This window comes from Phodopus roborovskii, unplaced genomic scaffold (assembly GCF_943737965.1).
Source record: "Phodopus roborovskii unplaced genomic scaffold, PHOROB, whole genome shotgun sequence".
NCBI lineage: Eukaryota > Metazoa > Chordata > Mammalia > Rodentia > Cricetidae > Phodopus > Phodopus roborovskii.
In genome coordinates this window covers 2,372,975-2,631,798 of record NW_026126566.1, presented here as the reverse complement: position 1 = coordinate 2,631,798, position 258,824 = coordinate 2,372,975, and the positions used below count along the sequence as shown (strand labels likewise).

Here is a 258,824-nt window from a genome sequence, read left to right as displayed (position 1 = left end):
TTTAAAAACTGCCAAGTGTGGTGGTATATGAGGTTGGAATCCTAATACGGGGGAAGCAGAAACATGCTGATCCCTGGGGGGGGTTGTGGCCAGCCAATCTAGCCTATTTGATGAGTTCTTGGCCAGTGAGAGATCCTGTCTTTGAAAAACCAAGGTAGGCAGCACCTTAGGAGCAACAGCTGAAGTGGGCACTCTGGCCTCCACACACATGCACACACATGCACCTGCATCCACACAAATACACACAAAGAAAGAGATTCAGGGTGCATGGGAGCCAGGAGAAGAGCTCCGAGGAGCCGGGGAACAGTGGCCCCTATCTCCACAGATGGGCTAGAGGGGATCTGGGATTGGTAAAGACAGGCCCACAGAGGTGGGAACTCCATATTCAGTCCTATCAGAGAGGAAGGGAGCAGGCACTCTAGAGAGAGGTTGTGCCCAGGAGGGGTATTATAACTGCCCTGGAAGGAGGAGGAGAAACACAAAGATCTATGGGCCAAGATGGGGAGGGGGTGTTGCCTTGTGTCTGGGCTAAGATGGAGACAATGGGCCCTCAGACAGAGGCTTTAACCACACGCTAAGTACAGTGACCTGGGGGTGGGGGAGCAGCAGATGGACTCTGAGACGACTGAGGTCAGGACAGGACATAGAGAGACACAAGGATTTACCCCAGAAGGAAATGGAGGTATAGAGGCTTGGCAGGGGTAGAGCCGGGGCTTAAAGCAGAGAAACCCCTGAGAAGACAGCAGATGCCCTGATTACCCCCTAGTGTGTCTTCTTTCTTGGCCTGAGCCCCGAGCTGTTCAAGGACGGTGAAGAACTCATGTATGAAGCTGTGTGTGTGTGGGGGGTGCTTCACCAATGCAGGACCAGTAAGATGAGGGTAAAGAGAACTCAAGGTCTCCCAAGTGCATCAGTTGGCTTCCTCCAGCCCCTGACTAGAGCCAAAACCAAGTCCCATATGAGGACTTGCAACCCTTCCAAAGTGTGAGATTAATCTTGTCAACACGATGGGATTTTAGAATCACCATGGACACAATCTCTGGGCACATCTGAGGTTATCTAAAGTGGGTTGATTGAGGGAGGAGACCCTGAATGTAGACCATTCCATGGATGAGTTTCCAGACTGAACTAAAAGGGAAAAAAGAGTGACCAGCAAGACGGTGAAGTGGGTAAAGGGGCCTGATGAACTGAGTTCTGGCCCAGAGTCCACATGGCAGAAGAACTAACTCCTACAAATCGTCCTGACCTCCACAAGGGAGCCATGGCATGTACATACCCAAACACATGTACACATTGCGATGGCTGACCTCGGTTGTCAACTTGGCCATGGAATCAACTACAACCTCAGTCTATGTGGAAGAACTTAGGAAGAATTTTCTTGACTGGATCTTTTGAGAACTGGATTTATTTTTAAATGTCTGAAGACACACCCTAAATCTGGGCCACACCATTGAGTGGTGGAATACATTAAAAAAATATGCAAAAGGGAATCTTGCTTTTTGCCTGCTTGCACTCACTTTGGATGGCAAGTTCATCAGTCCTGCTGCAGAGACATTCTACTGCTGGCATTTGGACCTATTTCTTCAGAACTCATAACCTGAAGACCAGCTGAGACATTTAGCCTCGTGGACTGAATAACTACTGGATTCGGGCCTTTCTGTTAGAGACAACCATAGCTGGACTACCTGAACAACTGTCTATAAGCCACTCCAATAAAAACCCTTTTAATATAGATTTATTCTGTTCTGTTCCTCCAGAGAACACTAATACATGCACACAAATAAATAAATGTAGTAACTTTTCATAATTAAAAAATAATAATAGGAAAGTGGCTAAGTGCAGGTATTCATCTGCTTCTTGAATGTGGACAAAAATGTGACCAGCGGTCACCTGATGCCACTGCTGCCTTGCCTGGCCTGCCATGATGGGCTGTATGTACTGGGACTCTGAGACACATTACAGTTGTTTGCTGGATATTTTGTCTCTACAACAAAACAAGCAACTAATCACATAACCTATGGACAGCCATGTGCCTTCCCCAGCATACAGGAGGAATGTAATTATAGACAGCCATAGGGATGTGCCAGCTCCCTGATGGCGGGTCTACCTAAGCTCTTTCCCCTGCCTCTAGGCTGTGACTGGTTTCTGTGAGGAGTCAGAAAGGGAGTAAGCAAAGAGGATAGCCCTAGGAGGAAACAACATTCCTACCTGGGAGGGAGACAATCTCACATAACATCTGGAAAGTGCTTAGTCAACATCCATTAACCTGGGCCATCTACCAAACCAAAGCCACCCACTGGATAGCCCCTCGTGTTTCTGGATATTTCAGGCAAACAATACCTTCTGTTGGAGGGTGTTTTCTGCCCATTCTTACTCCTTCTGTATTTTTTCTTTCTTTGTCTATAGTTTGGGTCTTTGTCCCTCTGGGAAGAACCCAGAAACCTGGGCAGCTGACCCATGGCTCCAACACTCCTATCACATTACCCTCTCAGGATATCAATGGGTAAAACACCAGGCCACGGTGGAGTAAACTAAATCCACATTGCTGGGGCATAGTCATCTATATATATCCCAGAATAAGCCTTGTCTTTCGTTCCTTTAAGATAGATTACATTTCTTTATTTGTTTCTTTCTACAGCAGTGGTTCATACAGTGAGTTCTAGGTGAGCTAAGGTTACATAGTAAGACCTTGCCTCCCTCCATCCTCCCCCCACCAAAAAAAAAGCCCAAAAAGTGGTGGCATACTTTTAAAAGAGTCACACCTTCCAAGTGGCCTAGTCATCATTCAGTTCTGTTTCAGCTGTTCAGACTGACGACTGATTTGAGACATAAAAATCAATGGATTTTCAGTATGTCTCTCTAGTGGTTTGATTTGATTTAGTTTCTCCTGTTTGGGGGAGAGTGGCAGGTGCTTTGCAGAGGCCCCATTTTTACTTCTCCAGAGGACATGAGATACCTCATGGTTGAAGGACTCATTTGCTTTACAACAGAAAACTTCCCCAATCTCTTTAGCTCACTTAAATGAGTTGAGTTTTAGTACATTGTTTTTAGAAGGCCCTGTGTAGGTCTTAGTCCTTGGAATAGTTTTGAAGTCAAATATTAACTGCTGAAAGCCAAAGGGTGAGTCTGCACATGACGTTGTGTTGTCCAGTAGTCTCCAAATTGACGTACTTGCTCCAGAAGGCAGTAGGCTCATGAGCCTCAGGAGGTAAATAGGAATGTCACATGCCACAAAAACTTGGAGGATACTCCCAGCTCCCTTCCAGAGAAGAGAATTCTTGGATGATCATTGGCTCCCAGGCTTCCCAGAGAGCTCTAGGGCTGCAACTGACGTGGGCTTTTAAGGGGTCCCTATTCCATGTAAGTAACCTCAGCCATTTCTAACCCAATCAAAGCCATTGGTTCAGCAAGGTAAACATTGGTATGGTTGTTACTTTGGTCTGTCATGAGTTCCCTCCCTTGGGTGACTAGTTATGTGTTGCATCTTTCCAAGGAAAATCTATCACACAACACCATGTGTTTTCATGCATTTTCTGATGATGCATTTGCACCTGTGTGTGTGTGTGTGTGTGTGTGTGTGTGTGTGTGTGTGTGTGTGTTGAGGCCAGTGGTCATAGTTGGATGTTTTAATCACTCTCCATCTTACTGTTTGCGACAGAGCCTCTCACTGATCTGGAACTTACCAACTAGGGATCCACCTGCTTCTGCTTCCCTAGCTCTGAGATTAGAAGCTATGTGTCTCTATAGTTTTGGGGAAGATGTTGTTTTAAAACAGAAAAAAAGAAAAGTTTTAGGATCAAACTCAGAACCTCATACTCAGGCCAAACATTAACTGGCTGAGCTGTCTCCCAACCCAAGAAAGTCAGTTTAATGAAGTTGGTGTGCTTATGAAGTAGACTCAGGAAAGTCACCAAAAGACAGCATACTCTTAAAGGGGAATTGATGCCGTTTCATGTAGAATTTTTGTCAATTCAGCTCATATCTCTGAAATATGTGTTGGATGAAGCTTAATGCAGGTAGATGGTAAGTTTAATTATGACACTTTTATATGTATTGTTGTGCTTTGTTCACATGTGTTCCCTGTCACTCTTTCTTGCTCCGTGTGTGTGTGTGTGTGTGTGTGTGTGTGTGTGTGTGTGTGTGTGCGCGCGCGCGTGCACATACACATACATATGGAGGCCAGAGGACAGTCTTTAGAGTCATCTGACTTCCTTTCTTTTTCTGTTTTTAGGCTCTTCTGTCCCTGCTTCATTAGCACTGGAATTACACTGTGCCTCAGTTTTTCCCAAGTCCTGGGGATGAAACTCAGACTCTCCTGCTTGCAAGGCAGGAAGGTAATTGGCTGAGCCAAGTCCCCAATCCTCCTTGTTTCTTTAGAGTCTTGTTCTCTAGTCTCAGACTAGAGCTGCACCTCTGACCTGAGACAGATGCCACTCAACAAAAGCAGTTGCAAATAGCCCTTAAGATTCAGAAGCACCACATCTGTGCATCTCTGACCTTCTCAACCTTGGTCACCGGAAGCCACTTTGGGGCTGGGGATGTTGCTAAGTGGCAAAGCATTTGTCCCCGCATACACAAGGCCCCAGGCTTCATCTCTAGCACAAAGGGATAAAACCAGCACACAGAGACGAGAGTTCCCCCTGCAGGGCCACAGCCACTCATTGTCTCTGAGACCATACCCACTACAAACCAAGAAAAATTTGGCTTCTTCTTTCCCATGTGACAACCAACTCTGATAAGGTAACCCTTCCATCAGAGCTTCCCCAACCTCTTACCCAAAATGGTCAGCAGCCCACTCAACCATCCCCCGAACCCAACAAGGTGGGTAATCACACTGACCAGCCCTAGGAGGGCAGGAGGTCCAGGGCTGTTCTCTTCCCCACCGAGTCCCATGATCACTAGCACTTAGGGCAGAAAGGGTGGCCTGAGATACAGGGTTGGGGCAGAGGACCAAAGCTGGCTAGTAGGAGGACCCTCCCAGGTCTAGTACTCCCACATTACAGCTACATGTCTTTACCTTGTGGCTGAGACGATGCTCTGCCTCCCTGGGGCCCTCTTCCCTGAGGGCTACCAGCAGCTCCTCTGGGGGCAGTAGTAGCTGCCCAGTCACTGGGAGAAGGATTAGGTGGTAACCAATGTATCCCACTGCTACAGCTCCCAGGCACTCCAAACTCACCTCTGCCTAGGCAGGATACTTGGCCTGAGGTCCAAGCCTAGAAGGTGTGGCCGGAAGCACTTTGGGGTCAGCCAAGGACAAGCTAGGACAGAAGAAGTTTAGGAAGGAAAAGGCTGCCTCCCTAGAGATGCAGGGTGACAGGACAAAAGTATTGAGAGCCGCCCTCTGACTTCAGAGGGGCTGGCAAAGACAGCTGTCAATGTGAATTCTTCATGGGGTAAAGAGGTTATGAGCCTTTGGCAAAGGCAATGTTCACAGGGCAGATGGCCAAGAAAATGGAGCCCATGGTGTCTAGGGAAATGAACATATGCCCTCAGCCTCATTTACCAAGGTTGGTAAATACCTTTTTTTTAAAAAATAAGTAAATAAATAAATAAATAAATAAATAAATAAATAAATAAGATGTCTCCAGATAAACATTGATTCCCTTGAAGAGGAAAGTCTCTGAACCACTTATTTTATCCAAATTCTTTTTCTTTCTTTCTTTCTTTCTTTATTTCTTTCTTTCTCCTTTTTTTAAACTTTTTAATTTTTTTCTTTAAAAAAATTATTTATTTATTTAATTAATTTTCTTTTACTTTTTGGTTTTTCAAGACAGAGTTTCTCTGTGGTTTTGGAGTCTGTCCTGGAACTAAGCTCTTGTAGACCAGCCTGGCCTCAAACTTATGGAGATCTGCCTGCCTCTGCCTCCCCAGTGCTGGGATTAAAGGCATTGTGCCACCACTGCCAGGCTCCAAATTATTTTCTTTAATGGGTTTCCGCTATGAAACTCCTGCTGCGTTGGAAAGTGCACAAAGATAGGAAGAAGAAAAGTCACCCCCCACAGATCTGTCATCACCCCGACAGATGTTCAGTGGCTTGTGTTGCTTACTGTTTTGTTTAAATATTATGTATATTTATTTTTATGTGTATGAGTGTTTTTCCTGCATGCATATATGTGCGCTATGGGTATGCCTGGTGGCCTCAGATGCCAGAACAGGACAATAGGCTCCCTGGAACTGGAGTTACAGGTGGCTATGAAACACTCGGGTTCCCTGAAAAGCAGAAATTGCTCTTAATCACTGAGCCACCTCTTCAGTCCTTTTGGTTTTGTTTTTTGACAGAGTCTCCTTTAGCCAAGGCTGGCCTTGAACTCACTATGTAGCCAAGGATGATCCTGACTTTCTAATTCTCCTGCCTCTATCTCCCTAGTATTGGGATTACAGCTGTGCACCGCCATACCTGGCTTATCCTTTTCTCTGGGGGATGGGACCCAGGCATCGTTCACGGTAGACAAGCACTCTGCCAGCTAAGCCACATCCCTAGCCTATGTGACAGTTTTATGTTTGCAATGTCACAGTCTCTTCGTGGCAGTGAGAAGAAAGTTGTCACTCTCTTGGCTCTGGTCTGGGTTTCCCTGATCCTACAGCTTCAGGGGCCCCCTTCACATGATGCTGTCAGATACAATTCCCAGGAGCTACTGGGAAGAGATTCCAGGAGTCACAAGCACTCCTTGGAAAAATAGCTAGCTGAGGTGCCAATTAACATCTCAAATCAGCTGGCCCCAGGCTCTCAGTGAGCACCTGTTAGACTCCTGACTTCCCAGGACTTCTCATCCTAAACCTCTGCAGCCCCTGAGCTCTGCTTCCCTCTCCCGACCTCCTGATCCCTATATAACTCAGCCATTGGCTCTTGGTTCCCATGAGCTGTTGACTCTTGGCCTCTTGGTTCTCCTCACTACCATTCTCTCCCTCTCTCTGTCTCTTATCTCAGTCTATTCTGCCTGCTTCAGTCTGGACTCTTCCAGATGCCTCTGGCCATGCTGTCCCTCATATCTACAATAAAACTCTTCACCAAACCTAGGAGCAGCCATGTCCTCATTTTCATTGTGCTCTGCATGTAGTTTATATATCCAGCATTTATGAGCACAACCAGTTGACAGGTTTTTTGGGGGGGGGGTTGAGATGGGGTCTTGTGTATCCTCGGCTGGCTTCCAACTCCCTAAATAGTCAAGGATGACCTTGAACTTCTCATGTTCCTTCATCTCTCAAGTGTTAAGATTACAAGTAGGGGTGTGCCACTGAGCCTCGTTTATACAGAGCTGAGAACTACCCAGGCCTTCTGGCATGTGAGGCAAGCACTCTATGGAGAGCCACATCCTCAGCCACTGGGCGGTGTTTTTCAATCAAATCTTACACTCTTCCAGAATGGGACTGTTCACTGTCACACAATGCAGAACCCAACAAAGGGCTGGGTAGAGATGCAGCAAGCTCAGGATCATTACCAAGACAGAGAGGTGATACTGTGTTGCCATACTGTTTAAAACAACCAGCCAGCAAGTTATAAATAAGTTTTGGGCCAGAAAAAAAAACAAAAAACTCCCTATCCTCTTGCTGGCTCCACTCTGTAGACCAAGAACAGGACTCCATTCAGAAAAGCTAGCTGCCCCGTAAACATTCGTCAAAAGCAAGTTGTTTTAAACATGTTGGAAAGTTTCCTGTTCCTGTAGTGGTCACCTATGTTTGCAGTGCACATCACACACGGGAGCTTCAAAGAAATTTAAATGTCATTCTCTGCAACACTTCTACTCCTAAATTGAATTTGTATGAGTGGAAAAGACTTTAGTTAATTCTCAATACCTAGGTCTTTTTAAAAGCAATCTGTATTTGCTGCTTTATTTTTTATTTTATGTGCCTCTGAAGTGTCTAAGCCCCTGGAGCTAGAGCTACAGATGGAAACTGGAATGTGAGACAAAGTCTCACTCTAGCCCAAACTGACCTGAGATTGACTGTGTATCTCAGGATGACCACATCTCAAGTCGCCTTCTGCTTCAGCCTCTCCCAGGCTGAAACGACAGCAGTGAACCACCATGCCCAGCTGGGCATTTTAGCTACTGTAACAACTCTAAAACACTGATCCCTGTGGCAACTGGTGACAAAGGTCTGATTTGTCATTTATTGATTTGGCTAGTGATCTGATTAACTCATTTTATGGGGTTGTTTCTTCTGAAGGGGACAGCCTCTGAAGGCCGTGTTACATTCATCTTTTAGCCTGGCCACACAGAGTTTATCAAAGCCAGTTTATTTATTGGCCAAAATTGTACGTAAGACCTGTTGTACAGTTTGGGCAGGTGTGTGTGTGTGTGTGTGTGTGTGTGTGTGTGTGTGTGTGTGTGTGCACTCGTGATCACGTGTGCATGTGAAGACCAGAGGACAACCTCTGCTTTGTCCCTCAGAAGCCATCTACCTTTATTTCTGTTGTTTTGTAACTCCTGGAGTACTCTAGGCTGGCTGGCCAGCAAGCCCAAGACTCTCTGCCTGTCTCTCTCTGTCTCTTTGGCACTGGGCACATCTCCATGCCCAGCCTTTTTTTTTTTTTTTTCTTTCTCTCACGGATTTTGGGGATCAAACTCAGGTCTTCATGATTACAAGGCAAGCATTCTACTGACCAAGCCATCTCCCGAGCCCTCAAAGGGTTTTGTTGTTTTATTTTGTGTGTATGTGTGGTATACGATGCTTTTTTAAACTTGATTTTTGTTTTTTTACCCTCACTGCTGATACACATATGTAGCTCAAATGCTGCTACCACGGTTGTTTTGTTCTATTTTGTTGTTTCCCTTACGTGCAACCACTGCCAAATGCCAGGCTTCCTCCTCTTGATCACTTCTCAGAATGTTGCCTTGGTCGTGTATGTGGCCTTCCAGCCCGGCAGGGATACATGTGACTTGTTTTAAAGTTGCGCTCCCTTAAGGATCTCTGGCATTGGAATAGCTTATTGTTCAGAAGGATTTTTGGCAATAGAGTAGCTTATTATTCAGGGAATGTTTGGTCAACGAAGAGTGTGGGTCTCTGGTATTATGGTTAATCTTGGCTGTCAACTTGACTAAATCTGGAATCACCTAGAAGATAAGCTTCTAGACACCCCTGTGAGAGATTTTTCTTGATCAAATTATTTGAGGCAGGCCCATCTTAAATGTAGGTGGCAGCCCAGATAATAGGACATAGAAGAAGGAAACTCTGGTTTTGCTTGCTTGCCCCCACCCTCCTAGTAAATTCACCTACCCTGATACTGATACATTTCTTCACTGATACTAGAACCAACATCTGGTGTAGACTGAAGACCAGCAGCTCTCAGGAAACCTCAAGGCCTTCAGACAAGATTGGGACTACTGTGGTCCCTGCTTTGGGGACTGAGAAACATGCTGGATTCTTAGTCCCTTTTATTCATTCATTGTTGGGCTGCCCAAGAAGAGAGACAATAGGAAGGCCCAGGGCAGATAATACAAACATTTTATGAAACTTAAAAACCACTTTGTATGACTTGGAATAATGTAATGCCTGTAAGATAGGAGCGTGCCACCAGCTCGCTCTGGTAAAAGCTAGCTCTGATGGACAAACACAGCTCAGATACAGCCAAGCCCAAGATGGGCCTCGATATACTAATGAACTAACCACAAGATGGCACTGGTAAGTGGTACCGGCCCCAAGCTGTGAACCTGATAGGGTGAAGCCACTGTGCAATGAAATGACACTGAAATTGGGACTTTGGAAATGGTCTCCTGGATCTCACTGCCAGGCTCCCAAGACAATGGCTTCTCTAGACTCTGTGTTGATACCTGTAAGCAAGAGGATTTGAGACTGGCCTCTGTATGTGGTGGCCCTGGCTTCAGTGAATGTTGACTTTGCACAATCACTGGGTTCATACATGACCACTTGTCAGCCTTAGCTGCTGGCCAACACTCTCAAAGACTTCCTGGACCTCTACCAGCACCATCCTCTCAGCCATCCCCAGCTGAAGGACTTCTCAGCCGATATGGGTTGGGTCTGCAAGCTTCCAAAGTGTCCTCACCAGAGAAGATTCCCTAGCGGAACCCTTTCTGCCCAAACAACTGTCCCTGTCTGGTATAATGTCTGTTTATTATATCAGGTATATAAAGTACTATGTATTTATATACATATTTATATTTTTAAAGTATTATATTTTATGGCCATGCTCTCCACAGCAGGTATCTTAACAGGACCAATGTACAAAAGGGAAGAACACAAATGTCCTATAAAACACCCAACCCAAAGTCCTGTTAGCAAGCCCCCAGGTCTGGAATCCCTCCCACTCCAAAGGGAGCTGTTTGCTTGCTTCAGTAAAACCGTAGCTTTCACTTTCTCTACGTCTCAGTATTCTTTCTTTCCTAGATATTCCATTCTTTGTCCCACAAAACAAAGTCAGTGGTCTCCTAGATCAACAGCAGCACTCCAGTTAGAGGACCATTCCGCAGGGTGGCCCACTAGTGACCTGATGGGAAGCTGACCACCTTTGCCCTACCCTGGAAGGGTATCACTTTGCCCTTACTTGAAATAGGTACTTACTCTGGCTATGAATTTGCCTTTCCTGCATGTAATACCTCAGCCCAAACCACCATGCTTATCGTATTCCAAACACTAAGGCCAAAGAAGTCCAACAGCAGGCCCGTGCTCAAAGAATTCACTGGTTTTACCATGTCCCCTGCTACCTGAAGAAATCTGGGTTGAAAGCAGTGGAATGACTTTTTAAAAGCACAGTGCAGCAACAATTATTTGGCAATGGCCCATATGCTAGGGCAGGGCTCTCAAAAAGGCTGTACACCTTTAGAATCAGCATCCAACAGACGGTGCTGACTTCCATAGAGACAAGATGCATGGGTCCAGGAAGCAAAGGAAATGAGAACGGCTTCACTCACTTCTAGCAAAATCTGTCCTTCCTGCCCCCATGACTTTGTGCTCGGCATGCCAGAAACATTGGTGCTTCTGCCGGGAGGTACCACAAATGTTCCATTAAACTGGAAGCTAAGACTCCTCCTCTGCCTGGCCACTTGGGCTCCCAATGTCCTTGGATCAATGGGCTAAGGAGCAACAGGACAAAAGATTGACCCAAACATCCAGGAAGAACTAGGGTGCCTCTCCACCATGGAGGAAGATGGAGTTTGTCTGCAGTGCGGGAGATCCTTTAGGATGTGTCTTGGTGTTACCATGCCAAGGACAGCAGCCCAGTAGCCCAATCCGGACTGTATGGTAAATGGCCCAGACCCCTCAGAAACAAATGAAGGTGCTGGTCACTCCTCCATGCAATAAACCAAAATCTGCTGAGATGCTCACTGAGGGTAGATGAAAAGGTAGATAAGGCCACACACAGGATCAGTTACAGTGATAAGGGCTGTAATTGTTATTATCATGTCTGTCCATATCTTAGTTTATTTTATATTGCTGTGATAAGAAAAAAAAAAAAAAAAAAAAAAAAAAAAGGACACCACGACCAAAAGCAACTTGTGGAGGAAAGGGTTTATTTGCAATTCATCATCCAGGGAAGTCATTCCAGACAGGAACCTGGAGACAAAGACTAGGGCCCTGCATGGACCCTCGAGACTTTGAGCAAGTCTGAAGCTGTTGGCCAGAACTCCTTGCCCCAAAGTTGCTATTGGTACTCTGTAACACACACCTTGTGGCGAGGAGCTAAGCCTGAAAATCCTGTTATTTTCCACTGTGCTGTAAGTCAGTATTTAAGCCTGTTCCATCCCCTCAATAAACGGCATTCGGTGTTCGGCATTCCAACATTGCCACTGAACGAATGACCCGCTGTCTTGTCTCTTTATTTCAATCTCTAGGCCTTCGCCTGACTTGGGGAACAGATTGCAGCGCGGCGCTACAAAAGACCATGAGGAGTCTTACTAACTGCTTTGTTTGTTCCTCATGCCGGCTTTCTTACACCATGAAAACCACCTGCACAGGTGGGCACTGCCCTAAGTGAGCTGGGCCCACCCACATCAATCATTTAAGAAAATTATTTGAGAAAACGCCCCCCACAGGCTTGCCCACTGACCAATTTTGTGTGGACATGTTCTCAACTGATGTTCCCTCCCGTCTATGACTTTAGCTTGTGTGTCAAGTTTATAAAACACTAGCTGGCACTGTCCTATTTTGTTTATACTGTTTGTGAAGACATACACACATATAGAGTAAGCAGATATTTCTGTTTTCTTTCCTCTATTTGTTTATAATGTGATTTAACACTGACTGAAATAGTATCAGTGGTTAAGTGTTGCAAATTTGTATTACAATCTTAAGTATGGAACTCTGAAAAACTGAGTGTTCTTTGAGGGACTTTACTATCTGTTTGGAAGAAATAATATGTTTAAGGTTGCACATAAGATCACTGTATCATGTCAGGCAGAATTATGACCTCATTACATATTGCCTTTGGAAATAAAACCTAATATAAGGAGAAGTGATCAGCTGTCAAGTTGACAAGAGGTAGACTTGTCAACTGAACCAGAAATCAACTAAAAGGCAAGCTGCTGGACATTCCTGTGAGGGGTTCTTCATCAGATTATTTCAGGCAGGGAGGCACATCTTACATATGGGTGGCGCCTCCTGGTGGCAGCCCTGATATAAGAACCCAGAAGAAGTCAAGTCAGTTTTGCATTCTTATCTGCACTCTGTCCACAAGGTGGTCTCTGCTGCTGTGCAGATTCCTGCACTAGGACCAGAACCAGCATCTCAGATTGAGACATCCAGCCTCTGGACTCAGCCACTACCCAGTTCTCTGCTCTCCAAATGGAGCAGCTATTGTTGACTGCCTAGAGTATATTATGTAATCCAATCTAATAAATCCCTCCTTATTCATTCTTTCTGTTCTGTTCCCCCTGAAAACTGAGGCACTGAAAACCGTTTACAATACTGCCAAGCATCTTGCGACTGCCCGTTTTTATAGGAACCCAACATTTATGCACACATTTCTGCCTCCCAGGGGGGCTCTTCCTAGACTCTCTCTTTCTAGACCTGTTACATTTCTGAGCGCTGTCATTTTTCTTGTTGCTATCATGTACCTATCAAGTTCTTTCTTGTATATGTGCTCACATATACGTGTGCGCGCACGCGCGCGCGCCCCTCAGACACTATACACTATTTTTTTTCTCTTTTTCTTGTTTGTTTGTTGTTTGTTCTGAAACCTGTTTCTCATTGCCCTGGCACCTGCACAGCAGTATAAGCTAGCTGGCTAGCAAACCTCAGGGATCTCTATTTGGCCTTGCCTCCTCAACACTGATGTGAAAACGTTTGCCACCACACCTGGCTTACTGTACTTGAGTCTTAAACAAAAGTCCTCATGCTTGCAAAGCAAAAATTTTACCAACTGAATCATCTTCTCAGTTCCCTTTAATATCTTACCAAAAAAAAAAAAAAAAAAAAAAAAAAAAAAACCTTTCATTATCACTAACATTTTTAGGAATGGAATTTTCCACCCTCTGTTCCAAACAAAATAAGTCTCCTCAGATACAACTAAGAGTTCTTCGTCTGACAGGCTGGCCCTTCTCTAGGAAGGACCATTGTGCCACTGAACAGGATTTAAGTTGGGGACTGTTTTAGTCATAGAGTTCTGTAAGGATCTCTCTCTCTCTCTCACACACACACACACACACACACACACACACACACACACGCTTTATTGGAATGGCTTACAGGCTGTGGTCCAGCTAGGGTAACAATGGCTGTCTCCCAATGGAAAGCAATAGTTGTTCAGTCCACAAAGCTGGCTGTCTCAGCTGGTCTTCGGGCTACCATGGAGTCCCAAAGAAGCAGGTTCTAACACCAGCAAAGGAATGTGTCGGCAACAGGATGGATGAACTTACCAGCCAGAGTGAGGGCAAACAGGCAAAATGCAAAGCTCTCTTCTTCCACACCATTTCAAGTGGGTTGTCACCAGAAGGTGTGGCCCAGATTTAGGATGGGTCTTCCCACCTCAAGTGTCCAATCAACACACTCCCTCACAGGTATTCCCAGCTGCTTTAGTTCAGGTGATTCCAGATGTGTCAGGCTGACAATCAAGACTAGCCATCACAGATGGTTTTTGAAGGATTAACAAGATTCACAACTTCAGCCTAATTAGCTAAAAGACAGGATCCACATGAATTAAATTAGAGACATCACAACAGACACTGAGAAAATTCAGGAAATCATAAGGATTTCCTAAAAAAAAAAAAAATCTACATTTCTAGACATATATTACCTCCCAAAGATAAGTCAAGATGAGATCATTTAAATAGACCCATAACATTCAATGGGACAGAACCAGTAACTGAAAATCTCCCAACTAGGGTCTGGGGAAATGGCTAAGGGCACTTGGCTACATTTCCAGAGGTCTGTTTGATTCCAACACCCACATGGTGGCTCACAACCATTTGCAACTTCAGCTCCACGGAATCCAGTGCCCTCTTCTGGCCTCCATGGGCACTGCATGCAGGCAAAACACCCATACACATAAAATAAAAACCCTTAAAAACAAAAACAAAAAACTCCCTGGGAGAGAAGTCCCCAAGAACATGAGAGCAGGAGCAGCCTCTCACCTCCCCTGGACAGCACAGTTGAGCTGGCCTTGGTGGCATCTGTGAGGGAAAGCTAGCCCTACCAGCATAAGCTTAGGAGAGCCAGCCAGCCACATCGCTCGCTGGGCAAAACAGATCTGGCCCTTGGCCCTGGTGGTGCAGACTAACCAGCTCAGCCACCACCCAGGCCCAGACCCAGGGCTTTTGAGTTGGCCCACCCCAACATCCAACCCATCCATGACCTGCGGGAACCTGTGAAGATCTGGCCCTGCAGACCCAAAAATACAGGGTCTCCATAGAGACACAGGGCAGGATACCCCAGAGGTGTTCTGCGGAGGACCCAGTATTGGCAGTGTAGCAATAGCCACAGGCCTCCAACCAGCCCAATGGCTCATTACAATGATCATTTGTAAGCAAAGCTGTTTAGGCAAAAGGGTGTATACCGTGTGACACCGTAACACATTGCAGCTTCCATAGCAAGATTTGTTTGCTTGCTTTCTTGGGGCTGGGGGGGGTAGAGGGGGGTGGTATTGCAGAAACAGAAGGCAGATAGAGAGGGACAGGGAAATGAGTGGGGAGTGGGTCTGGAACACATTATGTGCATTATGTGAAATTCATAAAGAATCAATAAAAGTGTTTTGTTTTAAATCTCCCAACTCAAATAGCTAGGGCCAGATGGATTAAGTACAGAATTCTACCAGAGAATACCAATACACCTTGAATTATGTGTAAAGTACAAAAGGAAGGAAAGCTTCCAAATTCCTTTTACAAAACCACCATTGTCATTTAAAACCCAAACCAGGCAAAGATACAACAAAGGAAAGAAAATTATAGGCCAGTATTTCTGATGAATACAGATACCCAAAAAAAATTAATAAAATACTTGCAGACCAAATTTAAGAAAAATCAAAAAGACCACTGCCATGACCAAATCAGTTTCATCCCAGAGATGCTAGGATGGTTTAACACATGTAAGGCAATGAATGTAATCCACCACATAAACACACTAAAAGAAAGCATATGATCATCTTATTAAATGTAGAAAAGGCCTTTGACAAAAATCTAACATCCTTTCATGGGATTAAAGGTGTGCACCACCACTGCCTAGCCATTATTTTTAAACAAGAAAGATGACATTGTTATAGAGTGTTTTCCGTATGAGTGTGCTTAGAGTCCATCAAAGAGTCACAAACAAGCAGGAAGCACTAGGCCCCTCTCTCTCCTAGCTGGTGGCTGGTGACTGCTTGTCTCTGAACCCACCATCAGACAAAGGGGCAGTTTCAAGTTCCATACTATTCATCAGATAAGCCTGCAGGATAGGAAAATTGGAAATGGGGCAAGTTTGGGCCTGTGGGAAGGAGGATAGGACTTTCTCAAGATGGGGGTCTTTAAAAACAACTGTGGCTGATTAGTCAGCACACGTGGTGTCTCCGCCTTCTGTGCTGCATCCCTTTCTGAACTCATCTCTTAGTTTGCTGCTATAAATGAAGCATCCTATTTCCCACACAAGGGACCTCTATGCAGCACATCTTAAATTCACCACAGCCATCCACACTCCAATAACTTGGCTGGAGCTTTCCATGGCTTCAGGAACATCTACTAAACCTTCCGAGCACATTCACTGTGCTGACAGACAGCTGTGATGACTCATCCCACACATTTCTTTACATCTTTGTTTTAGGCTTGTTGGGTCCCAGAACAGGGATCGCAAGCCCGTTCTAACATGGCACACAGAAAGTGAGCATAATGGTAAAAGGGGTTAACCAGCAGCCCCAGGAAGACTGGTGGTATGGCCTCTGAGTCACAGGCTGACACCTCTCCAGAAAGGAGTGAACAGCACACACAAGCCACCTCAGAACAGACAGGGAACTGACGTGAGTTGTCTGATGGAGGAGTCAAAATAATGCTCCCAGGCCATGGAAGGTAAACCAAAGACACACGAGGGAGGCATTTGCACATCTTGGATTGGATAGAGCCAAGAAATGGAAACCATCACACTTGGAGAACACTGCAGACAGAGAGCAGAAAGATGCGGAGAGCCAGCAGGACAGGGAGTTTGCGGTGAGACTGTGTCCCAGGAATGTCAGAAGCTATTCCCATAGTCTCTTCAACATGACTGCCCAAGCATGAGCCGAACAAAAACAAAAGATAGACTACAGTGGATGGGAGATGCTAACCCTACACAAAGAACTACAAACAGCTAAGGAATGCTGGGTGGGACAATAGTCTTCCCTGGGGAGAAAGCACAGTAGCTGGTTACCCAACACCAAATAGTTCTGAAAACATACAAGTAACACTACACAGACCAAGCAGGTTGCATTTGGAGGTGTATATATACATGTATATGCATGTAATAACAATTAATGGGAAAAAAAGAGTCCAAGAATTTGAAAGAGAGCGAGGTGGAATGTTTGGGAGGGTTTGCAGGGAGGAAAGGAAAGGGGGAAACAATGTAGTTATAGTTTCAAATATAAAAGTAATAATTAAAAAAACAAAACAAGCAGAAACCAGAAGATGTGTGGACTGGGAGTTAGCCCGTTACCAGCTCTTCTTTCAAAGGGAATAATAACCTAAGCTCTGTAGTTATGAATTTTAAGTTGAGATTTTACTTTTTTCATATATGGGTGATCTGCCTGTACGTGTACCGCATGCCTACAGCGTCAGCAGAGGGTAGAAGAGTGTGTTAGATTCCCCGGAATTTGAAGTTGCAGGTGGTTGTTAGATGCTTTTTGAGTGCTGGGATCCGAACCTGTGTCTTCTGCAAGAGCAGTAAGTGCTCGTACAGCTGAACCACCTCTCCAGCTCCTTCATTTTAGAACTGAGGTAACTGTAGATATGTTGACACTTGAAAAAAACATAAGGCGGAAGGGAGAGAGGGAGGAAAATTTCTTCCCCTTTCCCCAGATTGCTCCATTTAGCAAAATTTTAACAATGTTAAAATTGTTAGTGTTGACACCTGACAGTCAACATTCATTATGCCAGCAGAGATATCCCTACTGCATCCTTTTATTACTACAGCCACCCTCAACTATCTTTTAACCCTGACACGATTTATTCCGTGACTAAAACACGAGATCAGGATCTGGGAGACTAGGCAACACAGCTTTGCAGCCTACTCCGGAACTTCCGCAAAGCCCCGGCCGGGCACCACCCTTCCGCCGTGGCCGACCAACCACCGCCTGAGGATCTAGCTACTTCCGCTTGCGGGCGCGAACCCCGGAAGTGTCAGCCTCGTTTCCATCGCCGCTCAGTCGGAAATGGCGGACCTCCACCGCCAGCTGCAGGACTACCTGACGCAGGGTAAAGCGAGCCGGCCGGCAGCCGCCGAGCCGCTGCTCGCCTCGAGGACAGCAGAAGAGCCTGCGGCCGGGGCATGGCTAGGAAGCACGGCTTTGCGATGGCCGTGGCCACGGAGCCCCGCAGAGCCGCCGCCCGCGGGCTCGCGGTGCATACCAAACGTGACGCGCGGGCAGCGCCTGGCGGCGGGCGGCCTGTGCCTGCTGCTGGCCGCGCTCTGTTTCGGCCTGGCGGCGCTCTACGCGCCGGTGCTGCTGCTGCGCGCGCGCAAGTTCGCGCTCCTCTGGTCGCTGGGCTCAGTGCTGGCGCTGGCGAGCGCGGCGCTGCTGCGGGGCGGCCCGGCCTGCGGGCGCCTGCTGCGCGGCGAGGAGACGCCTTCGCGGAACGCTCTGTGCTACGCGGCCGCGCTGGGCGCCACGCTCTACGCCGCGCTGGTCCTGCGCAGTACGGTGCTGACGGCGCTCGGCGCTTGCGCACAGGTAGCCGCGCTACTCTATACGCTGTTGGGCCTCCTGCCCTGGGGCGGCGTGGCGGCGCTACGCCTAGCGCTTGGTCGCCTAAATCGTGGGGCGGGCCTGACCAGCGCGCTTCCGGTGTGACAGCCCGTGTTAGCCTGCGGAACCAGCCAGGCACCGCCAAATCCACGACACCCACTGGACCGTGCTGTGGAGCCCGAGTTTGGAGCAGCAACTGCCACGAACCGACGGGCTGGAGGTCACAGCAGATCCTTTGGCTTCAGCGTTCTGCTTCTGGGTGGGCAGCATGGGCCCCGGAAAGACTTGATTACCTGATTGGTAACAAACACTGTGCTGTGGAGACCGCGATCACGAACTGCTTTGGAACTAACTGGCTTTACGTGGCCGGCAGTTTAATGGTGGGGAAAAGAAAGGAATGCCCGCTGCTTGCGTGTCTGTGGAAGAACTTTCTTCTTCCCTTTGTCATTTAAAAAAGAATGTGGTGGTATAATGTAGCTGAGCATAAGGTTTCGGTTTTACTGCAGTGTTTTCGAAGCCTCCTCATTCCTATTCACTGTAAATCAATGCAGATTACCAGATTAAACACCAAATCTAGCCACTGGATTTAAAACAGTGATTAGTACATTCTACCTCAGGTTTTTTTTCCTCAAGTACTAAACATGGTGCTTTATAATATTTAAGGAAAATTAATCGTAAAAGCAATACACCAAAGAGCAATTTTCTGGATCAAGAAGCCACATATCCAGTGTGATGCACAAAGTTTGCAAAGGTTTCTGCAGAACTGGGCTTAGGAGTCCTGAGAGACAGAAATCTTTCATCTGCGGTTATTGTACTTGATATAAAAGTGATTCTGCTAAGGATTTATTATTCCTAACATTATTGCTGCTTTTTAAAGTACTATGTCATTTGATACTAATGCAAAATGCTACTCATATATGACTATTGTGTTTTTTTTTTTTTTTTTTTTTTTTTTTGTGCTGGGGAGAATCGGCCTCTTAAATCTCTCATAATTTATTGCCCAAAAGTATTGCATCTTGATATACTAGAAAGTAAAATATATGTAGAAGCTTATAATTTTACCATTGGTTCTCACATCAAAATAAGCCACATTCATCAGTTCATTTATAATACTGGTGGATGGGTCCAGACAATTATATGTATGATATATATATATAACATATATACATATATATATATCACATATTTTATATATATGCCTAGATGTTTTCATGTTCAGCTAAGTTGAGAACCACATCTGTACAATGGCTTGTACAATGTGAACTTAACAGTTTTCCAGGCTGTCCCAACGTTGCTGTTATAGGATAGGTCAGACCGTAGCTGCTTCCTGCAGTTGCCTGTGCTGTGATTCCACACTGGCTAATGTCCCCTTTACAGACTTCCAGCTACCATTCTCTTTGGTGTCCCCAGGCAGTGTGCGGGGCTCCCTACCTCTCAGGAAAGGCTGTTTGCAAGTAGTGATGTACAAGCAAGTAATGTTACTATAGTCAAAACCGCAAAATTGTCAAGTAAGTTTTATAAAGTTCTAAGCACAACATCTTAAATATTCACAGTGGTTTTTGAAGTGCTGCATGTAGACATTTAATGTATAATGTGGAGGTTCTCTTTATTAATGAATTCATTCTCAGAATGTGACCTGGGTGGTCTGTGGATGCCTTTGCAGCTCTGTGGAATTTGATTGTAAGTTGTTTTGATGTTATGCAAGTGAGGAGGAATACAGCTTCCAATAGTGTGGGTGCTGAAGTTTTTTTATTTCTTTAGTAAAAAGAAAATTGTTTACTTCAAGTTCTAGCACCCAAATAATCATTTTTCCACTCCATATCGAGAGGGCTAGGGAAGATTTCTATAGACTTGTCCAACTGTGTCATCTCTTTTCAACTTGCCAAGTAAACCTGTGCCAAAAAGCTGGTAATGTAATGAGATGTTAGCAGCTCCAGGACAGACCTTTTACTAAAACAGACAGCTCTGTGGTTAACAGCACTGGCTGCTCCAGAGGAGGACATGGGTTCAATTCTAACATCCACTGGGTGGTTTACAACTGCCTGAAACTCCAGTTCCAGGGGATCTGATGCCCTTTTTCGGCCTCCAGAGACACCAGGCACACAACTGGTACACAGACATAAATCCAAGTAAAAAAAGAAACCAAAAAAACAAGAAATAGCTTCAAAAAAAGAGAGAGAATTTTGACTTTCAACCTGAGGCCCCGCCTCCTTTTAGGGGGCAGGGTAGGGAGTAGTGACAGGTCTCATGTATCCCAGGCTACCCTGAAAATTGCTATGTAGCCAAGGATGGCATTGCACCATCATGTCCAGATGTAGATGGGTATTTTTAAAAGAATCATCATCCATCTCCTTATGTCCCCCCTACCCCATAGCTGTAGAGGTGTTGTAACTGCCTGACTATAGGTTCTGAGAACTGAATTCCAGTCCCTGCCATCTCTCCAGGCCCTTTGTTTTATGTTTGGCTTTTTTTTTTTTTTTTTTTTTTTCCCCTTAAGGGGTGGGGGTGGTTTTTCCAGATAAGGTATCTATGTAGCCCTGACTGTCCTGGGGGTGGTTTTGAGATAGGATTTCATTGTGTGGCATTGACTGTCATGGCAAAGAACTTTCTGGCGCACTCTTATCTTCTACCCTAAACCTTGAAGTCCCCATAAAGCAAATGTGGAAGAGGAGATTATTTCCAAAATCTACTTTGTTCCATGTCCTTTGAGGTGCATGAGATAACTGTAAGATGCATACAGTCGACATCACTTTACACCAGGTCTCTTTCCCAATGAAGACAAGACTAAACTGCTAGGAGATGAATCCAAGGGAGAGGAGCCTGGAGTTGAACCAGAAGAGTCAATTTTATCTTCAGGTGTAATTTTCTACCTGGTAGAGCATGTCTGAGGTTTTGAGTCTTCTTGAACTATGTTAGAGCGGTATTCTCTACCGCATAACAGGGATGGTGTAACAACGGGAAGGTAAAGACTACTGGAAAAGCACAAAGTTGATACGAACTTGGTCTGCTGTGAGCAACAGCAGTAACTGCAGAGGTCAGATGCAGTAGAAATCAGTTCCTTAAGGCAAGCACTACACAGCCGGCTGTTTTTGTTAATTCTCGAGTAAATCACATTCTGTATTCATACAAAACAAGGTTTTTTTCTCTGACAAACTGTACATATAGAAATAAATTTCCAATTGGACATGAACTTAACTTTGTGGAGGTGCTCCATTTCTTATGACACTTAAAAAAAAAAAAAAAAAAAAAAAAAAAAAGGATTCCAGCTTTTATCTTCACAAAAAACATGGGAGAGTTAGGGCAACGAGGGTGGACAAGACGAAAACAGGCCAGCTACCCTGGGTAGTGACCGCAGTCTCTTCATCTCGAAACCTCATTGGGATCCTAGAACTCAGCTGCCCCAGAAGAAGAGCTCAGGGCTACAGTGGTAAAGGCTTCTTTTCGCTTCACTCGGTAAGTCCACAAGAACTTCTTAAATACTATCCAGAGAGGCCCAGGGCTACTCAGCCCCTGCTCCTACCGACCCCTCCCACCACCCCTTGAAGTGCCTCGCCTTGGAGGGCCAGAGTTCATGTTACTCCCTCTACCCCAGTTACTGCCACTCCGGCCCCCTCGAGAAGATGAACTACTGCCAGGAGGGCCACCAAAAGGTTCATCTCTGTGGTATCCATCATGATGGTCTCCATCCAAAGAGCTGGAACGCCCGGATTTTGGCACTCTCTGGGAAGGTCCTGGGCCTGCTCGGCCTGAAACAAAACATGATTCAAGACATGACATTCTGTATCACAGTGGCTACTTCACCGTAATTCCTGGGACAGCTTTCACTTTCTGATGGCAGTGGACCACTAGGAGGCACTAGGGAGCACACAGTGGCTTTCAGAGCTGAAGTGGGTTCCTCAGTGCCTCCCTGACCTCATTTCCACCCTGACTCATGGCCTCAGGCCTCAATATCTATGGAGGCCAACTGCCCCAGGGCTGTGGGATAGAAGGCTAGAATAGAAGCTAGCCAAACACAACGAATCCCCAGAAAACTGCACCACACTGAAACATAATTGTACTCTTCTGTGTTACCACATTATTTTAAGGGAGATTTCAAAAGCACATACTAACTTTAGAAGCAACTAAGATACCTAGGCTGTTGCAGATATTAGCAGCAAGGACTCATTAGGGTGTGTGTGCCCATTCCGTGAATACATGGCACTTTGGATCCCTTCCACATGTTTAGTGATGTGAAATATTCTCAAAGAACAAAGATAAACTGGCTTTCAAAGATTTACTTAGACTTGTTTTCGATTTAAGATGCACCAATGTTTAGCTCTAAGTAAACTCCCCCCCCCCCCAAAAAAAAAAAAAAAAAACTTAGGCCAGTGCTATGGCTCAGCAGGGTTAGGCACCTGCTATCAAACTTAACAATGCAAGTTCCATGCCCAGGACAAGACGGGGGAGGCCCAAGGCTGGCAAACTGTCCTCTAACCTCCATTTGCAGCAGGGCACCCACACACAAACATACAAAGCAGGTACAATTAAAAATGCTAAAGAAGCTACTTGGGGAAAGTCAGTTTTCTTCAGTGGTATGCCCCATGACGGGTTGCTCGCAGGCCAGCAGAGGGCACCCCAAGCCTGTGCATACATGCACAGTGCTGACTGTTATACAAACAAGAAGATACATTAAGACTGGAAAAGGATCATGAAGGAATTGGGTCTGGGATGAGTTGACCTAAATATGCTGTGTTTTAAACGGCATTATGAATTACCAAAGAACAAATACAATTTTTAATTTTTTCCCCTTGGGCTCAGTGAAGCTCAATGGTACAGCGTTTTGCCTGCTGTATGCCAAGATACTGTGTGTAATTCCCAACACTGCAAAATAAATGAATACATAAATAGAACTTTTTCTCCTGAAATGATGGGATTGGTTCATCTCCTAGAGTATGTTCTTCCAATACTACCCCACCAACAAGTCTCAAGTGTTTGAATGGAAGTTAATCTAATGTATGAAGATGTTAAGGGAACTTGCCAAGCAATGAGCTTGGCTTCTTATTATGCAAAGCATGTTGGGTCAACCTGCAGTTGCCTGAGCAGCACTGTCATCTAGTTTGTAGTTGTCATGCTAGCCACATGTCCTTAGCCAGGGACATGCCCATGAATTCATCTAGGACCATAGTATACTGAGCAGTACTGCATTTAACTTAAGTGGGAAATGTTCAGGGTATTAACAAGTCATTCTGGAAAGACTTCATAAGAGGCAAGTGAACAAGTGGGGCATCCAGCAGCTTCCTTTCCAAAGCACACCACACAGGCCACTGCCCAGCCCAACCTAAAGCCAGTGTAGCCACTGATCTTCCTCTAGGCATAGGTGGAAAAGCACCAAACAGAACCTTCCTAGAGAGAAACCCCTTGAGGGCTCCAAGGAGCCACTGCCAGGGGGACCAGCTAAGCAAGTAGAGTCAAGAGTGGAGTGCAAACCCCCAACAAGACTCCTGGGAGCTGCTGGAAATTCTGCTGAGTCAAGTCTGCAGCTCCATCCAGCTGTGGCAGACAAACTACACTCACACTAAGTGTCAGAGCTACCCTCTGCCCAAGCTAGGCTCAGAGGCAGAGCGGAGGCCACTGTGGGGACTTGGGGCATCTACGGCAGACCCTTGCAGCTCTGCGATGGGACTGCAGTCCTCTTACCTTTGCTTCCTCGGTCCTCTGAGGGGCCTCCTTGGGCCTCCATCTCTCTGTGTTCAGAAGAACCCGACCCATCATGCCAGGGGCGCTTGCGGGGTGGTAGGGAAGCCATGTCCATGCCTTGGAGAGAAGAGGAGCGCTCTCTGCTAGCTGGTGAATGGCCATCATGAGGGGGATGATCAGGGCGGGGAGCATCACGAAAATGTTCATGACCTGGTCCTGAAATGAGAACCAAAAATCCATGCTTTTACGGGCCTGACACTATCACTTCAGTGAATCAGTGCAGCTCAAAGCCACCGGGAGTGGGAGTGATGCCTCTTAGAGCAACCTGACAACAGGAATGTCTATGAAACAGACCAGGTTGAGTTGCACCATGAATGTGAAGGAAAGAAGCTCCTCCTGGAATAAGAGGAGGCAGGACTCTGCTTATCAGCACGGTCTTTAAAAAAGTTACTGAGGAGGGGCTAGAGCTAGCTCAATGGGAAAAGTGCTCGCTGTGGAAGTATGAGGACTGGTACTCAGATACCAAGCACCCACATAAAAGCTAGATGTGCATAAGATCCTAGGGAAACTAGCCCAATCAGCAGGCTCAATGTATAAGATGGATAGCCACCAAGGAAATTTGGCTTCTGGCTTCTATATACATGCAGACATAAGCATGGTCACCTGCACATAAGTACACACACACACGGGAATATACATATACACACATATAGCTCACATATATACACATATAACCAAAAAGTTCACTAACAAAAAATACATCTACTTCAGCTGAACATGGTGGCGCATGCCTTTAATCCCAGCACTCAGGAGGCAGAGGCAGGCAGATCTCTGAGTGGAGGGCAGCCTGGTCTACAGAGTAAGTTCCATGACAGCCAGGACTACATAGAGAAACTCTATCTTGAAAACCAAAAACAACAAAGTATTTTTATGGTATGATAAATTAAGATGAACAAAATTTTAATTCTTTTATCCTTATTTTCAAAACAGATGACAATTTACTGGAGTGGTATTATTTGTGTATGTGTCTGGAAGCCAGAGGTCAATATAAAGTAATATCCGTTCTTCAGATTCCCCCCCCCCCCACCACCACCACCACTTTTTCTCAAAGCCAGGAGCTTACTATGTAGCCCTAACTAACCTCGAACTTGCTATATAGACCAGACTGGCCTCAAACTCAAGAGAGATTCACTTGCCTCTGTCTCCCAAGTGCTGGGGGTTAAAGGTGTGTACCATTACATCTGGCCTCACAACCTTAGGAGACAGGGCCTGATGCTACCTACACCTAAAGCAGCACACCAACTGACTAAGCAGGCTGGTCAGCAAGCTCTAGCAATCCCTCCTGCCTCTGCCGCCTCAGTGTATGCACACAGGTGCTACTGCTAATCACGGCAAGTATACTACTAGGACATCTCCCTATCCTGAGTGTATTGTTTTATACTTAACACAAGGCCTTTACTATCTATCTTAAAGGGGAAAAGAGCTGGATTCTCTCACCTGTTGAGATAAAACCCGGAAGCAGAGAGACAGGAAGACAACTGCCTTCCATGGAGCCAAACTAGCAAAGACAGAACCTGGAGACGGGCTTTACTCTGTGAACTACCAAACCATAAGCATGTCTCCTTCCTTACCAGGCTCTCGGTTTCCATCCCAGGAGTCTGGCTTCCTTCCTCCTTCGAATCGAGGGAACTCATCAGGAGTGGGGAGTAGACACTTCCTGGATCCCCCTACACAGAGGAGCAAACAAACTGTGCTCACAGGCCGCCCAGCTGTGCTCAAGGCGACTGTCCCTCAAACCAGCGATTCTCAACTGCTCACCTCGTGGGGTGGCACGGCCTCGACCTCTGAGATCTCGTCCTCGGGCTGCTTCATCAGAAGCATCAAAAACCTCTTCTGGACCAAAGTCATCAGGACCAGGAAAGCTGTCCCTTCCTCTTGGGGGAGCACGGCCTTCATGCCTTGGGGGGGCTCCTCTTCTAAAGCTAAAACAAAAACAGAATGTCCACTTTCTGGAATACATTACTTTTAAGGATGGAGAGATCAGGAAACTTTAATATACAATGTAAATGGAGAGAAAAACATGATATAGGTTTTAAAGTGTCACTTACAGTACTAACATTACAGTCCAAAGCAGACAGGGAGGCAACAACAGAGCAGAATGTAGGTTACTTATGCTTATAGGAAAGTTGCATTATTTTGTCTCATTTTTCCTTACCAAACATTACACTAGCACATTTTGTCATTCAGTTTTTGTTTTGTTTTGTTTTTTTCACTACATCTGATTCAGCTATATTTCTTATGAACTTTACATACATACATACGGAAAGGGAGTGCTGATCATGACTTGTTTAGGGATATGTACTCTGTATTTCCCCAACACATAATTTCTACTCTGGTGGTCTGAATGAAAATAGCCTCCATAAGCTCATGTTTGAATGATTAGTTTCCAGTTAGTGGGACTATTCTGGAAAGATAAAGGGGTATGATTTTGTTAGAGCAAGCATTTCATTGGGAGTGGGCTTTCAGGATGCAAATGCCCTCACAGGACTAGTCTCTCTCTCTCTCTCTCTCTCTCTCTCTCTCTCTCTCTCTCTCTCTCTCTCTCTCTCTCTTTCTCTCTGCCTGTGGTTCGAGAGAGTTATTGCTCCAGCGTTATGCCTGTCTGCTTCCTGCCATGACAACCGTGGACTAACTCTCTCAAACTGAACACGCCCCCACTTAAAGAGCTGCCTTGGTCATGATTTTTCTTCATAGCAATAGAACACTAAGTTATCAAGCATGGACCAGTTTGTATGGTTTTTCCTCCTTTTAATAACCTTGGTCCCTAAGGTGACATGAGCAAAGCATCTTTGCTGTAAGCACAAGAAGCCTGGGTCAGAGTAGAAGTTCAAGAGGCATGAGTGGGCCAGGACAGCCTTGACAGGAATGCTGCTCCTGAAACACACAGCATGTTTCTACCTGTGCCCAAGATTCCACTGTGCCAATACCCAGGTACAAATGGATCTTCTTTGCCTTTATTAGACAACACCTACTGGTATGGACTGCTGTGCCCCGCTAACTTCCTATGCTGAAGTTCTAATACCTAAGTGGAAAGTAAGCAGGGCCTTATGAAGACATGGAGGCAGTGCAGGACAATGAGATTGGGAAGAAAAAAATAGAACAAAATGCCTCTGCCCACCCCCACACAGGAAGATGTGGTGCACACCTTTAATCCCACCACTCAGGAGGCAGAGGCAGGAGGATCTCTGTGATTTCTAGGCCTGCCTGGTCTACAGAGTAAGTTCCAGGACAGCCAGAGCTACATAGAAAAACCCTGTCCCAAAAAACCTAAATAAATAAACAAATAAATAAAAATTAAAAAATAATCTAAAGGCTAACCACAAAGACATGGGGCTAAATCAACATAGTGTTTTCCCTAGGAAAGGGAAAACATCTTTGTAGTGAGCACAGAAAAACACAGAGAGCCCACAGAATACACTTCCCTACCTTTCTTCTCTGCGCCCTCGAAAGCGTGGGTCATCAGGGTCCCGGGAGAAGCGTTCATCTCCAGGTCTGCGGCCTTCCCATGCCCCTGGAGGGCCTCGGGCTGCACCCCGGCCATCCCCCTCATTGAACTCCCTATGGTCAGGGGGGAAGGGAGGCCCGGGGCCCCCTCGCCTCCACTTCTCTTCTTGAGGTAAGGGTCCTCCTCGCCCCTCAAATTCCCTTAACCGGTGGCCAAAGCGTTTGTCAGGGTGGAAGTCGTCTGGTCTGCTGAAGTCGTCAGGGAAGTCAGGGTGAGAGCCACGCCTGTCAGGAGGGCCCCTGCAGTCCTGGCCACCCCGGAAAGGCCCCCTCTCGGGCCCATGCTCAGGGCCACCGCTCTGCTCATGCCGCCTCTCTGACATGGGGCCCAGGTGATGGTTGGGAGGGCCTCGGGAGTCACCTACAAGAAACAAAGCTCACTGTTACTATGGCTTCCGTGTGACCTGCTCTACAATACCCGCCAATTTTAGGATGTGCTTTGCCCTGTAATGCTTTCCCTCTTGGGTTCTCGGTATACTTAGAAGACAAGCATCCCAAAGCATCATTTAATGGGGGTACAACTTTCAGCTATGTAACCTGACCTACAGATAGTCACTAATCTGTACGAAATGTCCACTTGTCGGCCATGTGTTGAAAACATACAAGAACTTTTGGCATGAGAATGTCCTATCCTAGCCTGTACCTGTTGTTCCTGTGACTTCATCAGCGTTCCTGGTTTGATACCCAAGAGTCACAACAGAGAAAAGTCAGACTGCTGGCTGGGAAGCTGAAAGCTGGGAGGCTGTGCTGTCAAGAACTCAACTCAGCCAGGGGTAGTGACACACACTTTGATCCTAACACTTGAGAGGCAAAGGTAGATGGATTTCTTTGAGTCTGAGACAAGCCTGTTGTACAGTGAGTTTTGGCCAGCCAGGGATATATAGTGAGATCCTGTCTCAAAACTAAACATAAATTTTACACACACACACACACACACACACACACACACACACACACACACACGTCTGTGTAAATGACACAAAGCCATCACAGACACCAGGTCTACACTGCTGACACCCACTATCCACTCCTTTAGCCCTGGCCTGTTTAGCTTTGTGCCACACTGCATTTTAGGAATATTAACACATTCTTCCATAGCACTCATGGAACCATGGGCCACGCTCTACCACTGTTTGGGGACAAGACAGTGCACTGCTGGCCTTCCACTTTGGGGTGTTTATTTACACCTTATTTGGTCTTTCTGGGAATGATGTGTCTAAATATGCTATTAGCATTTTTTTTTGCAGACAGGAATTTCATTCAAGACTTCCCAGTTCGTGCCTTTTGCTGCTGTTTCTTGTCAATAAGATGACAACTTTCCTGTATCAGTCAGTCAACATTTCTGTTCCCTGCCTCCAACTCCCACCCTTTCATTTTTCATTTCCAGTCATTTCAACTCCTCTCCACTCAGCATAAAAAATGTGGTACCAGAAAAGCCTCTGCATTTGAGCTCATGTGTCCTTCTAATAGACAAACACTCAATACTCACTGTTATTACAGCTGTGCTCATCAGTTCTGTCACCCTGATACAGGCTAGAGTCATTTTGAAAGAGGGAATCTCAATTGGGAAAATGCTCCCACTAGATTGGCCTGTGGGTCAGCCTGTGATACTTGACTAATGACTAATGAGAGGATCCAGTTCAGGTGGGCGCTGTCATCCCTGAGCTGGTGGTCCTAGGCTGTATGAGAAAGCAGGCAGAGCAAGCCACGGAGAGCAAACCATTAAGAGCATTCCTCTATGACTTTCCCATCAGCTCCAGCCTCTAAGTTCTTGCCTTGAGTTCCTGCCCTGACTTCCCTGGGTGATGAATATATAAGCTGTAAGGTAAAGTAAACCCTTTCTTCCCCAAGTTGCTTTTCAAAACAGCAACAGTTGCTTCTCCAACTTCAGGTTGTCTCAATTAGTGTAACTTCAGATATGTGACAACTGACCAGAGAATACAACACAAGTTCCACTTGGACTTAATTAATCTATGAATACTCATCTCAGCACTCTCTGTTTAAAAGTAGCCTGTCAACTTTCTTCCAAGGAAAGAAACCTACCACTACAAACGGTGATGTGGTGGTGGTGGCAACTAATCCAGGAGGGGATGGTAGGCCACTTGCATGTCTCTCCCTTCTCCCTCTGGTCCCTAGGAGAAAGAGGGGAGGGAAGGCAGCAGGGCAGGTGGGGAGAAGGAGGGAGAAAGGGAGAAGGGGAGAGAGAGGGGCGAGCAAGACGAGCAGGAACGAGTGGAGACGGACGCAGGTGTGGCAGAGAGGCCACTTTCATTCATTAATGGACGTACCTGGTGGATAACAAACACCCTTCCCAAGGGTCCCCAAGCCTCCAAGAAAACCCTTCATTTCCTTTCTCTCTTGCAAACCCTTCTGTGTATCTACTGCTACAGTCTATGCAACAGGGATGGAAATACAAGCTCTCCGAAGCCCTGCCCTTTCCTACCTCTAAAGTCTCGCATAAATGTCTAAACTCCCAGGGCTATAAATGCTGTGAGGACTTCTCTTAACCCAATAGGATGGAACAGACACACCGAACATGTACCACATGGTGCTGCGGGCTACCCCACTAGTAATGAAGGTAGCAGCCCCGTGAGTTACAGTCCCCACAGCGGCCCATGTGCTAGTGTACTCTTTCGTCTTTCGTAAGGGTGTTGAATGAGACCGTTTCACGCCTATCTCACTTTTGTTCACATCCCCCAAGTTCTCCCATGCTAACTCTCCTGCCAGTACTCAGCCTTTACTCCAACACTGCCCACCTGGGAGCAAGGGCTCAACGTTCATCCAGAGCCTCTGGTTAAACCGTAACTTCCAAATAGCTATATGCCCTAAATGCTGACAGTCCTCATTTTTGCTTTCCATAATATCAGTACATTGCTTTCTTCTTTTCAAATGGTGCCTTATGCAGTTAGAGTCCAATATGGTACAATGGGGCAATGGGGAGTGCAAATTATGAGAACACCATTAACATCCTACATCCTCTACCCCCATCGATGAGCCTAAAACAGAGGCAGTTCTACTCTTTGTGGATCCAGACACATGGACCTGCATTCCACAGACACAAGACCCACTTCCCATTCCAACGTGAGCTGCCCTAGCCTGAGACGCAGACACAAATGCCAGGGTTGCTCAATGGTTTCACTACCAGTCTCTGGTGCCGTGGAACTCATTTTCTCTGGCCAGCATCACTACCTAAAGAAGCATTACCCATGATAACAAAAGAGCCAACTACCACCTGAAATGGCCATGACCTTGTTTGCCCCGCAGTTCCAATCTACTGTATCAGTTACCAACAAAGCTGTAAAATGCACGCAACAGTGGTAGAATGCAAACTTTTCCTCAGGCAAGCATATATTTACCTTTGTTAGGGCCAGGTCCTTGTCCAGGGTTCAGAGGAGGGATACGGCCTTGTGCTCCCTGCTGCCCTAGGCCTGGTATCAAGGGTGGGGGACCTGCGCTCTGTCCTTCCTGAGATGAAACATTTAAAGACAGGTGTGAGACCACAGACAGGCGCTGCATGAACTGACAACCATAACACGTGAACAGCTGCCCCAAGCTGCTAGGTTTAAATATTTAGCTAGTGACATTAAAATGAAATTCTTCTAAAGTGGGCTGGGAAGACAGCTTGATAAGATAAAGGATCCTGCAAGCATGAGAACCGGATGGGGTTTGAATTCCCCAGCACCCAAGGAACGTAAGGTCACACAGTCCATGTCTGACCCCAGTATACTTATGGTGTGGTGCAGGTGGAGCTAGGGGCATCCCTAGCCACTCAAGGCCAGGATGCAGCAAGGGACAACCTGAATCCAACAAGGTGCCATGCACACATCTGTACTCATAGAAAACACACAGGAATATACACATAACAATTCTAAACTAGGAAGGAGTTACTCTCAGCCACAATCAGAAGCACCTGTACTTTAACTGCCCTGACAGGTCTCAGTTAAAGCCAGATCTTTTCTTGTAATGTCAAGCAGGAGCTTCAGAGGGAGGCAAGAGTCACAGCGTAGGGCCGCAGCTCTTGCAGAGGGCAAGCTCCTCACAATGGGAAAGGTCTAGCCTCAACCAGGTAGGCAGCTTTAACCATCATGTTGTGACACTGCAACCAACTCTCTCAAAGCTACATCAGGACGGAGTTCTTCATTGCTATTTGTTTTGTGGGAGAGGTGCACACGTGTCACATGTGTGGGGGAGAGGTGCACACGTGCCCCGTGTGGAGGGAAGATGATAGCTCTCAGGAGTTGGTCCTCCTTTCCCACTTTGTCGGGGCCACATTTCTTATTTCTGTTATTATACAGTGTACTGTAGGCTCGTGGCCTGTGAGCTTCTAGTCAATTCTCCTCTCTATGCCACTTCTAGCAGCTGTACTGGGATGGGATTACAGATGTGTGCCACTGTATCTGGCTTTTATTTTTTAAATTTATTTAATTTTATGTGTATGATTATTTTGTAAGTGTACTACATGTGTTAGAAGAGGACATTAGATCCCCTAGAACTGGAGTTACAGATGGTTGTGAGACATCACAACCAAACTTGAGTCTTCTGCAATAGCAACAAGTGCTCTTAACTCCTGAGCCATCTCTCCAGAGCGCTAGCGCTCTCTCTCTCTCTCTCTCTCTCTCTCTCTCTCTCTCTCTCTCTCTCTCTGTGTGTGTGTGTGTGTGTGTGTGTGTGTGATATGTATGCATGTGTGTGGAAAGTTGTACATGCATCTGTGTGCACATGTATGTGGAGGCCTGAGGTTGATGTAAAGAATCATTCTGAATTATTCTTCCATCTTATTCTTTGAGTAAGGGCCTCAATCAAGCCCAGAATTCATCATAGCTAGTCTCATTAGCCAGCTTGCCTTAGGATTGCCTTCACTTCCCAATGCTGGGAGTACCGGCGAGGCACCCAGTGTTTGTTCCGATTCCCTACACTGCCCAAAGACTTTGATCAAGACTCATAACAAGCTAAACAAGACAAGCCAGGCTTGATGGCATGCATGTGCCTTCTAATCACAGTACTTGGGTGGCAGAGGCAGATCTCTGTGAGTTCCAGACTAGCCTGGTCAACACAGTAAGTAGAACCTTGCCTCAAAGATTAAAAACAGTAACAGAAAACAAGCAAAAAAAAAAAAAAAAAAAAATCAAGAAGTTTCTGGGCATTCTTTCACATAATGACTGGTCTTTGTATGAGATTAGCACAGATTCCAACATCAATTGTAAAATTACTCTCACGTCACAAACCAGTCACATGAACAGACACTGACAGTGTGCTGGTGGGTAAAAGTCTGTCCAACTGAACTGGATTTCAGGACTCCACAAATGCACCATTGCAAATATGCCCCACCCACAAAAATTAATTAAAATGTTCACTAGATATGCACATAAAATAATTTTAAAAGTTATATATATAAAAAAAGAACTCAAGAGGCCGAGGCAGGAGGACTGAGAGTTCAAAGCCAGTCTGGGTTACAGGATGTGTCTGTTAAAAGAAATGTGAGAGAGAGAGAAAGAGAGAGAGAGAGAAGAGAAATGCCATCAATAATGCATTGCCAGAAATTTCTGGGGCTCTAGCTTAGTGTATATGTGTATATGCAGAGGTCAGATGTCCTGTTCCATCACTCTTTACATTATTCCCATGAATAAGCGGTCTCACTGAACCCAGAAATAGGCCAGCAGCCAAAAGCCCCAGCTATCCTCATCTCTTCCCCATTGTCCTGGGGTTCCAGATGCACGTGTGGCTGTGCCCAGCTTTCTAATGTGGGTGCTGGAGATCACACTCAGGGCTTCATGCTTGTGTAGCAAATGCTCTAATCCACTGGGCCGCTTTCCCAGCCCTCAATGGCAGAAACGTCCAAACTGTTTTGCTGTCCACTTTTAGTCCTGGACAGTTCTGAGCAGTGTCTTTCATGCTGCTACTTTAACACTCAGATTCCACTGAAGTAAAGAAATGAGAACAAACAAACCACTTGATTAAAGTGGAGAAAGACAGACTTTAGGGTATAAGGACTAGGAGCACATTTTCCACCAAGAAAATTCTGAGATTTGAAAAGCTCTAAATACAATACCAAGTCTTTTAGACTCGTTCTACTGATTCATATCAACAAGAAACTTTGGAACCATGATGCTTTTCATGTATAAATTTTGAGTGTCCTCTTCTTCAAAATGTCTCGAGTTTCATTCATCATAAACAATAAAAGTTTCTTATTTTTTAATAGTCTTCCAAAATGAAAACTATTCTTTCATAAAACCAAAAACTGGTTAATAACTAGAGTATTATATACATGCAAGTAGACACTGAATTAATAAGCTATATAGCTGGGCAGTGGTGGCGCATGCCTTTTATGCCAGCCCTCAAGAGGCAGAGACAAATGAGTTTGAGGCCAGCCTGGTCTACAAAGTGAGTTCTAGTAAAGCCAGGGCTACATAGAGAAACCCTGTCTCAAAAAACTAGGTAGGTAGATAAGTATGTGCATACATACATGCATACATACATACATAGACCTTATATAAAACATGGAGTTTGGGGGCAATTTAGGATGATGGCTCTGAATTTTATCCAACTTGACTCTAAGTTCCATAAAGAAGAAAAAACTCAAGTGCCACATAATTCATGACCTTTTAAAGTTCTGGAAATCTATAGAACACAACCAATGGTTACATTTCACACAGTATGCACATATTGTATGTCAAGGCACACATGGAGGCTAGAGAACAATTTGCAGGTGGTGGATATCCTACCATGTGAGTTCGGGGGACTCAATGTATGTTGTCAGGTTTGCTTGGCAAGTGCCTTGACCTGCTGAGCCATGGCACTGGCTCAAATGGCTATCTTTTGGATCATGGATTCTCAGTGGAATTTGGAAAGCATAACAGGAAAGGGCTGTATGTGCTGAGGAGTACAGAACCTGCCTAGCATGCACGATGGCCCTGGGTTCCATTCCCAGACTTCTCCTTCCCCATTCAAAGGTTAAGAAAAAAGTTTTTGTTTCGTTTTCAAGACAGTATTTCTCTATGTAGCTGTGATTGCCCTAGAACTTGTTTTGTAGATCAGGATGCCCTCAAACTCAAGAGATCCACCTGCTTCTGCCTCCCAAGTGCTGGGGTTAAAGGTGTGCATCCGCACTGACAGGCCAAAGGGAGGGGGAAGTTATTTACTTTTCTTTCTCAGCCAGTAGTATCCACTCACCCAGTAATTGTATCCTTCAAGGGAGAGCTGTGGATGTCAGTACTGCTTATTCACTTACTTTTGTCCATCCACAACTGAATTCTAGCACAAAGCCCAAGTACTCATACCCAGATAATAAGACTAAAAACCTCAGAGTCATCACCTTATAACCAAACACTATCCATTCATGCCGGTATTGTGTAATTTACCCCCAAACACCTTAAAATTTTCTTTTGCACCATCTCTCAAATACCAAATTAATGAATGAGTAGCAAAACTTCTTGAAGACAGAGTCCTTGAAAAATGGCCAAATACTCCTTTCTACAAATACTATTTTTAACTTTAAAATTTGGGGACTGGACCTTTAATCCCAGCATTTGGGAGGCAGAGACAGAGGGATTTCTGTAAGTTTGAAGTCAGTCTGGCCTACATAATGAGCTCCAGAACAACTGGAACTACAAAGTGAGGAGATGGCTTTCTGACTTGTGGTCTCCAGACCCATCTGTCTCCAGTCAATATGCACCACCATGCCCAGTTTTATGTGGAGCGGATACTGAACCCAAGATGTCATACATGCTAGCAAAGCATTTTGTCAAATGAGCTACATCTTCATGATCCTACAAGTCATTCTATGACAGGTAAATACAGCTTCAACAGAATTCATGCACAAGGACATTATTTTTGAGTACTGTGGTCTGGAATTAGTTTTTCTAAAAATGCATCCACTGAAATGAAAATAATGAGGCAGATAGTTTACAGTACCCTTGAACACCCCATGCCATCTTTAGAAGCAGTACATGTGGCACACACACACACATACACACACAGTAAAAGATATAAATAAATATAATGAAAACTGGTGGAATGGAGAGGTACCTGCTACCACACATAACAACCTGAATTAGATTCCTGAGGCCCAAATGGTAGGAGAGAATCAATCTCTACAAATAGTACTCTGATCTCCACATGCTTCCTGTGGTATGTGAGCATGTGCACACACATGTACTTTCAATAAATGTAATTTTAAAAAAAATTAAAGCAAAGTGGACAGAAATGTTGAAGGTGGGCTGCTTACTTGCAGGCTCATGGAATAATCAGGCTAAAAAGTACACCAAAGAATCCAACAGTTGTGGAACTGTCCACAACCCAGAACACTCCCTCCTAAGAGCCACAACTCTCTAGAGCTGGGCACAAGTAAACTGTATTCCACTGAATGATCTGTTCTGGAAACATCTGTGTGAAAAATTAGTGATGATGCAACTAGCTCTTCATCTTGGTCTCAGCATGTTCTTCTAGTCAGGCTGCCACTGTTGGAAGCCACTACAGACACTCATGGAGCTGGGCCCAGATGTAAGTGTTTTTCCGCATCCTTATCAGCACTGAACAACGCAGAGTCCATTCTCACGTGTTAAAGAGTACAAGCTGGAAATAAGTAATACCTGATTGAAGGGGGCCCGGGGCCCATCACCTAGCAGAGGTGTTTTCTGCTGCTGGAATGGTATTGGCCCTTGAGATGGATGTGGCCCTCTTGCTGGGTTCTGCTGTCCCTGAGGTCCAGGGGGTCCTTGCATGCCACCCTGGGGTGGAGGTCCCAAAGAGCCCTGGGGTGGTCCTTGCTGCCCTTGTGAACCTGAGGGCCCTCGAAGTTCCTGGGGAGGGCCCAACATGGATCCCTGTGGTGGAGGTCCCTGCAGGCCACGCATCTCCTGAGGACCTCTCATTTCCTGAGGGCCATGTCCCAGCAATCCACTTGGAGGATGAGGTCCTCTCATCTCTTGAGGTGGGTGGCCAATCATTATGCCTTGAGGAGCAGGACCCTGATTCTCCCGAGGTCCTGGAGGTCCCTGCATTCCTCTTGGATTCAGTCCCATCAGAGGTCCCTGAGACACTGGACCTTGGATTCCTTGAGACCCTGGCCCACCCTGTATCCCATGAGGATGAGGAGGTCCTTGCATTCCTCTGGGACCAGGTGGTCCCTGCATTCCTTGAGTACCAGGAGGCCCCTGTGGGCCCAGGTGGCCCTGAGGAGCAGGAGGACCTTGGGGGCCAATGTGACCCTGTGGTCCAGGTGGGCCCTGAGGACCCATGTGACCTTGAGGACCAGAGCTACCTTGAGGTCCAGGTGGTCCTTGAGGACCCAAAGGGCCATGAGGTCCAGGGTGCCTCTGCATTCCTTGGGGACCATGCATGTCCTGGGGCCGTGGCAGTCCCTGGGGAGGGCCCTGGGGTCCTTGTGGTCCCATGAATCCTTGTGGCCCCCCACCTCCTTGATGCAATGGAGGGCCTTGTGGTCCCATTTGTCCCTGGGGTCCAGGGGCTCTGAACTGGCCCTGAGGTCCTGGAGGCCCCATTTGAGCCACCAATGGCATCTGCTGAGAGGGATGAGGCTGCTGAAAACCTTGAGGAATCTGAGATATTGGACCCTGTCCAGAAAAGGGCTGAGGTCCGAGGAGAGGGGTACCAGATGAGGGCGGTGGCTGGATCTGATCAGCCTGTTTCTGTGCAAGCCTTTCAATTTTAAGTTGCTGGAAAGGGGAGGAAAAAAAAATTAGTGTGCTGAACAAATAAAATATGCTAGAGCTCTCAAATAAAACTGTTGCGTTACCTTCTAATTTCTAATTTCCACATGCACTCGATGGCGTGCGCACGCACACACACACACAAAGAAAGCATCATTTAAAAACAGTAAAGAGGGTAGACAGGGTATCAATAAAAGATACTATCTCTACTTCCTTAGCTCACACACCTCTAAAAGCTGTGGATTAGTATACTGTAATGTGGCCATTTCTTGCTCAATTTCTGCTTGTGTTTTTTTCTTCTCTTCCAATTTGATATCCTCTTTTCTGTCATTCAGCACCTCATTTGGAGCAGGAATTGGAACTTTATTTTGCATCCAGGCCTTTGAAAAAGAGATAAAATTAAATTACAGACAAGCATGAAAATTACAGTAGGTTTAAAAAGGTTCGCTAAAATCATCAATATACAAAGCTGAACTGCTTTCACTTCTAAAGCCAATTCTTTGTGACATAAGAATAGAGTGGGCCAAGTGCATTAGTGATTAGAAATTACTAAAATTATGAAAGCTACAAGTTATAGCTTGGTATCATCCAAAGCACATATGGTGAAGGTTTGGTTCCCAGGTGATGACACTTCGGGGAGGCAGGAGCTTGATGGAGTGAGTCAGTCATTAGAGGTATGCCCTTGAAGGGGACAGAGAGATCCCGGCCCCTCTCTCTCTCTCTCTCTCTCTCTCTCTCTCTCTCTCTCTCTCTCTTTCTCTCTCTTTCTCTCTCTCTGCTCCTTGGGAATTATGAAGTGAGAGGTTTTATTCTACCACATGCTCCCCATCACGCTGCTTTCTCATGCCAGAGAACCACAGAGACAAAGCCACACAACCACAGACCTTCTGCAACCATGACCCAAAATCACAAACTCCTTAACATGGATATGTGTTACATTGACAGAAATCTGACTGAAATACTGCAAAATACTGCAGTTATCAAGAATACAAAGCTTTGAGACCGGAGATAAGGGCACTGACCACTGACTGTTCTTCCAGAGGACCTGGATTCAATTCCCAGCTCCCACATGGCAGCTCACGACTATCTGTAACTCCAGTTCCAGGGGATCTGACACCCTCACACAGACATATATGCAGACAAAACACCAATGTATACAAAATACAAAAAAAAAAAGAATGCAAATCTTGCTAGCCACTTGAATGATTGTTTGTATTAATCAAGCAAAAGACTGACAATACAGGAGACAGACTACATACTCTGCCTGCTGGTTCTCCCTCTTCCCTTTGACAAGCTAGGTATTTAACTTTAGAGCAGCAAATGGTAAATATGTTTAAAAACAAGATAAGATTCTCCAAAGACACCTATTTCTGAGCATCAGTTAAAGGAGGCAGCCACAATCTCTTAGCACGAGGTTACTATTAGTAACCCACCTGCTGGAACTGAGCAGGAATGGGCTTTGCATAAGGGACTTTCTTCTGAGGGACTTTTTTCTGATCCTTTTGCATTACTTCCTCCATTCCCCAATCCAAGCCTGGAATTGTCATTTCGATTTCATTTGATTCATCTTTTCCTGAAACCATAGAAAGAACTAGTTAGTCCCTTAAACAAAACAATGTAGCAACTTAATAAATGAACAAATTGTTGGAAGCATAATTTTTAAACATTACATATTTTGAGCCACTTTTATTCACAATTCTTAACGAAAGCTATGTGATCATTTCAATACCATTTATTAACAAAGTAATTTTACCATGAAAGTAAGACAGCACTCTACAGATGCCTTACCCATCTGTTCTTGCTCCATAGCTAACTTCAGTTGTTCTGGTATTCCCATCCCTGGGATCACTGCCAGGCTATTAGGTTCCAGGTCATCTACAAATAAAACACTTATCATCAACACAGTTTCACAGTGTTCCCTACAAAGAATGCTTTATGAAAATGCATAACATCACTGGGTACAGTAGCACATGCCTTAATCACTGCATTCAGAAGACAAAGGCAAGCAGATCTCTGTGAGTTCAAAACCAGCTTAGACTATATAGCAATAGCAAGTTAAGTCAGCCAGGAATACAAAGGCAGAGCATGTCTCCAAACAAAACAAAACAAGCAAACAAACAAAAGAAACAGGTGATATTCCTGGTGAGTTATAACTCAATGAATTATAAAATTCAACCTAAAGCTGGGTGAACTGACACAAGCCTTTAATCCCAACACTTGGGAGGCAGTGTCAAGCATGCTGGGTAAATAATGGATCACTCAGTTACATTCCTTGCGCCAAATTAGTTTTGTAGGAGCCTCCTAATACTTAAAAGTTATAATGGAATATCACGAGTCTTCAAAGGACAGATATGCAGACCTTACCATACTCTACTCCATCTTCAGACATGCCAGGTAAAAGGTTCAGATTGTATCGATCTCGCATTTTATCACCTGGTCTGTTTCGAGTCCAGAATTTGCTGATGAAATCAAAGTAACAGGAGAAAGGGGGACATGATTTCAGTGCTTTCTCTGGGCACAATAGCTCAAATCAAGTTTTTAAAATACCATTCTTTGAAAATTTTAATTGTGGAAAGAGCATTTTAAATCAGAATACAAAACAAAATTTAAACAATCAAAGTTAATGTTTAACACTCCATCTCTTTATTATAAAACCCTGATGCCAATCACTACAAAAATGGCAGATTAGAGCCTGTACCTCAGTGAAGGAAAAGAGACGGACAAGAACAGACTCAGTCAGTGTGTGATGGGACTCCCTGGGAACCCTGGCACTCTGGAGGAGATGGCAGGAAGAGAACCTCACAGTCATTTTCAGCTACATGGCAAGTGGGAGTCTAACCTGGGTTACATGACTGGTTGTTTTTAAAGTTGGGGATGGAGACCAGAAACAGAGGAAGAAAACAAAAACATCAGAAAAGGGTAGAAAAGAAGGGGTAGGAAGTAAAGAGAAAATAAATAAGCTCAGGTGAGATCTACAAAATCCTCCCTTCACGGGAGAAAATACCAGCATCAGCTGCCAACTAGCACTGGACCATACTACCATCCAGCCTGAGTTAGAAGTTAATTGCCAGAATATACTAACCCTTCCTGGGCATACCATCAAAGGAACAGACACTGAGTGGACTGCAGAGTGTGACCTGGGGATGCTTACATTAGGAACAGACACTCCAAAGGGACAGCACTGGCTGTAGAGACTTTAACAAAAGTGTAGCGTGGGCACTTAAAGCTGCAATTCTTACTGAGCTCAAGAATACGTGGAAGGCAACACCTCAGCCATTGCCTAGTCCAGCAACAACATGGAAACATGAGACCTGTCCCCAACCTAATACAATGTAGCCAACAGATAAAAAGTATTCTCAGACAGTTGAATGTTGTTGAAAAACAGCAGCTCCTATCTCTTTGGGAAGAAAACAATCCACAACAAATGTAAATACAAACATGGGTATATGGTCCTTTCTCCCTACAACCTCAAATACAGAGATCCCAGTGTGAAAATTGTAATCTCCATGCATCAGAGAGGTGAGGATAATTGGCGGGTGTACTACTCTGAGCACAGACATTTCCTACTGTTTTCAGTGTGGTACTTACCTGGTGTGGTCATTTGAGCCTGAGCATAGAATATGCCCAAGAGGATGCCAAGCCAAACTCCAGATCATTCCTTCATGGGCCATCTCCATCCCACCTACTTCCTTCTCTACCCTACAACAGCACCAGTGAGAGAAACTGTTGAACCAAAATTACCAAGAGAATATCCAAAACAAACAACACACAAACAAAAGAACATTAAAAACATCAAAACAACGGTTTTCTTTAGTATCATAAAAAAAAAACCTAACATTCATCTCTTATTTTGAGTTTTGTCACTGCCATGTATCATACCAGTTTTTCAGAGGAAGTAGATAAAAAACATAAAAAAAAAAAGCACATGAAAAAATACTTTATAAATTATTTCAACTAAGGAATCTATTTTATTCTTCCAAAAGTGATTTCTACATCCAAAACACAAGTGCTATCTTTCTACTCCAAGCTAGATTCACAAAATTGAAAACTGCAGGACAGTCTCTTATACAGGATACACATGCACATAGAAAAATGCAAAATTTGATCATATTTATATATATTTGAGAATTTTTTTCACAAAACATACTCCTCATAGTCATCCATAGTCACCACAGCACTGCAAACATTCCAGTGCATGATGTGGGGGGCAGTTCAAAACAGACTTCTAAAATTTAAGCTTAAACTTAATTTATTAATTAATGTGTATGGGATGTGTGTGGTTTGGGTATATGTGGAGGGGGGGGGAGAGAGAAATTGTGTGTGTGTGTGTGTGTGTGTGGTGTGTGTGTGTGGTGTGTGTGTGTGGTGTGTGTGAGTGTGTGGTATGTGTATGTGTGTGTACATGTGTGAGAGTGTGTGTGTGTGTGTGTGGTATGTATGTGTATGTGTGTGTACGTGTGTGTGAGTGTGTGTGTGTGACTGTGTGTGGTATGTGTATGTGTGTGTGTACGTGTGTGTGAGTGTGTGACTGTGTGTGGTATGTGTGTGTACGTGTGTGAGTGTGTGTGTGTGTGGTGTGTGTGTGGTATGTATGTGTGTGTGTACATGTGTGTGAGTGTGTGTGGTGTGTGTGTGGTATGTATGTGTATGTGTGTGTACGTGTGTGTGTGACTGTGTGTGGTGTGTGTGTGTGTGTGTACGTGTGTACGTGTGTGTGTACACATGGGCGTGACAGTACACAAGGGAAATCAGTTCTCTCCTATTGCCACGGGTTCCAAGAACAGAAACCAGGCTTGCACAGCAAATGCTTTTTACCTGTTGAACCGTGTCACTAGCCCAAGGCCTTTCATTTTCATCTGAGTCTCTCACTACACTACTTGTTCCAAATTTGCCATGAAGGATCCTGTCTTCATACTTGGAGAAGTCCAAGTCACAGGCAGTGGGACACACTTGTCCCTTCTAAAGAGAGCTCCAATGGAGTCGGGCTTCAAAACACCCCAATCCCCAGCCACCAGGATTTTCCTAGCTGAGGCCCCAAACAATGGTGTCGTTTGCTGCCAAACAATGTGGGAATGTGTATACAGACAAACGTTATCAATTCTCCACACAGTAAATAGTACATACCCAACGTGCCAGAATAACAAGGAGCCATCAGACCCTCCACTGGCAAAAAGTCCTTCGTGAACAGGATGCCAGGCTACAGCTGCAAAACGAAAATACAGAGGAAGATGAAATGACTGCAATGTGAGATGGCTGCAGGGGAAGGTCACCATAATGAAGCACATCACAGTCACAGACCTGTGGCTTCCTTCTTGTGACCTCGGAACACTTGAAGCTCTTCCTTCAGGTTTCGGATATCAAAAAGCTTACAGAGATGGTCTCGAGATGCTGTGAGGAGCCAATTGCCATTGAGGTTTAATTTCACTTCCATCACCGTGTTCTTATGGGCGTGGCTAGAAACAAAGCATCAAGAGTATATATAAACAAGGCATGTCAGGATGCAACACAAGCATCACTTCATAGTGAAAGCACAACAAACGGATAAAGATGGTGAAAGGTGTGGCCTGGTAGCAATAAAGCATGTGACTATAACTAGATAAGGCCACACTTAAAACATACTTGAAAACTCTTGTCGATGCCAGGCATGGTGGTGCACGCCTTTGATCCCAGTACTTGGGAGGCAGAGGCAGGCTGATCTCTGTGAGTTTGAGGCCACATTGTTCTACATAGGTTCCAGAACATCCAGGGCTACACAAAGAGACCTTGTCTCAAAAAGAAAAAAAGGAGGAGGAAAAACAACAAATAAATAAAACAAAACCACATCTGTCGATGGTAAAAATGAAGTCCAGTATCTAAACACAGCTCTTGACATCCAGCTGAAAGAACAATGGGACTCTGCTGGACAAAAGGTCCATCCAGAAATAGGGGAAGTACTTGGACTACACAAACCGATACCTAATCAAGTTCACCACATTTTAAAGACTCAATGTGGTTTCTCTTTAATCAAACTACGGGAGCAGGCACTAGTTTAGAGATACTTTGAGGATTAATTTGGACTAAAGGCAATCCTCTATCACGGGGCCTACATAACGCTTCTATGCAAGGGTTCACACTGTACCCTGCATGGCCATGTTTAACAGCAGCCTTGCTTTAACTAATTTGAGCTATGGATGTATCATTTCGGATTAGGGCCAGGATATGGCAACAATGTGCCCCAAAAGAACACATTCATGTAATTTTAATAATTGCACATAATGCCAAGGAAAAACACAGCTACATAAGCAAGCAAGTCTCCCTGAGAGGAAAGACAGAGATGGGAAGAGATGGGATATGGGTGGGGATAAGGAGGGGAAAAGGAGAGAAAGAGAGAGGAGAGGAAGAGGAGAGGAAACGGAGGGGAAGAGAGGGAGATGAGAGGTAGAACAGAGAAGAGAAGAGGGGTAAAGAGAGGAGAGGGAAGAAGAAAGAAGGGGGAGAAAGAATGGAGAGAGAGAAGAGGACAGGGAAGGAAGAGGAGGAGAGGGGGATAAAGGGGAGGAAGGAGGAAGGAGGGAGGGAGGGAGAAGAAATGGCACAAAATGAAGAAATGTATTTGGATGGAGGATGGAGTAAGCTAGGGAAAACTGGATCATGGCTAATAAGAGGCACAGATGCTAAAACTATAGGTGACAAGGTACTCTGAGGAGACAGGGAGACAACAGTAGGAACTTCATCTTCCTGCCAGCCCTGTAGGAAAACCCAGGAAAACTTGGGTCTGTAGCAGAACAAATATCATCTTCCTTCACTGGAGATTTAGAGGTAAATCATAATTAACAAAATATCCCAACAAACAAAACATCCAAAGATTGAAGTCAAAACTACTTTTTTCTTAAAGGAAAACAGGAGAAAGCTAAAAGTTAAGTAATGTGGCCTGCTTCTAGTTCCTCTTCTTCGAGGGACAAGGCGGGCTTCCTATCACTTACAGTGTTGCAAGACTCTGGCCAGTCTTGGGATCCCAGAACTTTATTGGCTGTTGACTATCTTTACTTCCTGAAACAACTAGCCCTTTGGTTGGATGCCAGTCTACACACTTCACATCAGCACCGTGACCTGATGGAAAACAAGTCAGAAAAACATTTTATTAGTCCTATGCAATGCAAGTGGGGCTCTGTTCTCGATGACAGGATGAACTGCTCTTTAGTGTTTGGTTGACTTGAAATTCTTGAAAGGCTCTAGGATGTCGGGGTCTGCTGGACCCAAGCCCAGCTACCCTGTGATGCTGCAGTGCTCACAGCCAGTCTTCTTCTCTGGGAACTACGTGAATCTTGCTCACCTATCTACTGGCAGGTCAGCCAAAGCTTTTTGGAAAATGCACTCTGTAGGCTTTTTAAGCTTTTAATGCTATCCCTGGTTATTTTCATTCTAAGAGTCAACTTGTACTGTTCACTTCAGTGTTACTTCTTCACGGAAGTCTGGACAGATCAAAAGTCCTAAACCCAAGTTTACATACTACTGATTTCTGAACAGGAAGACACTGTATTCCAGGGTTTTGCTGGTGATTACTGAAATTTAGGAGGAGAAACAAATGTCTGACTGCTTCACACATGAGTAAGGATGTGAAAACAAAGAACTGTTACTAAAAATCACAAACGTGAAATACCAGAATGAATAAAGCAAGGAAATGTTTATGGTTTTTGAAAGGTTGTAATGTACAGGGACAAGAGTATTTATGTGGTAAATGCACTAATAAGTAGGTGCAGAAAAAGAACTTTCCAAATAGCCCCTCCTTCACCGGAAGCAAGTCCAGGACTTAGAAATTTCAGGTGGAAAGGAAAAGGAGGAATGAACAAAGATAAAAAGAACGAAGGGAGAGATACTCTCAAGACACTGGAAGTGATCTATATTCATGCAGAAGGCAAAATATATAGTTAGCCATGTATATCACATGGGTTTGAGCTCAGACCAGTCTTCCTCCTCCGGGCAGGCAGGGAGGGGTGCACCAAGAGCAGGAAGCACACATCCTGTGATCTCATCATCCTGTGTCATAAAGGATGTTCAAAAGGATTTCTCTAAATCTTCTTGAATAGGGTTCAAATATATCCCAAAATAATTGCATACAGCACAGTACTCAGAGAAGTATTATTAATTTAATGGTGTGACTAAACATCATTATAAATTTATTTGTTGCTGAAATCAATGTGCACTATCAGTGTAAAAGACAAAGACATGAATGTTTAAATGACTGTGTATTCCCAAGTGTAAGAGAAAGATTAAAAAGTACAGACATAAGCCTCAAAGGTGATCCTTCCTGCTCTATGTGTTTGTTTCTATTATCTTTTGACACTGAACACATTTTATAACTGAAGTATGAGGATAGGAAAGGGAAACTCTGCAACTGTACTTTGACTATTATTAAGAAAAAGAAAGAAGTGGGGACCAGCAAGAAGGATCAGTGGGTAATGATCCATCATTCTGTCACTAAGAATGATCCATCATTCTGTCACTAAGCCAAGTGTCCCGTCCTTGGAGCCCACATGGTGGAGAGAACCAATTCTCTCAAAGTTGCCTTCTGACCTCCACATATGAACCATGTACATCCATTCCAAATAAATACACAGGGGTAGACACACAAAATAATTTAAAATATAATTTTTTAAAAAAAGCAAAATTGGGCTGGTGTGTCTGAAGATGGTGGTGCATGCCCGTAGTCTCGGCACTTGGGAGGTAGAGGCAAATGGGATCAGGAGCTTAGGGCCAACCTCAGCAGCACAAGTTAAAAGACAGCCTGTATAACCTGACACTGTCTCAAAAACAAAAGGGTTGGGGAACAAGTGCAGTGGCACAAGTCTTTAATCTCAGGCAGAAGCAGATTAGCCTGCTCTACATAGAGAATCCCAGGCTAGCCAGGGCTACAAATGAGATGCTATTTTAAACAAACTAACAAACAAACAAAACCAGGGTTAGGGAGAAGACTTCTTGCTAAAGCATGAGGGCCTGCATTCAGATCCCTAGTCACATAAGGCTAGGGCAGCACTATGCAACTGTAACTCCAACACAGCTAGTGAGAGATCCAGCTAAACAGGCCAGAAGGGTTCAATGATGGAAATGACTGAAAAAGGGCGGCCCAATGTCAACCTCTAACCTCCACAATGTGCCCCCAAGACAGCACCACCCACATACACAAACACAGAGAAAAGAAGCAGGAGCTATGGACCCATGTGTTCCTCCCAACCTGCCTGATGAGGCTGACATGCAAAGGAAATACAAAATTTAGGGGGCCATTTCCATCTAAAAATATAACACACAGCCATGTTTATGTGTGGATTTTAACCAATCAAATTAGGAGTCTATTCAAAACCTCTTAATCATTGAGCCATAACCTCTCCAGTCCCTGTTGTTAATTTCTAAAAGTCCAGCAGTACACAACTCATGTACAGTACTCATCTAAGCAAAGAACATACCATGTACTGAGTCATCATCTTGTACTAGAAAAAATTAAACAGATTCTACAGCATGATGTGGCACAAGAGGAAACATGAGTATCCCTGAATATATCACTGGAAATTTCAAGAAACCAGCCCCAGAACTTCTGCTGATCTTTCTGCTTCCATCTCCCAAGTGCTGGGGTCACAGATATATGCTGCCACTACCCAGGGCTTTGTGCAGAAGCAGACATGCTGCAGCAGCTCAGGCCCAACCTTGGAGGCTACACTCATTCATTCATTTATTGGGGAGGGTTTCCAGACAGGGTTTCTCTGTGGCTTTGGAGCCTGTCCTGGAACTAGCTCTTGTAGATCACGCTGGCCTTGAACTCACCGAGATGTGCCTGCCTCTGCCTCCCGAGTGCTGGGACTAAAAGCACACGCTACCACCGCCTGGCGGAGGCTACACTCTTTAAGCACTATTCTAGACTGGCTTCTTACACATCAAGAAGAGTTTAAAAGCTACATGGAGAGCCAGGCCTTCAACCCCAGCACTCAAGAGACAAAGACAGCTGGGTCTCTGTGAATTCTAGGCCAATCTGGTCTACAGAGTGAGTTTCAGGCCAGCTAAGGCTATGTAGAGAGGAAACTCTACCTCAATTAAATAAATAATGAAATTAATTAAAAAGAATTAAGAAAAATAAAAGGTACATGCAGAAAAGAACAAAAATATTTGTTTCCCTTTTCAATTCTATATGCAGTTAGAAATCTGAAGGGTGGGACCTATCAGGCAGGAACTATTACGGAGAGAGAATTCATCCTTCAGTCTTGTTACTGCATTTGAGGCATCTATCCTCTTCACTGGTTTTTCTTTTCTTTTTAGAGTGTGTCTGTGTGCCAGTGCTATAGGAGGTGTGTGGTGGGCAGAGCTTGATAGCAATGTCTGCCTCTATCACTAACTCAGGTTTTTGTTTTTGTTTTGTTTGAGACAGGGTTATTCACTGATCCTAGCCCTTTCAGCTACACTAGTAGGAGGCTAATAAACTCCAGGACCAGTGGTGGATATACATCAAGCTTTTATAGAGTTTGGAGATCCAAATTCAAGTCTTCATTCTTACTCAGCAATAACTTTATCCTCTGAGCCATCTCCCAGCCCCACTATACTTAGAATACAAACAAATTGGAGCTAGAGAGGCAACTTGGCATTTAAGAGCTCTGGCTGCTCCTGCAGAGGATCCGGGTTTAATTTTCAGTAATCATGTGGTGGTTCACAACCATCTGTAGCCGAAGTTCCAGGGGATCCAATGCCCTCTTCTGTTCTTCATGAGCACCAGGCATGAATATGATACATAAACATGCAGGCCAAAGACACACATAGGAAACAATCACTTTAAAAATAAATGCAACTTAAGAAAATATGAGCAGCCTACTATTAACTGCAACCCAAAAAGACATGGGGGACGAGACGGGATGACGGCAACACTAGAGAATACAAACAAAGCATACACATGGTGGCAAGCACACCTGCAATCCAACAGCAATGTCAACACTCTGAAGGCTGAGGCAGAGGGTCTTGAGTTCAAAATGAGCCTGAGTTCCAGGAAACAAAAGTAAACAAACAACATGCATCTGCTCAAAAACATATAGGACAAGTATACAAAGGCTACATGTGGAGCTGGGGTGTAGCTCAGTGGTACAGCACTTCCCTAACAGGATCACACACACACACACACACACACACACACACACACACACACACACCTTATACAGGATAACACACACACACACACACACACCTTATACAGGATAACACACACACACACACACCTTATACAGGATAACACACACACACACACACACACACACACGCAGTGGTACAGCACTTCCCTAACAGGATCACACACACACACACACACACACACACACACACACACACACACACACACGCAGTGGTACAGCACTTCCCTAACAGGATAACACACACACACACACACACCTTATACACAAATCTCCAAGACACTAATTGCCTCCAAGGACAAGTCAGTAAATTTGGAGATAAGACCTGACCTTTCACTGTGTAAATTGAGTAGTACCTCTAGCACAAATACCCAATATCTGAAATTGTCTATCTACCAGTGTACATAAGCATCAAATTCCAAACTATGAAACCTGGTTTTGTGTCCAAAATAACTAAAAGTACTATATATACAATTACAACCATATTATATACAGAAAAATTTTATGCTTAGATTTGAGTCACTAGCCTTATGATCATTCATTATGAACGTGCAAATAAGTTGCCATCTAAATTACTCTGTGAATATCCAATACTGAAGGGTGGGGGCATTAAAAAAAAAGTCTACCAGGCAATGGTGGTGCACACCTTTAATCCCAGCACTTGGGAGGCGGTTCCAGGATAGCCAGGGCTGATACAAAGAAATCCTGTAGCAAAAAGTCTACTGTGGATCAATTCTGGAAAGTAGGTATGAAATCTTTATAGTGTTATGTGTTTTTGTTTATTTGTTTGTTTTATCAACCTATGTGTATACATGAATTCATATGCAAGCATGTCCCACATATATGGATGCCTGAGGCTGTCAGATGACTGGGAGCTGGAGTTAAAGTGGTTGGGAGCTGCCCAGGGTGGATGCTGGCAACATAGAAAGTAAGAAAATTAACTAGGCTGGCACAAAAGCAAGAGGATATGAAACTTATTCTTTTATTAGTGTTTCATTATGCTGCCCGTGCTAAGTCCCTCATCCCCCAAGAGCTGCTGGGGACAGTGTAAAAACTACTCCCACTTCCTTCTTCAGGACAGAGAAAACTTCCCACTTCACGACAAAAAGTATTTTAAGGGACATGGTGGCACATGCCTTTATCCCAGCACTCAGGAGCCAGAGGCAGTAGGATCTCCAAAAGTTCAAGGCCAGCCAGTAAGTTCCAAGACAGTGAGGGTTAAAGAAAAAGAAACCCTGTCTCAAAAAAAAAAAAAAAAAAAAAAAAAAAAAAAAAGAAGAAGAAGAAGAAGAAGAAGAAGAAGAAGAAGAAGAAGAAAAACTATTTCAAATGATAAGTGAGATGGCTTAGCATTAAGGGTACTTTGCCCCCAAGCCTGATGACCTGGAATCCACATGGTGAAATACAGGGACTTAAACCAACACACACACACATACATACATACACACACACACACACACACACACACACCGAGTAAGAGAATGGGGGTGGGGGGGCTGGAGAGATGGCTCAGTGGTTAAAAGCACTGGTTGCTCTTCTAGAGGACTGGGGTTCAATTCCCAGCACCCACATGGCAGCTCACAACTGTTCCAGGGGATCCAAGATCTAATACCCTCATAAAGACATTCATGCAGGCAAAACACCAATGTACATAAAACAAAATAATTTTAAAAAAGAGTGAACGTGAAAACAGCATGAAAAAAAAATCTATCACAGATTTATCCTAAGAAAAGAATTTAAGAGGATTTTAAAATCTACAATATAGTCAGGTGTAGCAGCACACACTTTTAGTCCTAGTTATTTGGATGACTGAAACAGAAGGACCACTTAAGTCCAGATGTTCAAAGCTAGTATGTCTCAAAAAGAGACCCCACTCCCAAAAAGAAAAAAACAAAAGATACTTTTGTATGACAAAGATGGTATCCAAAGCACTCTTCATAAAAGCAAAAATTGGAAAAAAATTTTAGAAGTAGAATGGTAAGGCTTGCCATAGTTCCCAAATTTAAAATTTATAATACCACTAAGATGAAAGATATGAGAAACAGAGAAAAAGATTCATGGAAACAAGCAACAAGAGAGATGGCTCATAACGTAAAAAGTGCTTGCTTACAGTGTAGGCCCGATGATCTGAGTTAAATTCTCAGAACACAAGGAGAAAGAAGAACCAAGCACCTACCAAAAGTTGTCCTACTGTCCCCACGCATGCACTGTGGCACATTCAAAATTTTATATATACATCATATATATATATATATATATATACATACACACACACACACACACACATCACATCACACACAACATTATCTAATTTAATAAAGACAAACACAACAACACTTATAAACTACAAATGCTGTGGGGTGGTTCTAAGCGTAAACCTGGTTATATAAATGTAGATAACACTTGGGAGGCAAAGGCAGGCAGAGCTCTTTGAGTTCTGGGCCAGCTTGGTCTACATAGTGAGCTCTTGGAGAGATAGATACCTTGTCTCAAAATAAACAGATACACAGAAAATGAGATTTATATTGGAATAGTGGAAATAAGTTAAAGGTATTCTGTTTGTGTTATCAATAGTGTGATATTGGGGTAAAGTTTGTGCACAGCTTTCCTGATATGATTTAATGTAAGAAGAAACCTGTGTGTTGGCTCATACCTGTCATCCCAGCACTTGGGAGGCTGAGATAGGAGGGCCTTGAGAGAACATTTTGAGCTATTCCGGCTCCAAAGGGGTGGGGAGAACAAAGGAAGGGAGAAAAACATCACTGAATGTCACTCGGGTAAAAATTCTTTTTTTTTTTTTAATTGATCAGGTAATACTCTTGGCACCATGTTCCAGATGTGAAGTTACTCTGCTAGGCAGCACTCTTGGTATCGAGTCCCATATTAGCAAAACCTATGTGTGGCACTGGTCCCTGTTGGTCAAAGGCATAGGATCCTCTGTAACAGTGGGGCAGCAAACTAGTACATCTCAGAGAAAACATGTGACCGTGCAGACTATCAAATCTTACAGGCACATAGCCTTTGGTATGACAAGCCTCTAGTAGAAACTGACTGTGTGCATGCAGAAGCATGTCATCCATGAAGTTCAAAGATGTTTACTGTATACATCATGTCAGAACTGACAAGGCTGAAATCATCTACGTATGAATCAATGAGTAGTTACCTAGGGAAACCATGGTAAATGCAAATAATAGTACAATATAGCTTTTGAAACTAAAACAGATATTAAGGATTTTTGGTGCTGAGATGAACTGCATATTGGACACTGTGCATGTATTTGTCAAAATTCAGAGACCTATATACCTAAAATGGGTGTTATCTTATGCAAATATACTACAGTAAACCAGTCTTTAATAAATATAGAAAGTGCCAGGGAGGTGTAAAAGTACTTGCCATAAAACCCAAGCCTGAGTTTGATCCCTGGGACTTACAAGCTGTTGTCTATTTCACCTCGACACACAAAGCACAGTACACTTCCACCCTAAATAAACATATAGGCAGGTTCCAGGTATCTAAAGGAAAGTTTAATTAGTAGTAATCTTTTAGCAGAGTCGCTGTGTATACTTTAAAGTCACACATTACTCTTCTGTACACTTGAAATTTCCTGCCATGGGCTCCAAAAGGGAATGTCTTATACTCCAGTTAACATCTTCATTTGCCAACACAGAGCTAACTAAGTATGCCTTTGAGTCAAGGAAAATGAGCCTCAGTCCTCTGTAAGAAGCTCCCACTCAAAACACATGGCTTAATTTCAAGGACACATGTGAACTGGCAAGACACATCTAAAACTCACCAACTTACACCTAATCACCAGAAAGAAAAAAAAAATTACCAAACATATGGTCTACTGATCTCAAGCTTCAACCCTAAAACTTACTCACATTACGGCTAGGGAAATGGCTGGGCCAGTAAAATAACTCCCAACTCGAGCACAGACACCTGTGTTTGAATGTTTAGCACCAATGTAAAAGCTGAGCATGGTGGCAAGTCCGTAACTTAGTGCTGGGGGGTGAGGGGGGTGGGTGGACAAAGACAGGCAGATTCCTGAGGCTCACTGGGAAGTCTACAGCCAAATGGTGATCTCTGGGATCAGTGATAGATCCTGCCCAAAACAGTCAAGGTGAAGAGTGACAGAGGACACCAGGCATTGACCTTCAGCTCCTATATGTGCATCCCAAACTCAACACTTATTTAAAAGAAATCATTAGGGGCTGGAGAGATGGCTCGGTGGTTAAGAGCACTGGCTGCTCTTCCAGAGGACCTGGTTTCAATTCCTAGCACCCACATGGCAGCTCACAACTGTCTGTTAACTCCAGTTCCAGGGATATGATGTCCTCACACAGACATACATGAAGGCAAAAACACCAAGGCACATAAAATGTGTGTGTTTAAAAAAAATAATTTTTAAAATTATTTAAAAAATTATTTTAAAAAAAAATCATTAAACTTTTCTTTTTTCCTTTCCCGGAGACAGGGTCTCTCTATGTAGTCCAGCAGAGATCCTCCTGTCTCTGCTTCCTGAGTGCTGGGATTAAAAATTTCACAAATTATTCAATACTCTTTATATTCCCAAACTCAAAAATCCTAAAACAATATATAGCAATTTAATATTGCAATATTAAAGAAGTTAATACTAACTTGATGTAAAGTTTACTCAGGTAGTTCCTACATAGTCTAAAATCATTTGGTAATGAATAATGTTTTTAGGAATAACAACTTCTTGCTGTTGGAAAGGACTTCTAAAAGTGGCATGATGGTGTACGCCTTTAATCACAGCATTCAGGAGAAAACAGATCTCTGAGTTCGAGGCCAGCCTGATCTACACAGCAAGATCCAGGGCTACACAGAGAAATCCTGTCTCAAAAACAAACAACAACCAAAAAAAAAAAAAAAAAACCAGAAGGAGGAGAAGAAGGAAGGTGAGGAGAATAATAGAGGAACTCCACCAAAGTTCCAAATTGGCCTGGGCTGTGTGGTTAGATTTGGAGGATTTCTAAGCTAAGACAGTTAAATGAACACTCCCTTGGGAGCCACAGCTACTTAATGATAGAATTAGCTTCTTTTAAAAGACAAGGGACACTTCATGGTTTGTCCTGTGAGACTGTCATCTCCAAAATGTTCAACTTACTACTTACTTGCAGAAAGCAACCACTAACTGTGCATTCAAATCCATGCCAAACAAGAAGTAAACAGTAACTACTTATCCTACTTCAGCTTCTCAAATAGTCACCTACATCCTCTGTAACCAGTCAGTATTTTAAAATAAGGATTCAGGTGTGGTGGTACATGCCTGGAATCCCAACACTTGTGGGGCTGGAGGAACACGGGTTTGAGTCAGACTGAGCTACATAGTGAGACACTGTCTCAAAAAATCCATCAAAATGATTGCATAAGACCAACATTTATTTAGACTCCTGTCATGGCATTCAGCCTCTGAAATAATGTGACCACCACACAAAATACAGAATAAACACGAAAGCAATGTATTTGTAGGATTATATGGCTCTCAAACATTTTCAAGGAAGTTAATACTTTGATTTCAAAAAGGTTTCTAAACCTAACTTTAAAATTCTGTTTAGTTTACTCAAAGAGCCTCTGCTAACAGTTTATCAGATCTTTAACTAGCACTTTGTTTATGAATAGTTTCCTTGCTAAACTATGAGGTGGGGGGTGGGAATATCCATACACCCAGCAGATTTAGAGATCTTTCTCCCTAAGATAAAAATCATTGCTGTATAACCATGAGTTACAAAGCAAGATGCAGAATGCAAGTAATGTTCCTGAGGGCTGGAGAGATGGCTCAGTAGTTACAAGCTTCATACTGCTCTTATAAAGTTCAATTTCCAGAACCCATGTCATGTGGCTCACAAATGCTTGTAATTCCAGCTAAGGAAAGCGAACACCTCTGGCCTCCATGGGAACACACATGAACTTGTGTGTGTGTGGGTGCACATAAACACACACTTAAATCTTTCATATATAACTTTACTAATGAAAAGCTGGTCCTGGGGATGCTGCCGCCTGTTTGGTAGGTAGGAGTGTTTGCCTAGCGTGTACATAGCACTGGCTTCAATTCTCTGCATGGCACAAAACCTGGTGTGGTCATACACACTTGTGATCCCAGTACTCAGGAGGATAAGGATTTCATAGCTAACCTGACTGGGCTACAGGTTATCTTACCCTATCCCAAAAAAAAGCATGCTTTAAATAATATTTCAGAAGAAAAAGTTCTACGACTAACAGGATGTTTAAGTTTTAGTTAAATTGGTGAACAGATACGCTAGGCTTTTACACCAAGTGGAAAATTCCCACAGTTTCCTAAAACAGAAGTGTGGTGTGATGACTTGAAGCCAGAATGGGATGTCCTTGATACTTCTCTTCATAGAAATTCCCTGGTTTTCATAAAATTTACTATAACCTTTGTGACTGTGTATTTTCCCAGGACCTCCTTTCCTGTCCACAACCTCGAGGATTTAGATCACAGGGCCTGTCATCCCACACAGGTAAACAGCCTTGACTTAACACGGTACATATGTCCCAAGGCTCGGTTAACAGTCTGAACACCAATACATAATGAGTTTTATTTGAAGGTCAGAAGTAATGTCCATTTCCCATTTTATTTTTCCTGGATCAGGTCATTATCATGAACAAATATTAAGAAGAATGTACATGACTTACAAAAACACCAATTTTTCTAATACAGAAAGAAAACAGGCAAACAATGAATTCAAGTACCATTTTGTACAATATTAACAGTTAGAAAACTGTCACTCAGAAAATGTGTTAAATGTTAACAGCAAATTCAGGCTTATTGCCAGCTGTGGAAAAATAAAATGTACCAACAGTTTAAGTGAAAGAAAAGCCATGATCCACAGGCTGGACATCTCCAAAGACCAACAACTGGGATATTTAAGGAGGAAAAATAACTTGTGAACTTGTGAGTATGGGGCTTGTTCCAAGTTTATCTCCCCATTTTGCAAATCATTCTTAACATATCCAATAACAAAATCACCTGGGAATGATTACTAGCTGTATTCTTGTCATCCAAATCTAGAAAATCACATCAGTGACAAACTATGGAATTCCAGGTTAATTTCAGAATGGGTAGTCTTCTAGGCAGTTTTTGGTGTATGTTCCAAGCATAGACTCATAGGCAATGACGAAGTTTTTAAAAGGAGAAGTTTGTTTGCTGGCCCCACATACTTCAGAGCTTCAGTGCTTGCAACATATATTATAAATATGATGTGGGGGGAATTTGGTCACAAAGAGTTTCTCAGCACATTGCCGCATTTACTATAATTTGGGAAATTTGAATTGCTAGCTCACTATGTTGCCTGACAATGACATACCTAATTTCAGGAAAGTAGACAGATTTGGACAATGAGAAGGAAGAGCCTTCAACCATTATCTGTAATGTGTATTTATTCAAAAAGAAATCAGAAATATGGTAAGATGTAAAGATTTAATTAAACCTACATACTAAAGGAAAACTATTCAACAAACCTGTAACAGTCTTCAAACGTATGGTGTTAAAAGTGCAACCAGTACACAAACTCAAACACAACGGAATAAAAAGGGAGATGTATCACAGACCTTCCAATTTCCTACTGAAGTCACTCTTGTATAAATAGGTGAATTGGTATCCAGTTTTCTACTATCTGAATGCTTAAATGGAAAACACCCAAAGGCAGACCTAAAAGAACCTGCTAAGTAGCTTAGAAAGTAAAAGCATGTAAATTAAAAGCTAGTATCATGTAATTACCTGAGTACTTCTAATATCAAATGAATTCTGTTACACATATGGTAAAATGTATGTGAGTCCTACAAAACCATACAGGCATGAATTCTGCTTACACTTAAACGTTAGACTGCTGTTGGTTTTGTGTATAGTATGTGGAGAAAGTATAAACAAAGGATACAATTTCAACTTGAGCAGAGAAAAGCCTTGAGGATTTTCAAAGGAAGCAATCTGAAGGTGCTGACATAACAGGAAACTATGACAGTTTTGCAGAACTAGAATGCTTGTCAGTCTTCTAGATTCTTCAGTTACAACTGGGAAACAATTTTGGTATTTTGTGCCAACTGACTTTTTAAAAATGTAAAACCTATTTAAAGGAGTTTTTAGAGTCTTCATCAAAAATTAAAGAGAATGTAACAACTTCATACTCTTCAGTGCTCTGTTCTCCCAACTGTTTAGGTTAACACGAGGGTCATAAGGCACTGAAGCCATTTAAGAGATACTGCCCCACATATATGCAGAAAGCAGTATGAAGTGCTTTAGAAAAATAGTCTACTGAGGTATGGATATGTGTGCACAGTTCAATAGTCAAATACCTTTAGCAAACATTTCCATACAAAGTGCCATTGATAGTCAAAGCCATTATTTGAAAAGCTAAAAAAATGTCATCTAAAGAAACATTTACAGGATTGATGGTGGGGGCCTGGCAACTTGGGAAGTGAAGTTGGGATGATCAGTTCAAGACCATCCTCAGCTACAGCACATGGCTCCCAGCCTGAGTTCAAAATGGGGGTAACAGGGAACACACACTGTGCCTTTAGTTCTAGCACTCAGGAAGCAGCAACAGGCAGATAGATCTCTGTGAGTTTGAGGCCAACTTGGTGTGCATAGAGAGGAGACAGGAGAGAGGGAGGAGAGAGAGAGAAGGAGAGAGGGAGAAGGGAGAAGAGAGAGAGAGAGAGAGAGAGAGAGAGAGAGAGAGAGAGAGAGAGAAGCCAGCCAGAAATCTGGCAGTAACAAGATTAGCACAAAGACCTAAACATCAAGTGCTGTAGTACGTGTGTAGAGCTTAAGAGCTTAATGTACTCAGGAAAATGAGGCAGGAGCAACATTTGAATTGAGAGTTTAAGGCCAGCCTGGGAACAGACAAGCAAAGATGGATCTATGCCGCAGTAACAATATTTATTCGTACAGGTCACCAGGGTCAAGAATAAACCAGAGGTACGACAAAATTCTCATAAAAGTAGAATCAAGAATAAAAACAAAATCTGATTAAGTGATACTCTCAGGTAAGTCTTCCTCCCAACAGTAAGATAGAGGGTGAATTGGCTTATTTACAATTGGTCAGATGATGACTATTAATGTCCTCAGTTTAGGTACATAAAAGCACCATAGAATCCCAGCCCAGTATTTCATCAACTTCATGGTAATCATGGCTACTCACAGCATTAACTGTAACTAACGTTCTTCGTAATGGCACCCATAACTTAAAGAAAAGTAAGAAGAGCTGTGACAAAAATGTACCCATGTCAAAACAAGGTCACATGAATCCCCAAATACTACGGAGCAGGTATCCAATGCCCAGTCTCTCACAGTGTAACTAATTACTCTAAAGCTTTTAATTTGCACAAATGTGAATTCTGAGATGACATGTATTCCAACTGGATCTTGACAATTATCCTCACTTGTTAAAAGCAGATATGAGTCCCAGCACTAGGGAGGCAGAGGCAGGTGGATCTCTGTAAGTTTGAGACCAACCTGGTCTACAAAGTGAGTTCCAGAACAGCTTGGGGGGGGGGGGAGGAGCAGAAAAGAGAAAACTTCAAATGGGAGACGATTACTCCTTAGTTCCATATTAAAAGTACCTTCATAAACACACATTGCATCCACGCTGGTTAAATAACTTAACATACTGGGGTAGAATGGGACCTCCCAGAAATAATTCAGGTAGTTACTCTACTCTCAAGGAGGCTAAGAACGTAACTCCCTGATTGTTGAGTGGAAGCTTCATTCTAAAGGTGCAGTGAGGGAAAGGACATAACAAGGGGTAACACCAAGTAATAGCAACACTATGCATCCTTGATAATGAGATCAAAACAGCAGCTATGTTCTTCTCCCAACAAGAAATCTCAAGTCTAATCATGTGGAAGTACCTGATAAATTACAGGTTACAAAATACAACAAAATCATTCAGTGGGAAAAAAAATCCTGGAAGAAAAAAACTTGGACCTGGGTGTGATGGTACAGGCCTTTAAACCCAGCATTCCCAAGACATACAGAGGCATACATGTAAGCTTGGTCTACACAGTGAGTTACAGAACACCCAGGGCTACACAGTGTGAGAGACCTGTCTCAGAAAACAAAAACAGCTTTGCATCTAAAATTCCAGAGCTTGTCAAAACCTTATTATAATAAAAGCATGAAATAAAGATCACAGGAACTTTTAAGTTTTGTTTCTTTTTCTCTCCCTCCCTTTCTCTCTCTACTGTAGCCCAGGCTAGGTCTCACAATGGAACAATCCTGCCTCAGCCCCATGTGTGCTGTTATTGCAGGTTTGAACTTCTTGTTCTTTATCAAATAAATAATGACAAACCCAGAGATAAAAAAAAATGTTTATTAAATCCAGGAGGTGGTGGCACATGCCTTTAGTCCCAGCACTCGGGAGGCAGGGGCAGGTGGATCTCTGAGTTTGAGGCTAGCCTGGTCTACAGATGGAGTTCCAAGATAACCAGAGCTACACAGAGAAACCCTGTCTCAAAACAAGAAACAAAGGGAGGGAGGCAGGGAGGGAGGGAGGGAGGGAGGGAGGGAGGGAGGGAGGGAGGGAGGGAGGGAGGGAGGGGAGAGGAGAAAAAGGAAAGAAAGATGAAAGATAGATGGAGGAGATACACACACACACCAGTTATTAAAAGCCAAAACTGTGTGGAAGGAAGGAAGGAAGGAAGGAAGGAAAAAAAAAGCCAAAAATGTGGGCCAGGTGTACTGCTATACACCTTTAAGCCCAGCATTTGGGAAGCAGAGGCAGGTAGGTCTTTTTGAGTTTCAGGCCAACCAGGGCTATACAGTGAGACTTCTCTAAAACCAAAACAAAATAACCTACATGGAGCATGGAGTAAGAATGTAGCTCAGTGGCAGATTACTTGCCTACCAGATGAAGCCACAGGCTCAATTCCCAATAACACAAAACAAAAAACAAAAACTACTCTTTTATCAAACAGACTGTTTCATTGTACCCTCACTCTTCTCTGAGTAGTATCAAGAATGAACCATGGGATTCTCATTTCTAAATACAACCTTCAGTGATTCCCTTGCACAGTAAAGGAATGATTCTTGGGCACACACTTGTAGTACCAGTATTCAAAAACCTAAAGCAAGGGAAGCTCCAATCCGAGGTCCTAGTCTACAGAGATGATGTCTAAGTAAAAAGGAACAGGGCCAGACAATGGCTCAGCAATTAAGAGCACTTTTCAATGCTGGACAGGGTCCAAGTTGAATTCCCAGAACCCACAATCATCCCTAATTCAGGTTTCAGAGGATCCATCACCTTCTTCCTCCAGAACTAGGTTGCCCCTAGGGCATACAAACACACAGACAAATTATATTTCTACATATAAAATTCCAAAAGTAACTTTTTAAAAAATCTACAGGGTAACTCTAAAAGGTAGAATCATGGACTAGAGATGCTCAGAAGTTAAGAGCACTTGGTACTTTCCCTGAAGACCTGGTTTGGTTCCCCGAGCCCAGTAAGAGCTCATAACTCTTAACTCCAGTCTGGGCATCTGAATCTTCTCACTTCCTCTTACAACACACAAACCCTCAGTACACATACATGCATGTAAGCAAAACTTTCATACAAATAAATATAAAATATCTTATAAAAGACAGTTAGACTGAACAAGTAAAATAATTGAGTCAATAAAAGTATATTTTAATGTAGTTTAATTCCAATAGGTACTTGTATTCAGTACCCAATGCCCACAGGTCAAAAATTTAAAACAAAACAAAACAAAAAAAAAAAAAAAAAAAAAAAAAAAAAATCAAACCTGTCTATAGCTCAGATGTTATATACAATTATGTCCTTGTGCAAATTATTGAACTCTTAGTAAGCCTTAATACTGGCAGATGTAAAATGGAGATTACTATTCAAATACTAGATTGTTTCAGAAATTAAATGAAATACATGAAGCACTTAGCATCATGCCTGGGATACATACTGAATGTTCAGTAAATAAGAGCTTTTGTTTTGATCTGGTCTCTGTCCTGGAAAAGCTCACTGTGGGATTGTTTCAACAGCCCCAGTTACCCAAGAACTGTTGTTACTAGGGAAGGGTAGAAGACAGAAAGTGACTTTTGAGGGCACGTTCCCAAAAGAATTCTGTCAATTCAGTTTTAAAACGACCCCCCCCCCAAAAAAAAAAAAAAAAAAAAAACATTAATTCTAATTCCTGCACAAGCCTCTGGTTTGGTTTCCAACACTAAAAATACACCAACCACGTTCTTTTCATTTACGGTGTAAATGAGTTGATTTTCTTTAAATTGTTTTCTCTATTTTAAAGAATAAGAAGGCATTTTAAGGGGCACATGAAAAGCAACAAAAGGTTTAACTCATGAGTCTATTTCAATTGATCACTTACCTCTAAATCCACCAATGCCATGGATAATCTTAAACCTAACTGTATGATTAGGGCTGGGGGACAGCTCAGTGTATGTCTACTATCTAGCAAGTATGAGCAACCCAGATTTAAATATATGCACACAGCCGGGTGCTTGGTTGTGCACACCTTAATTCCAGCACTCAGGAGGCACAGGCAGTTGGATCTCTGTTGAGTTCAAGGCCAACCTGGTCTACAGAGCAAGTTCTAAGACAGCCTGTCTCCAAAAATAAATGAATGGATTAATGAATGAAAGGTGGGGAGATGAAGACTGAGCTGGGTATGGTGCCATATTCCTGTTGTCCCAGCTACTTGGAAGACTCAGACAGGATCACTTGAGTTCAGGAGTTCTGGCTGTACTGGGTTATGTAGATCAGGTGTCTGCACTAAACTTGTACAATGATGGCCCAGGAGTGAAGGACCACCAGGTTGCCCAATAAAGAGTGAACTAGTCCAGCTCAAAATATGGAAAAATAAGCCAGACATCTGCCTTTAATCCCAATACCTTGAAAGCTGATAAATACCCTTGAGTTTGAGGCCAGTCTGCTCTACACAGAGTTCTAGGACAGCCAGAGTTACCTAGTAAGACCCTGCTTCAAAAACAACAATGAATTCAAACAAGAGACAAAACAAAAAGCAAAAATGGATAAAAGTAAGGAGAATATTATACGGGAAGCTAGAAAATTATTGAAAGGAATAAAATTGTGATTTCCATGCAAATGCAGTAATAGTGGAAAAAAGCAATGTTCTCAATTATAGTCAAAGGTCAACAAGATGATGCAGTGGGTAAAATGCACCCCTGTAAGCTTGATTTGAGTTCAGATACACATGGCAGGACAGAGCCAACTCCAAGCTACCTGCAACCTTCATAAGTGCACCAAGGCACGCGCGCACGCACGCACACGCACACAGGAATGTGCACTCACAATAAATAAATGTAAAAATGTAGTAAAGGCTCTATGTTTAGTGGAGACAGAAGAAGGGAGGCAGGGAGGGGGAAGGAGGGGGAGGGGGAGGGAGAATAAACTAAAGCAATTCCACATCAGACTATAGCACACTCTCCTCACTACACATCAACCACAGTGAGTGCTACCCTCTAAGAAAAATGGACCTAATTCCAAAAGAAAGATAACTAATCAATTTAACCAGTTAAAACAAGTTACTATTCAAATATAGGATCAACTGAGGATTACTACAAGTTTGAGAAGAGTTAAGTAGAAAGATCAAGACAAAAGAACAGGTTAAAATGGGAATGTTGAAAGCAGCCAAACAACATATGCTTCAATGGCTACTCAAGAGTTATGACATTTTAGTCATTAAAAGCAAACATACTGAGCTGAGGTATTGCTCAGTGGTAGGTACTTGCCTAGCATGCTCTAGGTCCTGCATACCTTCACCCAGATAGAAAAAAAAAAGAAGTAATAAAAGACCTAGTAGAGAAGGAAAAAAACAGACCAATAAGACTTGTAAAATAAAGACCATCAGGTGTGCTGAATAAGACTCAACATTTGTCTAATTCTATAAGGTACAGAGAAATGGAAACAAAAAAGAAAAATATTCAAATGGAATAGATTGCAAATTAAAAAGGAGTCCACGAAAGCTGAAGTTAAAGTATTTTGACATAACTACAGAAAAATAACTTTAAGTCCATAGAAGGGCTGGGGAGATGCTCTAGTGGTTAAGAGAATTTGCTGCTCTTCCAGGTCTGGAGCTGCTCTTCCAGGTCTGGAGCTCCAGGACCTATAACTGCTGTTCTAAGGGATCTGAGGCCCTCTTCTGGCCTCTAAGTGTAGGCACACACACAAAGCTTTCAAAGTGTGTGCAGGTGCCCAAGGAAGCCAACTTGCTGTACATAGTAAGTACCAAGCCAGTTAGGGTTAACACAGTGAGACTCTGTCTCAAAAATGAGAGGGAATAGGGAGGGTATTAAACTAACAGACAAAAAAAAAGAGGGTTCAACCTAGCATCCGACTTCTTGTCAGGAAAGCTAATAAAGATACTGTTGTCTTTAAATTTCTGAGGGAAGACTGGCATGGTAACAAAGCCTCTAAAACCAGCATTTGGGAGGCAAAGGCAAGCAGAACTGCATGTCTGTGAATTCCAGGCCAGCATGATCTGAACATCCAGCTAAGGCCAGTCAGGAATACATAATGACACTCTCTCAACAAACAAACAGAAGAAACACCCCATTAATTCTCAAATAAAAATATTTTTAAAAATTAAAAATTCCTGAAGGAAAAACTCTTCAGTTAGGGTTACATAATGAAGACTGTTGTCTCAACAAACAAACAAACATAAATACTGCATTAAATTTTCAAAAAATAAAAACATTTTTAAAAATTTAAAATTTCTGAGGAAAAGGCTCTTTTCCCAGCCGCTGGAGAGATGGCTGGGCAGTTCAGAGCACTAGCTGCTCTTCCACAGGAACTGGCTTGACCACCAGTTCTGGCAAGGTGGCTCATAACTGTCTGTAAATTCAGCTCTAGTGCATCCAACACCTTTTTCTGACCTCCATGGGCATCAGGCACCCATGTAGTACACAGTCATACATGCAAGCAAAACACTCATATACAGTAAAATAAATAAATAAATTAATAATAATAATAATAATAATTTAAGTAAGATAAAATTTATTTGCTCAAGATGCAAAACTAAGAATCTAAAATTTAAGGCTGGAGAGATGGGTCAACAGTTATGAGCACTGGCTGCTTTTGCAGAGGCCCTGAGGTTGTTCCCAGGCATCTAGTTAGTGGCTTGCAACAGTCCAGAACTCCAGTTGTAGGGAATTTAGTGCCCTCTTCTGGTCTCCATAGGCATCAGGGACACACACAGTGTACTTAACATACATGCAGACAAAACACTCATACAAATAAAAGTAAATAAATCTTTCATTTGTAGAGATGAAAGTCTTAATGACGTTTAGAAAAATAACTAGAACCTGTGAGAAAAACTAAGGATAACTTAATAGTGACATTCTCAGTAGCTTATAAAAAAGGAGTTAAGGAAAATTATCATGGGCCAGCAAGAAGGCTTGATGGGTAAAGGCACTTGCTGTGGAAACCTGAGTTTAATCTGACATCAACACATGCACACAGATTCACATACACAGGAAACATTAAAGTAACATTTTTTTTATAAATAATGCAAAGATCATCTTAGCTTGATATTCAACAGGCAGAACAGCTTTCAATCGACACAGTAATATCATTCCTAAGGTCTAATTACTTTATTGTGTTCTGTGACTAACATTATCATTCTTAGTATAAATGTTGTTTCTTGGTTTCCATTCCTTAGAATCTGTGTGTGTTGTGGGTGGGGTCATAGGTGTGCACATATGTGCTCCTGCAGTGTGGAAGGCAGAGGATAATCTTGTCTGTTTTCCCAAGGTATTGTTATTCCCACATTCCTCTTTCTTTTATCCTCTTGTTTTTTGTTTTGTTTTTGTTGTTGTTGTTTTTAATGAGGCAGGACCTCTCAGTGGCCTGAACTCACTGGATAAATTAGCAAACCCAAAGGATCCAAATGTCTCCACCTCTAGAGTGAAGCCCCCAAACCCTGTGTGAGTTCTGGGGACTGAACTCAGGTCCTTATACCTGTGTGGGAAGTACCTGAACAACTAACTGAGCTATCTCTCCAGTCCCCACTGGTAAACAAAAAAGAAAATAGACAATAGCTATCGTTGAAGAACAGAACAAAAATTATTTACATCTTTTCTAATGTCAAAGGAAATTAAAGGCAGAGAGGTGAAAGAAAAAAAAAAAAGACATTTTAAAATCATGAACAGAGCTATACTGCCTAAAGTGGGTACCAAACATTTTGAGATTTAAGAATATGTAAAGCAGAGGCAAGAGTACTTCTGAGTTCGAGGCCAGCCTGGTCTACAAAGTGAGTTTCAGAATAGCTGGGGCTGCCTAATACAACTAAATTTCATTTAAACAAAACCAGGATATAGAGGCAGGGTTTCTGAGTGAGATCACAGAACTGATCACTTTGCAAAACAGAATGAAGACGTACTATGCCAGGCATATGAAAGAGAATGTGTTGCTGATATTCTAGTAAGCATAGTTTATAAATAAAAACCATCTTTGGAGATTCCTGGAGAAGACTGGTAGATTCCCACATTTTAAAATCCTTCCTTAAATGGTGTAAGATTTTACCTTGCAATATTTAAAACAAAATGTTAGAAACCTGAATAGTGGGGCTGGAGATGGCTCAACAGTTAAGAGAGCTTACTGTTTCTGCAGAGGATTTGAGTTTGGTTCCCACACAGCAGCTCCAAGCCTCCAAGGGCTCCTGCACACAAATGGTCCACATCATACACAAAGGCATGTGCACGCGCACACTCGTCCATCCATCCATCCATCCATCCATCCATACATACATACACACCAAGTTTGTTTTAATTTAGCTATTGTCATTTTATGTACATTGGTGTTTTGCCTGCATGTAGTCTGTATGTATGTCAGATCTTGGCGTGACAGTGTGAGCTGCCAAGTGAGTTCTGGGAATTGAACCTGGATCCTCTGGAAGAGCAGTCAGTGTTCTAAACCACTGAGCTATCTATCCAACCCAGAACAAGTTTTTGTAGCTGTTACATGCACAAGCTGGAGAGATGGTTCAGTGGTTTACAAGTACTTGATCTTCTTATAGAGGATCTGGGCTTGGTTCCCAGCACCCACATGGTAGCTTACAACCATCTTTAACTAGTTCCAGAGGATCTGGGTGATACAGTGTTCCACAACTGCACATAGATAAATCCAGGCAAAAACTCATACACATAAAACAAAAATATTTTAAATTAAATATGGAGATTTCCTAAAACAACTTTCTTAAATACTATCATTGACTTCTGAAGACAATGTATCTTTCCAGAGTATAAATGATTACAGACACTGATGCTACAAGTCTATCCTAAGGTTTCATTTCCATGAGTAGATACAAACAGAAAAGTACAAAGAAACTTAGAATAAAACTTTGCCTTAGCAAAGGCATGGAGGGCAGAGCATACCTGCAATCTTAGCACTAGGAAGGGGCAGGAGGATTAATGCAAGCTCCAGGTCACCATGGTCTAGGTTTCTTACCAATCAGAACTTTACAAAGTGAAATTTCAACTAATCCCACCCTCTGCTGCTTGGGAGGGGAGGGGAAGGACCATGACAAAAAAGCCCTTTGCCTTGGAAAATACATGGCTTTAACTCCAGAACATGAAACTAAAGCAGGAGACTCCTGAGTTCAAGGAGAGAAGACAGAGTGTGTGTGTGTTTATAGAAGCTATAGCTTACAATGTTACTATGTAGTCAAAGAGAATTGACAACAGAGAAAGATGAGAATGAGATAACCTATAAAGAGAAAAACAAAGAGCACATGAGTATGTGTAATTAGATTATTTTCTGAGGTACTTTTTAAAATAAATATTTAATAAATAAATATTAAGTAAATATTCTTTGATATTTGTATAGGAATCATGATAGCCTATAGAGAGAAAAATAACAAGCACATGAGTATATGTAAGGTAAACTAGTTTCTGAGGTCATTTTTTTTTTTTTAAATTAGGTTTTTATTGTTGTTTTTGAGACAGGGTTTCTCTGTGTAACAGCCCTGGCTGTTCCAGAATTTGATCTGTAGACCAGGCTATATCAAACTCACAGAGATCCACCTGCCTCTACCTGCTGAGTGCTAGGATTAAAGGCTTGCACCACCATTAAAGGTGACTAAAATATGTGTTTATAGTTATACAGGAATTCTAGGAAGATATCGACAAGGTCAGGCATACTGATCATAATCCCAGCACTTGGGGACAGACAGGATAAACCAAAGTTCAAAGTCATCCTCCACTATCTATTGAGTTTAAGGCCAGCCTGAATACACATTCTTGTTTCAAATAGAAGAAAAACAAAAGCAAACTACTAATAAAACAGTGCTTACCTTAGATGTCAGAGTGAAAAGGGACCTTGAGACCTGCATTGTACTATTTTACTTCTTCTTTAAATTTCCTTTTTCAATTTTCGAAATAGGGTTTCCCAGTGTAGTCCGGGAGCTCACTCTATAGCTCAGGCTGGCCTTGAACTCACAGAGATCTGCCTGCCTCTGCCTCCTGAATCCTGGGATTAAAGGCATCCACCACCGTCGCCAGGGTCTGTTTTAAAATTTCACTGAACACTTACTACTTTTGTAAAAAGTAGAAATTTTAAGGAGAAATCACTTCTATATTAATCCCAGCCAGCTCTTTCCTAGGTTACCACCTTTTTACTTCCCAAATACTGGTGTGTTTCAATGGATCTTACAATTCTCCAATCCTAACTTCCACCGGATGAGTAAAACAGATTTCATTTGTTACCATGCAAGGCTGTAGGGAATAAATGCACCTTAGCACTGTACCTCATCTTCAGCTGGGTTGGAGCTGCTCAGAAAACCAAATTACAAGTGTGATTCCACAGAGGTCCGTAATGTTATATCTGCTGTTACTGTCATCAACTTTGATTTTCCCAACCTTACAGGACAAGACATGTCAACACCAAAGTAGATCCATTTAACCAGGTCGATTGAAAACAACATAGACTCAAAGCAGGCACGGGTGGCATGCTTGGGATTTTCTCAAGAGTGTCTCCTACATAACCAGAGATTATGTGTCTCTTAGGAGGGAAGCATGCAGAAATCACATGATCAGTGTGTCCCAGTGACAAAAATTCTAGTTAACCAGATATGTGTAAGAGGGCTGTCCCTGGCTGGAGACTGAGTGATGTAAGAATGTGTAAGTGTGGCTCCCAGTTTCTGGACTGAACTCAGCTTCAGTCATCAGAGGCAACATAAAACCAAGGTCAAAGCAGTGGATCAGCAGGAAGGCCTCTCTCCCTCCTCTGGACTTATAGGATGTGTTCTTGGGCTGGAGAGACAATTCAGTGCTTAGAGTACTAACTGTTCTTGCAGAGGACTCTGGTTAAGTTCCCAGCACTCCCATTAGGCAGCTAACCGCAGCCTGCAGCTCCAGATCCAAGAGATCTGATGGCCTCTGTGTGTGCAGGTTATACCTATAAACTCATGTAGGCACACATACAAACACACACATAAAAATAAGTAAAACTGAAAAAACTATTTTCTTTCATTGCACAATCTTAGGAACACCAACAACAGGAAAAAAAAAGCAGATGGTGATAGAGAAATAGGTTAGAAGGCAACAAATGTTCTAGTTCACAAATATTCCTAATGGAGAATCTGTTTGTTTTTTTTTTTTTTTTTTTTTAATTTGAGTTCTTGTTTTTATTGAAACAGGACTTTACTCTGTAGTGCAATGTGACCTAACACTGGCTATGCAGCCCTAGTTCCACAACTCTCAGGAGTTCCCCGTTTCAGCTTGCCAAATGATGAGATTGTAGGCATGAATCTCAGCCACCATACTCACTGCAGTATTTATTTTTGACCCTAATTAAAATGACTATTAAAAGTGTTCAAAATAAGAGCCAACTATGTGGCTCAGTGAGGAGAGTACTTGCTACACATGCCTGACAAACTGAGTTTGAGTCCTGCATCCTCAAGTGAAGGAGACCAGACTCCCAAAATTTGTTCACTAACTTCCACATTCAATCAACTGTGAGCTCATGTACACACAGAATATTTTTTTAGTGTTCAAAATAAGGGGTGGCAATAAAGCTTCACTGGTAGAATGTTTGCTTAGCACTCACTGAAAGCTGGATTCAATTTGTAGCACTGCATAAACTGGAAGTTCAAGATCACCCTGACACATGAGTGTGGGGTAGCCTGGAATATATGGAACCCTGTCTTTAAAAAAGTTCAAAATAAACAACTCATACTTCAAGATATTGTAAACAGTCTGCTTTAAATATATATAGTAAAATCCAGTATAATATCTCAATAAACAAGAATTTAGCTACCTAGAAAGCTTAAAAAGTAGCTAATGAGTCAGAAAAGATTTAAAAAACAAAAAAGGAACAAGGGGCCCAGTGTGAGAGTACACACCCACACCCATAATGAGGCTGGGGAACCACCAGTACAAGACTGGCCTGAACTACATTGTGAGACTGTCTCACAAACAAACAAACAAACAAATGCATACTAGTAGACAAGCAAACATAGTAAAAACAAACTTACAGATGGGAAATGTAGGGAGTGAAATTTCCTTAAGTAAACCGAGAATAACATAAAAGAAAGGTTTGTATTAAAGCCTTGAATGAGAGCACACATCTTTAGTCCCAACAATTAAGGCAAAGGCAGGCAGATCTCTAGCCAGCCAAGACTATATCAGAATGTTCTCCCAAAAAAAAAAGTCATGTTATATTTATGTGCATGTAGCTAACATACAGTGAGCATTACCAATGATACATCTAAATTAAGAATCAACACTGAAAACAGTATAATTACATGCTATCCTAACTCTCAATCTTCTCCCCTAAGCAAATCTTTTTCTACCTCCTGATCACTTTCAAACTCCAAGTGTACATTCCTTTCCACATTCATGCTACGCCTTTTAGGACTCTCCCTTGGTATATCTAACATATGTAACACACATGACACACATGTGCTTTCCCTTGCACTGTGTACAGTGCTTTCAGTACATGCCCTGACCCTAAGAGGAAAAGTAATCATTACCTATAATTTAGACAAAGAGACACAGCCAAGAAGACTACCCTAGCTAATAGCAAAGCCAGGATTGCTGGCCATAGTTGAATAATGTTTAAAGTAAATCAGAAAAAGAGCTAAGAGCTAAGACACATGAGCAACAGGGTATAGATCAACCCCAGATCCCACATAAATGCCCAGAGAGTGGAGTGGCCCACCTGTAATTCCAGTGCTCAAAAGGCAGACATGGGGGCTCACTAGGGCAGGCTTATGGCCAGACCAGCAGGATGGACAAGCTCTAGATTCAAGCAAGAGGCTATCTCAATGAAAGAAGCAGACAGCAATCAAGAAAGACTCCTGACTGACATGAACCTCAGGTCCCCACAGCACGTGCATTTGCACACAGTGATGTGCCAACAAAAGTGAACATGCATGAACACATTTACAAATCCATACACATAAACTTTAATTCTGGACCTGACCAGGGGGGGGGGGGGGGGGGGGGGGGGCTCAACCGCTATAAACAGCAATTATATTTTTAATTTTTCTGTTAACATTTTTAATGATATTCATTTCTTTGGGAGAGGAAACATACATAACAATTAAATATATATGGAAGTCAGAGGACAATTTTGGGAGTTTCTTCATCATTTGGGTCTTTAAAAGTCAAACAATGGTTGACATCAAGTTTGGTTGGCAAGTACCTGTTGAGCCATCTTGTCAACTCTGTTGCTGTATTTTAAAGGTAGTAATATACATAATAGTTTATTCCTTCTTTTTGAGAAGGGTTTTTTCCCCCATATTTTATCCTCTTTTTCCAAAGAAACAATAGACAGGCTAGGAGAAAATTTGCTCTCATCTGTTATAGAAAGAATGAAAACCCTTTTTGTTTCCATTTTCTTTTTTTTGAAACACAATCTAGGCTAGGCTGTCCTTAAAATCACTGTAAGCCTCCTGCCTCAGCCTCGCAAGTACTGAGATTGAAAGAACACACTGCAACACAGACAGATACAAATACACACATATACACACTGATAAACACACCCCTACACCTAAAAAAGATTGCAGGCATAATTCAGTGGTACATCTGTCTATCTTGTACAAGGCCCTGGGTTGTCTCTCCAGCACTGTAAAAACAAAAACCTAACTTGGACCAATCTTTTTGTGTGAAAAATCTTGTTCTGAAAGCATTGATACCACCAGGCATGGTGACTGAGTGCTAGGATTAAATGTGCGCTACCATGCCCCATTTTTGTTACTTATCAAAGAAACATATGCCTTACTTACTCAATTGTACTACAGATGACATAGGAATGTGCTCCCAATTTTTAATAAATGCTGAATAAGCCCTATCAATAAACCTAACTTTGTTGGTTTTAAAAATCTACTCAAGCTTTACTTAATTTTAAGAGAGTTGAGGTCTAAGGGGGGTGGGAAAGTAACTCAGTCCATGAAATGTTTGCTACACAGGAAGACCTAAGTTCACCTCAGAACCATTAAGGGGACAAAAGCATGCTTATAGGGCTAAGAGAAGACTCAGCTGTTAAAGGCACTGGCTGTTTTTTCTGAGGTCCCAAGTTCAATTCCCAGTAACCATATGACAACTTAAAACTGTCTGCAATTCCCAGCCCCACGCCCTCCTTTGACCTGCTCAGGAACCAGATATGCATATGGCGCACAGAAATACGAGCAGGCAAAACATTCATACACTTTTTAAATTTTTATTTATTTATGTATTTTTGAAACATTCTTATAAGTACTGGGGAAGTGTGCTGACAGGCCAGTCTAGGCTAATTACAATCCCTAAACCTCAGAGACCCTGTCTCAACAATAATGAAATGCAGATGGCTCCTGAGGAACAATATCTGTGATGACTTCCGGCCTCCAAACACTCACAAGAGAACATGTACATATATACACCCACAAATGCTTATGTAAGGAGTTCAGTCTTAAAGAGAATATCCTTAGCAGAGTAAGGTGGCATACTTTTAATCCCAGCTCTCTGGAGGCAGAGACAGTGGATCTCTGGGAGTTCAAGGCCAGCCTGGTGTACAGAATGAGCTCCACGACAGCCAGAGCTACATATGACCCCGTCACAAAACCCCAAAAACAAAACACACACACACACAAGAGAATATCCTTGATTTATCATGAAAATATGGAAGTCCTATCAATCTTGGAGTTTACTAAAAGACACATTTTCTTCCAAAACCTTCAATATAAGTAATGTTTATAAATTACCACTTTTGGAGGCTGGAGAGATAGCTCAGTGGTTAACAGCACTGACTGCTTGCTCTTCAGGAGGACCTGGGTTCAATCCCCAGCACTCACATAGCAGCTAACAACTGCCCATAGCGCCTGACACCCTCACACAGTTATGCGCATAAAAATAAATAAATAAAATTTTAAGAGGGGGTGTGAAATATCACTTTTTTGTCATTGTTGTTGCTTTGTTATGTTTATTATTTTGAGACTGGCTGGGTTTCCCTGTATAACTGTTCTGGCTATCCTGGAACTCACATAGATCCACCCATCTCTGTTGAAATTAACGGCATGCACCACCACCACCTAGCTAAAAAATTATCACTTTTTTGTTTTGTTTTCTTAAATGTATCTATATTTATTATGTATACAGTGTTCTGTCTGCATGCACATATGCTTGGATGCCAGAAGAGGGCACCAGATCCCAATATGGATGGTTGTGAGACACCATGTGGCTGCTGGGAATTGAAATCAGGACATCTGGAAGAACAGCCAGTGTTCTTAATCATTGAGCCATCTCTCCAGCCCATATTATCACTTTTATAATCATAAAAAAATACCTAATCATATAGAAAGTCTCCATCCTATCATACAAGTATGCAGCGCTTACTTTAAAATAAATACGGTACAGAAGAAGATAGCATTAAAAATAAGGCTTTCAAATCAAGCATCTATGTCCATTATTTGCACTGCTCATGAGGATGTCAGTGCTAGCTCTATCCCCAAAAGGGCGAAACAAAACCAAAAAATCTTTTCTTTGCCTACAGTCAACTTGATAGCTAACACGGAATATCACAATTAATATAATTTGTTAATGTAAGGTAACATTTCACACATCATCATTAAAAGTATTTATTGCCTCCTGTTAAGTTGGATCCTACATAAAATGAACTGACTCTAGACAACTGGAAAGACACAACTCATGAAGTACTAAGATCTCATTTTCAGATAATAAATAAGCTTAGTATACTCTACTCTTCTGCTTTCCTATTATCAAGAGACTTAATACAGGGAGCCAGAGATGGCTTAGCCGTTAGAAGAAGCACATGCCGCTCTTCCAGAGGACCCAGGTTTTATTCCCAGCACCCACATGGAAGTTCACAATACCCTGGATGGTGGCTTGAATAAGAAATGGCCCCACAGGTTTGTCTGCCTGAATATCTGGTCTCCAGTTGGTAGAAGTGTTTTAGAAAGGATTAGAATGTGTGGCCTCTCCTGACACTGGTGGCACAGGCCTTTAATCCTAACACTCAGGAGGCTGAGGCAGGGCAAATAATCTCTATAAATCCAAAACAGGCTCCAAAGACACAGAGAAACCCTGTGTTGAACAAACAAAACAAACAAACAAACATCTCTGTGAGTTTGAGCCCAAAGAGTGAGTTCCAGGACAGGCTCCAAAACTACAGAGAAACCCTGTCTCAAAAAAAAAAAAAAAAAAAAAAAAAAAAATCAAAACAAAAACAAAAAAACATACAAACAAAAAAAGAAAATGTGGCCTTTAATTTCAGCACTCAGGAGGCAAAGGCAGGTGAATCTCGGAGTTTAAGGCCAGCCTGGTCTACAGAGTGAGTTCCAGGACAGCAGAGCAGGACAAGACACTCTGGAAAGAATAGAAAGAGCTAAAGAGAAGAGAGGGCAGAGGGGGAAGGGAGAGAGGAAAAGGAAGGAAGGAAGGAAGGAAGGAAGGAAGGAAGGAAGGAAGGAAGGAAGGAAGGAAGGAAGGGGGGTAGCTTTGTGACGAAGGTGTGTCACTGGAGGTGGGCTTTGAGGTTTTGTTTTTTATGCTTTTGTCTTTTAAGATTTATTCATTCATTATGTATAGTGTTCTACCTGCATATATGCCTGCACACCAGAAGAGGGCACCAGATCTTATTATAGATGGTAGTGAGCCATCATATAATTGCTGGGAATTGAACTCAGAACCTCTAGAAGAGCAGCAACTGCTCTTAACCTCTGAGCCATCTCTCCAACCTGGAACAAGTTTTTTTTTTTTTTTTTTAACTGGTGTTGGAAGAGCTAGACAGATGGTTCAGTGGTTTATAAGCACTGGACGTTCTTGTAGAGGACCTGGACTTGGTTTCCAGCATGCACAAGGCAGCTTACAACCATCTTTAACTAGTTCTAGGGGATCTGGGTGATTCAATGTTCTACAAATGCACATACATATATGCAGGCAAAAACTCATACTTGAATGTTTAAAACATTAAATTATAAAAATAAAGGATTCCTAGGGTGAGTTTCAGTAGGAGAACATTTACTGTGTGTGTACCATGCAAAGCACTAGGTTTGAATCTCTAGCACTTTGGATAAAAATGACATAAGCAAAAATAAGGAAGTCCTATAGAAATTGAAAGAAATAATAAATACATTTCCCAGGCTATTAAAAAATACAAATGAAAATAAATAGATAAATAAATGTCTAGGGTATTGGGGTTGCAATAAATAAATGCAAGCTGCCCACGTTTCTATGACTTCCTTCCTGGCAGTGGAAGATATAAGTTTGGAGCCTCTGTGTAAAGTTCAAAGCACACTCTTGTATTTGTAGCATGAGTGAATTTTGACTAAACCAGAAAAACTACCTCCCCACACTGACAGTACACATGCTCCATCATTAAGGAATTAATTACTTCTCCTTCAGACCAGTCTTTCATTTAGCTAACATTTCAACATGCTTCAATTTCCAGTACCAGCTTCCTAAATCAAGAGTCTGTCATGTATTTTTCATTCATTATAGAAAAATGCAATGTGGTTTGTGTGTGTGTGTGAAAGCTAGAGATCAACAACAGATAATTTCCTGACTCATTGACCACCTAATTTTCTGACACAGGCTCTCTCACTGAACCATAAAGCTCATCCATAAAGTTAAGTTGGCTGGCCAGAGAGCTCCAGCAGGAACCCTCCCATTTCTGCCTTCCCAGCTCAGGAACTACAGTTACAACCAATGTAAAGACCTGCACATGAGTGTTGGAGACCTAAACCTGAGTCCTCATGCTTATGTATCAAATACTACCAAATGAGCCACTTCCCTAACCCTTCTTATTTTGAATAAGATTTTAATATAAAGGAAATTACTATATTTAAAACAATTCTACAAAATATAGTATTTTATGACAACTGATTTAATTACCTTCTAGAATTCAATAAGACAAATCACTCAGATTACTGATAATTTGCATCTCCAAGAGAAATTAAAATATTCTAACTATAATGCTAAACATATAATAAAAACTCAAGTCTACACTGGCAATATATTTGAAAAGTAATGAGAGAATCTGCATCAATTTCTAGAAATTAAATGATTTGATCAGCAGGGAAGACATGGAATATTACTAACATTAAACTGGCAAATTAATAATCGGGGTCCATGTAAACACAACTACACCTGGGTACTATGCTGGAAAACCTCAAGAAATGGACAGGAGTTAAATACAAAAACAAAATGTTTTTCAATTCAAGACGTCCCCTTTGTTACTATTCCTGTTTTCTGCAGTTGCTTGGTCAGATCCTGCACTGTCTATATCCTAGGTATGAAACTGGCTCCAGCACTACCACAACTAATCAGTATCTCTTTACACCCCAGTCGGCCAGTTATTGACCTGACATGTGTGATAGCAAGAAGTACTGGAGAGAGATTGATGAAGAAGCCAAATGATCTTATCTACCTGTACCAAAATGCCAAGGCCCTGTCTTCAAAACTCCTAACTTTCTGCTCATCACATATTGGGGGGGGGGGGAGGTTAAGTCAACTGTTAGGCATCTATTGGCATCCCTGTTTACTTACAGAATTTTGCAAAGTCACAAAATTGTGTCTGAACATGGTAGAGAAACTAGGATTAAAAAATATTAATGCAGGGAAAAGGACAAATCATCTGAATAAATATCGCCAATCAAATTAACACATCTTTATCACAATGAGTAATCACTAACACTAGATTCACCTAACAAGACAGACTGTTAAATACTTATAGAAGAGATTGATATGACCAACTTTAATGCTGTAGTGTGTGTGTGTGTGTGTGTGTGTGTGTGTGTGTGTGTGTGTGTGTGTATCAATAATCTTAAAAAAGAAAAAAAGGCTGGGGATATAGGCTAACATACATGAAAGCCAAACAAACAATGGATAGGAGCCAGCAAGCAGCATTCTCTGTAGTTCAGCTTGTAGTCTTGCCTCCACGTCCACGCCCTGGCTCCCTCAATGAAGGAAATAAACCCTTTCCTCTCCAAGCTGCCTTCTGGTCAGTATTTTATCTAGACTGACCTTAAATTCCTGGGGTCAAGAGATCTAACTTAGGTCTCCCAGGCAGCCATGACAAAGTAAACAAACCACCATACTTAGTTTGGTATATTAACTTGCCTCATGTTCAACTGAATTGCAGGAAACCAACAGGTGAGGTTAATCATAAAAAGTGTCTTCAAAGAAAAATTGATGTAAACCAATTAAAGAAATTAAGACAATTCTAATGAACAAAAAGTGACATAAAGGAAACCAAAAATAAACTAGAAGAAAATAATTTAATTGAAGTATTTTTCTAACCTAGGAAGTTAGCATGATAAAATGGGAAAAGAGACAGACTTCTGAAGATCTGAAAAATTTCATCTTATCACAGAAGAGGCTAGATGGGGTTAGTGTAAATACATAACGATAACAGATACAGTCTCTGTGTGTGTGTATATATATATATGCAGGTGCAGGTGAACAATTTAAAAGAAGTGCAAATCATACAGTAGCTCATGCCTGTAACCCCAGCAACTGAGACCACCATGAGTTAGTTTGAAACTAGCTTATGCTACACAATGAGAGTCTACCTCAAGAGTCTAAATACGGAGATGGCTTAGTGGGTAAGACTGTTTGCTGCACAGGCTAAGATCCACAGCATCTAGGTAAAAGGCCAGGTATGCTCATACCACCCGACCCCAGCACTTCAAGGGTGGAGAGGATGGTTTGGGCATGCTGGCCAGTTACCAGAGCCATAAATCTTCAAACTCTAGGTCACTGGGAGACCTTATCTCAGGGTAGTAAGATAGAGCTAAACAGAATATGCAAATGTTCTCTAGTCTTGATGCAAATGCATAGGCTTCAGCACCAGTATACACTTGTACAAATACATACCTCATACCCTTAGGACTAAAGCCTTGAATAGGCAACACTGCATCTTTAACCCTTTTTTTAAAACTATATAGAAATGTAGTCTGATTAAACAGGATGAAAGCCAACCACATATCAAAAATAGTTTCCCTGACAGCTCATAAGAAAATGCAATTTCAACAGACACCAATAGTTTATACAACAGTCCACTCTATACTCTCCCACACAAAACCTTTCTACAATCAAATCCAAATATGTTCTATATTCTCCGTCCTCAATATTCTCCAGACCCATAAAAGGTAAACCCAACCCTACACCCCTACAAAATCATCTAAGTATTTCTAAACAAGGGCTGAGGAAATGGCTCAATTAATTAGGTACCTTAACACAAGTTAAGGACCAGTATTTATCCCTACCACCCACATAGTGAGGGAAGGAAGTGCTCTTGTAATTTCAATGCTGGGAATATGAATACAGTAGGATCCCTGAGGCTTGCTAGTTAGCCAGTCTAGAAAATCAGCTGTAGGTATAGTGAGATGGCTGGATGTGGTGATACACACCTACAAGCCAGTACTTGGGAAAGAAGCAGGGAACTTGTAAATTCAAGATAATTTTAGTCAACATAATGAATTCCAGGCTAGCCAGGCCATGTGAGACTCTGGTGCAGGGTGGGCGCAGATGTAGATGCACATCTTAAGCTGCAATGCTCAGTACAGAGTTCCATCCTCATGATAGTTCACTACCATCTTTAACTCCAGTTCCAGGGAATCCAACACCTTCTTCAGACCTCAAAGGGCACCAGGCACACATGGTATACAGACATATATGTAGGCCAAACATTCACTTTTTTTCTTTGTTAAAAAAGGACTAATGTCTTCTTTCAGTATCAATGTGTCCTCCAGTAATCTTTTATTCCAAAACACTGGTTCCAATGGAACCCATAATGCCCCTGCATAATAAACATGTTGTGTCCAAGTGGGAGTAGGGCTATGCTGGTCCATGCCCAGAAGCTACTGTTCAACACTCAGGTACTTTCCTCTATCAATTCTTCATCTTTTTTCTTGAGACAGGGTCACTCACTGAACCTGAGGCTCACTATTTTGGCCAGACTGGCTAGCTAGCAAGCCCCTAGGGAAAGCTGTCTCTTTCCTCAAAGCACTGTCACATCCAGATTTATATAGGTACTGGAGATCTGAACTCATCTTCATGCTTGCATAGCAAGCACTTTACAAGCATTTTGAAGATTCCTCACCTCTGTCCAGAGCCTTTGCAATATAGCATGCTGAAACCATTCTTTAAAATATGTGTACCAGTCATTTGCTACAGTACCTTTTAGAAGGGTATAGACTATTAATTATAAGAAAAAGCAGTCAGGCTGTAGAGATGGTTTAGAGATTAAAAACAATGGCTGCTCTTCCAGAGATCCCAGCAACCACATGGTGGATCACTATCTATGAGATCTGGTGCCCCCCCTTCTGGCGTGCAGGCATCCATGCAGGCAGAACACTATACATAGTAAATAAATCTTTAAACAAAAAAAAAAGAAAGGAAGGAAGGAAGGAAGAAGAAAAAGCATCAGACCTGACAAGAATCAAAAACTCCTGCTCAGTCTTCCTTAGGACAATAAATATTGCTTAATATCATAAAAGGCTTCTGTTGGAAATAAAGTAATGAGCCTCCTGAGTTTCTAGAGTCTATGTATGTATAATTTTGTACCACTGTATTTCCATCAGTATTTCCTAATTGTTTCAATATGGAAGAGTACTTAAATTTTCCTCTTTTAAAATTGAATTATTCAGCCAGGCAAAATGGCAAATGCCATTAATCCCAGCACCGGGATAAACAAAAGCCAGCCTATCTGTGGGAATATGAGGCCAGCTTGGTCTACAGACTTCCAGGACATAGTGAGACACAAAAACCCAAAAGGCTACCGAGGGGGGGGGGGATCAAATTATTATGTAGTTTTATGTGTATATTTAGTCTCTATTTATATATGTGTACCTAGTATGTGCCTGATGTCCACAAAAGCCAGAAGAGGGCATTAGATCCCCTGAAATGAAGTTACAGACAGCTGTGAACCATTATGTGGTTTCGGGAATGAACCCTGGAGCCTCTGAAAGAGCAGCAACTGTTCTTAATTAGGGAGTCATCTCTAGCCCTGAAAATTTCTACTCTTAAGATTTCAAACCTGGATACTGAGAGGACTTCTCCAAATCTTTAACAAGCACAGAGAGGTGGTTCTACAAATGAGACCAACAGAAGTGTTAAATGCATTCAATGACTGGAGAGACAGCACAGCAGTTAAGAGCAGTTGCTGTTCTTCAGTTTCCTTGGTAGTGGACCCAGGTTTTATCCCCACCCATATGGGGCTCATAACCATCTGTAACGCTAGTTTCAGGGAATCCAACACTCTTCTGAGTAATGTAGACAGTCAAAACATGAATTAATGATTTACTTATTTTTATTTTATGTGCATTGGTGTTTTGGGTGATCCAACACTCTTCTGAGTAATGTAGACCGTCAAAACATGAATTAATGATTTACTTATTTTTATTTTATGTGCATTGGTGTTTTGCCTGCCCATATACCTGCGTGATGGTGTTGAATCCCCTAGTACTGCAGCCTGCATGTATATCTGTGTAAAGATGTTGGGATTCACTTGCACTGCAGATTCAGCAGGCATGGGCTGGCACATGGGTACTGGCAACTGACCCTGGTCCTCTAGAAGAGCAGCTAGTGCTCTTTAACCACTGAGTCACCTCTCTAGCCCTTAAAAAAAAAAAAAAAACCTTAAAAAATGATAATGTCTTTATAACTACATTTTTACATACTACAAAGACATGTTGTTAATTGAGGGTATAGCTTAGCTTGGGTTAGAACACTTGCATAACATGTCCAAGGGCACCTGGGCTCATTTCCTAGGACTAAATGAAGTTTTTATAAAGTGAGAAGAGAGAAAAAAAAAGTAAAGGTTGAATAAAATAGTAATATTTACTTTATTCCCTATAGTAAAAAAGTGTCTATTACTAAATACAAGAAGACATAAAGATTGCTTTTTTTACTTGTTTTCTTTTTCAAGACAAGGTTTCTCTGTGTAGCCCAGGATGGTCTTGAACTCAAGAGGGATCCACCACTGCCTCTGGCTCCCAAGTGCTGGGATTAAGGGCATGCACCACCACCTTTGGCAAGGTTGCCTGCTTAAATTACTAACATTAAATGACTGCTGTAAAAAAAAAAAAAAAAAAACTGAGATCATGGGCTGACTTAGTGGCATATGCCTTTAATTCTAGTCCTCAGGAGGCACAGACAGGTAACTCTAAGATCAAGGCCAGCCTCATCTACATATCAAGCTTCAGTTATATAGCTCACCGTGTCTCAAAAACTAAAAATGGGATTCTGGCAGGCAGGTATCTGTTAGTTCAAGACCAATCAGAAGTGCATATATTAAACCGGGTGGGTATGGGGCTGGGGGACAGGAAGCCGGATTCTTACAAGCATTAACTGTGTATAAGAATGGCTCCTGGCCTTGTGTGTAGTACTGGAAGAATCATACATGCAAAGTGAATACTCCGCTATTGTGCTACATTCCCAGTCCCTGGTGTTGAGAGAGGATCTCCTATAGTCTAAACTGGCCTTAGACTGCTGATCCTCCTGCTTCCTGCTGCAATAACAGATGTGTACCCTTTTAACTGGTGTTAAGGAAGAACCCATGGCTTTGTGCATGTTAGGAAAATACTAACTTATCTCTATCACCACAACTAAATTTGGACAGTGTGCACATCTTCAGTCCCAGCATAGGGAGGCAGATGCAGAGGCAGGCTGATCTTTGAGTTTCAGGTCAGACTGGTCTATACAGAGTTTCAGGCCAGCCAGAGCTACACAGTAAGTAAACAACAAAAACAAACAAAGAAAGCCTAGAAGCTACGTATATAATACACATATGTGATCTCTATACTTGGGGATCAACACAGGACAATGAAGATTCCCAGGATACCATGAGATAAATAGTAAAGACTGAAGCCTGTTGGTGGTGGCACATTCCTTTAATCCCAGTATTCAGGAGGCAGAGGAAGGTGGATCTCTGTGAATTTGAGGCTAGCATCATATACAATGTGAGTCCAAAGTAAATACCTTGTCTCAAAAAAGCAAAGGGGGGGGGGCAGTAAAAGAAAACAGCAGATTATAACAGCACACAACTCTACTATCGCAAGAAAACCAAATTGGTCTTCAAACCATTTTTCATTTTCTGTACATTTAAGGTAAGCGAAGATGTAAAAAATAAAGCTCAAAAGAAAAGATACCTATAAAAATACATACACATAAAGTATTGAGAAGACTAATTAGTTTCAATGATGTGCTTCAAAAGTTATATATTATCTTTTCCCTCTTATACATGAATTTAAAGACCCCATTGTTTTCAGGAAATTTAAGAAAGAAAAATTCTTCCTCAGAATAAGATATTATCAGAGAGACAAAGATAGGCTTGTGTGTATAAACTACAGAACCACTTAGTTGTTTGATTAAACCAGATGTCAGAAGTATTTAAATACCAGCACATATTCTGCCAACAGAAGGAGTTACTCTGGTGTCTTAATTACTTCTCCATCACTGTGATAAAACACCGTGACTAAGGCAACTGGAAGAAGGAAACGCTTTGGAGGCTTACAATCTTAGGGTATAAGTAACTTCATAACCACCATGGCAGGAAGCAGAGTAGAAAACAGCAGGCAGGCAGACATGGTACTCAAACAGCAGCTGGTAGCTGACATCTTGATCCACAACAAAGCTGGAAGAACAGAGCTGCCTAAAGCCTTTGGCATCAGACACAGAGCTACAGGATTTGGAGCCTACCCTGCTGGGTTTCAGGCTTGCTTTAATGCAGTATTTCCTGACAACCATGTCCCTATTCCTTCCTCCCTTTGTGTCACTGTATGTTCAAAGTATATACCTGTTTTTTGATTTTATAGACAGTGATAAGAGATTGCATCGAGTCTCAGAAGAGACATTTAAACTATAATGAGACTATAAAAAACTAAGGATTTTTGAAGTTGAATTAGTTTCGTTTTGTTGTTGTTATTCTGTTTTGCTGTTGATGTGAGACAGGGTTTCTGTGTTTAATTGTTCTGGAACTTTGTAAACTAGGCTGGCCTCAAACTTATAAAACATCTACCTCCCTCTGTCTCTAGAGTGCTGGGATTGATTAAAGGCATGTGCCATCACTAATTGGTGTGTTGTTTTGTTTTTTGTTTTTTGAAGACAGGTAGCTCTGGCTGCCCTGGAACTCACAGACTAGTCTTGAACTCAGAGATCATCCTGCTTCTTAACTCCCAAGTGCTGGAATTACAGCCATGTGCCTCTACTCCTGGCTTTTGAACAAAATGCATTTTTGCAAGCCTAGGAGGGCCACAGAGTAGAATGTATTCAGAGTGAATAAGAATGGTTGCCATAGGCACATGGTTGACTCCTTGGTTTGCAATTGGTGGAACTATTTGGGAAGGATTAGAAGGTGTGGCCTTGTTGGAGGAGAGTCACTGGGGACAGATTTTGATGGTTCAGAAGACACAAAACCATTCCCATTCACTTTCTTGCCTGCTGCTGCCATGCTTCCCCCAATGATGGTCATGGGCTCGAACCTTCTAAACTGTAAATCCTGCACCCCAAAAACTCTTCTATCAGTTGCCTTCATCAAGGTGTCTTCCCATAGCAGTAGGAAAGTAACCAAGACAGCGATACAGACTATAAAGGTAAGTGTGGGGTTTTTTTGTCTTGATAAATAGATAGGATTTTGCATGATATATAAAATATTATAGATAGGTAGTAAGCAAATTATTGCCAATGAAGATTACATTTTTTCCCCCTTGAATACTACGACTCTGTAAACATGTCTTTACATATCTTAAAAAGCCTTCTAACAAACTAAAAGATCTTTGTAGTAGAGGCTTTAGCTTATTTAATAAAAATCACAATTGAAAGTAATCAAAAAAAACTACACATAGAAACTTATCATGAATGCTGCTAGGTGGTGGCAGCACATGGCTTCAAACTCAGCACCCAGGAGGCAGAGGCAGGTAGATCTCTGTAAAGCCAGCCTGGTTGACCGAGCTAGTTGCAGGACAGCCAAGGCAACACAAAGAACCTTGTCATGGAAAAAAAAAGTATGAATGCTGTTCTTTGTCTTAGGCTGTGGGGCGAATATGCGAGTTCATTCCTTCTCACTAAGTGCTAAGTATTTGCAAAGAGGGCCATAGAGTTAAGAACATTGTGTGTTTTCGGCCAGCATATGCTACCCAGTGAATTCAAGACCAGCCTGGACTACATAGTAAAAGACCTTTTCTTAAAGCAAACCAAAATCAAACTTAATAAAACAGGTTTGATTTTATGTTTCTTTTATAGACAGAGTTGTACTTTGTCCAAACTGACCTCAAATGCTATACAGCAAAGAATGACCTTGAATTTCTGAACCCACCATCTCCACCTCCCCACTGCTAAGATTAGAGGTATGAGCTACCAATCTCAGTTTTACACCACACTAGGGAATCATCCCAAGACTTAGTGCATACTAAGCAAGCACAAACCAACAGATTCATTCCAAACCAGAAGCACTGTCTTTTGAACCTATTGCAGGGTAGCCCTTTCTGTACATTTATATAATCTAGCAGATACCTTGTAACCCCTTTGCAGTTTCAACAATTCAGTGTGATTTAATGATATTGTGGTTTAATATGTGATACATAAAAAAAAAAACTGTAACCTATATGGATAGTTTTTAAGAAAAGTATTAAACTGAAGTTTCTTCTGCCCACTCTCCCTCCTTCCCTACCAAAATCTTTACTTCAAAGACTATCACCATAGCCCAATTAAACAATCTATTATGACATTTCTTTTAAAATAGAAAAGGTCAGGGATATAACTCAGTGGTTAGGTTATTTGCCTAGCATGTGCCCTGGGCTACTTAGTAGTAAAATAAACTCAAGCCAAACAGCCTACCTTCAAATCCAAGCCCTATTTCATATACTGTATGTACGATCTTTGGCAGGTTTATTTAACTTCCTAATGATCATATCATTCATTTGTAAAGTAGGAAAATCTCAATTCTTATCCTAAAGGGTTGCTGATGATGCTAAATTAAGTACTTAAACTATGCCTGATCAGGGTGCCAGCTATCAGTGCTAAAATCCAGAAGGTAAAACTTCAGGTGCACTGAGTTTCTGAGTTTCCAGAGTAGATTCTTTTTATAAGTATATGCCTCTCATTAAAATATATTTTAGCATTCTTAATGATCACATGCTTTCCACTTGGTAGCAATGAGTTTGTTTTGATTTTAGAGACAGAATCGTAGGTCTTCTTCCCTCTTCAGTGTCAATAAAAGTATTTCTAACCAGTTTATTAAGTTTACTCTCCTGTGTCTGCTTTTAAAATGATAAAAGTTTGTTAAAATATCTTGCCACAAAACTTTAAGCACTTTCCTAGAGAAAAAGGACAAATGTGTATAAACTCAGTATATGAGGGAGATTTACAAGATGTCCCCAATTCTATGCTATACTAAATTTCATAATATTATGAATCAACCAACCAATCCTTTTATACAGCAAACCTCCCAACAATTGCTCTATGTCCATTTTAAACCTTATGCCTTTCTTGTATAACTTATTTTACATGAAGATTTAAGAACAAGTTCAGAAATGACACTAAAAAAAAGAGCAACTGTAAATTTTGTACTGAAATGTTATTGTGGCTCCTAAGGAACACTGTGTACTTAAGCTGAAATACTTGGGAGGGAAAAAGAAGACATGATTGATATTTTTAAATATTTAATTGGTTGTCACACAGAACAGATTAGAGGTTTTTTATTTTGTTTTTGAGCTTCTTATGTAGCCATGGCTGCGCTCCACCTCTCAAGTGTTGAGATTATACCCATGCACTATATTTCTGCTTTTTCTTTCCTTTGATGTCGCAAATGGAAGAGCAATTATAGAAAAGCAAATTACCAACATAATGGAAGAATATGCTAAAAATTAGATCTGATATCAGTAAATGGAAACATGAGGTAACAAATACTTTATCACTAAAAATCTGTAAAACTCTGATTTTTAGGGATGATGGAGAAAAGATTAAGTATGTGATAAAGCCTCAGACTATATGATCATCACCTCCCCTCAGTGTCTTCTTCATTGTCTAAATACCTAACTTCTCAAAGTGGTTGCCTGACACAATCCACAAGAAAGGAGTGTGTGTGCTTGCCTACCAGATGGGTATGGGTGGACTGAAGACTATAATATAGGACAACTGATGTTTCACAAGATGGAACATTCATCCTGTCCCAATTTGGCTTTGGGATCCAATGTTCTCCATGAGAAGCTACCTTCAGGTCCTTCTAATTTTTGTTGAACACTACGCGTTCTCCCAAAGACGATTGTAAATATGATCTCTAACCATCAAGTGGAACAGAAATGCTCTGAGTTTCACAGAATTTAGAAAAGTGAATAACTGGCAACTGGAATCTAAAATCTCATGGATTATGTGAGACTTGCTCTCAAAACTGTTTGGACTGTTTAATTTAGTTGAATATGTTCACATTTGCCTCATATACTCATGGAGGCACTTAAAGTTAGGACCATTCAGCAGTAAAATATTTTTATAAGGAAGAAAATGATATACATATGCACAAGCAAGAACATAAATCCTAAAAGTACATGGACATCCAGCATACTTTTGTGTATATTTCAAACACTCATATAGTCTAAAATGCACAGTTGTCATGTAGAGAATAAAACATTCTCATTTAATTAACAGAGACGATATTAATGTACTTGAGTCTGTATTGCCTATTTAATAGCATCCACTTTACCTAAATTCACCTGGACTAAAATTAATAATAAAAATTTCACCTTAACTCAAATCTAAAAACATCAACTGCTACTTATAACACTTAATTTTAGAGACATTTCAAGGCATATTTAGAGCTGTTTTCATTACCAGAAATGAATAGCTCTTCATTGGTAGTATGTAAGGTGAAAAAAATTAACATAAAAGATTTTTGGCTCAATACAAATTGTTGAGCAGGCTTATATGAGAATTCTGTTATCGTATTTCAAAATACTGTAACGTTAAATATTGTTACCCCTCAGAATTATCTTAAATAAAAAGTTTCTTTCCTAAGGATTTTTCAAAGCCTAGAAAAAATTAACCTATATCTGTTTAACATCTAATACTTCTAAGAATGGTGAGGAAAGATCCAATTGAAGTGTACTACCAGGATAAAAGTCAAGTGGTTAAGATTCTGTTATGACACTGGTCCTGCTTTGTTTAGCTTTTCACTTTTTTTTTTTTTTTTTAAACATGTCACTTAAATTTTCTGGGTCATGGTACTAATCCATAAAACAATTCTGACTAAGCTTTCAAAGAATCTACCTCATTCTTAAGTTGCATGATATTATGACCTTCACAGTACATATGTCCCTCAAAATTTGACAAGTACCACCAAGATCCATACATGGTTATGTACAACTGTACATGGATCGAAGCCAAAAATTATACTAGCTTGCAATATGTGTCTTTAAAAAAAAATTTTTTTTTTAAGTTTAGTTTCATTTGCTTTATTCTGAGACAGGATTTCACTATATAGTTCTAGCCTGGATCTATCTATCTAGACCAGACTAATGTGGAATTAGCAGAGATTTGCCTGCCTCTCCTAGGATTACAGTGTATGTACATTACAACAGGCATGTTAAAAGTATCTTACCAGTTGTAAGAAATTTAAAATTCCACCAAGACAATTAACTGCTGACTCTTTTAACAAAACGTTTTGACAAATGTTATCTGTGGTACCCATTCTCCAACCCTGGATTTCCCTCTTACACGATATTACTTCTGAGCATTCTGGAATCAAGGGCATGGAACAAAAACTAACACTTGAAAATACTATATTCCTAGTGAAAAAGAAACCAAGTACTTAGAAGTGCAAATGGTTATATTGTAGTGTTTGCACTATGGATATATAAAACAGAGAATAAAGGGTGTTAACAGCCCCACTATACAAAGTGAAATAATCTACAAATTCCAAGAAAGCCAGTTGCAATGAAGCACAACTGCTCTTACAGAATTGGGGGTCTGAGACAAGGACTACGGACTAAGTTCCAGGCCACCTTAAGCTTCAAAATGATGACCTTTCCTTTAAAAAGCGGGTAAATCAGTAAGCACAGCTACCTTGATTTTATCGGTTAATTTGTTACCTATAAAAGCGCTGTCAGAGTATGTGAGTTGTCTATTATTTTGAAATGTCTATGTTAGGAAAGAGTACTTCCCTAAAGGACACACAAAGATAAGAAATGACGGAGAAAAGGGAGAACTTATATTTTAATTTACAGCTCAAAGAATTCAAAGATAGTGAAGTTACTATTAGTGAAAATTTACAAATTGAACGCAAACTAGAGAACAGCTGTGTTTTCTTGACAGAGATGGTGAAAATACTTTAATGGAGATACAAGCCAGTATTGTGTACTGTGAAGATTTAACCACAAATGCCTTCCCTATTTAAATATTTCAATCAGTACTGTTAGTACACATACCTCGGAGAATTCTTTCCTCATGGCAACGAAGAAAATCCCAGATTCTAACAGTGCCGTCATCAGAGCATGTAGCAAATTTATTATCCGTGGGTGAGAAACTGTTACATGAAGACACACAGCAGGGGAAAGAGGTCAGCATTTAACAGATCATCCATGCTTCTCAGACAGGGAAAAATAAAAACACTGGGCTGCACATTATAAACAGGAGAAGGAAGTATCCAGTGAAGAAGTCCTTAAAGAGAATGTAGTCAGCTAACATATGCATCTCATCAAGAACTCAAAAGAATAGGGTTTTTTTCTTTTCAGTTTACCATCAATATTGAGAGAACTTCTCAGTGCATTACTAGTTCCTATCATTCATTACCTGTGCTCGTTTTAGTCTATTTCCTGTATCAACAAAACATGGGGAACTTCCTTAACAGTGAAAATGAATGTATTCTACTCTAATATGTCTGCATATAATCAGTTATGCCACAGAGGAATACTGCTCAAAACATGAGCATCAGTTTCTGCCTAAGACACTTAAACTTCAAAAATAAGCTAACTAGCAATAAGCAGGCTAGCAAGACTTACTGCTCAACATCTTTACATAAGTTTCTCACTTATTTAAAAGGCTTATGAAAACCACATGCTTTCTTCTAGGTGTAAAGCAATCCCATAAATGTTGTACCTCTGGAGCAAAACTTAAAATGTACATCAGATTTCTTTTTTAAAGCCAATGACTCTGCTACACAAGAGGGAGCCAGTTTTCTTCCAGGGTGTGAAAAACCATCAAGATTTTCAATGAACTGTATAAACTCCCCTGAACTTCTGAATGACTAACAGTGGGGAAAAAAATATGAGCATGACACTGAGGCCAAAGTCTATAAAGCAGAAACATGTATATGCAACAAGTTTTGTAGATTCTGAAAGTAGAAACAAGCAACTGCCAATGGTGTTTCTAAAGTCAACCTCTTCCCACATGTGGATGGCACAACCTTAAAAGAATGCTGCTTAGCTTTATTCTGAGGCTGCAGCAACTCTTCAGGCTTTTCTTGAAACTCTTTCCCCCAGTTTTACTATACATTTCTCACTGTTATGTAAAAACATACAACTCACTGAAAATGTTTTAACTCCACTCATACATTTGCATAAGTCATGTTATCAACAGTGAATCAGAAGAAAAGTCCTAGAGTCTTCTTTGACAAAGGTCTGCTTACAGCTGCAAAGCATGAAGAACCCATTCATTACTCCGTTAATGTTTGCCACGTCCAGAGAGTTATCTGTGAGGTTTTTAGTCCTATACTTTGTTTTTGAAGTCGTGGCAGAACCAAGCCAACCAGGTCTTCACTTAAGCCTCTTTTTTTTTTTTTCCTTGACTTTTGTGTGGATTCTGAAGGTGATTTCTGTAGGCTTTAGATTTTATTCAGTTGTATAATTAAAGACTGAATTCTTTATTTGGAATATTCTTGTCTTACACAGTAGATAATAAAAAGGAATAACGTATACACATTATTAACCATAAATGAAAAGAGAAAACCAGTGCAAAATGTGGCAGACAATACATCTCTAACATATTGCAAAGGCTGATACCAAGACAAAACTACTTCAGAAAGGTGCCAGCAAAATGGTGAGTGTGTGAAAACAAAGAGAAATATTGTGTTCATAAGGTGCAGAAAGTTTCCCAGAATCTGAGAGAGCCCATGCATCTCTGCACCCAGAATACACTTAGAGAGTAATTTAACCATGACAATAGGGACTACAGAAAATGGTATATTGTGTATAAACCTGGCCTCTCTAATCGCCTCCTTATGTGCCTGGAACATCTTGACGTTGTTCATGTTGGATTGCCAATATTTCACATATCCTCCATGATCTGCTGTCAACATCCACATGTCATTATGTGACCAAGTCATGGCCCTCACAGGGCTATCATGAGCCTGTAAATACAAAAAAAAAAAAAAACAATTTTAAAATTTTTCTTTAAGAGACTATATGGCCGAGGCTGATAGGAACATATATTAACTCAGACCAGTAAACTGGCCAATTGTTAAGTTTCACAATGCCAATGAAGTTTACTGAACACAATTTCTTAGATGAGCTTCCATCTGGTGGTTACTATTACCTGCAATATGGTTTCGAAGTTGAAAGTCAGCCCATTCCACAAGGTGAACTCTCCACTAGAAGCTCCAGTGACCAACCGTCTTCCTTCTGGAGTCCACTGGAGGAAGAAAAAGGAAGACAGGTTACGCATAAGCACACAAGTCTTGGAACTAAGTAATTTAAGAAACTGTTTCAAAGGTGTTTTGTTTGCCTGTTTAAGGGTGTGTGTGCGCAACACTGTGTGCAGGTGAATGTGGAGGCTAGAAGAGGGTATTGTATCATATCCTGTTGAGCTAGAGTTACAGGCAGTTGTCCAGCTGCAGAATGTGGGTGTAGGGATATGAACTCAAGTCCTCCGGAAGAGAGGTAGTTGTTCTTAATTGCTGAGTATCTCTCTAGTCCACCAGAAATCTTTATTCATAAAATAGTAAATACTCAAATTAAAGCACACAAACCTAAGTTTTATAGTTAATGTACCTTTATAAGCAAGTATATTGTCAGACAAGAACTTGCACATTGTGCAAAAAAGGCATTAACAATATTGCTCATTAGCCAAATTTAAAAAGAAATATATTATGAATACTGCTATGCACTTAAAAATCAAGTTAAATCATAATATGTAAAGATTTCACTTTCATCTAGACTATATAGTAGACTGATATAAATCATGGGCAGCCACCAGAAAAGTTCAAATGACTGAATGAAAAATAAGGAATCTTGCCATTGCTGTTTGACATATATACAGAAAATAATTAATATAGTAGTATATACATTATAAAGCACTTGAGAGCTGGATGGACAAGGATCACTAGTTTGGGGACAGCCTCAGTTACACTATAAGACATCACCTCAAAACACATACTCAGTTCTATGGCAGAAGCCCAGAAGCACAGCACTTAGGAGGCAGAGGCAGAGGCAGGATGCAGAAGTTCAAGATCATCCGTAGCTACATGAGACCCTGAGTAAAATAAATAAGTAAAATTACCAGGCACACACCTTTAATCCCAATACTCAGGAGGCAGAGGCAGGCAGATCTCTGAGAGTTTGAGGACAGCCTGGTCTACAAAGCAAATCCTGGAGTCCAAAACAGACTCCAAAGCTACACAGAAAAACCCTGTCTCAAAACTCAAAATAATAAGGAGGAGGAGGAGGAGAAGGAGGAGGAGAAGGAGGAGGAGAAGGAGGAGGAGGAGGAGGAGAAGGAGAAGTAGTAGTAGTAGTTGTTGTTGTTGTTATTTGGAAAATGACACAAATAAGTGTGACCACTTGACTCTTTATTGCTTTATCAATAAATCATCATTTTAATGAATCTGAATAAGGTACTCCTATCTTCTTGGATTTTGTTATCTGCTATGATCCCAACCCTATCAATTCTGTAGTAAACCAAACTGTAAATACAGCATTTCTTAATAACTTTCAACACTGTGTATCTCTAATACACACAAATTTTCCCCAAGATCTCATACCTTGACCTCCAAAGAAAACTCTACTGTACAGAGAAGGTGAAGAGGGAACAAGAGTTTTAGGGCAGCCTGGGCTACAATATGAGTTCAAGACCAGCATGAGGTTTATTATTGTTTTGTTTTTTCTCAAGGGATAGGGGGCTAAAGATGTAATTCAGAGCATAGGCCCTAGGTTCTATCCCTAGTAATAAGGGGAGAAAATACCAATACAAGATATGCAGGCTTCATTTCAAAAAGGTTTTCTGTACTACAAAAGGATAAAGGGCTGGAGAATGACTCAGCAGTTCAAAGTGTTTGCAGTTCTTTCAGAAGACCAGTATTTGGTCCCCAACGCCAACATCAGACAGTTTACAACCACCTGTCACCTCCAGCTCCAGAGAACTCTGACAGCCTGAGCTTAATTCCTGGAACCCACATAAACGTAAAAGGAGAGATGCAACTTCATGGGTGATCCTGCCCTCCACATATACACAGGGGAGAGCCCCCTACATACACATATAATAACAACTAAGTTAAAAAATAAAATCAAAAACAAGGGAGCTGAAGAGATGGCTCAACAGTTAAGAGAACATACTGATTTTACAGAAGCCTGAGTTCAGTTCTACACAAGGCAGCTCCCAACCTGTTAACTCCAGCTCCAAAGGAGTGGATATTCTCTTCTAGCCTCCAGAAACACCTCCACTAACATGTACACAGACATGCATGTATATATATATATCATTTAAAATGAAATCAAGCCAGGTGGTAGTGGCACCTGCTTTTAATTCCAGCACTCTGTAGGCAAAGGCAAGAGGATCCCTGAGTTCGAGGCCAGCCTGGTCAATAGAACCAGTTTCAGGACAGTCAGGAATACACAGAGAATTCTTATCCCAGAACACAAACAAACAAACAAAAAAAAATCCTAAAAAAGTAAGAAAAATTAAAAAGGATGGAAGGACAAAGGAAATGAAATAAAAAATTATTATACTAGCATATGTAGAAAGAAGACCTGAATGTCTGATCAATATGGAAAAGAACCTTTTTACTGCAAAATCCCTTCAAAATATTAAGCAATGTGAATATAATCCTGATTATAAAACTGTATTTTTATGTGTGTGCCTTTTTTGTTGTTGCTGCTGTTTTCAAGACAGGGTTTCCTTGTGTAGCTTAGGAGCCTGTCCTAGAACTTGCTCTGTAGATCAGGCTGGCCTCGAACTCACAGAGATCTGCCTGCCTCTGCCTCTGCCTCAGGAGTGCTGGAATTAAAGGCAAGCACCACCATCAATTGGCATAAAACTGTATTTTATAATTCCAAAGAAACTACTAGGCACCTTCACAGAGCTGTTAAGTATGATGTATCATCTCTCCTCAAACATCATTTCCTATAAACGCCCAAGAGCTTTTCACTCATCTTGGGATGCTGCTTTACCAACAGCAACAAAGCCATCTCTATTCAAGAGCAATCAATCCTAAGACCTGCTGAAGTATGAATAGAATTCTACAACATGATGAAAAACATTTCAGAGAATTTGGACAAAATGGATAAAACAGCGGATTAAAAAGTAAAACTGTTAGTAACAAACTAAATATGTTCTTATGTATGCATTTAATAATATTTAATTTTTATTTTGTTAAATATTTTTTTGTTTTTTTGAGTCAAGGTGTCTCTATGTACTTCTGGTTATCTAGGAGCTACATACACCCGGCTGGTCTTGAACTCACAGAGATCCTCTTGCTTCTAGGATTAAAGACATGTGCCACCAGCACAACCTTGTCAAATACATTTATAAAACTAATGATTAACCTTTTTTTTTTGGGGGGGGGGGATCTAACAGAAAACTTACCCTCACAACAAACACTGGGCATTTTACTTTGTTTGTTGATGTCCTAACAAATTTTGTTGTTACTGCATTCATAGGATTATTCAACATTCCTATAGGTGGGACAAGCTATTAAAAAGAAAAAAGAAAAAAAAAAAAAGATTAGGTTTTTATAGCACCTGATAACACACAGGAAAGAAACAAGGTACATAGCAAGATTAACTATTTCAACATCTAAAGAAAATTTCAGGATAACTTTTCTAAGCATTTAGATTAAAACTACTCTAAATTAATTAAAAGAAAAGTAAGGTTAATAAGTTAAACCCTATTAGTATTAATCTGGAACTTAATCTCAACATCTAAGTATCAGATTTTCTAAATTATTTCTCAAGGTCAATACAGCAAAGCATGTTTGCAAAATGCTAATTTAAAATCAATTTTTTAATTAAAAGAATAGAGGCTGTTCAATCTTTTAACATTGCTTTTGTCTCCAAAGTTTATTCATCATTAAATTTAAAGGAATATTTAAGTTGAGACAAAATTAAGTCAAGGTAAATACATATATACAACATTATAATTTTGGAAATATGTTAACTATAAAAATGTAAGGAGAGCCGGGTGGTGGTGGCACACACCTTTAATCCCAGCACTTGGGAGGCAGAGGCAGGTAGATCTCTGTGAGTTCAAGACCAGCCTGGTCTATAAGAGCTAGTTCCAGCACAGCCTCCAAAGCCACAGAGTAATCCTGTCTCGAAAAAAAACCAAAGGAGGGAGAGGGGTAGAGATGTAAGGAGAAAAGACAACCTTGACCTTGAATTCACATGCTTTGAGGGTTACATGACCAAAACAGGAGGTTCTTATTAAGCTAGTGTGACAGAATTTATACTTACATCGTTATAATAACCTGCATCCGGCTGAATGGCCCGCATATCTCTCTGGTCTCTTTGCCATATCCTATTCTGTTTAAAACAAATTAACTAATGAGTATATGGTCTTGTGATAATCATATAAAACTTAATGATGAATTCTAATGTATCTTTTTCATTTATGTATGCAGTTATTTGCCTGCATGTGTACACATGTGGGTACCAAGCAACACATGCATGATACTCTGAAATAGGAATTACAAATCATTATGGGTCACTGGGATTAAAGGAATACACCAACACACCAAGATATTTACTCAAACACAGATAAGACTGATGGCAGTGTCTTAGATGTTCCCCCTTTCCTGCTGTCCCTGTTTAGAATTTTACTCAAGTAGGCCTTTCCCTTTATCCAGTTCTTCTGATCCCCAACATATCCTCACTCGTTTATCATCCTGGAGAGATGGCTCAGTGGTTAAGAGCACATTCTGCTCTTTCAGAAGCCCTGGATATCAGTACCCAAATGGCTCACAGCTTTTAACTCCAGTTCCAGAGGACGTAACATCCTCTTCTTCCCTATATGGGCACCAGGCATACACACAGTAGATATACATACATGCAAGCAAAACAATCATACATATAAAAGTTGGTGGGGGAGGTGAAGACAGACTGGCAACCATACTTCTACCAAAACCATTAGCATAAGACAGTTCTTGTATCTCTCCTTTGACTTTCTTTTTTCTTCTTTCCAAATTCTAGCTTCATACTATAGTTTCCCAAATGAAATTGCCAAGAAACTCTAAATGAACCAGTGTGATATCACATGAAAATCAGTCTTTGCTACATAAAATCATGTCTAAAAAAAATAGGAAAAACTGAAGTTAAAATCTGTCCTTACCTCTGACACGTTTTGCCATGTGCCTATAATACACTAATTAGTAATTAGTTCAATGTGTAAACAGGCCTTTAATCACTGAACTAGGTTTTTAAAAAAAAAAGGCTGACTAAACCAAATGGATGGAAGAATAACATTTAACGGGCTAACACAAGTACATAAAGAACTCAAAAGTAGAGAAACAGAGCTGAAAGCACTTTCAGCATATCACTGTATTCCATTAGTGTAGTAGAGACTCAATCTTAAGTTAAATATAGATCTCCTCCCCCAGACTAGAGTTTCTTACACTTGGGAACTCAGAAGTGGGGCAAGGAACGTTCTCAGTGCCAATGTCTCAGAAATATTACTATTGGTAGTCACTTATTATTTCACATACACAGTAGGTCATTTTCAGAAGATAATTAATGAACTCTACATCTAAAACTCTAATCCATCCCACTAATTCAAGAAATACTAGTAATACTACCCTTTAGTTTAAAAAAGAAAAACAAAACAAAAACAAAAACACACAACACTCTGGCCACAGTACATTCACTGCACTTACCTCCAAATACTTAATTACAGAAGGGTTATAGTCTATAGTTTTTCGGTTCACAGCTTTTCTCATCCGTTTTCCATCAAAGGTAAGTTGCTGCATTGCTTGCTGCTGTGCAAAATCGGGTCGTTTATAAAATAGTTGTCGGGGTGCCTGGTGCTGAAACCTTGGCATATGGAAAAATCGTGGAGGAGATCCAATTTCTGTAGCCATGGTGATGTTTTCCTACTAGGTCACTAGAATAGAAGAGGAAGTATTTTCAGTACACATATCAGCATGACAACAGTGCCTAAAAGCATATTTTTTTTTAACCTAAAAACATTTTTAAACTTTTAAAAAAATGTGCGGGTGTTTGCCAAAGAATGTGTCTGAAAAGACCAGAAAAGGGCATTAGATACTTTGGAGTTACAGATGAATGTGAGCTGCCATGTGCATGCTGAAAATTAAACTTTTTTTTAAAAAAAGTTTTTAAGTGAATACTTTTTAAAATGCTATATCTATTTATTTGCTTTCGGTTTTTTGAGACGGTTTCTTTGTGCAGCCTTGGCTGTCCTGGAAGTAGCTCTGTAGACCAGGCTGGCCTTGAACTCAGAAAGATCCACCTGGCTCTGCCTCCTGAGTGCTGGGATTAAAGGGGTGTACTATCACTGGCCTAGCTGCTAAATTTTCTTTTTTGTTCCCAAGACAGGGTTTCTCTGTGTAGCTTTGGAGCCTGTCCTGACACTCACTCTGTAGAAAAGGCTGGCCTTGAACTCGGTTAGTTAGATCCACCTGCCTCTGCCTCCCAAGTTGTGTATGAATCAATGTGTACAAAAAGCACTTAAGAGGCTGGTAAAGGATCTGTTTATTCAGACACCTCACAAATACATCTCAGCAATCCATATATCTAGGCCTATTTTTCTAAAGACCTAAATTTTTTCTAAATTTGTTTTAAGATACCTCCCAAAAGCTGAGTTGTGTACGCAATCCCTTTTAAAAAAGGTATTCTGGTACAGGCTGCAGTGGCAGCACATGCTTTTAATCCCAGCACTGGAAAGAAAGAGACAGGCAGATCTCTAAGTTCTGGGGTCAGTATGTTCTACAGAGAGTTCCAGCACAGCCAGGATTACACAGAGAAAAAGGTTGGGGGGGGGGGGTTTACACAGCTTTTGAGCTGACAGGATGGCCCAACAGTTAAAGGTGCTTGCTACCAAGCCTGACAATAAGAGTTTATTTGATTCCCAGGACTCACATGGTAGGAGGGCAGACCCAACCACTCAACCCCAACTTCTGGAGGTCCTCTCATTTTAAAGCCACGTGCGTGTATACTTTTATATATACATACATAAATGGATGCATGCATACACACACACAACACACAACACACACACACAAAAGTAAGTGTAGTATTTTTAAGTAAAATCATAAAAAAAAAATAAAAATTCTTAAGTTTAGGGAATAGAGTACTGGGGATTGAGTCTAGCATCTCACATGAAATAACACTGAGGTATAGGCCCAAGCCCCAAAAAAGAATAATTTAGAAAGTTCTATTTTTTTGTTTGTTTTGAGGGGAGAAGTCCTTCTGTATGCTGTGAATATATGTTTCTCTTATTGGTGGATGAATAAACACTGACCGGCCAGTAGCCGGGAAGGAAGTATAGGCAGGGCTATGAAACAAGAATTCTGGGAACAGGGAAGGCACGGAGACTCCATGTAGCCACCAAAGGAACAACACCTGAGCACGCCATCCCTCATGGCAATACGTAAGTTTAATAGAAATGGGTTAATAATTAAGAGAGAGATAGCCAGTAAGAATCCTAAGCCATTGCCCAAACATTAATTGCCCAAAATTAATTGCGTAAAAAATTAATAGAAGTCTCTGTGTTTATTTGGGCCTAAGAGCTGCAGGACCAGGCTGGAAAGAAACAAGGTTTCTCTGTAGCTTTGGAGGCTGTCCTGGAACTAGTTCTATAGACCAGGCTGGCCTCGAACTCACAGAGATCTGCCTGCCTCTACCTCCCAAGTCCTGGGACTAAAGGTGTCGCCCAGCTGAAAGTTCTATTTTTTATAATTATAAATTTTCTAATTTTACTGGAATGAATTTCAACAAAAAATTATCTAATTATGTCATGTATATTGTGGGAAGTGTGTCAAATGAAAGCAGTCAAACACAAATGGCCACATGTTATGACTTTTTTATATGAAAACCCCAGAATGTGCTACACAGAAATAAAGCCTCTAAATTACTGGTTACAAGAGTCCAGAAGACTATTTCTAAGAACGGTCTTTCCTTCAAGGATAAGGAAAGGTTAGAACTAGGAAAAGGAGGCAGCTATACAACACTGAATTGTTAAATGAGCCGAAAGGTGTACTTTAAATGGGTTTAGAAGCTGCACTGGTGGTATACACCTTTAATCCCAGCACTCAGGAGGCAGAGGCAGGAAATTCTCTGAATTTAAGCCCATCTTGGTCTATAGAGGGAGTTGTAAGTCATCCAGGGCTACACAGAGAAACCATGTCTTGAAATGCCCCTGCCCCTTAATGATGTGTAATGTACAAATCAACTAAAAATGGTAAACTTAAGGAAAAAATTCAAATGAGTATCAAATGCAACAATAACAAAAAGCTGGTGACTCTTGAAGATACATGCTTCAACTGGATAGAGCACTAACCAAGACCCAAGGCAAAGACTGATGGCACAAATGACTAAGGTCCAATGCAAAAAAAGCAAGTTGCTGAATAAAATTTGTTCAGCTAGGGCTGGTAGAGTGTGTTTCACCTCTAGCACTACATAAACCCAGGCTAACAGCAAATACCTGTAATACTAGCAAGTTAAAAGCCAACCTGGAAATGTGAAGGGGGAAGGGGCAAGGACAGTGAGTTCCAGGGCAGCCAACTATAAGTAAGGTCAGTGAGACCCAGTCTCGGGAAAATTTGGAAAACCAAATCAAGTGAGCGTTCTGAGAAAGGTCCTTTTGTTTTGTTTTGTTTTCTTAAATGGCCAAAGTACTATTCATGTTCAAGAAACCAAAACTCTGGAATAGTGAAAAAGAGGAAAAACAACAAAAAAATCCAGGCAGGAGTGGCACACACCTTTATTTCCAGCACTGGGGAGGCAGAGGCAGAGGGATCTCTGAGAGTTCCAGGATAGCAAACACTACAGAGAAACCTGTCTCAGAAAAACAAAAACAAAATAGGGGCGTTTGGGAGTAGCTAATGACTATATTTCAAAACAAAATTCAGTCCTCATTTAAGAAACATTAAATATTAGTTACTTCTGCCAAATGCTGTAAAACTTTTGTTAATTACAAGGAATGCAAACCTTTTCTCCCCAGTTTGTAAAACTTTTATGTGAAGGATTTACCCCCTCCAACTAGGTACAACTTTTACTTTAGCTTTAAAGGTCCTGCTGTGGTCTCAGAACTCAGACTTTCCTTTATGTGATGTCATTCATTTCCTTTCCTTTAAATCAAGAAAACCTGTGAGGTTGGACTCAAGCAATAGGGGAAGTCACCACCTGCTTTAAATTAAAACCCAGGTGAACTTCCTGCCCCAGTGTGTGACTCCTCCGGTTTTCCAAACTGCATGTCTGCTGGTCAGAAATACAGTGTGTGCCTTGCTGAGACACTAACTGGAAAGGTGGTCTCTTCCTTTGTGACACCCAACTTATTTCTAAGACCAAGGCTCAGGAAGATAGCTCAGGTGTTAAAAGACTTAAAGGAAAGAACCAACTATGACACATTATCCTCCAATACCCACCCATGTAACACAGCAAGCATGGGCACCTGCCCCCCCCACACACACACACACACTCACAATTCATCAATGAAATAAATGTAAAGTCTAACATGAAATTAAACAAAAACAAAACACCTCACCATACAGTTACAATGAGCAAGTTTCACAATACAAGCCTTACAAGCTACTGCTTTAAGAGAGGCAACCCATGAGATTACTCAGTAGTGAGAATGCCCTGGGTTCAAACCACCACAAAAAAATAAAAATAGCAAGGCACAGTGATGTATTTGTGTAATCTCTTCACTTGGAAGGTGGAGGCATGAAGGTGGTCCTTCTGCTACACTGTGAATTTGAGGCTAGCCCTAGGCTACATGATACTTTCTCCAAATGAAGGAGGGAAGGCAAGAGATGGGAAGGAAGAAGGAAGTCAAATAAGTAACAAACATTTCTTTTAACCAAACTTTAAACAGTGCATCTTTGTTGATATATTTTTTTTTTTGAACTATCAAAGGCCTAAAAGCTTTAGGGTTCTAATCTAACCTGAATGGTTTAAAAAACGAGAGAAAAACAGGAGGAAAAAAAGAAAAAGAAAAAGCCTTGTTGTGGTGGCACACAGCTTTAACATCAGCATTCAAGAGGCAGAGACAAATGGATCCTTGTGAGCTTGAGGCTAGCCTGGTCTACAGATCAAGTTCTGGGACAGCCAAGGCTGTACAGAGAGACCCTGTCTTGAGAAAAGGGGGTGGGTGGGAGGGCTAGGACTCAACAGAAAAGCCTTACTAAGAACCAACCCTGCTTACATCTTAGATTTTTGGAACTGTGGCATTCAGAACTGTGAGGAGAATTATTTATTTAAACCATCAAAGCTATGGTACTTGTTATGGTTCCTCTAGGTAATTTATAGAGTGGCAGAATCAGAGTAAAATGCCTGGCTCTCCTCCTGACTCTCATTCAATAGGAGGAGGCACCTGACATATAAATTTGAAAATTCAGTGACTCACAGAGAGAACCTCAAATAAAGTTATCCTTCAATCAAGCTTAACAATGGAACTAGAGTTATTAACCAAATTGAAATACTAATACAAGTTTTGTACTCGCTGTAGTATCCCCTTCACACTCAGTACTAGAATGCCAAAATTCAACTAAAAGTTCAGTTTCCCCCCATACTCATAATTGAGCTGGGGGATGAGAGAGTTGGGCAGGTGGGTTGGAAGAGGAACATAAGTCAGATGGAGACAAATAATTTACCTAAGGTTATTCATATATAACTAAACATCCAAGTTGTTAAGGATAAAAATCCACCTAAACAACTAAATTCATTCCATCTTTCTCCTAAACATAAACTTGTAACGAATGTCTCAAGCAAGGAACACAATTCTGCCAAGTGTTTGCTTTATATTACATACATCAGGTAAAACCACATCATTCTGACTCAGGCTCCATGATGCCTGTCTACTCTATTTTTACAATGCAAACATATCTGAACTATACAAAATTCCATAAGCAGGCTAGGCAGTGGTGGCACGCACCTTTAATCCCAGCACCTGAGAGGCAGAGGCAGGCGGATCCCAGTGAGTTTGAAGCCAACCTGATTACAGAATTCCAGGACGGCCAGGGATATACAGGGAAACCCTGTCTTGAAAAACTAAAAAAAAAAGAAAAAGAAAACCTGTTTCACAAATAAGGCTTTTTACTTTCAAATACTAATAAATAAATAAATAACTTGGGGCTTAGGACATCACTCATCAAGTAAAGTGCCACACACGTGTCAGGCCCAGAGTTTGGATCTCCAGTAGCCATGTAAATGCCAAGAGAAAATGGTAGCCCACCTGTAATCCCAGCGCATGGAAGGCAGAAAAGGGATCCCCAGAGTAAAATGTATACTTGGACTAGCTGAGTCAGCAAGCTCTGGGTTAAGTTAGAGGCCCTTTCTCAAAATATATAAGATAGAGAGCAATAAACAACATAATACAATCCCAACTTCTGTCCTCTAACCACATGTGCACACCACACACACACACACACACACACACACACACACACACACACTACACCCATGAATGCAAAAATCCCTTCAAGAACAACAAAAACTTACAATGTTTTTTTATTTAGAAAGTGTGTGTGTGTGTGTGTGTGTGTGTGTGTGTGTGTGTGTGTGTGTGTACACAGCATCTCTGCTCAGAAGCTGGACAAATAGCTTAGCAGTCAGTAAAAGTAGCCATTGTTCTTACAGAGGTTCCATTCTTAGAGTCCACATACAACCACCCATAAATCCAGTTTCAGGATAGTTAATACCTTCTTACCTCCATGGGCTACTACTGCATATATGTGGTACATACACATACACCCTGAAACATATACAAAACCACTCAGGAGACTTACTATTCCAAAAGGTCTATGTCAAGGTTACAGTCAGAAATTTGCCATCTCCTAAGGTTTTTTGTTCAAAGAGGGACTCCTGCTCCTTTTTCCAGTCTGTATTTTTCTTTAGAAAACAAACTGGTTTCTGTATAAATTTCCCTGATTTGCCTAGGTGAGGCAGCACATGCCTTTAGTGCCAACACTCAGAAGGCACTGACAAGTAGATCTCTGTAAGTCCCAGGCCAGCCTGATCTACATAGTGAATTCTAGAGCAACCAGAGATACACAGTGAGAAAAAATAAAATAAAAAAAGCCTGATTTATTCAGGATTCCTGTTTATTTATTTTTGTTTGTTTTTAATATAGGGTCTCATTATTTAGAGTAGGCTGGCCCTGAACCCAAGGTTCCCTCCAAATTCTTGAACCTTCCAAACTCTGACAGACTTTACACCACTAAGAACAAATATGCCTAGAGAGTGTAGAAGCACACACCTACAGTCACAGTACTTGGGAGGTAGAAGCAGGAGGTCAGGAGTTTGGCTCCCTATCAAGTTTGGGACCAGACTCAGCTACGTGAAACAGGGAGAAAGAAAAAGGAACAGGAGGGAGTGAGGAGTGGGGAGAAGCCAATCATTTACTGATATCCCAGCAGAGAGGCCACAGTTAGGGCTCTAGTATAACAGAGACTATTAACAGAGGCCAAGCCAGCCTTTCAGCACTGGTAAAGAATATGCATTCAAGACTAACACCCAGGCTCCTCCTACAGTCTCAGAAGACTAACCTTGGGTTACATAGATGAATATATTAGTATATTGTGAAACTTGTTAAGGAAACAAATGTTTGAAAATAGTTTCTTAAAACCTTTAAAATTGTATGTCTGTAGGATTTTTTTAAGTGTAGGAGGAGTTATCTATTATCAGCTGTAATAGCAGCTGTTTCAAACCTCAGATACTACCCCAAAAGACACGTGATCCCTAATCTGTCACAAAACGTTAACTGCTGGTTAACTGGGCCAGTAATAAAACTATCAATATGCTCCCTCTCTTCATTTTGTTCTAACATTAATAAATAGAAATCTTGCCCGGTGTGGTGGCCTCTGCCTTTAACCCAAAATTTAGGGGATCAAGGCAGGTCAATTTCTTTGACTTCAAGGACATCAGTCTACATAAAGAGACCCCATGTTTAAATAAATAAATATATATATATATATATATATATATATTATAATAAACAAACAGGTCAGGCAGTGATGGCACACAACTTCAGTCCCATCATTTGGGAAGGAGAGGCAGGCAGCAAATTTTCCGCCTTAGCCTCCAGAGTTCTGGGATTTTAACAGTGTACACAAGCTTAATGCCCAGGTAAGCATTTTTCCACTTTTTTTTTCATGTTTCTACTCAGACTTTTCTGTCCATTTTCTTAAATAGTTTTTTAAAGTACGTTTTATGAGCTCTTTGTATGTTTTAGATATCTTCTATTTGTTTTCTTGTGTTTCCAAGCAGGGTTTCTCTGTGTAGCTTTGGAAGCTATCCTGGCACTCACTCTGTAGACCAGAATAGCCTCAAACTCAAGAGACCCACCTGCATCTGCCTCCCAAGTGCTGGGATCAAAGGCATTCGCCACCACAGCCCAGCTGATTTAGGCATCTCATCCTTAATGAGTTTTTTTAGTTTGGTTTGGTTTAGTTTTGTTTTTGAGACTGGATCTCTCTTGGTTGGTCCAAACTCTCTATGTAGAGCAGGCTGACCTTGAACTCAGGAGATCCATCTGTCTCTGCTTCCTGAGTGCTGGGATTAAAAATGAGCACCACAGCTGACTAGTAAGATTTTTTTTCCAAGAATTTTCTCATAGTTTTTCTGCTTATTCTTCTAACTAAAGTTTATTTAATTGCTTATTTATATTTTTGAAGTACTGGAGATCAAACCAGACTCTTGCATACAACTAGACAAACATCTGTAAAATGAAGTTCTTAACTGGTTTAGATAATAAAAAGTGGGAGTCAGATATAAAGGGAAATGCTGAGAGATCAGAGAGAAGGAGCAAGCCACAGCACGTCTTTCCTCCTTAGTGTCTCAGCAGACAACAGTGATTTACTGTTTCTCCCTACTTATATCCTGTTTCTGTCCAACCACCTCACTTCCTGTCTGTACAGACCTCCAGACCTCTATGGTTAGCTAGTAGCATGCTCCATTCTCTGACCCTCAAACAGGCTTTATTTGTTCAAGCATGGTATCACCACAGCATCCCTAACACTGAGCACTAAATTTATTTTGACTATTACAAACAATTCCCAGTAACCAGGTCAGCAAGTTCAAAATTCCAACTCCAGGAGATTCATCACCTACTTCTGGTACCTGCACTCAAACATATGCAACCCACAATCAAACACACACAAATATACATAATTAATTTTAATATTCATTTTATGCAACCAAGATATAGACACTGGGGCTAAATATATAGTTCAGTTGGCAGGGTGTTTGCTAACATGCCTGACGGTTTGGGTTTGAACTACACTACACAAACCAAATTTGGTGGCATGTATCTATAAAAGTGACACTCAAGAGGTAGCAGTAGGAAGATCATAAGTTTCAAGAACATGTTCAGCTACACAGAGAGTGTGAGGCAAGCCTGTAATGAATGACACCTATCATTACACTTCTGTGTAGTGATACATACCTGTAATCACACACACACACACACACACACACACGCACCCCCCCGGGGGGGGGGGGAGGAGTGGGACGGACACTCATCCCACACATGTCCTATGATGTTCTTTGTTATCAATCTCTAGTACTAACCCTAACCACAGCAACCACTGAAATGCTTCCTATCATTCAAGTCTATATTTTCATATATCTCATGAAGTCTCCAGATAGTAGCATTTTCTGTGTGCCATGATGTTTGAAGAATTAATGCTTTTTAAATTATTCCTTTCTTTTATTGCTAAATTCTATGGAAATAACCAGTTTATCCATTCACTGAAAACACATGGATGTATGCTGTCCAGCAACTTGAATGAAACTACTATAAACATTACTACATAATTTTGTGTGACTGTATTATCCTTTTCCTAGAGTAAATAAGTAGAACAGAAACTTGAGTCATCTAAATTTGTGATTAATCTTCTGAAAAACTGCCAAGCTATTTTAAAAATTGGCAGTACCACTTTACAATCCCACTGGCCTCCCCAGTGTTCCATCAAAAAAAGATCAGGCTGGGTATAGTGGTACACACCGTTAATCCCAGCATTTGGGAGGCAGAGAAAGTGGATCTCTGTGAGTTTGAGGCAGCCTGATCTACAAAGTGAGTTCCAGGACACTCAGGGCTGCTATATGGAAAAACCCTGTTTTGAAAAAAAAAAAAAAAAAAAAAAAAACACACACACACACACACACACACACCCACCTACGTAATCAGGCAGATTAAAAACAGATTTCCTTGTTTATTTGTAGTTGTTTGGTCCCCACCCCCAGGGTTTCTCTGTAGCTTTGGAGGCTGTCCTGGAACTTGCTCAGTAGACCAGGTTGGCCTGCCTATGCCTACGGAGTGCTGGGATTAAAGGTGTGCACCACCACCACCCAGCCAATTTCCATCATTTTTAAAGGGTTTTTAAGAACATGGTGACACAGACCTTCAACCCAGCAATCCCAAGGAAGAGGCAAGCAGATCTCTGACTTTCTAAGCCAGCCTGGCCAACATAGTAGATTTCAAGTCAGCCAGAGATACATAGCAGGACCCTGTTCCAAAAGGGAGTTGGGGGGGGGGGGGCAGGGGCAGAGACAGGAAAGGAGGGAGATGAAAATGGGGTAGGGTGGGGTATCATGTGTATTGAAAAACAGTAAGTATCTTAGCTGTTTCAAGATGGCAGACTTGTACAACGGTGTAGCAGAACAGAGACTACCATCACATAGAAAGCTCTGACATAAATTCATCTATTTAGGCAGTTACCAAGTTAAGCAGGGGTAACATACTAGAACTAGTGTCCATAGCACCATTTTCAGAGCTACAAATCAGGACAGTCACAACTTCCTTGGCCATCCATATTCTATGCTATGTGGTTTTTGAAGTTTTTAGAAATTCATCTGCCTTCCTGATGCTATTAGTTCTTATGAAGGTAGACTGATTTTGGGCTCTTTAATTAGTTTTGGTGGTTTGTATTTTAACAGAATTAATTTCTCCCATGTCACCAATTTTTAGGACATATAACTACGCATGGTATCTCATTAGTATTTTAACATCTATAAAAGCTTCTCTAAAATTATTCTTTCATTCCTGATATTGCGCCCCATTAAAATAATGCAGTCCACAAAGGACTGCAGCCCACATAAACAAATTTGGTATCCTACCATTACACTGAAAATAGAAATCCCTACTGCCTACTAAAGTCACATTACAGCATAAAATATTACTTGGATTTGTAAAGATGTTGGTACGTGTAAATCTATGTAGCCAGGTACATAAAAATATAGCACATATAATTCTGAATTACGTACAACCCAATGGTAATAAACAATTATGTATACTTGACAATGGTAATAAACAATTGACACTACAGGCTTATTACATTTGGGAAGCTGACGTATAATGACACTGACTTCCAAGTACAGCCTCAGCTAGCTAGACAAAAATAAATAAAAGTTCAGAGTATACTTTTATCACACAGCAGGTTTCTTACTTGCCTCTTGACTGCATAAAGAAGTCATGTACAGGTGCTGAAGAAACGGCTCATAAGTTAAGAGGCCCTGAGTTCAATTCCCAGCAACCATATGTTGGCTCATAACCATCTATAATGAGATCTGGTGCTTTCTATTTGGTGTGCAGGCATACAATCAGGCAGAACACTATATACATAACAAATAAATTAAAAAAAAAAAAAAAAAAAGAAATAAAAAAGAAGTCATGTAGAAGCCAGGCAGTGGTGGTACACACCTTTAATTCCAGCAATCCAGAAGCAGAGGCAGGCAGATATCTGAGTCTACAAAGTGAGTTCCAAGATAGCCAATAAGACCCTGCCTCAAAAAGACAACACACAGAGAGACAGACAATGCAGTGCCCCCCAAAAAGGAACCATGTAGATTAACTGACCTTTCCCATTTGTGGTGTTCACGAAACACAAAAACCAGGCATGGTGATGTCTCTATAATCCCAGCACTCAGGAGATGGGCAGCAAAACAAGTTCTAAGACAACCTAAGTCACTTAGGAGAACTCTATTTAAAAACAAACCCCCAAAAAAGCAGGCTAGAGAGCTGACTCAGTGGTTAGGAGCACTTCTTGCTCTTCCAGCAAACCTCAGCTCCCAGTACCCAAATAAGGTGGCTTACAATTGCCTGCAACTTTTGCTTCCTGGGAATTCAGTATCATCTTCTAGACTCTATGGACACTGTGCACAAGATACATACACATAAACTAAAAATTAAGCCTATTGGCAGTACATGATTTTAATCCCAGCACTCAGCAAGCAGAGGCAGGTGGATCTCTGTGAGTTCAGCCTGCCACTGTAAGGCCAGCCTAGTCTACAGAGTGAGGTGGGGGTCAAAAACAGGCTTGTCCGAGTTTGCTGACTTCCACCCTGGCTCCAGATTAAGAAAGCCTTGTTCCAAAACAAAAAAAACAAAAAAAAAAAAAGGGGGGGGTGAGGAGGTGGTAGCCCACGACTTTAATTCCAGCAGCACCTGGGAGGCCAGCAGGCAGATCTTTATGAGTTCAAGGCCAGTCTGGTCCAAAGAGAGTACCAGGACAGGCTCCAAAGCCACACAGAGAAACCCTGTCTGGAAAATCAATCAATCAATCAATAAATAAATAAATAATAAAATGAATTTTGGGGGTAAGTAAAAAAAGCAAGTTGGGAGAACAATCCAGTCATAGTGAACAGCCTAGCATGTATGAGGCTCTGGGTTCTGATCTCATACATCACAAAAAAAAAGAAGTGAAAATCTACAAAGAAAACACCTGCAAATCGTAAGTCTAATGAGAGTCTTGCATCAGAGCATGTCAGCACACATGCATAATCTCAGCGAGTGGCAAGCTAATGAGACCCTGTCCCATAGTGAGGCAGGCAGGAATGTGGAGGCAATTCAGAATGTGTAAAGAACTCTTAGAAAAAAGATCCCAGGGCTGGAGAAATGGCTTAGCAATCCAGAGTACTTGCTGTTCTTGCAAAGGATTCTGGCTCAATTCCCAGCACCCACAAAGAGACTCACAACCCGTCTGTATGTCCAGTTCTAGGTGACCCTGCATCCTCTTCTGCAACTCCACTAGCACATGGGACACATGCAAGCAAAAAACAAATAAAAATGTCTAAAGATGAAAAAAGGAGACAGATATAAACCATCTTCTTAAATGAGAAAAGAACTTTTTTCCCCTTGAGACAAAGCCTTACTATGTTGCCATGGCTGGCCTCGAACTTTCTAGGTAAACCAGGCTATCCTGGAACTCAAGAGATTCACCTGCCTCTGCCTCCCCAGTTGCTAGCACCAAACAAATATTTGCAGCACCAAACAAATATGCAAGAGGCCTGAAAAACAGCTCAGAGGTATCAGCTCTTCCAGAGGACCAAGGGTCAACTCCCAAACTCATATGACAACTCACAACTATTTGTAACTCCAGTTCTGGGGGAATCTGATAGCCTTTTCTGGCCTCTGTAGGCAAACATACATATAAGCAAAACACCCATACACATACAGTTTGAGACGTGGTTTCTCTGTGTAGCCCTGGCTGTCTTGGAACTCACTCTGTAGACCAGGTTGGCCTCAAACTCACAGATATTTGTCTGCCTTTGCCTCCTGAGAGCTAGGATTAAAGGTCTGTGCCACCAATGCCTGGGCACAAATTTTAAAAAAAAAAAAAAATATATGATATAAATATAGTATAGCTGAACCAGGAAGAACACTTGAGTTCAAGACTAGCTTTGGCAAGGTAAACAAACAAACAAAAAAGCCCAGAAAGGCATATATAGCTTAATGATAAAAGTGCTGGACTAACATGTACAAGATCCCAGACTCAAGTCTCACTCAGCACCACACCCAACAAAATAAACTAGCAAGGCACGTATTAAGCTAAGTATATTTCATAGAAACTATTCTGGGCTACATCTACCCTAACCCAATCAGAAAATTAAAGCTCATTGTGATGTCACAAGTCTGTAGTCCCAGTACTCAAAAAGCAGGGCAGCAAGAGGATTAGAGAACTGATGCAAGTTTGAGGCCAGCCTGGTCCACATAGTAAGCTCCAGGCCACACAAAGCTACACAGTACAACCCTGCCCCAAAAGATAAAAAAGGAAAAGACAGAAGGAAGAAAAGAGAAAAAAATTAAAACACCAAAGTGGAGACGGCTGGAGGAATGGCCTAGCAGTAAAACCACTTCTTAGCATATTGGACTGTGGGCTCACACATGCTAAGAAAACATCAAACCCCTGAACTACACTGTTCCTATGTACCTTGACATACCAACAATTTTTAAAGCAGAAACAATTGCTTTATTAGAATCCCCAGTGGCTTAGTCAACAATCATCAATCACTAGTTAAAACTTTGAGAAGCAAGGTACTCACAACAGGATGCCAAAATCACCATCCACAGTCCAAGAGTAATTATAAAGTTTAATTTGGGGGTGGGGGGAATACTGGAGGGGTAGGTGTGCAGCTCCAGACTGGGTTTCTCTATATAGCCCTGGCTGTCCAGGAACTCAAACCATACCAGGTTGGCCTCAACATCAAGAGATTCAATTGCTCCTGTCTCCCAGGTGCTATGATTAAGTAGTGTGCCACCACCACCCGGCCAAGTATATTTTTTTAAAATAATTTTAAATTATTTTTAAAATTTTTAAATTTTTAAATTAATTTTTAAAATAATTCGGGTGTTTTTCCCGAATGTATGTTCTGTGTGAGAGTGTCAGATTCCTTGGAACTAGAGTTACAGACAGCTATGAGCTGCCAAGCATGGTACCCACAGGTATTGGGAACTAAACCCAAGTCTCCTAGAAGAGACTTGTTCTTAATCACCAAGCCATCTCTCTCCAGCCCCAGAGTTTATTTCTTATACAATCATGTTGAAATAAAATATTTAAGAAGCAAACAAAATTATTAAAGAGTGAAAGTAAATGACATCACAAATCCCAGAAGAGCCTTGAGTCAAAGTTTTGAAGGAAATCCATTAGTTCTTCAATTTTATGCTTAGGTTTCACTTTTTCCTGGGGCGGGGGTAGGGTGGGAGGTGTTTGAGACAGGGTTTCTCTATGTAGCCCTGGCTGTTCTGTAGACCAGGCTATCCTTGAACTCAAGAGATCTACCTGCCTCTGTCTCCTGAGCACTGGGATTAAAGGGACTACCAACAGTCTCTCAGTTTTACTGGGGCTGGCCTCAAATTCATGTGCCCTTGCTGGGCAGTGGTGAATGCCTTTGATCCGAGCACTTGGGAGGCCGAGGCAGGTGGATCTCTGTGAGTTCGAGGCCAGCCTGGTCTACAGAGCAAGTTCCAGGACAGGCTCCAAAGCAATACAGAGAAACCCTGTCTTGAAAAACCAATAAATCAATAAATAAATAATAAAAGTGTGGCAGGTGTGATAGTATTTATAACCCTGCATTTTGGAGGTAAGAGGAACACCATGAGGTTGAGGCCAGCCTGGACTACAAGATTTCAACCTAGCCTGCACAAGAGAATGTCCTGTCTTAAACAAACAAAAAACCTCCCAAATGAAAAAAATTACACAAAAAAATAGAAAAATGCAATGTTGTGAGATTCCATCTCACTCAATAAAAAAGCCAGAGCTGGAGAGATGGATGGCCCAGCAGTTAAAGAATCACTGACTGCTCTTTCAGGAAACTTGGTTTACCAGGGTTTCTGATCCAATCTTCAAGCTTCCTGGGGCACTTCACACACATGGTACACAGACATGGATGCAGACAAAACACCCATACACACAGAAAATTTAAAATAATCTTTAAAAAAAAAAGAAGAAGAAGAAGACTGGCCAGCGGTGGTGGAGAATGCCTTTAATCCCAATCCCAACCCTGGGGATGTACAGACAGGCAGATCTGGAATTCCAGGCCAGCCAACATCGTGAGATCCTGACTCAACAACAACAAAAATACTGGAAAGGATGTGAGTCGAGAAGAAAACTAATCCAGATCTACTAGTAGAATGTAAACTTCTGCAGCCACTACAGAATTCCTCAAATAGGAAAAAAAAAAAAAAACCCTTACCATTATGACCCAGCTAACCCTCTCCTAAGTATATGAAACCTTAAATTTACATACCAGGGATACTTGCACATCCTGTGCTATTCACAATAACCAGAAAATGGAACTAGTTTAGAAGCCCATCAACCAATGAGTGAAGGAAAAATGATGGAACACATCTATAATTCCTTCATTTGAAAGGCAAAAGATCTCTACAAGGGCAGCCTAGTCTATCTCAGTGGTGAATCTATGCAGTACACATTCAATCACTTTTCATATTTCAGCTGGCCAGTGGTGGTCCACACCTTTAATCCCAGCACTCAGGAGGCAGAGGCAGCCTGGTCTACAGAGTGAGTTCCAGGACAGCCAGGGCTACACAGAGAAACCCTGTTTCAAAAACCTAAAAATAAATTAAAATTCGTATTTCTTACTGTGATTGGAAAGTGAAGTCACTTTTGGAGATAGGGTTTCACTACATAGCCTACATTCACTACTATACAGTCTGGCCTGGAACTCACTATGCCTGCCTCTGTCTCCTGGGGTTCTGGGAGTAAAGGCACGTACTATCCCACCCATAACAATTATCATTCTTATATATAAGGAAACTGAGGCAGAGTTTAATAAACTGACCCATTTAAAAGCAAACTGCTTTAGAGTTGAAGGTATAGTTCAATGATGTAACACAAACTTAAAATAGATAAGCTCCTGAGTTCAATACTCATCACGCCCTTACTCCTCATCTAAAACTAGCTTAGTGATGAACTCAGCTTGCAAACCTAGGTCACCTGCTAGGGCATCCCATAATTTTCTTACAATACATCTCCCTAGGGTTTGGAATTAATAAACACTTAAATTATGAAAATAAGGCACTACATAAATTTATGAAGCTGTTATTCTACCTAAAAATTGCTAAAATATTTCCAGTCTAGGAAGAGTAAAAGTAATGGAGGTCATACTTTCCAACATGCTGACAAGCTTTGGAGTCCAAGACAACTGGTATGTCACCAGGAAAACATGTCCAAGTGGAACTCAAGCCTAAGCCACAGCTAACAACAAAGATAAAATTCTGAAGTACTAAAACTGTGGTCTGGGGCAGGTATGCTCAGGGGCTCCTTGGAGAAAGGCAGTGATCGACAAGAGCAGAATCCACATGGTTAAAGAAGAAAAACAACACCCCTGCCACGCGTGGTGATGCACACACCTTTAATCCCAGCACTGGGAAGAGGTAGGCAGATCTCTGTGAGTTTGAGACCAGCCTGATCTACAGATAGAGTTCTAGAACAGGGTTCAAAACTAGAGAAACCCCGTCTCGGAAAAAAGAAAACCAGCCCCTTCAATATATCCTCTAACCTCTACTCATAATAAACATATGAAGAGTAAATGTAAATTCCTTTTTTTTTTTGTTTTGTTTTGTTTGTTTTTCAAGACAGGTAATGCTATGGAACCTGACCTGGAACTCCCTCTGTAGACCAGGCTGGCCTCCAACTCACAGAAATCTGCCTACCTCTTTCTCCCGAATGCTGGGATTAAAAGTGTGCGCCACCAATGCTGGGCCTGTAAATGTAAATTTCTAATGAAAAAAAAATGATGACAGTGAACATTTAGCTTCAACTAATATTACTTTACCTACAAATTAAAAACGTAAGTAAAATACCAAATTTATGTTAGATAACCTCAAAAGTATTACATAAATGCATTCCTGCCAATTTAAAAAAAACTCACTAATATCTTTGTTGGAGTTATGAAACTTTACCATGTCACTTTTCATTTTAAAATACAAACATTCGAGTCTGGCAATATCAAATAATATCAATCAAAACAAAACAAAAAAGAAAGACTTTTTGTTAACTTATGGGCTTTTTGGTTAATGGACCTTATTATTTAGCAAAGCAAGCTCTGAATACAAGACTTAAGAGGTCAGTAAAAATATTATTAAAGGTTTAGGTCAGGATAAAACTGTGACTCAAAATTTGTCATTTTGTATCTTTACCAACAGAAGAAATGGTAGGAACTAAGCTTTCAGCTTCATAAATAATAACTATTCGTTTTTTATTGTTGTTTGTTCGGTTGCTTGTTTTTTGAGACAGGGTTTCTATGTGAAGCCTTGGCTGTCCTGAAACTTACTCTGTAGATCAGGCTGGCCTGAAACTCAGATCTGGCCCTGCCTCTGCCTCCCCAAAATAAAAATGAATGTGCCTTCAAGCTCAGCAGTCAATTTACTTTTTTAAATGTACTGTGATGTAAACCAACTTTCTACCAAACTCTTTCCTAGGATTGGGGGACTAGTGTCAAAATGTTCCCCAAGTCTCTATAGCAAATAAACTAAATACAATACAAGGTTTTGGCCCAAAACTATACAGTATTTTACCTCTACTGGGCAAGGAAACAAGTTTAAAATGCAGAAGTACCTAATAGTAACAAAAGGTGGGTCTCAAATGCAATTAAGATTAGGAAAAGAAAAAATGCCACCAGGGAAACAATTAAAGTGTTTTCTTTTAACAGTCACTAAGAGCTTTGTTCTCTGTTTGGGTTAAACATTCACAGGCAAAAGGCTGCCTGCATTATATCCAGAGTGTTCGTTAAGGTTTTGTTCCCAAGTGGTGTATGTCACCACTGTGGCTTGGTTCCTGTCATCCAAAGCTCCCTAATAGCTAAGGCTTCCCCATCTAAAAGCTAAAGCATTCCTGACACACTTTTCTGACTTTGACTCCTAATCCAAGGAGGTAACCACTACAACCAACCTCTCCCTTACTCTGAAAGGCCAGCAACCACAACAGTTATAATCAAATATCAACACTTGCTCTCTTACACACACACGCGCACACAAACACAAGAATGTGACCCAATAAATCGTTCAGCATTAAAGTAGCTACTGCAACCTAAATTCAATCAAGACTCAGTGGAAAAGCCTTCTCCAGCTAACACTCCTCTGACCTACAAGGGGGGCGGAGGGAAGGCGAGCGCGCACAAACAAATGTGCAATTCCTCGATTAAAAAAAAAGAGAGAAACAAAACAGGAATTCTAGGTCAGATGTGGCCCACGCCTTTGATCCCATTCGGGAAGTGGAAGCAAGAGGATCAAAGAGTAAGGCCAGGTCAGGTATATAGCAAGTTAGTGCCAGCCTGGGTTATAGCAAACTCCAGTGGAGCAGACTAGTCATCCCATCGGTTGGGAGAATGAGACACGATGATTACCGCTAGGTTCGAAACTCAGACAACATAGTGAGTTTCTAGGCCAGCCTGGCTACACAGTGAAACCCTGTATCAAAAATAAAATAAAAATCAAACCAAACAAACAAAAAGGACCGCTAGCCAAGCCAGGTAGCGTGCGCCTATTATCTCTGGCTTGTGCCCTGCAGGTGGAAGACTGAAAATTCTCGGCAAACCCGGGCGATACAACTAGACGAGTCTCAAAGAAATAGGAAAAAGAAAAAGAAACCACAGACTCTTTCTAATACCATAAATATCTAGTTGCCAGGTGGCCTTTGTTTCTCTCACATACTGAGACCAGAATTTACTTCCAATTCAATTCAAAGTGGGGAATTAGTGTCTAGTGGGACATTTGTAAGGAGCCAGATAGGAATGAACCTCGTACAAAAGAGCAAGGCTCTGCCTTTCTCCGGGTCCCCAACACGGATCTCAATTTTAGAAAGCATTCAGGCTCAGTCTCCAGCCGTTTCTCCGGATTCCCAGGAACTTCTTTCTCCAGGCCCCTTCTGGGCAGCCCTCAAAGCCGCACTCGATTCCACTCCCCTCCCGTCCCAACGCGCTTCCTCCCTCCAACTTCTCGTCTCTGCGGCCGGCACGCCGTCCCGGCCAGGCCAAGGCTGCCCCACGGCCTCCTCCTCCCACAGTCCCTCCGCCGGGGCCCCCACCAGCCGCGGCCGGCCCCACAGATGCCCGTCCTCCCCTCTCCCGCGACCTGTCCCCTCCGGTCCCCCCGAAGCACGCAACGGCCGGGCCCGAAAATGGCGGAGCGCGACCGCCCGCGGCCCTCACGGGCCCATCCGCGCACTCACCGTGGGAGGCCGGGAGGGGCGCCTAACCGCGAGCGCGGTGTCCTTCGGCGCCGTAGGGAATGTCTCTCCCGTCTGGTCCTCTTCCCTTCTCCCCACTCTCAATTCCTCTCCTTCAAAGATGCAGCCGCCATCTTCCCCGAGGAGCCACCGAGCGTACGCCCGTGCGTCATCACGCCCACACGGTGCTACGTCACGCGCGCCTATACCGCAGGTCTCCCATAGGGCTCAAGTAAGAGCATGCGCGCAGGTGAGGGGTGGGGCCTGGATCTCCGGCGCCCAAAGATGTGAGTCTGTACTTGGACGGATCCAGACGCCAGAACCGTTCGCCCAACTGACTTTCTTCCTTGTGAGCTATCATGGATGCTCTCAAAAATATCCCATTTTTACAAAGCTAAATAAGACACTTGTTCAAGCCGGGAATAGTGGCTCATGCTTGTAATCCGAACACTTAAGAGGCTGAGACAGCCAGGACTGTTGTTACATAATGAAACTCTCTCTCAAAAAAAAAAAAAAAAAAAAAAAAAGAGGGGGAGAGAGGAGAACTACAGTGAGTTCAAGGCCCATCTTGCAGCCTACCCTATCTTAGTTTATCTCCTGTACATGGTGGAAAAGAAATAGAAATTCACCACAACTTGATGTGCACGCATACATAAAATAAATATTACCATTGACAAAAAGGGATGCGTATTTTGCTCGGTTGGTCAAGTGTAGGAGGCCTAAGGTACTCTCTGTAGCACTATATAACCGGTGTGATGGTCTATGAAGTGGAAGCAGGAGGGTCAGAAGTTCAAAGGCATCGTTGAATACACAAATTCAAGGTGTTAGGAAAGATTGATCTTTGTATCCACAAAAAGAAACACAGAAACAAAGAGAAAAAGACATTGCAAGGTAATTTCTTTTTGTATAAAAAGTGCACCACACCACAAACCCTTGCTAGCAGGAGCTGCTCACATGGTCTAGATGACCTGGGTCTGTTTTGTTTGTTTTGTTTTGTTATGTTATGTTTTTCGAGGCAGGGTTTCTCTGTGTAGCTTTGGAGCCTGTACTGGAACTAGCTCTGTAGACCAGGCTGGCCTCGAACTCACATCCGCCTGCCTCTGCCTCCCGAGAACTGGGATTAAAGCCACGCTCTACCATATCCAGACTTAAATGGTTTTGTGTATGAAAAGGATGTATGAGACAGAAAACAATTGTGGACCACACTTTTTGCCTTTAGCCTACACACACAAAAACAGCATACAGGACAGAAAGTGTTAAACACTCCAAAGCCTAACACACTATCTACAGAAAGTTTGCAATAGTCCACATCATCTTTATTTAACGGATGGAATTGCTTACTAACTATCCTTCCCTACTTGTCCAGTTCAGTCTTATACTGGATAGATGCAAGTCAAGCTAGAATCATTTGGGAAGATGGAACCTCAATTGAGAGAATGCTCCCACCAGATTGGTCTATGAGTTAGCTTGTGGTGCACTTTCTTGACTAATGATTGATGTGGGAGGGCCAACCCAGCTCATTGTAGGCAGTGTCACCTATGGGCTTGTGGTCCTAGATGCAATTTAAAAAAAAAAAAAAAAAAAAAAAGTTACAGAGAGCAAGCCAGTAAGGAACATTCCTCGGTGTCTTCTGCATTAGTTCCTTCCTCCAGATCCTTGCTTTGCATTCCTGCCCTGTCTTGTCTCAGGACAAGGACTGTTATCTGGAAGTGTAAGCAAAATAAACCCTTTCCTCCTCATGCTTTAGTCATGGTATTTTTCCACAGCAATAAAAACCCTAATGAAGACACCCTAGGTTTCAGGCAATGGAGTCCCTGGCATACCTGTGCTTGTAAACAAACACATTCACTCATGATTTTATCTGCTCCCCACATCACATAAACCAGGCATGGTGGGGCATCCCAGCACCTGGGATGTGGAGAGGAAGAAGAGTTCAAGGAAGTCCTTAGTTACCTAGGGTGTTGGAGGCTACTATTGGCTACGAGAGGTTAGGTGCTTTATGGGATTTTGAATCTAGGTCAAAAGGCAGCCTGAGAAATCCCTCAGTTGGCATTAGCAGATGTATAAAATAAGGAGAACCATGAAAGACTGATACTAGTAAAGGCTACAAAAGAGCCTGTGCATGGCTCTTGAATGCCTGACTTCAGCTATTTACGCACCCCTGCATGCCCCAAGGTGAATTCTGTACTGTAGTCACCTATCTGTCCTTTGACAAAATACCTGAGAAGTGTATTTATTTAATTTTTAAATTATTTTTTGGGGGGGTTGAGATATGGTTTCTCTGTATTGTTTTTGAACCTGTCCTAGCACTCACTCTGTAGATCAGGCTGGCCTCAAACTCACAGAAATCTGCCTGCGTCTGCCTCCCGAGTGTTGGGATTAAAGGCATGTGCCCAGCTAACTTTTAAATTCTTAAAGATGGTTTTAAATTATAAGTAGGGATGTCTGTAAGGATGGGTGTGCCCTTAGAAGCCAGAAAAGGCTGGGCATTGGTGTTCCACACCTTTAATCCCAGCACTCGGGAGGCAGAGGCAGGTGGATCTCTGTGAGCTTGGTCTACAGAGTGAGTTCCAGGACAGGCTCCAAAGCAATACAGAGAAACCCTGTCTTGAAAAACCGGGGGAAAAAAAAAAAAAAAAAAAGCCATTAATGTCAGATGCCCTGGTGCTGGAACCACTCAGCACATGTCCTGGGAACTGAACTGGAGTCCTCCACAAAAGCAATATGCACTCCTAGCTACTGGGATGGAGCTGACTGGATCCTACAACACAAGCTATGTGGGCTGTCGAAGGTTCTCAAGGCCTTTGCAGTTCAGACTGGGAGTGAACCCAGGTGGAGGACATGGAGCTATAGGGTTTGATTTACGTTGATGACTGTTGATTACACTTTGATTTGATTGTAACTGTGTCTTTCTTTTTGCTGTCTCATATAAGTTTTCATGTGTATGACTGTTTTGCCTGCATTAATGTCTGTGCATCATTGGCATGCCTGGTGCCCAAAGAAGGTAGAAGGGGGCATTGGATTTCGGGATTGAAATTTCAGGCACTCTGAGCTGTCATGTGGTTGCCAGGAATTTGATCCAGTCTGATCCAGGTCCTCTCCAAGAGCAGCAAGTGCTCTTAACCATTGTGCCATCTCTCCAACACTCACTCCCCTTATCCTCTGCAAGAACAAAAAGTGCTATTGGCTGAGTTCTCTCCACAGCCCCAACTGGAGTTTATTTATCTGCTTATTTGGTTTGGGTTCTGTGGGGTTTTTTTTTGGGGGGGGGGGACATGTTGAGACATGGTCCCACTGTAGCCTTAACTGCCCTGGAGTTCCCTTTGTAGACCAAGCAGGTCTTGAACTCACAGAGATCTGCTTGTCTCTACCTCCCAAGCGCTGGGATTAAAAGCGTGTGTCACCATGTCCAGGACTAAATTGTATTTATATTGTGATACTGATATTAATATGACGGTTGGGATAAACAAGGGTTATTAATTTTTAAAGTGTTTATTGGTTTTGTTTAGGCTTATATTTTGTTTGTTTGTTTTTGAGAGTCTATCCTGGAACTATATAGAACAAACACCCTGTCCTCAAATTCACAGAAATCTGCCTACCTCTGGATCTTAAATTCTGATTAAAGAATTTTTTGGTTTGGTTTGTTTTTCCAGACTGGATTTCTCTGTGTAACAGCTCTGGCTGTCCTGGAACTCACTTTGTTGGCCAGGCTGGCTTCAAACTCAGAGATCTGCCTGCCTCTCTCTCCCAAGTGCTGGGATTACAGGCATGCACCATCACTGCCCAGCTAAGAATTTTATGTGTGGGTGTTTCGTCTGCTTACGTCTGTGTGCCACATGCATGCAGCACCCATAGAGACCAGAAGAGGTGTCTGATCCTTGAAACCGGAGTTATAAATGGTTGTAAGACACTGTGTGGGTACTGGGAATCAAACCAAGATCCAGCTAGTGTTCTTAACTGTTGAGCCATCTCTCCAACTCCGGTTATTATGTGTCTCATCAACAAGGGGTTATTTGTGCTATTTAGTTGTTGTTTGTTTTTGATCAACTTTGCAAATTAGTCATCTAGGAAGAGAGAACAATTGGGAAAAAATGCCTCCATCAGATTGGCTGGAAGGCAAGTCTGTGGGGGCCTTTTCATGACTAATGATTGATGTGGTTGTCCTTGTCCTTAGTTAATATATTTTTTTTTAAAGCAAGCTGAGTAAAAAGCAAGCCAGTAAGCTGTATTTCTCTCTCTCTCTCTCTGTTTTTTTTTTTTTTTTTTTTTTTTTTTGGTTTTTCCAGACAGAGTTTCTCTGTGTAGCTTTGGAGCCTGTCCTGGAACTCGCTGTGTGGACCAGGCTGGCCTGGAACTCACAGAGACCAGCCTGTCCCTGCCTCCTGAGTGCTGGGAATAAAGGTGTGCACCACCACTGCCCAGCAGTGTTCTTCCATGGCCTCTGCTTCAGTTCTTGCCTGCTGATTCCTGCCCTGACTTCTTTCAGTGATAAGTCTGGGACCTGGGATGTATAAGCCAAATAAATCCTTTCCATAAGTTACATTAGTTAGTATTTTTTTTCAAAGACACTGAAAACCAAATTGGAACATCTATAGCATTCAAAAAGTCCTTAATTGGGTTTGAGCCCCAGTAACACATAAACAAGGTAACAAGGTGTGATGACAGAAGCCTGTAATCCTGGCACTCAATAGGTAGGGACTGGGGGACCGGGGGGGGGGGGGGGGGTCAGAAGTTCAGTTATCCTTGGCTATGAAAAAAGCATGTTTGAGGCCAGCCTGGGCTACAGGAGACCCTGACTAAAAGAAAAATTAGTAAATATTTATTTAACATACTGTTCCAAAGGTCACAATCCACAGTTGGGTGGCTCTATAGCTTTATGATGGCCAGGAAACAAAGACAAGAGGATGGAACCAATGGTAACATCTAAGCATACCTCCAGTGACCAATTCCCTTCACATAGGTCCTGCCTCTCCTAAGTGCTCATCACATTTGACAGCATATCAAATCATCATGATATAGTCCCTTTCCTAAAGCCCCAACTTAGAGTATTGCTATGTTGCAAACCAAGCTTTACATATGATCCTTGTAGGGCTCAAATTCAACTCTCTTCTTTAATCTCCCCCTTTGTACTATTATTAGGGTGGGGGTACTTTTTAAGGCAGGGTCTCACTTTGTAGCCTTACAGAAACCCACCTGCCTCTGCTTTCCAAGTGCTACCTTTGTAACTTTATTAGACGCCTTACACTTGCAGGTTCATTAAGTAGCCCTACAGCTTTCCAGACTATTTGACCACATTTCCCTTTCATTTCTCTTCCCTGTCAGGGAAGTGTCTCTTTTTCTTTGAGATAGGGTCTCATGTAGTTCAGACTTGCCTTTTATTTGCTATGTAGCTGAGGATGCCTGAGCTCCTAATCCTTTTGCACCTACCTCCCCAAGCACTGATACTGTAAACTTTACAAATAACTATTTCACAGCTGGGCTGTAGCTCAGTTGGCAGAATGTTTACCTAGCATGCAAGAGGACCTGAACTCAATCTCTAGTACTGCATAAAACCATGAACGGTGTCGTGAACAGTCTATAGGAGGAGGAAGAAAGATTACAAGCTATAGGCTTGCCTAGACCATGACTCAAAAACTGGGGAAAAAAGTAATGATCTTGTTATTGTAACAGCACCCTAATATCATGTTTGGCTAAGCAAGTTGTCTACATGCACAACTCTCCCTCCTCCCTTGCGTCCTTTCCTGCCAACCTTCCCAGATGGCCAGTGGACCCCATTTCTTCCAACACTGCAGAAAGTCAATTTCTCTGTTTTACATCACTTTTCTAAGCAGACAAGCACTGTACAGCTCTGTTCCATGGCTGCTGCCTCACACAGCATCTTCCAGCTACTCTCTCTATAGCTCCTTCTGCTGCAACCACTCCAGCCCTGGGACCATTGCACTCTGCACTTTTTGTAAGCAGGTTCTTCCCTGATTCCAGAGCAGCCTAACCAAACTCATCACCAATGGAGAACACCTGGCTTGTTTCCTTCAAGTGGGCTATAAGGTCCACCATCTTGAATCATAGAGGCCCATGATCACTTATAGGTCTTCATGAGATCTGGCCTGTTAACAGCCTCTCATGAAAGAAACAGGGAGGCTCACAGGGCTCATGAGCTCTTCTTTCAAGCATTTTCCCCTCACTTTCCCCCCTTCAGACAGGGTTTCAATATGTAGGTTTGGCTGTCCTGGAACCTTCTATGTATAATATCAGGCTGACTTAGAACTCAGAGATCTGCCTACCTCTGCTTCCTCCAGAGTTTTTTTTAAGACGCGAGGACACCAAGTGTGGTAGTGTGAATGTAATTGACCCCCAGAATCTCATAGGGAGTGGAACTATCAGATGTGGAGTTGTTGAAGGAAGTCTCACTGTTGGATGAGCCTAGAGGTCTTTTGCTTAAGCTTGGCTCAATTTCAGTTTTTTTCCTGTTGCCTGCAAGATGTAGGACTCTCAGCTCCAGCACCACGTCTGCCAGCACACCGCCACGCTCTCCACCACGATGATAATGCACTGAACTTCTGAAAGGGTAAGCAAGGCACCCCAATGAAATGTTTCCCTCATAAGAGCTGCCATGATCATGGTGCCTCTTCACAGCAACAAAAACTCTAACTAAGACAATTAGGTATACAACCAATGTCCTCTGCTGTTCTCCTTACATAGATACACATGCTTGCACATAGGTGTGTACAACACACAAACAGAAACAATAGGAATTTCAGCGAAAGGGTGTTACTCAAAAGTACAGCACTTGTCTAGCATGTACAAGGCTTTCCATCTGATCTCTAAAAGTTGCAAAGATGAGTAAGTAAATAAAATAAAAACAATTTAGGAACTAGCAAGATGGCCCATTGAATAACAGCACTTGCCACCAAGCCTGATGGCTTGAGTTCAACCCTGAAAATCCACATAGTGACAGAACTGATTCCTACAAGCTGTTCTCTGACCTCCACCCTCCATATATGTGCCATGGATCATGTACCCCCTCCCCATAAAAAAATAAATAAATAAAATTATCAAACAAAAGAAAACACAGTGCTCCGGTTTATCTCTCCCTTTTCCAACTAGGTAAGAACATTCTTCCCCTACACAAGTTTTTTTTTTTTTTTTTTTTTTTTTTTTTTTATATAACAGTTTAGTTTCAAAATCTACAAACTATATTTATATTAAAAACTGAAATGTCAAGAACAAAGAATAATACAGGGTCCAAAAAAAGCAAGGTAAGAGGTAGTCAACACATCTGTCTACCTCACCAGTTCCAGAGTGCAGCACGCTTGACCACAGCAGCCCCCACAAGGCTGCACCAAGAAGACACAATACCCATGTGGTCTAATAGTCACTATGGAGACAGTACCCAGACCACCACCAAGATAGCTTTCCTCTTCAAAAGCCAAGCCATGAGTGTTGGCTCACACCTGTAATCCCAGCACTTGGGAGGCTGAGGCAGAAGGCCTGTCAGGAGTCTGAGACTTCAGAGTGACATTGTATCTCAATAAAGGAAACTCTACAAAAGCGGCCCAAGCATCTTCTGCAACTGCACTCCTGTGTGAGGCTGACCAGGCAGGGCTGTGGTGCCATTCTGTGCCGTCTCGGGACCAGGTGTCTGAACATTAGTACTGGAAGCTGCGCTTGGTCTGGATATCATCAAGAATCTGCTGCAGTTCCTCATCTTCAAAACGCCCTTCCAGGCTGCAAGAAGACCAATAAACGTAGGTGACTTAGCAACTGCCAGTTTTCCCACGCTGTTTTTCAAAGAGGGTTCACACCTGAGTGCAGTGCTCTTAGCTCTACCATCTTTAAGCTGATTCCTTTTCAATATTCCCCTATAGAAAGAAGCACTAAAAAGTGCAAACATAAAAATTATTTTTTAAAAGCCTCAACAGTTACATATGCCTTAATGTTTTGTTCTGTTTATTTTAGTTAGGCTTGATTTTTTGAGGCAGGGTCTCATTATACAACTACAGTTTGCCTGGAACTCAAAGATTGGCCTGATTTTCTTGGATTAAAAGCACAAACTAGTAGGCCCTGCAATGATTCATTTTTAGTCATTCATTTGTTGACTGACCGGACTGTGTCCAATAGCAGTTATCACCAATACCACACTAGCGAATACTGGAATACCCTTCTGGGTAATGGGAATTAGTCACATTGATTTTACCAGACAAAGTATAATTGCTGTGCTCCTACCTGCAGTGTATGAGAATTCTGGCTGTTGCTTACGCTCCTTTGTGAGGTGCTGGGAGAGCAAACTCAGACCCTCACCCACAATACGCAAGTGCTCTGCCACTAAGCCACACCCCTAGCACCTTGTTCCATGTCCTTCCTATCAGCATGGTATAAAAACATCAGGCTGGCACGACGGTAAAGCTGGTAAAGGTTGCTCACCACCAAATCTAAACCTGAGTGTGATCCTGGGAACCTACATGGTAAAAGAAAACTGACTAGCCCAAGTCGTCCACTGATCTTCACATGCCTAATGCGACACACATGTGCATGCACGTCCACACATACACAAACAAAAAAAATCAATGTAAGAAACTCAACTGTTGCTGACATCTGCAATCCCAGCTCTTGACAGGTGGAAGCAGGACAACCAAGAGCTCAAGGACAGCCTTGGCTACCTGAGACTGCCACCAACAGAGAGCAGAACCAACCCCCACTCATCTCTCAAACACCATAAAATTACATTCTTCTTCAGGGCTGGCATGCCACCACCCCAAATATCAAATGCACACAACACTTGGATCTGGCAATCTGACTTGAAGAAACCTATGAAACACAGACAAAACTTGTCCCACCCAGTACTGACCTTGGAATCAGAGCTTTGGACTCCTCAGCAGTCTCTGGGCAAAGATTGGCTAAACAGGCCAACTCAAACTTATGGAGCTTTTTCTGGAGAAGCAAGCTGATTGTAGGGAAAATAAAAACACAGGAAGACAAACAATAGAGTAGGAGTGAAAAGAGAGCAGTAATGGGGAGAAATTAGTATGATCAAAATATATTCTATATTTGTATAAAAATATCAATGTCACAATGGAACACATTACTATGTACTATTAATATATGCTAATAAGAAACAAAAATGTCAACTGTCAAACAATGATCAATAGCAAAAAAGATCAAATGTAGGTGAGAAAAAATATTTGCAATCTTTGATTAGGTCATGGAGGCAACAGAACCCCCCTTCCAATCACTTCCTATTCTTACCCCTGAAAAAAAGTTCCACAAAAAAGGAAACAAGCAAAACCAGCAGGCAGAGCCAAGGAAACTGAAGAGAGCATAGCAGGGTAAAGAGTCATCCACTGTGTTAGAGAGAGATCACACAGCAGCTAAGAGCATTCACTGCTACTCTTTCAGAGGGTCCAGGCTTGGTTCCCAGGACCCACATGGTGGCTCACAGCTGCCTGAAATTCCAGTCCTGGGGATCTGATGCCCTCTTCTGGCCTCTGTAGGTACTGCATGGTACACAGAAGTACAGACAGCCTTACACACTGGCAAAACACTCTCAATATAGGTCGGGTGTGGTGGTGCATGCCTTTGATCTTGGGGATGGGGGATGGCAGAGGCAGGCTGATCTCTGTGAGTTTGAGGCCAGCCTGGTCTACAAAGTGAATTCCAGGACAGCCAGGGCTGTTACACAGGAAAACCTTATCTCAAACAAACAAACAAACAAAACAAAGAAAAAGCACCTCATAAGTAAATGTTGTCTTTTAACTTATTTTTAGTACTCACCTGCGAACACTGGCAATGGTCTCCCTGTTTTTGAAACGACTGAAGCGGGCTGTATAGTTTAGGGTTTTCATGAAAACCTCTGAAAGTTCCTGCTCGTCTTCTGCACTCTCATTCTGTTGTTTTCGATGCTCCAGAAGCATGTGAACTTCAGAGTTTAGAAGAGTCTCAGCTGTTTCAAACTCTGCAAGAAGAGTAACTGTTAACTGAAAGTACTCTTTTAAAAGCATGCCTTTGCCAGTCAGTGGTGGTTCACACCTTTCTTTAGTCCCAGGATTTGGGCAGCAGAGACTGGATGATCTTTGAAACGGAAGTCAGCCTGGTCTATATTATTAGTGAGCTGCAGGAAAGCCAGAAACACATAGACTCAAAAACAAGCAAACCAAAAAAAAAAAAAAAAAAAAAAAAAACCAAAAACAAAACCAGAGGGTTAGAGAAATGAGCATGTACTCTTGCAAAGGAAGTTCAATTCACAGCACCCACATCAGACAACTCACAGCACCTCTGGCCTCCTCAAGTACATACCACATAATAAAAATAAAAACAAATCTTCAAACACTAACATAAGGGCTGGAGGGAGGGCTCAGCACTTAAAAGAGCACTGGCTACTCTTCCAGAGAATCAGGGTTCTGTTTCCCAGCACTCATGTGGTAAGCTCACAATCACCTCTAAATCCAGTTCCAGGGAATCAAATGCCCAGTTATGGCTCCTATGGGCACCAGACATACATACACATACGGACATGTATGCTGGCAAAACATCCTTACATGCAAGCTGACTAGTTGGATCAACCAAACTGGTGAGCTCTGGGTTCAGCAAGAGAGTATGCCTCAAAAAATGAAAAATAATCAAGGAAGCTATTCAACATCAACTCCAGGCCTCTATAAGCACCTGCACAAGAACATATGCCCACATATATGTACATAACGTATACATATACACACAAACAATAAGTTAATGTTGCCATCTGGGCTGTAGCTTGGTTGATAGAATGTTTCCTCAATATGCACAAAGCCATAAATTCCATCCACAGCACCTGGGCACATTGGCTGTAATCCCAGCATTTCTGATGCCAGCCTGGCCTACATTCCAGGCTAGTCAGTGCTATGTGAGACTCTGTCTCAAAAAATGGGTGTGCAGGAGCAAGGGCATCATCCATAGAGATGACTTAGTAGTTGAGAGGACTTAATGTTCTTGCAGAGAACCCAATTCAGTTCCCCACAACCAGTTCAAGTGTACACTGCCCATAAATCCAGCTCCCGGGCGATGTGATACCTTTGGACTCCATAGGCACCTGGATATACATGCTTGCTTATGTGCATGCTCCTGATCATGCCTGCACATGCGCACGCAAGCACACACAGACACAAACACCTAAGTTTTCAGTAGACACTTGGTTACAAATATCAATAAGATTTGTTATAAACAGGGTCTGGGAATGTAGCTCAGTTGACAGTGTCTAGTACACACAACAACCTAGGCTTAAACTCAAGAGGTGGTGGCACAAACCTTTAATCTCAGTACTCAGGAGGCAGAGACAGAAGGATCTCTGTGAGTTTCAGGCCAGCATGGTCTACAGAGTGAGTTCCGGGATAGGCTCCAAAGCTACAAAGAAATCCTACCTTGAAAGTTAAAAAAAAAAAAAAAAAATCCTAGGTTTAATTCCTAGCAGCATGGAAGTAGAGGCAGGAGGACACCAAGTTCAAGGCCATCCTTGCCTACTTACCTAGTTTAAGGCCAGTCTGGGCTAAATGAGACCCTGTCTCAAAACAAAACTCACAAGAGCACAGCACAAATCTTGGGGTCTTACTGTAATGCCCAGGCTAGCCTTGAACTCTTGGGCTCAAACTATTCACCTACCACAGGCTCCAAGTAGCAGGAGCAGGGTACTATGCCCAGCTGGTGGCACACATTTATTCACTGAAAAGCAGGCACCAGTCATCCCAGACTGGAACCCATCTTGCGCCCAACCATTCTTCATAACTCAAAAATATAAAGAGGGCCCAGAAACAGCATCTTTGCTCAGGGGCAATGCACTCTTCTGACCTACAGGCCTTGAAATGCTTTTGACTAGCTCTGTGATGGGGCCATAGCTCAGCTTCTGCCAGTTGCCAATTTAGAATTAAGATCTTTGCTCCAGGGCGGTGGTGATGCAAGCCTTTAATCCCAGCACTTGGGAGGCAGAGACAAGCGGATCTCTGCGAGTTTGAGGCCAGCTTGGTCTACACAGCGAGTTTCAGGACAGGCTCCAAAGCTCAAAACAAAACAAAACAAAGACCTCTGCTCCAGATCTGTCTTTTGCATGCCAATAAATGGAGATAAATACCCCTAAATGTCAAGAGCACATGCCCTTAGTTTCAGCACTCAGGAGAATGGAGCAGGAATGTGACAAACTGACGACCAGCCTAGGATACATAGCATGAAACTCTGGGAAAAAAAAAAAAAAAAAAAAACTGCCGGGTGTGGTGACGCATGCCTTTGATTCGAACACTCACAAGGCAGAGGCTGGCTGACCTCAGTGAGTTCAGGGCCAGCCTGGTCTACAATATGTGCTGCAGGCCATCAAGGACTACAAGTGAGACACAGTTTCAAACAATAAACAACAACAAAACGGTAGCAAGTGGAACTACGAGAGTACGATATGTGGCCATCCAAGATTCCAAAACTCCGAGCGTGTAATCTATTAAGAAGGACGTTTCTCCAAGGAATTAACTGAACTTCGCAAGGGCTCCTCTGTGCCATGCAGACCAACCCCGTGTGTATCCCTTGGTAATCCTGCGCCGTGCCAGGGTTAAGGCTAACCAGGGAGCGGATGACGACTGTAACTCAAGGACCATGTCACCTCGGAGCCGAGCAGTAGCGGGTCCCACCTTTGGGAAAGATGAGCTGAGAGGCGTCTTCTTCTACGTCGCCAGCCCGGGGATCGCTGCCGCCAGCCGCCATTGCTTTGGGATGTACCGCCACAGACACCACCGGAAACGGAAGCCGCGAGGGCGGGCTGCCCACCAGGCGAAAGAACCTATCCGGTTCAGGGGCGGGGCCAGGTGGAGAGGGCGGGCCCTAGGGAGGCGGAGCCGGCCGGGAGGGGTAGGTCCTGCGGGGAAGGCACTGGAGGGAACCCACGAGCTGGCCTCACCGCGCGAGGAGGGCGCTCAGGACGCAGTCCTGGTGGCTCCCGGTCGTTGGAGGGGGTTCTGTACTGCCGGTTTGGAGACAGCTCTTTATTTTCTCCAATACACCCACCCTTGCCGTGAGTCCTGGGATGGCCACCAAGCCGGTTCAGGAGAAAAGGATTAAGTGAAGTGCAGGAATGAACAGTGATTGACCCAAGGAATGGCCTATGATGGGAAGCTGGGTAGGTGACTACAAACACATATTGGAATATCTTTCAATTATTTGACTATGTAAAAAAACAAATTGATTAACCCGATGTGGTGGTCATGCATTAATTTACTGGGCAAGAAGATAAAGAGTTGAAGGAGATGGGTGTGTAGTGGCAGGTGCCTTTAATCCCAGCGGTTAGGAGGCAGAGACAGGAGTTCAAGGATAGCCTCTTCTACATAGTCATAGTTTCAGGACAGCCACAGCTACAGAGTGAGACCCTGTCTCTCAACAAAACAAAAACAACGTTCAAGAAGAGCCTTGGCAGCCTGAATACGTGGCTCAGTGGTTAAGAAGAAAGAGCTTTGGCTAAATAGCAAATCCATGATTCCATACCAATTTAGGCTCCATATTATCCTGTTGCAAAACGGGGAGGGGGTGGGTTAATGGTTTCTGCTCTATTTAATAATTCAGAGCAAGTGAACTCTAATATTGAGGATCCTTTAGTGTGTTTGTTGGGACATTTGAATGGTAAGTAGAAAGTTAAAGGGAAAAGTGATGCTATTTTCAACACAAGAGAAAACACATGTTTGTACAATAAGAGGAGAAAATCTTCCCCAGCACTGGGCTCATTAGGAAACAGTAGTAAACTCTGCTAACTTAATAAAAAATGGATTGAAGGGGTTGGCAGATCACAACCATGTATATAATTGCAGTCCAAAGGAATCCAATGTCTTCTGGAAGGCAGACATACAAGTAGACAAAACACCCATATAAATAAAATAAATAAATAACTCTTAGAAACAAAACCATAACACTTCAGAACACATGCTGGGCCTTACCAAACTCCTGCAAAGAGACTGGGCGTCAATGGCAAATGCCTTTAATCCCAGCACTCATGAGGCAGAGGCAGAAGCAGGCAGATCTCTGTGAGTTTGAGACCAGCCTGGTCTACAGAGCTAGTTCCAGGACAGGCTCCAAAGCCACAGAGAAACCCTGTCTCGAAAAAGAAAAAAAAATCCTGCAAAGATATCCAGGACAATAGCTCATGGTCATACTGTATCTAGATAGGTAGAAATGGGCTTGAAATTCAGTACATACACAGGTAGAGAGAGAAAGACAGAGAGAACAGGAGAGAAACCAAAAATATAAACTAATATTTCACAGGTTGGCTTATTTAATACATTTTCATTCAAGAAATCATTATTAGCCATCTGTAAGGCCATGAGGTTAAAATGGTGAGTTAAGTATAAATCTGTTCTCAAAATGAGCTCACCAACTGTAGTTGATGAAATATCTGACAAACGATGTAATGGAGTTAAACAAGGTGCGAAGGAAAGATAGGGTCTAAAGTTGGGGTATGGTTTAAATGTATCCCCTAAAGGTTCCTGTATTGGAAGCTTGATTCCTCTACACTTGGAAGTCAGAACTGGTGGGACCTTTAAAGGGGGGGAACTGGACCTGGGGAGACGTTCAGGCACTTAAAGTGCTTGCCTTGAAAGTATGAGAACCCACATTTCATCTGAAGGAGAGTTTGGGGAATAAAGGTGGACAAGGAAAGAAAAAAAGCAGACTCCCTTGTTCTCAGAAGACATTAGAAGAAACATCAGGAAAGCATGGAGACAGGTATCTAAACAGGACCACCCATAATGGGATAGGGAGATTCCAGGGGCCCTATAAAATACTCAATTAAGAATCCATTTAGGAATCCTGACCTGGGTTTCTCCTATTCCTAAGGGAAAAGGTGTTACTTTTCCCTTTCTCCACGGCTCAGTCTTATGTCTTTCCTAGGTGTTTACATTCTTTGTTCATACCAGGGAGTGAGCTTGATGGCTAGATGACCACCAGTGCCCTTGTTATAGATCTTGGAACCTACACAAAGTGCTCATAACCCAAGCCCTGGGGAGAAGGAAGATAGATACAATCCCTAGGGCTCACTATCCAGTCAGCCTAACATAATTCTAAATCAAGGATGCTGAGAGACCTCACTCAAAGGAACCAGATGACATTCTTCCAAGGCTGTTTTCTGTACATGGATGTAAGTGTACACACACAGAGAGGCAGAGATATGGCTCAGTGGGTAAGGCACTTACTACCAAACCTAAGGAGCTGAGTTTAATTTCCTGTATCCATGTGATGAAGGAGAAAATTGACTCCCAAAAGTTGCCCTCTGACCTACATACATGCACCATGGTGTCTGAATCTGGGTGTGAACACACAAAACATATTTTGAAGGTTTTAATGATTTGTTTTAAAAAGAAGTGATGCCCTTAGACCACTGGAACATACTTTTAGGAGGAATTAATGTTAGGACTCTTTGAACAACAGACTCTCTGAGTTTCATATTTGCCATGTATTTTCTCCCTCTTATATCCTCCATGATGCCATGTGTTGTGAGGTCCTTGACAGAGCACCATGCCCTTCAGCCTCCAGAACTGTAGGCAGATTTTTTTTTTCTGTGTCCTAGCAGCTGCTCTCAAATAACCACTCAGAGACTTAATATTAATTACATTCTCAGCCAATAGCTCAGGCTTGCTACTAGCTAACTCTAGAACATTTTAAATTGACCCATTTCCATTCCTTCACTTGCTGCTATGTGGCTCATTGCTTGTTACATCATTTTGTACACACCCTGCTTCCTCTGCATCTACCTCGAGACTCCTCAGGCTCTGCCCTTCTTCCTCCCAGCATCTCTTTGTTCAAAATAAAATAAATAAAAAATCCTGCCTAGATATTGACCAATGAGAGCAATATGTATTTACAGTGTACAGAGATTGGTTCACAGCATATCTCCCGTTTTGTCTAGTTAAAAAGCAAGGTTTTAACTTTAACATAGTAAAATTATATGCAACAAAACAGTTATCAAGTAAGAATTATAGTTACAATATCCAGTCCATTTGTTGAAGACAGGTTAAAGGAAGTCCACAATTACCCAGATAAAGAATTAACAGGGCTAGACACAGTCAGAGTTTCTCTGTATAGCTTTGGAGCCAGTCCTGGAACTTGCGTTGTAGACCAGGCTTGCCTCAAACTCACAGAGATCTGCCTGCTTCTGCCTCCAAGTGCTGGAATTAAAGGTATGCACTACCACCACCCAGCTTTTTTTTTCCTAATTATGCATTATTTTTAAAATGAGCTGTATAAGCACAATACCCCAAACAAGAGTAGAGACATACATATCACATAAAAAACTTTGCATCATTAAACCAAAATTCATGCCAATGTAAAACATTTTGAGAGTTAAAAGTGATTAAAGTAGATTCAATAATCTACCCTCTTATCTCATTATTTCTATATGATATGCCTTTTTTTCATTTAGAAAGAGATCTTTGAATTTAGCTCTTTTGTTTAGAGTTTTTTTTTTTTTAACTATGATCAATAACACTTGTAACCAACAACCTCCCTTAAATGATGACAAACACCCATAACCCATAATCAATCTTTTGGGAATGTGGAAGATTTTTTTTCTAGACTGCTTCCTGTTGTCTGAGGTACTGGCATCTTTGAGAGACACTGAGAAAATTTAGGGTGATGGTTAAGTCTTGGTTGGAGTAGTTTTTGAGGTTGGACCATCTCAGCCAACAACCTTGAAGCTGATCTGGATGTAGAACTCTGAGGGAACTGCAACAGAGGCCAGATCACCTGAGCCTTGTTTGGCACCTTGTTATGAAAATATATAAACTTTTAAATCTAATACAGTACAAGTATGGAATATGTGATATGTGTAAGTCTGTTAGAGATGACTTTTTTGTTTTATGTTTGAGCAGGTAAAATATACATCCTGTATCTTGTAGTTCTTCTAGGTTTATTTCTTTGTGTTTGTAGTCAGGATGTTCAGGGGGTCTTCCCCAATCAGACCTGATCCATATCAACCTGGAATGAATCCACAGCCTCTCATCTCCTGTGGAAATAAAAGCATAACCTATTCTCCATAGTAACATATATTTTGACTTTTGTTTTGAAGTGAAGACATTTTAAAAATATATAGGTGGGTTTAGTCTAGCAGTTTTCATAATCTTAGCAACTGTCTTTCCTTCATTAGCAATCAGAAAATCTAAAGATAATAGCATACTGACTCTGTTTATTTCACATATTTATATGGTTTATTCTTTTTTAACTCTATTCCTTTTTAAGGACTTTTAAGGACTTTACTGTTATTTTTAAACTACTTTTTCATCTATGTCTGACTCTACCCTTTCTCTTTTCTCTCTCAAGCCTATGCATTTTTTAAAAACACACTATAACCAGTTTAGAGGGGTTTTCAGTCTGAATCTGTCTTTCTTGAGCATCTGTATTGTTTCTTGATCACATGAGACACATCTTAAATTGCTATGTCAGTTGCCACCAGTGTCCCTTAGCTCAGTGGATGGCAGTAGCACATGGTGGTTGGAGGCTGGTGACATCCAGCGGGAAACTGCTAGAAGACTCATCTTGGTACTGCAGCCTTTATGAAAGACATGAGCTCTGCTCTGTTTTTGTGTGTTTAGAACATTTTTTAAGCTTTTTAAGGTTTTATATGGATGTAGGTGCTAAACACTTGGGCACCATTTGTATGCAGAGCTTTTTGTGTTGCCAGTCAGTTCCTAACTACCCCAGAGATCCATTATTCTTCTTCTTCTTCTTTTTTTTTTTTTTTTTTTTTGTTTGTTTTTTGAGATGATTTCTCTGTGTAGCTTTGGAGCCTCTCCTGGCACTCACTCTGTAGGCCAGCCTGGCCTTGAACTCACCTGCCTCTGCCTCCCAAGTACTGGAATTAAAGGCATGTGCCACTGCCTGGCTACATTATTAATTATAAATGTTTGGCTGATAGCTTTCTTGTACACTGTAAATATGTATTGATCTCATGGTTAATATTAGCTGGTAGCTAGTCAGGATTTTCAGGGCAGAGAGAATGCTGGGAGAAAGAAGGGTGGAGTCAGAGAAGTCGAGAGCCAGATGCAAAAAAAGCAACATGGGAAGTTCATAGATGAGGTAATCTAGCCTTAGGGCAGCACATAGATTCATAGAAACTGGTTAATTTAAGTTGTAAGAGTTAGTTACTAATACGCCTGAGCTATTGGCTGAGCATTTATAATTAATAATAAGCTTCTTTGTGGTTATTTGGGAGCCATTGCTGAGACACAGAGAAACTCCACCTCCATAGAGCTATGGGTTCTAGAGGGTAATTTTGATCATTAATTCTGAATGTCAGTTTGAATGGCTTTTATCCACTGAACCATCTCCGCAGAACCCCTACCTTGTTATTATCAAGGATTCTGGCATTGTAAAATCTGAGAAATATACTTTTTGTTACCACACAGCATAGCTAAATGTCATCTTGGTTGTTTTAAAAGCATTTTTGAGATTTATTTTATTATTTTGTATGTATGACTGTTTTGCCTGTGTGTATGTCTGTGAACCACTTGTGTGCCTGCTGCCTGAGGAAGTGGTGAGGCTCCATGTGGGGCACTGAGAATTGAACCTGGGTCCTTTGTTCCTAACTGCTGAGCCAACTCTTCAGCCCAGTCATCTTGTTAAGATGGACTCACTCCAGCAAGGATTTGTCCAGCAAGGAGAACTTGTCCTACCACAGTGCTGAAGTAAGTGAACAAGACATGACCTTTACCAGAGAGAGTGACACAGCAGTGTCCTATTACCACATCACCACAACAGGATGGAAACCATCTTGGGGGCAAGCCTCACTGCCTCAAGCTAGGCAGGCCTTAAAACTCCAGATATGATGGGCAAGGTGATATATGCCATGAATGCCAGCACTGGAGTGACAAAAGCAGATAGATCTTTATGAGTCTGAGATCTACATAGTGGCTTCTGGGCCAGCAAAGGCTACCTAGTGACACCCTGTCTCAAACAAACAAAACCTTCAGATCTCAAGCCAGCAAGAGGACTCAGGGGTTAGTGGCATTTGCTGCCAAGCATCATAACCTAAGTGGTCGAAGGAGAAAACCAACTCCCAGAAGTTGTATGCCCTTACAAGTACACACACAGGTAGGGTCACACAAATAAGTAAAATTAAGCAAACATCTCCTGGCTGGGATGTAACTCAATGGTAGAATACTTGCCTAGCATGTATGAGGCCCTGGGGTTAATCCTCAGAAGCACACACTCACACACACACACACACACACACACACACACACACACACACACACACAGAAAATTATAAGAGCAAGAATGTAGCACAAATATGCTTATTGTTTCTCCAGGATCTGGTCTTGTCTGTACTTTAGGTCTTCTGAGTCTGTCTAGCTCATTAACAGTGGGTGGCAGCTCTCTGATAAAGTTTGCATGAATTCTGCAGTAGACTTAGAGCCACATAAAATAGGATCTTGGAGCTAGGGATGTGGCTCAGCAGAGTGCTTGCCTATCATGCAATGCCATATAACAAACATCTGTAACTCCAGGTCCAGGGGATGTGACCCACTCTTCCAGCCCCCTTAGATACTACACTGGGGTGGAGCATGCATCCTGTAATCCCATCAGATGATAATTATATAGTGATTTCAAGGTCATTTTGACATGAGAACTTGTCACCCCTCAAAAGAGGGGAGGAGTAGAATTTGAAGGGCAGTGTTGGCATTTTTCAGCTGTATACCTGTTTGTGAGTTGACCATACTCCAGTCAGTTACCCTAGTAAACTCATCTTTTGCCAAGCTGGATTTATTTACTCTCTGCAACTTCAGGAAGCTTATGTTGACTTGAAACATAAATACTGCCTCCTTCTACATACCCAGGTTCTCCAACAGTGGCTCTCAGCTTATGGGTTAAAACTCCTTTTACAAACCTCTACCTCCAAAAATTTTCACATTACAATTCATAACATTAGCAAAATTACAGTTATGAAATAGCAATGAAAAATAATTGTTATGGTGTGTGTGTTGGGGGGGGTCACCACAAGAAATTGCATTAAAGGATTGCAGCATTGGGGAAGGTTAAAAACCACTGTTCTAAAGCATTTGACACTTGGCCATAGTCCCACTTTATATATGGTACTAACAATTCAGGTGGTGAGAGAGCCATCCAGCCATAGCATTGTGTACTGGACCTTGGTTAAGGAGACTTCCAACAACAGACTGGGGCTGAAGAGATGGCTCAGCAGTTGTCCCTTGCTACACAGTAAGCCTGGAGTTTGAATCTCATTCACAGTCCTGGGTGGGTTGCTTGGGTTTTTTTGTTTTATTTTTGATACAGGTTCTCTATAGCCCTTATCAACTCTCCTGGAATATTGTAAACCAGGCTGGTCTTGAACTGAAAAAGGCTTGCCTGTCTCTCTGCCCCTGAGTGCCAGGATTACAGGCATGGGACACCATGCCCCTCAAGTCCCAGTGTTTTGCCTGCATGTACATGTCTGTGCAGTGTGTGTGTGTGTGTGTGTGTGTGTGTGTGTGTGTGTGTGTGTGTGTGTGTGGTGGTAGTATCTAAGGGAGCTGAAATAGTGGATCACATCCCCTGGAATCACATATGTTTGTTAGCTGTCAAGTGGCATGTGGGTGTTGAAAATCTAAGTGCTCTTATCCATTGAGCCATTTCTCCAGCCCAGATTTTTTTGTTATTGTTTTGGATTTACTCTGTAGCCTATGCTTGTTTGGCATTCAGGCTGACCTTTACAACAATCATTCTGCCTCCTGAAATTAGAGGCATATCAAGTTTTGCTTTTTGTTTTTTCCCATATAGGGTTTCTCTGTGTAACATCCTCTGTCCTGAAACTCTCTTTGTAGAACAGGCTGGCCTCAAACTCAGAGATCTGGCTGCCTCTGCCTGAAAAGTGATGGGATTAAAGGTACTACAGCCAGATTTTTTTTTCAGTTTAAAAAATTATTGATTTATTATGCCTATTGTTCTGCTTGCATACATATCTGCATTCAGAAGAGGGCACCATATTTCATTGTGATGACTGAGCATCCATGTGGTTGCTGGGAATCGAAATCAGGACTTAAAAGAGCAGCCAGTGCTCTTAACTTCTGAGCCATTTCTCCAGCCCATTGTTCTCTTTGAGATAAGATTTCTTTCTGTAGTCCATCCTTGCTTTGAACTCCTGCCTATCTTTCTATAGTCTCCCAAATGCTGGGATTACAGGCATGAGCTACTGTGCCCAGTTTTGAAAGAGCTTTAAGGTAAGCTTATCACCCCTACTCTCAGAAAGACCTACTCTTGTTGTCCTTAGCCAGAGAAAGATGGTCGTTTCTTTTTATCACATATTTAAGCACCTCTAATCCCAAATGATAAGAATCCTTAAATAATCACTTATTTCTGTGAGCATGTATGCGTGCCAGGCCACATGGGTTAAAAAAAAAAAAAAAAAAAAAAAAAAAAAAAAGGCAAAGGCAGAGGACAACTTGCCAGGGTTAGCCCTCTCCTTCAACCATATTATGTCCCAGGGCTAGAAGTCAGGTCAAGTTTAGTGGCAAGCACCTTCATCTGCTGAGCCAAGTCATCTTTAGGTTGTTGTTGGCTTTTTAAGAGACAGGGTCTTTTACTGTGTACTTCCCTAGAGTGTTGGCATTGAAGAATGGCTCCACCACACCTAGGCATAGGGATCTTTTCAATAGGAATAATCTTACTGGGAATGGTAGTGCACACCTTTAATTCCAGCACTTGGGAGGCAGAGGCAGGCAGATCTTATGAGAACCATCAACAAAGAAACAAGGTAACTGCTAATGACTGTTTCAGATATCAAGTCACTTGGTTACAAAGAGGCAGAAGACAGTTTGTATCCATTATGATTTATTCTCTATAATACTTCATTCAAGACTTTGATGACTTGTACTCAGAAGTTATATAGCCAAGAGGCAACCAAGTGGAATACAAATAATTGGTCTGAAGTCTTTGCAGTGAAGGCCATACAGTCTCTTGCTTCAAGGAAACAAAATAAAATTAAAAACATAAAGAACACCGAGTTTTTTAGGCTTCAGAAATTTCAATAGAAAGTAACACCAAGTTAGTGAAATTGTAGATGTTAACATAGTGTGGAAAACATATCTTGTGCAAAATATTAAAACTAACACCCAAGACTTTTGTATAGATGATTTTTATTATAAACAGTAAAATATATGTAACATCTCAACTACAAACCTTTCATGTAGAAAGGGTTTCTAACATGAGTTATTTTAACATTATGAAGCGAAAACGTTTAAGAACCTCACAGTGGAAACAACCCAACACTGACAAACTCTAGTGATCAAAGACATTCGCTTTTAGCTCAGAAAAACAAGGACAATTCATAATTACAGAGTGTGTCCTAGCTGTGGGTATGATGAGACAAGCCAACTTTCCCAGACCAAAAGGCACTCACAGCTAGGGAGGAAACAAATTCCAAACCAAGCCAGCAGAGTCTGGCTGGTTCTTTGATAACAGTGGGGACCTGTTAGTTGGAGCAGCCTACAGTCTAAGGAAACACTGGACAGGAAACGGTCCCTTTCCTCAACTATCACTTACTGGCCCCATACTGGCCACCCTCACCACTGCTCTGGTCAATATGTAGAAGGCAGCTGAGTTCTAGTTCAGAGCATCACTTCCCGATGCAAAGCCCCCATGTGGAAAATCCACACTTGCTGTTATTTCCTGAGAGCCATCTGCCACATGTTCCCTTGAGGAGACCATGACTATGTACTTCCAGACTTCTTCCTGAATGATTAGCTCTGCTCAGGACAGACACCAATAGCGCCCATTTCGTCTGGGCCAAATAGTTTCCTTGCCTGACTCCCTAGTCCCCTTGACAAGGCAAGAGGAACTGAACATTTCCACTGCTGGGCTTCCGTTGAACACGAGGGAATGTGCAGGGAGTAAGGCGGCTTTGCTCCGAAAGCACTGAGCCCACTGAAGTGTGGGGCTGGGCTCTGCCAGCCAGATTCATGTTCACTGATCCCCATCCCTGCCTTCTTGGGCCTTAAATTTTTTTCTGTTCATTTTCTTAAATGGCAGGGTATTCTACTTCACTCTCAACAAAATAAAATACATACTATACATTGGGGAAGACAGGGCAACATTTCTACAAGAAAAACAGGCTTAAGGAGCATGGCACTGTAGATGCTTGCATGACCAGTCTCACCAAGAGTGCTCAGGGGCGAAGTTTAGCACCATTTTTTTTTTTTTTTTTTTTTTTTTTTTGCATTTTGCTTTAAATCTTTAGAAATAAAACACAACTCTTAACATAGAACGCCTGAACAGTAATGAGTGTAGCCCTATGTATCAATACTGTTGTACAAATTGGGAGGTGGGTGGCTCAGTCAAGAACTGACCACCCTGACATCAATCCATGGCACCTGAGAGCACCTGTCATACTTGTCTATAACATCACCTTCATTACCCTCAGCAGCAAGAAGAAACCATGGGACCCCTTCATCTTTATGTATGTGAAGAAACCAAACCTGGCAGTAAGGGGCATGTATCCTGGGCATTGCAATGTAGTCAGCACCTCCCTCATCCTCTCCGGGTCTTTGATCACTGATCACTCCTGGCACAACCAACCCACTCTGCTTAAAAAAAAAAAAAAAAAAAAAAAAAAAAAATCCCAGGAACTTGAGGGTGATGCCTAGAATCACAAAGTACCCCTACTTCCCTTCCTCCATTCCGGGGAGAAGAAACTCAGATGATCTTTTGACTTGGATATTTGCCCATTTTGGAAAGCCACACCATCACATCAATCCTGAAAAAGAAATCAAAGCATATATGCACTGACTGGAGGCCTGATTGCTATGCCTCCTGAGTTCTCTATGAACGGTGCTGAAAGCAGCGTGCCATCCTCAGGAGCTTCTCTTCCAGCTGCCTGTCTCTTCCTTTGAGTTGCCTGAGCAGTGCCTTTGAGACAAAGCTTTCAGAGCACCTCCCCTGGTCTACTAGTGCTATACATTCTGCCACCAAGTGAGAGAAAACAATTTGCTGACAGCTATTTTGGAATGAGTAAAGATGGGAAAGGGAATGTCAAGGGTTTAAATGAGCAACACGAGCAATTGACATTTACACTGGTGAGGTGAAGAGTCCCAGTGTGGCAGGCAAGTTAAAAGGTTCACCTTGTTTTATTACACAGCTTTGTTCTAGAGTCCTACCGAGGACTGATAGATCAAGTCTTCCCACTCCTGCAGGCAAATCGGAAAAAAAGAACCGCCCTACTTAAAGGTCCCGCAGGATGTTTGCCTGTGAAGAAAACCAGCTCAGAGACCCTAGAAGCTCTCCTGTGACAGTCTGTCCTAAAGCCCAGCCCAACCACCTGTTTGCATGTCTGTGCTTCTGAGAACCTAGATGCAGCTACATAGGCACTGCTACCAGAAGAGGGTTGAGGTAGCCGGGTGGTGAGGGAGATCTCTCTTTCACACCTGCTTATGACGGTGACATCAGGACCTGTATGGGCATCTCCATTCCATTCCTCAGCAGGCTATGCCACAGAGCTCTGTTCAACACCAGGAGATTCAGTGCAGGAAGATTACCAGAAAGTCCAGCTTAGAGTCGGGTAAGCATTAAACCTTCACAGCTTATTGCACAATGCAAAGCCATCCAACAGGACTTCTGATGTTGGTGCAGTTCTCTTATCCAGGACTCACAGGGGCTGATGGTGCCCACAGTCAACCCTAACATAGTGTTCACTTATGAAGCATGGAGGTTGTGATCAATTCTTGGTACACAATAAACTGGAAGTTTAAAAAAAGGAATTTAAAACCTATAAGTGGTTCATGTTGGTCTCCGTTGCCCAGACTGCCAGGCGAGTACACCTAATTGGTCTGGTGGGCTGTAGGGAATTGGGGAAGAAGCCTCCATGGATCGTCATCAATTCCAGTTTTCCATGTGTGGCCAACACGTGTGGGAAATCACCAGAAAACGGTCTTCTGAACCCACACAGCCATTCTCACTGGTTATTAGGGAGCCCTGATCCAACAGAACCCCAGACTGAGGAAAGGCTGATATAAGGCTTGGGCCCCTCATGTTCTGTTGCATTCATTGTAACCCCACACCCTCCAGTCAGCAGGAGGCAGACTTGGCAACGGAAGCTAGCATCATAAAATGGTGCAGTAATAGAAGTAACTGGACCAGGAAGAGGAGGCATCTGCTCCAATGATGTCATAGCCATTGGTGGCCACAGGGGGGTGGGACTGGTCATGTAGCCTTGTGTCAGGAGTAATGATTGTAGAGGGGCGGGGCATGAAGAGTGCCATTCTGGAAACAGTGTTGTCGAGAAGCAATATACTCTGCATAACTGATTGTCACCTTCTCACTTCGATACCTGTATGAGGAAACAAGCAAAGATATTAGGAACCCCAGAGGTCTCAGTGTGAAGAGTCACTCAGAGAAAACCAAAAGCTCATCCCACAGTTTCAAAGAATAAAATGGAAGACCAAGAGCAATCTTACAAAAAATGAAAAGACGCACAAGAAAATGATGCTGTTATTACAAATGAACAAGATGAAAAAGCACAATCACAGTTCACCCCTGAGAATGTATCTCAGCACATCCCACCTCAAAACGCTACATATGCTTATCAACAGGCTGCTGGTAAGCAATTTGCTACCAGGATCTTGATGAAGAATTTCAAAGTCAAATTACATGGGTGGCAGATTGGAAGATGGCTGCACCAAAACCCAGTGTAAACTGCGTTATCTACGTTCAGGTTAAAAATGAGATAAATTTGACAGAAATGCAACCTCCATTTGTAGAAGAGCAACAAACAACTTATAACTAAAAGGGGCATAGATACCTAATTCTGGGTCAAATTGTGATGAAGCAGGTTAATGGATCCTTGGCTATAGGAAGGTCTCAATCCCCAGATGAATATGCCATATCACAGGGTCATCAGAACAGAATTCATAGCACTTTGGCTTTGCTCTGGAAAGAGCCATGAGTCAGGATGCAAAGCATGGGTGTTACAAACCTATGGAGCCTACTACAGACCACAGGAGCTGGGTGACAATCCTTACCCAGAGCCATCTCTTTCCCACTGTAATCACTCCTCCACTGCAAGGTGATTATTCCTCAATTTTGACAGGGAAATGGCTGTTCAAATAAATTGTAATAGTAATAATGCTTTGTATTTGCAGTGTTTTTATTTTTAATTATTATTGTTGTTTTTATTGGTTGTTTTCTTTCTTTTTTTCTTTTTTTGGTGCTAGAGATGGAACTCAGGGCCTTGAGCTCTACCACTGAGCTGCAGTCCCAGCCTCTTGATTCTTTTGAGTTTAATGCATTCAAAAACACTGGGTTATCTTCCAAACAGACCTGTGAGGCTAGCATACGATGACTCAGCATTTTGTAGATGAGGGTCCTAGTAAAGGCCCACCAAAGCTAACTTTTCTTTGTTCCCAACATCAGCAGGAAGGGGTAGAACACTGACATTCACTGAATATCTCCAGTGTGTTGTCCTGGCCCTTGGCTGGAAACTCTATACCTTACCTTACAAGGTCTTAAAACCCGAAGGAGTTACAACTCACATCTTACAGACAGGAAACAGTTCAGGGAGAAGAACTAACTGGCCCAGGTTACATAGCTAATAAATAATTGAGCCTGGGGTACAGTCCCAAGTCACTTTGTGTTCCATAAAACCAGCCAGCTTCCTGTAGAAGTACTACACCCCAAATGGGACCCTGTTAGCTCCCTGTAAAGGCCTTTGCTCTCCTTTACTCCCTACCACCTGACTGTACAGTGACCCTGGATTTACATTCCTGGAGCCCTTACCTCTGGCCTCCAACCTCCCCCTTAATGTAACAACCACATGGGTCTGGCAGGCACCCACCCTCCTTGGCAGGGGACTGACCACAGAAACAAAGAAAGCTGGGAGTCTCCACCTCTGTAGCCTTTGCATCCTCAGAGCTCATTATCTCACACAAACTTCTTTGTCTTGGGGTATATAAACACCGTTTTCTTCTCCTTCCCACCAAATATCCTATATTCAACCCCTATTAAAGAAAAACTAACAAAAGAACAGGACAGCAGCTTACCTGGTGAGTTTGATTGACTTTCTGAATTCACTGGTAATTGGAGCCTTAAAGCCACCTTTCCTGAGCAAGGAGTCTATTGTCTGGATCTGATCCCAGTCTGAGGAGAACAGAAGCCATAAGGTCAGCATACAGTCAAACACAGGGGCAGCATGCTCCAAGGTGATCAGTGTAGGAAAGACAATGGGATTTGAGAGACAGCAGAGTGTGCTAGGCCAAAGGAAGCACCAGGCCATGGTCCCACAAACTGGAAGCCAATCAGCTTCACCAACAGGGTCCAGCAAAGACCCTAAGACATGACATTATAACCAAATGTGCCATGACGATGTCCCCAAACTTCCCACTTTCATAGTTCTTACAAGATAATTTTTACCCAAGTGTATTTCTGAAGCTCAGGCTGCTCTAGGAGAAGACAGGGTAGAAAGACAAGGGCTCACTATATTGCCTAAGTTGGGTTCTTTGTTTTGTTTGTTGGTTTGTTTGTTTTGAGACAAGGTTTCTCTGTGTAGCTTTGGAGCCTGTCCTGGAACTCACTCTGTAGTCCATGCTGGCCTCGAACTCACAGAGATCTGTCTGCCTCTGCCTTCCAAGTGCTGAGATTAAAGATGTGTGCCACCAACGCCCAGCTTCTTTTTGTTTTTAAAAAAAGGTTATTATTTTACTTTTAATTTCTATGTATGTGCACACACATATATAATATGTATGTTCATGTGAGGCCAGAAGATAAGTGATGAATCAATCCTCTGAGACTGTAATGATGAGAGCTCCCATGGGTGATGGGAACCAAATCTAGGTCTCTCTCTCTCTCTCTCTTTTTTTTTTTTTTTTTTGAGACAAGAGTCTCTCTGTGTAACAGCCCTAGCTATCCTGAACCTTACTCCATGAACCAGGCTGACCTTGAACCTGGAGAGAGATCTGCTCTGCCTCCCAAGTGCTGGGATTAAAGGTACATACCACCACTGCCTGGCTTTTGCCTGTTGTTTTTTAATTAATTTTTTTAAATGTACATTCATGTTTTGCCTGCATGTATACCTGTGTGAGGGTGTCAGAACCTCTGTAACTGAAGTTATAGACAGTTGTGAGCTGCCATGTGGGTGTTGGGAATTGAAACTGAACCCTCTGGAAGAACTCTTAACCACTGAGCCATTTCTCTAGCCCCAAGTAAGCATTCTTCTTAACTCTGAGCTATCTCTCCTAACCCCACCTAGGCTGATCTTGAACTCAAGTAATTTCTCAGCCTCCTGTGCAGATGGGACTACAGGTATGTATCACTATAGAAAGGGGAATTTATGTGATAATCAAAAACATTATTTTAGGTGTGTGCATGTGTTGTGTGCTTGAGTGCAGATGCGCCAGAGGTGAGAAGCCATCCTTGGAGCTGAAGTTGTAGGCAGACAGAGGTACTGGGAAAAACTTCTGTTCTCTGGAAAAAGAGTAAGCACTCTGAATTGCGGTGCCATTACTCTAGCCCAGCAGGGGAATTTAAATTATGTGGCTTTTACTGCCTCAAGCAGCCTTTCTTCAGGTTGACTGGTGTGACAGAGAACTGACGCCAGTAAGGAAACTGTCTCCTTAGTGAAGAAAGGGAAATTCTTCACCTCCGTATTGTTGGTTCTCTCACTGTTACTCTCTCTCTTTTTTTTTTTTTTTTTTTTTTTTTTTTTTTTTTTTTTAGATACATGGTCTTGTTATGTGTATACCCCAGCTTAGGCTCAAACCCAAAAGGCAATCCTTTTATTTCAGCTTCTTTAATGTCAGGACTTGAGTGTACCATCTGGCCCACCTCAATGTTACTGTATGTCTCTGTGTGTGTCTCTCATATGTGGGTATGTACACATACACACATGATACAGGTGCCCCTGAGCCAGAGTTAATGCTAACTGTGAGTTATTCAAGTTGATGGCTGGGAACCAAACTTTGGTCCTCTGCAAGAGCAGTACACAGTCTTAAACACTGAGCCATCTTTTTGGTCGCTCAATCTTACACATTTTAAACAAATAATGTATATCAAGTTGAACCTCATCCTTCCAATTACCATAGGAGAAACTCCCAAGTTTTAATTTTCTCAACTTTAAAATAGGAGAAACAATTTGATCATTTAACTGAGCTGTAATTCACATCCAACTACTAAAAACTGTTTGATGTTCTTTAAGCATGGTAGATTTATGATCTGACCAAAATGTCTTTAAGAAATTCATTCTCTTTATGCTACATACACACTGTTTTTTGGACAAGTTTAAACACAACCACAATGAAAACCAACATGGCGATCGCTTTCCACATAAGTAGTTCATTAATATACTTAACTGGATATTTTCTCTATTCCAGGGTCACACCCAACAATTACTGTGTTTCACATATTATTTTCAAAACCAGACTAATTCCAAGAAAGAAAGAAAATGGGGTTACATATCATAGAAAGTACAAGAAACAGTTAAAGGAATTCTAGATAGTCTTTCAAAGAGAAAACATGTCCAACCCACATCCTAGCTTTACTGTCCCCATTATAAGAACTCATTAACTACTGAGCTCTTTTTTATGTTTGTTTGAGTCTCTCTATGAAGCCCCGGCTGGCCTGCCAGTCCTATGTAGATCTGGCTGGCCTTGAATTCACAAAAATCCACCTGTCTCTGCCTTCCAAATGCTGGGATTAAAGGCATGTGCCACCATATCTGGCAACTACCTAGCTCTTTAAAAGCAGCAGGGAAGATATTTATTCTTTACAAAATATAACAGCATGTATAGATTTCACAGTTAAAAGTCTAAGACTTTCCTTTGTAACAAAAGATAAAACATGGTCAAGCTAGTTGCTGTGATAATCACTGAAGCTTAAAAGGGCAAAGAAAGAACTTTTCATTGGGAGGAAACATTTGAAACCACAAGCAAGTAAGAAAGTTACCCCTCCCACCATTTCTAACATCTATGTCAATTTGCCTTTGTTCTACAGGGATCTAACAGGAATTTAGAAGAAGAAAGGCATTCATACTTGGTGTACATGGTGGCAGTTGAGCTGAGTATTTCTCTCTCCTGCCCTTTAACTGGCATGGCTGTGAGTAGTACAGTTCACTAAGTGCTCATCTGTCCAACTCACCTTGTTCCTTAGCAACCTCAGGTAAATATGTGGCTGTGCGTTTGATGCCTTTTTCATTGATGAATTCAATCCGAATCCCATGGACCCCTACCTACAAAAAAATGCAACCAAGTACATGGCATTTTCTGATTCTAACAATATTTCAATCACCCGCATATAAATCAACATTGTCTTCTAAGCTGCAGCTGCTTGACCCAGGTCTGGGAAAAGAATTTTTTTTTTGTTTGTTTTGTTTTTGTTTTTTTGAGACAGGGTTTCTCTATGTAGCCCTGGCTGGCCTGGAACTCACTCTGTGGACCAGGCTGGCCTCAAACTCAGATATACCCAATGTCTTTGCCTCCTAAGTGCTAGGATTAAAGGCATTCACCACCACTGCCTGGCTAAAAGAATTTTGTGTGACTAATTATTCTAAAGTATAGAAATGAAAGTAGGCTGTTTTAGGACAAGGTCAAATATATGTGTAGTTGTACCTCCGAGAATATGAGGCTTGTAGAGATAAGTTCTTGAAAGAGGATGCCCTTCTAGCCTAATTCCACTACATGCACATGTCAAATTGTTTCTATATAAATTCATCAAACTGGTTCCCTTTGAATTTTTTTTTTAATTGTCTCACTACAAAGCCCAAGTTGGTCTGTAACTTGCAAAACCCCTCCTACCTCCTGATTGCTGGTATTATAGGCATGGGCCATCATGCACAGGTTCACATCTGATTTCCAATAATAATAAACTTCTCCTGGGATTTGTCAAGAGGCATCTGGGGTGTTTTGTTATCTCATTATTTAACTAGACATGGGAGAAGGATCAGATGGATCTTACTGAACAGAGTGGGCTGGGAAGAAATAGGAGAGAATTTGTTTGTTTGTTTTTTATGGAGTTGGGTGCTCACTATATAGTTCTGGCTAACTTGACCAAGCTGGTCCAGTCCTGGGATTAAAGGTATGTGTCACCACACCTGACTCACAGAAGAGAGTACTGATTTTTCATTTCTTTTCTATTACTAGTTGAGAAGTACCTTTTTTGTCACTCTCACATTCTCAGACCCTCTCTCAATGAAGGAGATACATTACCATGTACTAACCCGAACCCAAATGCAACGAGAGATGCAGAGATCCAAATGCAGCTGTTCTCACCTCCCAGTCCAGGTAATCACTGGCATCTTCAAAGTTAGTAAGGAGGGAGACAGAACAGAAAAGTTTGGGCAGCTCCTCTCGGGTCAGGGGGGGGAATCGGCTGTCCTTAAGTGCACTAGAGGGGACAGAAAATATAAATGAGGCTGCCTCCTTTTAGGAGACAACATTGCATGCTCTACAGAGCCCACATAACTGAGTCCCGAGAGCCTCTGACAGCATCTCCTAGCACCTAATGCTAATGTCAGCATTGACTGTCTCTGCAGAAGCAGATGGGTAACTCACCAGGATATAGTCCTTACATTTCTTGACTACAAAAAAGGAGTGCTCAAACTCTACCAAACATTTTGAAGAAATAAGGCTAGAAAGCTATTTCCAATTCTAGTTCATTTATGTATATTTTCTAATGTTTGTGTCATTACCTGGTTAATGTGTATTCCCTGAGTCCTGAATGAAGATTCATGGCTGAGAAGGTCCCGATGCAGCCACGAAGACGCTTGTCTCTCCCTGTCTTCCAGGTCACAAAGAGAGGACTAAAAAAAGTAAAACATAAAATATTCTCCAGCCCTAGATTAATTATGGATATATTGCTATTCATTTCTGTTACTGCCCACAGGGTTCTGATCTGCCAGCTACCTGAAGCACTGTGCCTTTCTAGAAGTTGCTCAGCCCTGACTAAGAACACAGGAAGTTCATGAGGCAACAGGAAAAGCTCTGTATGTGGAGCCTTTCCTCTGCTCTGTCCTCACAACTTTCATTCACTTACACATCACAACAAATTCTTTTCTTCTTCCTTGCCTTGAACTCAGCTTCACCTGTTTACTTTTCTGGAGATTGTGACACTCAAAAGTTGCCCAAGTGGGCCTCAATTTGAGATATCTTTGCCTCCATCCCCAAAGTGCTAGAATTACATACACGGCATTCTACAACACCCAGCAATCTCCCCTCTTTCCGACTTTTCCATGTCCTCCCCTCCTTTACTCTCCTCTTAGCTACAAGCATTCTCTGCAAGACTTCATTGTTCTCACAATTGTAACTACTGGCAAACTACAAATAGTTCCTACTCATAGACTTTCAGAAGAGAAAAACAATTTCTCAAGAAAGCTTTAGAGTAACAGAATATGCCATTTCTGCTCTTAGGCAAAGTCCCACTTCACTGACTTTATCAGATAAATGTCCTTCTTCCTGAGACCCCTCCACATACTGGTGCTCTCTCTTACTTTTAAAAATCCCCAGTTAGTCAATTCTCAAAGGCAAAGGGAATACACAAAGTTATTCCATCTCTGAGACAGGTCTCACTACATAGCCTCAAACCTAAAGATCTTCCTGCCTCTGCTGAATTAAAGGTGTATGTCACCACATCTGACTTTTTTAAAAATAATTTATTCATATTTTATGTGCATTGGTGTTTTGCCTACCTGTATGTCCGTGTGAGGATGTCAGGTCCCCTAGAACTGGATTACAGAGATTTGTAAACTGTTATGTAGGTGCTGGGAATTGAACCTAGGTCCTCTGAGAAAGCAGTCAGAGCTCTTAAGCACTGAGCCAATTCCCCAGTGCCCCACGCCCCATACCTGGCTTCTTAATATTTTCTTTTTTGTTTTTGTTTTTTCAAGACAGGGTTTCCCTGTTAAACAGTTCTGGCTGACCTGGAAACTCACTCTGTACACCAGGCTGGCCTTGAACTCACAGAGATCTGCCTGCCTCTGTTTCCCAAGTGTTGGGATTAAAGGTGTACACCACCACCCAGCAGCTGAAGTGCCTTTTAAAGCTAGTGCAGAGCTACCTCCACTTTTGAGGAAAAAAAACAATGGCATTTCCTTTCTTCATTTGATCTTATACTGCCTAAACATGCTAGGCTGTGGTTAAAAGGGCTTTGCTGTACATGTGTGAGGACTACAATTTGGATCCTCAGAACCCACATAAATGCCAGTGTTGTGGTGGTGCACCTGATTCTGGCTTCAGAAGGTGGAAACAGTAGATCCCTGGCCAAGCTGGCAAGTTGAGACTAGCCATATCCACCAGTTCTGGGTTAGACTGAGATGAAGCCTGACACAATGAAACAAAATAGAAGAACGCCTGAAGATGATTCTCAAACATCAACCTTGACCCTCCACACATGCATAAAAATGGGTATCTTTAGACATCTTAGGACAACCAACAGAACTTTTGTTAACGAATGAGAGCCCCTAGACTCCAGCTTGGCACTCAGACACTTCTAATTCACATTCACTTAGACTCCACCAACACTACTGAGGTTTCCAATGGCGTGATAGTGTGACTTCACTACCTTAAGCCATGTGAACCACCAGCAAGGAAAATATCTGTTTCCATAACCCTGTAAACAGACCCTGTTAGGAGAGTAACCTCAGAAGGATGTTACCATGCCCTCCATCCACACTGTCCCATGTCTAATTTACTCACTAGGGGTCATTGGTGAATCTAGGAAGTCGAGGCTGTGGGAAGCCATAGAGGTGACAGTAGAGTACATCAAAGCAGTAGCAGCACATCTCTGCAGTCACCACCAGGTTCTTAGTGGTGTTGGCAGTTCCATTAGGCCGGGGGAGAGGGCTCAGGGCTCCAGATGCAGGATTCATTCGTGTGATAGGAGAGTTTCCAGGTCCCAGAGTTAAGTCTGATACGTTTTCCCGACCACTGCTGCTGTCCACATGCTGGTGGTTTTGAAGAGGTCCTGAACTAGAGCCAGGAACAGTTGTGGACTGGTTGCCGTGACTGTGTGTTCCACTTCCAGATAATTTGGGCTTCTTGACCCCACAACAGCCTGCTGCCAACTTGGGCTCAAGGGGAGGAACACAACGTCTTTTTCCCATCCTGATTTGGTGTTCGTGATCTGGAATGCTGCAGAACCCTAACCCAAAAGACAGCAGGTAAGTACTGATTGGAATGGCTCAAGAAAGAACAAAAATCAAACAAAAAGTGTGCATGAATCAGTTAAAAGAGCCAGCATTGGTGGCACACACCTTTAATCCCAGCACTTGGGAGGCAGATCTCTGTGAGTTCGAGGCCAGCTGGTCTACAGAGCTAGTTCTAGTACAGGCTCCAAAGCAATACAGAGAAACCCTGACTCAAGGGGGGTGAGTGGGAATCAGTTAAAAGCTGACAAGGACTGGTAAGATGGCTCAACAGGTAAAGGCATTTGCTGCCAATCCTAATGACCAATATTTGACCCCTATGACTCCCTTGGTGGAAGGTCAGAATTGACTATAGTAAGTTGTCTTCTGACCTTGACACACAGACAATAAATAGCCCACTCCCAAGAAGTGAAAAAATTTCAACAAAGAGACTTTTTTTTTAAGCTATCAATGTTCTTCCTATCAAAAAGTCCAGGTGACATAGTTTTAAAAAAAGGTCAGAAACCCCAAGTTCTAGTCTAGAAACCTCTAATCTTTTCCTAAAGGGTTTCTATAAAAGTATATAGCCACCATGGAGAGAGGCTGGCAATGAATAGCTCTTCCATCCCAAGATATCATCAAGGTCAAAAGGCAGAGACAGGATGCAACTGGTTGAAGGCATTTCAATATCCTCTTTACAAGTTAGGCATGGTGGGTAAGCCTTTAATTCTAGCACCTGGGAGGTGGAGACAGAGGCAGTCTGATCTTCACAATAGTTTACAGGACAGCCAGAGCTACACAGTAAGACCTGTCTCAAATAATAAAACCAAAAACAAATAAATAAATAAGACTTTATAGCCATCCTGAAACTGTGGAGCTTCACATTGTATTTTTCATTTTCTTTGGTAGTGGGTGGTTTTGTTTTTTTAGATAGGGTCTCTCTATATAATCCTGTCTGGCTATTCCTGAACTGTTTTTGTTTGTTTGTTTGGTTTGGTTTTTCTTTTTTTCTCTTTTTCCCCCTCTCAGACAGGATTTCTCTGTGGAGCTTTGGAGTCTGTTCTGGCACTTGCTCTGTAGACCAGGTTGCCCTTGAACTCACATAGAACCACCTATCTCTGTCTCCTGAGTGCTGGGATTAAAGGTACATGACACCACACCTGGCATTATATATATGATTTAGACTCAGGGTTTCTCTATGTGGCCCCATCACTACCTGGCTTCATTAATATTTTTGGTTGTGAGCCTAGCCTTTAATGGCTGAGCCATCTCTCCAGCCCTCATTAATATTTTTAAGAATTTACCTACCACAGCAAGACTTTGATGGCACACGCCTTTAATCCCAGCACTCGGGAGGCAGAGGCAGGTGGAGCTGTGAGTTGGAGGCCAGCCTGGTTCACAGAGCTAGTTCCAGGGCAGCTTTAATCCCAGCACCCAGGAGGCAGAGGCAGGCAGATCTCTGAGTATGAGGCCAGCCTGGTCTAAATAGTCAGCTCCAGGACACCCAGAGCTTTGTACTGAGACCCTGTCTCAACAAAACAAAAAAGGACAATAAAAAATAGTGTCAGTCACTGTTCTATTGATGTGAAGAAACACCATGACCAAGACAACTCTTGGAAATTTATTTGTGAACCTGCTTAATGTCCCAGAGGATTAGTCCACTATCCTCCAGTTACATCCTCATCTCCAGTGACTGGGGCAGGGGTGGGCTTTTGAAACCTCAACATCTACCACCAGGGACATACTTCCTCCAACAAGGCCACACCTTCTAGTCCTCCTAATTCTTCCAAACACCTATACTCCCTAGTGAATAAGCATTCAAATATGAGTCTTTGGTGCTATACACTGAAAATCTGTTGCTGTTATTGGTTTAATAAACAAGTTGACTAGCCAATAGCTGTCAACTATAGAATAATGTTAGGCCTGAGAGCCAAACTGAGAAAGCTTGGAAGAAGAAAGGTGGAGTCAGTAGTCACCAGGAGATGCAGGGAGATGGCCATGCTATACTGAGAAAAGGCACCATGTGGCAAAGCATAGACTAGAAATATAGGTTAATTTAAATGTAAGAATTAGCTAGTAATAAGCCTCAGCTATTGGACAATCATTTATAATTAACATTAAGTCTCCATGTCAGTTACTTGGGAACTGGCAGCTGCAGGAAAGAAACATTTGCCTACACAAGGGGGTCATTCTTATTCAAACCACCATAAATAGTTTAGTGTAGTTACATATACCTGTAATTCCAGCACTTGGAAAGTGGTGGCAGATCAGTCAGGTTTTAATAAATTTTAAGAAAAGTATATCTGAAACCAATTCCTAACTTTAACAGTTTTAAATTATTTTGGTCCTGTTGTTCTTTCCCCCAAAGAATCATTTTTAACTGTGTAATGTGGGAAGGCAGTACAGGTGAGTTCAGTGTTTACAGAGGCCAGAAGATGCCCTGTGTGGTAGTCTGAATGAAAATGGCCCCATAGGAACATAGGGCCTAGCACTATTGGAGGTGTGGCTTTGTTGGAGTGGGTGTGGCTAAAGCCTAAAGGAGGCAGGCTTTGAGGTCTCAGATGCTCAAGCAAGGCCCAGTGTGGTACTCTCCTTTTGCTGCCTGCCCAGCTGGACTCTCAGCTCCAGTAACATGTCTACCTGCATGCTACTATGCTTCTTGCCATGACAATACAGACTAAACCTCTGAAATTATAAGCCAGCCCCATTAAATATTTTCCTCTTTAAGATTTGCATGGAAGGCAACTCTGCCTCCCAAGTGCTGGTATTAAAGGTGTATACCATAACCACACAGCTTGTTTTGTCTTGTTTTTTTATTTTATTTTTGTTGTTGTTGTTGTTTTTTGATATAAGGTTTTATGTTGCCCAATCTACTGTCTTGAACTCCTGATTCTCTTACCTCAACCTCCCGTGCTAGAATTATAGGCACGAGCCCCCATACAATCATCAGCTTATTTCACTTAAGCTTAAACTGTATTGATTAAGCTTAAACTTACTGAACAATTAGGAGTCTAATACTTATCTGCCAAAGTAAAGCAAATATTAATTAAACTAAAAGTAAAAAATGTAAAATAAACAATGATACTGATAGAAAACATCTCAGCCACCAACTGTTATCAGCATTAATACAAGCAACATTAATAATTCATGTGCCAACTATATCAAAACTTCCCTTTAGAGACTGTAGGGATAGCTCAGCAGTTAATAGCACTGGTTGGTCTTTCATAGAACCCAAGTTTGGTTTTTAGCACTCTCACCAGGCAGCTTACAACCAACTCCAGTAGCTCTAACTCGTCTTCTGGGTTTTGAAGGTGCCTACACACATGTGGCATACAGCACCCTGTGCTGGTTTGAATGAGAATGGATGTTTGAATGCTTGGTCCCCAGTTAGTGGAACTGTTTGGGAGGGATTAGGAATCGTGGCCTTGTTGGAGGAGGTGATTCATTGCAGGGGTGTATGTGGGTGGGCTCTGAGGTTTTAAAAGCACTCATTATTCTCAGTGTCTTTCTGCCTCCTGCCTATGGATCAGGATATAAATCTCTCAGCTACTGTTCCTGTGCCATGCCTGTCTTTCTGCACCATGATCATCATCTTTTAAAAGAGTTGCCTTGGACCAGGTGTGGTGGCGTACGCCTTTAATCCCTGCACTTGAGAGGCAGAGGCAGGCAGATGAACTCTGTAAGTTCAAGAACACCTTGGTCTACAAAGAGTTCCAGGACAACCAGTGCTATTACACAAAAAATCCTATGTCAAAATCTTTCTTCCCCCTACCAAAAGGGTTGCCTTGGTCATGATGTCTCCTCAAAACAACAGAACAATAGTTAAGACACACACACACACACACACACACACACACACACACACACACCTTAAAAGCAATAACCAACCTCCCCACAACATCTTTCTGTTTAGAACGTAATTCTAAGCATACTCCACACCAAAGCAGGCACCTCATCAGAGTCCACGATGATCAAGAGACATCAGCACTCCTGAAGTTTGGTTAGGGGATTCTAAGTACAGTGTAAGACACTTCAGAGTATTAGAGGCAGCTGGGATGTAAGTCTACTTCAGAGTGCCTACCTGTTATGTTCAAGACTCTAGAATCCATTCCTAAGTACCACAAAAACAAAAGAAAACCCCCAAACAAACCCTTTATTAAATGACATAATCTACTATCTTTTCTAAAACTGTGAATCTGTTCTCCTTCCCAAACCTCATAACAACTACCAATGTTGTGCCCTCAGTATGTGGCCTTGGGCGAAAAAACTTTCCTTGGATCAAAGCATGTAACACTGTGACCCAGAGGCCTTGGCTGGTGCTGTGCAAAGTTCCTGGGCCAAGTTCAAGAGTCAACAGCAGTAATCTTTTCCTACACAGCTTCCACAATCAACATGAACACAGTAGTTAACACTGAAATCCACCAGATGGAAACACTGCCCACGCTTCAACACAAAGCTAAGGGAAGTTGTTGTAGTAGTAGTAGGCAATTTATGATTTCAGGAATTAATATAATTTCTCATAGACCTCATCTCAAGATCACTTAACCTTGTAAATGTCAAATAATCTTGCTCTCTGTGGTCAATGACTCAGCCCCTTCCCCTGCAGGCCACTGAGGCCTCTGCTTCCCTGTTTAACGGCGCATTCTCCTCTTCACCAGATGTGTGGCAAATGTGCACATATATAAATAAACAAGTTTAAAAAATACTGAATTACACCCAACTGGGGGATTAAGCTCAGAGGGGTATACATGCTTGAATCATCTCCCCAGACCCAAACTTTTTTTAAAGCAAAAACCAAAACAATAATAACAAAATGATCTCTCTCTCTCTCTCTCTCTCTCTCTCTCTCTCTCTCTCTCTCTCTCTCTCACGCACACATGCACACGCACTTGTCAGGTATGGTCACATATACCTTTAAGGCAGAGGCAGACAGATAGATCCCTGTAAAGTCTTGGTCTAAGTCCCAGAGGAGTCAGGGCTCATACATGGTGGGGCCATGCCTCGAAACAAACCCAGAACTGGAAATATGTTTCAACAAATTGGTTGCTACACAAGTACAGCAGACCTAGCACCTATATCTCTAGAACTTACATTAGAATACATACACACACTCTGGGTGTGGTGGTAGGTCCCCTGTAATCCAGTATAAGTGGGGAGGTAGAAGGTAGAGACAAGCAGATTCCTAGCACTTGCTAGCCTGCCAGAATAGCTTCAGAATGAGTGATTCTGTGGGAAAAAAATGGAGTCTCCTGACACTACACATGCTCACACCTGCAGTGCTTACATACATGCTCACATCTGCAATGCTTACATAGACAAACAAAAATAAAAACAAAAGGCATCATTTGGACACTTCATTCTGACAACTGGGCTAATAATCATGTAAACTTCTACCTTAGTCTAATTTATACTGGAAACTGTCATATTCACTACATACTAGAGACCACTCAGTCCTGGACTTGGCTACAGGTCAATGTATGGTGGCACATACCTAGCTGCCACAGTGGCAGCTAGATTATTACCTCAAAGCCAAACTTCTGTCCTCAGAAGGAGGGAGCTTCAGAGATGACTCAAAGGCTTACTTTGAGTAGATGATACAATGTGACTTAAAGAAGCTTTAGCTGAGCAGCTGTGGTGGATTCCTTTAGTCCCACTATTTCAGTGGTCTTGTCTCAAAAATCCTCCCAAACAGAGGCTGGGAGATGGTTAAGAACAATTAAGAACACAGGTCCAGCCTGGAGGTGATGGTGCACAGCTTCAGTCTTAACATTTATCCCAGTAATCTAAAGATGTTTTCAGTGGTAAAGTCTCTTGGCTCTTGTTTGTCTTAAATTAAAATAAGCCTGATATTACATAAAGCTGAGTGTGGTGGCATACCTTTAATTCCAGCACCTGGGAGACAGAGAGTCAAGTGGATCTCTGCAAGTGGCATCCAGTTTACAGATGAGTTCCAGGACAGCCAGAGCTACACAGAGAAACCCATCTCAAATGCAAACAAGCAAACAAAATAAAAGAAATAAATTTTTTTGAGTGATGGGACTGTTAGTGATCTATTACAGTGTTTATTTGCCTGGGTGAAATTCATGATTACAGAAATTAATACAATTTCTCATAGATTGCTAATATTCATAATTTAGAATGAAGGCCAGTATTAGGAGAAGAACATGAGGTTGCCTTAACTAATATAGCTGGGCAAACAAAATAGCCTTCCTTCTCCCTGTCTCTTTCAAAAGCCAATCTAAAAAAAAAAAAAACAGAGAAACCCCCACCTTCTGAAGACAGAACTTTGGCTTTGAGGTAACGTTCTAGCTGCCAACTCTGGCTCAAATTCCAAATCTGAGGTCCAACTGCAAACTCAGGCACGCTGTAACATCTTACCAACCTGCCACCATACAGGGCTATTTATTTATTTTTTGTGTTTGTTTGTTTGTTTAGAGTCTTTCTACATAGCCCTAACTATCCTGGGTAGTCTTACAATGGCTTGATAAAAAGACCAAGAATCTGGTCATCATTCGGTCTATAAGACTGGATATCTCAGTAGTCTCAATCTGTTATAGGGTACTGGGGACTTCCTAGAGAGCTGTTGGTGTTCAGACTACATTGGAATCTGGAATAAGTACATTGTAATACCAGGAAGGAATGCCCCAGTAACAGGACAGGACAACTTGCTGATGAGAATGAGGGCAAAAAGCAAACACTTCCTTATTCATGTCTGTCTGTTTGTTTGTTTGTTTGTTTTTCAAGACAGGGTTTCTCTGTGTAACCTTGGCTGCCCTAAAACTCATTCTGTAGACCAGGTTGGCCTCAAGTACTGGAATGCCTGACCACGTAGAATGCCATCAGAAGATCTGACAGTGAACACAAGAGCTCTTCATTCTTCTGTCTCCCTAGTGCTGGGATTAAAGGCATGTACCACCACACCCAGCCACATAGGTCTATCTGTTAGGAGGACATGAAAGGAACCTGGCAGTCCTTGGGCACATAACTACTATTAATACAATTCTATAATAGCTACTTTGTAGTCTAAAAGACCTTGATACTTTTCTTCTTTTGAAAGTAATGGCCTCTCATAAATCATTTATGGTTTCTTTTCATTCTGTGATGGCAAAAACCATAAAGAACACTGGAGGCCTCCCAGCACTAGGGAGGAAGAGGTAGTAAAAACTTGAAGCCAGTCAGAGTCACAAAGTAAGACCCTGTCTCAAAAAAATGAAGTCAGTTATATTGCACACTTTTAATCCTAGCACTCAGGAAACAAGCAGGAAGATCTCTGAGTTAAGGGTTGGCCTGTTCTATATAATTACATAGATACCATGCCTCACCCCCCTCACCCCAAGGAAAAAAAAAACAAAAGAAAGAATGAATACTGAGATTATTCTACTCATGTAACTTTGTAGAAAAATACCATTTTTTTTTACTTGTTAAATATGCCATTATCACAAACATCCTGATACATATGGAATACTACAGATTTTTGTCAAAGGGTTTCATTTCAAAAAGTAATCATAGTAAAATGTGTGCAAGTATAAAAAAAATTCTATTTATCTTTGAGACAATTCTTAAAATAGCTTCTTGGAGGACATGACATTATAAAGATTTGGGAGGTGGGGAAAAGCTATTTCTATTTAGCATCCAGATGTGTTCTCAGATGAAGCCTTCCTCAAATGGAACAGGCTGGGGTTTCTCTTGTGACACTAAAGAGGTGAAGTGAAATTCAATGTAATAATTATATCATGAGTACTGGGGTATGGTGTCTGAGCTGTAACTCTGGCCTATTTAGAGGATTGTTCTAGGAAAGAGTCAGATGAAAGATGCTACATTCTGGTAACTATTTCAATTATTTGTTTTTAAAACTGTCAAGTTTGAAAGTGATAGTACATGTCTATAATCCCAGAACTCAGGAGACAGAAGCAGAGACAGGACCAACCACAGGGAGTCTGAGGACAGTATAGGCTCTACGAAACTGTCTCAACCCCCTCCCCCAAAAGAATGCAACTACCATATAAATACAGAGCACTTGGTAATGAACTATTTCCTCACAAAATACAAACAAATGATTTACTTCTACAATCGATTTATAATACTTAAGACAAAACAACAACTAAGTAACAAAATGCTCAGAGTTTGAGGTAGGCATGTGACTCATTGTAATCTCAGCACTGGAGAGGGGATGGGGTATGTGTAAAAGCAGGATTGCCATGAGCAGGCCAGCCTGGGCGGCAGTGTACAGAGAGACCTTGTCTCAAAAGCAAGTAAACAAAGCTTCACTGGGTTTGGTGGCATACACCTTTATCCTCAGCACTCTCCTGAAGAGGCAGGTGATTGCTGAACGGGAGGCCAGCCTGGTCTACATAACAAATAAGTTCTAGGACAGCCAAAGCTACATAATGAAACCCTTAAACAGTAAAAAACAAATAGCAAAAAAAAAAAAAAAAAAAAAAAAAAAGCCCACATTCCTATACATCTATATCTCAGTTTAAGGAAAACAATGAGTTACAGGGGTAAATATTTTTTGTTTTCCTGAGACTGGGTTTTTAGTGTAACAGCAGAGGGATTTGTCTCAGTCTCCTGAGTGCTGGGGTTAAAGGTGTGTGCCACCACTCAGACATTAGAGACAATAGTTTTGTCTTTTGCTCCTGACCACACCACCCAAACTGCACCTTCCCTTTCTATGTGACTTACAGCATGAGGTTTCATCTTTCTGGGCCTCAGTTTTGTTCTGTTTTTCTTTTCTTTTGTTTTTTTTTTTTTTTACAGAGTTTTTCTGTATAGCCCTGGCTGTCCTGGAACTCACTCTGTAGACTAGGCTGGTATCAAACTCAGAGATCCACCTGCTTCTGCCTCCTCAGTGCTGGGATTAAAAGCCTGAGCTACCACCTCCCAGCTAGTTTTTACATTTATGTAATTAAAATATTTCCTCTCCTGTCTCCCTCACAAAGGGATTAGGAGGCTCTGACAAACTCAGTAAGGTAGAATCGTCTGTGGTTGTGACTGCAGATCTAGCACAGATCCCTGAGCATGCCAGGCAAGTGCTCCACACTGGGCTATTTCCTTAACCCAAGCATGCTATCCTTAATGAACTCAAAGAGGCACTAACTTTTACCCAAGAACTATGTTCAAGGTTTACATACAGAATTATAGTTATTTTCAAATATGTGATGGGATTTAACAAAATATCACCATAGCGATATTCTGGTCTCCGAATGGAGGAGTGGGTTCGTATCCCACTTCTGACACCAGATATTGCGGTAAATAAGGATCAGGATAAACAAATAGGCCAAATAGATGTTTATTCAGGGAAAAATAACTTACAACCTAGACAGATGAACACCAGGATATCCAACCCGATCCTCTCCTGTCCGAGTCACGCCAGAAAGAGAATGCCTTTCCTGGCCCCCTCCGACCTCCTTCCACAGGTTACTTCCGCCCATAGCTCCACCCCCAATGGGCGTGGTCAGTGCCACAGTAGATAAAAATGATCCCAAAGTAGCTAAAGACCAAACCCACATGAATCAGAATTACTGAGGAACTCATTAACTCCCAAATTAGTTAATTTTTCTGCCCAAGCTCATTATGTAGCTCAAGATGACCTTGAATTTCCCATCTTCCAGATTCATTTCCCAAGTGATAAGGTTACACTTGTGTGTACCATCACAGGTGGAGCGGGGGATGGAACTCAGGTCTTCATACATACATACTAGGTGAGCACGTTACCAACTGAACCACATTCCTAACTCCATGAGTCAATTAACCCAATAATTAAGTCAGGGACAGTCAGACAGATGGACGGACACATTGACACACACACCATTCTTTTGTTGTCTGTGGGTGGTGGCCCACACCTTTAATCCTAGCACTTGAGAGGCAGAGGCTGGTGGATCTCTGAGGTCTCTGAGGTCCAGGCCTGCTTGGTATACAGAATGAGTTCCAGGACAGCCAGGGATATACAGAGAAACCCTTTCTTGAAAGAAGTATTGGGCCAGCAAGATGGCTCAGGAGGTAAAGACACTTGCCACCAAGCCTAAAGTTCTGAGTTCCATCTCCACCCAGGACCCACAAGATGGAGAGAACTGACTCCCTCAGCACAAGCATGGTGGTAACATCCAAACACATACACATATGCATTAAGTAATTGTAATTTTAAAACATACAGAAACTTCAACATTAGGACCACCCCACTGAAACCGAGATAAATATGAGGTACACTTACACACCTTAAGTCCACACACAAGCCAAAACCAAAAGAAATGCAATAAAAATCCCACTTCAAGTATGCACAAGGTAATAAATACTCACTGAAAGCAGAAAATTTATATTCCCAGAAGAAACAGCTACAATAGGGAAGGGAACCTATTTTGTCTCTGGAATGAATCTTCTTCCTTCCAATTCCATTCCTTCTTCCAATGCCTAAGACAGAAATACAAGTGTAGTGAACAAAGTCCGAGTAGTGGAGAGGTCTGTGCAAAAGTTACAAAAGTATTGTTTTTTGAGACAGGGTTTCTCTGTGTAGCCCTGGCTGTCCTGGATCTCACTCTGTAGACCAGGCTGACCTTGCTTCTTCCCTCTGCCTCCCATGTTGGGATTCAAGCTGTGTAACACCACACCCGGCTTTACATCAGGTTTATTTTAAGAATGAAAATATCTTCAGATTACTGGGATACACACTGGGATTAAAATCAGCACCACCACTACCAGGCTCAAAAGTTACAATTTAACAGAGCAATTTTTGCAGAAACAAAACCAGTTGGAGAATAAGCTCTCCTTACTTCCAAACACTTCTAATGCTAAAGATGAGACAAGGAACAGAAGTCCCATGGAGGATCAAAGGCTGTATTCTACTTGAATGAGACACACTTTATTAACCTGCAAACTCCCCCTTCAACACATTTAGGTCAAAACTTGTTCTCCAGCTAGGATCTACCACATTGAGCTCTCCACAGGTTACAGTACACAAACATACTCCCAACTCTTGAAAAGTACCTGACAACATGCTAGGCCCCTGAGGACACGGCATCTTGTGCCGGGAAGAGATGGTAAGTGCCGTTGGAGCCATTCATCCTTATTCAGTCTTGCACAAATCTCTTCCACCTTCCCCGATTCCCCAGTACTACAGAATTTATGCAAAGCAGACTCCAGGCCCCACCCGCTCAATCTTAAGAGAGGGCAATGAAAGCAAATAGGCCCAGAGGAGTAAGTGAGCAAAGAGGAGTCAGATCAGGACAAGGAATGAAGGACAGAACACACAGCTCCGAGGAGGGGCCTAAAACCCAAAGTTTAAGATGGAGGGATAGTAGCAGGCAAGGGGGGTCTACAAGTAGCTGTGGAAGATGGAGCAGGAGGAAAAAGAAGAGGAGAAAGTGGAAGAGTGAAGAGATAAGCAAGGGAAGGATGAGACAAGAGGGAAAGAGGCCGGAGCCGGGAGGGGTAGAACGGGCAGACGGAAAAGGTGAATAGGAGGATGCGGGACAGGAGAGTACAGGGCGCTGGGGGAGTTGGGGAAACGACAGGGCGACGGGTACAGCAACTGGGTCCGGGCCGCGGGGGTGGAATCCAGACGCCGGGCGGGGGAGGGGGACGCCGGGCGGGGGGCCACCAGGCGGCGCAGGAGACCACCAAACTTTCCACCGACTGTTTCCTGGAGGGAGTTCAGGCACCGAGGGTACCGCCGCTGCCTCGCCTCCCTGGCCGAGGGTGACCGCGGCCACCCAGACCCCGGGCACACGGCCTCACGGTCCCGTTGGCCCTCGGCGGGGACACGCAGCCCCGAGCAGGCCTTGCCCACCCGCGGCTGCCGCCTCGGCGAGCCCCTCCCCCATGGCGCCCCGGGACCCCTCGCCCTGCACCTTGGGACCCCAATCTCCAGGGTCATGTCGGCCTCGGAGCTGAGCAGGCCTCGAGAAGGCCTGGCAGGAGAAAGGCACGGCACAGCCCCCCTAGCATTTCCCACCTTTTCTCCTGACCCAGACGCGGCCGGGGCGGACGGGACCTCTCGCGCTCTGCCTTCTCTTCCTCCTGCTTCATGGAGCCATGCGCCTGGGTGGAGGCTCCCGAGAAAAGCAGAGTCCCCGGGCGGGTGAGGACGCCCGAAGGAGGCCGGCGGGAGGGCAGAGGAGGAAGCGGCGGGGCGGCGGCGACCGGGGAGAACTAGAGGTATTCCCGGGGCGGGTGGAGGACTGAGTCGAGTCGGGACCCGAGTCCTCCTCTATCCCAGCAGCCACCGGAGGCAGTGAGGTAATGGAGGAAGAATGTGGGGAGTCCTCCAGTGGACCAAACGTCCTCTAGCGAGTCGGGGAGAACCATAGAGATCCCGAGGCTCTGGGAGTACCGCCCCGCTAGTCACGTGACCTTAGTCCGCACATTTTTGTGATTGGCGCTGGTTAGCGTATAGGCAACTGCCTTTCGTCTGTACGAGGCAGGTGGTAGTGAAACAGGCGCTCCGGGAAGATCTGGAACTTACTGGGGTCCCCTTGCGGGAGCGGAGCCCACCCAGTGCGGCTCACCGATGTCAAGCCAGGCGGCGCAGTGTTTGCCGGGCCACCCCGGCCAGGCCGCGGCGCAGAGCACGCCGGGAGCTGTAGTTTTGGTCGCGCGACAGCATTGTCCGGGAGGCTGCAGGTGGCACTTGAAGCTGCAGCCTAGGGAGCTCTGGCCTTACCCGAGCAGTCGCCCACGTTAGCAATTCAGAGCTGTCAACGGCTTTTCTCCCCGTGCGCCCACGCTCACATCACTCTGCCTGACCGAGTGTCCGCCCTCGAAAGCGCCCTGGAAGTGGGCAGCTTAGAACAAGCCAAAGACTGCCAGAACCAGGCCCACCGGGACTGTGCCAGGCTGAATGTCAGACTTGGCACCTGGTCTCCTTAGCTTCCCATTGCGCTGGAGAAGGGCAGGCTGACTCAGCTTTAGGGGTGGCCAGGCAGCATCTACTCGAGTCTGTAATTCATAGTTACCAGAAGCCCCAGATGACATCAGAATACTCATGTACAGGATTAGGCTAGGACGACTAAGCAACTGCAGAAGCTGAAGAGGCTGAGTAGGATGGGTTCCCAGCACCCACACAGCAGCCCACAACTGCCTGTAACTCCAGTTCCAAGAGATCACACACTGTCTTCTGGCCTCCCAGGCATTGTAGACATAAGATGCACGTAAACAAAAGCAGACACATACATACACATAAATGTCTGGTTTTGTTTTTCGAGACAGGGTTTCTCTGTGTAGCTTAGAAGCCTGTCCTGGAACTCGCGCTGTAGACCAGGCTGGCTTCGAACTCACAGGGATCCTGCCTACCTCTGCTCTCCTGAGTGCTTGGATTAAGGTGAGGGCCACCACTACCTGGCCATAAGTGTTTTAAAAAGAATTGGCTCAAGCACATTTTGCTCTTCTGCTAATGTGTAAAGGCGTGCTTAATATGTTTGTCTTCAAGGGACCAAAGAAAAGTTATTTTTTTTAAAAAAAGCAAATCATATTTAATGTGAAGCTTTCCAGCAACCCCCCTCTGCTCTAGAATGCATGATATATGAAAGAATAATAAAATCTACTAGTATATAATTACCTGTATGAAGCAAAGCCTGAGAAACTGAGTGTTCAGCGCCTTTTGGACCCAAGCTTATAGAGAGAATCTAATAAAAAGATGTCAGGAAAGAAGACATCACTGTGTTTTATGAAAAGGGAGGTAACTTTTTTTAAAAAATGTGATCTCTACAGCAGTCTTTATAATTCCTATCAAAGACTTGAAGTGTTTGTTGCTATTGAGGCCATGTTTGGCCATGTCTGGCTTTCCCTATCTGCCTGAAAAACTGAAAACTGTATGACTATAGGGTTTTTGTTGTTGTTTGTTAGCTTGGTTTTGGGATAGGGTTTCTTTATGTAACAGCCCTGGCTGTCTTGGAACTCTCTCTGTAGACCAGGCTGGCTTTGAACTCACAGAGATCTGCCTGCCTCTGCCTTTCCAGCGGTGGGGTTAAAGGTGTTCACCACCACTGCCCAGCCCCAGAGGTCAGGTTTTTGTGTTTTGTTTTTTTCTCTTTTTAATAAGAAGGCAAATTACAACTGTAATCAAAATAAATTTCACACAATGAAGATCTTTTCTAGCTGAATGTTTTAAACCATTGCATCTGGGGAAAGACCTCAGTCTATTGCTCCCAGGGTGGTACTATACAGTCATTAAGCAGCCCAGAGCTAGGGGAGATATTGTTCCCTGGTTATCAAGCTGCCAGGAAGTAAATATTAGAACTAAGCTGGACTTGAAATGCTCTCAAATTAAAACACAAATTGCTTTGAGCTGGTCAAAGGCTCAGATGCTGCCTTTATCTCTAACTGTTGCCGAAAGGCAGAGGAACAGAACTTAGAAAAAGAAATCAGTGTTATCTCGTCTTCAAGGAGTGGTCAGAACTGATGAGAACATAAGCACAATGGGGCTGGGCTGCAGCCCTGTGTGGTACAGCACTTGCCATGGATGTGTGTGGCACAAGAGTCACTCACTCACTCTTCATTGCTACCATGGGAAAAAGAAAACAGGACAGAATTATGAACATGGAGAAGAAACTGGAGTCAATAGAAGTCTTCAGTACAGCAAGGGTTGTGGCATTTGTTTTTTGCATATAATACAAAACCCCCACTTCCACCTCCACAGGGTTTCTCTGTGTAGAGCAGGCAACTCAGAGATCAGGCTGGCCTTGACCTCAGAGATCTGCCTGCCTCTGCTTCCCAACTGCTGAGATTAAAGGTGTGTGCCAACACCTTCCATCAATGTAATAATCTAATGGAAAGGGGGAAATGCCCAAAAGCTGAGTGGTACCAGTGTTCTGTCTGATCCTGACATGTTGCCCTTATCTGCTGGGACATGGCTGTACTGCTCACCAGAAAAACTGTCCCCTGTGGTAGATACCACACAGATGTTCGGCTTTCCATCATTTCTTACCCAGAATGTTAAGACAATGGTGTCATGATTAAGAGAGTTCACTTTGGAGTCAGACTTTATGAATTCAAGTTTGGGTTACCATTTGTAAAACAAACTGGTGGAAAAACTATCCCAAAGGATCATTATGGGATATTATCTGAGATATTATTATTTTTGTTTTGTGTGCATGAGTGTTTCATCTGTATGCATGCATGTATGTACAGCATGTGCAGAAAGTGCCCACAGAGTCCAGAAGAGGACTTTGATTCTCTTAGAACTGGAGCTAGAGACAGTAATTAGTGCCATGTGGGTTCTGGGAATCAAACCTGGCTCCTCTGGATGGGCAATCAGTGCTCTTAACTGCTAAGCTATCTCTCTAGCCCATTTGTATTTGTGGGAGGGTTTTATTTATTTACTTATTTTGGTTTGGTTTGGTTTTGGTGAACCAAAATTTATTTTCTCATCTAAGGGGAAATTGCTCTGAAACAAATGCTATGTAGCCAAAAGTCATACAAGATATAAACATAAAGACAACCTTCATAAACAGGGTATTATATTTATAGAAATCAATTTTGATAGAAAGTTGATCAATGGATCCTGGAATGAGTAAAGTAATTTTTCAAATTTTACTAATGCCTTACTTTATTTTTGGGAAACAAGATCTTACTTTGTATTCTTAGCTGACTTGAAACTTACTATTGTAGATCAGGCTGTCCTGAAACTCATAGAGGTCTGCCTGCTTCTTCTTACAGAATGCAGAGGTTAAAGAAACACACCACCATGCCTACATTGCTTGTTTATTGTTTGTTCCTTGAAACAGCCTACAGTGTCTCACATGTAGCCCAGGCTGACCTGCAATTCATTGTCCCAAACTGACCTCAAACTTGAGGCAATCCTCCTACCTCAGCTTCCTGAGTGCTGGGATTATATAGTTAAGTAAGTACTTTATGCCCATTTGTTATGAAAACTTAAAAACTCTGTATAAAGGTATTATGGAGGATTAGTATGTATGGTGGTTTGAATGAAAGTGGCCCCTATAGGCATATATATTTGAGTATTTGATCTTTAGTTCATGGAACTGTTTGGGAAGGATTAGGAGGCATGGCCTTGTTGGAGGAGGAGTCACTGGAGGCAGATTTTGTGATTTCAAAACAACATTCCTGTTAGATCTCTTTCTCTGCCTCCTACTTACAGATATGTAAGCTCTTAGCTGTTGCTCCAGCACCATGCCTACCTGATGCTGTGCTCGTTGCCATGGTGGTCATGGACTCACCCTATACAACTGTAAGCCTCTAATAAACTCTTTCTTCTAGAAGTAGTTTTGTCATGACAGTAGACTAGAGCAATGGAGAAAGACATCAGAAGTTGACCTCTGGTTTCTACACAAATGTACACATACATGTACACCCTTGCACAGGTGAACACACACACATCACATATATGCACCTGCACACACCACACACAGAGAAAAAAAAAAGTTTGAGGGCAGCCAGAGCTACCTACCAAGACCCTGCCTCAACCTCTATACCCCCTTCCAAAAATAAATAAATAAATAAATAATAAAAACAAAACAAAACAAAGAAATCAGATAAATAAACTAAAATCAAACAAGCAATGAACAACCACTGAATCTCTTGATTTGGAAAAGCAAATAAAGCTGTTACAAAGAAATGCTGGATAGCCAAATGCAATGGCAAAGGCCTGTAACTAGCTGGGGAGAAAAAAAACCCAACAACAAAACCTAACAACAAACAAGGGCTAGATATGGTGGCACAGACCTTTTGTCCCATGACTTGAGAGGAAGATGCTGGCAGGCCTCTGTGAGTTTCAGGCCAACAGTCTATGTAGCAGATTGGAGTGCCTGGGCAACAAATAAACAAGCAAAACAAAAAACAAGACTAGGAATATAGTTGAGTTAGGTTCAATTAGTAAAATGTCTGGATTCAGCCTTAGTATGGAATAAACTGGGTGTGGCATGTGGTCTGTGCCTGTAACCCCAATAATGGTGAGTCAGTAGGATTAGGAATTCAAGGTCATCTTTAACTACATAAAAGGTTCAAGGTCATCCTGGACTGGAGACCTTGTCTAAAATAGCAAATAAAATGAAGAAAATCACACGTGGCTACCTAGGAGGCTGAGACCCCAGATTAGGAGTTCAAGGTCAGCCCGTGCAACAAAACAAACTAGAGAGTCTGAGAGTGAGCTCAGGGCTGGAGGGTCTAAGTGGAGTGAGGGCCCCAGGTTTGGTCACTAGCACTCCAAAAAAAAAAAAAGTAAGGAAACCAAAAACCAAATGCCAAAAAATGTGTTCTGGGTGGGGGATGTGTCTCAGTATTGGAGCTCATACTTATTAAGTATAAAACCTTTTGTTCAATCACCAGACAGGGTATGGGTTGCGGTGATCAGATATATTTTAAAATATAGAATTAACCCTACTTCTGTCATCAAATTATGGTATCTTAGGAGAGATTATTCTTAGTGTTGCCCAAAGAAACACAGAAACAAAGCAAAAGAAACCTAGCAAGGTTTAAAAAAAAAAAAAAGTACTAAACTGGCTAGCACACATGGCCAAGATAACCTCTGACTTTTATCCCTAATACAGGGGGTAGCTAGGCTGTCCCTAATTGGCTTGGATTAAACCTCATAGTATTCTTTTTATTGCCATTTCAGAAAGGGACACCAAGGGAAGGGAATGAAGAAGGGAAAGAAGTCATCTACTGTGCAACAGGGCCTTTTCCTGAACAAAAATTTTTGGTGGTTGGGAAAGTTTAAAATATTTGCAAGGCCAGGTGGTGGTAGTCCACGCCTATAATCCCAGCACTTGGGAGGCAGATGCAAGTGGATCTCTGTGAGTTCAAGACCAGTTTGGTATACACACTGAGTTCTAGGACAGTCAGAAGTGTTACAAAGACAGACCCTGTCTCGAAAAACAAACAAATATTTGCATATAAGTTTTACAAGTTGGGGGAGTTCCATGGGATAGCCACAATAGAAAAACTTTCTCAAAATGTGGGCTGGAGAGATGGCTCAGAGGTTGAGAGCACTGATTGCACCTCTTTCAGAGGTCCTGAGTTCAGTTCCCAGCAACCACATGGTGGCTTACAGCCACCTACAGTGAGATCTGGTGCCCTCTTCTAGCACGCAGTGAGTGCATACATGGAGGTAGAACACTCTATCCATAATAAATAAGTAAATAAAATTTCTCACGATGTATAGACAGAATTATTTTCCAGTAAAAAGTAATTTAACTCTAGAACTGATCACATAGATGTGAAGAATATAAAAGGGGGCTGGAGAGATGGTTTGGCAGTTAAGAACCTTGTTGATCTTACAGAAGTTTCTTGTCAGTTTCTAGCACCCACATGGTGGCTCCAGGGGGTCTGATTGCCCCCTGGCACCAGGCACATAGGTGGTACATACACACAGGCAAAATCTCATGCACTAAAATAATCTTTTAAAAAAAAGTATTCAAAAGAACAAAGAGGAGGAGCTGAGGATGTAGTTCAGTTGGTGGCGTGCTTGCCCACCATGGACAAGGCCCTGCTTCTACCCCCAGTATGGACTAAACCAGTAGTGGTAGCATATGCCTTTCACCTGAGCAGTCACGAGCTGAAAGAGAAATTCAAGGTCATTCTTGGCTACATGAGACCCTGCCTCAAAAACCCATCAGAGAAAAGTAAAGTAAAAGAATAAAGTAGATGTGGAGGTAACTGTTGTGGTGTGTCCACCAGCAAAGACTGGTCTGGAATGGGTTTAAGCCATTAGGAAGTCTCTATATTGGGTGTTCAAGATCCCAGTGCAGCTCCAAGCCTTTCTCAGGGTGAGCTTTTACGCACAAAAAAAAAAAAGTATCCTGGATTGACACATTTTAGTTAATAAGAATAGTTAGCCAAAAGTGCAACTACAGAAGCAAAAAAAAAAAAAAGCCAAGTCAGTACCTTTAGAGACATTCCCAGAACTTTGGACTTTCATGGATTAGGGCCTTTTTCCCTTCTTGGCAGGTGGTGCTGTCTGCATGCTTATGTGGCCTGAATGATACTTCCATCATGGAGTCAGTTGTGCTAAGGTTTGGGGCCCTATTACAATAACCTCTCCAAATGGGTAACTTGAGTAAACAACTGGGAGTCAGGTGCTGAGACCCCTGGGGAGTGCCTGGTCCTCACCTGAGGAGCCTTCCAGGTGAGAGGCTGTCACTGCAGGTTGTTACTTCACCATCACCACTTTAAACAGGAAGAGATGCCCTACCTCTCTCTCCCCACCTTCCACTCTTTCCTTAGCATTAGCAGACCCTGAAAGGAAATGGGATGATGGCAGGCATGTCTTGGAATTTACAGCTGTGGGTTCTTTCCCAGCCATCCAGTGCCAAGTTGAGAAAGTTGGACTTGGCCTGCACGGATAGGTAAATAAGGACATAGCCATCACTAAGAGGTCTAAGGAGGTGAACTTGCCTCTGTTCTGCTGGAAACAGGCTAGGCACAGTTCCTTCTGGACCTGGTAGAAACCTTAGAAGTTCTGGGCTTTCTCCCAAGAATACTGAAAGCTGTCATCATCCCTGAACTGCTGTCTGGCAGCTTGGTGCTTTCTGAGCGTCTGGATTCCTGGTTTTTAATGCTGTAGCCATCTAGACATGCCAGGGGAAGAAAAGATCTGGGGTCAGCTATTTTTTTTTCTTGGCCTCTCCGAGATTGATGGGCTACAGGCCAAGAGCTAATGCTTCATAGCTTTTACAAGGACACTCAGGACAGTGAGGTTACATTTTTCAGAGACGACAGCCTAGGGGAACAAACTAGTACTTTTTCTTCTAGATGTTGGCTTTCAATGAAGATGGGGGTGGGCAACTGTGAAGCTGAGTAAATAACTGACCTCTATCCTACACCTAGCAACAACCCAATTTAGAAAATTTCCATTCAAGGCAAACTATTTCCTTCAAGATAATTCCATATTTAGCATCTTAGGTCTATATATAATTGACTATCCATACTATTTAAAACAGATACATTACAAAAAGGGACATGTACAATAAGAAAAGTAAATACACAGCCTAATATATTAATCAAAATAGAGAAGCATTATGCTCCTTAGTAATAAGGATTCCATTTTTTTTTTTTTAAAAAAAGCCTTGAACAATAGTCAGGGCCTCTGTGACTCTGCACATGCCATTCTTGACTGTGTCTCCTCTTTAATTAGAAGGATCAACTTGCTTCAAATAAAATTATCTTGCTGCTTTTGAAAATCTTAGTGAATGCTGAATTCCAGTTCCTTAGATAACAGGCCAAGAACTTGGAAAGAGTCAGTGCAGAGCCCAACCACTGGTGAGAGCATTGGCTTCTCATGGACAGAAGTAGCTTGAATGGCTATCATCAAACAGATGTGTACAGGAATGATCAAGCCTGAGGGTGACATCAAGGCAAAGGAGAGGGTCTGCCTGACAACAGCAGGACTTCCTGCAAAATAGCTTCAGAGCCTCTTCCTTGCCCACCAGAGCAAAGCAACTGGCATGTCAGAAATTTCACCCAACGAGTAACTGGCATGAACACATAGCAGGGCACACTGGTGGGTACTACAGTTCCACTTACTCAGGAGGCTGACGTGGGAGGATCATTTGAGACCAGTTCCAAGACCAACGTGGTCAATGTTAGAGATCCTATCTCAAAAGCAAACAAATGGGATAGGTGTCAGCTCCAAAAGGTACCTTAGCAGGGGATCTGCTCCTGTTGTCTTATTGGCTTTTTTTAAAAAAGTGTTTGGTTATTTTGCCTGCCTGCACGTCTGTACACCACTTATGTGCCTAGTGTGCAAGGAAGCCAGATTCCCTGGAACTGGAGTTAGAGCAGTTGTGCTGGTAATGGAACTCTGGTCCTCTGGAAGTGCAGCCCATGCTCAGAGAACACTGCAGAAGGGGGTGAGGGGAAGGAATGTAAGAGCTGGAAGATGAGGAAGAGTGCTATGAAATGCTGTCTCCTAGAAGTGGTAGGATCCTTTCGTTCATGCCCTCTGCAGCTATGGTACCTGCACAAGATCAAGTCAACAAGATCACTAAGAATCACAATAGGCAGCCCGAAATGAACTCAGTGGGTTATAAAAAAAAAAAAAAAGAAGAAGAAGACATGAAGAGGGATGGAGAGGGCACAGGCTCCTAGTGCTCACAGATAAGCATTTGGGAAACCAGGAGAGTTAAAACACACAGGCTTGTCTCTTCAATGGAAGGGATAGATACTTGTTTCTGCCCAGAAAGCTTAGGATGATATAGTCAATAGCCTATGATCAGTGCTATCTGTTGGGCTGGACCACATCCAAATCCCCCCAGACTGTTTTTCTCCCAGACCCTTCTTTCCTATACTATATATACCTTTATCCTTGGAACTGTTTCTCAGTCAGTATCTCCCATTCTTATGGGAGAGGTCACATTTACTTTGCAAAAGAGTTTGTTGTGATAGCTGTCACCAGGAAACTTTTTTTCCCCAAGTTGTATTGTATTTAAATATGTCAAAAATAAACTCCTTGACATCAGACTCTAGATATCTGAACCAGCACCAGTTAACATCCTGTTGAACCGGATTTCTTTCTTGCCTCGCACAAATCATTACTTTGCAATGACTCCTGAGAAGGGTGTGGTTAAATACACTGTGTACATGAATGGGATTATCAAAGAATTGTTTTTGTTTTTTTTTTTTTTTTTTTTTTGAGACAGGATTTCTATGTGTAACAGACCTAGCTGTCTTGGAACTTGCTCTGTAGACGAGGCTGGCTTCAAACTCACAAAGATCTGCCTGCCTCTGCCTCCCCAGTGCTGGGACTAAAGGTGTGTGCCACCCGCGGCTCAAAGAATATTTTAAAGAGAAGGATGAAGAAATAAATGGATTAGTGTTTAAGATTGTATATTGCATCTCTGTGAGTTTGAGGCCAGCCTGATCTACAGAGAAAGTTCCAACAGCCTCCAAAGCTATGGAGAGACTCTGTCTAGCAAAACAAAACAAAACAGACAGGAGGAGGAGGTGAACCAGTGAGATGCACATGGTGGATGGAGAGAAGTACAGACTTCACACAAAATTGTGCCCTGACCTCTATAAGTCCCAGTCATGTGGACATTACCCTCACTGAAAGGCTAATGACCTATCCTGAGCAGTTGGACAAGAAAGTTGACTTGGTTGATCACACCTGTGGAAACGGTTGAAAAGGAGACCCACACATCAAACTCACTGGCATCTACCACCTCCAGACTACAGGGAAGCTGGCCTGCAGATGGACTCTCCCATTCCCAAAGTCACACCCTTTGCCTTTGCCATTCTATAAAACCTCAAGATCACACATCTTGTGCACACACTCTCCGCTTCTGTAGAGAGATTGCAGCCCCTCAGTTCTTCGGGTTAAAGAGCAATTATGCTTCTGGAGACACCTTTGTGTTATATTTCTATATCACCTTCTTTAATCCTAATAAACTCATCGTACACATAGGAAGATTAAAATATGATACTATTTAAATAATTTAGTAAATCGGGTGGTGATGGCCTGGTCTACAAATCTACACAGAGAAACCCTGTGTCAAAAAACAAAACAAAAAAAAATTTCTAATTATTTTTTGTGTATTGGTGCATGCATGTCTGGACACCCTGTGTGTGCCTGTTACCCACCGAGGTCAGAAGAGGGCCTCAGATCTCCAGGACCTGTAGATATATGTGCTTAGGAGCTACCGTGCAGGTGCTAGGAAGAGCAGCCTGAGCTCTTAACCACTAAGCATCAGGGGGAAAATAAACAAATAACATATAAAGGCAGACCTATTAGGACAATACCTGACTTTTCAATCAAGACTGTAAAAGCCAGATGGATCTAAACACATGTTCTACAAGCTCAATGAGACTAGAGATGCCAGCCCAAACTACTATACCCAGTAAAACTTTCAATCACCAGAGATGGAGAAAAGATTTTCCATGAGAAAGCCAAATTTAATCAATATCTATTTATAAATCCATCCCCATAAAAGGCTCTAGGAGGAAAACTTCAACCTGAAGAGGCTAGCTACATCCAAGGAAACACACAGAATATTTAATATCGAGCCTGCAGATCAAAAGAAACAAACATGCACATCATAACAACAAAATAACAGGAATCAACAAACAATGCTCATTGGTAACTCTCAACATCAATGATCTCAATTTCCCCAATAAAAAGATACAATATGGTGGTGGCACACGCCTTTAATCCCAGCACTTGGGAGGCAGAGGCAGGCAGATCTCTGTGAATTCAAGGACAGGCTCCAGAATCTACACAGAGAAACCCTGTCTTGAACCCCAGGGTAGTAGAAATCCAGAGTAGCTAAAACAGTCCTGGATGGTAAAAAATGCTGGAGGTACCACTATCTGTGATCTCAAATTGTACTACAGAGCTGTAGCAGTAAAAACAGCATGCTATTGGTGCAGATGTATTGATCTATGAAATCAAATTGAAGGTTCACAAATAAGTTCACATACCTATGGATACCTGATTTCTATAAATAAGCCAGAAATACTTCGGGAGAAAAAAAAAAAAAAAAAAAAAAAAAAAGACAGCATCTTCCACCACTGGTGTTGATCAAACTGAATGACTATGTGTAGAAGAATGCAAATAGATCCAAACCTATCCACCCTGGAATACCTCAATTCCAAATGGACCAAAAACCTCAACATAAGGCCAGATAGACTGAATCTGAATGAAGAAAGAGTGGGGATATTCTTGAACTCCTTGACACAGGAAAAGACTTCCTGGCCGGGCATTGGTGTCACACGCCTTTAGTTCCAGCACTTGTGAGGCAGAGGCAGAGGCAGAGGCAGGCAGATTTCTGTGATTTTGAGACCAGCCTGATCAACAAGAGCTAGTTCCAGGACAGCCTCCAAAGCCACAGAGAAACCCTGTCTTGAAAAAACAAACAAACAAAATCCCCCCAAAATGAAACAACAACAACAAAAAAGACAGGCACTGTGAACAACCATTTATAAATGAGACCTCACAAAGATGAAAACCTACTGGATGGCAAAGGACACCATCATTCAGAAAAGCATGAGGCTACAGAAAATATTTTTACCAACTACACATCTGATGTACAGCTAATATCCAAACTATATAAAGAACTAAAAACAAGCAAACCTGGACATCAAGTAAGTAAGTAACCCAATTAAAAATGGGGTAAAGATCTAAACAGAGAATTTTCAAAAGAGGAAACTCAAGTGGCTGAGAAACACTTATAGAAATGTTCAACACTCTTAGTCAGGAGGGAAATACAAGTCAAAATTACTTTGAGATTTCCTCCTACACAAGTCAGAATGGCCAAGATCAATAAAACAAATGACAGCTCATGCTGGCAAGGATGTGGGATAAACAGAACACTCATCTGTTGCTGGTGGGAGTGAAAACTTGTACAGTCACTATGGAAATCAGTGTGGCAATTCCTCAGGAAGCTGAAAATAGATCTACCTCTAGATCTAGATATACCACTCTTGGGAATATACCCGAAAGACTCTACATCCTACTACAGAGACACTTGCTCATCCATGTTCATTTTGGCTCTCTTCTTAAAAGCCAGAAACTGGAAACAGCCTAGATATCTGTCAGTGAATACATGGATTTAAAAATATGGTACATTTACACAATGGAATATTAATCAGCCATTAAATTTCATGAAATCATGAAATTTTCAGGCAAATGGATAGAGCTAGGAAAAAAATCATCCCGAGTGAGTAACTCATTTAGAAAAACAAATATGGTATATACTCACTTTTATGTGGATGTAGCTGTTAAGTAATATGTTTTTTGGTGGGGGATGGAGAGATGGCTCAGTGATTAAGAGCACTGGCTGCTGTTCCTGAGGATATGGGTTCAATCCCCGGCACCTACATAGCAGTTCACAACTGTCTGTTAACTCCAGTTTCAGGGGATCTGACACCTTCACACATGAAATAAAGTTAAGTAAAATTTGAAAAAAAGTGGTAAGTTGTTAAGGTGGTATGCAAGCTACCACCACCTTACCTTAGTAGAGGGTAGGGACTGGGGTAAGAGATAGATCTCTCTAGAAAGGGAAAGAGAATACTTATGGATGCATGGGGGCAGATGGGGGAATATCAAACAGGGAGGTGAAGGGAAGAGGACAGGAAGGGAGAGAAGACAAGGAGGGGCTGCTAACACTAAGGGCCATTTGAAGTGTCATATGGGAATGTAATATAGCATATGGAAACCCGATATAGTAGAAGCTTCCTATAATATGTACATATTTGAAGGTGATCTAAGTGAAATAGCCAAATAAAAGGTGAGACAGAGCCCTACTGTATATCTCTAATCACCAAATGAAGACCCCAGTACAGGGAATGAGTTACATAAAATTGAGATGTTGGTCAAAGGGGTCCAGTGGAAACCCCCAACAACCCTGTTGTTGCTAAGGCTGTTGTTTCATCTTCACAGACTGACAGGAAGTCCCAATCGCTAACGACAACTCCTACACAGCTCACTGGACACTGCAAGGTAGAACTGGAGCCTCCCTGGAGCCTTCACCTCTGTGGACTAGTATTCATGGTACTGTGAGGTATTCTGCAAGCTACCAAAGGTAAACGCCAACCCAGCTACAAATGCTTCCATTTACACAAGTGACCTGCCTGCAAACTATGCTGGTTCACTAATATCAAGAAGCCTGTAGAAGTAACTGAAGGACTCTAGCCAGCCTGAACATGGATGGCAGACATGGCTCTGGCAGGCCTTGCCCTTTCCATTCCCTCTGCCTTGCTAAAAACTGTTAGATCACATTCCTAAAGCTAGGCACCAAAGTCTATTATTCCCTTGACACTTCCTCCTCCTGAGCAGACTACCGAAGTCCAGCTATCAAAATATTGAAATCCAGCAATCAAAAGCCCCCTTTTGGCCACCTAATTGACATGCCCAATTAAAATTACACACCTTATCCTCACATGGGTTTCCCCTTTTATCTTCATAAGACACCAATTGACTGTGGGCCACATCTCTATCCAGAAGCAGTCCTTTGTCATCCCCTCCCAACCCCCAGAAAAAAATCCCTCCTACCTCTTTTTTGTTCCCATCTCCCTCTCCCTCATCCTCTATCTCCTCTCTTTGTTTCTTATTTTCTGATCTTTGTCCCTCTGGGGAAAATAAATCTCCTTTGTACAGGGTGTCCTGAGTGGTAACCAATCCCTACAGTAACCAACCACTATCTGATCTAAGGCCCACTCCATGAGGCAGGTATGGAACCCATACCTGATACCACTTGAGTGGCCAAGAACCTGAGACTAGTTATCTCAGGGACTAGGAAAAAAATAAATACTACTGTTCTACTAAAGGAACATAACAATAAAATGACTCCTAAGGACTTCCTCCTATACTCACAGATGCCTTGCTCAGACATCATCAGAGAAGCTTCCTTCTGTTGTAGATGGGAACAAACACAGAGACCTACAACTGGACAAAGGGACATTCAGGGTTAATTGGGATGTTTCCATCAAATCCCTATCCTCAGGGCTCAGGGAACTCAGGACGAGGAAGAATGTAAGAGCCAGAGGGGATGGAGGACACCAAGGAGACAAGCCCTTCTAGATACAACAGGGCTGGTGCACATATAAACTCATAGTGCGGCAGTATGCATAGGACCTGCATGGGTCTGCACCAGATGGGATCCTACAGCTGAAAGTAGACACATGCCCCCATCCCTAATCTATAAGATATCTCCAATTGACAGCCACTTCCAAATGAAAAATTACTTTTCTCCAAGGGAATCTCTCTAAGAAAAACAAACCACTCTTAAGGGTAGAACTCATGTGCAACAGTAGATGACCAATGGATAAAGAGATCACCAGTGTCTTTGGAGGTCCTTTGTCTCATAATGTTAAATCAGAACATTAAAAAAAACTTTTTAAGTATTTTGCACATATATTATAGCTTCTGATTTAGGGTTTTCATGAAATTCCTGTGTGTGTATGAACATGTAAGTCTCTGTCTATAAGCATTCTTGTGCTTTTTCTTTGGCTCTTTTTCTTGTTTGGTTGTCTTGTCATACTCTGATTTGTTTGATTTTTATTGGTCTTATTTTATTTTATAATTTTTAGATGCCTATTTATTTTCTAAGAGTAAGGAGAGGGAAACCCATAATCAGAATATATTATATGGAAAAATCTATTTTCAATAAAACAAATAAAAACAAAAAACAGGGCAGGAACTTGGAGGCAGGAGCTAATGCAGAGGCCATAGAGGGGTGCTGTCTACTGGCTTGCTCCTTATGGTTCACTCAGCCTGCTTTCTTATGGAACCCAGGACTACCAACCCAGGGATAGCACTATTCATAATGGGTTGGGCCTCCCCATGTCAATCTCTAATTAAGAAATTGCCCTACAGATTTGCCTGAAGCCCAATTTTATGAAGGCATTTTCTAAATTGAGGTTCCATCCCTTGGGGTGACTCCAGCTTGGGTCAAGTTGACACAGACAAACCAGCACATGGGGACTATCTTAAATATGCTTTAAAAATAGTTTTTCCTTGAGACAGGGTCTGTTCTCTCTATGTAGCCTAGCTGTCTTGGAGGTCTCTTTGTAGAGCAGTCTGGCTGAGTTCACAGAGATGCCTCTGCCTCTCTAGTGTTGGAATTATAGGTATGCCCCACCATGCTTGGCCAAGGCATTCCTTTCTTAAGGCCGGTGGAACAAAGAGATCCCAATGGGTCAGGACACACTTTAGGGGAACCTTTACTGTTGTTTCCCCACCCATAAGGCAAAAGGAGATATATTGGCACTTCTTGCAAATCTTCTTTCCCTCTCTCTCCAGGATGTCCTCTAGAGATGTTTTGATGTGGAGGGGGCATGTGAAGACAGACCTGTCATCTAACAGTCCAGCTGAACCTGACTGTTCCTACCAACCCCTACCCTCCCTCCAAGTTTGCGTGAGAGCATTCTACTTTTTTTTTTTGCTTGTTTTTGTTTTTGTAGACAGGGTTTCACTCTGTAATAGTCCTGGCTGTCCTGAAACTCACAATGTAGGCCAGACTAGCCTTGAACTCAAGAGATCCTCCTGTCTGCCTGCTGAGTGCTGGGATTAAAGGTGTGTGCCACCACAGCTGGTGAGAGCATTCTAGTTCTAATCTTGAGAACTCTATGGAAGAGCTCTAAGGACAAGCTTTCAGTAGCCATGAGGGTTTTAGGAAGAAGAGCTACTGGCCCAGGGATGCCAGCAGCCAATGAAGTTTTCCTACCAGAAATATAGCTTTCCTTCTGACCTCAGTCACAGTGGCTTCCATTTGAATTTCCCACCTAACTCAAAGCAAGTCTGGTATCTCTTTCTTTTCTCTAAATTGGAAAACTTAACAGGTTTTGCCCATGTGCTCGAACAGCTCAAGAAACAGAAAGTTAAGCAAGTCTTCCCTTCATTGAGTCAACCTACACTCAGGTGCCTACACTTTAGCTATTCATGGGTCAAGAACCCAAGACCAGAGCATGGAACGTGATGCAGCAGATGATAGACTAACTCCAGGCAATCTGTCCTCCCTACTCTTCCTCTCTAAGAAGACTATTCATTCCTTGGGGCCCGGTTTGCTGTTTCTTGGCTTAGGAGTGACAGGCTTGGTTCTCACAGGTGGAATCTCTGTCCAACCATCTACCTGTCTGAGATCGAAGCATGCTGCTTTGTAGGAGCCCAATGCCCTATTCTGCTTACTCCTGTGGAAGTTGGGGTTGACTGGGGATCCAGACTGCTGGACATTGTTAGGGTATTCCCTCATTTGGATGAAGACCGTGGAATGAAGGACTATCAAGGCTACTTCGGTGTCCTCAGGAATTTTCAGTAAGGTATATGATCTTGAATAGAGGTCTTCTCAAGTTTCAGATGAGATCCTCCTTCCCAAGAAATATAACAGGGTACTAGTGGTCATCTAACCAACTGTCTACTTAGTTCCCTTGGTTTGACAAAGAATTGAATATGACTTGTAGGATCAGAATTGGCCAGTGAGAAGGTTGCCTTAAAGATTTTCCAGACCCCAGAGCATTAATTGCTGTTACTTCCAGTGTTGCCCTGGAAAGTCAACTCTCTAAGAAAAGCCTACACATTGCCTTTAAGGAAATGACTCACAGTTCCAACAGCTATGAACTTGCATTAAACCTATTGCTGATCATGCCTGTGCCAAGACACTTGTGCCAAATACAGCCTTCTAGAATGACCTTAAAACATTAAGCTAATGGCAACTTGATGTCTCATAGAAGTCATTCCTATTTCCGACCTGCCAATAGGCCAAGTTATGATGTCTGATTTCCTTGGAGCCAGAGTTACAGGTATTTGTGAGCCAAAAATTAAACTGAGTGAAGTAACTCAGGAAGACTAACACTGCATGTTTTCTCATCTGCAGTTCCCAGATCCAAATCTTCAGATATGAGTATAAAACACAGGGTAACCACAGAAACCAGGAGCACATAAAGGGACCATAGGTGTGGTGGGGGCCTGGGAGGGGATTAGCAGGATATAGATGATATTAAAATCAGAAATGGAATAATGAAGACTGGACTCCAGCTGAGGAAAATGGACGGAAGTCAACACAGAATGCGAAGGAAGGACAGAGGACAAATAACATTAAGGTTGGTTGATAAAACTTCAAGGAATCATATTGTACATTTAACTCCTTGTTTCTTTATATCCAATGTGAGTTTCATGTACAGAACATACTGTTTTTAATTTTTGAAAAATCTTATAATTAAGAGAGAGAGAGAGAGAGAGAGAGAGAGAGAGTGTGTGTGTGTGTGTGTGTGTGTGTGTGTGTGTGTGTGTGTCTATGTACATGAGTGCAGGTTCCTGTGGAGGCCAGAATGAGGTGTCAAGCAAGTACCCTGAAACTGGAATGACAGGTAATAATGATGCAAGAATACTAGAAGCTATTAGTAACTGCATCATCTTTCCAGAATCCCCCTTTATTTTTAATGTAATCTGCCAAGCTCTCTTTGTGGGGTGGGGGGTTTTTGAGACAGAGGCTCTCTATGCATCCCAGCCCTGGGCTGGCCTGGAACTAACCTTAAAGACATATCCTTCTGCCTTTTAATGGTGAGATTATAATCCTATGCCACGGGCCTGGCTTGCTGTCCTTTTGGTTTTGCTATTTTGCTTTTGAGGTTTTTGAGATAATATCACTATAAAGCCCAGGATGGTCTCTAACTCACAACTCTGTCCTCCGAGTGTTAGATTAAAGGCATGCACCACAATATTAGGCTTCTTTAACAGAAAAAGTCTATTTAATGCAACCATTAAATGCCGCTGTTTTCCGTGTCTTTGATTTTAGAACTACTTTTTAAATTTAATTTGTGTGCATTTATGTGCATGCATGCTTGAGGCCAGAGGATGGTGCTGGGTATCCTCTTCTATCATTCTCTGCCTTATTTCTTTGAGGCAGGGTCTCTCCCTGAACCCGGAGTTTTACATTTTCTTAGACTTATTTATTCCCTGTGTATGAGTGTTTTGCCTGCATGTATGTATGAGTAAGAAAAAGCACTGGATCTCCTGGTACTGGAGTGACAGATGACTGTGAGCCACCCTGTGGTGCTGGGAACTGGAACCAGGTCCTCTACAAGAACAGCAAGTACTCTTAACTCCAAAGCCTTCTTTCCAGCCCTAGAGCTTAAGTTTTCAGTTAGGCTGGCAGCCAGCCAGTCACAGTGACTTTCCTGTCTCTGTGCACCCCACTGTCTCCTAGTGCTTAGGTTATCAGGGTAAGCACAAAAACACACCCCAGTCATTATTTGAATGGGATCCAAACTAAGGTCTGCATTGCTTTGTAGCAAGTGCAGTCATCTGTCCAGCCACTTCAATGGCATTTGTTCTTGATTCCTGTTTCTGTATTTCTGGGTATTTAATATTTTGATTACTTTTACTATATATATATATGTAAAATTGATTTTTTTTTAGATAGATTTCCTATGTAGCCTTGGAACTCAGATACATAGATCACGATGGCCTCCAACTGCCTCTGCCTCCCAAGTTCAGGGTTTAAAGGTATGTTCCATCACATCTGGATTATTACTATTATTATTATTATTATTATTATTATTATTATTATTATTATAGACAGGAACTCTGTACATAACTTTGGCTGTCTTGGAACTTATTATATAGACCAGGTTGTCCTCAAACTCACAGAGATCCATCTGTTTCTGTCTTCCAAGTGCTAGGATTAAAGGTGTGCACATCCATCTCCAGCTTGTCATACCCAGCTAATTTTTAAGTCTATGTGTGTTTTGCCTGAATATATGTCTGTATACCATGTGTGTGCCTGTTGCTTGTAAAGGCAGGAAGGCACTGGATACCCTGGAATTGTAGGTACAGATGGTTGTGAACTGTCATGTGGGTGTTGGAATCAACCCTGGGTCCTATGCAAGAGCAACAACTGCTCTTAACTGCTGAACTATTTCTCCAGCCTGTCTCCTACATATGTATTTTTTCAGACAGAGTCAAGGCTGGCCTCAAACTCTCCATGAAGCCAAAGATAACATTAAGCTATTTTAATGATATGTTACTTTATTCTTGCGTGTACATGAGAATCTGTATATTTGTGCATTATCGCCAGAAGTTTTGTCTGAGAAATAAAACAAAACACATTCTGTATCTAAAAGCATTCTGACCCTTAGCACACTAAGGACAGAAGAAAAGGATCTGTACAGCAGATACTTCCAGCTAAAGGAACGAGAATATATATATATATATATATATATATATATATATATATATATTTTTTTTTTTTTTTTTTTTTAGATGGTTTAGATGTAAAAGCTTGTAATTATGCTCCCAAGTGCTGGGATTAAAGGTGTATGCCACCACACCTGGCTGAATATTTTGTTATGTTCATTTCACTACACAGAAAAAACAAACAAATACCTCTCACTAAACAAAAAACAAATACATGCCTGGTGGTGGTGGCATTCTCCTTTTAATTCCAGCACTCATGAGGCAGAGGTAGGTGGATCTGTTTGGTTTCGAAGCCAGCCTTGTCTACAGAGTGAGTTCCAGGACAGCCAACAATACATAGAGAAATCCTGTCTAAAAAAAAAGAAAAAAATTCTGTTGTCACTATTTGTCTGGCTAGTTTTATATAAATTTGACAAAAGCTAGAAGGGAACCTTTTGGAACAGTGAACCTCAGTTGAGAAAATGCTCCCAGCTGATTGGCCTGTTGGGCACTTTTTTTTTTTTTAAATTTATGCTTAATGTGGGAGGTCCCAGCTCAGTGAGGGCAGTATCACTTCTAGGTAGGTGGTCTTTAAAGACTCAGAGTGGCTGAGGAGCAACTGTCCTTCGTCCTCAGTTGGTGTGGAATTGGCCCCCTTAATCTCATAGGGAGTGGCACTATTAGGAGATATGGCTTTGTTGGAGTGGGCATGGCCTTGTTGGAGGAAGTGTGTCACTGTGAGGGTGAGTTTTGAGGTTTCCTATGCTAGCATACCATCCAGTAAGTCAGTTGACTTCCTGTTGTCTGCAAGAGAAAGGACTCAGCTATTCCTCCAGCACCATATCTGCCTGTACACTGCTATGCTCCATGATGATAATGGGCTGAACCTCTGAAACTGTATGAAAGCCACCCCAAGTAAATGTTTTCTTTGTAAGAGTTGCTGTGGTTGTCATGGTGTCTCTTCACAGCAATCGAAACCCTAAGGCAGTTGGTATCTCAGAGACCTTTTCCTTTGTTCCAATCCAAAAGGAACTGCCAAACTCTATGTCTCTCCCTTCTACTTCTTTTGTGTTGTCTTTCAGACTTCCTCTTTACCCTCTATGGATACTTCCTGTCAACCAGTCATTGGCTTGGCCTCTTGACCTCACATTTTTATTTAACACAATCTCAGGGCTCACAGTGTGATCAAACACCTTGCAACAGTGGTCCTTGGCTGAGCAGCACACCTGCCCTGACATCCTACCCTGACTTCCCTTAGTGTGAGTGTAAGCACAATAAACCCTTTCCTTTCCAGTTTGCCTTTGGTCATGGTGTTCATCATAGTAATAGAAACCCTAAGACACTATTTCTTTCCAGTCAGTAAAATTAATAATCCCAGTGTTATATAACTCTTATCTATTTCCTAAATTTTTACTCTTTTTATTTTCTTTTCTAATAGCTCTGGCTGTCCTGGAACTTGCTCTGTAGATCAGGTTGGTCTCCAACTTAGAGAGATCCACCTGCCTCTGGCTCACAACCACCTTGTTTTCCCACACCTTCTCTTTATGTCCCTGTATCCTTTATAATAGTCATTTGTACACTTTCATGTCCTTTCTGTCTCTTACGTACCTATTTTTTGAAATAATGCTTATGAACAGAATTGCACAACATTTATTGTTTTATGTCTGTTTCACTTAGCATAATGAGAATGCCTTTGGAGGTCAGAGGCATTTATATCGCCCTGGACCTGGAATTACAGGCAATTGTGAGGTGACCAATGTGGGCTCTAGGAATGGAACCTGGGTACTCTGAAAGAACACAACATTCTCCCCACCCCCAACATAATATTTTTATTATTTGGGAATTTTTTACAGTGTACCCCATCACACTTACTTTCCATTCTTCCCAGGTCCATCCTTCCACCATTGTGCCTACCTCCCTCCGAAGTCCAATTTGTGTTGCTCATATATTGATTGGAGCATGGTCAAACTCCAGTGGCTGGCCCCTTAATGAAAACCAAGTCTTGATCAATTTTTAAGGAGTCTCTTCAGTGGCTTCCTGACTGAACTCTCTGAAGGGCTTTCTAACAGGCCCAATCAAGGCAAACATGGTACCAACAGGTTTGACTGTTTCCCAACTTTCCCTCTCCCTTAGATTATATTCCTATGGCAACCCCCAAGGTCCATTCCCTTATTTGGCTAGTAACTCATTCCTAAGACAACACCAAGGTCCAACAATCAAAATTTATTATTTGGCTAACATGTCCAATCAGGGTTTACCAAGTCACCCTAACAGAGACTGTTTTCTCCTTTAAAAACCGACTGCTGCAAAAAATACCTGCTTGCTGCTGTTGCTGCTCCTGCTTGCTGTCTGCCTCTGTCCCCCTGTCACTCCAGGATAAGAAATCTCCTTTGTGTGGAGAATTTGGTATCTGGGTCTGTCCTGTACCAACTGGGTGGGGGGCATCCTCTCTTACACACACAGTTTCAGGCAGCAGCGTGAACTGTGTAGACTTCATTACGGTTTACTGCGCCAGCTCAGATCACTGGTCCCCAGTGGCAGCACAGACCTCAGACATCAACATGGCTTCTGGTGGCAGCAGAGATTATGGGCATCAACATTGCCTATGGCAGGAGCACAAACCATGGACATCATCAGCATGGCCTCAGGCAGCAGCAGGGACCCTGGAGGTCTTTCTTAGTCCCAAGGGAACCATTTCTCATTTGAGGTATCTTTCTGTTCAGTCAGCATGTGAGCAGGCAGGACCTGTAAGAGCTGTCGGCTGCTGCACACACGTGGCTGCAGCAGTGTGTGTGTGTGTGTGTGGGGGGAGTAGTGGCGGCGATGGCACTGACAGGACACGAGGTGGGCATTATTACTCAATATGCCCCTTCGTCTGACAGTCTCCTGCTCCCAGACTTGTCATTACTTGTCATCACTAAGTCACTAGTTCACTTCTCTCTGCCGCGGACGTCACTCCACCCACCATCTTTTTTCCCCAATTCCATTAAATCCCTTTTAAAAAGAATCTTGCCGTAAGACTTGCCTTCTTTTAGTTGTTCTGGAAATACTGAGCAACCTGCAGGCTCACTGTCCACCACACCTTCCCTTCTCTAGGAGGCTCTGTGAGTCTCTCAGACTCCTTGAGGCAGCCAGCCTGAGGACGCTGGAGTGCTGGCAGCTGCTGCCATCTTGAATTCTGCTAAGAACACTAAACACTTTCAACCACTGAACCATCTCTGCAGCCCAAGAACTTCATTCCTTTTTATGTCTGAGTGATATTTCTGCCTGCACCACTTTTACTGTTTGTGTACTGTATATAGCATAAGGTTTCAAGGAAGGTTTCTTGCACCTAGGACAGAATTTCTAGCTTATGTGGTACATATGTATATTTAGCTTAGGGAACATCTGGTTTCCCTATATAAAGACTACATTATTGTAAATATATTCATTTTTCAAGACAGGGTTTCTCTGTATAGCCCTGTATAACCCTGGTTCTAGAACTCACTCTGTAGGCTAGGCTGGTCCTGAACTCAGAGATCTGCCTGCCTCTACCTCCCCAGGGCTGGGATTAAGGTGCATACTATCTCATCTGGCATAAATATAAATTTTTTTTTAAAGAAGATTTTTATGTATACAGTAGTCTGCCTGCATGTATGCCTGCAGGCCAGAAGAGGTTGCCAGATCTCATTATAGATGGTGTGAGTGACCATGTGGTTGCTGGGAATTGAACTCAGGATCTCTGGAAGACCAGTCAGTGCTCTTAACCTCTGAGTCATCTCTCCAGTCCTGCTGATTGTTTTTGAAAGTGTTTTGCTTAACAGTATAGGATATCCTCAAATTGCTTCTGCCTTTTGTTTCCTGGGGGCCGGCATTTCAGACATGTACTTCCATTCCCAGCAGAATCATTATTCATTTATTTAAATTTATTCATCCTAGTTTTAGTTTTACCTGCATGCCATGTCATGTAGCCTATGCTGGCCTCAAACTTACTGTGTCATGATGGGTGGCCTAGAACTCCTAACCCTTCTGCTTTCATTTCCCAAATGCTGAATTACAAGTGTGAGCCACCATAACTGGCAATAAGTTGCTTTCTAATTATTTGTAAGAGTATACAACTTTGACCATGCAAGTGTGAACTGAACATGAATGACACCAATGAACACACCAAATTGCATGAAGAAAAGCCCTCGAGGCCTCAATCCCACACACAAAAAGCTGTAGGCAACGGATTAAAGCTAAGAGTGGGAGAAACTGTTCTTCCCAGGTAAGATACACCAATTGGCTGTCCAGTGCCAAACAGTCATCCCTGGAAGCAAACATACAAACAAGTAACATTATAGGAACTTAAATTGACACATTATATTTAGAAACATATTTATATACACAGATACATGTATGTGGCCAAGCATAGTGGTATAGACCTTTAATCCCAGTGCTTAGGAGGCAAAAGCAGGCAGATCCCTGAGTTGGGGCCATTTTGGTCTACTGAGCTGGTTCCAGGACAACCAGAATTGCACAGGGAAATGCTGTCTTGAAAAGCCAAAGTAAAATAAAATAAAGTGGAGAATAAAACAGGAAGATACCTGATGTGACACTGATCTCTGATTTACACATGTACATACATGGCCACGCGTATGAACACACACACACAAAATTGTGCATGCCACCCTCCCTGAATAAATAAATAACTACATGCATACACACAATAAAGATATCAAGAATGGTTACCATGGCACACAAGATTACTTGAGACATGCCCCCACAATCCTGTGAAGAAAATACACTCACCTGGGGCTTTATCACCAGCACTGTAGCCTTAACAGTCCTTGTTTTGACCAAGTTACATTAGGCTTTTTTCCCCCCCCAGACAGGGTTTCTCTGTGTAGCTTTGGAGCCTGTCCTGGCACTTGCTCTATAGACTAGGCTGGCCTTGAATTCACAGAGATCTGCCTGCCTCTGCCTCCTGAGTGCTGGGATTAAAGGCATGTGCCACCACTGCCCGGCTTATTTTAGTTTTTTTGAAACAGGACTTTCTCTGTGTAGTCCTGGCTGTCCAGAAACTCCTTCTGTATACCAGACTGGCCTCAAATGGAGATCTCCTTGCCCCTGCCTCCCAAGTGCTGGGATGAAAGATGTGTAACATCACCACCTGGCTTTCTATCGGGCTTATTTTAAGACAAACAAGAGCCAAGAGACTTTACCACTGAAAACATCACCAGATTACCAGGTTAAGTGGAATTCAATGAGGAATAAAACTTTAACCCACTACACTGAACACTGCAAGTGCAGCAGGGTGAACTCCTCAGAGATGCACATTAGAATGAGGCAAACTGCTCATCTACAAAAACCTCTTCTAGTCCTTTATTAACATTTGGAGATGTGTGGTACATATGATTAATAGCATCACACCGGTGGGGAAGTACAGATAACTGAAAATGTACTCCAGAACAGGATCCCAGAGCAGTGTAGTGTTGTCTGCTCTCAACCTCCACAAGAATCCAGCTCTGATACAGGCAGGACAGACAATGTCACAACGTCCCTTGGAAAACAGATGACAACTGACGGCTGGAACCCTATGTGTGAGATGTGGCCGCTCCCCTTCGGGTGCTGTGGCACCACTGTAGAAGCCAATTCAGACACTGGACGGTCAAACAGAAGAGCTGACTGCAGTCAGGAGAGGGTTTCTCTTTAGTCTTGAGAGATAACAGTGTCCAAGTGGATACTTTCAGTCCTGGCTCAGTTCAGGCCCTGCAGGAAGCCACCAGATAAATACAGTCTATGGACTGGAAGGCTGAGAACTCAGCTGGCCATCTGTGTCATCGAGTCTCAGGAGTTGCTGAGGACAGGTGTAACAGGCATGTATCCGGAGGAAGGAGGACTCACCATGTCAGTCCAGCTCTGACCATTCTGTGCCACCAGATCTGCTTCCTCAAGAAAACGAAGAAAACTGTCCTGCATTTCAACGCTCCATTGTGAAAGTAGCCAAAGCCCTCTCCCCCTCCCCCCAATCATTACTCTTCATAAATTCTGTTTCCAAGTCCTGATTCTTCTGGGTCTACACCTTTTCCTTTCGCTTCAATTTTGACACTTTCTTGACAGTCCCGTTCTTGTTGAGGAGCTTCAGGACCCGATCTTTGTGATCCAAAACCTTAAGCATAGAGTCTCTGGCCTCGCTGATTTGGTCCATCACTAGTTTACACCTCTGCATGTTTCCCTGGAACAGAAGGCACACCATTACCTCTGGCTGTCATGGGGATGAAAGGGCTGTCAGAGGCCTGTTCACTCAGGCCAGAGGCATTCCACAGAGAACAGGGCTGACTACACTATCCCTCTGAGTTCTTGGCCAGGGTGGTCCCAGGCCCCACTAGAACTAATTTGTGAGACCTTACTGCTGAAGATGCTGCATGACTTGGCAAAAGGACAAAGGAAAATCAAGCTCAAAGTGGATTTTCTTATTGCTGGCTAGCCCTTATTGTGCTGGAAGAATTGTGATTAATAGTTAACTACTCAAGTCATGCTCATATTTTGGACCCTGTGTGCAAGCTCACCAGGCAAAATGAACTTGCTGGTGAAATATTGGCCAGTCAGTCTGTTACTGGGTAAAGAGCTCCTTCTGACTGGATTTGTGGTGGCTCCACAAGAGGGAATCCATTTCTGACACCTTAAACCTGAGTGGCTGGGGAGGCCATAGGCTCACTGGCAAGGGGCACATGTTTTTGTAAACTCCCATCCATACTCCTTAAAAAGAACTCTAATGAAACTCAAGGGGCCACTGGGAAAAAAAAAGACACTAATGCAGAAAGAAGACTAATTAGGAAGAAGAAAGGATCAGTAAGAGGTAGACAAAAGAAAATAATATTTAAAAAAAAAAATGAAAAAAGGGGCTGGAGAGATAGCTCAGCAGCTACAGGTGCTCGCTGTTCTTTAAGAGGACCTGAATTGGGATCCCAGTCATACTGGTGTTTACAACTGTTTGTAATTTCAGTGCCAGGGGTTCCACACCCTCTCCTGGTCTCTGCACACACCTGCATGTGTGGCGCATAGTATACACACAGACAGACACACACACACAAGCTAAAAAAAAAAAAAAATGGCTGAGCACCTCCTGCTAATGTACCCTGAAGCAAGTAAGTCTGGAGGAAAGGGAAGACAGAAATGTTGCAATTAAAATACAACACAAACAAATAAACAAATGAAGGAAAAAGAAGGAGATGCTTTCGTGACCCAGTGGGACTCAGAAGGCAGAGGACTTATCAAACCTGTATCAGTTCATTTATTCGGTGCAGATCGTCATCAGTTGCTGCTTTTTTCTTTGGGATAATCCCTTCCTGTAGATTGGTAAGTCTCTCATAAACATCGTGTTCTAGGTTTGTCTGTAAGATACAAGACAAGCACACTGTGACTGCAGACACCTTCTGTGTCACTCTCAAGCAAAGGAAGTTCATTCTGTGAATGGCTGTGAGACTGCACGGATAAACCAAGGTACTAACATTAGGAAACAATAAAGGAATGAACTAATAAATACTAACAGTGAGCAACAAAGGAATGAATTAATAAATATTTTGTTGCAATTTGCCATAGTCAGAGCCCATTTTCAAGGATAACTTTGAAATAATACACTGAATCCAAGATTACTCTGAAAAACTCATTTTCACAGAAATATAATTTTATATCAATTTAATTCTAGCAACAATACAATTTTTTTTTTTAATTTAGTAGTTTCATGTATCTCAGGCTGATCTCAAACCTATTGTGTAGCTAAGCATGACTCTGAACATTTTTTTTTTTTGAGACAGGATTTCTCTATATAGCTATGGAGCCTGTCCTGAACTCTCTCTGTAGACCAGGCTGCCCTCAAACTCAGAGATTTCCCTACCTCTGCCTCTTGAGTGCTGGGATTACAAGAGTGCACCACCACTGCTCCATCAACTGAATTTTTGATCATACTGAATTGCAGACATGTGTCATTGCATTCAGTTTATATAGTGCTGGAGATCAAACTCAAGCGTTCTGTATGCTAGGTAATCTCTCTCCTTACCCTTGTCTTTTAAAAAGATTTATTATTTTATATATATGAGGGCTCCATCTGCATGTATACCTTTATGCCAGATGACATCAGATGTCACTATAGATGGCTGTGAGCTACCATGTAGTTGCTGGGAATTGAACTCATGACCTTTGGAAGAGCAGCCAGTGCTCTTAAATGCTGAGCCATCTCTCCAGCTCCCTCCTCTTATCCTTTTCTTTAGATAAGGCCTTGCTAGGTAGCTCAGGCTAGCCTCTATCACAAAATCTCTTCTCCTTCGGCCTCACAAATGCTACCACATCTAACACTACCATGTCCTGTATCATTATACTCAGCAGAAAATGGTCTTGAGATCAATGTTACTCCAAAGATGGGACTTGTTTGTGAGAATGCTCTGGCTTCATTGCCTTAACTCTGATGGGAAGAGATTTTTGTCCTAGGTTTGTAGGAACAGTGGTTCACATACGCGCTGGCACTGGGCAGATGACAGAGGGTGCGGTTCATATCCATGGATATGTTTATGAGGCACAGTGCACCATATGGGACTGATACGGGCGCTCTCAGAACAGAAGAAACGAGCAGGCACCTTGGGAGGCAGGTTTTGTAGAGAAGAGCCCTGCCTGCTCTACAAAGCAAGATGGCACAGGTCTGCATCTTACTAGGTCATTGGAGCCTGTTACTTGGTGAGAAGCAAACCGTGAGGTGGCCCATGGTGAGGGGCTGCTTGACTACAGAACCTTCTTGAGGAAGCGGAGTGCTTGGGAGAAGAGGCTCATGGGGAGACCACTTAGATCCCCTCTTTTCACATGTCCTGAGAGGACACAATATTCAACTTTAACTTTAGGTCTTCCACTACAGTATTTTCATATATTTTGGATCCAGGTAATTAGAACTAAAATTCAGGCCTGGATAGATGGCTCAGTGAGTTAAAAGGCACTTGCTCCCAAGCATCATAGTCTGAGTTTGATCCCCTACGACTCACACGGTAGGAGAGAACCTACTCCCAAAAGCTGTCCTCTGACTCATCTCCATCAAGTAAATCATTACCATCCAATAGATCTATGCTTTAATTGTGGAATCATGGGTCTGTGTGCCTTTATCACCCCACTTTAGGCAGTTCTGGGGATCAAACCCAGAGCCTGTTATCCATCGGGCTGGCCACCTACTGGGCTTCCTCTTTGGCATGACACATTGAAAGAACTACACCTACCAGTTGCAGTAACTGGGCAGCACAGAGGTGGACTTTCCAGCCCTGGGCACGGCAGGACACACCCTTCTGATTAGCTATTTCTTGTAGCATAGCTTTCTTCTCCTCTGGAATTACACAAATAAAATTATTAGTCCACTTGTTATAAAAGCAAAATCATTTGGGCTCAAGCAGCCTTAATGTCCATATTTTATCAGAATTTCTTTGCTCAAATATCTTTATAACCAAGTCTTCTGTATTTACAAGAGACAGGGTTTCACTATGTGGCCTTGTCCAGCCAGAAACTTGCTGACCTCACACCCACAGAGATCTACATACTTCCCCCTCCTGAGTGCTGGGATTAAAGCAGGCACCATTATATCAACTTATTTTCTATATTTTCATCGGTCCCCATGCTAACAGGATGAGCTAGCGACACAGCTAGCTCCTATGCTAATCTTGTAGAGGAGAAATGGTCTTCCAGGAAACGGAGCCTTGTTGTGTGTGTGGGGCTTACGTGCAGCTGAAGAGCTGGACCAGAAATTCTGGAAGCCTTTGGAGTTACCTAATTTAAGAGAATTACTAAGCAGGGATTGTTTCCTTTTTTTTTTTTAATTTGGTTTTTGGAGACAGGGTTTCTCTGTGTAGCTCTGGCTGTCCTGGAGCTCACTCTGTGCCTACCTCTGCCTCCTGAGTGCTGGTATTAAAAGCATGTGCCACCACCATCTGGCTCTTTTTTTGGGGTGGGGTGGGATAATTGTATTTCTAATGTGAGAGAAGGGAGATTTAGATACACAGTAACCGGGCAGCACAGAGGTAGTTTTTTGCCTTGGGCACAAAGGGACAGTACTTTCTGATTAGGTATTTCCTGTAGTATGCTATTCTTATCTGAAACCATATGTAAATAAACATAACCACAATAAAATAAATATGATGTTATCACCAAGACTGGGAGGCACAGATTAGGTTTGAGGGCTGTCTGTAAAAAAGTGAGTTTAGTCTTAATTACTCTGCAGCAGGCCTTCTACCAGGACTATACAGTTTCATAGGGGAAGGTGCTGGAGACTGCTATCAATCACGGTGTGCTAGAGTTTTGGACTTTCAGTTTTGAGGTGAACCTACTTTGTTCTACAAACTGTGTTCACTAAAAAAATTAAAACATCAGTACCCCCCCTGCAGGCCTTGAAATGCTGTGTTGTTAAGGCTGGCCTTGAACGCTTGATCTTCTTGCCTCTGCTTTCTGAGTCCTGGGATTGCAGATACATGCTACTGTTTGCTTTTATGTGGTGCTGGGAAATGATCCTAGGGATTCTTACAGGCTAGGCAAATACTGTACCAATTGAGCTCTATCTCTAACCCAAGCCAATCCAGAACTTACTAGAAGCCTAGGCTGGATTTCAATTCATAATCTTTTTCAGCTTCTCTAGCACTGGGTTTAGGCATGTGCCACCATGTCTTGTCCTTTCTTCTGCAGTGTGCACACCTATAACACCAGTACTAGGAAGGCAGAGGCAGAAGGGTCACAAGCTCAAGGCTAGTCTAGGATATACTGCAAGGTGGTGTTTCAAACCAAGTTTTGGTATTAGCCAGGACCTTGCATATACTATACAATTTACCATGAATCTGCACCATCAACAACTTAGTGTCTTCTCTTTATTCTTTTCAGTTTTGCTAAGAACTTTTTCAGAGAATGATTTTGTGTGTATGGGTGTAGTTTTACTTTCGTTATTACCACATTTGGCCCTGGTGTCCAGGGAGGCCAGAAGAAGGCACTGGAATCCCTGGAACCGGAGTCATCTAATTATCTAGCTGGGAGCCACCATGTAGCTGCTAAGAACTGAACTGAGGTGTTCTACAAAAGTAACCAGTCTTCACCACTGAGTCATCACTCCAGTCTCACCCCGAGGTCATTTTAAGTGTTTCATGTATCTGTTGAATGGAAGTGCTCTTGGTAACAAATACCTATAGCGTTCTAGAAATTATAATGCACTTCTGTTTGTTAAGCTGTAATACAATTACAGGCTCCCTGTGAGTGCTTGTATTAGTATTCAGGAAGCTGTGAACACACAGAATTTATTATAACTAAGGCTTCTCCTTGTTCATGTCACTGCGATTCCAATAAACACACAGCTTTCTGGGAACAAAGAATAATTTTCCACTGTTATACTCAAATGGATATTGCATATTTTGGCTGGAAATTAGAGAACTGTGATTCCGACACTTTTTATTGTGACTACAATATAGCTTACATGTTATGTTATTTCATGATTAATACTAGACATTTCTGAGGAAACTAACCTTTGACCCGGACGTCACTGTACCTCTGAAAGTGGTGGTAAGCAGCTTTCCAGGGGTTCCGATAGTGACGAAGCAAAGTGATGGGAGGTCTTGGTCGCACTGGGACATACCTCACCCCCTCTTCATCTATTCCAATGAGAAAAGAGGAGGATGTTAAACAGCATGTTACATGTCTTAAATAACTCAAAGATCAACTGCAGTGATTAAGATGCTCTCAAATGGACCTGATGAGATGGTAAGAGCCAGGGGACAATCAGCCAGGTGGCCTTACCAATGTACTCTTTGGGTGGAGACTTTCGTTTCTCAGCCTTCACCAGAAGACTTTTGGCAGTGGACTTCTCATCATCAGTGCTGTTTGTCTCCATCATATCCCCTTCTTCTGTGGAGATCACGTGCTGCTGCTTTCTGGGCTTTTTCCTCGGGGAGGCACCAGGCGGTAGGTCACTTGTAGGCATGGACAGGTTGCTTGCCAGCAAAGCCAGAGATGGAGACACGGTGTTGGTAGCCAGAGGAGGGACTGCTGTTGGGGGAGAAGCACACACCAGTGAGAACTAAACACTGGAAGGCATCCCTCAATTTCCAGGGTAACAATTATGAAGACAACTGGCTGGCTAACATGTACAGAGGTTTCTTATGTGTCTGGCAGTGTGTAAAATACTCTGAAGCAGGAGCTGTGAACTGCTTTCTACTATTCACCAGACACTGAGACACTAGTCTGAACTAGTGTGGACCATATAGCAAGGGCTTCCCAATTACACAGATTCACCTGAATTTTCATTTTTATTCTACCATACATTTACAGGTTTCCTGTATTCAGCCTCTGTTACTCACGTCTAACAGTCATATCCTATATCACTATCACTAGTCACTGCCAACTGCCTCACATCTATCTTAATCATTAACTCTCCAGGGATTTCCACTGAGTAGTGGCTTCCAGCAAGCCTAGGACCTCACCAGGAACGCATTTGCCCTCCCATTGGTTGTCCTAGAACTCGCTCTGTAGACTAGATTGGCCTCAAACTCACAGAGATAGCCCTGCCTCTGCCTCCTAAGTGCTGGGATTAAAGGGGTGCACCTCCATTGCCCGGCTTAAGATCCCAACTTTTTAATCTACTGTTTGCCTGTGACCATACAGTCTCTCTTTTATTTTATCATTCTTTCAACAAAGGCTGCCTGCATCAGTAGTTTTGGATGTACTGTTGGGAGGAGATGACCACACCACCCAGACTGAAAGAACTTAAGAAGTGATTTCCTAGAATAAACCCTTTGATCCTCCACATCCTCAAGTCATTTATGCCTGAAAACTATTAAAAGACTAATTTATTTTTTCTTTCTTGAAGATTAGCTGGCACTACAGGCAGTGAGCCACCAGACCAGATCTCTCTACCCCTCTAAACAATAATTTCTTCTATCTATACATCTAATAGCAGTTGTAATATCACTATATTTTGGCATGCTTCATTGGTTTCCTTATAGGCACTGTTGCTATGGAAGTTAATGAAATATAATTTTACATTGTTTTCCTTCTAATTTACTTCACCATTGCAATTTTTTTTTTCCTTTCTTAACAGGGTTTCTCTGTGGTTTTGGAGGCTGTCCTGGAACTAGTTCTTATAGACCAAACTGGTCTTGAACTCATAGAGATCATCTGCCTGCCTCTGCCTCCTGAGTACTGGGACTAAAGGTGTGCATCACCACTGCCTGACTCACCATTGGATTTCTTATTTATTATATATAATACATACATACATACATACATACATACATACATACACACATATGATGTTTGCCTGCACATCAGAAGAGGGCACCAGATCTCATTACAGATAGTTGTGAGCCAGCATGTGGTTGCTGGGAACTGAACTCAGGAGCTCGGGAGGACCAGCTAGTGTTCTTAACCACTGAGCCATCTCTCTGGCCCTGCATTCCTTCTTAAAATCGTTCTTTGGTGTGCTATACAAATCCTGTCTCAAAAAACCAAAACAAACCAAACAAAATAAAAAACCAACCGACCAACCAAACAGAAAATAGCATTTTTCTGTAGGCCTTATGCAATTTACCACGTAGCCCTAGCTGGCTTATTAAGTCACTAGATAGACCAGGCTAGCTCAAACTCAAGAGCACCTCCTGCCTTTGCCTCCTGAGTGCTGGGATTAAGGGTGTCTCCATTGCCTACGGTGTTAGTGATTTAGATAATTACTAACATCCCTCGATCTCAGGACTCTAATGATTGAGAAGCTTTGCTCTTATTCTGGGTTAACATTAGGATCAGCACAGCAATCTGCTATGTCACAGCAGCATAGAAAGACCCTCCATTCAAGTTGAAGCTGCCTCATTTATCCCTGAGATCAGACAGGTAGAGATTTTCCTGTTCAGCCGCAAAGAAGTTACAGAGAATGGCTTTTTGCAGGGAGCGGTGACATGCCTGAGTTCAAGGGTAACGTGATCTATACAGTGCATTCCAGGACAGCCAGAGCTACACAATAAGATCCTGGGTCTAAAAACAAAAAAGCAAAACCCAACCAATTCAAACCTAGTTTAACTCTCCAGATCAAGGGGTTTTGCCTTATTAGCTGTTATCCTACCTCAGGCATACTAGGAACCACCCTTTGCAACCGTCTGCTGTAATGTCAGCTCCTAAGTCATACACATAAAGCTATACTTAAGCATGACAATCTCTCCAGAATCCTGAATCCAAACCTGGTGTATACAACATTTTTTTTCTAAGTTATTTTCTCTATTAATTTGATATTTAAGACTATGTTCAAATCTTTTAATAAACTCCAATACTGTTTCATTAAAAAATAAGTCTTAGCCGGTTGGTAGTGGCACACCCCTTTAGTCCTAGCACTCAGGAGGCAGAGGCATGCGCAGATCTCTGTAAGTTTGAGGCCAGCTTGGTCTACAGAGCTAGTTCCAGGATAGCCAGGGCTACTACACAGAGAAACCCTGTCTCTAAAAACAAACAAAAACAGTTTTATTGTTACAAATCTGAAGGCAAACAAATGCATAAGTCCTACAGAAAAAATGCTTGTCAACATCTCAGGAATTGCTCCAAAATACAAACTCACTGGAAAGGTTTTGCTTTTAGAATGAAAGTTCACTTCACCCTCAGGCATCCAGGCATTTTGAGGCTCTCATAACCATAGTCCCACTAGTCACTGTGGTGATATTCTAATAAAGAATGTAGAACCCTGCCTTGCCTCTGTGCTTCATGGCCAAGAAATTCAACCATTTTCTCCACTACAGCTCCCTGTCATAATTTACTGATCCATTATAAGCACAAAGAAACGAGGCCAAGCAACCTCAGATACAACTCCATTAGAAACACAACTGAGAACGAAGGCATGACTCAGCAGGAGAGTGCTTGCCTAGCACATGCATGCTGGGCCCCGAAAACAAAACTCCAAACCTTCCTCTTGACATCATTCCTTTACCTACTGATATGCCCAAAGTAACTCCATTTTGTCCTAGTTGATCTAACTCATCTCAGGCTCCATCCACCTGCCAAGGCCCAGCTGAGCAGCACTCTCATGCAGCTGCACCTGCAGTTTAGGGAGGTCCACTGTTGCACAACAAGCAACAAACTGTTTCTATCAACTGAACTGAAACTTTGCAAACCTGTTTCAAACCCTTGCCTACACCTGTGATATAACTCTGTTTCTGGCTTTATAAGCCCTGCCTTGCCTTTCCTAGAGTTGAGAGCCCTTCCTGGCATTAGTCTGCTCTCTATCCCCAGTAAATAAGACACTCCTAATCTGTCCTCCATTGAGTGGCATTCTCTGTCTTAATTGGGAACAATATTTGGAGGTCCAGTGAGATTTCTACCCCTCAAGGGGCGCAGGCTTGCTTTGTTTTCCTGAGCTTGGTGGATTGTTGCATTTGAGGCACTTTCCTGAGACATTCCAGGACTCCTTGACTCTCATACTGGGGCCAGAGTCCTGCAAAGTTTTCTGTGTTTCCTAATACAAAAATTAATCGATTCCTTCTGGTTCTCCTAAGATGTGGGCTTTAATATTTTTGTCTGGCCACTGGAGGAGCTTCAGTGTGTACAAGAGAGGATCAGTCCTTCCTCTTCTTTACCTGAGCTGAGACCCCAGCTGTCCTGGCAGCCTTGCCAACTGGTGAGTTCAATCTCCACCTCAGAGTGGCCAGGGGTGGCCTGGAGTGTCCTTTACCTGCACTGCTTGGGTGGGAGACTGGTGATAGGAGTCACGCTGGTTCTTCCTACTGAATTCCACGCCTGTCTCTGCTGAGATAGGCCATTCTTTCTGTTCTTGGGATCACTGTGCCTGTGCCTTTGGTCTGCCTTTGTTTCTGTCCTACCAAGCCTTTGGTTACCAAACAAACAAACAAACAAAACAATCACACTTCAGATCCAAGTATGATGGTCTCAAAGTTTCCTCTAAATTCCTCCCATCCTGGGTCAGGCAGGCCCCTGACTTTTGACAGGAAGAACAGAACAGCCCAGAAGAAGGCATTGTGCACTTGAGAACAAATAAGAGGTAAACTATTTCCAGTAAACTACTTATTTTATGGTGTAAAGATATTTAAAATTAAAGTAACTAATGAAATGCTCATACATGAAGAGGATAAAAGGGACTCTGTCTGAAATCTCTCAATAATAACTACAACATCTAGCCAGCTAAATTCTGCTCAATGCTGTAAATAAACATCAATTTAACGTTAGTTATAATAACTACACACTATATACATTGTAAATACTGTCTTATGCTTTCTGTAAGTTTTACCCAGAAACTTACAAGGCCTAATGGTTTAACAGTATGTTCACAGGTAATGTTAAGCAGAACCAACTGCCATCTTTATAACTGTAGCTACGGCTGATAAATGTTAATATTCTTTCAGGAAAGCAGGCAAGGATAGGCAAGATCACTGGCTTCTAACTTGAGTACCTAGGTACTCCTCCCAGCTGGTCGTATGCAAGTTGTATCTCACTATTTTCTGCAGAAACTAGTGTATATAGGCTAGAAAAACTAAGAATGGGATGGAAGGTCAGACAGCTATGGGAAAATGATCACACTGGGTAAAGGCAACGAAACAATAAAATGTCTCCTAATGACATTTTGCTATATTCACAGATGAGTGTCTTGCTCAATCATCACCAGAGAAACTTCCTCCTGCAGCAGACAGGAACAAATACAGAGTGCCACAGCCACATAGTAAAGAGAGTGAGAGACCTTGAAACAGCCCTAAATGGGAAGTCTCCATCAAATAGCTCCTGTCTGGGCTCAGGGAACTCTGGGGAAGAGGAAGCAGAGTGTAAGAGCCAATGGGGGATGCAGGACACCAAGGAACAATGCCTTCTAGACACAACAGGACTGACACTCACATGAACTCACACTACAGACAATGAGACTGAGGCAGCACACACATGTTGAAGCCACATGGGGTCCCAGCACTGAGGGTGAGTAGACACAATCCCCACTCCTAACCCAGAAGCTATTGCCATTTTCAAAGAAAAAAAAAATTCTCCAATGTAGTCTCACTGGGCATACAAAACACTCTCAAGGATAAGGCCCCATGCCCAGCATGGATGGTCAACACAAAACTAATGCAATGGTAATTTTGGAGCTGTCTGTCTGTCTTACTGTCTCATATTTTAATTCCTCCAGGTCTTTAGCTTATACATTGTGGTTTCTGATCTTGTCTTAATGGGATTTCTGTGTTTGCTAATGTGTGTCTCTGCATCCATATGTTTCTTTTGCTTTTTCTTTGGCTCTTTTTCCCCTCTTTGTTTTTAAATCTTATTTTACTATTATTTTCTTTTGTCTTTTTAGCTGCCCATTTATTTTCAAGACAGAACAAGAAAGGGTGTGGACCTGGGAGGAGCATGGTAGGAGGGGAATCCATAACCAGAAAATATTGTACAAACGTATTTTCAATTAAAAAAAGAGGGACTGAACTACTTTAGGTAGGATGAATTATATAAATAAAAACAAAACCACTGAAGTTTATAGCCACATCCCAGAAAGTCTGACTATACAGGGCTATTGAGGATAAAGACAATATATTAAATTGTTAAAATTTGTTAATGTTCCTAAGGTTCTAACAGCCTACTCACATTAACTGATTTAAAGATGTCTATCTAGTCACATGTTCCTGCTAACTTTGTTAAGTTTTAGCTATAGTTCGAGTCATAACAAGAACTGTGATAAGAATTAATCGTATACCATTTTCGTTTACATGTCTCCTTATAAAAACTAAATTTACTCTTCTGTGATTATGTTCTTTGTGATAAAATGAGCTACTTGATATAAAAAAAAAAATCTGTCAGCCAAGGCAGTGTGGCACACACCTTTAATCCCAGTACTTGGAGGCAGAAGCAGGTGGACCTCTGTGAGTTCGAGGCCAGCCTGGTCTACACAGTGAAATCCTGTTTCAAAAAAAAAAAAAAAAAAAAAAAAAAAGACAACAAAAAAATCTATCAAACTAATTCCAATTTTGTAAAAGTATACTATACAAGGAGCAGGAGAGTGAGGTCCCCAAATTCTCAATGGACTGTATTTATATTTTAAAATTTAGTTTGGAGACTAGAGAGATGGCTCAGCGGTTAAGAGCACTGGCTGTTCTTCCAGAGGACCTGGATTTAATTACCAGCTCCCACATGGCAGCTCACAATTTTCTGTATAATTGGAGCTCCAGGATCCAATACCCTTACATAGACATACAAGCAGGCAAAACACCAATGAACATAAAATAAAACAAATCATTAAAAAAAAAAGTAAAGTTTACTTTGGTACTAAAAGTTTCAATTCAGTATAAGACTCAAAATCTTAGCATGGATAAATTATCCTAGTTTCTAAAATCCTAATCTTGTGAGATTTACTAATTTACTGTAAATCATTGAAAAATATGTAATCAAGGTATCCTTTAATATTGTTGAAATTTAGCCTAAAGCAGGCAACTGAAAACATGTTTAAAAGTAAACTTGAAGTTTGCTAAATATAATATTCAAAAACAGGCATATTAAAAGTGGTTGTGGAGAATTCAATGCTTGAATAAAATGGGTTAAATTTACAATCCACTTGTAAGGCAGGGCATCCCTAGGCTCAAATGGCATCATTTCCCTGGGATGGGACCCTGGCTCCATCAGAATAAAGTGCCACTAGCCCTTACAGAATGAAGACAGTGGGGAAAGAAGACTTTGCAGAGTTATAGGGTTCCTATCTCTGGCTGTGTAGGCCAGACCAAGAAAAGTTCCTATCTACAGAGAAGATGGATTACTACTCCTGTGTCACATAGCAGAGATGGATTCTCTTGCCCAGTGAAGGATCTTTTTTCTTTTTCTTTTTTTTTTTTTTTTTTTTTTTTTTGGTTTTTTGAAACAGGGTTTCTCTGTTTTGCTTTGGAGGCTGGCCTCGAACTCACAGACATCCACCTGCCTCTGCCTCCCGAGTGCTGGGGTTAAGAGTGTGCCCCACCAATGCCTGGCTCAGTGGAGAATCTTAATAGTCTGCAGGCACATCCTTAATGTATCAAACAAAAAAGAGGCAAGTACCAATTACTTTGCACTCACTGTCTTCGGAACTGACACTCTAGGATGTGAACAGGGGAACCTTGTACATAAATAAGCCTGCCACCTGACTGGTATGGGACACATATGCTAGTTTAACTGGTCACGCCTTTCCCCCCAGGCTTTCCATTTTCTTTTAGCAAAACCATTCCCAGGACTCCTGACTGTGTAAGGAGTCCCCAAAGGAGTTTTAAGTAATCCAAGACAGAGGCTCTGCTACAGGGCCTGTTAGCAGAACAGATATTCATTTAAACACTCATTTGCAGGCATCATCCCTCGGACCCACCACACCCAGGTCAAGAAAGCAAGACTGCCTGAGGAGTAAGAGACCTGGACTATAAAGGTCCACCCTGGTCAGTCTCTCGGGCTCATAATGGGCAAGCAGCTCTTCAGGTTGTCCTGTTGCACTGGCTGCTCTTCCGGAGGACCTGGGATTCAATTCCCAGCACCCACATGGCAGCTCACAACAGTTCCAGAGAATTCTCTGCCCTCTCTTAGCCTCTGAGGGCACCCGATGAGTACATGGTGTGCAGACATACATGCATGTAAAACGTCAATACTTGTATAAAGATGGAGGAGAGAAAAAGCAACAGACTCTCACAAACTGGAAATTGAGTTGACAGGAAGAGGAAAGGGGTAACAAACAATTTTAAGGTTTTACCTTTTGTGAAGAGAGTATTTTTAAAATCACAAGTCTTATTTTATTATATAATGAAACAACCAAACTTGATAGGGAGTATATTATAAACTAACAGTACTTAGCTAGGATCTTTAAAATCATTTTAAATAATATTTTTCCAATCAGTGCAAGAAAGCTATATTGAAAGGGACACATTGGGATGTTCCTTTTATGATTATACCTCAGAATTAACATTACAAAAGAGCAGCTGGGCCCGGTGGTGCACACCTTTAGTTCCAGCACTCGGGAGGCAGAGGCAGGCCTCTGTGAGTTTGAGGCCAGCCTGAGTTCCAGGATGGCCAGGGCTGTTACATAGAGAAACCCTGTCTCAAAAAGCCAAAAAAAATTTTACAAAAGAACAAAATGCCTTTAATTTTCAAGAGGTCTGTGAAATGGATGAATAGGTAACGCCAAGTCCTGAGCTTGATCCCTGGGTCTACATGATGAAGAGAACTGACACCTACAAGTTGTCCTGACATTTATGAGTGCTATAGGACGTGTGTGCCCACACACATACATGTAAAAGTAAGCCATAGAAAGACTACCTTTTCGAAGTAGTCTTTCTCTCTTAGCAATGAAGGGAAGAGGCTGTCGGCACACACTGGCAAGTCCCAGGGTGGCCGTGGCACCTGAGGTGTGTTTCCTGGCGGACAGTCACAGGAGGGAAGGAACTAGGCAGGAGGCTGCTGACAGTGATCTGTAAAGGGACTTACTGGAAACAGGCCTCGTGATGTCCATTGGTTCTGCTTCTTCTTTTACTTTGATCTCAGGAACAGGAGGCCCCAGAACAGCGGAAAGACTGCCCCCCACAGGTGTTGACGTTGTTGGTGCAGCAGCGATGGTAGTGACGGGTGGAGTGACAGGGACAGCTCCAGGAATGCTTGAAAGAGCAATGGGTGGTTGGGATGGGGGACTGGCTGCTGCAATCATGCTTGGAATGGCTGGTGGAGGCTGCTGGGCAGTTGGTGGGACTGCAATGGTAGGCTGCTCGGCATTTTGATTGGATATGGTCTCCAAGGACACTGTGACTGGAGTGGCTATAGACACATGCACTTCAGATTTAGGTTTCGCACTGAAACACAACAAGAGAGCATTATGTAGCAACTGAGATAAAACTGTCTTACCTTGAAACATCTAGAAGCAGAGGTGTTTATTTCTTGTGGAGCACACACAACTGGTACTCTATCCTTTAATCATAGATGTTCATCTTTAACTCAGAAAGAAAACAGCTCTTTACTTATGGTATTGGGGAGTGAATCCAGGGCCCTAAGCATGCTAAGTATATGTTTTAGCACTGAGCTAGACTCCAGCTCAGAATTCAGGGTCTGCTTATTTGTTTTTTTGAAACAGGGTTTCTCTATGTAGCCCTGGTTCTCCTGGAACTCACTCTGTAGACCAGGCTGGTGTTGAACTCAGATCCACCTGCCTCTTCCTCCAGAGTGCTGGTATTAAATGCATGTGCCAGTACCACCTAGTTTAGAATTCAGGTTTTTGAAATAGCTTGTGTTATAAGGCTGGGAATACAGTTGAGTGCTAATGTGTTTGCCAGGCATGTTAAAGGCCTAAAGGCCCTAGGTTCAATACCCCAACACCACAGAAACAAGTAAAAAAACAAAACTAAACAAAACAAAGCAACATTTCTCATCCTGTTTTTATACATAGTAATTCAATTTAATTAGAAAACAATGGACATTCAAAAAGAAATCACAGACACGTGGTGGTGGCATACACCTTTAATTCACTTTAATCCTAGCACTTGGGAAGTAGAGGCAGGAAGATCTCTGAGTTTGAAGCTAGTCTGGTCTACAGAGGTAGTTCCAGGGCAGGTTCCAAAGCAATACAGAGAAACCCTGTCTCAAAAAAAAACCAAAACACACACACACACACACACACACTAAAGAGAGAAATTACTTGGAGTCAATCTTGTGCAGGGACTGTAACATTTTAATATATATGTTATTGTTGCAGTTTTTTTTTTTTTCTTCTTTGAGACAGGATCTTGCTATGTATTTCTATCTGGTCTTAAACTTAAGAGATGTTCTTGCCTCTGCTTCCCAAATATTGGGATTAAAGGCATGTGCTATCAAGAAAGGATTTTTTTCCTTTTAAACTATAATTATACTCACATTTCACATGTACCTGACTTTTAAAAATGATTTATTTAAATATATGTGTATGTTTATGCATGTGTGTGTGAATACATACACAAACATACATACTCTATGTCTGTGCACATGTATGCAAGTACTGAAGAGGCCAGAAGAGGGCACTGGATCCCTCGGAGCTGGCATTACTAGTAGTTGGGGGTCAACTAACTTGGGTGCTGGGAATTGAACTTGGGTAGTATCCAAGAGCAGCAAGTGTTTTTGACCAAGCCCTCATATGATTTTTCTTACATGCCTATTTTTTATAAAGGAGAAATTCTTCAAATGGCAAAGTTCCAAAATATAGAAAAGGTAGAGTTCTTGAGGCATCATTAGTTGATGATAAACTCCAAAGTGTGTATCCTGCTCCTGCTGGCCACTGTTGTACTGGTTTGTAATCAAAGCACTATAGAGGCTTAGGTAGGAAAACTGTGTGTTCAAGGTTAGCCCGGGCTACACAGCGAGACCTCTCTTTAACATGGGCAGGAGGGGGGTAGGAGATGGCTCAGGTATATAGTGCTTACTGTTCAAGTTTGAGAATCTGAATTCAGACCCTCAGAATCCACATCAAGCTGGATGCAGTTAACCTGTCACCTCAGTGCTCCCACAATGAGATGAGAAGTAGCGATAGGAGAACCCCTGGGACCACATGAATCACCTAACGTGGCACACAATGGGGGACAAGGCGAAGACATCCATGCATATGTGCCTTCATATACATAACTACAAATATATGTATTCAAGCACATATATGTGCATCCTTACCTTTCAATTTTATAACAATTTAACCATATAGCAATAAAAAAAAATTGTATGTATGGGTGTTCTGCCTGCATGTCTGTCTGTGTACCATGTGCATGCTTGGTGCCCTCAGAAGGCAGAAGTTGCAGGATCCCCTGGAACTGGAGGTTCAGGGAGTTGTGAACTATTATACGGGTACTGGGATGTTTGAGACTATAGGTTCACTCCTAATCTAGCCACAAAGCAAAAGGAAAAACAGCAACAACAAAAAAACAACTATACAAAAACACCCCAACAACAACAAAAACCTAATATCCATATTGCTTTTTAAAAAACTATGTGTTTTAGAGAATGAAAAAAATGTGCTAAAAATAGGAAAAAGAGTCTGGAGAGATGGCTTAGTAAGAGCATTTGTTGCTCTTAAAAAGGATCTGGGTTCTGTTCCCAGCACCCATAAGGTAGCTCACAACTGTCTAGAATTACAATTCTAGGGGGATGTGACCCCCTCTTTTGGCCTCCAAATGTAAAATGCACATATGGCATACATGTATTCACAAAGACAAACACACACACCTAAATCATAACAAAACAGTATCTTTTGTGTAAAACTGTAATATCTGGTTTGGTGTGTAGTTTACAGCAGAGCAATTACTATCGTTTTAAAGGCCCGGGGTTCAGTTTCTAACACAGGACACACACTCAGACACAGACACAGACACAGACACACACACACACAAAGGCTTTTTTGTTTTGTTTTGTTCTGAGACAAAGTGTTACCACTGAAACTTAGGTAGACCTCAAACTCATAACAGAGATCCACCTATTCCTACCTAAGTGCTGGGATTAAAGAGGATGGCACCATGCCTACTTTTAAGTCTTTCTTCACCTTCAACAGACTTTTAAGCCACTTACATAATTAGTATAAGTCTATCATCCCTTCTTGGGTGGTCCTGCTTTCAGCCTGGCTATCCTACAATTAAAAATATAGTAGCCAAAATACCCACATGTTCTGCTAGTGCTCAACCACTAAACAATACTCCCAGAGTTAGTGCAATCCTTTAAAAAAACATCAGATTGTTTTCCTAGTTTTAATAGGCCTTTGGTACAATCCCCAACACAATTTACAAAATAAAAATAACAAAGTCAAATCATGCAGCCCCATACTTTAATGTGCTAAGGGGTTTCTATTTCAGCTGGGGGTGGGAATCAAAGGCTTTGAAATGATTTTTAAAGATTTATTTCTCTGTGTCTACCTGTGTGAACTTGTTTGCATCAAGTGTGTGTAGGTGTTCATGGAGGCCAGAAGGCATCCAATCCTTTGGAGTTATAGGTGGTTGTGAACTGTCTGATATGGGTCTAGGAACTGAACTCAGATCTTCTATAAGAGCAGTACAACCTCCTAGTCATTTGGCCATGTCTCCCTTGTTTTATTTTTCTGAGACAGCATTTTAGTAGATAGTTCTTACTAGCCTAGAACTTGGGGCAAGTCTCCTCAGAAATGGGATTGGAGGCATGAACTACCATGCCCAGCTCTAAACTATACTATTCCTCTTATACTAGGCTAGTAGTCTTCCTTAATGTTCCTTCATATTCCTAGTCTCTAGGCACTCTGCATGATATTGTATGTGCACAAGCATGCATATGTACAAACATGTACATGGAAGTCAGGGGTCGACTTTAGGTGTTTAAATACACTAGAATGCTATAAGGAAGATGTTAGCTATTTATTAGGAGTGTAATTGTTTTGGTTGAGAAGCTGCCCAGGTCATGAAGCTGGAAAAGCCATTATGGAAAGAGGTACCCCTTCCAAAACAAACAAACAAACAAACAAACAAACAAACATTCACTGTAAGTTGGTCATATTAAACTTTGCTACACAATGATAAGTAACTTAAAGTAAGAATGATATAATACAAGTGCTCACCCTGCAGGCCTAGGTGACCCGGATGCACTCCTCATAGAGCTTTCTACTCGAGGACTAGCCACATCAGGAGGCTGAGGGGGGAGGAGAGTCTTCCGGACCGCCATTCTGAAAGAAATGAAACAAACCCTGAAAATAGCAGTGCAAGATACATTTGCCAGGCACATCTGCTAAAAATAAAAACATTTCAATGACATGTTTTTAGTTGTTTCCTCGTTTTTATTTGAGACAAGGTCTCTATGTCACCCTGGCTGGTCTGGGAATCACTATGTGCTTTGATCTCCCTTCTTTGTCTTCCGGAATGATGGGACCACATGTGTACATCATATGCATCAAGTAGTTTTTTCTCTTCCCTTGATACAATCTTGTTATGCAGCTCAGGTTGGGTTTGAACACTGGATCCTTCTGAGGAGTAGGGTCACAGATGCGTGTCACTACACTAGGTTTAAATGGCTTTTAACAAAATGCATCAAGTTTCCTGCCCATCCCTATTCACTTCCTGTTACAAAGTCCAAGGGACAACCACATTATGACTGTGAGCTGCTTCTAGCATGTGACACCATCTTTCTATCTCCTGTTATTATTAAAACCCACTTCAAGGTGTTCTTAATCCTTATATACTTATACACTGAGAGAGATGAGAGCCAAGTTTTGGGAGCCCAGTGAAAAGAACTGACCATGGAGGAATCAGAGAGCAACTGTGTTTGTTGTAAGACAGAGGCCACTTAAGGTTCTGGTTGAGAAAGTATCTTTGGCTTTAGTGGAATGGATACCGAAGTCACCTCAATATACTTAGTTTGAAAATAGTGGTGGGACCAAGTGCCAGATGAAAACAGGCATGAGAAAGACTGGCTAGAATTAAAGTATACCATTGCCAGTGCCTATTCAGTGAATCACTAACATCTCAAAAAGATAACCACTAGCCATCCTGATTCCTAATAAGAGACTAATCATCTCCTTATGAGACACTGATCCTGGAAGAAGCAATAAATACATAAACAGAATCTAATGAAACTTATTTTTATTACTAATATGATTTTAAAAACCACATTGTGTTTGCATACATGTATGTAGCATGATATATGTGTAATGTCATAGGACAACTTGTAGGAGTCAATCTCTCCTTCTACCATATGAATTTGTTCCATGGATGAAACTAAGGTCATTGGGAGTGGTGGCAAGTGCCTTCAACTGATTCATCATTCTCTGGTCCTTATCAAACTTAAAAACACACGTAACAACTTCCATGAAATGCATAGGCTATGATAAATAAAACAACACGATCAGGAGTGTTGAGCTAAACTAATAAAGACTTTGTACATATAAATTTAACTTTACTTGAAAACAGCATCTCTGTTATGATTTTGTGTATTGGTGTTTTGCTTGCAGATATGTCTGAGTACCATACTCTGGAATGGTTCCCTTGAAAGCCAGAAGAGGGCATTGGATCCCCTGGTACTGGATTTCAGATGGCTATGAGACCAGATTGGTGCTAGGAATTGAACCTGGGTCCTTTGGAAGAGCAGTCAGTGCTCTTAACCACTGAGTCTCTCTCTAGCTCAGTATGAGCAGGTCATTCAAAGTGCAACTAACTAAACACCTTGAGTAAGATCACTGTAAATTCAGGGTCTTTCCCAAATGAAATCACTAGTGCTTTAGAATAAAAAGTAAAATGGGAATTGAGACAGACACAAAGGTGAGGATATTCAACAGGGAGAGAAGACTAGCCAAGAAATGCAAACAAGTGCAACTAGGAGCCAGGACAGAGGGATGGACATACAATCCAGAAGCTCCAGAAAGAACCAATACTGCCAATGTCCTGACAGGAGACTAGAACTGTTTGGTAATACATATCTGTTTCGTTAAGCCACCAAATTTATGGCCATTATGACATAGTGATGGCCTCTGAGAGAAATTTATAGTGATGACCAAAAGACCAAATTCCTCTGATAAGCCAACTTCAAGAAAGCTAGGTATGGTAGAATACACCCATAACTCTAGCACTTGGGAGACTGAGGCAGGATAGTCATGAGTTCAAGGCCAGCCTGGAGCTATGAGACTGCTTCTAAAGAACACCAAACCACTATACAAAACAACAAAAAACTCTCCAAATAACAACACAATAATAAACAAAAATTGATAGTGTTCTAAATACAACATAAAACTGAATTTGTGATACTCGAAACAAGTAGAAATTTGAATAATGACTAGATATTTGATGTCATTAAGTTGCCCCCCCCTTAAATATGTATATCCTAATAGACAAGTAAAATACATACAAATAAGATAATGTGATCTAAACTGGCTTCAAAGTAACATGGGAAGAGCTGGGGATATATTAATGGTATAACCCTTGCCCAGCATGTACTAAGCTCTAGATTTAATACTCAGACCAATTAATCAATCACTCCAATAAACCAATTAAAGAAGCAAAAACCATGGTAAGTAAAAGCAGGACGGGGGATTTAAGGCTGTCCTTGGCCATATAAGGACTTTGAAGTTCGCCTGGATAGCTACACAAAACTCTATTTCAAAAAAGCACCAAAGAAACTGGGGAAATAGCATGATCTCCAGCAATCACAAACCAAATGTGGCAGTGTAAGCAAATCTTCCAGCACCCCAGACACGGAAACAGGATGCTCAGAAGTGCAAGGCCATCCTTTGCTAGTTTGAAGTTTGCCTTGGGTATGTAAGACTGTATATTAAAACATGCTCATAAGACCAGGCTGACTTCAAAGTTGCACAAAAAAGCCCCAGGATTAAAGAAGTCACGGAAAAGAGTTGAGGACTGGCACCAGGTGGCAGGGCCAGAGTTTGCAAAGACAGCCCAGCTGAGGCTATTGGTCAGAGACCAGCCCAGCTCAACAGGGTCCCCGGCATTGTGGAGATGTCGGTACCCTGGTGGCATTATTTACCTAACCCGATACATCTTTAAAGAACCAAAAGAAAGCAGGCTGAGCAAGCTGACAGCCATGGAACCATCACTTCTCTATGGCCTCTGCTTCAGTTCCCGCCTTGTGGCCCTGCCCTGACTTCCTTCATGATAGGCTGTGATGTGTAAATCAAAGAGATCCTTTCCTTCCCAGGCTGCTTTTGGTGATGGTCTTTGCCACTGCAACAGAGGCAAAACAAGACTTCTAAAGCTAGAGAGAATTCCTAAAGCATACAGTATACAATACACCTGGAAACTGTCATTCACGGACTGGAGTCTTAATATCACAATCTGAGAGAGATGCAGCTTACTGAGCAATCCTGGGTTGATTGGGGGGGGGGGGCTGGAGGGATGACTCAGTGGTTAAGAGCACTAGCTGGTCTTCTAGAGGTCCTGAGTTCAATTCTCAGCCACTCAATGATGGCTCATAGCCATCTGTAATGAGATCTGGTGCCCTCTTCTGGCCTACGGGAATACATGCAGACAGAACACTGTACATAACAAATATAACTAAAAAAATTATGTGCATGAGTGCTTTGCCTGCACATATTTATGTGTATCACATGCATGCCTGGCATCTAGAAGAGGGCATCAGATTCCTGCAACACTGGTTACAGATGGCTATGTAGTGAATGCTATGTGGGTGCTGGGAACCTCCGCAAGAGTAAGTCCTTGTGTCTACTGAGTCTTCTCTGTAGACCCCAGGGAAAAATCTGAAGTGCAACAGAAATAAAATGAAGTTGTTATCTGCATTGGATGTAAGAATCTATTCTTTATGCCAAGTACACTTCTGATTCTACTTACCCGTCTGTGGTAGGTTTCTTCCGGAGTATGCTTGGCCGGGGAGATGAGCCCTGGGCTGGCGTGTTGGTGCTAGCACTCTGACTGTGAGTCTGTACCACAGTTGTTGCTGCTGGAGCAGCACTGAATGGATTGCTAATAGGGTTGGCTACAATTGTAGCTCCATCTGCCAACACCACTGTTGAAAGAGAAACGAGGACAAGAGAAACAGGACAACTTTACTGAAATGCCATACAAGACATACACAAAAAACTTAGACTCCTGGCATTATCACATGTTATCAATGCCACATTTAAGAGGGTAACAGGAGCTAGAGAGGTGGCTCACTTGAATGGCATGTGCCTAGCACATTTGAAGTTTTGGGTTTGATCCCTACAAAACTCCTGCTCTCAAAAGGTAAGAAACAGAAGAAATAGCACAAAGCTCATTCGTCTGCAAGGCACACTGGGAAAATTCAAGTCTACCATACCATTTATCTTTAAAAAAAAAAAAAATAGATTTGGTTAGTTTTACGTTATATGTATGGATATTAAGCTGGCAGATATGACCACTTCAGTATCCCAAGTGCTGAATTATGGGTATGTGGTACTACACGCTTATCATTTTGCTGATTGATATTTTAAGCACAACAAATCATTCCATTTTATGTAATGATTATTCTACTAATACTCTTGTGAACATTAGCAATATTAAGGTGACATTAAGATTTGACTACACACACTCTGAAGAAAGGGAAAACTGAATGAGAACATTCTAAGGTAACTGTGCTCTTTGAACTTTGAGCTTTTATTGAACTCTTCTGTTATTTCTAAGATTCATTTCTATTTTCATTTTATATGTATAGGTGTTTTGCCTGCATGTATGTCTGTGCACTGTGTGTGTATTACCTGAGGAGGCTGAGAGATGGGTGTGGGATCCCCTGGAACTGGATATCAACCCTGGGTCCTCTGGCTGCACAAGCAGTGCTCTCTGTTTCTGAGCCTCCTCTGGAGACCCACACACGCTTATTCTTACTCATTTATTTGCCACAGAGTCTTACTACGGAGCCCTGGCAGTCCTAGAACTCTCTGCAGACCAGGCTACCTCGAACTCATAGATATCTGCCTGCCTCTGCCTCCCGAGTGCTGGGACTAAAGGTGTGCACCACCTCTCCAGGCTCACACATTATTTTAATGTGAAGGTAAATTCTAAGCAGCTTATCTTACAAAGGTGAAACTAAACACTGCAGAAATTACACAGAGTCTGAAAGTGGCAAGGACAAGATTAAAACCCAGGCATACTTTTCTTTCACGCCGATAGATAAACTTTATTTAGGTAATTGTTTTAAAACTCACTTATTTCTCTTGTGTGTGCATACATAAGGACAACTTTCACTTGGTTCTCTTTCTACTATATGGGTACTGGGGATAGATTCCAGGTGCTGTGGCTGGCTTTGTGATTAGCACATGTATCTGCTGAGTCATTATGCTCCCACCCACCTTCCCTAAAAGAGTTAAATTTACCTGAGGTCTTTCCTTCTGGCTGTGGCTGCTGATTACCCATTGTTGCTGGCTGAAGCCCCTGAGTGTTGATTGGGGTTGCTGAGTGGATTCCTTGTGTGCCAATTGGTGCTGGCTGGATTCCTGAAGTCCCAATAGGGGCTGGCTGGATTCCTTGTGTACTGATGGGTGCTGGCTGGATCCCTTGGATATGTCGGGCATGCGACGCATCCACCGTCATCAGCTGCATGGGGTTCAAGTGTACTGTAGATGCTACACCAACACCAGTCTGAGCTGTGATGGTGGAGTTTGGGGCTTGAGCTGAAACTGAAAATAATGCAGGTCAACCCTAGTTAAGACAGTTTGCATGCAAAGCATAAGGCTGGGTGGTGGTGGCTCATGCCTTTAATTCCAGGGCTTGGGAGGAAGTGGCAGGTGGCTCTTTGAGTTAGAGGCCAGACTGGCCTACAGAGTTAAGATCCTGGACAGCCAGGACTTTTACACTGAGAAATCCTGTCTTGAAAAAAACAAAAACAAGAAACAAAGTATAGGGCATTTTTTACCTAGCATGTAGAAGGCCCAGGGTTCAATATTCAGCTGCTACTATACTTGTTATTTAAAACTATGGACTAGGAACCTTTTCTTTTTTATGAAGTACCCACTTGACAATCTTTCTGCAAATTATCAGGAAAACAATAAAATAATAAAGTTTATAATCCTATGACATCTATATTCCTACTTATCAGGAGGATGAGACAGGAGGATTATTTTGAGTTCTGGGTGAGCCTGAGTTAACAGAGTAAATACTTGGCCATCCTGGGCTGTAGTTTAATAATCTGTTTTGAAAAAGAAATCAATCTAGCAAATTATATATTATTAGCTAGACAACAGTGCTAAAAAAATAAATTTCTGAAATAGCCCATGGGTAGCAGCAGGTCAAGAGTCTTTGCTTTAACTGATAGAACCATTATCCAAGGCACTTCTAAAATAGATAGTTGATACAAATTTCCGACAGCTTGTTGCTTACTGGAGATAGAGGACAGTAGAGTCCCTTCCCCTACAACACAAATCTAATCCACTACAACTCCAAATAAAAGCACAATTCCTTATCATTTGAGGAAAGAAAATAAATACAAAAAGATTATTCTTGGGTTTCAGGATGTATTTCAACAACAGAGCACCTGTCTAGCATATAGAAGGCCATGTGTTAGATTCTTAGCAACACACACATATGTATGCAGGTATAATCTGAAATAAAAATAATTTAAGAAATTAGTTTTAATCATGTGTGTCACCGTGTGGGTATGTGCAAACATGTTTGGATGCTCTTGGAAGCCAGGAGCATTGGATTCCTTGGAACTGGAGTTATGGGTACCTGACTAATGTGTCTCTGGGAATCAAATTTGGGTCCTCTGTAAGAACAGCACACACTTGTAACCAATGAGCCATTGGTCCAGCCCCATTATGTAATCCTTATGGGTTATCAGAATAACCAAGAAAGGGTTTCAGGTTATTAAATATTTTAGAGTGCTTGGAATTTCAAACCAGCACTATTCAAATAGGAATATAAATTTATATACAACTTTCAGTTTTCTAGTAGCAACATTGAAAAAATAAAGAAACGGGGCTGGAGAAATTGTCCAGTGGTTGAGAGTATATACGGCTCTTGAAGAGTACCTGAGTTTGCTTCCCTGCATCCATGAGATTTGGCTCACAACCACAAGAAACTATAGCTCCAGGGGATCTGATTTGATGCCCTGATCTGGACTCCTTGGATACCAAGCACTCACATGTACAAGCCGCCTCCCACACACACCATTAAAAAAAAAAAATAAGTAAATAGAGGACTGGAGAGGTGGCTCAGCAGTTTGGTCTCAGCACCATGTTTGGTGACTCAAAACCATCTGTAACTGAAGCTTTAGAAGAGCTGGCGCATGGGGGGGGCATGGGCACCTGTGCTCATATACACAACGTCCACATTTGGAGATACAATTAAATAAACACTAAAAAAAACACTATCTTGGGGCTGGAGAGATGGTTCAGAGGTTAAGAGCACTGGCTGTTCTACCAAAGGTCCTGAGTTCAATTCCCAGCAACCACAGTGGCTCATAACCATCTATAATGAGATCTGGTGCCCTCTTCTGGCATGCAGGCAGAACACTGTATGCATAATTAATAAATACAATTTTAAAACAAACAAACAAACAAGAAAACACCATCTCAGAATGACAAAATAAACAAATCAGAAACCTGGACTGATGGTCCATACTTGCAATCCCAGTACACTGTGGGTGGGGATGGTGGAAAAGGATCAGAACCTTGAGGTCATCTCCTCTACACTTCATGTCAGCCCAAAATACAGGGGACTTTGTTTCAGTAATAGGGGTGATAAGATGGCTCAGCAGTTAAGAGCAGCTGTCCCCCAAAACCCACACGGCAGAAGGGAAGAACCTATGCCACTGTTATCCTCTGACTCCAACACCTACTCTGGGGCACATGCATACATATATCCGCGTGTCATGGGGAGCGTGTGAAGGTGGGTGAAGTACAACATGTGTAGATTAAGTTCTTGCCTACCGTATGTAGATCCTGGGGATTAAACTCAGGTCATGAAACTTGGCATAAGCATCCTTCCTTATCCACTAAGCCATCTCACCTGCCCAAGATTTTTGTATTTATTTATTTATTTATTTATTTTTGTTTTCGTTTTTAAAGGCAGGCTCTTATGTATCCCAAGCTGGCCTCAAACTTGCTATGTAGTGGAAGATGACCTTGACTTTTTGATTCTCCATGTCTCTCTTCAGTGCTGGCAATATTGGCATGGATCACCAAGTTCAGTTTATGCTGCTGTGGGTCACAACCCAGAGCTTTATGTATGCTGGGCAAATGCTCTACCAACTGAGCCACATCTTTAGCCCTGAATTTTGGACTGGGTCATGCAAAGTAACCCAGGCAGGCCTGGAAGTTGCTATGTAACCCAGGCTAATCTGGAATCTGTTACCCTCCTCTCTGTTTCTGGGGTGCTGGTTTTCTATCATATGCAATATAACCCTACACCTGGCCCAGTCTGCACAAGGCTTCCTGAGGTCCAGGAAAAAGTGCTATGCAAATGCAAAGCTAGGAATTTTTCCTAGCTTTGCAGTTAAGAGTGCTTCCTGCTCTATCACACGCATGTGCAGCAGCTTACAAATGCTGGCAACTCCAGCTCAAAGGGCCTGACACACCTCTGAGTTCTCTGAATTCCATACACATGTGCACACAGACATACATGAGTAAATAAACCTTAGCAAAACAAAAGAAAACAAAACACCAAACTTATTTTTTCTGGATTAGCTGAAAGATCACTATTTATAGTATTTACAAATCAGGTTGGCAAGTTAAACATACCAAGACTAACATAAAAAATACAAAGGAAACAAGCCAGCAAAACCCCTGTAGAATTCATCATCATTCATAGGAATTATGATACCATTTTAAGGTATAACAAAATTTGTTAGCATGATTACTTTCAGGGTAGGATAAAACCATTCAAATATGTAACAACCCTTTCACAGATCATAAAAATGGTGTCTAAAGTCTTACATGTTAGTCTTATCTGAATCTGGAAAGAACTGGCATAATTTAAACTCTTACTCAAAAACTCTGATCAATTTCCTTCTCATTGCTGACAAAGATGACAACATGTAATGTCTTAGAAATGGAGCTCATACCTGGGTACTGTCGGATGGTGGACACAGAGCTGGTGATGGGGGTGTAGGTGTGTGCAGCCAGCGGGTATGCAGAGGGTGGGTAAGTTGGCAGAAAGTACTGGAACTGAACAGGAACCGAAGGTCTAGAAATACAGCACAGATTATACAAAACAAAACAGTTACTTTCTTCGATTCAAATGATCCTATCCACCAGATTCTCTTGACATCTTCACACTATCATACAGCATCTCCCAACCTTACAAAGGACACGACCAAGAAATGCTAAAGACTAGTAAATGATTATTATTAGTACCCATGTAAATGTTATAGTATCTTATGGATGACTTTTTAAGACATTTACTGATATTTTTTGAGAAAGTTTTTGACAATTACCAAAACAAATGACAAAACCCAAGGAGATGGGGAGATGGGTTTGATATGACTCCGGGTAGCAAACCTCCATCTCTAATCAACTCAGTATCCAAAAGCCACCCCTGATTAATTCCACTTGAAACAATGTTTATATTGTAAAATTTAATCAAACATGCACAAAACAAATTCATTTATAGAAACTGACTCAGACACAAGAAAATATGATGAGATTTACTTTGTTTTTCAAACTTAATATTGTCTTGATACCAAAAGTGGACAAGTATGAGAAAAGATGACAAACAAATCTTATTCTTCGTAATTAGACGACAAAAAAAAAAAAAAAAAAAAAAAAAAAAAATCTACATAAAACTGAAGTAAGTATAATGACAAGTCCACTACAATCAAAGTTATAGAAAAGAAAGAATGATTCAAGGACAATTTCTACTCACTTTTTACATATTTAAAAAACCAAGGAAAGCAACCATTTGAAGCAATTTAAAACATTTTTTAAAAACATTAAAAACAAAACAAGGCCCCACTGGCATACCCTTCATGAAATAAAAGCTTAAAATTGGAATAGAAGTTTTGTTCATTACATTGAAGATAGTATAGAATGAAATCTACTGAAGAACTCCCTTTAAGGCAGAAATAAGACAGGGCACTCACCATCTCCTCTAACACTGTATTTTAATTTCATTATTTACTTCATGTGTATGGATAGTTTGTCTGCATGTATGTATGTATGTGTACCATGTGCACAGTTCCCTGGAGGACAGAAGTGGGTCTTGGAGTTACAGATGGTTTTGAATCAACATATGATTGGTAAGAACTGAACCCAGATCCTCTAGAAGAGCAGCAGCCCCTAATTGCTGAGGCATCCCACTAACATATAGCTTTAGCTACACCATAAAGTAAATGAAAAGATATTGCCCATGTACAACAAGCAAACAACTTGCCTATTTGCAGATGGAATGTAAATGTTTACATTGGAAATCCAAGAGAAGCTACAAACTTTTAGAGCTAATAAGAGCATTCAGCTAGGTAGATAGACATAAAAGCAATATAGCAAACAAAACTGTAAGTATCCCTAAAAGAGTGACACTGTGGGGAGTGGAATACAAACATGGAACGGGTTGAACTGGAAGTATCAGCATGTTTTCAAATACTTCTATTTATATGGCACTCATTTCAGACCTTGGTCTGTTGCAAAGGCGTGGAAGAACAGCCACCTACAGCAAAGCCAAGCTAATGCTGAGATGCAGGCCTCTGAAGGACCCAAACACCTTTAGCAAAGGGCAGATTCCTGGGCTCAATGGATATACAATGTGGAAGAAAAATAAAGGAAGGGCTCAAAAGGAAACTCAAAGACATGATCTTAAGAGTCTCCCAAAGAAGGCCATCTGAACTCAAAAAACAGTAATGGATAAAATTAAATCCCTATTCTGCTAATGAATAAATTTACATTCATAGACTCAGGCTGACTAAAAATCAAACAAACAAATTCAAATAAATAATTGTTGTATGCAGGAAAGCTACTTCACTTTGGAAAGCCAACTACAAACAGAACTCAACAAAGAAATGGGCACTAGGAGAACATCCACCACAAGTAAAAGCTTAATAAAAATAGGACACTTTTCATATTACTAAAATAGAAATTATACAGTATATTATTTTCAGAGGGGAAAATCTGAAAAAGCAAATTAATAATACAAGAGAGGAGAGTAACTGAGACATTGCCTCCTACCTGTTGTCATTTCGGGTTTCCATGGCCACGGGATTTGGAGAGGCCCGATGGCCAGAAATGGGAATCAGACTGCTTCTCTCTGAAGGGTAATCAGGCTGAATCCGAGGGGAAGTGTGTGTGATCTGCTGGGGCACCACCTTAGCTACAGACAGTAAAGCATCAATTCCATTACTATTTACTGGCAAGACAAACATGGTTAGCAGTGTTCTTCAATGGCAACAGTTTATTATTATTATTGCGTGTGCAAGGGATGGGAGAGGGAGAGATGGGGAGAGAGCCTGCATACCATTTGTATGTGTGTATCATGGCACCCATGTGGAAGTCATGGGACAATTTTATAAAGTTGGTTCTTTCTTTCCATCTTTATGTAGGTTCCAGGGGTAAAATCCCAGGCATCAGGGTCATGTGGCAAGTACCTTTACAACTGAGTCATCTTGACAACCTCAAATGCCCCCAAGTTTTAAGCCAAGAGTTGGCAGTGGCACACCCTACAACTTGGCACTCAGGAGGCAGAGGTCAGAGGATTGTGAATTCAAAGTCAGCCAGGTTTACAAAGATCCTGTCTTAAAAAAAGAAATCTCTTATACCCCAAACAACAAAAGAAAAAGAAATGAGCTCAAGTGAATGATTTCAATGCATTCACTGTTACTTGTCAAAGGGGAGGTTAAAAAAAAAAAAAAAAAAAAAAAAAAAAAATCCAGTGAGCAGGCCTTTTTTGTTAGCTTGGCAATTTTGTGGATCCCAAGACTGAACTAATAAGGCAAACTTCAGAGGCTTGGGAGATTCACTGACGTGCAAGCAAGAAGATCTCTAGAGCTGGCATTAAAATGAGCATGGGAGTGTGAGCCTGGGAGATGGAGACAGACCTTAGAAGATAAAGTGGGATGACGCCTGGGCTCACTGGCCAGCCAGCCCAGCCTACTTGACAAGCTCCAGGCCAGTAGGATACCGGTCTCAAAGTATAAGTGAAACAACATTCACCTCTGGTTTCTACAAACACTTGGTTGCACACATGTATGTATGTACACACACACACACACACACACACACACACACACACACACACACAATGAAAAGTTTCCTGTCACCACTTGGGCTCAGAGAGAGAGAGAGAGAAGAGGAAAGGAAAGAGAGGAGAGAAAGGGAACAGAGAGAGGGAGAGGAAAAGAGAGACAGAGGCAGTCACACAGAGAATTTAAATGAAAATTTCCCTTCTGGGCTGACAATGATCTCCCCAAATAACCACAGACTAACAAAAACTCCAACACTAGGTATGAGAAGTCTGCCTTTGAGATGTTGGTCAGTGTTCTCTAAGAGACTCCTGGAATATTATAGGATACTGCTGTAGCCCTTGATTGACCCTCCCACCCCCACCCCTGGCAAAGCAGGTTTACTGCTGAAGGCACCATGCACTTGAGACACAGGGGCCCAGAGCATCTACACTGGGTCTGAACTGAAAGCTTCCTCCATGACGAATAGCTTTCAGGGTATCAGAAGTTTCCACACTAACTTCTAAGGGAGAAAAGCAAAGCACAGTCCTTCCTAACTATGACAGCTATGGGGCACAACTATGACTAGCATGGTCTGATAGCCCTAAAGGTACAATAATGGTAGGAATACCAAAAGTACTCTAATTGGACTTAAGGCCCACTCAACAGGAGGGAAATCATGCCTAGTACTACAAATCTAGCACATTATCTGGGATTAGCGAGGTCATGGGTCTTGGAGGAAAACCTACTACCTCCACTTTACTAAACCACTGATAATCCCCAACTAAGTACTTATCATTAGTGTAGTTCTCACCCCTCATCAAAGAACTTCTCTTTACAACAGACCATCACAAAAAACCCCAACCTAGAACCGATCAAAATGCAGAGAACAAGAGATCACATGGAGCTCAGTCCTGACAGGTAACTAACACAACACAACTCCCGCACAAAGGCTCGGAGATCATTGTGGGAAAGATGGCAGAAAAACTGTAGGAGCCAGAGGAACTGTGAGCTTGCTGTGAGAGAGAGTGCATCTCCTAAAACCGTGAGGCTACACCCATGAAGTCTTACCAACCTGACTGACTAAATAAACAACGACTACACCAATGGACATGCTCACAAAGAAGGGGAAATCCAGTGGGGTGGCAACCCTAGACAAAAAAAAAAAAAAAATTAATGGTAACTAGGGGATGCTAAGAATAGGAGAAATGATCTTCTCCAGGAAAGAGTTCCTCACTCACCACTGATTATTCCTATCCAGTACCAAGTGGTCAGTTAGTTCTGAGATCCTGTACACATAGGTAACATTATATTGACAGAGCAGATTTTTTTTTTTTTTTGGTGGGTATGTGTATAAAATTATTAAAGAAAAGGAGTCCACGAATTTCAAAGAGAGTAGGGGGAGTATGCATGGGAGGGGCTTAAAGGAGGAAAGGGAAGGAGAAAATGAAAATTTTAATTTTAAACAAAATTATTATCAAAGACAAAAGATGACAGATGCAGAAGCAAGCTGGTTATGATATTGCAGAAAAGGAAAAGACTAATCTGTGATCAGCGATTTTAATAGTCAATTGGAATAAAAAATACAGTAAAAAAATCTAATTCTAGAGGCTGGGACATGGTTCAATTGGTAAAGGACTTGCTGTAAAGCGTGAGGACCGTCAGAAACCATGTAAAAAGTTGGGTACAGAACTGTGTACCTGTAATTCCAGCACCAGAAAGATAGACAAAGACTTGGAGTTCACTGGCCAATTAGCCTAGCCAAGTTAGAGCTCCAGGTTTAGTGATAGACACTGTCTCAAAAAAAAAAAAAAAAAAAAAAAAAAGAGGTGGTATGCACATATATTAAACGCAGGCACGCACGCACGCATGCACTCACGCACATCCTAAGTAAAAACCAAAGTCAAATTCAGAGTTGCTTTTAAAATCAGCAATATGAACACAATCCTATCACCTTTGATCTGACATGACGGCTTGGGTCATATGGGCTGAAAATCCCCCATAGGCTTTTGTGTGAAAATGTACATCACTTACCAACTGGGATATTTGAGGTGGTCACAGCAGTAGCATGGGATGAATGGGAGGGCATTGTCATAGTAACAATTGTACTCGTGGGAGCTTGTGTATGCGACACAGATCCTGAAAAGAGGGTAAAAAGAAAATTCCTTAACAGTAGTTTCTCTGTATGCATTACAGGCTCTTAAAAACCTTGGGGAAAGGGATTACTTTTTTCCTCTGAAGTTGAAAAGCGAAAAATGGAAAACAAACTCACCACTCCCGCTTCCTTTTTTCTGGCACCAAGAGCAGGGTCACTGACTTACCAGCTGTGGTTGCTGAAGGAAGGGTGTTGGTTGCCAAAATAGGTGCTACTGTAGCTGCAGCCACTGGTGTGCCAGTACTAAAGATGGTTTTCTGTGAGGGGTTACACACAAGAACACTTCCTATGCTACCCAGCCTAAAAATAATGACTGATTTCCCTCTGTCAGGCCCTTCAGTAAATGGGCATGATTCTAGTTTATTCCAAAGAATCCCTGGTGGTTCCCAACCGTTTTTTTTTTTACCTGAGCCATTGTATGAAGCTGTTGTTTCGGCGTTCCTAACGCAGGATGAGAAGGTAGTGTGATTCTTGTAGTCACATCTCGAGACTGTGCAGGACGCTGGATACTAATGGCTGCCGATGGTGGATGCTGGATAGATAAAGTGGGTCGACTGTGGAGAGAGAGGGTACTGTGACTGACAAGTTCTCCACAGAACCTTTTCCATAGTTCTGTGGAATTTACAGTTAAAAGTATGGTTGGTCTTCAACTTTACCAAAGAAATAAATGGCCCCGGAGTTTCTCTGGTGGCTGTCATTTTGCTTCAAATGGTAGCAATAAATACCAAAAAATTGACAATTTAATTCTTAGTCCATGATGCAGCTTACACTTTCAACATGTATTTTTTCACACGTGTATTTACTTGTGTATGGACGCACACACATGCTACAGAGCATTTGTGGAGGTCAAAGGACAACATGAAGGTGTTGTTTTTTTCCTTCTACCATGTGGGTTGCTCTTGCAGAGGACCCTAGTTTGGTTTATAGCACCTACATGGCAGCTTTTAATGGTCTCTAATTGCAGTTCCAGGGGACCCAACACCCTTTTCTAGTCTCCACCATATGTATCATATGATGAAGAACAAGTACTCATGTTAACATTTTAAGGAAGCATCATTCTCAAGTGTAAGAAAAAAATTACATAAATATGAACTCCAAGAAATCAAGCCAGGAAATGGATCAGCTGGTAAAGTGTGCATCTTCCAAGCACAAGGACCTGTGTTCAGATCCCAGGACCCAAGTGGTGCTTGGAGGAAGCATAAAAGGCCAGCTAGCCTCGCTCAAACAAAAGATGAATATTGCCTGAGGACTAACAGTCAAAGCTGTCTTCTACTCTTTCTATGTGGGCACTTACACCTATCAGCACACACACACTGAGGAGAAATCACTATTTTCAAAGCCTTTGAGTACTTCTCATTGATATGTAGTATCACAAGCTCACTCTCACTTGCCCTGCTTCCCTGGCCTGTATACCTTAGTGCTGAGTCAGCAGCATGCGCTGCTGTGGTAGTGATGACCGGAGACTGAGCCCTGGTGGCTGAGACAGTTGCTACCACAGCAGGAGGGATTGTACTGGAGGTGGTCACGGGTGGACGGGACTACAGAGGAGAGAGAAAATACTTCAGTTAAAGCAAAAAGCAAAATAAAAACATCAAGCCAAATACTAAAACTCAATTTTGAAACTTAGGCCTGCAGATGAGTATGTCTGTGCCCAGATGGAACTAAGTCCTCAGCACCTTAATGTTTTTCTAGGAATAAGACAGGTCAGAATTACAAAAAAAAAAAAAAAAAAAAAAAAAAAAGAAGCAGCAGGAACTCTGGTGCTTGCCCATTGCCCATAATCCTAGCATTTAAGAGGCTGAGACAGGAGGAGTGTGAGTTTGAGCTAAGCTTGGGCTACCTAAACTATTTCAAATATATCAAGAAACAAAGAGGTGTGTGTGTGTGTGTGTGTGTGTGTGTGTGTGTTTGTGGGTATGAGAATAGTAGTTGTCTGAGCAGGGCACATGCAGCTGAGTGGAGGACAAGCAAATACAAAGTTCTGGGTTCAGTTCCCAGCACTGCTAAAAAGGTAGAAAAGGTAGGGGAAATTCCTATTTTATACTGGGTGGAGTGCTACAAGTCTTTAGTCCCAGCAGTCAGAAAGCAGAAACAGGTGGATCTCTTTGAGTTTGATGCCAGCCTGCTCTATGTAGAGAATTTTCAGCCAGCCAGTAGGCATAGTGAGGCTGTTTCAATACAAACATTCCTATCTTGTTTAGATAGTCTATGACTTTTTAATAAAACCATAGTAAAAATACTGCCCTAGTGTAAACTAGAATTTAACTGTTTGGCTTGGCATTCCCATAGTTTACTATGGTGCTGAATGGACATTTACAATGCTATACATTCAAGTGCTTTTCACAGAGGGCCCATGAGGCTACTGGCCGGAGCTGCTGGCTCTCAGAATGCGAAGGGCAAGCGGATGACAGGTTTCTATGCTGGCAAGAGTCAAGGGTCAAGGTGCTTAAAGGGGGGGAGACCTCAGGTGTTCAGATGCTTTCTACATTTTCATACAAATATTTAGTTCTAACCCTTACTGCAACATCTGTGTGCAAAATGTGAAAAAAAGGAGCCCCAAGATGGCATCAATCATTTGTCCACTGCACCGATTCCTATCACCCCCTTTCCTGACTTTCATAGATGCAATTAATCACCAAATCCTGCCCATCCTTCAAAAAAGTTATCGTTCTATACTCTCTAATTTTTTTTTTTTTTTGTACGTGTATACATGTGCACCCCAGGCCTGTGCTACTGCACACTTGAGTATGGGGTGATGGGGTAACTTATTCTTTCTTCACTTCAGCACGTAGGTCCAAACTGGACTCAGGTTTTTGGGTTTGGCAGTGAGTGCTTTTACTAGCTGAGGCACCTCCCTGCCCATCCCCCCTTACTTTAACCTCTTCTCTCATCTGTACACAGCTACCCACCACATACCCGCTTTTTAAAGACCATCTAATTTAAAAGTTTTCCTTTTTTGACCCCTGAAAGTACTAGAATCTCCACCTTCTCTCTGTTAACTAAGCTCGATGCATCTTAAGATTACTTGGCCACATGTTGCACTCTCTACTATCTACAAATTCAAGTTCCTATTCTACGTCTTAAGAGTCCTTAATTTAGGAACACCACTAAATCTTTCTTTTCTTTTTCTTACATTTCCTTTGAGATATTACAACAACTTTCATATGTGCGGGTGTCTTGCCTGCATGAACGCTTGTGCACTGTATGTACACAGGGCATGAGGAGGTCAGAAGAGGGCATTGGATCCCCTGGTACTGGATTACAGGTGCTTGTGAGCTACCATGTGGGTACGGAGAATGGACTGAGTCTCTGGAAGAGCAGCTAGTGCTCTTAACTGCTGAGCCTTGAAAACTCAACTGAGAACAGTGACTCAGTTATGGGGTTATAGGCTCCCTCAGTGTCTGGCAGGGTGCACAGCTATGGGAAGGCACCACAGCCATGCTGGCCAAGGACCCCAACCCCAACATGCCTGGATTGGCTGGTGAATGAGGTGCTGTACTGCTGGCTGTGCCGTGGCAGTATTTGGCAACTGTGAAGTTGGCCTCAGGACTGTGGTTACTTTAGAGCTGGACATCACAGCAGCAGCTGCAGCACCTGAAAAGAAAATCATTATCAGTATAGCCTAGAGCCACATTACTTAATAAAGCCAATTATATTCCACAGGAAAGGCACACTTGCTAAAACCTGGACAGCATGTGGATTTTCAGCTCCAGTATATTATGAATACTTTTTACTTTAATCACAAAGAAAATTAGGAAAATATGTATTCAAAGGTTGAGCTTTTTTTTTTTTAAAAAAAATTTATTTGTATTTCAAATTGCAATAAGGAAGGCCACAATTAACAATCTTGTTTGGTGTCATACGAGTGGCAAAACATGGTGCTACTGCCTAGATCTTGATTAAGGCTTAAACACTTTAGTCACTAGCAGTACAGTCACCTCCTCCTGCTGCCTTTGTTCCCTGAGGGCAGACGTCAGCATTGTAAAAGGCAAATGGTGCAAACAGGCATTTCCATTAAGATTGCTCTGATACCACAGAGGGAAGAGCTGAGCAATGCTGTGAATTGCTGGGTTATACTAGGACTGAGTGTACCTGGTTCTGTTAGCTTGGTTTTCTTCAACAATCTCCAACTATTTTACTTTCTAAAAGGAGGTTAAAATGCCTTAAATTTATTACAACTTACTTTAACTTACTGTAAATCAATCTTGTTGCAATAAACGTTAAAAATTTAATAAACATTTCCAGTAAACTTAGACAAATATTAGAAGCCAGGTATGGGTTCAAAACCTGTAGTCACAGTAATTGGAAGGCAGAGGTAGGACAATTACTGCGAGTTCAAGGCCAGCATGCTATCATGTTCCAGGCCTATCTGGGCTACACAGCAAGACGTTACCAAAAACACAACACAACACAACACAACACACACAACATAACACAAACAGCCAGGAGTGGTGGTGTGCGTCTGCAGTCAGCATTTAGGAGGAAGACTTAGGAAGACCACAAGTTTGAGACCAACCACGGTTCCTTAGGAAGATGGTCTCATAACGACAACAAAAATTTCTTTTCCTTTAGATTTACACAGACAGAATTGTTCTAACAAGCACACAACAGACCATGTTAAGTCTGTACTGTTTAAGGTTTTTCTCTACTACTCTATAACTTTAGGTTGACTGTGTACACATTCTGTCATCCATGTTCTACATGGATCTGCTACAGTATTTCCAGAATTTGAGCAAACCGTGTTTGTTACCTCGAGGTAAGTGGGAAGCTCCAATGTGAAGAGGGGGCCCAGGAGCATTGCTGCGGATGATGGACATCTGAACATTTGTGGTCATGATGTGATGCAGGTTACTGGGGTGTCCCTGGAAGAAACGAGACAGAGTGCAGTTTTCATAAGGGTGGTCTTAGCAAGTACGTACAGAAATCAAATCGGGTCAGGCTGTTCTCTAACACTGCCATCCCCCGGCTGTTCTAGAGATTTCCAGGACAAAAGCATACATGATTTAAGGGCTGTATACTGATCTACACTCTTGAAGGAAGCCATTCCTTTTGGATAGTGAGTATCGTCTACAGTTCTGAGCACACCCAATCTCAACTCACACAATGAGGAACCAAAAGGAAAGGGGCTCTTAGAATACTTAGTTGCTACTTTTTCATCTACTGTATTAAAATAATGACCCTGCCAACAAGATTCAGGCCCAACTAGTTATTAGATCCCAGGACCAGATGAACTATCTGACTGACTACTTGTAGTTATTCATCTCTGCATCATCAGTCTTTCTTACTTGTTTGCTTTCTCCTGGTCACAGGCTGATTCACCTCCTACTCTATTTTGTTTTGTTTTGTTTCTTGGGGGTGGGGACAGGGTCTCACTAGGTAGCTCTAGCTGTCCTGGAACTAGCTCTATAGACCAGGCTGGCCTTGAATCCATCCATCCATCCATCCATCCATCCATCCATCCATCCATCCATCCATCCATCCATATAGGTCTTTGCATCCATTATTCTTTAGGCTATTGAAGATTTCTAAATACATGTCAGTTAGTATCCAATAGATAGTGCCTTAAGTAGCCCAATACGTCCCTTAAGTATTCTAGCACATCGATACAAGTGACATTCCCAGGTTCCTGAGATTACTTAGTAAGATGCTAAACTGAAAACAATAAAGGACATCTTTTTGTAACATTAACCTTATTGAAAACACAAAGGAAAAGAATTTTGAGATTTAGATTCTTCATGGATAAGTGTTATAATTCAAGGTATTTAGTAAGTCAACTATATATAATGGAATGCAATTAAAATTTCAAGTTAAAACAAGAATCTTCAACATAAATGTTCACAATGAGAAGGCTACCCGAGGAAAGCCCAGATACACATCTACTATCCTCCAAGAAAATTTAGGACACTCCTAACAATACTGCTGGGAGGTATACTTGACTGTTCAGTACTGTTTCCTTCCAATCAAGTACACAGGGACAGTTACTCCTCTAGGACATGGAATGCTCATGACTATTTGTGATTTTACAATGAAGGTAGTGCCTGGCATAGTATATGGTCAGCAGATACAGCCTACCCACTATGCAGCCTGGGTTTTACTCCTTCTTTTAATCTAACACTACTGTTTGTCTCTGGGTACCAGAAACTATTTTATTTAGGGCAGCACCCTAATGTATCCTGGAGTTATATACATAACTATCAACAGCTTGGGACTACAGTTAGAAAGCTAACAAGTTAGGAGGAAAAAAAAATAACCTGTTGCCCACTGATTGTTGCCACGGGAATAGCTGAAGCTTGAGGGATGCTGTTCTCCATCGTGACAGTGACCTGCCCAGGAACTTTTGGGGGAAGTGACATGGTAGAAGGGGGAGCAGGAGCAATGGGGCGGCTAGGCATGGTAGGCTTCGGGGATGGCTGCAAACAGAAAACCACAGGAGACATGTCAATAGCTTTGCTCTTGTGACGCATTTTACTTTAAAAGCACACAAATCCAATCTGGAGAGTGGCACACAAGACGAGACAGGTATCATATAGTTCACCTGTCAGCACCATAGCTTTTCTGCAGAACTACTAGCATTTTCACAATATAGAGGAAGAAATGCACAAACAAGACTAAACATCTGACTCAGAGTTACACACGAAGTACAAAGTAGAACTGGGACTAAAACCCAGATTTGTACTGCTCACTCTATATGCCTTGTCTTCCATACAACCCTGCCTCCTATGTTTGGGCAGAAGCAAACAGAACTCTCAATAACTAAGACATTAACTTAAGTAACACACAGAGCAACATGCTCAGATACTTCCAAATTAAGCAGCTACTACAGCAAACCATAGAAAAGAGCACCAGGATAAACCTCACTTAGCATGTCTGTAAGTAGAACAATTCTCAACATCAAATTATGTAACAGAGTTAAAATATGGTGGAACAAACCTGTAATCCCAGCAACTGAGAGGCAGAACCAAGACGACTGTCAGAAGGTATAGGCTAGCTTGGTCTACAAGGGGAGTTCCAGGTTAGCCTGGACTATAGTATCATACTGTGTTTCAAAATAAATCAATCCCATAAAAATACAGCAACAATGGGTAACAGAAAATGCCCTGTGGTTCCAACTGCCCAACACAGTCCAGTCACTGCAACATAGCAAAGCCCCAAATTACAGAGAAGATGAATGGATAGCCAAAAAGGAAAAGTTGAAGGAGCACCCTAGGACACAACTGAAGATTCTGTTAGCTTTGCTACAAGTGCTAGCTGCCTGCAGCTGTGGTGCAGTGTGACACTTTAAACTGTTACCTTCATAATTCCTTCAGAAAAGAGTGGTACTGCTGGTGTCAAGTGTGCTGGCGGGGCTGTCACTGCAACAGGAGTGGCTGAGGCGACAGCATGATGTGCAGGCAGCATCTGTACTTGTGGATAGGGCCTTACGACGACTGGTTCCTGCTTCTCTTCCCGGGGTGGCAGAGAGCTGCTAGTGCCCACGTGCTCCCTGGTACCGACATCAGCATCTCGAGCAGACTCATCATTAACTAGTGAAGATATTAAGATGGAAAAGGTAGATTACAATTTTCTCAGGTTAATCAATATAACACAGAGTAGCCCTTGCTGTTTAGGACTGAAATAGTGATCAATTCCTTGTGATGCTTTCATTATAGAGAAGGGGCCTAATAATGCAGTCCCGACAGGCCTCTAATTTGTGATCCTCTTGTCCTAGTCTCTGTATATGCCATTGTCAATTCTCTTGTAAGGACTTCTAGCTTTTTTTGGCTTTTTAGAGTTTTGTTGTATAGTCCCAGCTGATCTGGAACTCATTATGTACAGCCAGCTAATCCCACACTCGCAGTGATCCCTCTGCCTTCCAGCAGGATTATGAGTGTGTGCCATGTAAGAGACATGTAAGGCTTTCTTTCTCTCCTTTAATAAGTGCTTTGTCTGCATGTACTACATGTGTGTGTACCTGGTGCCTGTGCAAGCCAGAAGAGGGCATCAGACATTTTGGAACTGGAGTTAAAGATAGTTGTGAGCTGTCACGTGGAATGTGAAGCAGAAGCAGCAAGTACACTTATGGCCCAGCCATCTCTCCAGCCCCCTGTAAGACTTTTTCTGAGGGACAGTGGAACCAAGAGTCAAACTTGTGGTTCTAAGATTTCCTCTGAATATGAACACAGGGTCCTGATAGCCATTGAAAACAGGCTTCAATAGTAGCTGGAGAGATGGCTCAGTGGGAAAAGATACTTCTTGCCAAGCCTGACGGTCTGAGTTTGATCTCTACAATCTACACAGAGGAAGGAGAGTGGCAACACCTGCAAGTTTTCCTTTGACTCACACACATACACACGCACACAGACATACAAAACTAGAACAAAAACCCTCAAATAGTTGAAAGTATACTATAGGGTATAGTACAGCTTCATTTAAAACTTGCTTGTTTTTTGAGAGCATGTCTTAACTTTGTAGCCCAGATTGGCCTCTATCTTGTGATCCTACTATCTCAGGCTAAGTGTTGAGATCACAAGTATGTACCACCATGCCTGATAAAAGTTTTAAATACTTGGTATTAAAAAGATAAGTTTAAGCCAGGAGGTAGTGGCACACACCTTTCATCCCAGCACTCAGGAGGCAGAAGCAAGTGGGTCTCTGTGAGATCAAGGCCAGCCTGGTCTGCAAAGCTACAGAGAAGAAGCCCTGTCTAGGATTAAAAAAAAAAAAAAAAAAAAAAGAAGGGTATGTTTAACCTTCAATCTACAAGAGTGCCCTGGCTGCAAGACATGCTGGTACAACAGTGGCACAAAGTTTGTGGGAGTAACCAACCACTCTCTGATTTGGGTTTAAGCCCACTCCATGACATGGAACACACACCCAACGCTGCTTGGGTGGCCAAGAACCTGAGGTCATGGTCCCAGGGGAAGACCAAATACCACTGTTCTGTTAAAAGAATATAGTCATAAAATTACATCCTGCCATACTCATCAATCAGTGCCTTCTCAGGTGTCATCAGAGAAACACAGCAGATGGGTATAGAGACACACACCTAGACAACAGGCAGAGTGAGTGAGAGACTGTGGAACACTCAGTCCTAAATAGGATGACTCCATCAAATCCCTCCCCTCAGGGCTCAGGGCACCCTGCTGAAGAAGAGGTGGAAAGAGTGTAAAAGCCAGAGGGGATGGAGGACACCAAGGAGACAAGCCCGGCTAGATACACCAGGGCTGGTGCACATATAAACTCATAGAGCGGCAGTATGCATAGGACCTGCATGGGTCTGCACCAGATGGGATCCTACAGCTGAAAGTAGACACATGCCCCCATCCCTAACCCAGAATCTATATCCAACGGATAGCCACTTGAAGATAAAAAAATGTATTTTCTCCAAGGGAGTCTTACTGGGGAAATAAACCATACCCAGAAATAGACGGCCAACACTCAACCGCTTCCTCAGAGATTCTGTCTTATAACATTAAGTTAGGACCCCACCTTCACACACACACAATTACTTTATAGGTCCTTTGTGTATGTGTGTCTGTGTATATATATATATGTATTTGTGTGTGTACATGTATATGTATACGTGTGTTTATGTGTCTGTGTGTATGTATGTGTGTCTGTGTATATGTATGTGTGTCTGTGTATATGTGTGTGTATGAGTGTGTCTATATATATGTATGTGTGTGTATATGAGTGTGTCTATATATATATGTATGTGTGTATATGTATGTGTGTGTCTATGTATATGTATGTATGTGTGTCTGTGTATGTGTGTCTATATGTGTGTGTGTATATGTATGTGTGTATGTATATGTATGTGTATATGAGTGTCTATATATGGATGTATGTGTATATGTGTGCACACGTATATGTATATGTATATATGTGTATATGCATGTGTATATGTATGTGTGTCTGTGTATATGAATGTGTCTCTCTCTATATATATATGTATGTATGTGTGTGTCTGTGTGTCTGTGTGTGTGTGTGTGTGTGTGTGTGTGTGTGTGTGGGATTTATGGGACTCCTGTGTGTGAGAACCTGTGTCTCTGCATCCATGTGCATTTCTTGTGCTTTTTCTTTAGCTCTTTTCCCTGTTTGGTTGTTTTGTCATCTTCCGATTTGGTTTTGATTTATCTTATTTTATTATTATTCCTCAGATGTCTGTGTGTTTTCTAAGGAGAGACAGAAAGGATGTGGATCTGGATAGAAGGGGGGTGGGGAGTAACTGGGAAGAGTAGGGGTAAGGAACTGTAATCAGAATAGTGTGTGAAAAACTCTATTTTCAATAAAAGGGAAAAAACTCTGAACTCTTAAGAATATTGGCATTAACAAACATGAACAGTTTTCTACAAAAGCTTATTCAATCTGTTTTTTTAAAAATGCTCTATTAAATATAAATTTGTTAACAAGATAAATGATTTGTTAAAAAAAGATAAGTCAGGGTGTGTAGTAGTAATTCCTCTAAACAAACCTTTCCATCTTCAAAAGGAGCTCTTAGGACACAGGCTGTTCTAAGGGGAGGTGAAACATTCCACTCTGAATCTTATCACCCTCAGGAAGTAAACATCTTAAAGGCTTCAGAAAGTCCCTCCAACTGACAAGATTCACTCTGCCCCTCCTCTTCAAGCACATATAAACAGTAAGGACTGCAGAGAGGCACTCAGTAGCTAAGCAACGTGAAACAGGCAGAGCAGCCAAGCTGCCTATAAAGGACTCTCCAATCTGTTGAATAACTGGTAGGTCTGTGCAGAATGCTTCATTGTCCAGCTTTTGCGAGCTGTCACCCATACTGAGGTGAGCTTTGGTGACACAACCATTTTTGAGTCACGCCTGTTCCTGTAAGTAATGTTTCATCCATATTTCTATAATTAAGCTCAACAAAACCCATTGATTTGCTGGGCAGTGCACGCCTTTAATACTAGCACTCTGGGAGGCAGAGGCAGGAGGATCTATGAGCTCAAGGCCAGACTGGGATATATATATATAAATAAAGAGAGAGAGACCCAAGATAGCCAAGTTTACACAGAAAAACCCTACCCCCAAAATACAAAACCAAAACAAAACCAAAGTCCACCTTGTACCAATGAGGTTTTATTTCGTTTTCGGGTTTTGGTTTTGTTGTCTGGTTGATTTTTTGTTTTTGTGAGGTTTTGTTATAGGAATTCTTTCTACATTCAGGATATAAGTCATTACATACATTATTAAAAAAATACCCTTATACTGTTTGTGGCATCCTGTTGATATTGTTAATGATGTCTTTTGAAATAAAATTATTTTTAATTTATATCAACTGTTTATTACAATTAGTATTTTTTTTGTGTGTGTGACCCAAGAAATTTTGCTTATTAAGAAGTGGCAAACTATTTTTTCTATTTTTTTTTTTTTTAGAAATTAAAATTTTAGTATTTACATCCATGGTATATCTTGAATTAATTTTTACATAAAAGGAATGGTCAAGCCTGACAGGTTCATGCTACCCTACATTCCAAACCGCCCCACAAAACCCCCCCACACCCGCGTTCTGTCTTCTCGTATCCCCCCCCCCCCCCCCCCCCACAGGAGTTTTGGAAAGCGCGCCCAAATCCCAAATGGTGTTTGTTTCTTTTGGTTGTGATTAAAAAATATATAAAAAAAAAAAAAAAAAAAAAAAAAAAAAAGGAATGGTCAAGGTTTATTTTTCCCTATATTCTGGTATTTTGAGGCTAGCTAGATAACTCTGTGGATAAAAGCACTTGCCATGTAAGTCTGATGACCTGAGTTTGATCTCAGGGTAGAAGGGAAAAAAAAAAATCCTAGAAAGTTGTTTTCTACCTCCATATTCACATATTCACTTCCCTATTTAATTACACACTTCTGTTTTTTTTAAATGGTGATATAATATACATATATATATACACATATACACATAAATATGTGTATATACATACATATATACACACATATATACAGCGACACACATATACAGCATCTATCAATGACTTTCTGCATAGTTTACTGTATTCATTTATATTATGCCAATACTACACCATCTTGATTAGTGTAGTTTTGTAATAAATTGTGAAATAAGGCAATAATGATTTTCCTTTCTCTGAGGTCATAATTGCTTTAGAAATCCTTAAACCCCTTGGATTTCCACACAAATTTTAGAACCAGGCTGTCAAGGTTCTACAAAAAAGTATATAAGGTTGTTAATTATGATTTCTTTGCATATATATTATAACTTAGGGAAGAAACAATAGTGTTGAAAATAATAAGCACTTCAATTTGTGAGCATCAAGATTTTCTATTTATCTAGTTCTTTAGTATCTCTCAGCAGTATCTTATTCATGTCAATGTCTCGATGTGTTTGACTTAAATATATTTATGTTGAGACAAGGTCTCACTATATAGTCATGGCTGGCCTGGAACTTGCTATACTGTAGATTAGGGTGGCCTTACCCTGTCTCTGTCTCCTGAGTACTGGGATCAAAGGTGTGTGCTTCTTTACCCAGCCTTCAATGTATTAAATTCTTTTATCTCCTATTATTTTTTGTAGCTATTGTAAGTAAATGAATATTAACAACAACAAAATCCACCTCATGTCTAAGCTGAGATGATGGGTCAGTCAGAAAGTGCTTGCTATCCAAGCAAAAGACCAGAGTTTGGATGCCCAGTGCCCACAAAAGAGCTGAGCATGCAGCACACCTGTGACCCAGCATTTGCTGGATGGGGACTGCAAGACAGATTCCTGAAGGTCAGTGGCTGGCCAAGCTAGCTAAATCTATGACTTGCAGGGGCAGTAAGAGACCCTGTCTCAAAAACTAAAGATGGAGTGTCATCAAAGAAGACCCTTGACATAATTTTTGGCACACATAGACACATTCATGCAAACATATAAACTACAGACACATGAAAATATTGTCTATTGCCAGTTTTTAGACACATAATGAACTTTTGCACATTGATCTTATAGCCTATTATTTTATTAATGTTACTAATTCTGACAGCTATTAAAAAAAGACTAACATTTTCTGCGTATGTGACCATACTGTTTATGAATAAAGGCAGTTTAATTTCTGTCTTTCACTTCCTATTGATTGTTCACTTTCCTGGTCATCCAAACCAATTTTTCCCTAGTTCCTCAGCTTTCCCACAGCCTATTTGGTTCAGGTAGACTGATTGTTAACAACTTCATTAAACTGGACTGTATTAATCATCTTCCACTAGGCTCTTCATAAACTCATTTATCTGTTTCCTCCACACATTTTGACTTATGGGAGGGGGTTGGAATTGGTGAGAATCAAACTCAGAGATCTGAAACATTCAGGATAAGCCCTGTGATCCCCCATGGAGGGATACTACTCCCTTAGCCTAAAGAAAGGAGGGAGAGCCTAGGCCTTACCCCAAATAACTCTTGACAGATTTTGATGATCCCTTCTGGAAGGCCTCACCCTCCCTGGGGAGTGGATGGGGAATGGGACTGGGGCAGGAGGCATGTGAGGATGGGAGGGGGAGGGACCTTGGATTGATATGTTTAAAAAAAAAAAAAAAAAGTATTCTGTCACTGAGTTGTATCCCCAATCATGTCCATGTTCCATTTATCTTACACAAAAAAGAACCTGGAAGCATTAGCAATTTCTACTTCTTAACTTTTGAACATATTTTAATTCCTGCTATGCTTGGACCCCAAATCATCTCTTGTGAAACAGAGAAATATGTAACTACTTGGGTGAAAACTTCCTTTCTTCCTCCACCCTCCTCTTTTATTGTGACTAGAGTCTCATCTATCTATCTATTTTTTTTTATGTGCACTGATGTTTTGCCCACATGTACATCTGTGAGGGTGTTGGGTCTCATTTATTTATTTAGAAATTGTGTGTGCATTGATGTTTTGCCTGCATGTATATCTGAGGGTGCTGGATCCCCTGGCACTAGAGCTACAGACAGTTGTGCACTGCCATGTGGGTGCTGGGAATTGAACCCAGGTTCTCTGGAAGAGCAATCACTGCTCTCAAACACTAAACCATCTCTCCAACCCCAGGGACGAGGGTCTCATGTAATTCAGGATAGCCTTGGATACACTATGTAGCCAGGGTTGGTCTTGAACTCTTGATGATCCTCTTTCCTCTGCCTTCTGAGAGTTGGGATTATAAGCATATACCACCATATTCTATATATGTGGTGCCAGGGATCCAGCCCAGAGCTTCAGCCTGCTAGGCAAGCAGTCTGTCCAGAGAGCTGCATTGACAGCTACTGGAAAAAGGAACCTGGATGATGAATAGAGGTTATCCTATCATGTTGGACCAGTTAATCCCAGACTTAACATTTTTTTGGAAAATAAATTTGATTTACTTAAGAAAAAGGAAAAATAAGACAAATAATACTGATTTGGAAAATGAAAAGTCACATACAAGTGGACTGTTCATGAAAATTTTCAAAAAGCTATTATGTTTTGAGCTGGGTCTTAAAGTGTACAGGGGCGTGAGGGCAAACATGAAAACAGTCTAGGAAGGAAGTCTTAGGATTGATTAGGATCAAGCAGCACACTGCAAAGCTCCAAAGACAATCTGCCCTTCTTTTTTCCTAATTACAACTCTTATTTCTTCCCCTTCAAAAAAACAATGTTCTTAGCTTCAGCTCTTTAAATCACTGTTCTGAACTTATGCCAAAGGCAAAATATTGTTAGAATTTTTGGGGGGTGGGGGTAGGGAGTTGTCTTACATAGCCCATAGTCTTGGACTTGCTTTGTAGCCAAAATTCAGCTACATTGTTTTAAAGTGATTAGCTTTCTTCAACTACTCAAGCCCTTGGATTACAGATGTGTATCACTATTCCTAACAAGAATAAACAACATTAGATGGCTCTGCAGAAAGTTGTTGAATACAACTCGTGCTATTCATTACAGCAAGTATACGCATACAAAGGTTCATGAAACACATAGGATCTGAAATGCAGTAGAAAATAAAGTCTGAGTTGGTGGCTCACGCCTTTAATCCCAGCACTGGGGAGGTAGAGGCAGGCGAATCTTTGTGAGTTTGAGGCCAGCCTGGTCTACAAGAGCTAGTTCCAGGACAGGCTCCAAAGCTACAGAGAAACCCTGTCTTGAAAAACCAAAAAAAGAAAAAAAAAAAAAAAAAAAAAAAAAAAAGTAAAGAAAGTCAGTAAAGACATCCAGAAAACAATATCTGAGATGAGTTCTCAAGGAAGAACGATTAGAAAATAACCATACCCGGGAAAGAAGAAAGACTGTGCCATCAGGGGAATGGGAGCAAGCACTGGACCATGGGAACTGAGAATGTTGTATGCAGAAAAATAAGTACATACCATCTAGTGGCAGGGAAAGAGCAGCTTAAAGTAACTAAAACAAATTTGTAATTAAAAATGAAGTTAGTAAGAAGTAGTCAAAGCAACAGAAATGAGCCCAATAGAGTAGGGCCATAGCTCACTGGTAGATAAAATCAGCCAGGCATGGTGGGGTAAACTTATGATCCCAGAATTCTCTTGAGATAGGAGAATCAAGAGTTTGAGGCCAGCCTGGGCTACATTATGAGTCAATGCTAGGGTTAGGGGAGGAAGAAAGGGTAGAGACAGAACATAATCAATTACAACTAAAGATGCCTCAGCCTTTGGCTTGAGTGATGAGTAAAGAAAAGCAGCATTTGTCATAAAGCATACATGAAGTGAACGGTGACCAAACACACCAGGAAAAGGATTTTATTTCCACTTGCAATATGTACTTAATACAAAGTGAAAACAACATTTGAAGATTGCTTACTGGCTTCAATAATTATTTGAGGGCAGAAGTGGTTTGTCTGGTGCATTTTAGGATGTTTAGGACCTCTTAGTTTTGACAACCACAAATGTCTCTAGACATAGCCAAATACTGTTAGAGGCAATATCACTCACCAGTGAGAATCAACCAATTTACAGCACTCAAAGGACCTATTACAAATAAAAATCAAATTGCAAACATGTGATTATATACTCTTCAACCATCTTTTCCAGGACTGGGGAAACAGCTCAGTCAATAATAAAGTACTTGTCAGCCTAGCCTTCTCAGAGTCCCAGACTCAATAAGGGACCCTGTATCAAAAAGCAAGGTGGACAGTTCCTGGGGAAGCACATGTTAATTAAATGGCAACACACTAATACATTTAAAAATGCTTTTTATAAGCATGATTTACTAAAGTTGCACACTTACCCTAGAATATATGAATTATTTAAAAAAGCAGAGCTATGTCTTATTTTAAAATTGTATTAACACATCTTTTCCTCAGAGTCAGTAGGCTAGTAATTATGAGAAAAATTTGCTAATTTGAAGTCAGTAACATTATTAAGACAGTAAGCAACATGAAGGAAAAGTAGCACATCTCACCTGTGGCAACTTGGTTTATCAAGCCTGTGGAACCACTGTTTGGGACCTGTGAAGGTGCCTGGCTGAGTCCAGGGGAAGGGGTTCCTAACCGAGGAAACTGCTGAGAACTCATTTCCACCTGCAAAACAAGTCGGTCCATTATTACCTGGTTCTTAAATTAGAACCAACACTGAGAGATCAAAGCATCTTTAGTAATCACAGCATCTCTCAAAAACACAAATACAGCTTCATCTATCTAAAACAGTGAGTTATGATCAATGGTGCAAATACCTTATTGAGTACTTTTTATGTACTAAGAAGGCTAAATTAATAATCATCGTCTTTTTACAAGTGTTGTAGGATACTACAACCTTCCAAAAATACTTATGGATCGCTATATTTAAAAAAAAAAAACTAGATACTGAATGCTATATAGCCGCCAAATGCTAGTTATTACCCTAAGCATAGGCTATCTACCTAAATTTTTATAGGAAACAGCATGGCTCTTTTAAAGACTCAAGCTTCACACCAAGATAAACAGAACCGTAATTAGTATGTCATAATGCCCAGCGCCAAGAAAGGATTGGAAATCTTACATTAAGACCCGATGCTTGCGGAATCCTCAAATGCTTTTCCGTAAAGGCCTCCATTTAAGGATTTCCTTTCTTCCTCATCACGGAACACCCCCCCACCCCGCGAGACACGGGTAGGATTCGAGACCTTTTCCACAGTCTCTAAAATCGTCTTCCATTTTTTCCTTCGCAGTCAGGCTTCGCCGATCTCCCTTCTACCCCAGGAAACCCCATTCCTCCTCCGAGATCCTAGGACACGCGTTCCAAACACTCCGGGTGTCGAGGCTCTCTCTCTCCGGGAAAACCTCCTACGGAGCCTCCTCCGCAAGATAAGCAGTGTGCCTTTTCATCGGTGGCCGCCACGAAGGGCTCGAGGGGTTCCGCAGGCACAGAGGAGGGAACGCGGTTCGGAACGCGTCCCCGGCCCGCCTCAGTTCAGCCCGCCCGCCACACTCACCCCCACGGACAGCTGCCGCTCTGCTCCCAGTCTTCTTGCCACCCAACCTACTCCTGCCTCCCCCGCCCGCCCATTGGTCAGACCTGGGGCGCATCATTGGACTCAGCACCAATCCGCAGCTGCCTGAGCGTTCTGGGCCCGCCCCACCCTCCCGCCGGCCGCCAGCCAATAAGATGCCAGTCTCGCTGGGGGCGGGGACCAGACTAAACTCTACGGCTGGGCGAATACAAGGGAAGGATAGGCGATCCCTGGCGAGAAGGGCGGGGATCCGGGAGGCCCCGCCCCGGCAGGGGTCTGAAAGCGGCGGGCGCAGGGCCCGGATGTGGAGAGTCACTTTAAACTGCTCCAGCAGCCAAACTCCCTAGGCCGTCCTCCCTCCCGCTGACTTCCCTACCGAGGCCCGCGTCCGCCACGCCCCCACGCCCGGGGCTGCCCACCCCTCGGTGTTTCTCGCCCTTCCTCGCACCGAGCACCCGGGCCTTGCCGCCGACTCAACCGCTCTGCCCAGCTCGCTAAAGAGCTGGGATCACGGCTGCAAGAGCTGTGCGGCTCTGTCCTTCCCCAGGGACGATCGCCGGGACTGGCCATGCAGTCCCGCCCCCTCGGCTCCTCCCCTCCCTCCCGGCTCTCGTTCCGCCATTACCTGGGTGCGGCCACGCCGCCTCTAGCTTGCTCCCGTGCGCTCTCCGCCTGTGGGGCTAATGTCCTCGGGCTCCGGACCCGCAGTCACCGCCGGGCCGATAGCACTCTGTCCCCCACCCCTCACTCCAGCGCCGCTGCTTCCGCCGCCGTAACGAGACTTTCGCTCACTGGCTGCGACAAACCCCGCCCCTCTCCCAGACAGCCACTCCTCGCCTGGAGAGAGCTGGAAGGCCGTCGGTCCCGCCTCTCGGACCCACAGAAACCCCTGGGAAATGTAGTCCCCTGCCCTAGGAGGGCGGGACTTGGGGGACCCAACGCGGGCTTCCTCCTCCTTCGCAGTCCACTCTGAAGATTGTTATGCCATTTCTTTTTGGGACTGAGAAGATAAAGGATTCCACTCATTGGCCTCAGCCGGAAAGCACTCGGTTGCATTTTACCCCGGAGGAGGAGGTGCAACGCACAAAGAGTAACGGAGGATGATTTGTGGCCGCCCCAGGAGCCCGCGATATCTATCCTCCTCCCCTCGCTGTACGTAGGTCTTGGCATCCTGGGATCACTGGAGTGGCTGAGCCCCTCAGGAGCCGAGCACCCTCCTGGATCGGGCTCAGTGCACCCAGTTGGAGAAGGCAGCTCCACTTGTGATTAAGTCTTCCGGATTACAAAGAGAGGGATGGGGTGTTATTTTGCTTGTCGTGGAAGTTTATAGAGTTTATGCCTTTGCCAGAGATGCTGCTATAAAATTTTTGTCTTCTGAGGGGTCACAAACTCCTCTTCCCAGAAGGTCATTTGGAACTGGAGTTTTGTGATTCGTTAGAAAATAAATGGAGCTCATAATCGATTATTTTTGACATGCATCACTATGACCCAACTGCTTGGGAAGAAAACAGTAGCTCCTGGCCTAAGTGCCACTCTTCCTTCATACTATTTTCCTTTCTCCCGTCATCCTTTAACTCTCTGGCTCCTAAAAGTAACTGACATAGTTCAGCCTGCTCTCTATTTAGGTGGTCTCTGACCGAATACCTTTTGTTAATTTTTTGGCATAGGTGTTCGTTAAACTTGCCAGACTGGCCCTGAACTTAATCTGTAGCCCCATCAGGCCTTTAACTTGCATTCCTCCCGCTTCAGTCTTCACAGTGATAGGAATTGCGGGCTTGTACCACCAGCCTGGCTAGTGTGTATATCTTGTCGAGTTCTGCCCCAGTATCAAACTACTCCTTTAAAGTTATTAATACCCACTCAAGGAACAGATGAGGTAGTTTAGCAAGGCCCTAGTACACAAAATAAATAAATATGTATTAAAAGTAAAAAAAAAAAAAAAAAACCTTTCAAAGGCTGGAGAGGGGATTTAGTGGTTAAGGACATGTGTTGTTCTGGCAGAGGACTCAAGTTCAGTTTCTAGCCCCAAATAGACTCTTAAGAATCACACGTTTGTACAGCTATGCCCACACCACTGAGGCATGGTGCTGGGATACGGTATGTGAATGAACAGATAAGCCCATGCCCTTAGAGAATGACACTGTAACACACATTCATTTGAATAGGTATGCCCACACTGACATGGGACACTTTGACATGGGACTGTACGGGAGTACATCATGCATATTAATAGGTGTGCCCATGCCATCACACAATGGATCTAGGATACTGCATGCATGTAAAAAGGCATACCTGTGCCACCACGTGATGGTGCAGGGAAATTGCATGTGTGAACAGGCATTCCTCTGTTATCATGATGGCACTTGTATGAACAGGTATGCCCATGACATCACTACGGCACAGTATGTATGTGAATATGGGTGGCCAAGCCACCTCAAGATAGCATTGATGAACCATGTGCACATGAATAGGCATGCCCACATTGCTAAGGGATGTCAACGAGACACAGCATGTGTGTATATAAGTGTGCACATGCCACCAAAGGGATTGAGCTGGGACATAGCAAGCACATGAATGAACAAACATGCCTATGTCTGTTAGGAGTAGTGTTTTTCCCCCGCTGGTCTGGTCCCACTGCTGCGCTGGCCCCAAATAACACACAGAGACACTGTATTTGATATAAAACTGTTGGCCAGTTACTAGTTTCTTATCAGCTAGCTCTGTCTTAAGTATTAACACATTTCTATTAAGCTAAGTATTTCCATGTGGTCTCATCTTACCAGAGAGAGGCTACAGCATTCTTCTCTCTCTATTCTTCACCTTGAATCTCCTCCATACTCCTTCCTCTCTCCTAGTCCCTCCTATCTTGCTTTCCTATTGGCCAACAGTGCTTTATTCATTAACCAATAAGAGAAACATATATACAGAATGACATCTCCCATCATCTCTTTTCTGTCTAAAATAAAAGGAAGGGTTTTAACCTTAACATAGTAAAATTACATATAACTAAACAGTTATCAAAAAAGAACCACAGTTAACAATATTTAGTCCATTAATATTTAGCAAATTTAAAGAGAATATTTTATCATCTATCATATCCTTGTGAATCTAAAGTCTTATATGTAACTTATCTTTAATCTTAACTAAGGAAAACTATAACCATAACTATCTGTCTTCAACTCCATCAAAGGCCACAGAAGGATAATATATAAACTCTAGAAATGACAGAGACAACTCACTACATGGTCAGTCACCTGAAGTTCTTCTGTAATGTTCCATCTTCAGCCTATAGGCCATAGCATGTCTGGCAGACTCCTCAGCAAAGCAGGAAACTTTAAACTGCCCACCTGTATTGGCAGTTTGTCAGTCATTTTTCTCTGTGTCTTGCAGACTGTCTGGTAGACTCTTGCATGAAGCAGAAACCCTGTAGCAATGTCCATCTTGTATCAGCAATCACTTTCCTGTGGGTCCTGCATGTCTAGTTTATACAGCATCAAGTCAAACAGTCCAGGCAAGAGCAGTATCTTGTCCAAATGGTTAGTCTTGCCATATTGAAAGCAAACTCCATAATGAGTCTCTTCGAGGTCCATCTTCCTTTCTGATGCAGGTGGTGTTGCCAGGAGCAGTTGTGCCTCACTGTTAAGAAAAACCCTAAACCATTTTAAATGCCATATTCTGTAGGTCTTTGAAAGGTTTGAAGAATGTCTATTTATCTCAAATACATCTCTGTACATCTAGAAATCCTAACTAATTTAACTATAAGTTTTGACTATCATAGGTAACTATAATATGCACTAAATTATACATTATATTTTTAAATGAGCTATATAAACACAATACCTAAACAGGAGGAGAAATATAAATATTATAAAATTAACCTTCAATTGTATCAATAAATGAAAATCCATTCCAAAGCAAAGTTGTTTTGAGTAGGTTTTTCCGCCCGCTGCTGGTCTTGTCCCACTGCCACACCCGCTCCAATTAACACACTGGGACTCTGTATTTGATATGATGCTGTTGGCCAGTTACTAGTTTCTTATTGGCTAGCTCTGTCTTAAGTATTAACACATTTCCATTAATCTAAGTATTTCCACGTGGTCTCATCGTAACGGAGAGGGGCTGGCATTGTGCTCTCCCGGGTCTCTACATGCTGACTCCTCCCTACTACTTCCTCGAATCCTCCTTGTCTTCTAGTCCCACCTATCTTGCTTTCTTATTGGCCAACAGTGCTTTATTCATTAACAAGTATGAGAAACATATTTATAGAATGACATCTCCCATCATCTCCTCTTTTCTGTCTAAATAAAAAGAAGGGTTTTAAGCTTAAGATACCAAAATATATCACACAATAGTTATCAAAAAAGAATCACAGTTAACAATATTTAGTAAGATTTAAAAAAAATTTCATCATCTATTTTATCTTTGTGAGTCTAAAGTCCTATATGTAACTTATCTTTAATCCTAACTAAGGAAAACTATAACCATAACTATTTGTCTTCAACTCCTTCAAAGACCACAGAAGGATAATATATAAACTCTTGAAATGACAGAGACAATTTACTGACTGGTCAGTCACCCGAAGTTCTATAATTTTCCATTTTCAGCCCATAGGTCGTAGTGTGTCTGGCAGACTCCTCAGCAAAGGAGGAAATTAAACTGTGTTGGCAGTTTGTCAGTCACTTTTCTCTGTGTCCAGCAGACTGTCTGGCAGACCATTCTATGAAGCAGGAACTCTGTAGCAATGTCCATCTTGTATCAGCAGTCACTTTCCTGTGGGTCCTGCATGTCCAGTTTATAGAGCAAAAAGTCAAACAGTCCAGACAAGAGTGATTTCTTGCCCAAATGTCTAGTCTTGTCATATTGGGAGTAAACTCCATAGCGTGTTTCCTTCAATGTCCATCTTCCTTTCTGACACATGTAGTGTTGCCAGGAACAGTTGTGCCTCACTGTTAAGAAAAACCCTAAACCATTTTAAATGCCATATTCTGTAGGTCTTTGAAAGGTTTGAAGAATGTCTATTTATCTCAAATACATCTTAAAACCCTAACTAACTTAACTCTAAGTTTTGACTATCATAGGTAACTATCTAAATCTGTACTAAATTATACATTACATTTCTAAATGAGCTATATAAACACAATACCTAAACAAGAGGAGAAATATACAGATCACAAAATTGACCTCGAATTTGTATCAATAAATGAAAATCTATTCCAAAAAAATATTCATATTTATACCATAATCCCCTTTTTACCTTTAAAAAGATTGGTTGTGGTCATTAACCATTTATAACCAACCCCATTTAAATGAAAACAAACATTTATAGACAATATTTGGGAACTTGGGCGTTGTTCTTTCCAAACTGCTTCCTGCTGGTAGGGGGCGCTGTCATGGGGGATCCTAAGTTGATGAAGAATTCCCGCTGTAGTCTGCAAGGCTGGCTTGTCCCAACTGTTTTGAATGCAAGGCTGGCTTGTCCCAACTGTTTTGAATGTTGGATCACCTGGGACGCTGTTTCTGGGGGTCTAGCTTGATCAATCCATTTTAGTCTGAAAGGAGTCCACAGCTTTTCATTTTCTGTGGAAATAAAAATAGAAATCATTTTCCCCAGTAACTTGTCTTTAGACTTAAAGTCAGAAGTCAAAGCATTTTTAAAATATATAAATTGAATTAATCCAGCAGCATTTCTTTTAACAGTTGTTTCCTCAGCAGTCAAATGATACAAAGACAATATAATGCCGTACAGTATCCAGATTTTCTCTGTACTTTTCATCTTTATGTGGCTTTTTTATTACTCTGTTCCTTTTACTTTTGTATTGTTTCATTTTTTGAGACAGGGTTTCTCTGTGTAACTTTTATCTGTCCTGGAATTCATTCTGCATACCAGGTTTACTTTGCAACCACAGAGATCTGCCTCTGTCTCCCGAGTGCTGGGATTAAAGGCATGTGACACCGTATCCAGCTGCTCGTTGTATTTTTAAAACCATTTTATTCCTTTTCCCTCCCAAGCCTACATATATTTTAGAACACACTGTAAACCTTTAGTGCTTTTTCTTAATGTGAATCTGTCTTTACTGTAATTCTTTATCTTTTTTGTGGCCACGAGTCTTTATCTGGTAAACAACAACATTGCTAAAATGAAAGCCATAGCTGTATTAGCCGAAGTCTATCCAAGATGGCAGCAGGTACTTTTACCGCCAGAACTGAGAGCTGAACTCACTGCCTTGGTCTGCACTGCCATCCAGCATCATGCTGCCGGCTTGGAGATGTGGTCACTGCCATTGCCAGCTCTGATACACACCATTCAGTTGCTAGCAGAGCTCTTTAAAAGCCTTGCAGTTTTTTGCCGCTTATGCTGAGTCAGGAAACCACCCTTAAAGGAGCTGGACAAGTCTCCATTTGTCTCTAGCAAAACAGAGCCCAACCGAGAAAAATGCTGTTACCAAGAAGCCTTGCTTGTCTCTGTTCTTTTGTTTCTAAAACCATTTTTTAAAGCTTTTGTCAAGTTTTAAGTGAAAGTTCTTTGGTTCATGTTGGAAGCCCTTTTGTTAAGAGTTGGTTTTCCTTGCCGGCCTGGTCCCACCACAGCGCCAGCCCCAAATAACACACAGAGACGCTGTAGTAGATACAATGCTGTTGGCCAGTTACTAGTGTAGTTATTGCCTAGCTCTGTCTTAAATATTAACCCATTTCTACTAATCTAAGTATTTCCATGTGGTCTTATCTTACTGGAGAGAGGGCCCGGCATTCTATCCTCTCGGTTCTCCATGTTGAATCTCCTCCCTACTTCTTCTCTCCTCATCTCCTAGTCCCACCTATCTTGCTTTCCTATTGGCCAACACTGCTTTATTCATTAACCAATAAGAGAAACATATTTACAGAATGACATATCCCATCATGTTCACCATATGATAGCGTTGAGACACAACATGTATAGACTGGTGTGCCCGCACTATGACATGATGATGCTAGGACACAGAGCACATGTGAACTGGTATACCTGTGAAGCCATGTGATGTGCTGGGGCATGGCGCTGGTGTGAACAGGTTTGCCAGTGCACTATGTGAAGGCATGGGGACATTGCTTGTGTGTGAACCTGTCTGCCTACACCACCACAGGACAACCCAGGGAAACCACATGCATGTGAATAGGCACGTTGCGTTACCAAGGGATGGCTCTAGGAAGCAGCATGCATGTGAATAGGCATACCCATGCCATCTGACCTGACAGTGTTGGAACACTGCATGTGTGTGAACAGCCATGCCCAAGATACCAAGTGATGGTGTTGAGACATGGCAGCCATGTCACACATGTTTTCACATCACTTGCATGGAGACGAGTCAAGCACATGAACAGGCATGCCCACGCCTTCAAAGCAGGGCCTCTGGGACATGACATATGTGTGAACATGCATGCACTAGTCTCTGTAGAATGGGACATGGCATACCTGTGAAAAGGTGTGCCCAGCTTGACACGTGACTGTGCTGGGACACATCATGCATGTGAAGAGGTGTACCTCTGTCACCACATGACAGTGCTGGGACATGGCACATGTGTGAATAGGAGTGCCCATGCCACCATGTAACACCTGTGCCCAGAGGGACAACTCATCAGGAAAACCCACTGACAGATGTTTCCAACACTCATCTATTCTGGAAAGGTATGTTGCTTGTGCCCAGGTGTGCAGCTAGTCATGAAACACGGGAGACAAGCCGTGTCCAGGTGTGCAGCTAATTATCAAGGAATAGTGAAGACACCTGTGTTCAGGGGTGCAGCTAATCACAAAACTCACAGGCACCTATGCCAAACGGAGCCAATCAAGAAAAATGGTAGACAGCTATGCCCAGGGCCATAGTTAACCAGGAAAAGAGCAGAGACCTGTGCCCAGGGTGCAGCTCTGCACATGCCTAAACACATGCCGTGCGTGGTTTGAGTAGAGCAGTGCTCCAGGATGGACAAGTATTCAGGGTAGATGGAGCAATGGACAGCAGCAGGAATGGTTGTGTTACTGCTGCATTGCACACAGATGTACACTAACAGCAGCGATCGTAGATTTCTAAGAAAGCAGCACACAGCAATGGACATTGGGAGCCCATTTCCCCATAGAGGGATCTCTCTCAGCCTAGATAGACAAGGGAGGGCCTAGGTCCTGCCCCAAATGATGTGACAGACTGTGATGATACCCCATGGGAGGCCTCACCCTCTCTGGGGAGTGGATGAAGGGTGGGATGGGGGTTGATAGGGGGAATGGGAGGACAGGATGGAGAGGGAACTGGGATTGGTATGTAAAATAAGATTGTTTTTAATTTAAATAAAATTATTTAAAAAAAAAGAAAGCAGCACACATGAGTACTAGTGCAGAAGTACAGATGTGAACCATCCTGTTCTAGTGTAAGTGTGCACATGTATGTACTAGTACAGCAATACAGATGGACATCCATGAACACACACAGGGCTGTACTCCTACAGCAGGACACATAGATGTATTATTACACTCACCCCCACACACAGAGGATTACAGAAGCACATGCGCCTATACTGAAAACAGAAGGATGGATGGAGGAATGTTTTACTAACCCAATGCTCAGGTAATTACTAGACAATCATACACATAGTCAGGTACAACAGCTGTGCACATGATACAGTGCCAAAGATCAGTGCACTATTACTACAGCACACACGGATATCCTGGAAGAGTGGAGCTCATGGTTGTACTAGTAAAGCAGCATGCCCAGATAGTCTTACAGCATCATATATATAAATATATATATATTTATTTATTTATAAATCTGAAATATTTATGTACTAGTGCAGAAGTATAGCACTGCATACCGATGTCCTAGGATAGCCTAGTAGATGGATTTATGTGAACTGCAAAGCACAATGATGTACTTGTAGTGCATGGTACATAGAAACACCAACAGCAGTGCCAGTGCACACGGACGTACTTGCACTGTAGTGTACTTGGAAATACAGCAGTACTTAGGATGTGGTACTGAAACAAAGTACATGGAAGCACTATGGTGCACACTAATGTACAGGTGAGGCAGATTTAACTGATATGCATGACAACTTGGGGTATTCCTATAGCAGCATACATTAAAACACCACTACAGAGGCATACAACCATGAATATGGATGTATGATTGCAGCCATACACAGATGTACTGTTACAGAAATGCAATACTACAGCAGGACTCATGGGTTGATGAAGTACTAGACAGGAGCACACAAGTATATATTAGTACATTACTGCACATGGATACTCTAGTAGGGCAGTGCGTGCTGCTATTACCAAAGCGATACACATTGACGTCTTTGGAAAAAAAAAATGGACCCACTAGCACTGCAGTGTAAACTAACTGGCATTTACAATAAAGTAGATGGAGGTGCTTGACAGCTCTGGACATGCCTGACCTGCAACAATCCTGCAAGTTTTTAGAAGAGAGCAGTGCAATGTGGTGGACAAGTAAAAAAGAAAAAAAAACAGAGGTAATGGTACAACAGCAAAAATAGTTGTACTGCTAATATAATGCACACTGGTCGTCCTAGCTGAACATGTCAATTTGACACAAACTAGAGTTAGCTGAGAGGATAACTCAGAGGAAATTGAGAAAATGCCTCTGAAAGATCTGTCTCTAAATAATTTTCTTAATTAGTGATTGATTGATTGATGGGAGATTGCCCAGACTGTTGTGGGTGGTTCCATACATGGGATGGTGGGCAGGGGTTCTATAAGAAAGCAGACTGAGCAAGACAGCAAGCAGCTCCCCTCCATGGCCTCTGCCTCAGTTCCTGCCTCCTGTTCCAGCCCTGCTGGAGTCCCTGTCCTGACTTCCCTTACTGATGAACAGCAATGTGGAAGAATACACCAGACACTCTCCTCCCCAACTTGCTTTGTGTGTGTGTGATGGTGTTTTTGGCAGCAATAGAAACCTGAGCTAAGATACTGATGAGCTGTAATTGAAGTGGTCACAGATTTACTAGGGAAGAGCACAAATGAGAATAATAATAGCAGTGTGCCAGGCTACTGTAGCCACGAGTGCAGAAGCAGAGCAGTGCATAGTGATGTCCCAGGGTCTGTGTGTCCATGTGGTCACTCACTAGTCCACCAGTACACACGGACATTCGTTGGCAGCAGTCTACACAGGCTTACTAGCACAACAGCACACATGGGAATATAGGTGAAGGAGTACTCACGGACTCAGTATTACAGGTGTGATCATGCACACTGTCATAAAGTAGCAAACTTGCCTGTCTGAGGATAGCATTACACACATGTATTTTTATACAATTTTAAAATTAAAATTAGAAACAATCTTGTTTTACATGTAAATCCCAGTATCCTCTCGCTCCCGTCCTCCTCTGTTCCCACCACCAACCCCCTCTCTCATCCTCATTCTGCTCCCACCATCTCCTAATTTCTGGCTGCTGGGATTAAAGGTGTGTACCATCACTGCCTGATCTCTATAGCTTGAGGCTGACTTTACTTTCTGAGTCCTCAGGCAAGCTTTAATAAATCATAAATAATATATCACCACAAGATGCAGAATGAAGAGAGAGAGACGAGAAACAGAATGAATGGAGAGGAATGAGAGTATAGTATAGGATACACAGTGGAGAGCTAGAGGGGAGAGAGAAGACAGAGGGAAGAGATAGGAGGAAGAATGAGACAGGAGTCAGTAGAGGGAGACAGGGAGAAAAAGAGAGGGGGAGGAAACTGAGGGGAAAGAGAAAGGGAAGAGAGTAGAAAGTGAGAGAAGAAAACATAGAGACAGGAGAGAGAAAAGACAGAGAGACAATGGCAACAGATTGATGAGAGACTTAAGAATGAGATTAGAGAAAAGAGACAAGAGAGACGGGAAGTGCAGAAAGAAGACCAAAGGGATGGGAGAGAGCGTTAAGGGAGAAAGGAGCGAGAGCAGAGAGATGGATTTTTGTGTGCAGATCATGAAGACCCCGAGTCCCATGGGACCAAAGACTCCCCCGAACTGCAAAAGCAAGGTTTTTATTGTATACAAGCCGGCGGGGACCTCTACTGGCAAACCGATGCAACAGCCGCTAGAGAGGTCCTCAGAGTATTTAGCTAAGCTCATTTAAAGGGGGAAAGCCATAAAAAGTTACATTAGCGGGTGAGGTCTGTTTCTGGTTGGTTGACATTTAGCAGGGTGAAAGGAATTCATATTTTTGGCAGTACAACCTTCTATTTTACATATTTTCATTGGTTGTCATGGGGGAGGGAGTCTTCTATGGTTTCCGGGTTGCACCCTGACTTTTTCACTTTCCCAGAGTGTGGTCTTTTTTTAATTCCTTGGAACAGGGTCAAGGAGGTCAAGGTGGGGTTGCTCTACTCTGGAAAAGTTGCTGATGTTTATTTAATTTGAAGGAAGAGATAGGAGATAAAGGGGAGAGTGAAAGAGGAGAGACAGAGTGATTGAGGAGAGAGAGCAGAGTCAGAGACGATAGTGAGAAATATGAGAGAAAGTGACCAGGAAAGAGGGGATGCTGACCACTTTATACACTAAGTAAGCTCACAGAAGCCCAGTCCTAATGAGAGAGGGAGGGAAGACGGTATTGCTCACAGGTGATATGCATCCTCAACTCTCAACCTTAACCCCGGGGGAAAGAGAGGGAGGGGGAGGGAGTGGAAAGAGAATGAGGGGGGGGGAGAGAGAATTGACACAGAGAGAAGCAGGAGACAGAAGGGACCAGAGAGATTTTACATAGGAGAGAAAGTGAAGAAAGAAATGCAGAGAAAATAGGAAAGTGAGAGGAGAGATAAACAGTAAGAGAAAAGAGAGACAGAAGCTAGTGGGAGAAGGGAGGAGAGTTACGGGAAAGAGGGGAAGAGGAGAGAGTGAGGAGACAGTAGAGAGAGAGAGGAGGAACAGAGAAAGAGTAGAGAGAGGAGGGAGAAGGTGGGGATGGGCAAGGTGAGAGAAGGAAATAGTGAGAGAAGAAAGAAAAACGGAAGAGGAGAGAGGTAGAGAAGAGAAGGGAGTAAAAGGAGAGAGGAGGAGGAGAGGTTGAGACAGCAGAGATCGAGCAAGAGGGAAGGGAGGAGAGAGAGGAGACCGGAGAGACAGAGAGGAGGGGGAGGTATTGTAAAAACGCTAAAGAGGGAAAGGGCTGCCCACCATGGTATACACCGGAATAACAGCACAGAAACTGGGTCAGAAAGAAAGGGTTGCTCTAAGGTGAAATGCATTCTGAACCCACAAATGGACAGGAGAGAAAGACAGAGAAGTCAAAGAGAAAGAAGACAGTATAGAGTGGAGAGTGAGAGCGAGCGAGCGAGCGAGCGAGAGAGAGAGAGAGAGAGAGAGAGAGAGAGATCAAGGAGAGAAAACAAAAAGAGGTGAGAGGAAAGAAAAGAGAGAAAGAAGGTGTAAAGAGTACACACACACGCGCACACACACACGCACGCACGCGCACACACGCACACGCTGCTTTCTCCCCTCTTCCCCCTCCTCTTCACTGTCTTCTCCCTTTCTTTCTCTTTGTCTTCCTTCTCCTCCTTTGTCTCCCCCCCCCCCCCCCCCCCCCCCCCCCCCCCCCCCCCCCCCCCCCCCCCCCCTTCCCTCTTCCCTCCCGCCACGTCCATCTCTTTCCCTCCTCTCTGTCCTTACAGGGTCCCCCTCTCTTTCCCTCCTCTCTGTCCTTACAGGGTCCCCCTCATTCCATTGCTCTCTCCATTCTTTCTCATCCTGTCCTCTCTTTCCCCCAACTATCCCCTCTCACATTGCTCTTTCCTCTCTCCCCTTTCATTCTGGCCTGGCTGTTCCCGCTTTTAGTGTCTCCCTTTCTCATTTCTCCTCTTCAGTCATGCCCTCTCTTCCGGCTCTTCCTCCTCGTCCCTCTCTCTTCCCTCTCTTTTTTCTTTTCTCTTCTTGGTCCCATTTCTCTCTACATTAACCCTTCTCTCTCCTTCTCCCTTTCTGATTTCTCTCCTCGCCCAGTCTCTCTTTCTGCTTATTTTCTTCTCCCTTCACTTATTTCTCCTTTCTCTACCTTCTTTTCTCTCTTTTCTCTTTCTACAACATCTTTGTGCTCTTTTTCCTTTCTCCCTGTCCTCTCTTCTCTCTACTCTTTCTGCTGTCTTTATTTTCCCCCTCCCATATCTCTTTCTTTCCTCTCTCCCTCCTCCTCATACCCTCTCATCTCCATCTCTCTTCACGCCTCTCCCTTCTCTTTCCTTGCTCTCCATATAAAAGTACAAAGAGAAAAGAGGAGACAGGGAGGAGAAAGAGAGACAAGAGACAGGGCAGGATTAAGATTGACAGAGGAGGGGGGAGAGCAGAGAACAGATAGGGTAGAGAGAGGGTACGAGATGAGAGACAGAGAATCCAGAGGGGGGAGGAGAGAAAGGATAGAGCGGGAAGAGAAGAGAAAGTGAGACACAGAGAAGAGAATAGAGACAGTGGAAAGAGGGAGTGAGAGAGAGAGAGTTGGGAAAGGGAGGAGAGTGAGGATGAGAGGTGAGAGCAGGGAGAAGGGACAAGAGTGAGGAGAGGGAGGAGACAGAAGAGAGGGGCAGCAAACGACAGGGGAGAGAGTGGACGGAGAGGACAGCAGAGAAACAGGGAGGTGAGAGAAAGGGATTGTGTGACAACAGAGAAAAAGGTCAGAGATGTGTGAGAGACATGGTGAGAGAGAAGATGGACAGCTGGGAGAGAGAGGGGGGAGAGTAAAGAGACAGCAGGGAGGGAAAGAGGAGACAGTAGAGACAGAGAAGAGAGAGGACAGAGGAGAACCTAGAGGGGAGAGAGACAGAGAGACACAGAGAGAGGGGAGAGAGACAGAGAGAGGGGAGAGAGACAGAGAGACAGAGAGAGGGGAGAGAGACAGAGAGACACAGAGAGAGGGGAGTGAGAGACAGAGAGACACAGAGAGAGGGGAGAGAGACAGAGAGACACAGAGAGAGGGGAGAGAGACAGAGAGACACAGAGAGAGGGGAGAGAGAGAGACACAGAGAGAGGGGAGAGAGACAGAGAGACACAGAGAGATGGGAGTGAGAGACAGAGAGAGAGGGGGAGACAGACAGAGAGACACAGAGAGATGGGAGTGAGAGACACAGAGAGACAGAGAGAGGGGGGAGAGAGACAGAGACACAGAGAGATGGGAGTGAGAGACACAGAGACAGAGAGAGAGGGGGAGAGAGACAGAGAGACACAGAGAGAGGGGAGAGACAGAGAGACACAGAGAGAGGGGAGAGAGAGACACAGAGAGAGGGGAGAGAGACAGAGAGATAGGGGAGAGAGATAGAGAGACAGAGATAGGGGAGAGAGACAGAGACACACAGAGAGGGAGAGACAGAGAGACACAGAGAGAGGGGAGAGACACAGAGAGAGGGGAGAGACACAGAGAGACACAGAGAGAGGGGAGAGAGACAGAGACACAGAGGGGAGAGAGACACAGAGACACAGAGAGACACAGAGAGAGGAGAGAGACAGAGACAGAGAGAGGGGAGAGACAGAGACACACAGAGAGGGGAGAGACAGAGACACAGAGAGAGAGGGGAGAGACAGAGACAGAGAGAGGGGAGTGGCCGTGAGACAGGAAAGAAAGGTGACACAGGCAGTGAGAGGAAGTGCCTGGGAGAGGAGAGAGACTACAGAGGGATGAGAAATGGAGGGTGTAGGGAGAGACCGAGAGACCGAAGAGAAGGCGGAGAGAAGAGGGGAGAGAGAACAGAGACGCAAGAACGGGGAAGGGGAAACAGAGAGGGAGAAGATGGAGATAGAGGAGTGGGGAGGGGGAAGGGAGAGAAACATGATGGGGGAGAGGAGGCGGGAAGAGTTGGGGAGGAGCCTGAGCAGTGAGAAAGGAGAGAGAGGAGAAAGCACAGAGAAGAATAGGAGAGAAAGAGGGGAGGGAAAAGGATGAGTAGAGAGTAAGAGAACAGAGATAGAAGAGAGAGGGCAGAGATAAGCATAAAACAGGAGAGACCGGGAGTCAACGGAACCAGCTCTCTGGAGAGACAGTTTAAGTGTTACAGTTCCACTTTATTCCAGAAAGAAAAGGGGATATAAAGGCTGGAGACAGTGGCTGGGGTGCCACCTAGTTTGCATTAAACAGCAAGCTCCTATCATAAGCTCCTAGTACAAGTCACAGTTAGCATATGGGCAGCAGCGGAAGAGCTCTAGCAGGGCACTATGCCAAGGGTCACACTAGAGATAAATCAGGCATCCAGGCTCAGGGACAGCTTTCAGATAAGGTCAGGCCTCCTGGCCTAGAGACCTTCTCCAAATAAGGGCAGGTAGGGAGCAGGATGTCTCACTGGGGAGGGAGTCTCCCATGTTACGGAGCTTGGAGAGAGCTGGCAGGCCATGGTAGACTGCAACCTCTGATCAGCAAGGCCTCCCAACACTTATGGGGGCCAATTACATTCACATTATCACACTCACAAAGTAATCTCTCCATCTCTGCCTGCAAGGGCTAAATATGCTTCAGAAGGACAGTGACATAGGGGACCTAGCATCAGAGTGCTACACTTAGAAAATATGAGTCAGGAGGCTTAGAGGTGGGAGGTTTTATAAGGTCAGCTGAAGGCAACTCTGAGATACACATTCTTCCAGAGCCAACCATTCTCTGGAGTGAAGAAATTAAAGAAATTTGGAATAAGGTTGGGAAAACACAAAGATGAGCTGAGCTACCCATAGCTAGAGGTATTCCTAGCCAACAGAGATGAGAACATTTCTTTTCAGCATGGCCACTGGAAATATGACTTCCCCAATACAAAGCAAAACCTTTTCTCGGGGTAAGGGACTCTTGGAGATTGTATCTAGCTTCTGAAGCCTCAGGTTCCATGGAGACATATTGGTTCAAAACTAGAGACACAGATGACTGCAGACACCCTGTGGTACTCACCAAACATGAAGGGGACAGATGGCAGTGGAAACACAAGTCTCAGGGCTTTCAATGGCTATACTCTAGGAAACATGTCTCTGCCATAGAGGAGTCAGGAGGACCTTTGGCTACTCAGGTGACCTCAAGGAGGACTTCCATATAAGATGACTTAGTTCACTCAAATCCCTGTCAAAGAACACAATTTTGTGACTGCTTCCCATCATAGAGATGGCACACCTCAGAAGTTATATACTCTACAAGTCATCTGCCTATCACTTGGACAGTTTGACACCCACATCCCACAACCACACAAAGTTTGAAGGAACACTTACATACCTAAGATTCAGATAGATCTCTCAATCTATCTCAATAAAGAAGAGCCCAAACTCAACACTGAAGAGAACTCTTTGACCTTAAAGAGCTCAGAATGACCAGGATCAATATCCTGACGGACCAATAACAATTCACACAGACCTTCAACTCATTGTGAACTCATTGTACTTAAATGTTCTCCACAAAACATATGGTTACATATATTTCACACATGAATGCATGTACATCCACACCAGTAAATATTAAGATATCCTACAAGGAAGAGAGGTGAGATTTGATTTTTACATCAAATAATGCCACAGGACCAATGTCAACCTATCAGTCTGATGCTATTGAACACAGAACCGGGAAGAGATGAACATTATCTGTTACCAAAAGCCAGCTCCTGCATACCCACAACCTTCCACATGACTATGGTACATACTCTACCTGCTCCCCTTTCATGGTGGATTGAAAGAAAATGCCCCCCAAAGAGAGTATGGCTTTGTTGGAGCAGATATGGCCTTGCTGAAGTAAGTGTGTTACTGTGTAGGTGGTCTTTGATGGCGCCTATGTTCAATCTACGCCTAGTGTCAAAGTTCACTTCCTGTTGCCTGAATATCAAGATGTAGTCAGGACCATGTCTACCTGCACACTGCCATGCTCTCTGACATGATATTGAATTGAACTTCTGAAACTGTAAGCCACATTATTTAAATGATTTCCTTTATAAGAGTTGCTGTAGTTCAGCTAAACACTGAGCCGAACTTGGGGAATCCAGATGCAGAGAGGGAGGACAAGATCAGGCTACAGAAACCCACAGAGACAGCTGACCTGAACAAGGAGGAGCCAATGGGCCCCCAGACTGATAGCTGGGAAACCAGCATCGGACCAACTCAGACCCCCTGAAAATGGGTCTCAGTTAGAAGGCCTGGGCAGTCTAAGGGACCTCTGACAGTGGAACCAGGATGTATCCCTGGTGCACAAAAGGACTTTGTGGCACATTCCCCATGGAGGGATACTCCCTTAACCTAGAGACAGGAGGGAGGGCTTAGTCCCTACTCCAAATGACTTGAAAGATTTTGTTGACACCTCCTGTAAGGCACCATCCTCCCTGGAGTAGGGGGGAAGAATGGGATGGGAGGGTGGTTGGAGGGCATGGGAGGGAGGGAGGGAAGGAGAGAGAAGAAATTGGGATCGATATGTAAAATAAGAAAAAAAAAAAAAAAAGAGTTGCTGTGGTCATGGTGTCTCTTCACAGCAATACAAACCCTAACTAAGACACCATGTAAAAGTCTCCACTCCAAATCCCAAACCATAGTACATATTTCCAGTACACCCATTATAGTTTGTGAACACACACATATAAGTGATACATGGACCTGAATGCACATTCATAACACCTGGTAGTAGGTAGCTTTCATAGAGAGAAAAGAAACCATACTTAACCTTGAATATTCACCTGCCACTGCTACAAAGTATGCACACATAAGCCACATATGTCTGTTAAAAACGTTTATAACATGTTGTCTATGTGTTTACAGGTTCTGCTATGAGCACAGTTGGACAGATGTCCTTGTGGTATGAGTGTTCATCCTTTGGGTGTATGCCCAAGAGTGATATTGCTGGGCCTTGAGGTAGATTGATTTCCATTTTTCTGAGAAAGCGTCCCACTGATTTCCAAAGAGGCTGTACAAGTTTGCACTCCCACTCTAGTGTGGGCTGAGATTTGTATTTTCAGAAAGGTAAGTGAATCTGTGGTCAAGGTAGATTTGAAGGGAAAGACTTACAGTGTTGAGGCTACTGCATGGGTCTCTCATCCTTTAATTCCAAGCTGTCTGGAACTGGGATGCCTGAATGTATTTCATGCTGATATGGAAGGACAAAATGATGTGAGGAGACTGATTCAGAGGGACTATCAGTTCATACCTGGTTGAAATAATTAGTGTGTAATACAGCCATTCCAGCGAGCTGAGGCAATTTAAAGGGAGAATGGTGTGGCACAAACAAACAAAATGTGGGGCCAGTAATTGGCTTGGCATGTACAGGTGCTTGCTGCCCAACATGGCAATCTGAGTTCAACCCCATGGACCTACGTGGTGGAAGGAAAGACCTGACCCCATAAGTTATCTTCTGACCTCCACAGGTAAACAGCAGCACATATGTTCACAACATATACACGTACATATGTCTAATTTTAATAATAAAAATGTCAAGGTGGCTGGCACCTGAAGAATGACATCCCAGGATAACCTCTTTCCTCTGCAAGTGCACACATACAGACAAACATTCTCAAACACACTTTGCTCTGCCGTGTGGTAGCATATGTGAGCAGACATAAATGCAGAATTGTTACGACTCCTTACTACTTCTTCGAATCCTTCTTGTCTCCTAGTCCCGCCTATCTTGCTTTCCTATTGGCCAACAATGCCTTATTCATTAACCAGTATGAGAAACATATTTACAGAATGACATCTCCCATCACAGAATGGTCACTGGGAGGTGAACCCCAATCCTCAAGAATATGCAATGGGCACTTGGCTCTTAACCACTCCATCAGTCTCTACTTCCCTGCTGAGTTTATTTTGTTGCTGTTTGTTTGGTTTTGATTTTATTACTTGTTTTGTTTGTGGGTTTTTACCCTGTGTGTCTGTCACCATGTAGGACCCAGAAGCTTGGGGTTTGAATCCCTTGGAATTAGAGTTACAGTTGGTCGTTGGCTGCCCTGTGGGTACTAGAATTTGAACTTAGATCACCAGGAAGAGCAGCTGAGCCAACTATCAAGCTCCTCTATTTTCTAAGTAAGTTTTGGACTTTTTGAAATTATAATGTAATTTCAACATAATTACATCAACATAATATACTTCCATCATTTTCCCTCCTTCCCTTTCTCCCACCAACACCTCCCAAGTACCTTCCCCTTACTCTCTCTCAAATTCCTTGTTAGTTTGTTTTTGAGATGGACTCTCTCTGCAGTCCAGGTAGATCTCCAACTCTCAGTCTGCCTGAACCACCTGGGAACACAGGGGTGAGTCATCATACAAGGCTGAAAGATGGGCTTTTGCTGTTGCTTGTTTGTTTATTCTTTAGAGGCATGGTCTCCTTTTGCTGCACAAAGTAGCCCAATTTCTACATTATTTGTGTTCCCATGCCAGATGTGGGGAAAGTAAAGGCTGAAAAGATGGCTCTGAGGTTAAGGCAGAGGACCATAGTTTTGTTTCCTGTACCCAGGCCAAAACTACCTGTGATGCTCATGCCAAGGAACCCAATGACTTAGGCCTCTTTTGGAACCTGCATTCATGTATACATATCCACACACATATACATATCTATGATTAAGATATAACAAAATATTGCTGGTCCTGGTGTCACAAGCCTTTAATCCCACTACTTGTGAGGCAGAGACAGGAGATCTTTGTGAGTTCTAGGCCATCCTAGTCTATATACAGAGTTCTAAGACAGCCATGGCTACACAGAGAAACAAACATTTTTTTTTTTTTTTTTGGTTATTCAAGACAGGGCTTCTCTGGGGCTTTGGAGGCTTTTCTGGAACTAGCTCTTGTAGACCAGGCTGATCTTGAACTCACAGAGATCCACTTGCCTCTGCTTCCTGAGTGCTGGGACTAAAGGCGTATGCCGCCACTGCCTGATCAAACACTTTTAAAAAAAGATTTATTTATTTATTATATATACCGGGTTCTGTCTGCATGTATACCTGAAGGGCAGAAAAGAGTAGCAGATCTCACTATAGATGGTTGTGAGCCACCATGTGGTTGCTGGGAACTGAACTCAGGACCTCTGGAAGAGCAGTCAGTGCTCCTAACCGCTGAGCCATCTCTCCAGTCACAAACATTTTTCAATATCAAATTTTATATTGATAGTTCCAACTTCCAATCAAAAGACACTGGTTAGTAAAACATCTTTCTGTTGTCCTATCTTTAAGGATAGACACCACCTAAAAGTGAAAGGGTGGTAAAAAGTACCCCAAGCTAACGGGATAGAGAAGGGAGCAGCAGGCTTGCCATCTTAATACTGATAAGACTACAGACTTCAAAATGAAGCCGAGCAGAACAGATGAAGTGAACACTTTTTTCTAAATAGGAAGACAATTATCCAAAAGACAATAAAATCATGTATAATTTTATTATATTATATATTTGTGTTGCACACACACACTCTGGTGAATCCAATTTTATAAAATATACATCACTAAAATTAAAAATGAAGATTAATATCAATACATTAATAGTGAGTGATTCCAATACCTCACATGCTCCAATAGACAGGTATCTGTACAAAAATATAGAGAAACATTAGACTTAAATGACATGTATCAAATAGAACTAACAGATATTTACACAATATTCTATTCAAACTGCAAAGAATATTCCCTCTACGTAGTCACCCATTGAAGCTTCTCTAAAATAAAACATATCCTGGGACATAAAACAAATCTTCACAGAAAATTTAAACAACTGTGTATCCTATCTGGCCATAAAGCAATAAAACTTAAAATCAATAGCAAACCAACTCTAATGAGTACACAAACTCATGAAAATTAAAAATTAAATAACTCACTATTGAATGTTGACTGTGTCAAAAAAGAAATCAAGAAATTAAAACATTCCTGGAACTAAAAAAAAAAAAAAATTAAAATGAAAGCATAGCAACAAAACCTTTGGGACATGCCCAAAAGAGTCCTAGGAGAAAAATTTATGGCTTAAGTGCTTACATTAAAAAAAAATCAGAAAGAGCACAAAAATACTTAATAATGCAACTTTAAGAATTTAGAAACATAATGACAGACCAAACCAAAACCAAGAGGACAGCAAGAGATAACAAAAACCAGAACAGGAATTAATGAAATAAAAACGTATTGATGTTCTATCCTCGTTGAAGGTCTGGCTGGATCCACCTGGTCTCGGGCTCTAGCTCCCTCTTCATCTTGATTAACTTTGGGGGTTATATTTTCCAGGTTGGTGGAATACAGATTTTCAAAAATAATGACAAAGAGACTTCTTATTAATTATGACTCTGTAGGTTTGTTTTCATGCCAGTTAACACTAATTTTAATATAATCTTCAAACACCCTGAGTCTAATCTCTTCTATTGCCTTCATCACTAGAGATAACGTTCCTGGCCTATTTTCATAGCAGCTTGTGCTGGCCTACTGAATTTGGAGAACACCCACTCTTACCCCATACAAACATTAGATCCATCTTTCTAAATTAACATTAAGGCCACATCACTTTTCCACTCTCAAGAAAAGCTCGGGGTTATCCTTTATATCCAGCTTGCCTGTGAGACTTGGTTCCAGCCCTCATTTGCTTTCCAATTAATCTTGTATTTTTTATTGTACCCATCAATATTTTATAGAAATAAGGAAATAAAGTGCCAGTATAAAATTACATATTTTCTGAGTACTTTTAAAGCTGACCCTCATATTTTTTTTTTTTAAAATCATTTTCAGCCTGTTCATCTTGCTACCTAGCTTGTTCCCTGGCCCACATTCTTAGTTTGGCCTGGAAATTTTCTCCCAGCAAATTAAATATGGCTCCCACCTTTGTTTCATTCAATCCCCACTTTAAAGGCCAGTTCTTCAGAGTGGATTATCTTCTAGAACAACTAATCTATAAATAGGCTACATCACTACTCAGTTTTTTCAAAGTATCATTTGACATTACTTTGGGTTTGTTCCATTTAGTTGATACTTTGTGTGCATGTGTACATCTGCTGTTTGTGTCTCTAAACTGTAGTCTGGTTTAGTTAACATTGTATCCCTATTGTTTAAAGCAGTATGGGGGGGCATGGAAGTGACTCATTAGATACAGCACTTGTGTGCAAGCGTGAGTACAGGAGTTCAGATCACCAGCACCCAAATAGAAGCCAGGTAGATGTGGAGGCTGTGTGCAATTTCAGCACTTAGTAGGTAGAGGCAGAGTATTCCTGGGGCGAGATGGATAGCTAGATTATCTGCAATTGGCAAGTTCCTGTTTAATAATTAAAGCCTGACTGAGTAAGACAGCTAATATCAACTTTGGACCTCTCTACGTATGTGCACTTATGCCCACACACATGAACATGCCCACTACATACACATGCAAAAAGAAAAACCCACCACACACAAAAACCCAAACAGCATCTGTTTTGACAGATGACCTATAGTTTAATTATCTGTACTGATGTTTTACTTAGTGATTATGTTATTGATTATTTAAGTTATTAATGATTAGTAAGTTAATGATTTAGTGCTCTGCAGTTTTTCTTATTGTTGTCAAGTATGTTATAGGCCCATGCATATTATATAAGCTCTAAGTGTATATAGGGCACAAATGTTATATTTACTTCCTAAAATTTAAGAGTTTAAAAGGCAACAAATTACCCAACTGCTCTTCCTAAAAAATGTTGTTATATTTTTATAATTTCTCCTTATGTGAGAGATACTTCTCACCTGGAACAATTGCATTTTTGTATGCAGAATGACATTTATTGTTTTGTGTTGGTCTGGGACTGGGTTTTGACCTGTAATCCAGGCTGGTTGGGAACCCCTGGCATTCCTCCTGTTACAGGCCTGAGCTACCGTGCCTGGCCAAGATTTCCATTTTAACTCATGAATGGTGATTGTTCATGTAAAATGATGCATTGCTGGAAGACATAATTTATACGATAACTAGCCTTTTAAAATATCTTCTTCATATCTTTTGCTTATATTTATACTGATAAACAATCATTCTTGGCAAAAAGCTCTCTGTAGAGTTATGATCATTGTCTAAGCCATTCTAAAATGTCATTTACCAGTTTGTCACTTATCTTTTAATGTTGATTACAGCTGTTTTTAATTTACCAAATATAAAATTTACAATAAAA

At 42.2% G+C, this 258,824-nt stretch overlaps 5 protein-coding genes across 12 annotated transcripts; 1 reads left to right on the top strand and 4 right to left on the bottom strand.

Moving 5' to 3' along the window:
- The first annotated feature begins 17,720 nt into the window (after positions 1-17,720).
- Sft2d3 (SFT2 domain containing 3) lies at positions 17,721-18,450 on the top strand. Its single transcript, XM_051202317.1, has one exon. It carries the CDS (start codon positions 17,762-17,764, stop codon positions 18,398-18,400), a length of 639 nt encoding a protein of 212 aa, XP_051058274.1. The 5' UTR covers positions 17,721-17,761; the 3' UTR covers positions 18,401-18,450.
- A 2,923-nt stretch (positions 18,451-21,373) lies between these two features.
- On the bottom strand, positions 21,374-114,322 carry Wdr33 (WD repeat domain 33). The gene is made up of 22 exons (XM_051202298.1): positions 114,140-114,322; positions 94,871-95,097; positions 93,456-93,524; positions 92,590-92,694; positions 89,326-89,421; positions 88,989-89,140; positions 87,222-87,319; positions 44,166-44,292; positions 42,502-42,656; positions 42,328-42,406; positions 40,792-40,902; positions 39,568-39,662; positions 38,992-39,078; positions 38,637-38,776; positions 37,431-37,583; positions 36,124-37,209; positions 30,892-31,000; positions 27,458-27,896; positions 25,790-25,953; positions 25,603-25,698; positions 23,972-24,187; positions 21,374-22,041 (listed from the first exon to the last, which is right to left on the bottom strand). Exons 2-22 carry the CDS (start codon positions 95,072-95,074, stop codon positions 21,812-21,814), a joined length of 4,011 nt encoding a protein of 1,336 aa, XP_051058255.1. The 5' UTR covers positions 95,075-95,097; positions 114,140-114,322; the 3' UTR covers positions 21,374-21,811.
- Positions 114,323-121,520: 7,198 nt separating this feature from the next.
- Positions 121,521-126,892, bottom strand: Polr2d (RNA polymerase II subunit D). The gene is made up of 4 exons (XM_051202319.1): positions 126,772-126,892; positions 123,905-124,085; positions 122,982-123,077; positions 121,521-121,861 (listed from the first exon to the last, which is right to left on the bottom strand). The coding sequence occupies exons 1-4, from the start codon at positions 126,842-126,844 to the stop codon at positions 121,783-121,785; spliced, it is 429 nt and encodes a 142-aa protein (XP_051058276.1). The 5' UTR covers positions 126,845-126,892; the 3' UTR covers positions 121,521-121,782.
- A 9,030-nt stretch (positions 126,893-135,922) lies between these two features.
- Ammecr1l (AMMECR1 like) lies at positions 135,923-160,737 on the bottom strand. Of its 5 annotated transcripts, XM_051202312.1 has the most exons (9): positions 159,189-159,287; positions 158,505-158,615; positions 147,781-148,225; positions 145,779-145,889; positions 145,360-145,474; positions 144,230-144,320; positions 141,142-141,238; positions 139,905-140,032; positions 135,923-139,433 (listed from the first exon to the last, which is right to left on the bottom strand). In XM_051202312.1, the coding sequence occupies exons 1-8, from the start codon at positions 159,259-159,261 to the stop codon at positions 139,951-139,953; spliced, it is 1,125 nt and encodes a 374-aa protein (XP_051058269.1). In that variant the 5' UTR covers positions 159,262-159,287; the 3' UTR covers positions 135,923-139,433; positions 139,905-139,950. The 5 variants fall into 5 exon arrangements, 4 of the variants coding, with proteins under 4 accessions (XP_051058269.1, XP_051058270.1, XP_051058268.1 ...); XM_051202313.1 differs by lacking the exons at positions 139,905-140,032; positions 159,189-159,287 and adding an exon at positions 160,156-160,735; XM_051202311.1 differs by lacking the exon at positions 139,905-140,032 and having other exon boundaries at positions 159,189-159,293.
- A 24,347-nt stretch (positions 160,738-185,084) lies between these two features.
- Positions 185,085-236,569, bottom strand: Sap130 (Sin3A associated protein 130). Of its 4 annotated transcripts, none has more exons than XM_051202301.1 (21): positions 236,422-236,569; positions 234,771-234,888; positions 225,725-225,957; positions 224,686-224,844; positions 223,185-223,296; positions 221,904-222,028; positions 219,848-219,972; positions 218,841-218,988; positions 218,601-218,691; positions 218,314-218,418; positions 215,291-215,432; positions 213,196-213,317; positions 209,510-209,812; positions 208,011-208,185; positions 204,278-204,382; positions 200,182-200,540; positions 191,527-191,775; positions 191,256-191,381; positions 188,982-189,085; positions 187,005-187,118; positions 185,085-185,959 (listed from the first exon to the last, which is right to left on the bottom strand). In XM_051202301.1, the coding sequence occupies exons 2-21, from the start codon at positions 234,880-234,882 to the stop codon at positions 185,801-185,803; spliced, it is 3,168 nt and encodes a 1,055-aa protein (XP_051058258.1). In that variant the 5' UTR covers positions 234,883-234,888; positions 236,422-236,569; the 3' UTR covers positions 185,085-185,800. The 4 variants fall into 4 exon arrangements, with proteins under 4 accessions (XP_051058258.1, XP_051058259.1, XP_051058256.1 ...); XM_051202302.1 differs by lacking the exon at positions 236,422-236,569 and adding an exon at positions 235,470-235,612; XM_051202299.1 differs by lacking the exon at positions 236,422-236,569 and adding an exon at positions 235,346-235,478.
- Positions 236,570-258,824: the final 22,255 nt, after the last annotated feature.

Bases quoted from the DNA above. Each gene is read 5' to 3' on its own strand.
- Sft2d3 (XM_051202317.1), top strand. From the start codon at position 17,762: ATGGCGGACCTCCACCGCCAGCTGCAGGACTACCTGACGCAGGGTAAA.
- Wdr33 (XM_051202298.1), bottom strand. From the start codon at position 95,074: ATGGCTACAGAAATTGGATCTCCTCCACGATTTTTCCATATGCCAAGG. The intron at 92,695-93,455 runs GTAAGTATAAAT...TCTTTTTAATAG, and splicing joins ATGCAGGTTATTATAACGAT to CTTGTCCCACCTATAGGAAT. The intron at 31,001-36,123 runs GTATTACTTATT...GTTTCATCTCAG, and splicing joins CCCGGGCCCCCTTCAATCAG to GAAGGACAGAGCGCAGGTCC.
- Polr2d (XM_051202319.1), bottom strand. From the start codon at position 126,844: ATGGCGGCTGGCGGCAGCGATCCCCGGGCTGGCGACGTAGAAGAAGAC. The intron at 123,078-123,904 runs GTGAGTACTAAA...CCCTACAATCAG, and splicing joins ACCATTGCCAGTGTTCGCAG to CTTGCTTCTCCAGAAAAAGC. The intron at 121,862-122,981 runs GTCAGTACTGGG...GTCTTCTTGCAG, and splicing joins TCCAAAGCTCTGATTCCAAG to CCTGGAAGGGCGTTTTGAAG.
- Ammecr1l (XM_051202311.1), bottom strand. From the start codon at position 159,261: ATGGCTCCAACGGCACTTACCATCTCTTCCCGGCACAAGATGCCGTGT. The intron at 148,226-158,504 runs GTGAGTATTTAT...CTTTTGGGTTAG, and splicing joins ATATAAATTTTCTGCTTTCA to GGTTCTGCAGCATTCCAGAT. The intron at 145,475-145,778 runs GTAATGACACAA...TGTCCCCTCTAG, and splicing joins AGGGAATACACATTAACCAG to TGCACTTAAGGACAGCCGAT.
- Sap130 (XM_051202299.1), bottom strand. From the start codon at position 235,399: ATGGAGGCCTTTACGGAAAAGCATTTGAGGATTCCGCAAGCATCGGGT. The intron at 219,973-221,903 runs GCATGTTGGGGT...TCTCCTCTGTAG, and splicing joins TCATTCACCAGCCAATCCAG to TCCCGTCCACCCGTGACCAC. The intron at 191,776-200,181 runs GTAAGTCCCTTT...CTCCCCCAACAG, and splicing joins CATCACGAGGCCTGTTTCCA to CAGTCCCTCCTCTGGCTACC.